Source organism: Falco peregrinus, chromosome 2 (genome assembly GCF_023634155.1).
Source record: "Falco peregrinus isolate bFalPer1 chromosome 2, bFalPer1.pri, whole genome shotgun sequence".
NCBI classification, from domain to species: Eukaryota; Metazoa; Chordata; class Aves; order Falconiformes; family Falconidae; genus Falco; species Falco peregrinus.
Genome location: NC_073722.1, coordinates 108,608,908 through 108,871,445, shown reverse-complemented (window position 1 = coordinate 108,871,445; position 262,538 = coordinate 108,608,908). Strand labels below are relative to the sequence as shown.

The 262,538-nt window shown below is 43.2% G+C and overlaps 9 protein-coding genes and 1 long non-coding RNA gene across 34 annotated transcripts; 5 read left to right on the top strand and 5 right to left on the bottom strand.

Moving 5' to 3' along the window:
• Positions 1–7,027: 7,027 nt before the first annotated feature.
• On the bottom strand, positions 7,028–55,951 carry LOC101912286 (transient receptor potential cation channel subfamily V member 2). 16 transcript variants are annotated; one of them, XR_008745675.1, is made up of 34 exons: positions 55,847–55,950; positions 55,225–55,310; positions 54,794–54,859; positions 53,214–53,441; positions 52,273–52,534; positions 51,883–52,044; positions 51,497–51,614; positions 50,266–50,561; positions 49,467–49,600; positions 48,985–49,137; positions 48,166–48,306; positions 47,414–47,712; positions 46,800–46,976; positions 46,216–46,374; positions 45,993–46,088; positions 45,448–45,518; positions 44,667–44,832; positions 43,847–43,913; positions 43,460–43,767; positions 42,941–43,059; positions 42,043–42,137; positions 41,132–41,265; positions 37,340–40,751; positions 36,355–36,584; positions 28,585–28,840; positions 27,894–28,044; positions 27,095–27,238; positions 25,838–26,615; positions 25,192–25,332; positions 23,523–23,653; positions 19,941–20,073; positions 18,156–18,233; positions 17,449–17,556; positions 7,028–8,245 (listed from the first exon to the last, which is right to left on the bottom strand). XR_008745675.1 is itself a non-coding variant. In XM_055795171.1 (23 exons), exons 8-22 carry the CDS (start codon positions 50,511–50,513, stop codon positions 41,135–41,137), a joined length of 2,364 nt encoding a protein of 787 aa, XP_055651146.1. In that variant the 5' UTR covers positions 50,514–50,561; positions 51,497–51,614; positions 51,883–52,044; positions 52,273–52,534; positions 53,214–53,441; positions 54,794–54,859; positions 55,225–55,310; positions 55,847–55,950; the 3' UTR covers positions 36,903–37,452; positions 41,132–41,134. The 16 variants fall into 16 exon arrangements, 14 of the variants coding, with proteins under 14 accessions (XP_055651146.1, XP_055651147.1, XP_055651143.1 ...); XR_008745676.1 differs by having other exon boundaries at positions 37,340–37,452; XM_055795171.1 differs by lacking the exons at positions 7,028–8,245; positions 17,449–17,556; positions 18,156–18,233; ... (6 more) ...; positions 28,585–28,840; positions 36,355–36,584 and having other exon boundaries at positions 36,903–37,452.
• On the top strand, positions 13,198–17,152 carry HASPIN (histone H3 associated protein kinase). Its single transcript, XM_027791029.2, has one exon. It carries the CDS (start codon positions 14,331–14,333, stop codon positions 16,812–16,814), a length of 2,484 nt encoding a protein of 827 aa, XP_027646830.2. The 5' UTR covers positions 13,198–14,330; the 3' UTR covers positions 16,815–17,152.
• A 3,237-nt stretch (positions 55,952–59,188) lies between the features above and the next one.
• On the bottom strand, positions 59,189–61,384 carry UBB (ubiquitin B). 2 transcript variants are annotated; one of them, XM_013301584.3, is made up of 2 exons: positions 61,258–61,384; positions 59,189–60,653 (listed from the first exon to the last, which is right to left on the bottom strand). In XM_013301584.3, the coding sequence occupies exon 2, from the start codon at positions 60,645–60,647 to the stop codon at positions 59,502–59,504; it is 1,146 nt and encodes a 381-aa protein (XP_013157038.2). In that variant the 5' UTR covers positions 60,648–60,653; positions 61,258–61,384; the 3' UTR covers positions 59,189–59,501. The 2 variants fall into 2 exon arrangements, with proteins under 2 accessions (XP_013157038.2, XP_027646885.2); XM_027791084.2 differs by having other exon boundaries at positions 61,286–61,304.
• Positions 61,385–68,395: 7,011 nt separating this feature from the next.
• Positions 68,396–71,801, top strand: CENPV (centromere protein V). Its single transcript, XM_027791030.2, has 5 exons — positions 68,396–68,695; positions 69,723–69,821; positions 70,602–70,671; positions 71,067–71,181; positions 71,541–71,801. Exons 1-5 carry the CDS (start codon positions 68,445–68,447, stop codon positions 71,663–71,665), a joined length of 660 nt encoding a protein of 219 aa, XP_027646831.2. The 5' UTR covers positions 68,396–68,444; the 3' UTR covers positions 71,666–71,801.
• A 1,141-nt stretch (positions 71,802–72,942) lies between these two features.
• PIGL (phosphatidylinositol glycan anchor biosynthesis class L) lies at positions 72,943–134,943 on the bottom strand. 2 transcript variants are annotated; one of them, XM_055795159.1, is made up of 7 exons: positions 134,603–134,925; positions 130,012–130,111; positions 94,829–94,919; positions 88,317–88,384; positions 80,231–80,262; positions 74,654–74,787; positions 72,943–73,528 (listed from the first exon to the last, which is right to left on the bottom strand). In XM_055795159.1, the coding sequence occupies exons 1-7, from the start codon at positions 134,883–134,885 to the stop codon at positions 73,430–73,432; spliced, it is 807 nt and encodes a 268-aa protein (XP_055651134.1). In that variant the 5' UTR covers positions 134,886–134,925; the 3' UTR covers positions 72,943–73,429. The 2 variants fall into 2 exon arrangements, with proteins under 2 accessions (XP_055651134.1, XP_055651135.1); XM_055795160.1 differs by lacking the exon at positions 72,943–73,528 and adding an exon at positions 80,977–81,070 and having other exon boundaries at positions 134,603–134,943.
• A 1,932-nt stretch (positions 134,944–136,875) lies between these two features.
• NCOR1 (nuclear receptor corepressor 1) lies at positions 136,876–210,654 on the top strand. Of its 4 annotated transcripts, XM_055795152.1 has the most exons (48): positions 136,932–137,056; positions 137,647–137,736; positions 151,190–151,367; positions 153,078–153,217; positions 155,388–155,583; positions 157,963–158,145; positions 160,043–160,156; positions 162,693–162,749; positions 163,192–163,244; positions 165,085–165,151; positions 166,159–166,331; positions 168,355–168,445; positions 168,980–169,158; positions 169,631–169,685; positions 170,481–170,582; positions 177,145–177,275; positions 177,771–177,988; positions 179,681–179,743; positions 180,343–180,482; positions 181,224–181,350; positions 182,789–183,344; positions 185,328–185,457; positions 185,765–185,960; positions 188,424–188,597; positions 189,505–189,665; positions 190,061–190,181; positions 190,302–190,403; positions 190,903–191,000; positions 192,014–192,182; positions 192,748–192,888; positions 194,274–194,357; positions 194,814–195,070; positions 195,581–195,941; positions 196,483–196,707; positions 197,487–197,696; positions 199,222–199,371; positions 199,958–200,131; positions 200,601–200,766; positions 201,046–201,542; positions 201,999–202,127; positions 202,686–202,843; positions 203,092–203,309; positions 203,723–203,860; positions 205,834–205,976; positions 207,258–207,311; positions 208,226–208,447; positions 209,002–209,184; positions 209,411–210,654. In XM_055795152.1, exons 3-48 carry the CDS (start codon positions 151,260–151,262, stop codon positions 209,596–209,598), a joined length of 7,602 nt encoding a protein of 2,533 aa, XP_055651127.1. In that variant the 5' UTR covers positions 136,932–137,056; positions 137,647–137,736; positions 151,190–151,259; the 3' UTR covers positions 209,599–210,654. The 4 variants fall into 4 exon arrangements, with proteins under 4 accessions (XP_055651126.1, XP_055651125.1, XP_055651127.1 ...); XM_055795151.1 differs by lacking the exon at positions 137,647–137,736 and having other exon boundaries at positions 136,876–136,988; XM_055795150.1 differs by lacking the exon at positions 137,647–137,736 and having other exon boundaries at positions 136,909–137,056.
• A 516-nt stretch (positions 210,655–211,170) lies between these two features.
• TTC19 (tetratricopeptide repeat domain 19) lies at positions 211,171–217,430 on the bottom strand. Of its 2 annotated transcripts, none has more exons than XM_055795157.1 (10): positions 217,222–217,430; positions 217,083–217,156; positions 216,899–217,009; positions 216,747–216,785; positions 216,141–216,197; positions 215,806–215,867; positions 215,162–215,256; positions 214,814–214,968; positions 214,356–214,518; positions 211,171–213,825 (listed from the first exon to the last, which is right to left on the bottom strand). In XM_055795157.1, the coding sequence occupies exons 1-10, from the start codon at positions 217,403–217,405 to the stop codon at positions 213,692–213,694; spliced, it is 1,074 nt and encodes a 357-aa protein (XP_055651132.1). In that variant the 5' UTR covers positions 217,406–217,430; the 3' UTR covers positions 211,171–213,691. The 2 variants fall into 2 exon arrangements, with proteins under 2 accessions (XP_055651132.1, XP_055651131.1); XM_055795156.1 differs by having other exon boundaries at positions 217,083–217,137; positions 217,222–217,426.
• A 33-nt stretch (positions 217,431–217,463) lies between these two features.
• On the top strand, positions 217,464–240,047 carry ZSWIM7 (zinc finger SWIM-type containing 7). 2 transcript variants are annotated; one of them, XM_055795162.1, is made up of 6 exons: positions 217,464–217,521; positions 217,959–218,056; positions 219,820–219,841; positions 223,545–223,647; positions 229,142–229,246; positions 237,620–240,047. In XM_055795162.1, the coding sequence occupies exons 2-6, from the start codon at positions 217,981–217,983 to the stop codon at positions 237,701–237,703; spliced, it is 390 nt and encodes a 129-aa protein (XP_055651137.1). In that variant the 5' UTR covers positions 217,464–217,521; positions 217,959–217,980; the 3' UTR covers positions 237,704–240,047. The 2 variants fall into 2 exon arrangements, with proteins under 2 accessions (XP_055651137.1, XP_055651136.1); XM_055795161.1 differs by lacking the exon at positions 237,620–240,047 and adding an exon at positions 229,860–230,162.
• Positions 230,773–251,224, bottom strand: ADORA2B (adenosine A2b receptor). 3 transcript variants are annotated; one of them, XR_008745674.1, is made up of 3 exons: positions 250,317–251,220; positions 232,198–234,630; positions 230,773–231,841 (listed from the first exon to the last, which is right to left on the bottom strand). XR_008745674.1 is itself a non-coding variant. In XM_005240416.3 (2 exons), exons 1-2 carry the CDS (start codon positions 250,679–250,681, stop codon positions 233,937–233,939), a joined length of 1,059 nt encoding a protein of 352 aa, XP_005240473.2. In that variant the 5' UTR covers positions 250,682–251,224; the 3' UTR covers positions 230,773–233,936. The 3 variants fall into 3 exon arrangements, 1 of the variants encoding a protein (XP_005240473.2); XR_008745673.1 differs by having other exon boundaries at positions 230,773–232,443; positions 233,102–234,630; XM_005240416.3 differs by having other exon boundaries at positions 230,773–234,630; positions 250,317–251,224.
• LOC114012989 (uncharacterized) lies at positions 240,058–246,616 on the top strand. The gene is made up of 2 exons (XR_003555809.2): positions 240,058–244,300; positions 244,385–246,616. It is a non-coding gene; the product is annotated as an uncharacterized LOC114012989 (long non-coding RNA).
• Positions 251,225–262,538: the final 11,314 nt, after the last annotated feature.

The window sequence follows — 262,538 nt, the reverse complement described above, 5'->3', positions numbered from 1 at the left end:
CTGGAGTGTGCCCTTCCCAGTGGGATCCTGTACTTGTGCACTGCCAGGAGATGCCTCCCAGGGGGTTATTCTGGGGTGGGACTGCCCATAGGCTCTAACAGAGACATGAGGTGGTGTGTCAGTGCATAAAGCACAGGGTTTACTGTGTTCATGCATGAGCACCCAAAAAGCTCACACCTGAGCACCCACAGTTAGCTCACAGGGCTTTGTCTTCAGATTACATGGACTGCAGCTGTGATACAGGCTCAAACACAGGTCAAGAGAGTGGGTCACGCTATGGAGGCAGTGCAGAGGTGGTCCAGCACACGCACCTCTGCCCACGCAACTCTCTCGCCAGGGAGAATCATTCTCAAGACCTCGGGTTTTATGAAAATTGCTCCTTCATCCTCCTTAAATTCTGTTTTATGGATGTTTAAATGGATGGATCAGATCTAATGTGACAAGGTTGCTCAAAATCACAAGAGAATCACAAACAGCGTATTAACAAATGAAACACTATCCTCAAAATACCTCCTTTTGTCCCTCATCCCACAACCATCCCCAGAGTTTCCTTCTGCAAAGTGGAAAAAAACCCCATTTCTCCAGCAACTGCAAAAGTAGAACAGAAATCTGCCTGTGGCCTCCTTTTAACCCAGCAGCTGCTGCAGTGCCCAGCTCCAGCCCCACGGCTGGTGGCCATTTCTGCACGTGGTTCTTCCACGCGGGGCCCCTGGTGTGACGGGCAGGCTGCTGAGCGAGCCCTCACCTCCCGTGCACCCCCCGTCTGCTCCACTGCTTGGACCCAAGATGTGGGAGCCCCTGGGGCTCAGGGTTAGCCCCAATCCTGCTCCCAAACTGTGCAGCCTGCCTTCAGCCTTAGCACAAGCCAAGGGCTGGTCTAGCTCACCCCTCCCACTGCCCTCAACCCTCCCTTACCCTATTTGTGTACCCAACGTGGGCAGCCCCTCTTTATCTCCCAAAACATGTTGGCTGCTCCCCAAGCCTGTCCTGGAGCCCTCCTTCTCACTCAAGCACCTGTTACTGATCCATTACTCCTTAAACGTATTTGTCCATTGTCCCCCACCCCTGCCTCATCAGATGCCTACAGACCAGACAGTGGCTAATCCCAGTCTCGAAGATCCTCTGTGTGGAAGCCTGAAGCACAAATAAAAAGCTTTAAAACATATAATAACCAAAGCAGACAAAACCCTCCAGGAAAACATGCTGCTGCAGGGAGAAAGGAGACCATGGGGTCCATGAAACCAGAAACAAGTAAGGAAGAAGGTAGGCTCTGCCCATCTTCCCTTGCCACTGCCCAGACCCCAAAGCCAAGTGGTTTAGCGCTGGGGCTGGGCACGGGGAGACTGACCCAGCTCCAGGAACCAGAGCTCTATGGAGACAGGAGCATCCTAAAGGAGCCACCACCTGATCTTCTGCCCAAATTGCTCCTAGGTGAGACACTTTGCTAGGGTAAGCAGCTGGGTGACAGCTAAGCACCACTTCTGATGGTGGGTCTGGTCCCACCAGAACACCACCTGCATGCCCCGGCCCTGCTGGAACTGCGCCAGGGACAGGACCCAGCAGCGGGTATATCCCACATCCCAGGACTGCCTCCACCATTGCTCCCACCACACGAAGGACACCCAAGCTCACAAAGTATCAGCAGAGACAAATCAGCCCTTGGTGTCTGGAGACACCCCCACCTTCCTCATCTTTCTGGGTGACTGCACAGCCTAAAATCAGACCAAGACACTTGCCAGCAGTTAAACAGAATGTTACCTCCTGGCCTGGTTTTACATAGTGGCACAGACACAGGGCTGCTGTGAGTTTTTGTAATTATTTTCCAGGTCAATTAATGTGAGAAAGGATTGACACAAGCTAGAAAAAAAACCCCGTTCCTTAAGAGTGAGAAATGTTCCTGCTATAGGTGTGACCTGAAGATGTCAGCCAGGTTTGATCACTTAAAAAAAAAAAAGATGTAAAACATACTTTCCTTAGGGGTTTTTTGAGCCATCAAGTAGAATCACAGTTGCAATACTTGTTTTTGAATAAGAAGTTTCAGTTTGTATCAAATGTACCTCAGAATATCCTGACTACTGCTCAGCACAGGCTAGATTTGTGCTGACAACACTGTTTCTGGCATGCCTTTACTGATATTGTTGTTACCACCTTCTGGTTCTCACCCCTTTATTTTTTTTCTTGCTGGAACTTGAGATTACTGGTGTGTTCCTGAGTGTCTGTGGGTTGTCCAAACATAAGCAGTTACATTCACGGGGATGGGGGTAAGTGGCTAACAAAATCTAATCATAATCAGTTAAAGACAAAAAACCAGTAGTTTCTCTTAGTCCTTCTCAAGGGACTGAGGCTGCATCTCTTCTGCAAGGTATCTTGAATTTCCCATGGGAAAAACAAATTCTGCTCCTTTCCCATGAGGGTTATTTGCTCAGTCTGGAAATTCTCACAGGAAGGATTTCTCCTCCAGTACTGAAACTCTCCCTTTCTCTTCTTTTTATTCCTGGCATGTTACACCTACACTCAATTCCTCATGCCGTTTCCCATAATTGCCTTCTCATTATTCACACGTAGTCACAGAACACAGTCCCTGTCTGCCCAGACTGCTCTTCATCTACATTTCCATCCACCCGTCAGTAGCTCTTTGCTGTTAAGCTGCCCCACAGCTGAACTCAGCCCAGTCACGAGCCTCTAAATGCCACGCAAAGGGACTATGGAAAAAAACCTTAGTCCCCTGCCCTGGCACAGTGGCATCTGAAACACAGCGAGGTCACATCTGTCTCTCTGCGGTATTGTAACACAGAAACATTTCAAGATCAGCCCAATACTATCTTTCAATTGCACCCAAAAGAGACCACGTGTTTTCCAAGCAATGACAGGCAGTTCTGGCCAGCACAGACGTGAACTCACAAGTGACTGCCCAAGGTGCCCGTTGTAGGCACTTGCCTTGTTTGCTTCCGGTTCCAAACAATCACCCCCGGGCATTAATTCTCCCAGTGATCCCCACCCCACCCTTTACTGAGCTACCCAGTGTGACAGAAGACATCCACTCCCTGAGACACGAGGGCTGACTCAACATGCTGAGGTATTTCTGAAGCACTGGAAATGCTCCTGCAGCAAATGCTTGAGTGATGCAGATGCATCATCTTATAGAAATAGGCACCAGACCAGCTACAGAAATAGAAAGGAGACAAGGAGCAGAGGATGTAAATAGGAGATAAACTATTTTGGCAAGGAAACGAACAGTGGAAATGGCAGAGGTCAGCTCTCCCTATCACTGTTTTTTCCTCACAATATTATACTTGTAGGTCAACATCTAAAAAAGAAAAAACAAGGTGAAGGAGCTGAACAGGTTAAGAGAGGAAGTTGCTTTTAAACCACATCTCATGCACAGAGAAACTCACGATGGATTTGGATGCAAGAACAAAGAAATAGGTGTGCAGCCTGCAGTGAGAAATGCTTTGTTCAGCTTCTTTTCTAATCTTCACTGTGACTTTGCGGTGTAAATAAGAAGTGGGTTGCCACTTGCCAATGAAAAACTGACAAAAATCAGCCTCAGTATTTGTCCTCCTAACTAATACCACTGCATACCCAGCCACAATGGAAATCTTCCTTGCAGAAGCTATTAGAAAAACATTCAGCCATTTTTGCCTAGAAAGGGAATCTGCAGAAAGAGTCTTTCTGTCATTATCCACAGGAGCATCCAAATCTGTCTGCAGAAGTGAGAAATGGAAGCGTGCTGAAGTTCCACCAGAATATATTCTCTCTTTGATTCAGCTCGTCATTTCCAAGAGTCATTTTCAGCTTTTGAATGCATTCCACGTTGCCCCCCCAAGTCTTGAATCTTCTATACAGTGTGCTGGAGGTCTCGTTATCATTAGCCAGAGTGTTTATCCACTTCTCTCCCCCAACCCAAGAAGGTAAAGTCCTTGAGGAAGACGACCAGAGAAGAAAGAAAAATACTGCACATCTAATGAAACAAATCCATCGTGCCCTTTCTGTGAGGGAGCTGGCACTGAATCAGATAACAGAAATTAAATAAAAATGCACATAAAACATTGCTAAGAGATCGAGTGCAATGATAGCTGGAACAGCAGCATTGCACAGTGCTGTACTGCAATGTTTTCACCTTCTAAAGCCAGCCGATAAAAGCATCATCGAGGATTAAGAGGAGAATGTTAAATCAAAGCCTGAAAGCTGAACGGTTTTAATAAAATGTGTATTCATATTAACCACTGACTCAAAGGTGAAACCCTGCTCTTGAATATACCTGACAAATCAGTCTTTTACTTCTTTACCAACATATGTCATTCCTGACCTGGAAAGGCATGAAACTGGTCCTGCCTTGATAGCTCTATCAGAGCTCACCTTGCTGCAAGTGCTAAGGAGGCACCTTCATTCCTTTTCTTCACCTTTGTCACACAAACAGTTAGAAAGTCCAGACTGAGACCTCCCCCCCTTCCTCCCTGGCATTGCCAGCTGGGAACTCTTTCCAGCCATAGGAAAAGATACATGCTGCTCAGGCTTGATCCCCAGAGGAAAAGGTTTCCTGAGCAGCACCCTCAGCCTGGACCTGACCTTGCCTCAGCTTTGCAGGCTGGTGATGCTCTAAGCCAATACGCATTACCGCTGGCAAGAGGCTGATGTCTCCCAGCTGTGCTGCACATACTGGAGCTGGTTTAGCCAAGCTCGCAGAGAGTCGAAGCAACCTGCTTGCAGCAGTGCAGCTCCATTCCAGCTCATTTACCCTGTTACAAGAGACAGGAAATTTCTCTTTTGAGCAGCAATTCAATTAGCCTCCAAATAAAGCTTCCCCAACAGGCTCTCAAGCCCAGCAAAGCACTCCATGGCTCCTATCTGATGCTCTTATGTCAGCACCCTGCACTTAATAATGAAGAACTACTTAATGCCCTTTTCCTGATAAGCTTGCTCGAGCGTTGGACTTCCACTTCACTTTCTCCTGCTAACCACCAGGCCACTGCACTCCCACAGTTCGACGCATGAACTATCAGCTTCTGAACACGCAGAGGGAATTATAACTCAAGGCTTGTGAATTTTCCTGGCATGAGAGAATGATATAAGCAGCTGGTATCACCCCTGATTAAAATAGCATTGCAAAATGCATCCTGTCCTCCCCTTCAAGGACACAATTAAAAAGCGATCTCAGATACATCAGCCCTTGTCAGTCACTGCCTACCTTCACGCCTCCTACTCCTTGGTCATATCACTGCAAAAATAGCCAGGATCTAACAGGCCAAACTCACCTGCCAGAAGCTAATATCCAAACGTGGACTGATGGAGCCAAGCCTGACCCAGAGCTAAGACAGTTGATGGGGACAGATGATAAGCACCAGTCAATGGGTAGAGAACAACCCTGGGCTAGCAGCAGCATTGAGAGTCGTCCCTCCCCAGCAGAGCAAGACAAAGGTAGAATAACAAGTCCCTCCAGCCTAACAAGCGGTGTTGGGAGAACAGACCCGAATGGACAAGAGTTTAGGACATAATCCATACTGGTCTGTATTTCCTAGTGAAGAGCAGAGACACCCTGTCTCCCCCAGGAAGCTGTGGGTCTGCAGACACTCTGTCACCTTTGGTGATGCATAAAGACCACGAATGACTCTTACAGCTCAGAGGCCTCTAGGACACCTGCAGCAGCTACTCTGTCTATGACACCTGGACACCAAAGAGCCTGCCAACACATTAGCCTGGCTGGGGTCAGGTGCTAAATGACTCGTTCAGAGTCATTAGACGAGTCTTTTGTCGTTCAGGGGGATGACATAGCTGTGCCGCTGCCAGAGTGCACAGAAGTCAGAGCCACACAGCAAGACCACAAATGTTGACAAGGCTTGTGCACAGGGGATTTTATTAAAAAATGCAGACTGCAAATAAATTTAGAAGCAGACACAGCAAGGCTGCCATGGAAACAGCACAAAACCCCAGCTGTGGTTGGATGACTGAGTCTTGGCAGTCTTGGCTAATCCCTTAAGTGCCATCCAATTACTGCAAATGTGTTTGGCACCTACTATAGGAATTGCAAAGAATTAAATGGTCGGATGGCACTCATCGGAAATTACAAGTCACAGAACCCTGTAATGCATTTAAGAAAAAAACATCTAAAAAGGAAAACAGCATTACCCACTTCAAGAGCTGACCTCCTTGAGAGTCACAGGGGACAAGAAAAGGGATCCAAGTAATGAGGAAACTTAATTCAGAGAAAAAAACAGAAAAAAAGGAGAGAAAGAGGGAGAATACTAAGACTGGCTGAAGGAGCTGAGTTTGTTTAGCCTTGAGAAAACTCTCATTGCAACTCCTTATTCTTAGCACGGCTTCCACAATTAACACTTCTTCCCTTAGGAAAGTAATGAAAAGACCACAAACAGCTTTTGTGTGCCCAGACTTACCAAGTATGATCTGACTGTAGAGACCTCCAGCTGCTTCAGAACAGGCAGGACTTCAATGTGAGACAGAGAAGGTCTGGGAGGGAGGACGGGCAGAAAGACCACAACTGCTGGTATATTCCAGTCCCTTTACTGACAGTTGTCCACCCATGGTCGCTCAGTGCGAGACCTGTCTAGAGCACTGGGAAAAGCAGACAACACATTTCCTGCCCCTAAAAAGATCCAGCAGGCCCTGAAACTTAAAAATAAATTAGTGAATGAAAAAGGAACCTTTGAAAAAGCATCTTCCTCATGATGCCACCACCTCAGTCACTACCGTGCACAGCTGCTCCTCTGGAGCAGCTTTTTTTCTTTCTTGCCTGAAGCTCTTCAAAGGGATGCTCTTCATCAGCCCAGCATATTCTGCTTCCCCTGTACTTCATTTCTTCCACACAGCGACAGGCTAAGAAGAACAACTTTGTAACAGCTCTGCCAAAATCCAGACTGAGCAACTGGGAACAGCCCCAGTGACCTGCTATGCTACCTGGGGAAGGGTACAGCAAAATGCCTAAAACTGCCTTCAGCCAGCAAGTGCAATACAGTCAGGCTTCTCTTGCAAAAATGTATTTTTGAAGAAGATGCAATTAAAAACGTTTAAAAAAAAAAAGAGGATTTACACAAAGGGGGGTGACAGTAAAGTGATTCAGATCAGAAAAAGCACATTTTTTTCCCAACCAAATAGTACAGAGTTGTCATGACAAAAGACCTGGTTCAGGCAGGAATACCCTTTCTGAGCTCTCATCTGCAAAGTCTCATTTCCTCAACCCCTGGCACTTGTAAGCAGATTTGGAGTGACTTGCTCTCTGTAGCTCCAAGGAATCCTACAACCAGTTGAGAACGGAGAAAGAAATTCGAGCCAGAATGGCTGCAGCTACTGACAACTGGATGCCAGTGTGGGATCTCTGCATCTCTCTCTCTCACACTGCTGAGAGTCACACAAGGGCCCTATATTACTCAAAACAATGTCGCACCGTAGCACCTCTTACTTTTGCCCTAGGCAGGCTGCCCAGTGTGCCTAGCACCTTTAACTTCTGGCTGTCCGGCAGCCAAATTTAGAGCTAGGACACACCCAGGCTTGCACAGCCTGCAGGGTGCCCAGCCCAGCAGGAGGTGATCTCTGTAACAGCCCTGAAAAGATGCATTACCGCTACCTGGGTACCAGGCAGAAATTTTACAAGGAAACTTCCATAAAGGCCACGGTTTGTCTGTTAACTTTAGTTTTCCATCAGGCAATACTGGTTAAGCCAAAGGAGACAGGAACTGCTTTGTCTTCTTAAGGTCTGACTGAAAAATATCTTTGTTTTACCTACTGCTGTGTGTAAAGATGTATTTGATTTGTGGAGTTTATGGTTAACCAAACAGAGCAGAAATAAAAAATCTACACAATTAGGGATAGAGAAAGCCAAAGAGAGGATTAGTACCAACTCTCTGTACTTCTCCTCCTTTGGAAACAGCAGACACCTGGGGGGGGCCTGAGACCATTTCATTGCTCAGGAAAGAAAACACCTGGTACTGGCTAAAGCCAGCCACAGGCTCTGGCTAGGCACCTTCTTTCCCCTGATCCTGTAAATTGTAGTTCCTGATAATCTGCAGCTGATAAACTGAGATTGTTCACAACTCACCCTACTTTGTGGTACACATCGAGCAGGGAGGATGGCAGCACCGTAGCTCGCTGTTCTGCTCTGCCCTTGCTCCAGGTGTGGTGAACCATGCTTGCTTGGGCAAGCATCTCCTGATAAAGGAGGAGTCTGTCTGAGTAGGCAATGAGGTCTGTGAGACAAGTTTTCATTTGTGACCAAATCAGGATTTGAAAGCAACTGAAAATGAGAAATTAGAAATAAGATTGTGAGGTACAAAAGCTAATCTTTTTCATAATGTTCAAATGTTCTGCAAAGCACTTCAAAACAAGACTTGAGAGGTTACACCACAATGCTGAGAATAGCTCAAAATGTAAGACTGAAGTTTTACAACAGTAAGTGGAAGATTTCCTTCAGTGTGCATTTGAAAATACCATGTTCATATTAAAAGAAATCTTAAAAAATCATAAAAACATCTACCAAAAAGATTTCTGTTTTATTATGTGTGCATTAATGATACCCATTTTCCCAAGGAGCAGAATAATGAAGTCCACCAACACAGCTTCCTACAACAGGCAAAGCATCAAACACTTAATCTTGCAGGAAGACAAGAGTAAACTGGAACAGAATCAAAGCCAACTTTGCATATGCTAAAGCCCAGCTATTTCTTCTTGTTTAGCTTTTAGCTGAGAAAACAATCTAGCTTGAGCTAGCGTTCAACCTTTGAACTACGTTAGACGCACCACCAACCTATCTGTGCAGGTACTTTCAAATACGGTACAAATTTTTTTTTTTTCATTGCATGCCCAGTCAAAGGAGTTATAAATTTAATGAGTCTTCTTTACAAGTTTACAGTGATTGCAGTAATCATCAGTGACTATCTTTCAGGCTAAGGAAAAGCATGTTTTCACTAGGGAAAGAGAAGGAATATTCTGAGAGGACAGGAAGCCTCTGTGTTAGCCTCAAGTGCCAGATACACAGTTCAATACAGAACTCTAAAAACTCTTCTGATATGCAGTAGCAAATATCCTCCCTTGTTTTTTACCCTCTAGACAAAAACCTGGCTTCACTAAATTCAATAGCAGAACAGATATTTGCTTCAAAAGGTCCAGAATTTAACTCTGGGAACTTGACTGGTTCTCTAGATTCAGCAAAACCTTCTGGATTTCTCCCTTGTTCCTGCCCCAAGTGAAGGACCAAGCTGCCCACACAATGCTCTGGTACCTCAGCGTTGGATTCTCTTCTTTCAGGGCCAGGCACAGTTCCTTGGTGAAGGCGATTTTTCCAGTTGTTGGAGGAAAATGGCAGATCAGTGGTACTGTAGGCTGTACACCTCAGCTTTGTCCCCTGTATAGCCCCAGACCAGGACTGCAAGTGCGGTCAGTAAATAGATGCTGGACAATGAAAGTTTAATATTAGTAAGACTGTACCTGACAGTTCAAAGAAGTTTCTAAGAACAGAAGACCCTAACCTCTAGGAGGCTGAGACGGTGGAGATTGTCTATTGTGATTACTCAGAACTGACATATGCAGAACCTGAAGCGATCATCCTTGAAAGAAAAAGTAAAATGGCAAAGTGGTCAAGATATAGAACAACTTGTGAAACCGACTGTCAAGATAATGACTAATAAAAGACTTGTTTGAAACCAATAGATTAGGTAATGCTTTGTAGAGACTATAAATGTAGAGCTAAAAATCCTGTAACCTTGTCACTCTCTGCGGAGGTGACCCAACGCTGCTGTACCGATTAAAACTGCAAACCTAGAGTAACACACAAGAGTTTGAGTCTCTTCTTTTACAGTTTTGGCACCCCAGATGGGACTCTAGGTCATGATGGGGAAGGAAGGATTGCGAGGATCCTTACTTAACATCCTACAAAAGATGCCAGCAACAGAGTTGGTGAGTTCGAGTCTCCCCACCAACAGAATTAGTGAGTTCAAGTCTCCCTTTTCTTGTATTTTGTACGGTATTAAGGCAATTAGATACCTCAGAGTACCCATCACGATTAAACTTGCAACATGGGAGGTTATCCATCAATTCCAAAAGGATCTCCTCTGGCAGAATTATTATGTAATTGGAACAAACTATCTGGTACAGCAGGGTTGACGAAATCAAAGGTTATTATCTTGTGTCAAGATGATTGGCTGTTTTTGACGAGAGTAAAAGGGGCTGGACCCCAAGAAGTGTGGCCACCTGAAGGAACTTTTGATGAAGTCAGAATAAGGTGTTTGAGATTATATTAGAGGACAGGAATCCTCAACAAATGAATTATTTGTTTTTATGGTTAGAATGGTCTGATTTAAGAAAAAGGCTGGCCTTTAGGAAACCTATGAAAAGGGAGGAATTATTAGCATTTTTAGAGAAAAACCAGAAGTATGGTGAGAGTTTAAGTCTCTTAGAGAAAAACCAGATTTTTGGATATGCTATGCATATGATAAAGAGTTCGAGTCTCTTGAAGCTGGACAATTTCCTATGGTAGTCGAGTTTCACTCCAATCCAAGGGCAGGTCCCAATTCTGGTCCAGACGTATCACCTGTTGTTGCAGTCTCTATTCACCACCAACCCTGGAAACCAGGTGATCTAATGTTGTGGCAAGAGAAAATGCCATGCTTGAGAAATAATGCTGAAAAATGTGCAAAATTTTTATCTGGCATAATCTGAGATTATAAACCTAATTGGGAAGACATGCAAACCTTGTTGCAGGAACTTTTCACTAATGAAGAGCTAGAGCGAATTATGCAAAAGGATAGAGAAATGAGTCAAAACACCCCAGGTAGGCCGATATGGCCTCTGAATGATCCAAATTGGCAGATACATACTCAAGATGGATTGCAGGCTTGGCGAACCGCAACTACTTTATAATAGAAGCGATATGCCAATGTGAGGAAAGAATTACTAATTGGGCTAGGTGGTATACTGTGTTAGATCTAACAGGAGCATTCTTTTCCATTCTCATTGACCCAGAAAGTCAAAACTTGTTTGCATTTACTTGGGAAGGTCGCCAGTACACCTGGACTCGCCTTCCACAGGGATTTACCGCTTCACCAACTTTGTTTTCTCAGATCCTTAAGCAGAATCTTAAGAAGAACCTTAAGAAGACTTGGAACTACCAGCCAAATCAATATTGATTTAGTATGTTGATGATTTACTTATCGTTAGCCTGACTTATGAAGATTGTGTAAAGGACACTGAATATGTTTGTAACAAACTTTTTGAAAAAGGACATAAAACATCCCTTTCTAAATTGCAGTTTTGTGAGCCTGAAGTTAAATATTTAGGGTTTATCTTAGCAGGGGGAACTAGGAAGTTAGATCCAAGTAGAGTACAAGCAATACAAGAAATAGCAAGACCACTCACCAAGAAACAAATGAGAGCCTTTTTAGGTCAAGCAGTGTTTTGTAGACCTTGGATTTTGGGATTTTCTGAAATTACCAAACCATTAGTGGAGACCACCAAGGATGCGCACCCAGAACCGGTACCCTGGACTGAAGAACTAGAAACGGCATTCATGAATGTTAAAACTGCATTGGTAAATGCACCAGCTTTAGGACTTCCAGATTAGGAAAAACCATTTAAACTTTATGTTACAGAAGCCAAAGGAATAGCTAAAGGAGTACTGGTACAAAACCAAGGACCTTATGAGAGACCAATAGCTTATTATTCACTCACTTTAGACCCTGTTATCAGAGGATCTCCGCACTGTCTGCAGTCTGTAGCCACAGCCGCTGAACTAGTAGAAAAATCGAAAAACATCGTCTTAGGTCACCGTCTTACTGTTGCTGTCCCACATGAGGTGGAGATGCTGTTAACAAGATATGCAGAAAAAGCACTCTCTGCACAAAGGACACATCGATACGAGATCATCTTGTTATTAACAGAAAATGTCAAACTTGAAAGATCAAAGACTTTGAATCCTGCCACCTTATTACCTGTGAGTGAACCAGAAAGAGCACATGATTGTATTGCAGTGATCAAAACTGTAAGTAAAACCAGAGAGGACTTAAAAGATACACCTTTAACTGCACCTGATGTAAACCTCTTTACTGATGGCTCATCTTATTATCTAGATGGAAAAAGGTTCACAGGTTTTGCGGTAGCAACTGAAAACCTTGTGCTGTTTGCCGAACCATTGTCTCCAACTTTAGGGGCACAGGCAGCAGAATTAATCACTTTGACTCGAGCAGCCCTATATGCTAAAGGACGACGAGTTAATATTTATACGGATTCAAAATATGCCTTTGGAATCTGTCACGCTGTGGGAGCCCTGTGGAAAGAAAGAGGATTTTTAACATCTGCAGGTAAAACAATTGCTCATGGTCATCTAATTAATGATTTGCTTTTAGCTATACAGGAACCCGAAGAAATTGCAGTTGTTTATATACCTGCACACACTAGACGAACCAATCAACTTGCTGCAGGAAATGCACTTGCTGATGCCGCAGCCCAAGCGGCCGCAATCAAAAATCAACTGACCCCTGACATGGTGGTTGCTAATTTCTTTTCTATTCCAAATCCTGTTACCCTATATAATGATTTTAAAGACTGTGGTAAAAACTCTGTTAAAAGAAATTGTTCCTCGATATGGAATCCCTGAAGTAATTGATTCACACAGAGGACCTCACTTTACAGCTGCGATCTTGCTTCAGGTTTATGTAACTTTAGATATTAAAGGTCAGTTTCATACTCCTTATCATCCTCCATCCTCTGGACAAGTAGAAAGGATGAATCAAACCATTAAGGAATGTCTAGCAGAAGTTTGTGCTAGCACTGGTCTTAAATGGCCAGAGGCTTTAAACCTAGTTTTATGAGATTTGAGAACAACTCCAAAACAACCACATGGACTGAGTCCTGCAGAGATTTTATTTGGACGAATTTTAGCAGCACCAGGTTTATCTATTTCAGCAAAAACTGCATTATTAGATGGGGATGAGAATGTCATTCAGTATTTGTTATATTTGTAAGATTTTTTGATCCAATTCAGAAATACATTTATTGATATCAAGGGGTTAGTCTTGAAGTATAATTTCATAATTATAAAGTAGGAGATGAAGTGTTTGTGAAATCGTTTAAACGTGAAAGCAAAATGGTGCCAAAATGGGAACAATGTTGTATGTCTTGTGTGTCTCATATACCGACATATCCCTACTGTATTTGTTAATATAGTATCTAAAAAGAAAACGGGGGACTGTTGGAGGAAAATGGCAGATCAGTGGTACTGTAGGCTGTACACCTCAGCTTTGTCCCCTGTATAGCCCCAGACCAGGACTGCAAGTGCGGTCAGTAAATAGATGCTGGACAATGAAAGTTTAATATTAGTAAGACTGTACCTGACAGTTCAAAGAAGTTTCTAAGAACAGAAGACCCTAACCTCTAGGAGGCTGAGACGGTGGAGATTGTCTATTGTGATTACTCAGAACTGACATATGCAGAACCTGAAGCGATCATCCTTGAAAGAAAAAGTAAAATGGCAAAGTGGTCAAGATATAGAACAACTTGTGAAACCGACTGTCAAGATAATGACTAATAAAAGACTTGTTTGAAACCAATAGATTAGGTAATGCTTTGTAGAGACTATAAATGTAGAGCTAAAAATCCTGTAACCTTGTCACTCTCTGCGGAGGTGACCCAATGCTGCTGTACCGATTAAAACTGCAAACCTAGAGTAACCCACAAGAGTTTGAGTCTCTTCTTTCACACCAGTGACCAGCAGAGCAGTTCTACTTTTTAAGAACTATGGTAAAAGAAACACAAGGAACGCAATATCCATTGCTTTTCAGGGAAAAAAAAGGGCTGCAACAGTGTCTTGTGTGTACGACCTTACAGGTTAACTATTGCTGATAAGAAGACGAATGCTGGCAGCGCTCCAAGTATCAGGTCAGTTTCTGGAGGGAGGAAGAGGATGGGGCTCCCGTGAGCGGCTCTGCCCTGGGGGTCAGCAAACGGCCCCGCGGGTAGGAAAGCGGCATCTGGGCTACGCTGCCGGGGACACCGCCAGAGCCGGCAGCGGCTTGGAGCGAACGAAGGCAGCGCAGCGCCGCCCTCCGCGCACACGCGGTGCGAGCGGCTCGAAGGCGGCCCCGCTGCCACGGCGGCGGTGCCCGCCAGCTCGGCCGGAGCCGCCACGAGCGCCCCGCAAGGCAACGGGGCACGGGTGCCCGGCCAGCACACGGGTCCGCGGGTTTACGCCGGCACCGGCGGTAGACCCCTCGGGGCCGGGGCGGGGCCGCGCCCTCCTCTCGTGCCGCCCCGCCCGGCTCTCGCGAGACGTCGTTTGAAAAGGCGGCGGGCAGCCGTTACCAGCCTGGCCCGATCCAGCCGCCGCCGCGATGCCGCTCCAGCCGCGCCTGCTGCGCACCTACTCGCGGCGCGGGCGCCTCCGCCTGCTGCCGCTGCCCGAGCGGTGGCTCTCGCCGCTTCAGGACCGCAAAGCCATCTTCGGCTCCATCTCGGCCGACTCCAGCGCCGCCTCGGCCGACTCCGGCGCCGTCTCCAGCGCCGTCTCCGCCCACTCGGACGACCCCGACTTCTTGTCGCCCGGCAAATGCTCCCGACAGCCGCGGGGTAAGCGTCCCGCCCGGCGCTGGCGCCTGCGGACGCGCGGCGGCGGCGCGGCGGCGGAGGAGGAGGAGGAGGAGGAGAAGAAGGAGAACCGGCTGGGAGGGCCGCCCGCGCCCGCCCGCTCGCCGTCCTCCTCCCCGTCCCCGTCCCGCTCCCCGTGCGGCGCCGCCCGCCGCCGCCAGGGGCCGCCCTGCGGGGCGCGGCGCCCCCTGCTGTGCAGCACCCCGCAGTGGCCGCGCTGCCGCGCCCGGCCCCGCTCCCCCAGCCCGCTGGGCACCACCCCGCGGAGCGGCCCGGGGCTCTGCTCCCCACCGCCCTGGCAGCGGCCCGCCTCGCCCGAGTCATCCCGGGAAGAGTGGGAGCAGCTCCCGGCCGTGCCCAGCGCGGGCGGCCTGGGGCGGGGCGGGGAGCCGCTCCCGCCGCTGGGGTCCGGCGAGGCCCTAAGGGTGCTGGCACAGGGGCCCTGCCCGGGGCCGAACCCCCCGAAACCCGCCGCCAGCCAGCCGCGGGGCGCTGCGCCGGGGGCCGGGGGCTCTGGCCCGCCGCCCTGCCCTCACCTGCGGGGGGTCTCGGGGGAAGGGAGCCCGTGCTGCCACGGAAAAAACCCTGTGCGGACCCCGCTGACACCAGTGGTGGTCTTGGACCCTCAAGAAGTGTTGGTGTGGCTGGCAAACGTGAAACATGCCGGAGAGGCAGACGCCCAACCTGCCTGCCAGCAGCCGGGGTCCCCTTTGGGCTGCCAAGGGGTCTTGGCGAACAAATGTAAAAGCGCCAAAGCTGTTCCTGGGGAGGGCAGTTCCTGCAAGAGAGCCTGCATCAGTGGCTTCAGTACCAGCCGCTGGGGGAAGCTCATGAGGCCCCAGCCAAAAAGGCACAAAACCAAGAGGCAGCCACCACCGAACTACTTTTTCAGACCACAGATGAGGCAAAAAGGAATGAAGAAGGGTGCCCTGGAGCTGTCCGCAGATGTAAGAGACTATGACTGTTCGCTCCTCAGTAGCTCCCATTCCTGGGGTAGAGTGCAAGCATCTCTGTCCTTCCACAAGAAGAAGAAAGTTACCACAAACGAGAGTTCCTGCTACAGCATCCTTTGTACCCCTCCTGTGAAATCCCAGGTTTCCAGCCACCAAGCAGTCCTATCTGCTGGCATGCCTCAGTGCTGCACTTGGTCTTCCATGAGCCTCCTAGCTCCCAGGTATTCCTGTTCTGTCCTGGAGCCAATGCTTACGGATGCAGAGAAGGTGTTCAGGGAATGCCACCAGGAGGGGCCTATTGCTTTTGAGGAATGCATTTTTTTAGATAAGATGAAAGGCTGCAAGAAAATTGGAGAAGGTGTGTTCGGAGAGGTCTTCCAGATTGACAGTGAGAGGGGACCTGTGGCCTTAAAAATAATTCCCATTGAGGGGACTGGAAAAGTAAATGGCGAAGCTCAAAAGAGCTTTGGAGAGATTCTGCCCGAGATAATAATTTCAAAAGAACTCAGTCTTTTGTCTGAGGAGTCTGCGAATAGGACTGTGGGGTTCATCAGCTTGTACTCTGTGCACTGCATTCAAGGGGCCTATCCTAAGTATCTCCTGGAAGCCTGGGACAAATACCACCAAGTAACGGGCTCAGAAAATGATCGGCCAGACATTTTTGGGGATAAGCAGCTCTTCATGGTTCTGGAGTTCGAATTTGGAGGCAGTGACTTGGAGAATATGAGAAACCACTTCAGTTCAGTGGCATCGGCAAAAAGCATTTTGCACCAGGTCACTGCTTCCCTGGCTGTGGCAGAACAAGAACTGCACTTTGAGCACAGAGACTTGCACTGGGGGAATGTGTTGGTGAAGAAAACGGACGTAAAAGAGGTTACTTATGTGTTGAATGGGACAACGCACACGATCCCCACAGCAAGGATTCATGTCAACATCATAGATTACACCTTGTCTCGGCTGGAGAAGGATGGCTTAACTGTGTTTTGTGACCTTTCCACTGATGAAGCATTGTTTCAAGGCACAGGGGACTACCAGTTTGATATCTATAGGCAAATGAAAGCGGAGAACTCTGGCTGCTGGACTGACTATCATCCACACAGCAACGTCCTCTGGTTGCACTACTTGTCAGTTAAACTTTTGAATGACATGAGATACAAGAAAAAGGAATCAACTCCTGCCATGAGAAAAATAAAGCAGCAGCTTGTTAAGTTCCACAAAGAAGTACTGACCTTTGCGTCTGCCAGTGAAGTTTTACAGAACAGCAGCCTCTTCCAGTGACCGAGGCAGTGCAATGTTTCCAAGAACTAAGTACTGATACTGTTTTTAGCGTATGATCTTTTTAAGTGTTGGTATGATGAAGTGGTGTTATGATTGGTTAGCACTGTGTATAACATGATACCAAAAATGTCTAAAAAAAAAAAAAAACAACCCCAAAAAACAAAACAAACCCCAGAAAAGTCATCTGCTTTTTTTCAGGGGGTGATGGGGGGCAGGGGGAGAAAACAGAGTTGAATGTTTGAGAAGGGGGGAAAAAAGATTTCTTCAAGCTCAATTAAATGTTTTGAATTCCACAGATATTTTATTAACTTAAATTATTAAATGTTCTTTTTTTACTATATTGTTTTTCTTGAAGTACTTTTTTAAAAGAAAAAAGCCCCACGATTCTGGACAGTAAGGACAAAGGTAAATATTGTTAACCCAGCTGGGGACAGAGAGGGGGGGAAAACCCACCTTTTGACTTAGTTTTAAAACTGAATTTTTGTTTGGCAAAATTTGTTCCTGGAATGAAGCTACAAAATAGAAATAGGAAAAGTTTCTGCTGTTAAACACTAATCTGCAATATTATGGTTTTTTGTCTCTTAAGGACCAGTGAAGAGTTATTTGATTATGCAAAAAATATAAGAAAAAGTACCTGTGTTCCTGATGCATTTTTGACTGTTCTCATGTTGTGACCTTGGATACTGATAGGAATCCAAATCTGTAACTTGATGGTAGCATTAAAGCAATTTTCTTCATGCATCTGCAGAAGAAAATGCACAAGATAAGTGTTCTTTAGTCCTGATTGTAGACAGGTCAGGTGACCTAAATTTGAAGCTATACTTATATTAAACCTGAATTCTTTGTTTTCAGGAAGTCCTTTGCTATCATTCACATACGTTAAAAGAAACTGGTCTAAAGAGAATAATAAATCAAACTAAGTGAAAAGTGAATTAGATAATTCAAAATTACTACATCCAGTGACCTAGATGCATTAAGTAATTAAGAGGTAGCATCATCAGATTTGTTTTAACTGGAATGCTGTCTATGCAGTCTGTCTATATATGTGTGTATATATGCAGTCTTAGCAATTAGATGCATCTTTAAACTATCTTGAAGTCTACTTTTTACAAGCTAAGCAGTTAGAGACCCTAGGTACCCCTCTGCCTACTATATGATTTTATTGTTCCATCTTCTAGAGTCTTTACTTGTGCTGCCTAGTAGCACAGAAAGTGACTTGACAATCAGCAGTGCTTGAAATTATTTAGATGGAAATTGAGAAGATGCTTGGTAAGATTCCAATATAATCTTTTTCCCTCTAATGGACTCAAGTAATGCAATATAATTTAATATTCTTAAAACTTGGTAAGGACTGCAGTGAATGCATCTCTGACATCAAGGATGTGTTCTTCAGTCAGAATGGCGGTATTTTTATTTATGCTTTAAAAAAAATATGGATGAAACCACATCATTATCTGCCTGCCTTGGTCCTCTATTTCTATAGTTTGAGAACTAATATTGGCTGTACAAGAGGGGTGGAAACAGAGTGGTGGTAATTAATGAAAGGAGAGGTGCCAGCCCACTCGGTGACATGGTACACTGGTGTTGGAGTAGCCCTTTATTACTACGGGCCTTGAAAGCTGCCATTGCCTTGAAAAGTTTCCCCACAAACCAATGCTAATTTGTGAATATGCAGTATTGCTTTCATTAATCAAAACTCAAAGCTTCTACCCCCCACAAAAGTGGACATTAAATTCATATAGAAACCTTTGATTAAACTGTGCTTGCAAGGAAGTGTAGCTGCCAGAGATGAGTTCTCATCTCTTTTTTTAAGATGCTCTCTGTTCAAAAAAAAAAAAATGCTGTGTACCAATCAGTCCCATGAATTCTAATGGGAGGAAGGTGACAAGAAAAGAATCTGAATGGTAACTTCCTCCCATTAGAAAGCCCCTAATCAAGAAAAATGCCCCGAACATGTTGTCATTCCCATCATTTCAAGTGAAAGCTTTACTCGGAAGAGAACTGGATTATATATTTTAATCATCTGTTCTCTCTGCTAAGGAAGGATGCCAGAACCCAGTTTGCCATTTCAGAAAACACAAGCTTTTAAATAGGTACTACACTTAAATTAGGACCTTACAGGATGCTCCATCTTTTACTGAAATAATGAAGTATTAGCAAAGCTAAAATTATCGTAAGGGAAGGAAAGATTTTTTCACATGGATCCAAATGCTTTAGAAGGTTGAGAAGAACAAGTATAGTTTTATGTAACCAGTGACTGATAAATAGTATGGACACAAAGTAGGAATTCTGATATTTCCTTTCTAGTTCATAGTGCGTTTTGTGGTGATAACAGCAGTATTCACTTGGTGATACTAACGGTGATTACAAACTTATTTTGGAATATGCTTTCATCTAATTGCCAAATCACTGAAAATTTTGCCTGTTTTGAGGGAAGAGAAAGACATAGTAAAGTATCGATTACCCTGTAAATACTCTTTAACAAACCAGGGTACTGTTAAAACATGATGGGTAATGTATTTTCTGCTCATTGTTCCTTTCTGGAGAAATTAGACATTAAGTGCTGGAATATGAAAATTATCTCTTGCCTCGGGGAAAATGCATGCCAGCCATTAAGCTGAATTAGAAAGAATAGCAACTCTGCCCTGATTGTAGATAGAGGATGCAAAGTATACTACTCAAAGTATCATTTAGAGATTGGGAAAAAGTGAAAATAAGGACCTCTTCCTTACAGTTGTCTTTTTGAATACTGGATGCTGAATTCTGCAGTTGCAGGGTAAGTGCAGAAATTAATGGTATTGGTTGGCCACAGTGAATAGCAGGAGAGGATAGCTGCCAACAGAACAGGAATGCTCTTTAATGTTGAGTAAAAACAGACTGGGAAATTCAACTCTGTCTGTCTCTGCTCCCATAAAATGAATTAGGTACAAATAGCCCAATAAAAGCCTGGGAGTCTTAAATCAGATAAATCCAGTATTCGGGCTCTATTTTAACAACTGAAATGCTCCTTTCCTTCCCTGGCCCTTACTTCCAAGATTTATTTAGGTAGTAAATTAATAGGAGCCTGCACTGGGTTTTCTTTCAGCAGTCAGCTGCTAGCTGTGAAAAGCTGTTCTACAATCTTACCTCACTGGTCACCTTAAAATGTAGGGCTTTAGGATAGTTCAAGACCATAGTTGTCACGTATGTGTCATCTCCACTGTTCATCAGTGAAACACTCATGGTCACTTCTTCAGTGTGGCCCACCACCAGTTCCTTTCTAGAACCAGACAGAAAAATGAGAAGGGTGAGATGTTACTTCTGAGGGCTGTTATTTACTGAGAGGCCTGAAGCGTTCTGGTAATCATTCCCTCCAAATGCTTTCACACACAGGATAATGCAATAGCCCAATTAATTATTCAATATTCTTCAGGGTGTGTAGGAAAATGCTGCTTAATATCAAAGGCAGTCATCTCCAAACTTTATGTAACATTTTATCATTTCTGTTTTACATCAAGATAGACTTTAAACATTGTTCTGTTTGATTAGCTTTTCAGTGACTCTCCAGGGTAAATTTTTACAATGAAGTGATGCCTACAGTTTTATCTAAGGCTATGCAAACTGAGCAAGCCTTTGCTGTAGTGCTGTGCTGTGCATCAGCCTAAAACAAAATCACACTGTCACAATTAAATGCAGAATTATGATTTTAGGATTATTATAGTTGTTTAGACCTTGGTCTTTCCTCTGAGGCTTCCTAGAATAGCCCAGCAATGCCCACGGAGGCATACGGTTACAGCTTGTGTGAATGTTAAGTTATGGAAAGTAATGCAAACAAAAGGATAGCGAATCTCGCCTGAGAATTTGAAGAAAACTTCTTATACACAAAGATGACATTTCATATGAATGTTAAATCCAAAATCTGGATAATGCAACTACTATGACTCACTGAATCTGACTTGTCAAAGTTAAATGAGCAGTACAGACAGTCCTGTTGTTGCAGTCCTTCTTGTAAGGCAACTGAAAGCAAACACTAATCAAGTCAGATTTTAACAGTCTTAATTTTTTAAGGCAGCAGATTCAGAATATCTTTACATATATACGTACATTCTCTGAAAACCAACAGTCCTATGACCTCAGTTAAGGAGAAGTTGGAAATAAAAGACCCTCTAGGGCTAAGTCAGTCCTAATTGATTATGATTTTCAATTCAACTCCCAGGAGAAGGTCTATTAGTAATAACATGAAAAGTCTTCACTGAGGACAAGGTCTTGTTAAAGAAATGCCAGTTGTTTACCCCTGGATTGCCACAGGACCATAATATTCATTTCTTTTCCAGAGATGTTATGTTTTTCTTGAATAAATATGTTCATATACTGTGCCAGCTTATAGGCACACATTTTGTAGAGACAAAGTTACTCCCTTTAGCAATAGTTTTATTCACAAATAAAAATCTACTGTCTGTGCTCAAGTTTCTGGAGAAGTTCAATGATGATTAATAATTAGATGTTGGGTGGGTGCATAAGTACTAGGCAATGCTGACCAATGCTCAAGAATCTCATGAATTATTCTTAGGAAATGAATGTACTATCAACATCATCATCCCTGAGAGTACTGTGTCTATGGTAATTGGTGTTCATTATTACTCCGTGCTAAATGTTGTCCTAACTTCTCTGTCCTATGCTTTATGGACAGCTAATTAAATATTGAATTGTGGCAAAGACTCCTATTAAGCAGCAAAAAGCTGCCTTTTTACAGAGCTTTATGGAATTCTTTCAGAAGCTGATTTGGATTTCAGACTAACTGTGAAAAAGATCTGGATTAGCTTGTAGGAATCTTGTTACTAAACTGCAAGAGACAGGAGATTGAACTTAACCTTTGAGCTTATTAGAAGTTTGCAGCCTCCCAAATATTGCTTTGAAACACACAACTACAACTAAAAAATATATACATTGTTTTAATTATTTTTAAAATTACTTTTTTAGAAAGCTGTATAGTTGTTACTATCAAACACACCATTCAAATAATAAGTCTTAATATAAGCTCCAGTGGAACGCTCAATATCTGAAAAACACTTCACAAAACACACAAACCATCTGCCTTCTTCACAGGTAGCATCATAAATCTAAGGTTGGACCTTAGAGATGAGGTTCTCTTAATAAGGGTTGAGTATCTGTTTGGGGAAGACCTGGGCCTAAAGTCTTCCTAGAATATAGCACTGGTCACTAGAAAGGGAGCAGAGGGCAGATGATGACATGCAAAGGGTAAGGAAACCACATCCACATTCTTTATTTTTAGGTTTTACGAGTAAAAGTGTTGCATCCTGGAAAAAAAAAGAAAGCTCTTTGCTAGTGTTTTGTTTTGTTACCAGAAAACGTGTTTGATGGCTGGTATCGATCCAGCACAGGAACAGCAAATGCCATGTTACCATTTTTCTTATAAAGCGCATGTTTAACTCTCAGAAAAACAGTCAAAGTCACATGGCTACAAGCAAAGAGGAACGAGAAGTTGAGAAAATATCTGGGCATTAAAATGTCTTCACACTTGTCATTTCTGTTCCAGCTTCTGTCACCTGGCATATTTAGGAACCTTCTGGTTCAAATGTTTTCTTTGGGCAGCTGTGTTTAACAGCCATCAGTGGACCATAAGCTTGTCAAATGGTTTTTTTGGATCATTTTATATATTTGGCTCCCACGACATCCCCTGGATAATGTGTTCAGTGATTCAGTCACGCATTGTGAAAAACAGTTTCCTTATGTTCGCAAGTTTCTGAGGACAGCATAGGGCTATAGATTTCAAGCTGATCACAATTCCCATTTATTATTTTGTTGAGACACTAGTAAAGCTGAAATTTTATCGCAACATAATTATGCTGTAACAATGCTGTTATTTTGGGAAATTGGGATTCTCCCTGGGTTGTATCTTGTGCTGGTGAGAGAGTGGACAACTGGTCTTGAGCTAGTCAGTGAAGAACAGATAAGGAGCAGAATCAAATATAAAAAAATTCTTAACTGAAACATTACAGGAAAAATGTTTTAAGAAAGCCTGGCAGTAAGGATAAGAACTGCTCAGTATTTCCATGGTATTTCACCTGTACCAGGCTGGCCTATTTACAGAAGTTCCAGTTTCTGCTGGGAACGTTCAGAACACACAAAATCCCAAGAGTCTGAAGGAACAGACAGCCAAAATACACCAATATGGTTAGAGTTTCAGAATTAAACATGGTGTTTATGTTTCCATTAGATAAACACATTATCTAGAAGTTCAAATTCTCTCTTTATCTACAGTTTGTTTTCAAATACAAAATGCAGGAATGAAATCAAATCTGTCTGCCATGTCTTAGCCTTTTTGAACTGCATGGGGCACTCAGCTACCAGATGACTGACTGAAAATGAGGTATGAGATGTAAAAAAATCATTTTTTTTGTCTGAATGACCTACATTATCGGTGCTGAATTGGAGACATCAAGGTTGCCTTAGACCTAGATCTATGTTAATTAGTTCATGTTCACTATCTCATACTTGTTCAAAGCCTTGGCCACACAAAGGCAAAAGCCTTTGCAAATTGAATGAAAGGCTTTACCTTTTATATAATTTCTAGTATTCAGAAAAGGTTTTTTATGTCCCTTTAATGCTGAATTAAAAATAGAATCATTACACAGATTGGAACACAGATTTTATATTTGTCTTTGAAGCATTTCCCCAGCTCACTAAAAAATAGCATTTATTACCTACCAGAGCATGATCATGTTCTCCAGTGATCTTACTGTAATATCTTGGAGACGATCGTTAGTCAAATCAAAGCCATCATCAATGGATTGTCCAAAATACTGGTGTCCTGAAGAAATTTCAGAGGCTTTTACTCTCTAAAAAAGGGGGGAACATTAACAAATGTAAGTCAGGATCTCTCTCCTGTCCTTGGGAGAATACACTTCTTTTCATGAGGTTGCTGTGAGGATAATTTTGTAACACTCCTGAGATGCCAAATACTGACTTAATTTCCTGCAATGGCCAGGCAGGCTTGAAAAAGGCTACGCTGTTCTACAGGCAGCACCCGAATCCAGCTCCTTTGCCTAAGCAGACAGGTGAATGGTTACAGTTAGAAGCAGCCCTGCTGCAGAAACCCATGGAGTCACATAAACCATCTGACATCTGCAAATTTCTCACCCATCAACGTAAATGAAATGTGGAAGTCCTCCCTCCCAGCCTCTTGCTATAAAAATACAAGCTTTTCCCTCTCAAGGTGTACTGGAGCCAATTCCCAACAAGACACGTACTTGAGAAAAAGAGCTCTTGATCTGGTCTTTATCACCATTAAAGATGTAAATGTTGCCAAAAAAGGAACTGTTTGAAAACTGATCTTTGAGGGGGTCTCCTACTGCAATATCCTCATATCCATCCCTATTGATGTCTCCAATACTGGCCACAGTAAACCCAATCCTTGCAAAAGGAGAGGTCACCTGCACATTTAAGTGTCCTTTCAAGGTGAACGAACCAGTCGGAAAAACAACCAAGAAGGAAATCCATTTACAGCAAATGTAGCATGAGCAGCTCTTACATTAACGGGGAAAAAATAATCTCAGTGCACACTTATAATGCTTAAAGGTGAACAAAAAAGCCCTAAACAATAAGAAGTTCAAGATACCAGCTGACTCTTGGAACAAAAGCTTAATCCTTTTGCACTGAGAGCATGCAAATTCTCACCCAGAAGCAGCGTCTCTGGACAGCCCTGTGCAAGCGGACACATTGAAGCACTGTCTTTTCTTAAATCTAGCAGATGGAGTCGATCCCCAGCTTGTTTCTCCACAGAAGCCATCCCATCTCCCCCACCCTATCACAGAAGTAAGCCACAAGAGGGTGCACATTATTTGAATTCTAACAGGCGCGCGGACTGTTGTTTTCTGCTTTCACCATCCTGTACGTGCCCTGAGCAAATTTTAGCAGTGCAGCGGAGAGGGGCTTCTCCTGATGCAATTAACTTATACCCTGTATATTGTGTAGCAGATCCTGTAGCTTGGCCCACAAAACATTTTGTTTTCTACAAGTCCCGAGAAGCAAAGTTTTAGCAGCTACCCACGTACATGTTTATTGCAAGCACTGTAAAGAACACTGCTTGGCAGGGCAAGGTCTGCACCAACAAATTGCCTATGTACAGGTAAAAGTCATGATTTTATCCCACTGTGATAAGAGTATACCTTAGGCAGACAATGCTTGTATTTCTTCAGTTACTTCTCTTTTATATTCTAATGAATAAGACAGGGCTGCTGGCTTCACCCTGCGGTCCTCTGCCATACAGGGAGAGCACATACAGTGAGAGCACGAAGGAGGAATGTTTTATTTGTCATTGCTTAGGCATGGTTGGAAAATCCCCAACATGGAGTGTTTACGCTACCAGTGTTTTTACTTCTGTCTCCAGGCGATAGACGTAAACCCTTCCTTCTTCCCCTCAAATGTGATAAAATGGAGCTCTGGCAAGGAGCAGATCTGTTACCCCATCATGGTTCACATCAAATGGGCAGAGCTCAGATCCATAATAAGATCCAACCTGCGCTCCAGAAAAAGACAAGCACTCTTTCACTGGAATTCTCTATATATAGCTTTGTAGAATTAATGGCCTTTGCAGCAGTAAGGCAATTTTTAGAACAAAACATCACATATCTACTTATATGTGGATCGTTTCCTATTATTTATTTTATTACAGCCATCCTCAGGGACAGATCCTGTAACCAGTTTAGCAGTAACAAAATCATTATTCAACAATTTGACAGAGGAAAAAGAGTACCACAGTTGATGACCTCTTTCCCCATGAACCATGAGAACGGAACATAAATATAGTACACCCTGTTTAGCTAATGTTTTTTTCATCTTTTTCCAAAGTTAATGATTCCTCTGATGTTCCCAAAGCATTATGGAGTGAACAAAGACTGTGTAATCCACATCTGGCTAAATCCAAGAGTGTCTGGAGAAGAAAGCACAGCCGCTGTTGGAGCAAGCAAGATGCGTGCAGCCCACCTGATGCCCACTGACCTCGCTGCCCTTGGGCGCAGTACCTGTTCTCCTTGCAGGGTTTGTTTTAAACAGCCGTCCTGAAACGCCAACACCTTCCCTCTCATGATGCTGCGGAGCTCCAGCCACGTACAAGGGTCCATATTCTGTGTGTACCACTGCCACACTACCCTGGTGCATCCACACAAGAGGCAAAAACAGCATATACTATCAGTACCATACTCTATGCCTGAAGGAAAAAGCCCGCAGGGTGTGGTCTGAGACACAGACTTACATATTCAGCGAGATCCAAGAGTTTACACCATGTCTAGTTATTGTGGCCCATGGTTTTGATTACAGAGCATCTCCTAAAAATATTGATTAGGAAATAGCAGGTAACTTTTCTGAGAAAAGCCAGCAAATCTGGGGTTCTCTTCTCTTAGCAGCTTGTAGGGTAACTGAATAAATTACTGCTCTGAAAAATACGCTTGAACTCTCGATGACTTTTCTTAGCATTTGTCACAGCTCCTGAGTGATTATCCAACATACATACTTTTTTCTTTTTAGTTATTATGTCTGCAGGCTGGAAGGTTTACAACTCTTCACAAAACTGAAGAAAACACTATGTTTAGAAAACAAAAAGTGATCTGTTACAGGGCTTCTGGAACACGGAAGTAATGGGAGAAGGATTATTTTGATCCAAACAGTCCACAGCACCTCATATTACCTGGTAAGACTTTTGGCCAAACTGTCAAAATCTTCATATGTGAACAGTGCAAACTAGTCACTTCTAACCTTCTGCAGCTCTTCTGGGACCCACTGGTTGCTTATGAACCCTCCAGTCTAGGGAGAAAAGCCATCAGACAGGGAGACTGAGCAGATTTCATACACAGGCCAAAACCCAACAAATTCCCAAATTTCCATTAAAAAGTTGAAAGCTCTGAAAAGGAAGGGAGTTTTCTGAAAGCTTGGTAAAGCAACCCTGATCCTAGATTCCCATAGAAAGCTCTTATTTGCAAAGCAAAAAATCATGAAAGTTCTAGAGCTACAAGACATATATGAAGTAAGCATCTTTGTTTCTAGGATATATTCCTTAACCTTCAAAATAAACTCTCTGGCATCAAGAAGACGGAGGCCTGAGTGAATCAAAGGAGCCAGGGCATCTCAGATTGGACATCCTGCAAGACTAATGCATAACTCCTTTATTCTTCCACCCATTGCTAAAGCATAAGAGCAGACACATGGGATGGATGGAAACATCACTCCCCTATATATGTGCTTTTGTGCAAAAAAGTGTGGCTTTGATGACACTTCCCACTCACCCCAGGTGCTCAGAGTTCAACCATAGGCATTTCCAGGGAATTCATCACATTTCTCCATCTGGTTTTCCAGAAACACTTGCGCAGATGCCTTGACAATGATTGTCATCAGACTGGCTGGAGTCATGGCTTTCAAAGACTTTATCCCTGTGGAACAGAAGCCCGGAGGTATTTCATGGGACAAGCCATGTCTGCAGAGCTAGAAATGTCAGTGGCAGTGGCAGGGTGCTCATGTTCATTTAGCTCTCAGCCCACAAGTGTACAGATGTGCAAGGCAAACGTGCAGAAGGATTTATGCTTTCCAGGGACACTGGCTGTCCACAACAGGTAGCTCTGACTTCATGAGCACTTTCACAAGTAGCATATGTGGCATTTTTACAGTGCAGGTCAGTATTGTTAAGAGTCATGCTACTGCGAAGAAAATGGAGCTGAGAGGGAAAGCATGACTCCCAGAGATGCAGCAGGTCAGTGAAAAGATGGCAAAGGCCTGGGGTCTACAAATGAACACATGCTTAAAGCAAGACTCAAGTGACTGAGTTTTCATTCTGAAGCCCCTGTGTCAGCCAGGAAGGATTTCACACTTTGCCTCTTGCCAGTTTCTCCTTGCAGACCTGATGGTCCCCCAGACTCATTCACAGGCCTCAGCTGGCAGAGCCTGTCACTAAGAGAAGCTTTGGAAAAGTGAGGGCTTTGAGACTGTGAGACAAGAGTAGAGAGGAGGTGCAGAAGTCTGGATTGATGCACATGAAACAAAAGGAATCACTTAAGTGTTCCTGGAGTTTCTCGAAATACATGAACTCACAATACACGTGCAGTGTGGCTGTGATGTCAGTCCGAGAGCTCTGCTGCTTGATGTTTCGGACTTTGAAGAAACCAGTTGGTCTGTTGCAGCTTTCTTGCAGGCTCAGCTCAGTTTGGATCCGTGCTCCATACTGCACCACAGCAAACGTGATCTGGAGAAAGCAGACAGCAAAGCCAGAGCTGGTTAGAGAAGATCTAAGGCAGGATCCCCAAGTCCCTCAAAGTGCCAAGTTTAGTCCCAAGTTTTATTGCACAAACACAGAAAGCATATATTGCAAATGATAGGTATATCAATTGTCTTTACCCCCCTGTCTCCATCACACATTTGTATTCTGGTGATCCGTTCTGGATCAGCTCCAGGAACTGACTTCATTTTCTTTGGCTCAAGACAACAATTTCTCTGTCTGAAGTTCCTGTATTTATCTATCTAGCTGGACCTTTTGTGACGACATGGCTCAGCCTCATTTTGTCCCCAGATTTATTTAAATCATTTAAAGTAATGGCTTATAAGCCCCATTTCTTATTTTTGTGTGTATTTTTCAAGATGCCTTGAAAGATTTGCCTGGTAAAATATCTAAGTGTGCTGCTGGCATGAAAACCCACTCCTAGTTTTTCCACTTCTGTCTTCAGCTACTCCTCCTTCTTGGCTCACTAACATCTAATTCTTGCATTAGAGTATGTAGAATTATTACCAGCATCACTGTGAAGTTTAAAAAAACAGTAATTATGTGAACCAGGAGACTCTCCGTTCTTCATTAGAGCTCTGATCCATCCTGCCTATCAGATTACGACACACCTTTGAGCATTTCTGCCACATTGACTTCATCAGGTCGAGGGCAGAGGTCTTGGCATTTTGGAAATCATCTGGCTTGGTGTTCTCTGATCCACCCAGAATGACAGCAAACTCTGTTCCCAGTTCTGTCAATGCAGTTAAACACAAAAGGACATCTGAAGGGAAACCCAAACAGTCTAACTTTTAGCAAGGGTTCACGAACATTGACATATTATTAAACAACCAAAAATTTGATTACAGCACCATCCAGCCTTTCCAAAAGCAGGTCTAGCTGGTGATGTGGTCTATGCGGTCTAGTGACAGGTTTTATTTTTAAAAAATGTCAGTTAATATCTGCAACAATGACTGCAATTTACCATTACAAATAACCTTCAAAACTGCAACCTCTTTCCTACCCAGCTCTCTCCCGCCAGATGAATGCAAGCTGCTTCAGACTCAGCTAATACAGAAGGAAGCAATGCTTGCTCCTGCCCAGCACTTACTTTTGCACACGTGGTTGTTTCCCGTGCTGCCGAAGTGCTCACCACCAGCACTGCTGGTGGTGTCTGTGCTGACAGAGCTGCTGATGTTAGCAATCTTGTCTTTGCTGGTTTTACTTTGAATGCCATTTAACTTGGTCTCAGCTAAAGAATTCAAAAAGCAAGAAAAAAACACACTCTACTTTCTAATTTAACACACCTTAAACTCACGATCTGTTTCTATCCAGGTTCCCAAATTTGCAGAAGACCTGAGAATCAGACTATTAATAGCAGTTAGACAACTGAAGACAGAACAAGACCATCTAGGGGTCTAATTTAAACTTTTCAGCTTCTTTGCAGTGACAGCAAGAAGCAGAGCAAGGCTAGACAATCAGACCAGCTCTCTGCTCCCTTGATTAAATGCCCAATAGCTCAGTTAAGTTAGAAGGAACAGCTTTAAGTGGCCAGGCACTCTGAAAAATCCTAGTGGATGTTTGTCGCATCCATCCACTAAGAATGTCAATGCTTTTCTAAATTCTGGCTTAAGAGCTGGATTGTTTGGATGCATGGGATACCACAACAGAAAATCCCTGCTGCTGTGTCCTAATCTTCAAGGCTGAACCTTGTAAGCCTGTTGAAATCACTATAATACATGTTAAAATTCAGCTCTAGGTCTCTCCTAGTAGATAATGGACCTTGCTGGTTAGGGACTCAGAAGGCCCCTGCTGCTAGAGCAGAGCCTCGTGCTGTTATTTCTGTCTCTCTGCAAAGGCACAGTACTGGCGTCGTTCCTACACCCACTTGGGGAGGCTGAGGGAAGCTGTGCTGCGCAAGTTGGGGGTGAGCAGAGCACAGACTCCATTCATGTCCTCAGCAGTGGCGAAGGCTCCGCAGGCAAGCCTGGGGGCCGGGGCAGGAAAGGCTGACGAATGACAACAAAGCCATAGGCAGAGGATGACTGAAGGTACCACCTGGCAAACATTCAGCATCCCCTGCACAGCACTGAAAGCCTCGAGAGGGTAAAAAAGCACCTACCCTGTCACAGGTTACCCCAGACTCCAGCCCTGAGCTGAGGCAAAGGGAGGCGGGGGGGGGGGAGCTAACCAGATTGAGGTGTTAGCCTCCAAATTGGTGCCTCTCCAAAGCCTCCTCTGCCAGCCCTCCCTTTTCCTGGGGGTGGGGGTGGCTGCAGTGAAGTACAAGGTCAACTTGGCTGCAGTGAAGTACAAGGTCCACAGCCGATGAGAAGGGCCCTTCTCAGTTTTCCATCCTGGCTGGCAATACACCATCTGGCTTTCCAGCCAGCCAGCATCCAGCTAAGTGCTTTTAGCCTTTGTCCTTCTTTTATGTCTGCTCATTTGCATTTCCCAGCATAAGTACACAGCATTTTAGAAAAATACAGTCGTTCCCACGCCATGAATATTTTCAGTTCCTTACCAGGATCCAATCTGAATTCCTGTCAATAGCTATGCCACCATCCTGCATGTTTTTGGAGCCTTTAATCTTTCTTGAAATTGAATGAATGACTGAATGAACAAAGAAGCAGGAGAACAGATTTGAAACGAATACGGTATTTGTCAGCCTTGGGCAGACAGAATAAACACAGAGAAAGGTTACGACGACTGAGGTCAGCTATATCTGCTCTCCTAGAAGGAGGACTCAGAGTTAATGTTATTAGCAATACAGCAGTAATGAATACATTGGAAACAAAAAACTTTGCCCTGTATTTCAACAGAGTTTAGGTGAAGACTCAGGCTGCAGCAGAAGAGGTCTTGCAGCCTCCTGACACATCACTCCCAACCACTGGGAGAGCCCATGGATTTGCATTTCTCTCTGCCTGTTTAGGAGACTGGTTGGCAGAGTCCCTTGGGAGGCAGCTCTGAAGGACAAAGGAGTCCAGGTTGGACACTCTTCAGAAGGAAATCTCTTAAGGTGCAGGACTAGGCCATCCTCATGTGCTGAAAGATGAGCCAGCAGGGAAGAAGACCAGCCTGGCTAAACAGAGAGCTGGAACTCAGGGAAAAAAAGGAGAGTTTGTGACCTGTGGAAGAAGGGGAAGGCAACTAGGACTGCAGGGATGTCATGAGGTTGTGCAGGGAGAAAATCAGAAGAGCCAAAGCCCAGCTAGAACTTAATCTGGCTACTGCCATAAAAGACAATAAAAAATGTTTCTGTAAATATATTCACAACAAAAGGAAGGCTAAGGAGAATCTCCATCCCTTACTGGATGCAGGGGGAATCATCCAATTGGTTGTCAAGGGTTGTCAAGCACTGGGACAGGCTGACCAGGGCAGTGGTTGAGTCACCATCATGGGAGGTATATGAAAGCCATGTAAATGTGGCACTTGGGGACATGGTTTAGTGGTGGGCTTGGCTGTGCTGGGTTAACGGTTGGACATGATGATCTTGAAAGTCTTTTTCAACCTAAACAATTCTATGGTTCTATAATTCTATGAAGTGCTGGTCTATGGGACTTAGCACTGTGCCCAGTTTCATCTGAAACACCCAGCCCCTGCACCCCCTCATGCCTATGGCAAAGCAAGTACTGGGGAGGGGAAGCAGGACTGTACCTCGCAGAGGTACCTCCTGGCGCTGGATCTCTTCCTGCAAAACAGTATACTTCCTCGGCCTGCCCAGCCCCATGTCTACTGAGGAAGTAGCCAAAATCCTGTGGAACAAGAAAAAAGGCAGGAAAGAGGGAAGGTGGCACAATCAGGCAGTCCTTTGGCAGTGCAGAGCACAAAACATTCATCTGTGTGCCAGGGTGGCCACCCATTATTCTGACAATGTCTCTTAATTAACTGGATACCAATGTGGTTTTGAGCTGTATCAGCCACTAAAAAGAAAACACTTATTTTCTCCTACAAATCATCATCCTTCCCATTATCTGGACTATGAATTCAGGAGAGCTATCAAAGATCAAGGAAGAGGTCTGGAAGTGCCCTTAAAATGCTGGAGATAAAGGGAAGTCAGAGGTGCAGTGACAAAGCCCAACCACCACACTAGGAAAAGGCAGCATTGCCATATGAAATGGAGATTGTTCTTGAGTCATCCAGTTTCTGCTTTGGGGGTAGGAAAGTGTCTTTACTCTGAAACTTAAAATCTGCCATCTGCTACACAGCCTGGGCGATCTGCTTGCCGTAATATAGGTTATCTCCATAGCAACCACTCGTGGTTGGCTTCCGTTCACCAGCCTAGCCATCAATTTCTCTTCCCCTACAGACCCCAGAGTCAGAGTTTCCAACACTTTATGGTCTTCAGACCAAGCTCACAACATAACTCTTGACAGCTGGTGGGTGCCGTGACTGCTGCAGCCCCAGAAATGATGCAGTATGCTGGGAAGTACTGCAAAAGCCCCGCTTGCTTCTGCCATTTGGTTAAATGGGCAGACATCCTTTCTGCACAGTGCCATGACTTAGCTGTGGGTGAGGGGAGAACCATCGTGAAGACTCACAGGCTGACAATGTACCCCTGACACCAATGAAGCTCTCACACAGCTCATCAGCCCCTGAGAACCAAGGCCCAATTCTGGGTTCCAGGCAGAGCAATCTGTGCTAATAGTTGTAGAAAGTGAGAAGCTACATGACCTCAGGCCACACCCATTCATAAACCCCTGGGAAGTCTAGGTATGCTTTTCTTTCTTCTGTTCCTTATTGTGTTCCCATCTGAGTGCTGAAGAACCATGGGCCACAACAAAGAGGCTGTGTGTGGTGCTGTCCACATCTTGCCAGTGTTGATATTAAAGATCGACAAGGACTCAACCACTGAAAACAAAAAGTGCAGACTGTGATCTGTAGAGTCATAGTTAACAGGCTCTTGAGCCAGCTGTCTCTGAACCCTGCCCACCATGACAGCAGAGGCAGCTGGGGGGGAAGGAGATACCAAGCTATGGAGATTTTGCTGATTTATCTTAACAAAGGATTTTCTTGCCCAGCCTGATGAAAAATAAAGCAATGCAAGTCCTGATGTTCTGTTATGGAAGTCCATCTTGGATATCACAAAATGTTCATACCAGTTGAAGTTCAGAAGCCTGCCTTTAGGCAGGGAAGGAGACAAAACTCCAGGGTTTGTGCAAGTGGCCAGCCACTTCAGGGTGGCACCAGTGGATTCACTTCTTGTAAAGTTGACAGTCAACAGACTGGGACACTGCAACCCATTAGATTAAAGAATAAGTAGTTTAGGTAGCAGCAGGGATTGTTCCCCGCAAGAACAGCATTGTCGTAAACCTGGTAAGAAGAGGAGAACATAGATTTTGTGGATGTTAAAAAAAAGCTCAAAGCTTGGCAGTGAGGGAGGAAATTGGTGCCAAATGTAATGGATACTCTGCTGAGGATGCAGCTCTGCTAAACGTCTAATAATGTCTGAAAATAGATCTAAAACTGCCATCAGAAAAAAACCCTTTTACTCATTATTCACAGAGCTGTAACTGAATTGGCATCCTAGAGGTAACTTCTTTTTTTCATGAATGCTTTTCCTGCTTGCAACGCAGCCCACAAAAAAAGGGGCTGATATTGGTGTTTCGACTGTAGAACTGTGGCAAGCCAACCCTTATTGCTGTTCACACTTCAGCTCTTGATTTCTCTAAGTGTGTTAATGCTTCAGTAAATGCACAGGCTGGGAAGATAAATATACTTGAATCTAAGTGACAGACTGAAAATGTCACAAAGTAGGATGCGTGAAAGGCAAGTAATAGATGCTGTAAATTGAAGCACTGAGCTGTACTGTATCACCAAACTTCTGTCAATCACACAACAACTTTGAAAACTTCACACTAATCTCAGGAACAAGCCCAAGTGACTCTGATCACAAACTCTGTCCCTGTTTGAAACTAGAAGAAAAGTACAACACCTGAATTTTACAAATAACTCCAGCCTATAATCCCATACTATAACTGTGGAAGCTGTAGATTGAGCCTGCTTATAAACAGGCAGTCTAGCATTTTTAATATAATCTCTGATGTACTAACAAGAGGTCAGATTCTGTCCTGGTATCCATCTAGAGTCTTTCCTGATTCTGATTTTACTCAGAGCTGAATCTGAGCTTATGCAATCAATTCCATGTAATTTCCTAGACTCACTATGAAAGCCTAAGTGAAAGTAGTAAATTCTGCAATTGGAGCGATGACGAGCTTTTAATCTTTGCTTCTGCTTCCTGAGAAGTCCCACACTTGAGGCACACGGCATGCATCCCTTTCAGAGTGTAGGCGGACCATCCTGAACTACCACCTTGCTTTATAAATCCACTCTACCAGCTAAAATCCCCAAATTAACTCAGAGATGCTCCTAGGCATCTATGTATGTCTCCACTGTAAGAGTATCAGCCTAACAATACCACACATTTATACAAAGTCTTCCAGCAAAGTTCCTTTAAAACAAAGCCAGAATTCCAGATATGCTGGAACAAGCTCCCTGGAAAGTGCAACTGCCTTTGAAGTAACAGACAATTTTCAAGCAGGCAACAAAAAAGAAAAAATTATGGCCAGGGAGCTGACCTCACTCTTGTGAATATTCCTGTGCTTGTATGGCATTTGGCTTAGGAACCAGTGCCGCCTCAGCTCAGCACTTCGTTCTGCTGCTGCTATCCTGCAAAGCTGAGTTCTTTGAACTTTTTGCTCCTGGTTCCCTGCTCACAGGGATTTCCAATGCAGATGACTTTAGCACTTTAGATATTGAAATGAAGTGCACTGTACCTAAACTAGAAAAAAAAAAGGGTAGGTGTTGCAGATTAGCCAACTATACAGACAAACAATCTATAGAATTTAGATGCTTGGCACAGTTCTCTTAAATTCATTCCAAGAACATAACTGAGACCCACCACGTCAAACAACTACATTTTTCTGCACTGCTGCTTTCATCAAGTAAAATCCACAAATGCAAAAAAAAAGGGTTGCTAGAGAAGAGCAACAGAAAACATCTGCAGAAGCACATATGGATAGAAGCCTTCACCAATGAGTCCAACTTAGTTTTGTATAAGCCAAATCAAAAAACGTCAAGATTTGAAAAAATATCAGTAACTTCTGTGGGCATATCCATTAAGGATTTATATGCTTACAAAGCTGGGAGTTTCCTAGCATAACAAACATGAGAACGAAGATATTCACAGAAATAATACATCATCATACAACATGTAGAAGTCAAACTCAAATAAGGAAAACCGTAGAGCATAGATCTTGATGTTAAATCAAAAATCACAGCAGAGCAAGCTACAGAGAACTTTGATGGGCATCTTATTAAAAGAATAAAATTAATAACATTTTTTTCCCAAACACACTGGAAGTATAAAGCTTGTCAGGAAGTCTGTGAGGCTGACCAGGGCATGAAATGAATACTTAAAGGATAATATTCTTTCCATACAGATGGAGTAGGTATATACAGTACTGAGTCTTTTGAAAAGGGAACCAGACAAACAGAAATTCTATCGTGTAGAATCAAACCAGCATTTATTTGCAGAGTGGCTGGAAGAGGGGCCAGTAATATCCCCAGTGAGGTTGTCCATTGCTTGAGCTAATGGAGTAGCAGTGTAAGGCTGTTACCCTTTCTGGGGTAGCAGGTAAAGACTAATGCATGGCAGAATTGTCCCCACAAGGCTGCAGGACACAATGACATGGATACCAACTGACTCAGGAAACGTTCCTTCTAATTCATATGCTTTACTTTTACACCAGTTTACTCCCAGGTAAAGGTCTTCTGATTTTTCTTTTAAAAAATCCTACATGTTCTAGCACTCTTCTTAAGGAGGTCAACAAGCCAAAAACTTGCAGGAATGTATCTCTGAAAGCTCACACTGCTTAATCCAAGGTGTATCTAAAATGATGCTAGAAAGGGAAGAATATAAAAAAATCTCACCTACATTCTACTCTCACCTACTTAACTACAAGCAAACAGGCAAACAAATAAAAAATCAAATAAGGCCAAACAGGGCTTGTTAGCTTTGTATTTGAGAGTATAATTTCACCTGGCAGCCACTTTTCTCCCACTAAGGATGAACTATAAAACTCTGTCCACCCAAATGTATGAATTTCTCTGAAATAGTAGAAAAATACGTAGTAAACTAAGGACTTCCCATACAAGCCCAAACATCCTGAACTTTCTACAAAAGAATAATTTTATTGGTTCACATTATGGGACCCATCTGAGCCTCCAGAAATTACTTTGTTTCCAAACTAAGACTTTTATTTTCTAATATATGTAAAATAAATATATAAGACTCACTCATTAGGAAGAGTAGATACAAGAGCAATCTCACTGTTCCCAGCTTTAAGGTGAAGGAAGGACTGGAGGTACCAGGCAAAAGCTTCTCTCTTCTGATGATGATTTTCCAGATCTCCAGATCCAGGTTCTCAGATCTTTGCTGAGACAAAGTGACTGTTGTGGATTTCCTAACTGAGGTTTCAAGGTGTACGCTAGTGACATTTCAATAAATCTGCAGAGGCAAAGACCTACTAAAAGGTAAATTTATGTTACTGAAAGGTAATTTTTAGCAGTGTCTCCACTTCTATTCATCCACACCTTTAGTATACCTAGAATGACAGGATCTGTCTGGGAAAGGCACAAGGGTCTGTGTGTTTACTGTCCACTTTGTCCTTTGGTACTTGCTCTGTGGACATGCCACATCACATTGAAATGTGCAGACAGATTGATGAGTGAACTCACAGCAGGGATTTAAGAGAGATGTCAGCTCCCAGATGCCCCTCATGGTAATTTTTTAATACAAGAGGTTCCCCCACCCCAGCCCTCACACACACACGCACACACAGCACTTGGTGTTCCCTTTTTATTTTGTATATTATTGGTGTCAGAAACATTGACATTTTATGGCAGGATGCCCAGGGTTATGTCAAGCGATTCTGCATGTCTCTTCTCTCCTCTACCAACAATTCTTTGGTTTCTGTTGATCCCTTGTTTCTCAGTACTGTTGACCCTCATCTGGACCAAACTAGCACACAATTACTCCCAAACAGCTCATACTATCAGAGTACTGTGTAGCAAGTATTATTCAGGTGCTATGTGTTGTTATTACAAGTGCTAAATGAGCTGAAATAGCAAATGCTGAGCAATCAGAAGAGTTAACTGCATAGCAAATGTTTTTGGAAGGTGCAGGGAGGGGGAGAAAGCTGTTCCAGAGATGCAGTTCTCTTTGCCCAGAAAGTGTAAATTTCCCAAGCATTCTCAGAAGAGTGCAACAAATCACACCCACTTTCTAGCTACTTCCAACTCTCTTCCTCTAAGGACTCCCTGTGTTTAACAACACTTGACAACCATCCTCACAGTCCAGAAATGCTGCAGCACTCCACATCTCACGAATCCAAACTGAAAAAAAAAAATTACATCAAAAAAGGAAGTGAAGAAAACACTCTTTGCACTCAGATTTTAGTAACAGTTAGCTGCCAGCCATGAGGCAGCCACAGTCACGCCTTCCTGAAGCTCTGCCTGGTCCTGTCTGGCCTCAATTTATTCATGCTGCTGAAGCAGATATGAGGTTACAAAGTGGAACAGTTTTCTTTTAAAATGTCTTTTTTTCCTTTTTCCAATTTTTTTTGCATTTTAGTCTCAGAGCAACAAATGAAATTTCTTAAATTTAAATTCTTAAAGCAAAGAAGAACAAAACTGATAGCTACTCACAGGAACTGTCCAGCTGAGAAATCTGCCAGCTGCATCACCACAGAAATAGCTCTTTGCAGCTTATGTAGCCTTACATAAAGCATCTGTTCTTTGTCTGAGCTCTTTTGCTTGTCACATTTCAAAGACTCCTTTTGCTAGCTACAGAGGCAATGGAAAGTATGCTCAGTTGCAAGTGGAGTCAAAAAGAGATGAAGAGAGGGGGAGTCAGCTGAGACACAGATACATCAAACCCATACTGGCTTCAGCTTCAGAGTATGTTTTGGAAAAAAACAGGGGGGGGAACCAATAAAATAAAATATGCAAAGCATTTAGGAACAAGAAAGTCTTGCTTCCACCTATACTACTGAGGAAAACGGCCTTATGGGGAACTGGGAACCATACCAACCAAACATGAAGTGTCTTTTCAGAGAATTACAGATAAGCAGTGAGATAGATCATCGTGCAGTGGGAAGCATTTGGAGCCTAGCAGAGAAGCCACAGGGAACAATGACCAGGCAAAGTGCGCTCGAGTACAGAAGGAGGAAAAGTTTGGCAACAACAAGGTCTGCATCCATCTCCCTACCCTGCCAGGAGGCAAGCAACTTTGACCAAATCACACAGGGGAGGTTTTGAGCATCCATAACCCTGCATGGAAAGTAATGAGAGCTGCTGGTGTCCTTCCATCATGGCACGGCTGGCCCTTCAGTCTCCATGGCTCGTACATACGGAACAGGCAGCAGGGGAACTGCAGCTGTTCCTTTGCTGGCGTTTGTGAAAGGTTTCTGGTTTCTCCGATGAGAGCCCTGCAAAGCCTCTCCATTTGCACAGGGATGGTTCACATGCAGGTGGGTTTATGTGTCACAAGAGGTAGAAGGGACAGGACAGTTCATCTGTTGATAATTTCTTGTGTAAATGACTGAAGTTTTTCCTGACAAAATATTATGATCTATTATGAGTGGATCTCAAAATCCTGTTGGGCCCTCAAAGCTCTGAACCAGCTTGTAAGTCCTTCCTCTTGCAAGGAACTGCAGACATCCCACAAAATAAATGCCAGACACCCTTCCTGTTTGTAATGTGACAAAAATGGGAAGTGGTTTAGACAGGGAAACCAAAGACAAACCTTGTGCATTAAGAATATGTAAAACTGGGAGACAGCCGATACTAATTTCAATAGGCTGACTCACCTCTCATTGGAGAGAGGTTGGAACTCCTCAAAAATATTTTTTTTTCCATACCACATCAAAGAACTGTACAACAGCCTGGGCACTGCTGAACCTTCTGACCAACCTGACATATCTGTTTGCTGCATGTGCCTGTCCCTCTCTTCTGTCCATCAGCCTCCATTCATGAGCTTGAGAGGGCTGGGACTGGTGGTCTGTGGCATGAATGTGAAGCACAAGGAACGCCAAGGCCCTCTTTCACAGCAGACACTAGATGTTTAAGAACATTTTTGATGCAGATCAAAAGATAAACTAACACCACAAGCTTAAGAAAGGGATTTAAAGAGAAGCAGGTTCAAGGAATAGCTGAAGAAGCAGGTTATCTTGAAAGTGAGCTGTCACAGCACACAGCTATCAAAAACACTACCAGTAAGCAAGATTTATCTTGTTATTTATTAAGACTCCATGCAGGGATAGCAGATCTGATTCTGCATTTCTTGAGAATTTCAAAATGTCCCTACCACGGCAAAGCACCAAGCACAGCAATAGATTACTATATGCCAGATGATTCTTTTGTGCAATACGAGCACCTTGCCAAATCTTGGGAACACTTAGGACAAAGCCATAGATGGAAAAAGCAGCCAAAGGCTTCACAAAGCAAGAAAACAGCAGAAGCTGGAGTGAGAAAAGTTAGGCTACGATTCAGAGACCCTGTGCAGTGAAGCTGCAGAGGGAACTGCCCAGCACAGGTGGAAGAACCCATTTGAAGTGACAGGGAATTAAGTTTTAAAAGCAACGCTTTTGCTGCCAGTCATGTGCATGTAGTAAGCAACAGGATTAAGATGACTGTCTCCAAAAGACAAACCTCCTAGCTTCACTTGCTCAGAGCAGAAAGGAGAAACAGGAGATCTTGAGTTGCATAGTTTATCTTACTGAGGGAAAGGTGTTACCAACGTTTGTAGCCTGCAGCTTTGTCATGGTTATCACTAGCCATTCCCTGTATGAAAAATGCATCCAATGCAACATCAGCTGTTACATTTTCAGATGTGGCTGCATAAACTGACATGAGGTCATGAAAAACAAGAGTTGACTTGCATGGCAGTGAGGCCAGCACAGTGCTGGGTGAAATGTAATCAAGGAATTTAATAAGGCCTTATAGTCCACACTGATCACATCTTCTCTTCCTTTTTGAGAGGATCTGAAGCTCTGAAAATACATCCAAGGATGAACACCTTCAATTAAGTAAACTTGCTACATTGACCATATACAGAAATACTACATGTTATTATTTTTAAATATAGGCTGAAAGTGAGACAGCTCATTTTTATCTCTTTTCCATGCTTTGTATCCTGCCTGAGGCAGTGTGCACATTACAAAAAGCAATGAGGTCCTTGTAACCATTTACAGCAAGACAGGATACCACTAAGACTGACAGGAAATGTTAACTGCACAAGCATTTTGGCCCATCTGTCTCTTGGAAGCCACATGCAGGATTCTGCTCATGTTTTCTACACAAAGCAACCTGTGAAAGATAGATGTTTCAGAAATTCACCAGGTGAAATTACAGGTCCAGGAAATCCATATCGCTTTTGTGATCTTCAGCAAATGTGCACATAGTGCAAATGACTTCATTATAATACTGTAAAACGGGAATTCTGATGTGGGCTACACACCAAGCACTGTAGGTACTGATGCAAAGACTCAGTATGGCTCTTGATGACTGAAGACTGAGTATTTGTCCACTCATGTCTCACACCGACAGCGTTTTGTACAGAAGCCAACTCCATCCTTCACAACTTTTTATGCCCTTACAACACTCTTTATTCCAAAGCACTTCAGTGCAATCTCCTGTGATAAAAGAATAACAGGTGACCCATTCTTAGATAGGTCACTCCGTCCTTTGCTTCTCGGTGGCAAACAGCTTTATTTCTATACAGCTCAGAAAGCACTACCTTCCCAAAAACACTGCCCACTGCCCCTATGATCTTGCTCTCACTCTTGTACCTTTAGACACAGTAATAAGAAAGTGTCAGGCAGAGAAAGTTGAGTAAAAATAGTTTCTTCAGAGGAAATTAATGATTAAAGTGCATAAAAATATTTAAAGCCACAGACTGAACCACAGTCTTCAATGAAATGCACTTTAATACTGATAATGCTTTCAACTCTTCCAGCCGCTATAGGAAGAACTACTCCTTTGAAGATGGAAGCAAGATTGCAATCCAGAAAACCTGCTAAAGATTTCGGGTTTGTCCCTCTAGAGGCATCATCTCAGTTGCAGATAGCTGGGGCTGCAATAGCGACTGCTCCTCTGAAACAGCTGGTCTCAGTTGTTTCTGTGGCATCCGTTTCCATGATCGTGTCTCTACAGCAGGAGACATAAAGACAGCAGCCCTCTGTCAGCAGGAGGCTGACAAAGGGACACAGTTTTTAGAAGGGTGCAGGTTAGGGAAAACCCAACATACACCAGATAGCATTTTAGGTGTTGCAACCTCCCCAGTCCTAGAAAACTGGCATCTAGGAAGAACCTACGCTGGCAGAGCAGGAGGCCGTGTTTAAATCTCGTGGAGCTTCTGCCCAAGCTCTGCCAGCCTGAACAAAGTATTTCTAGAGAAAGTAACAGCTCTCCATTTTCCACACAGAATTGCTTCCCAGGTGTAACAAGGGAAGCAAACGTAATTATCTTCAGCAGAATTAGACAAAGTTGCCAGTGTTGATGCCCTGATCTGTGCTCTAAAAGCCCTGTGATTTTAACACTTGCAGCATGAGTGGACCTAAAAATTTTACCTTTCCTAGAAAAAACACCATGCATTTGGGCTACAGAGCCAAAGGGAAGAACAGCCCTTCCTTTTCTCAGCAGCATTTCCTGGCCATTTCTACCAGAGGTAAGCAGGAACGGCATCTCCTCCTTTCTCATTATTTGTTCCCAAACTCTGACCAGGTCCATACCTGCTCTAATTCTTTCTTTTCTCAGCTCACAAGTGATGCTGCTACTATTGATGGATCCTGTGTGGGAGCCATTTCATGAACAAGCTGGCCTGCCTAAAATTTCTGCTACCAAAGACATAATAGCATGCCAAGAGTAGCTGCCGAGCAGGAAGCTAAAAGGATTCTAAAGACCTTTCTTCATGATGTAATTTACCTTCTGGATTTATTTCTGAATCACTGGTGTTTCCAGGATCTTCCTTAAGAACTCCCACGTCCTTTGCCCAATTTGTCCATTTTATTTCCTCTACTCTGGAGAGACAAAATGCAACAGACACTGATGCATGAAGCGCAGCATTTCAATCCAGACTTCATTGTCCTGCAAGCACAGAAACCCAGTTCCTCCTGCTAACGCAATCCTAATGATGTGGCTGTAGCAACACCTTGCAGAGCTTTTCAAGTAAAGATCTTCTGCAGTCTAAGTTCCGTGACATATCTTCTCCCCTTGCATACTGTGTGCTGGTCTATGTTGTTTGTTTTAAAATATTAAGTTCCTCCCAGGGAACATACTTAAATCAAAGGAGGTTCCCAGGTTCCACTTTCTATACATGTCCTGTTACACCCTAGAGTTAACAGAAGTGCTGCCTGCAGTTGGGTTCTCTGGGTGAAAAAGGTTCACCTGCTCTCCCAGCCCCTCTATGGGAGGAAGAGAGCTCCCCTCTCATGTTGCACCCAAGCTGCATGTTCCTGAGCAAAGGGGCTACCAGCCTGCATCCCTCCCACCACAGCCTGCTCCGGGCACAGCTATACTTGCAGCAGCAAAGAAAGCATCATTGCAGACACCCTGCCACTATAACCACTTGCACTGATGTGGGTTAAACAGGACATCTTTTGGGGAGAGCACGTCTTGGTGACAATGCTGACAGCTCGACTAGTTCTCAAATTTCCAGTACCACAATCCCCAACCAGTCTGCATGTACCCAGGAACATGCAGTTGAGTCACTCTGCTGAGTAAGTGCTGAAATTCCCTGTGGCAGTTCAGGGTTACCAGCTTACGAATCACAGGAACCCGTTCCTGGCCTGGAGTGTAAGGGGTAATGTTACATCTGTCTTACCTGAAACACCACCGCTCATCTTTCTTATTGAGGCCCACTGACATGAAGCAGCCAGATCTCCTCTTCCCACCTTGGCGCCACAGCCAGGCCTTCTCTATTTCTAGAATAGCTATAGCCCTCTGAAAGAAGAAGTCCATGTCAGAGAGAAGCCAGGGCATACAGAGCCAGCCCCTCTTTTTGATTAAATCCTCCCCAATCAGCAACTACTTTGACTTGGAAAATCACTTTGGAACCCAATCCCAAAGTGCTCCTTTGTTTAATAGTACCATTCAGTCAGTTATTCTCTCAAGTTACTTATGCACATGGATCTGGACTGGCTTGTAGCCATGCAAACAGCAAGAGTTTTAAATACATCTAAAAATAATGTTAGAATTTACCCTCAGAGTGGCACATTTATGTAAAAAAGAACTTTATAGCTGAGGCTTAGGACAAAGACAGGCACTGCCATCTCTGAATTTATGAGACTCAGGTAGGAGCTTGGGCCACGACCTAACAGCTGGGCAGCACACTGTGCCTCACCTGCAGCTTCCAGATGCTTTTGCTATAATCAGAAACATCTGTGACAGTCTTGCTCATGAGCGCAATCAGCATGTTGAGCAAAAGAATGTAAGTGAGGATCACAAAGAGAAGCAGCAGGAGCATGACGAAATATCTGAATCTGGCATGTTCCTGGAAATCCAGGTCACCCATCCCAATGGTGATCTTGAAGAGCTCCAGGGAGACGCTAAGCAGCCCACCGTACATAGCATGGGTCCCAGCGCTCTCCAGCTGAGCAAGAGACTTGTTCTGAGAGACCGAAGGAGCATCCCCCATCAGCGTAACCAGAGCTATGAGAAAAACAGAATTTGAATACTCAGAAAAATTGTTGCAGCCCAGCCTACAACATAATGCTGGGTAAGTCATTACCTGCAGCAAAACCGAAGAGGAAGATCATATAAACCAAGAGGAAACGCAGGAGATCACTCAGGATAGTCTGAAACACAAATCAAGAGGAAGTGCCATTCTTTATCTCGCATGAATTCACCTGGATGATCTCCTGTTGTCACACATCATAAACCAACCCCCAGCAACAATACTGAAAGCAAGTTGGAAAATGCTTTTACCCAGTTTAAAAAACTACTAATACATGTTAAATCACTTCCTCGGGTAAGTAAAATCATTGGTAGCTTAATCTGACAGTACATGAACTTATTTGTTGTTATGTTTCTATGAATAGGTTCCTTGAAACATGTAAGTATCATGTCCGTTCCCCAGTACAGCTGCTTCCAAATTGTTTCAACACACACATCTCTTTGTTTTCCATTGCCATTGGGTGTCACACAAGTGGTGATCAGAATTCTTCCCTGGCACCTCATTTCACCTCTGCTTTGTCTTGTCTTTCTAGTCCCAGACTCTATGAACCTGGAAACATTTCTCAGCCCAAGCATAACAGTTCCAGGGAACTCACACTGGTTTTGACTGCTAGTTTGGAGGTTTTTTATGACAAACAGGTAAGTTCAGCTGCTGTCATTTCCTATATTCAAAGACAGCAAACTAATGGTTAGCCACAATTGTGCTTCCTTGAAGACACTGATCTAATCCACTCCTGCAATATCTTTACTTCCATAGTCAGTACATCAGTTCCATTTACAGTTTTCATGGTCCTCAGAGAAAAGTAATTGCAGGACTTCTATTTAGTTCCTCACACCCAAAAGCTCTTCATACAAAGTTTTTTCCAAGTACTGACCTTCTGTATCATGACACTGTAGATCCCAGTGCGTTGAAAGCCCCGAGTGTAATACAGCATGTTCATCCATCCCAAAAGCAGGGAGAACACCATCACCGCCACGTAGTTTTCTGAACTTGCACCATACAGAACTGCTGACAGCAACAATGAGAAGGCCTGGATGAAGCTGGAGAGAAATAGAATGAGTGACACACTGACTTACCTCAACAAAAAGGCCCATTTGCAGATCTTTTCTCTTTTGCAAGGAAAAGTAAACACATTTTCCAAGGCTACATGGAACATATGAAGTGGCAGTCAATCAGACACATAGTTTATATAAGCAAATCCTGTTATAACCAGATGCAGAAATTGTTACAGTTTTGTTATGAACTGGTTAATCTCACAGTATGGAAACTCTGAACTGCTTGATGTAACTCACACAACTGATACTAAATGGAAAAAAAATTTAACACTTATGAACACATGCACACATACATGCACATAGATGCATCTATACACATTTATCCTCAGAAAACTGAGAAGTTGTTTTCCTTTCAACCAATTTTGAGCCACAGTGACAGTATGATTAAGAACCTGAGCTCTTTTTCTAACTAGCATATGTTCTTAACTATGGAAAAACTGAGGGTCTGACCTTCACTGTGTTCTGCTACAAATCCTAGGACAGACCCTATCCAGCAAAGTCCACTACAACAAAGGGTTATGAGAAGATGCAGCAGGTAGAAGAAGCAAGAAAGCAATTTCACCCGTGCTTTCACTGTGCAAAAAACCTCAAGAGACATACATCAAGATCTCAATGCAGCTGTCAGAACACATAGTCTTCAGGGACTGGCGTCTCCTCCGCAAGTACAGACTCTATTAGAGAAAAATCAATGGCAGTCATTCATCAAAAAACCAGGGCATGCTAGAGAGTGATTCCTGCCCAGCATAGCTTATTGGTCAGGGGAAAGGTTTGCTCCATAAGCTCCTCTTCAGGCTTTCATTTTCAAGATCCCAAATTTCAGCTAGTCATCCTTCCAAGATAAAAAAAAAGGCCTTATTTATAAAGGACAAGGATAAACAAGGGCTGAATCATAGCTCAGCCCAATGTCTTTATTAATAGATTGCATTAAATGCCAAGGATGCATTTTAGTACCATAAATCACAGAAGTCTCTCCTATTTGCTGTTGTGAACCCATTCTTCCTTTTGCCCAGCAGCCTGGTTCGTGCCATCCCTGTCACTGCTAGATCATGCTGACAGGACTCCTTCCTGCCATCCACTCATGCACATCCTGAATAGTTTCCTTTTGTTTCTTTCTTACAATGAAACCAGACAAGAGATCCCCATACCTGAGCAAAGATTAGATAAATGCCTCCTAGCAAGATAATGATCAGTCCAGAGACCCACAAGAAGCCTCCAGCCGTGAACTCCATTGGAAATGAAGGCTGCAAGATAAAATCAAAAACCAAAACACTGAAGACAGGCAGAGGTAGTGATGATAACCACCCTGCACCTTTTAAAATCAGTTCCATCCATTCAGGCCTTTCCACATCAAAAGACGACTGGACCTACCTTTACCCGTAAGGGTTGATAGTATGCAATGGCTGTAAAGATGATCATGAATGACAAGTACGAGACAAAACTGAAGTAGAATCTCTTGGAAGCAAACGTTTCCCATTTTTGCTGAAGCAGTTTGTTCAGTGGCTCCAGAACCACCATCTTGTACCGCTTCTACAGAAAAACAACAAAAATGTACCCATGTACCAACAGGAATGTAAAATCACCAGAGCATCGTCTTTTTCAGGGCTAGAGTTCAGTGGCTCCAACTAGGATATTGCTAAGGGTTTATTCAGTCAGGCCTTTCAGTATGAATGAAATCAACCATCCCACAAGAAGTAACTTCTGCTTGGCTTTGTCAAGGTATTTGGACACACCCAGGCTTAGGTCAACCAAAGGAGCAAAAATTTCTCTCATATTATAGATTATCAAAGGCATACCAAGCAGACTAAAAATAATAAAATATGCACATACTTCCATCATGCATCTCTTTTCCAGAAAAACAATCATGTGAAACACCACATTATCTTGACATGATGTGCGTAATTATAGAGCAGTACTATAGAAAGGCAGAAAAAATGTTGCTGTCTCACACTCACCGGTGTGTCACTGCTGTATGCCAGAATCTCTAGCACAGAGTTTTCCTCAAAGCTGTCTATAGACGACAAGTCATAGAGAGACACATGGATAGGTCCGTAGGTCCACTCAGTGAACTTGCGTGACAAGTGCCTGTACACTGGGTCTTTGATCTCTCTTTGGATGATGTGCTTGAAGATCTAAAGAGAAACCAGATATGTACCAGAAAAAAATGTATGTAACGAAGGTGTAAAATGAGACAAGCATACATACCCAAATCACCTTCAAATACAGGACACCTGGGCTTTCTGCGTTATACACTTTGATACAGCCAAACACCAGACTATCTGGCTAAAAGAAGGCAAACTAACTACATCTGTTATCAGATCTTCCAGGAGTAGAACCACTTTCGGTTCAGTCTGGCTGTGTTGGCTGGGACAGAGAGCAGGAGCAGCCGGCTGAGACTCTGTAGGACACTAACTGGAGTGGCCTGGTGGGGGCCTCCTTTATTGTCCTAGCAACTTATGGGTTGGGTGCAAGATGCCCCTACCTCAAATCCCACTGCTACATTAAGGGTGTAACTATGGTCTTCCTTGTTCCCTCAGCAACCCCCAGGATTCCCTCTAGTTGCCTTTACCTCCACTTTGCCTGTCTTGGCAGCGAGCTGCAGAGGATTTAATCCATCATAATTCACTATCTCCTCCAGTTTCCATGTTGGGTCAACCTTCACACCTGCCTTCAAGATCTCAACGTATGTTGTGCTCACAAACTTGGTGTTCTCTTCAGTGTCATCTGCAATCATCACCAGGGCATGGAGGACTGTGTTGCCCTGCGTATCCTGCTCCTGGAGCCTGGCTTTCTGGTGGGGATTGTTTAGAAGATATTCCACCACCTCGAGCTGGTTGGTACAAGCAGCCAAGGAGAGAGGGAGTTCACCTGAAGAGATTAGGACAGTATTTGGACAGGAAGCAGAAAGGGGTGAAAAAGAATTAAAAAAAAATAAAAGCAAAATATATTTAGCCTGTAGTTTTACCACTGGAGCACAGAACAAGTTCTTTCTCAGCGTCTCTAGTTTCACATAAGGTTTTGCAGTAAACAATACTCATTTCTGGAGGCAGTTGAAACACTTTCCCAGACTCCTAATTTTTCTAAACTAACCAAGTATTTCTCTCTGTCTGAAGCCCCTCAGATGGGATTAAATACATAAAACCAAAGCTGATGGCAAATGCTCACTGGACACCTCACTGTGAAAGGATTCTGCCATTCAAATAATTACAGGATGGTGGAGATGGCAACCCATGCACAGAGGGCAAAACCCAACTAAGAATTAGTGGCATCATATACAGTACAACAATAAAAAAAGTGAAGGCGTGTTCCACACTGACTCACCAAAATAAAAGTAAATTCCTTCCTTCTTCTTCTTGAAGAATTCACCATGGGCTCTGGCATGGACATCAGCTCCATTCTCTACTAGAAGTTTCACCAAATCTAGGTTCCTTTTCTCTATGGCAATATGTAGTGCTGTCTGGCCTAAGGAAACAGGCAAAACCTATCACTCAGTGTCACTATCAGAGGGAACAGGCAAAGGACTCTTTAGGGAAGCACTGTTTCAACAACTGCTGTACGCTCTGCATAGCAATGCTGCAGCCTCAGTGCTGGGCAGGGAGTGGGTAGCAACTGATGACTTTCAGCAGCGTTCATTGGAAAAGTACGTTGCAAACACGGAGTCAGAAGACAAGCCTCTAGACTACCAGAAATTCAACACAAGACCAGGCAATTGTTCCTGCCTGGCCCTAAGATCCCAAGCAGATATGAGAGGATAAAGACAGCCATACATGTACATGACTAGGCTGCGTGTCTGCTACTAAAAGAATAAGACAAACAGCAGAACTTACTCTTTAATAGTGATATATACTATTGCTTTTGCACTTTTAGATGTGCTTTTTAAGCTTTCCCAAGCAAACCTTCTCATATTCTTGGGTTATTGAACATGTATAACTTCTGTTTTATAAACCAAGAACACATTTTCTGAGGTCTATAATTCAAGGCTGAAGAAGATGCAGTACCAGAATCAGAAATAAGAGGTGAGTAGGCTGTTAACTGTAACAGCACCAGAACTACCACTTCCCCTTGTTTTCCTGGTATCTGCACATCTCGCCCATCTAATGGAGAAGCTGCTTTGATACAGCATCAGAACAGAAACCTTACCTCTGTAGTAACAGTCAGAGCACGCCACATTGACAAGTGGCCTGGGATTCTGTGTCTTTTGGTCTATTTCCAGCAAAAGTGGGATTGTGTCATTCTTTCCATTTTTTAAGTTCAACAGAGCTTTCATCAAGCAGGTCTTCCCAGTCTTCGCATCTAGCAGAAAAAGAGTATTAAATGGGTTGCGGAAGTACTTTGCATACATCTATGTTATTTGATTCAGAACATAACTCTCACTGTAGAACCAAACACAATAATTATTTTAAAGGCCTTTCTCAGTATTTTTTGTCTGCAATACAGGCAAAAGCCTTAGGATGCCATAACTAAGGGTATTCTCCATCCTCAGGTGGACATTAGGAAAATAAAATAATGGACAGAGGGCTGGAGAAAGCAAAGAACCATGAGCAAGTTCCCCTGCTTCCCTCCTACATGAACAAGCACCGCCTCTGCTAGCCCTGTTTATGGAGTACTGAGCAGGAAACTACCTGTGTATTCGGAGTTGGTGAGAAATTTGGAGGTCCTCCTCAAGTACTCAAGTAAACCATCCAGTGCCTCAGGGCTGCCCCTTGAGACTGCACTGAAGAGCCTGTCTCTGTCAAAGCGATTTGGGTCCTTTTGGCTACGGAAGAAATGCAGAGTTGTGTGTTAAGAATGTTAAGAAGTTCTGGAGTGTGAAAGACAAGAGTGTACAGTAAATTCTAGTGGGATGGTGTAAGAAAGGAGGGAGGCAGAAAAGTTTGTCAGAAAACCCAAGTATTTTATTTTTAAGTCAAGGGAAAAATAGAGGCACTTATTTCCCAGAATTCTCTTAAGTGGCTGCTCTTTCCATCAGCTGGAGTTCTTCCCAGATCCAGTCTGATGTGCAACCCTGGAACACGTCCAGAGTACAAAGACAGAGAAGCCCAAGATAGCTGCAGGACCAGAGTCAGTCCTATCACATGGTGTGAAGCACTCTGTGAGCTGCTTTACATCCCTCCCTGGCAAGAACAGTTCAGTTGTATAGGGCTCCATGCTAAGCTGCTTTGACACCCAACTTGGCTTATTTAGTGTTAGTTCAGATACACCCAAAAACGCAACACACATCATACACATACCTTCCAAGTAGAGAAGGAAAGGGCTAATACGTTCCTTTTCTGCTTTTAATTACCTCCTACCATATGCCTGTAATATTCCTACACTGCCACTTTTAGTTTAGACTTGGTAAAGTCTATAGGCCCCTACCAGCAGGGATCAGTACAGATCAACAGGGATCATACCCTTGTCAAAAACCCAACAGTTACTCACTTGCTGACGAGTCCTGGCCAATAGTTCAGATTAATCTTGACTTTAGGAGGAAAGTCACTGCTCTCCTTCTGATAAGGTGTCTCCAAGGGTCGTGGCTCGCCTTTCTTTCCATGTCCTGATCTTTCTTCCTTTTTACTAGATGCAGGTTTATCTTCCTGGATACTGTCATCTGTTTCTAGCAATCCCATCAACCTGTTCCTCTGACCTGGGCCTGGCTGCCCATTTGTGAAGTTATCCATTTCCAGCATAGATGGTCTTGCAGATCACCAAAGATGTTCCCCACCGGGAGACTAAACCTGCAAGGGAGAGGGAGAATAACACAATTTGTTCACAAAGCTAGAATGCTTTTGGTGTGGCACAAAGAGGTAAGCATGTTTGCAGGTCCAGCATTCCTACAGTTGACTATGGGTCCCTTGAAGGAGAGCTTGAGTTAATCTCTGCATAGTAGCAGCATCTGAATAAAGGATCAAGGCCATAAATAGGGTATCACTAGAGAAGAAGTTCAAAAGCAGTTCATGGAATACAGGCAACTTGTCTGCAGAACATCTGAACCCCCTTCGTGAGATGACCTCACCTGTTGGCAGCAGCACAGGTTCCTTACATAAAAGGCAAAGAAAGTGGATCTTTAGGAGACTATGATCATTGTTCTTGTCTCAGTGCAGCCAACACAGCTAGTCACCAAGTGGCCAAAAAGATAAGATAACTTTAGCCTTCTTTGGAACAGAGCAGTAAGTTTGTTCATGTTCTCTGTTGGTAAGCATTATGCTATTTCTACAGGGAAAACATACGCACAAATTATGTTCCCCTCACACATTCTCACATTTCACCCTGGGTTAAAGTGAGTGGGATCTCCCCAACATTTGGAGCTATTGGCTATCCATGCAAGCACAGGCTTTGAACCTTCAGCTCCACAGCACAGGCAAACACACACCCCACCGCAGCTGCCATGTGGACACTCACAGCCCTCAGAGCCTGAACAGAGCACAGCTCTCCCAAGAGCACAGCTGGATCCAGATCTGCTGTACAGAGAGCATCAGTATTCATCAAAGCACCCAGCCAGCCCACTTCTCCCATCTAATACGTACTCCTTTTTTACTCTTTTGAGGCATCTCTTCATGTGTATCTGATGCATCTCAGATCCACACCCAATGCAAGCTAGCTGTAGTCAGCATATGACTGCAGATTCACACACAGTTTGTGAGGCAGCAAGGAAACATCCACAATTACCAACCTGAAGCAGAGTTTTTTGTAATAACTCCGTCTTTTTCACATGTACTCCCTCCAAATGGTTAACAGGTTTTCTCTGAAGAGAAATCTCCCTTGCTGGGACTACAGCCAGACTCCATAGCCTATACCAGCAAAGAGGTAAATTGACACAGCATAAACATTCTGGCTTAGACTAGGATGTGGAGAAACATAGTTTTAGGCAGGAAAGAGCCACAAAACATCTTTAGGCAGCTCACAGCAAGAAATCCAAGGGCTGATTTCAAGACAAACCATTATGATAATTCAGCCATTCAGTTTAGTCTGCACTCTAACGACAAACATTCCTCTGCACACACAGGCATACACCCTATAATCCCGTTTCAGGCTTATTTCCTCCCCCAAAACACTTACTGGCACATTTGCTGATCCTTTAGAGGGCTATTTGTACTTCCATAATAGTTTGCTTGTGCTTTTCTGTCTTCCTTTCCCCAAAATCATTTCTCAGCTGCAGTTTCCATCTCTCCACAGCGCTCGAGAGAATTATTTATTGCCAGTCTTGTACAGACAGACTGTCTGGTTTAAAAGCAAGAGCAAAACGGTCCTATAAAAAATCACCCTATAATACATACATCCACTTTGTGCATCCCTAGGAAACACAGAATGCGCACTCTGTTTGCCAGCTCAACTTTCACTTCTCTACTCAAGAACTGAGTTGTTTGTTTCTGCAACTTTACCAAGCCGTTTTGAGTAGCACAGCACAAAAAAGCTCTGCTGTCAAAAGAGGAAGAGCACAGCACTTACCCCAAGTTGCTGCAAGCTCCACCCAAGAACTGATCTGACAAGGAGTCCCAACGGATCCCTCAGAGGGTAAATAATCTCTCAGTAGAAACCAAGCCAAATACCAACAAGTGTTAATAAGCATGAAAGCAGAACCCAAATTATTTACATCCATGGGTGAGAGACCTCTTCCTCTGCAGAGAAGACCACGCTCATATTAGCAGTCTATTAATGGCACAGCATAGAACTCCTGGTTGGTGGTGGTCCATGAGAGAATCCAGGCTTCCTGTGAGAAGGAATAACCACAGATTATTGTTATTTACTCAACTGTATAGCCTTTTGCAAACTGAGGAAGGGCTTGCACAGGAAATTACTAGATGGATTTCTCAATAAGAGAGAGCCAATGAGTGCAGTGCTCTTATATGGGAAAGCTGGCTGGCTACCGCAAATTCATAATGCTTAACCCCTGCCTGCAAGTATAGAGGCAACATCTCATGGCTTTCAATAACAGCCTGCTCAGATCTCAAGGGAGGCGGCTGATTTGACCCTGACAGTGCTACAGCCCGTGGTTTAGTGGTGAGGTTTGTCACAAGGCGCTCTCAGTTAGCCCCAGGACAAGCAAATATGCAGCGAAACAGCTGAGGTCGACTGTTTGTGTGGGAAGCCAGTTCTCTTCACACAACTTCACACACCCTAGTTACGAGGCAGTGCAAATTGTATGTGACAATAAACTAGCCAGAATGTTACCCCACAGTGTCAGCTGCTCATCACAAGCACAGGAGACTGCACAAAGCAGCCCCAGTTCCAAAAGACTTAAGCCACTGGTTACTTAATTTGCCACTAGTGTCCATTTCTTAATGGATTGGTTCTCCAAAGGAGCACTAGTCTTGGAGAGGCTACTTCTGGGAGCACGGAGTGGCCATCCCTACAACTGACGGCTGTTGAGACCACACACACACACATACTGCTTCACTTATCACTCACAAAACAGGACCCAGGGGAAACAGAGGACATCAGCCCACACCAAGTGTCTTGTTTTTTCTCTCCCACTCCTAACAGAACTGAGGCCTGAGGAGGCAGTGTGATCATCATTATTTCACGCAGGAGGACATTCAGCACCCACAGCCTCAACAGTCTTCCCCAGCACAATGTTGCTGCAGAGTGATTCTCTCTCATCTGTACTCTGTAGAGGACTGACAATTTAACAAAGACATTTATGTGATCTACAGTTCATCTAGAGAATCTTACTAACTAACAAAATGGCAAAGAGCTCTTCTAGTCAACAGCTTGACAGCAGAGGCACATTCCATGAGAAATCTCAAATGTCTAGTTAACCATTAGTCCAAAAACATTGAGAAGGGGTGTCACATCATGACACACTGAACTCTGGCTGTGGCTTTCTTCTTCCAAAGCCATCACAAGCCAAAAGAGCCTAAAGCAATCCCCATCTGACAGGACTGCAGGATGATGTGAGACTTCCTGGAATGTCACCCATAGAAACATTCCCAGATGGCTTCTACTTTGAGTCAGATGCAGGCTGTGAGACGACCTTCCTATAAATACACCCATTAAATGGCAGGGTGTCTTTTCCTCTTTCATGGTTTTGCATGAGATCACAAGCTTATTTCTCAGATTCCTGTGTTTCAAAATTAAGCTGATCCAGGAAAAATGCAAAGCTGATTACTCTTTCCAGGCTTAATGACATATTAGGACCCATAGAATAGCCTATGAAGAACAAACATCTGCAGATAACATCTGCAAAACCAGATCTCATTTCTCCTGTCTCTCATTCCAGCCTTGCACTGATTTAGTTCAGTTTACTTGTGTTACTTTATTTACTGTGATATCAATATAGATTCAGGCCCAGGAGTTTAGCTCAGACTTAGGGGTTTAAATCCTCTTGGGCTTTCCCCCGAGCTTTCATGGGAGTCAGCCCACCATTCTAGCCAAGGAATGAAATGAGCCCACAAAAGTGCATCATAGCACAGTTCTTTCTGTGCATCTGGTTTTAATAGCTTACACAGAGGAAGGAGAATGTGCAGCTTGCTGGGAAAGGAATCACCGCCAGCTGAGAGGTCACCACAGCAAAACAGAAACATGGAGCTGCTGGGGGAACACAGCAACACTGGAATGCACACACACAGGCGCACATGCTTTCGCAGAGAGTACACTACGGTAAACACTTGCACTTCCATTTCAGAGTAGGGAGAAGCAAGGCAGAAAAAAAATACAAGATCTGCCCAGACGTGCGCTTGCCAGGGACAGTGTTCCGAGGTCGGTAATAGGATTATGTCACTGCTGCACACTAGCCAGCTGAGCCGCTTATGATGCTTAACAAGCATCTTGCCACCAAAATTTAAAATCCTGATAGCTGTTAGGACTCAGGATAAAGCCATCCAAAGCAGCATGCAGGGAGAAAAAAAGAAGCAATTTCATTTCACCTATCTGCCAGCCTGAATTTTCAAAAGCAACATGTGATCCTCTTGCCTTTTGAGGCTTTTATTTGGGGGAACAAGAAGGAATCCTGCAGTTGCTCAGTACTTACTTTACTGATGACAATGTGTCTGATGGCGTGAAGTTTATCCTGACAGGAAAGACATTCAGTGGAAACCTTAAGCATGGGAAGAGAGAAAGAAAACTCTTAACTACTAAGTGAAATTTTAAGTCAAATCAATGACTGTATTTTATTAATATTATAAAATATATCCATAATTATGATATAATTACAGATGATATACAAAGAAGCACAGTAATTCATGGCAGGAAAAGCAATGACCACAACCTGCTTAAACAGAAGGCAAAAGGAAGCATGAGGAAGATGGCATTCTGAGAAGATGGAAACAGGCACATTTCCTAAAAATATATATTCTCTGTTCACCTAAGTGCCCATTTTTACCAAATACTGAAAAATGTAATAGTCTTATGATTAATATCACATTTTGTGCATGCTGTAAATAGAAGAACAAAGTCGCTTACACGGGTCTGTAATTTAATTACAGCATTGATCTGCAGCCGGTTTAAGGAGCAGCAGGTCAAAATCATCTTCACAGGAGAAGGGACGCCTGCAATAAAGCACACAAGGGTGGACCATTAAAATTCTCTCCAGAACAACAGATCAGCCAGTGCTTCATTCAAACCCCAAGAAAGCCACATGGTTAAGAAAAACCTGTTTCTTTTAATGATGTACTTTCACACTTGGGAAACAATCTAGTATTTTTGCAAGGCCAGACTTTTTTTCGTTTAACTGTTATGTGAAACCCACACTGAAGGGATGAATTTTAGCAGCTTCATCTGTTATAGTTACACAGATGGAATCTATACCTCTAGAGACACCAGCCACTACCCAATCTAAAATGCAAATATTCTTTAATACAATTCCTTGTCAGAACTTGTCTGACAGCCTGGGGATTCAATTAATTTACGTGACAGTATTTCTGTAACTACTGGTCTTACATCACAATATTTAAAGGCTCCTATCTATATACTTCTTAGGCCTTTGAAGGAACCATCCACTTCTCTTATTCCTTAAATGGAAGTATCTTACTACTTGATGTATCCCTTTCTGTAGGATTACAGCCTGAAGGAATACTCCACTGACAATCAAATAGCGGCAAAATACGAAATCCAAGAGTCATGGTCCAAAACAACACTTCTGTGGCGAAACAGTGACACCCACTGGCCTCTACGCATCTGATTTCCTGCTGCTTGTGAAAACAACCTGGATAGGAAATTCCTTGGGGGGGGGGAGAAAAAAAAAAAAAAAAAAGATTTGCAAGCATATACTTGTGAGAATTACAGCCATTCACTTACTCTGTATCAGAATAGTTAACAGAAACTTCTCTAATTTGAAAACTCAAGTTCCAAATAAGGCTGGTTTTGATGACGCAGCGAAGTTCCATAAAAATAAAATTGTGCAGCCAAGGATCTTTGAACAAAGCTGCTACACTACCCCTTTGGAACTGCAGACAAGACTGCAAAACCCCTGAGGTATTCCCAGTGTTTACCTGCCTTAACCCTCACTTTCCCTATATGATTACATTTTGGGGCAGCTGCTCTCTGAGCAAAATAATAAAAGCATCCAAATCCAGTATAACAGGGTTATCTCACTTGTCTTCTTAAAACAGAAGTATTTTATTAAAAGCACAGGAAACAAAAACCCCCAAATCTTGGATTTTTTAATTTTTAAGAGAGAACATGCTAGATAGCAACTGAAGCTATAAGAAAAAAACCAAAGGCCAGTCACAAAGCTCAGCTTGCAGCAGGATTAAAAGACGTTGTCAGAATCTGTCGTCAATGTGGGAGCATTAGGATTATTCTATTTCAGTAGCATATAGATTCCAGCTAAAGCCTATTACATTCTTATTTTAGTTATGAATAGTTGGCTCTCAGCAGATTGAACTGAGGTACTGCTACATCATAAGAAAAATAAATATACCTTAACAATATCAATCATTCATACTGCCTGATACCTCTCACTTTGCCTTTTGTTCACAACTAGTTCAGCACAAACAATGCATGTTATGCATATTTGTGTTTACATTTCATTGTCATTTATATAATTTCCCTAATTCACCTCATTTAAGATAAATTGCAAAGATTTTTCTTTGTTAATGATGAAATGCCTTGCAGTCACCTCATCCGGCTACCCCCCATTAGGCGAGGGATCAGAAGCCTCAATAACACAGCTCCTGTAAGAGGGACCAGCCCAGCACCGTGCCCCCGCAGCCAGCCACCTGAGCTCTTCCCCCAGGTAAGTGCTGCAACACCGCAGGGCCTGGGGACGTCACTCCCTGGGCTTTGGCTTTAAGGATGTGCTGTTCTGTACTATTTCTAGTAAGCCAAACGTAGAGCTAATTAACTTTCAGCACGAGCCCCACCTAAGGAAATCTTCCTACAGGGCTGGGGAAAACAGCACACGGGCACAGTGAGGCTGCCTGGACTAGGCCTGAGCTGTACACACAATCACAAAACGCCTGAACGTTCCCCCCTCTGCCCACTGCTTATTCCCCCAGGTGCAACAGCAGAGCAAAGCAGGCTCCATGCATGGCTCCGCAAACGGCACCACCAGAGGCCATGGTTCACCAGGGGTTTGGCTCAGCCCGGGTAAAGCTCCAGTGAGCACACGCTGAGCAGCTGATGCGCACCCACCGGCCAGCTACACATCGCCCTGCCGGGGTCCCAATCGCCCTGCCGGGGTCCCCGTCCCGAAACCCCTCACACAGCTCTGTGCAACGCCAGCAGCAGCTGGCGCTGCCTAATGAGCCTGGGCACCACAGCGCAGGAGCAACACTTCTGCGATGGTTCTCCTCCCGTGACTAACCCGGGAGGAAGGCCACCTGCCATTCACAGGCTGGCGTCTAAACCAAAGCAGGCGCTACCTGCAGCCTGCGTTATCTGACCAGCGCCTGCAACCACGCAGCACAGCTCAATTATTACAGCTTGAGAAAGGACACCTCTTCATTATGAGCCAGACAAGATAAAGCAGCTAGTTTTACCATGGAGCAAATCTGTAGCAGAAAAAATAATGCAAATTCATTCAGTGCCACATCTCCAGACTACAGATGGCTCAGGGAGTTTATACACTACCGACCAGCATGGACCATACTATGACACCCAGGATCTGAGGATGGGTGGGGTTGGAAGGGACTCTGGAGGCAGTCCCACCCAGCCTCCTTACTCAACTGGGGCCACCTACAGCTGGCTGCCCAGACCCATGTCCAGATGGCTTTTGAGTATCCCCAAGAAAGGAGTCTCCACCTCTCTGGGCAAGCTGCCCAGGTGGCTAAACTGGAAAAAAAGCAAGACCTGGCTAAGCAGCTAAACTGCAAAAAGCATAGAGTGAAAAAGCCAAAGCAACAATTGCAGAAAAACTCAATACAAGGAAACCATCTCTTTAGACAGGGAAGCAAGCCCTGCAGCTAAAAAAAAAAAAAACCAAAAAAACCCCACCCAAAACCCCAACAAAAACCACCCCAAAAAGAAAGCTATCAGTTACAACCATCAAAACCACATTGAACTTGGTTTCAATGTGCAGTTTTCTACAAAAAGAGTAGCATAACTTTTTGGCCACAATTGAAGCTGGGCTAATAATGCACTGCCAGTGCAAGTGCATTCTTACCCCAGATAGGTTATGTTACATTGAAAGCTGAAAGAGGAACAAACTCAGATTGCAGTGCTACAGTTGCCAGTATCTACCCAGATGGTGCAAAACACATGGCTACCAGTGAAAAGCAAAGTGCACCAGCACAGTACACACAGCATACAGGTGCCAAGACTGTTTTAAGTTAAGCAGCTGTCAAAATTCAACACATGAAGACTGACAGCCACAATCCTTACAACCCAGACGAGTTTCTGTGAAGGTGCACACAATTACACCCACAAGACCCCACCACTCAGTTGAACTAAACCATCCTAAGCCCATCTGTATGACTTTCCTTACCCCACCCCATAAAAAAAAAAACCAAAAAACATTCAGTGAGAAGTCCCAAGCTTTTAGCATTAAAGAATCACATAAAATTTACTTAAACCAGAAGTTACAAGCCCTCACATACTGCCATTCACTACTTAAGGCAGTTTTCACCTGCCTCAATTCTGTGATTGAGACTTCCCCAGCTCACAGCTTCCACATCATTCTAAGTAGCTTCTTTTACTTTGAAGAGTCTGTTACTGGGGTGGACAAGTTTTTGTACCAAAACCCACCATTCATGTTTGCTTACCCCCCACCCGAGCATACCATGACTGGTAGCTTCACAGCAGTGTCAGACTGTCACCCTTGGCTCAGGACTAGACTAAAATTAACACACCAACTGCAGCAACCCCCACCCTGCTGTACCGACACTTGGGCTCCTGTACTTGGTTTGTAGCTTTCCAGGACCTGTAACAGAACATACCTTCCTGGAAGCGAGCATTACAACTCTAGGAACAAGAAACAACATGGCAGTAGTGCTTGAATTAAGACTTTAATCCAGATCGGTTTCATCCACAAGATCCTCATTATACATGCAAAGAGACTTAAACTGCCATGGAAAAAAGCCAAAGAAAGCAAGTCATTTAATACACTGATTTTACTACCCTGAACCAAGACAAGACTACAAGTTGTAATGTGCAACAGAAAACTTTATTAGCATTTCAGACAGTTGATCAGCAGTTACTTCAGCTTGCATTAACCTTGCTCATTTAACTTAAGACATGTAATAGCTACAGTGCAAACACAAGTGCTACGGCAATCTTGTCAAGCAAGATGCACCATTAACTTAACAACCACCCCTCAGACGGAGCACAAGATGGAGGGTGGATTCCTTCTGGATGTTGTAGTCTGACAGGGTGCGCCCGTCTTCCAGCTGCTTGCCAGCAAAGATCAGCCGCTGCTGGTCAGGGGGAATGCCTTCCTTGTCCTGGATCTTGGCCTTCACATTCTCAATGGTGTCACTGGGCTCGACCTCAAGGGTGATGGTCTTGCCAGTCAGGGTCTTCACAAAGATCTGCATGCCACCCCTCAGGCGGAGCACAAGATGGAGGGTGGATTCTTTCTGGATGTTGTAGTCTGACAGGGTGCGCCCATCTTCCAGCTGCTTGCCAGCAAAGATCAGCCGCTGCTGGTCGGGGGGAATGCCTTCCTTGTCCTGGATCTTGGCCTTCACATTCTCAATGGTGTCACTGGGCTCGACCTCAAGGGTGATGGTCTTGCCAGTCAGGGTCTTCACAAAGATCTGCATGCCACCCCTCAGACGGAGCACAAGATGGAGGGTGGATTCTTTCTGGATGTTGTAGTCTGACAGGGTGCGCCCATCTTCCAGCTGCTTGCCAGCAAAGATCAGCCGCTGCTGGTCGGGGGGAATGCCTTCCTTGTCCTGGATCTTGGCCTTCACATTCTCAATGGTGTCACTGGGCTCGACCTCAAGGGTGATGGTCTTGCCAGTCAGGGTCTTCACAAAGATCTGCATGCCACCCCTCAGGCGGAGCACAAGATGGAGGGTGGATTCCTTCTGGATGTTGTAGTCTGACAGGGTGCGCCCATCTTCCAGCTGCTTGCCAGCAAAGATCAGCCGCTGCTGGTCGGGGGGAATGCCTTCCTTGTCCTGGATCTTGGCCTTCACATTCTCAATGGTGTCACTGGGCTCGACCTCAAGGGTGATGGTCTTGCCAGTCAGGGTCTTCACAAAGATCTGCATGCCACCCCTCAGGCGGAGCACAAGATGGAGGGTGGATTCTTTCTGGATGTTGTAGTCTGACAGGGTGCGCCCATCTTCCAGCTGCTTGCCAGCAAAGATCAGCCTCTGTTGGTCAGGGGGAATGCCTTCCTTGTCCTGGATCTTGGCCTTCACATTCTCAATGGTGTCACTGGGCTCGACCTCAAGGGTGATGGTCTTGCCAGTCAAGGTCTTCACAAAGATCTGCATGTTGAACTGCAAAACGTACAGAAATTTCAGCTGTAACTACTTAGTAAGATATAGTCTTTAACTACTTGTAAAAGACAACCGCCATTTCACGCTGTAACACCAGTTACTGTTTGTTTTATATTTATGAACATTTTCTATAAATATTCCCCGAATTTCGACTAATAAATATCTTCTCAGGTTCGGCATGCTGTGTTACTCTAGCGGAGTGCTCGCAGTACCTCTTGCCAGTGGCTCCCCAAGCCGGCGCAGCCCCCCCCCCCCCCCCCCCGCGGCACAGGGACCGCCCGGCAGGCAGCTGCGCGGCGCCGCTCCCCCGGCAGTGACTCAGCAGCCCGCTTCCGGGCAAGGCGGCGCGGCCTCCGCCATCTTCACCTTTAGACTCTCTTCCTACTTCCCATGAAATAACGATTTTATTTGTCTTCTACCCCCCTCCTCACTCAGCGACACACTTCAGAGCACGACAAGACTCCGCACAACCCTTCTCCCCCCCCCCCCCCCCCCCCAAAAATATCACTGCCCCACAAGCACCCGTTTTATGCCTCCCTAGCCACACCAACACTCTCGTTCCTCCCCCTTCGAAACCCCGAAACAATCCCATCTCCCGACTCACGTCTCACGTCTCCGGCCCTGAACGATACCTCTCAGCACTCTCTACTTCGTCCCGTCGCAGCACGGATATGCGCTGTGACGCAGCACCACCCTTATTTATACGGTTCCTGTCAGGGACAATCTCCGCCCTCGTAAACTGACGTATCCATCCGCCTCCCAAAGTAGTCCCAAGTAAAAGACCACTGTTTTGCAAAATACTCGCCTTTCTTCTCCTGAAATCTTTCTGGAGGGGGCAAAGGGATCCTGGACTCCTAGTGCGGGGCCTCGGACCCTTAAAAATCTGGAAATTTCTGAGTGCGCGGATGAATCTGGAGGCGCGGTGAAGCGGTTACCAGAAAGAACGGCAAGCTCGGCAGAGATTGGCACAGCAGCCAAAGAGTGGGTGTTGATTGGTTGGTCCGGGGGCAAGCCAGAGAAGGGCGGGGGGGCGGCTGTAAGGAAAGCTCTGGAAGATTCGGGTGCTACTCAGAGCTGATTGGTGCGCGGTGAGGTCAGCCCTGTTGCTAGGGGGGAGCCGCCTTGCGGAGGCAGATTTTGGCGGGGAGGGGTGTGCGCGCATGCGGGCTGGGGCTGCCGCACTGCCCTGCGCGGTGAGGGAGCGGTGCCCGCGGGCATGGCGGCGGTCTCTTTTAGCCCCTTTTGCGGCCCCACACAACGCTTAGGGAAGAGCCTGGCCTGGCCTGGCGGCACAGTACCCTGGAGAACGAGAGGCAGCACTTGGTGCATGTGTTCTGTTGAACCACTGAGATCGCAGCGCATCTGCCTGACCCCCTCCCCTGGGTGGTGTGAGGTGATTCATGGCAGAGCCTGGAACAATCTGTAAGGCCAGGCCTGTCGCTGTGAGAAAAAGCCGGGAAAAGCTGAAGTGAGCTTAGCAAAACTAAAAAGATGTTACTTAGAAATGTGGCAAGTGTCGGTGACTCGTGGTGCGTCACGCTTGCTGCCAGTGAGCTTGCCCCTCATCACGCAGCCCATTTCCTGCAGCCCTTTGAACCCATTTCAGCCAGCTGACAAATTCTTTAACGTGAGGTTGCAAAACAGGCCCTGTAATGAAATGCTGACATCTGAAATTCAAATGGTTGTTTACTTGCCTTCAGAACAGGAAGCTTTGATCAGGTTATGGAGCAGCTGCCATCTGTGAACTGATGAGGAAACATGCTTCGTATTAATTATGCTTCATCATACCTTTCGGAGTGGCTTTTAACTCATTTTACATCATACTATATCTGGAACACACAAAATCCAAACAGGTTTTTACGTGGCAGTGTTTTATCTGCAGCTAGCTCCTGGCTTCCCTGAAGATGAACTTGCTGTTAAATCCCCCACTCACAAAGCATAAGCACACAGGTAAAAGGCACGATTTGGCACAGAGCTACTCTATTTCCCCCTTAAAAAAAAAAAAAAAAAACAACCAATAAAAAAGCCCACCACCACATCCTTGTGCTTTCCTTTCTCCTAACAGGGCTTGTGTCTGCCAGTGCCTCCTGGTTTACAGTAAAAAAGGAAATAAATCATCCCAATGGTAATTATTCATGATGTAGAAACAGGAGGAGGGGAAAATGGTAACTGCAGAGTTCAGAGACAGCTCCATGGCAATAACCAACCTTGGAAATACTCTTCAGCTATATAAATTTAGGAAAAAGGCAGATTTAGGCAATAGCACATTTGTTTTCTTTATGCTGTCAGTGTTTCCAATAGGTTCATTTTGTTTGCATGGTGCAAGGGTGCCTAAATGTTTGCTCCAAGCCTGTATGTCCCAGGCACTGCTCCAGGAACAGTGTCCCCCAGCCAAACAATACCATGGAGTCCTGAGAGGAAGGCCACGAGTAAGTAATATTTAGAAATGTAAAAAGCCACATCTGTTAAACTGGAGATTAACCACAGGCTAATCTAAAGACTGGCTTGTGTTTGAGGACATCAGGCTTGTGTTAAGGATTTTAGTGTGCATGTCTTTGTTTTTTAATGTCCCTCTAGATGGGAGAAATTTCTGTTGTTGGTTTTTTTTTCTCCTCCTTTCCGTGTAAACCAGAAAACACAGGAGCCCTCGTTTTATTTTAAGGTATGGCTAAATCCCATGACTAATCTGCTTTCACTATTGTTGTTCAGTTTCTGTTAAGGTATTCAAATCAAGAGATCAGAATAAAGTCTCCACTGATGGGTCTACAATGGGTAGTTCTTTAAATACCTTGTTAATAATGGCTCCTGAAAAATTCATTCTTCAGGGAAATGATGTTATCCAAAGCAAGTGCAGACAGCAACATGCTGACATCGAATGCAGACTCCATTTTAAAAATAATTATGGATTAAATACATCAGTTCCATGCAAAAAAGCCTCATTATTTTCCTCAGTTATCCCTCTGTCAAAAGAGATAAACAAGAGTTAGGCTTTGTGCACACAACTCCAGAGCCTAGCAGAATTAAACTAATTTCTGTAGCCTTCGGGCAGGGTACTCCACACAGGCCACCATTAGCATTCTGAAGCCTTCACTGATTGGATTAATTTAATTCTCCTAAGTACTAATCTGCAATAGCCATCTACATGCCAGTACAGAACCCACTTCTCCTGTCCCAGGGTGGGCTGAATACACATAGCTTCTCAAATACCTCTTTTCCTGGCCCTTGGCTTTTTTCCCTGTGGTGAACTCATGCCCCAAATGTTACGTATTTCATACCTGCACAGATTTTGTATACTACTTCAATTATAATGATTATCAAGGTGAAAGGTACTTCTTTTTAAAGTCAGAATGCAGTGTTTATATATTGCAGGCCAGATTCTGCCACATTTTCAAACATTACGTGGTACCGAACAATCTTCCAAGCTGGAGGTGATGGCCTTATGACTTCCTTTTACTGAATTTCAGCTTTACTTCAGAATTTCTGTAGAAAATATTTCACTACCTGAATTTGATACAGCGAAAGGAGATCTGTTTATTCTTAAATGGTGCAGGAACTATTTTGGTTGTACAAAGCAGATGTATTTAACATACACACAGTGGCAACTGTTCCTAGAGTAGCTTTTGGTGAATAGGGATCATCAAGCAGCTGACTGTGAACTGTATATAAATAAATGCAAAGCTGAAAAAACAAATCTGTAGCTTGTGACTGGCCTGACTGCACAGGTGGTTCCAGCCTTTGCCAGGGCATGGGGCCTGCAGTTGGGAATACATACTTCTTTCCAAGTGGTTTCAGAAGTAGGTCATTGGGCAGTAGTACAAAGCAACCTACTTTCAGAAGAGAAGAATCCCGTGTCCAAGAAATGTTTCTAACAAATCTGTACATTCTAGAACACAAGCTGGGTCTGTTTTTTAGGTATGTTAAGTCCTAGCAACAGTGTATCGTTTCTACATGAGCAATGTCAAACGGAGCAATCTGTTTATCTTTAGTTACAAGGGTTTAACTTGGGACAGCCAGCCAATCAGGCGATTTGAGTATGTGTACCAAGTTCAGTATGGTACCTTTGTTCAGATAAAACCAGGGCTACTTGCCAGAGGGAAAAAACAATGTATATTCCTATCTCATAATATTACTCATAACTACCTCAGGACTCTCTGTATATGCCACAGGATAATTATATTTACCTATACACAGTTGTGGAGATAAATACTTTCTCCCCAAACCCGTGACATTGCACCAAGGCCCAGTCCCTGCTGAAGTTCCAGCCACAAGACAAACAGAGCTGTGGCATATTACTGCTTGTCCCTGTATTGCCAAGCTCAAGGGTTACAAAAATAGTCACAGTTCAAAGTACTGTGAGATAGACTGTCATATTATGAGATTACCAAAATAAGACAACTATCTGGGTTTTGTTTTTTAAGCCTTATGCTAAAAATACCTTAAACAAACAAAGTTTTTAATAAGCTACCAACTTCAGGAGCTGAAAGCATAAGAAAAACAAATAGGTATCCAGATCTGTAGTAAAAAGAAGAAAATAATACTCCTTTGCCTCGCTGTTTGTTTAAAGCATATTTTGACTTCGCAGAGCACATGGGATACAGCTTTAAGACCTGGGCTGCCATGATAAACAGGCTTGGGCATGTCTTTGTAGGTCTAAACGATCCAGAGGAACATGTGTCAATTCACTATGCTTCTGATGTAAGACTTCTAAGGGGCATTTTGTAAAGACGCCATCAGCCTAAAATCACAGGTTTGTGCCTGCGTGTTATGCCAGTGAAAGCAACAATTAACAGCTAGGTCTATTCTAAAAATTACTTGTCTGCATCTTTTCAGTCTGCCTCCAGCCTGTGAGTCTTTTGGATCTGATCCAAGCTGCACTGCAGTGAAGGAGCTCTCTTTGTTCACGTTCTCGCTGCTGCTGCGTCTGAACCGATTTAGTATGTGGTTTCTGGGGTGAGGGTTTTTCAGCAGGATAGCAAAGAGGCACCCTGAAAAATAGAAAGACAGAAGAAAGAAGTCCTAAACTGTTGTTATTCATTATTATTACGTTTCAATAGAATCTCTCCAACAGCGAACAAAACCAAATACTGTCAAGGCCATCCATTGGCACAGAGGTGGTAGCTCCTGTATTTTGTTTTCAGATCCATCTCGGATCTCTTGGTGGTGAGGAGAATGTCCCAAACACTTCCCCCTCCGCAACAGAAAGACTAAGATCCAAGCACTGACGTTTTTCTCCCCTGCTCAAGCCAGTAGTTTTAATTACCTCTGTTCTTTTAAGTGTGGTGTTGGCTATACACTCCTCCTAGTCCCCTGCTTCTTAGACGAAAAGCATCTACAGTTCCTAATTCCCTTTAACCCACAAAAGTGTAGCTGCTTTCAATGCTGCTTTTGTGATGAAAATGCCCTTACAGACAGAATCTCAATGCAGGCTGCAAGCCAGGTCTGCAGAGCTGAGTCATTGTTACACAAGCAGAGCTGAGATGGCACAGAAAAATATCTTTGTACTTTAACATTAAAACACGCCAGCTGTTGAACTTCAAATATCACAAGACACCTAAAGAGAACAGTGAGTGATTTACTGGACTTTTCCTCTTGTCCATCCCTTCGTCTTTCTGAATAATTCTTCCTCCTCCATTTTGTCTCAGAAGCTTAGGAGCAAAAGCATTCTTCATCAAGCTACTGGCTTCTACTAAAGTTCTGCAAACATTGCATCAGATCTGGAAGTAATGTACCAGTGAAAGCTGTTAACTGTTTGGGCACTGGGAAATGCCCTGTGCCCACTGACAACACAGTACACAACCACTGACATTTAGGGCTTGAAAATCAGAATACCAGTGAAATTCATCATCAGCCAGAGATCCACTATGAAGCTCTTGACTTGATTATTTATGTGAGACCCAGTTTTGAGCTTTAAGAGTCCTCTGTAATAAGATATGAAACTAATGAAATAGGAGTAAGAATTTATTTACTATAGCCTTCTGAAAACAAAACTGCATTTTGTTCTTCCATTTTTGTCTTCCAGATCTTTATTCTGAAACGTCACAGGGAACAGAATTTAGCTTCTCAAAAAACTTTCCACATTTAAAATATGCTGAACTAATTTGGAGGGGCACAGAGAGAGATAGATTTGCAGATACTACATGGACTGCACACTCTCTTGTTTTTTGACTGGAAGTGCTTTTTGAGAGTGTACAAGTGCTAGTGTCTCCTGTCTGGCAGAGAGGAGGTCCTTTGTGTGAACTGATCACTAACAAGCTCCTCAAATATGTTGTGGCTTTCAGTTCAGGGCAGTGAACTGCTTTTAGAAAAGGGCAGACCGTGTAAGCTGAAACCTGCCATACCCCACACCAAAGGCAAATGAATCCATGCTGCAAACTGCACAGGCTCAGTTTCAGTTTGTCGTCTCCAGTTTCACCTCAGCGACTTTTTCTCCCAAAATATAAAGTGACTAACATGAAATCTAGTGTGACTAAAGGTCTGGGAGTGGCTCAGATCAGGAGCTACAGATGAACATGCTGGCGTGGGTCACATACAATGTATTTAAATGGTTCCATTAGGATGAGTAACCAGTACAGAGGTTCGTAGGAGGAATAACAGGAAATTGCAAGTCGGTGCCCTTTGCTATCATCAGAGAAGAGAGGTGCTGAGCCACAGGATTGTTATGCGAGTCCCGGTATGTGCCATCTCAGGAAGCAGCCTACACACTGTAGTCGCATGTTTTTAAAGCTGTTTTCCAGACCAGAGAATGCTAAGAGCTGTTCCATTCATCATTGTCCAGTTGCTTTGCCATATTCCTGGCTGAGACATGTACCTTTGGTGCCTCTTTTCCCCCACAACACTGTCAGCTCACTTGTTTCCATCTTTCCCTGTTCCCCTTTTTGAAAAGAGCAAGACATTAAGTCCTACTGAAAACACACATTCTCCATTATAAATCAAACAAAACATATTTCCAGTCCTGCAATACTGAGCACAACGATTCATCCATGGCATGACTCTCCCCCCTGCCAAATGTGACTTGGACATGTACAAGTGTTGTACTTCTCCCCTGCATTGAATAGTTTTACTTGAGAAACAGCACTGTCTTTCAGATGTTCAAGAATAACCATGTCTAAGGTATTTACCGCTAGAGGAGTGCTTTCACATTTTACTAAGGGTGGGGGTTTTTTTGGTGTTTGCTTTTTTTCTAAATGTGTGCGCTATCTTGTTTTCCTTTTTAAGACTCTGGTGATGGGATTTGTGAGCAGTTGTCTGGTGGGAATGGCGTTGGAAGCCGTTTCTCTGTGAGGCTGTTGTAAGGATTTCAAGCCTCAGAAGGGCCAAATACGCTGCTGCAGGTGCATCCTGACACGCTGCAGTGCTGCTGCTTTGTTTCTAAACGAGGGTGGGTGCACGGCAGAGATGCGACACGATATACTTTTAACAGCACCTCAGTTCTGCAAAGCACCTCGACATCCTTGAGCACGTGAGGCATCGTACGTTTATAATTAAAGGAAACCCCCATGCTCGTGCTTGTGGGTACCTGGCATTTCTGCCGTTACAAGCGATTTTACAGGGGAGAGGCGAGCCTGCTTCTCTCGGGGTAAGGCGGCTAGCAGCGTGGGGCGGGATTCTCCCGTGATTCCCCGTTCCTGCCCGCACCCGCTGCCCACCGCCCCGCCGCCGCCCCCATCCCGGCCAGCAGCCGCGGCGCCGCCGCTGACACGGCCCCGGCGCCCCCCCCCGCGCTGGCGCTGCGTGGTGCCGCGGCACTACGGCGCCCCCTGGCGGGCACGGCGCACCGGCGCTCGGCGGCGCATGGGGCGAGCCACGGCGGGCAGCGCACGGCGGCCCCGGCGGGGCAGCGCGGCCGCCAGCTCCCCCACGGGCGGGAGCCGCCGGGGGCGAGGGAAGGCGGCGGGCAGACCCCCCGGCGGCCCGGGGGCGCAGGCACAGTCCCCCGGCCCCGGCGCCTTCGATCTGGGGGCGCAGAGCGGGCGCTGGGCCGCCTTCCAGGAGCGGCACCGGCTGAGCTGCGAGGAGGCGGCGCGGCTGCTGCTGGACGCCTAGTGAGTACGGGGCTGGGACGGCGCTGCCCGCAGCTGCCCGGCTGGGCCGCCCGGCCCGGCGGCTCCTTCCCCGGCATCCTCGTTCTCCCGGCAGCGTCGGCACAGCAGGCGCCACGGGCTGCAGGAGAGCTGCAGGGCCTGGGGTGGGGGGCGCACGCACCACCGAGACAGCGGCTTTTCATGCTAAAGCTTCTCGTGTTCTAGGGCTTGCCCCTCAAAAACGCCCTTGGGGCCGCCGTGCGGGATCGGCGAGGCTCAGCTCCGCAATCTCCACCCAGTCCCCGGGCTTCCTCCTGAGCACAGCACAGCACCGCACCGCTGGGCTGCGATCAGTAACTGTCTGGGGGAGTGAAAACAAAAAAGTTTTTCCTTTGCATTTTGCGGTTGACCTCGTGGGGTGATGCTGCCCAGTTGCTGTGGAGGCGGCCTGGGGGAGAGGGAGAAGCACAAGCTCAGAAATCCCTCAATCCTGAAGTTCCTCTGCAGTTACAATACAAAATAGAATGCGTTTCAAATAATATGTAGAATCCACTTCTCTCAGCTTTTCCCAACTTTTAAATGGAGGAGTATTAGTAGTGCTGGAGCAGTTGTAGGAAAATTGTGGGAAAATTCAGTTCCCAGTTCCAAGAGGGTCATCTTGTGATAATACCACTTCTTTTCTGTAGGGTTGTGCACGGCTAATGCCTGGGTCAGCATTTGGACCCGGACTGTGGCAGGGAGCATATGTTTTGTATTGCATGCGGAATGTACTTTACTTAACTGTTGCTCTTCATTTCTTCCTTCTCACCATTTTAATTAAACCATAGAAGCAATTGCTGCAGAGGACAAAAGCCATTCTCTACCTCATTCTGGCACTTTTTATTAAAATACATCTGAGTGGGTATGTTTTCTGGGGTTCTGCAATTGCTCAAAGCAAAACTGAATAATGTAGTTTACGGCCTTATGTTATCTTGGCCCCCAAAACAAAGAAAAAAAAGAAAAAAAAGAAGAAATATGATCACAAAACCTCTCTTGTTTCTCTCTCCAGTGAATACAGAGGTTTGGTCAAACACACAGGAGGCTGTCACTGTGGAGCCGTCCGCTTTGAGGTCTGGGCTTCAGCAGATCTGCATGTTTTTAACTGCAAGTGAGTGGAGTTCTTTGTTCCCTATTCTTATAGATGAATATAAGCTCGTACGCTTTTCCAGTCCATACCTTAGAGGTAAAGAAGATGACGTAACTGCAGAACATCCTCTGAGCTGTTCCATAGGGCATAGTCCTAATTATGTTCTAATCTAGTATGTGATCAGTGCTGGTGATTCAGGTACCGATTCTCCAGGCAGGAGTTCAGGTCTCACATCCATGCTCACGCAGTAAATGTCAGGAGAGATCCAATGAATACAGGTGCTCAGCCATCTGCTTTATTTTTCCTCCAAGTGCAGTGTGCTCAAAGCACACCAATCCTTTTTTGGTCTTCTCTGACCACATGTACTTCAGACTACAACATGGTCTGATGTCATTAGTGATCCCCCTTTGCCTGCAACTAGTTTGCTTTTACTTTCTTGTTTGCAAGGTAGTTAAGCTGGCAAAATTGACAAAGTCTGGTCTGAAAGATTAAATGGATTTCTCAGGGCTAAAGTTTGTCCTGTTAGTCTGTTGAATATATGAAGAAAGAATGTCATGGTGTGTTTGGTGTGGGAGAATACCTTATTGGTGTACCTGTGTAGGGTCAGTCTGTTCTATGGGTGTGCTTACCCAAACATGACTGATGCCACGAGTCCAATTCTGCCACTTACCTCTGTGATGCTAACCAGGAGCCATTTTAGCTGTCAGTGGAATTTCTGTTGTCAAGAAGTCCATGCTAGATCTGATTGCTGTACTACAACTTGTCTGCTGTTTCTAGAAAGGTCTGCTTTTTCTTTTACAGTTGCAGCATTTGCACAAAGAAACAGAACCGACACTTCATTGTCCCAGCGTCGCGTTTCAAGCTGCTGAAGGTAGAGCAAGAATGCAGTAAGAGCATGGCCATGAACACGAGCCATATAATCCAGTGTTATCCTCAAACATGCAAGTGGCAGCCAGTTTTCTATCCTGTTTGTCTATGGCTACTTGGGGGAAATGGCTGAATTTTATGCCATCTGGTGTGGGTGTGTTAGTGCATCTTACTTGCTGAGCCTGACATTAGAGCTCTTGCAGTTGTCACGCTTGACTGTTATGGACACATGTATATACAAAGCACAGTGGTTCAGAAAAGGAGCATGAATGCAGAACTATCTCAAGTAAAGACATGAAGGTGGTATTTAAAATTTTACATTATTTAGCTACAGGCCCATAGAAAGTAACTAATACATATATTAATGTGGAAAACTTACATTGCTTTTCATTTGCTTAGGGTGCTGATAATTTGACAACATACACCTTCAACACACATTGTGCCCAGCACACATTCTGCAAGACCTGTGGTGTACAGAGCTTTTATACTCCTCGTTCTAATCCAGATGGTTATGGTAGGTAGAAAGAGTAAGCTGTGGTAACCAAAGTTAACCACCAAGCAAACCTTGGATAAAGACTCCATTGGATGCTAACATGACAGCAGTGAGCAGCCTGTATCTTAAGAGTTTGTCCCTAAAGTGCTAAACATGTGGAACTGCAGTTTGAACCTGCAGCTCCTCCATAACAAACAGTCTTACCCTATGACATGTGGGTTTCTGCCCATGACTGCTTTCTCATCTAGGCGTCTCAGCCTTACAGCCATAGCTGGGCTGAGCATTTACTGTTCCTCGAGATGCTCCATCCACAGTGGTGCAGGCATCTCCCATGCTTTATCTCTGACAAGCAGGTTTCTATGTATTCTGTCTTTCTTCAGGAATAGCTCCCCATTGTCTGGATGATGGCACTGTGCAGAGCATTATCACAGAGGATATCAATGGCAAGGAATGGGAGAAGGCAGTGAAGGAACATAAGACCATCAAAGACATGTCAAAACCCTGACACACCCCTCCAGCAGCTGAACATGGAGCAGTAGTCTGGGCCTCCCTGGATGACGATTGGCAAAATCAATCTCTACATTACTGTTCTCTGTTCTCTGTTTCTTAAATAAATCTTTCTATGCTGCCTGTCCCATTAATTTGTGACTTTCAGTTTTCAAACTACCTCTGTTCCACAAACTACCCCAGGACTGCTGTTCTGATACTCTGTCCTTAGCTGAGCTCAAGTACCAACACACCCCGCCCCCATCCCCCCCCCCCCCCCAACTAATCTTTGCTTGTATGAATATTCCCTGTGTTTCAACTCTGGCTTATAAAAATGTGCTGTATGTAAGATAATCTTTTGCATAGGACACAATACTAACTTACAGTTTTTTCTCCATTGACTTCAATTAATTGACCATGGATTTAAAGCCAAATGGGATTTGAAAGAGCTTAGCAGGCTCAAGTTCGGTAAAGCATAGGCTCAAGTTCAGTGAAGTGTAGGCTCAGGTTCAGTAAAGTATTTACACAGGTGCTTTGCTGCATGCAGGAGAGGGGCCATTGAAGTTATTGATGTGATTAAGTACTGTTTTGCCTAAGCCTGGACCTACTCACAGTCTTAAGGCTGAGTAGGCATATGCTTAGGCACTGACTCATGGCCAGGGAGCAGAGTTCAACACCGTTGTACTCTTACAACAAGGGGGACATACTTCAGTACAACCAGGAGTTCATTTGTTGTCTTGAGGACAAGAATGTGCTTAGGGCAACAGATCGAGATCTGGCAATTTGGGCTCTGATCTTGACTATGCAATCACTGTGTAGATCCAGGAAAGGTGCCTCCTGTAGATGTCAGCCCACATGAATGAGTGCAAAGGCCTACAGAAATGTTGAGTATTGCTGACTTTGCTCCACCATGACCCCAGAGAAACCCAAATCACTAGTAAAATCTCTGTATAGGCTAAGAAATGAAACCACTGAAAGCTGCCTCACTTACCTTTTAATATAAAGGGAGAGGATCTTTAACTCTTGCACTTTTTTTTTACATAGGCGGAACAGCTTTTGCAACATCTCTTACCATTTTTATCTCCACATGTGTTCTATAAAAGACCTGGTTACAGCCTGGGTCTCTTGCACCTCATTCTTACATCCTGTTTTGACTCTTGTGAGCTGATCTCGAGCCCCATGTTCTGAAGCAAAAAGAAATGCTCATGTTTCATGAGGGACACTGTGAAGCTGGAGCTTGCGACATGTATATGAAAGAAGCAGTAGTAGCAGCAAAGATCAGTGCAATCAGAGAAATTTGTATGATTTCTGATGTTTTATTCGTAAGCTTTGGCTTTTCAAAGTTCTGACTAAGACAGGTCTTGTGGTTCTGGTTTTATCTGTGGAGATAGCATGATCTTTGATTTTACAAAAGCAGCAAGAGATAGTTGGCAAGCAGTCCTCACAGCTATATCCTCTTGGGGAAAAATAGTTTGTGCCATTATCTTCTCCAGTGCAGAATATTCCTGCATTTAACTCCTAATTAGGTAATTTCTTACCCTATTTAAGCTTCTACAGTGAGAAAATAGAGTAGCTGTTAAACCCTGTTCATCTCAATATATCAGGAAACAAGATATTCAGAAGGAAGTTCATACAGCCTGTTTTTTGTAGTCTGAAAGAGTGCTACACAAAGAGAATTCTGTCCTCTTGAGCATGTAATGGGTGAATTTTCTTTAGTCCTGGGCCAGGCATTGCCATTTTTTCACTCATTCTTCTACTCCTGAAGTTGTGAGCGATGTCCCTTCTACAGAAGGCGGAGTGAATTGACCATCATATAACGTGAGAAAAGCATATAGATGTGGCGAAACCAGAGGAGCTGGCTGCGATGACACTGCATGGCTCTCTAGAAGGAAAAATAGTTGAAAAAGCATTACAAGAACCTTCCACACCTAATTTGGGGGCAGTTTCCTAGACCTCCTGTGAAGTTCACTGCCAGTTTGTATGACAGCCTGTTTTCAGTGAGCAGGGAAGAAGCAGGGGGAGGTTGAAGGCTGCCTGCTTTATGGGGCCAAAGGGCAGGGAAAGGCCTGTCTGCCCCTGTGTCGCTGGTGGTGTGCTGCCTAGTGTTCAGAGGGGTCCTGCTAGAAAGGACATTATCAGCTGCAGGTTGGTGCTGTGACAGTTTCTTTGTCACATGTAACTCCTCCTCCTTACGTGACCTCACGCCTGGGTGTTCACATGCTAGGGAAGCAGAAACCTGATAGGTGTGCATCTGAGAACACTTTGCATGCTGCTTCCCATCATATATTGCCAACTGAAACAATCTATTTATAGTGCACCAGCTTAAAAAGCTCAGATTTCAGAGACAAAAAATACAACGGAATAACACCACCTTTATCAGAACAGTTTCTATACGAAACTCTTACCATTTAGCAGCCTCAAAAGCAGGAAAGTTCCGTCATTTGTGGATTAACAAGACTGTTTGCTGGGCAAATGTTTTCATGTTACGGAAGGAGATCAAATCAGATTCTGATATAGGGAACTTTGGACTAAATATGAGATATCATTCAGCAAAACAGTTAAAAAAAACCCCCACAGTAGAGAAGGGAACTTGTAGAGAGCTTTGGACTGCAGGTTCACAAGCTGTCTCCATCTTCAGTTAGAGCTAGGGCACTGTTCCTGGCATGCAGTCAAGCCATTTTTTGACAGGCCACTCACATGCTCAGAATATTATGTTAGATCCAGTCTCCTCTGAAATACATCGTACATCCAGGACACAGTGTGTGTCTACTGAAGATCTTTGAGCTGCAGGTACGCTCAGCTCTGTTTTGCTGGCCACACAGCACATGAAGCAACCTGCCTCATCCGTTTATGTTTTAAAAATCCTCAAACATAATTAATCAGTGACATTTATAATCCATGTATATAATTATTTATCAGGTTCTCTGTGGATATGACACTTCTGACTCAAATCTTCACAATGACGACGAGCTATTCAAACAGGTTAAGCTGGTACCGCACATCTCACCCTGGCTCGTTCAGTCTCCTCCTCTGTGAGTATGAAGAGCACATCTCTGGGCAGGAGGCAGGAAAAGGGTACATCCAGGATGGAGATGTACTTCCTGAAGAGATTTACTGATTCAAGCACGAGCACATGGCACCCTAGACAGAGAAAGAGGATAAATATTTCAAAACCACAGTATTCATGTAAGGTACCTATCTCTCCAGGCACAGCAGGTCTTTGCAGGCTCCCCTGTCTTGCTGGCCATGGGGCTCCTTTTTGTGCAAAAGGGGAGCAACTTCTGCTCATGCTTCTACCAGGATCTCTTTGTGCCCAGTGCCTGTGTATGACTGTACTGGTTCTTGTTCTCTATGTGGTGTGTGGAAAGCAAAGCTAGCTCCAAATACCAGAGGGTTTGGGATTTTTTTTGCTTATAATTTAAATTATTCCTATGTAGTTAGACTCAAAGGGAAAAGCACAGATGACTCTCTTAATGCTGGCACTGTATCATATAATGGAAATTTAAAACAGCAGTCTCTGATTCAGCTACAAAAATGAAATTGCCTCTTTCTACTCCAATTCTTAGCTACAGAAAAAAATATTCACAAGATTCAGGAATGGCTGTATAAAATATTAACTCAGGCAGCAGTTACACTTTAACAGTGTTCCAGAATTCATTGCTTAGATGTTTGTGATGAAGCAGATGAAGGTAACATATAAAGTCTCTCCTGGTGTGGAATTTTTTTTCTGTTTAAAGAGCCCCTTGAACTCAAAAGTTAATTGCTATTTTTTTTACCATGGCTAAATTGTCTTCACTAATGAGTTCAGAGCTACTGATGGTCCCATTAAGAGCCTGTAGCTCTCAAGGGAGCTGCTTTGGGATTTCTTAGGGCTTGGAAGCTGCTGTGATTATGCTCCACACTTCAGACATTGTATTAAAGTTCGACAGAAGAGGCCAAAGTCACAGTTTACACAGGTGGTCACATACGCAATTAGATTTGCAACAAGATTTTCTTCAGTGTACCCTTAAGCAGTGAAATTGTACAAAGGAGACAAAGAACAATGCTGAATTGCTACAGAGCTGCCTCATGGACCATTTTAGTGTGTGAAGCCGGTGCTCACGTCTAATGCTGCTTAAGTTGTTATGTCCTGGGCACAAAGCAAACTGGTGATGCTCAAACACCTCTTGGCCCTAAAAGGTAGGCAGGACTTGTGTACTAAGAGAAAAAATTCTCCAGGACAGGGGCAGAAGCAAACATTTTTTTCCTAAAGGAATAACTACATGAGGTGGGTTTCAGTGAGAGAAATGATGATGCCTCCGCTAGGAGCCTTCTGTGCAGATCTGCTAATGCTTGGGAACCTCATCCCACAAGGAACTGAACAGTCAACCTGCTGCTAACTTCCCTACTAGGGACATTTGGTAAATCCTTCAGTCTAGCCTCTACCAAGCATGAGATAGGAAAGCAAAACTTGTTGCTCTTACGGTGAATGAATTTCCTGGAGACACAAGGGAAGAAGCTCCCCCAGATCTCCAAGGTAGAGCATGGTACATAAGACACCCCACCAGCACCATTCCTTCCCCAGCCAGAGGTCTGTGACACATTGAACTCAGGAGCAAACAGCTTGTGTGGGACGATCCTCCACAAATCCTCTCTCAAGTGATCTGTGTCCCTTGCCTCTTCCCAGTGATGCTAACTCATTTCACTGTGAAGAAAGATCTTGCTTTTATTCCAGCCAAAGCCTGCAATGCCAGGACACGGCAGCCCTGATGGACTCCCTCCAGCACATCTCCAGGATCTTTCAATTAATTTTTCGTCTCTCTCCTTCAAGAGAAGAGAAGGATGTAAAATTTGTTCCAACTTTTCAATGGCCTGTTCCACTCTCAAAGGCAAAACCATTAACTCTTTATTTTAGTATCACAGAGGGCTCCAGGACCGTGCTCCCCCTTCCAGTCCTCTTTCTGTTTTGATCCTGGGACATAACTCCCCAGCAGGGTGGACAGAGCATTCAAAGGAGTTATTTTCTCCTGCTGTGGGCAGCAATGGGCAGGGGTAGAGGCCTCAAGGGAAATCACTGGCACTTCCATCCATCCAAAGGCTGACACGAGTCTGTGCTGTGCCAGGAACGGGAAGGAAAGCTCTCCTGAACCTCCTGGCCATTCGCTCCGGGCCTGCCAGGAGGTGGCGGTGTCCGCCAGCTGCAGAGGGGGCCGGACCCGCAGCCCCTTCCCTGCGGGCAGTGCTGCCCTGGCTGCCCAGGTTAGGATCACTTTGGGCACCCCTCAGCATTGAAGGCTCTCCTGTATTAACTCCGTCAGTACCACGGCCCTACTCCCGCCCTACTACAGCCTCAGCCATCCAACCTTCGCCAGGTCACCGTGCCCATCCCTGCAGAGCAGCAGCTGTGCAATGCCATCTGGAAGGACCGATGGCTCTGCCAAGCTCCCTGCAGCAGGTCCCTCGGATGTGCGGGACTGCAGGCAGCTGTGTGACCAGCATGGCCTGGGCCACTTCCCGACTGCGAGCCCGAGCCCCGGGCTTGCTCACGGTCCACCTGGACAAATGACAGAGCAGTTACTGTTTAGCTGCCATTACAGCTTGCTATTGCAAAGGATGCTCTACAGCAACAAGTGTCTCGCAGTTACACACAGGAGTGCCCTGACAGTTCTTTTACTCCCACTGAAGACATTCCTTGTTTCCATGTAGCAAACTTGGAAGCAAACTTGTGATGTGCATGAGCAGGGGAACCACTCTTCCCCCCTTTTCTCTGCAGAGATCCTCTGGGCTGCTCAGCAAGCCCAATCCGTTGGCGGGTAGTTTCAGATAAAAGAATTAGTATGGTGCTGCACTATGGCAACAGCAGAGGAAAAGAGCAGGTATGGATCCCCTTGCTCTTGTAGTCAGCATCTGCCCCGACCACCTGCTTGCTTTTCAGTGCTTACTGGGGAGGACAGGGCTAGAGCAAACATGGGACAACGGGTCTTTCCTTTCCTGGATAGTTGTTAACAGACCCTGGCAATGCCTACTCTAAACGACGGGAAGAGAGGCTTGGTGTAGGGTTACCCACCACTGATGTCTGAAACCTAGGCTGCTCTGTTAACAAAATGTGCTCTACCTTTCCTCATAATTTTTTCCCCTAAGAAATATTAATTCATGCAGCAGTTACACCCTTTTGTTCCCCAAAGCTCAGCAATAAGGGCTCACACTAACTAAGTTATTTCAGTATTGAGCAGTCTGACCTCCTGGGCCCCACCGGTCAAATCAGGCGAAGCAACGGCATTCAAGCCTCACAAAATGAAGGGCACTGTAAGAGTCTTCTGTGTTAGTGACACGACAAGGATCTCTACATGCTGACAGCAAAGGCTGCTCCACATGGGAACGTGAGATGAAATGAAGGAGGGAAGGAATGTACAGTCCAGGGAGAGATGGAAAAGGGTTCAGAGAAACAGGCTGCTCCCTGCCAAGCAGGGTAAGAGTAGTGCTGCCATTGATGAGTCCACTCCTGTGACACCAGCAGGTGAAGCTTTTCAGAGCCTGTTGGGACTGTGACCTGGGCAGGATGGGATTAACAGTGTAATACAACCTCCCTAGGCTGGCAGAAAGGGCAAGATCAATATAGCTAGTGGATTAGGCCTAGAATAGAAGTGCGTGAAGCCTGCAGCCTGTTCGGCTTGGCTTTCCTCTTCCAAATCACTTATGCAGCAAGTATGTTTAGAACGAGAAGATTCTTAGCAGACCTATGTGTGCTAAGGGCTTGCACTGCTCCTGACAGACATTAGTACACCAGTTCTTTTGGAAAAGCACTGGTTGTAGCTGGATGGGGCCAGTAGTAGGGGTGGATGCATATCCAGCAGCTGTCTCAGCTTCTTGAAACAAGCCTATGTGCTTGAGCCTGGGCTGGAGAACTTGATTACAGATTATAAAAAGCCTGTTGTGTTTATGCTGGCTAAAGGCATTAGAAAGCAAAGCAGGATATTTAGGGTGCTCATTTGCATATCACTGAGGCAATGCAAGGCTTAGCTGGCTTTTGCATTTGCAGAGAGATTTTCTGTGGATTCCCTGATCACATGGGCTTACAGAGGTTCACCCACAAATAGTTCCCTCTTACCAACAGGAGAGCAGCACATTTCCATGGCCTCAACATGCCTTTCAGCTCTATCCAGATAGCCTCAATCCCAGCACCACTCTTGTTTCATTAAGCCCCTCTGATGCACAGCCCTGCATGCCTGCCAGATCAAATTATAAATACTGGGAATTTCAATGAGACTGGAACTATATTTGGAAGGGCTTAGCGTAAGCAGCAGCATGGGAGCTCCCCGTTCCTTTGGTGTTTGTAGGTCATGTCAGATGTGATGTAATCAGAGCAGCAAGGCTTTCACAAAGCTTCAGGAGTCTCTTGGTGCTGCTAGAGAAATGGAAATGTTGTCTATACATGGGTCTGTTTCAAACCTGAACCAATCTGAGGCATGGCCCATATTCAGGACCATAGTATATCTAACAAACCTGCACAAACAGCACATGAGGGTGGTTCATCTAGATAAGGCCTGACATCTTGCAGTGACATCTGCCACTGCAGTTCCTTGTTCTTTCTCTGTACTGCACACACCACACACAGAGCTCTTTGCTGCATCCCAAAGCTGAACAAAGCAAAGGTCCTAGGGAAGAAGTTGGCATTAATACTCCTCTTTCGTAGGTGGGAGTCAGAACTCAGTTAAAGGGCATTCTTCCATCTTGGCTCATGCTCTCTTCATCAGATCTTGCTCTGCAACTTGGTGCTAGAAGGGTATTAAAATTGATTTGCTGTGACACATTTAAATCCTACAATGATTCAGGGATTAGCATTAAAGAAACACAGTCTGGGTAACTGCTGAGGGAGCAGGAGGTTGACTGGGTGGGCCTGGTTGAGATGCCTTGCCATGCTCTGTCCTAACAACTGACAGCTTTGTGCTTAAACTAGTTCCATAAAGTTGTCCTTGAGTCAGGCACTGTTTGCTAGAGATAAAGAGTTGCAGATCTACTCTGGGACAGCAGCTAGAAAAGGGGGTCAGGAGCAACCTGCTTTTCTACTTTGCTTCTTCCTTTTCTCTACTTGTATAGAGAGTTTCTCAGATACTTGCTCACCCGTAAAGGTGATAGAAGCCACTCCAACATTTATTGTGCCAGTGCAAATTTCAGACACCTTTCCCATACTGACCACATTCTGAAGGAAACTTACGTAGGTACATGCAACCATTTTTGGCTGAGCTAGTAATGATTTCTAAGGCCCCTGTCACACAACAACAACAAAAAAGGTGGCTTGTAAGTTGTGACCAAAAACTCAGGGACTGAGCTGGGAGACCTGGAAGTAGCAATTCTATTCATGCAAGACAGCAAAAGGTGCAGACCAGACACTGAATCACATGACTGAGACAGGACAACTCCAAAGGACTGGAAAGTGACTGTAGCTGGTAAAAAACTGCAGGGAGATAAAAGGGCAAGGAAGAGTTCAGCTGCCGGTTTCATTTGCATTGCAAATAGAAATTGAGTTGGGCAGATGAAACCCTGGGCAGAACATTCATGCAAACTATCGCCTAATGCCTGCAGGATCATGGATAACATGACATACCTTCAGGTAACCTCCGCTCTGAATGCAGGTTCCTGTGAATGAAGAGATACATGGGGGTAAATAATGAAGTTAATTCAAATCCTGATTTTACAGGTATAAACCTTGTATGCTAAATCAACCTCTTCTCTTAATATACACATTTACAATGGCTGATCTTATAAGAAAGTTCAGGAGCCAACAGTGGATGCACACGTCAGGCAGTGGTAAGCCTTATTCCCCACACAATTCTGCCATTACTTTCCTCATCCTGGCTGCTGGAACACAGCACAAATAAGCTCCATAAATCCAACTTGCCCTCAAACTTCTCATATTGCACTAAGGGAAACTGCAAGAGGCTGCCAAAGGCTATTCACCTTTGAGAGTCCTGACTCTTTACAGCCTTCTGTCTGCTGACCAGGGGATATTGCCTCAGCAGCAGCTCCTGTTTGAGGACCAGCTTCTTTCTTTCTAACCCATGCTGGCACTGGCTTAGAAAGAAGCTGCTTTGACTTTTGCTCACTAAGACTTTGATCTCTTCCTGACTTTGTCCTGGTAAGTCTCTGTAGCAAAAACGCGTCCCTTTGAAACAGAACGAGGGGACCAGCGCAGGAAATGTGAACGTGGTGGTACTTCCATCAAGAATTGTAAGCAAATGACCGCGATATGGTGAAGGCATCATAGGGTACGAGCTTAAATTCCTTTTTAATTCTCTTGGTTTTCCTGCTCTAGCCTGCCGTTCATGGCTTCAGAGCACTTATGCACATCACCATTTGCATCGCCTCCAGATTTGGCCCACTGTAGGGAGGGGAGGAAGCAGGTCTCCAGCAGGTGGCACTCAGGGCTGTCCCATACCCAGCATTGCTGTCCATGAGAAAAAAAATATCCAAACAATGGAACATTTGCCAAAAGGAGAAAGGAAATAAAAAAAAGTTATTTAACCCTGTGTAATATTTAAAGAGATTGTTATCATCTTATAGTGGTGTATTTAATGAAGGACAATGTGACAGTTCATGTGTAAATCAACCAGGATGAAATATGCATTATATGTAAACTGTTATGTTTCTCCAGTCACTTTCAAACTAGGATTATCTCTAGCTATTGGTTAAGTTCAAGGAAAAGGATTAGCTACACAGGTGTAGACAAAATAGGAAGCACGGAGTAATGAATACCCAAAGCAATTCAAAGCAAAAGTCAAGCCAGAAATGCAGGTCATGGCAGAACTCAAACAGCAACCAGAAGACATATGCCTTAACTAGATTCTTCTGCCAATGGTCTCCTCTTCTCCAGAGCCAAAGATCTGCAAGCAATACCATTTTCTACTAAACAATGGCCTTACAATACTGACTTGGCCACCTTCTACCCTGCTACTCAAGTCCCACTGTTTTGACAAAGATTGTTAAATGTTGCCTTGTAAACATCACCAGCAACTTTTCAGGGGCAGTGGGGAGGAGGAAGATTTAAGTATCTCCATTAATGTTTGCTCTGCTCTTCTGCCAGTGGTTTCTTCCCCCACAACTAGAATCTGGCCACCCAAAGAAGTGATTCAGCACTTGGTAAAGCTAGCAGGGTGGGAACTTTTTAAAACAAGCTTGGAGAGATAAAACAGTGGTTGTGAAATTTGGCTAACTATCCAAAGTCCTAGCGTCTGCTCTGGGTGTGCTGCTCTGCCACGGAGGGACCTTCAAAGCTCTAACTGACAGCAAATTGAAGGATGTGAAGAGCTGCTCCAAGAAGGAACTAGTAATAACCATTCCTGGCCACTAGAAACAGAAGCAAGGAGAGATCCAGTTTGTATGGAAATGTTTCAGCAAGAGCAGAGAGCATCTTCAGCAGGGAAGGAAAGTTTGATTCAGCAGCAAATTAAGGAGTTTGTGCTTGTATAAAGGTTCAGGAAGATAGAAACTATTTTGGTTACTGAAAGGTCCTCCAAGGCTGCTGCCAGGCAGACCTGTCACTGATCTGGAAGAACAGGCATGAAGAAGCGGATTCTCTCCTCATCCTTTTTTGTCCTGAGCCAAATGCTTCAGTACTCAGCACGGCTCAGTGCAGAGCTATGGGAACGGGCTCCACCCAGCTGTAACGCTGCAGAGGAGTTGCAGCCTTGCTTTGTATTTCTCAGGCAAGAGATGGCAATGAACTGTGGTTGCAGAGAGAGAGAAAGAAACACAGAACTCTACCTCCTGCACACGTTCATAAAACTAGCCAATCCTCTCCCAAATCACTCTTCTCACTCCCATCTCCACCCTGCTGGAGCTGCCTCTGTGGGACACTTCCAAGTAGGGGAGAGGTTGCGGCTCTCTGTTGTTGCCATTTTGGGAATGTTGTTTTATAGATTGGACTTGCTGTGGTTTGGGTGAAATGAAAGAGTTTGGCATAAAATCTCAAAAAGTCAAACAAACAGGCTCTTTTTCAGGAGCTTTTTCCACGTGTTTTTTTCCAGAGAGACTTTTTATAAATTCTTTTTAAACACAAAGTGATTTAAGGTGTCTTGTTCCTACCCACCCACCAAGTGTCAGAGGCCAGCCGATTACAGGGCACCTCTCAATGCACCCTCTTTATTATGCCCGTGGTAGGTTCAGATCCACATTTGAAGGAAAGTGAGACCCTCTGCAATGAAGAACTTGAAAAGGCTGTGAGATATCTGAAGGCACCCACCATTTCTGCACTGCAAGGACTCAGCACCAGCTCTTACTTCAAGGACCAGCTGCTTTGAAAGCTATTGCTGTCTGTAGCTATCAGCTACCTCTGCTCAGCAGAAAACCTAAAATGGTCCAATAACCCTTATCCTGCAAACTGCAGGACTGAGCTCGCTCCCAAGTTCCCTGTCTTTACTTAGTCTTCCTTAGGAAAAGATGTCAGCAAAGCCAATGGACGAGCTCCTAAGAGGCAACGACCACTGGTATCTTCCCCCGAATGGCAAGAAGGACTAAGTCAGGACAGAGCTGAAACCGGTCTTGGGGAAACAGAACTCCTCTGGGGTAGAAGCAGGACTGACACCCTGGTGGGTGGATTACAGTTTTGATGATGTACTGTTTGATGAGAAATTGTTCACTGAAATCAATGACTTCACTCTCCAAATAATATCCTGTGCCAAAGGCAAAACCCTTCACTGAACTGACTGTGCTGGCTGTTGTACAGCACTGGGGAAATACAGTTTTTAAGAGCATGGCAAAGAATGGATGTCTTAAAGATGCATTGGGGCTCCATTTAGGATCCTAACCTCTAATCTGCCCAATTAATCTGATGAAACAGATGTGAAGGAGGAAGAACAGCCAGTCTCCTAGGAATCACAGAGACATTAGAAGGATATACTTGCCAGATGTTGAATGTTTGTTATCTGGAATGCCTCCTCCCTCCCTAACCGGACTTTCTGGTTCCATTTCCATGCACCCTGAACTACACCATGCAGCAACACGCAGTTTTGAAAACACTATTCAGGCACTCAGTACTCACTTGCATTGCAGTGGCAAAAGATGGTTCTGCCAGTCAGAAAAAAAGGTGGTGATTCAGAGATCTTCCAGTTGACAGAGCTGCTTTGCAGCTCTGTGCTTTGGTCCCTGCACTGTCTGGGAGAGGAATGTGCAGTGTCACTGCTCCAGTCACACTGCTAGCAGCCTAATGACGCTGGGAAGGACATTCCTTGAGGCTGTTTCTTTGGAAAAAAACTGCTTTAGGGGGGAATCCCTGCAATGCTGGTGCCCTGTGCTCCACTTTATCCTAATGGCTCTCACTAGTATCAGGGAAGGGCACTGGGATGAATTAACTTAGTCAAATTAAGGCAGGCGGGAGCAGGGGTGAAGGAAGGAGATAAAATCTAGGACAACATACCCAGCCGTGGGATATGTGCCAGGCCTGGGGGAGAGTCCTCTGAGGGGAAGGAACAGTCTCAAAGGGTAAACAGAGGAGGACAATCCTGTCTTGACCTTATGGGGGCAGTCTGGGTGCAATCACAGTCACCACTCATAAGTTCCCCCTGGGATATTTAAGATGGGGAAAACAAAACAGCAGAAGTGAGCTGGACTGTAAAAGGACAGGCTGAAACATAAGATACTGGAACCTGTTATTTCTTCAACGCTCTTCTTTATTTTGCAGGGAACCTAGAAGTCCAGCAGGGGCTAAGTAATCCCAAACATACACACCAATGACACAAGAAATCCTGTTCCGAGATGGAGCAAATAATAACCAGTTTTGAAAAAAGGATTTTCTGGGAAAAGGCAAGGGAAATACAAAACAGCACCCTGCTTTAAAAATATAAATGAGATGTCACTCATTTGAAATGCACGGGCTACAACTGCTGAAAAGGAGTGAGAGATCAGAGTCCCATTCCAGCCCCACACAGTAAGAAGACATCAAATAAGAAATGGTACATGAGATACCATTCACTATCACCAAGCTAATCACACAAAATCTAGCCTCCTCCCTGCTCAACATGCCCTTAAAGACCTAGCCTTGGAAATTCAATACTAGCAGAACTGTGCCTTGTTGGGATGTAATGCAGTTGGTGGTTTTTGAGAACTGTACCCACTGAGTTTGTGGGACAATGCATTGTTCATTGTTTCGATATAGTTAATTGAAACTGGCATTTAATCAGCTCTCCTTTTTCAAGGAGCCTCAGTGCAACCCTTCTGCACAACACTATGTCCCACAGCATTCATAAATGGGGCATCCAATAGTCAGGCTGTGACATGTAAGTGCAACAAGGCATTGGTGGCACTCAAGCTGCATCATAATGGACTCAAGAGTGATAAAGCACCAAGATCCCAAATATTACCTCTGCACAGTCTCATTTACAACCTACCACTGAGCTGGTGAGTGTTAAGAAACATCCTGCAGGACTAAGAGGTGTTTTTCCAAATGGAATTGACGAGAATATGCTCAGCTAATGATTCTTTGATGTAGCTTCTTATATGGCATCACTGATACAAGTTTTATGGATGCAGTTGCTATAACAACGTAATGCACAGTGGTTAAATATAGCAGCTCCTATTTTCCACTCAGTTTGCTCTGCCCTAAGCAGACAAGGACTATTCTTTTCTGTTCTAGCTGGGATGAAATGGATTTGATAGCTTACTAAAGAAAAGAAGTGGTACAGTCCTTCCTCCCCCGCACAAAGACCATTCCTCTCTACCCTAAGCAAGCAAGCAAACAACAAAACCAACCGCCCCTCATTTGCTAGGCTACTGGGCAAGAGGGCTTGTTTAAAATTAAAATGTACAATGACTCATGCAAAACTAAACCACCTCAATATTACATGTGACCTCAGTGCAAACACTGTCATTTTGAAGCGCAGGAAAGAGAAGTTCTCAAATATTCCTGTCACGTAGTATTTACCATGCCTATTTCTGTAGCACCTAGTGACCAGCCAAATGCTGAGAGGGGAGTAAAGTGACCTCAATGTCACTCAAGATCTGCTCTTCCTCCTGATGTGTGTAAAGGATCCAGCCTCTCTTGGTCACAGGGAAAGTTCCTATTCTGGGGGATAAGAGAATGATGTTGCCAAATCAAGGTGACAGGGAAAGAAGCAGAGCTACAGAGGACTGCTTCCAAATCTCCCTTCTCTTCTACAGTGGGATTTTCTTGGGTTTGGGTTGGGTTTTTTTTTTCAGTCTGGAAGCCAGAACTGAAATACTCCCAGGGGAGACTGAAATCAAATAGCAATTTGTGTTCCTCTCCCATCCTGTTTTTTCTTATTTTTCCCTTGCAGAAGAACAAATCCACCCTCAAACCTTGGCATTTCACAGTTCCTCCCAGATCTGAAGCCTAGACACAAAGCAGCAGCTGGGCTCCCTGCAAGCTGTCAGGAGGAAGGCTGCTGCAAGGGGAAGGGCACATTTCTTCTGAATAGTTCCTGCTCCTTTGAACATAACCTCTGTTCCAGACACTAGAAAGAATATTTATGCCCTTAGCAGATAATACTGAGCATCTGCTCAGCTATGACCATTTCCTGAACTGTTTTGTTCCTTGAAGCTCTTCAGTAATTTGTACATCCTGAAGCAAAAAGTTGTGGGATGGGTCACACAGCCTGTTCTACCCCTGCTTTTGCAGAAAATAATCTCTTAGGTAGTGGGCACAAGTCTGTCTCCCACAGACTGGGAGCACCCAAAAGAGCTGAGGATCACTGCACCAGCCCTCTGCTTCATCCTTTCCACTTACAGCCACACTGGAGGCAGAACCCTGCAGACCTTGTTTCAAGATGGTTAATAAACACATTGCACATGATACCTGGAGGGAAGGGTTCATTTGCCTTTTTCTTGCCATGCAGCACTGGGGCCCCTGGGGCAGCAACCACTGTTTTGCAAAGCTCTGCTGAAGCCTCAGCATACGCTCCTAGCGTTGCCTGTACTAGCCGATATGTGAGAACTCATCAGGGCACTGAAAATCAGGAGAGATACAGTCACGCTCTACTTCCTCCATGGCACAAACTGAAAAATAATGAGGACAAGCAAGCCACTAAAAATAAACTTAACCTTTCAGCCGCCACAGCATCACTCCTGCCACATGCAGATGACTGGGCCACCATGCTTATTTCTGCTGATTCAGGACTGGAAGAGAGACAAGACATAAACCAGCCCTTAGTTAATGAGACCTGCTTATACTCTGGTATCCCTATCAGCATGTATCTCATCAGGCCAAGACAATGTTCTGCTGTAGGCTAAGGACTAATGCAAAGGTCTGAGTTCAAGGGGCTTGCAGATAACCAATACTTCCTAGTAAGGTACTCCAAGACAAGAAGAGGGTTAACATCCCCACTGCACACACAGGAAATCTAAAGCACCGAGGTGGGAAAGTGATGTCTGCACAGCCACAAAATGAGACAACAGTAGAGTTGTGATCAAAATAGAGTTTTCCTTAACTTTTTCATACATAATTCAGCTGCTAGCTTGGTTCTCCCTGTACCTTTTCAGGATGTAGGGAGACACCTAACAATCTGCCCTCCATTCCTATTTGCAGGACATACAGTGGCTGACTGAGCAAACAGAGGTCCAGGCAGCTGGAAGCTCTAGTCCCTCTGTGCCAATGGTGTGAGCATCAGTCATCAACCTCTGTTCCTCACTCACTCCTCAAATAACACTGTGCAGTGGAAATAACACTGGAAAGCATCTCCCCACTTAGCCCAAACAAACATACTGTTGGCTTTCGCTCCACCCCCTTTCTTTGTGTTAGACTATTTCAGAAGTTGCTGGGAAAAGCCATGATCCCCTCTAACACTGACTTCCAGCCATCAGAGAGCATCAAAGCCTTTCAACATCTTCCCAGAGATGCTCAGTATGTCACAGCACAGCTTCCATGGCACTGCAGCTTTCTCTAGGCAAGTGAGAAAGGCAAACCACTGTGATGCTGCTAGCAAGGAGAGTCAGAGAATTGCACAAATAATTCAGAAAACAAATGGGTGCTAAAAATACAAGATATACTTGCAAAGAATTCTTCTCATGCCTGGAAAAGGCAGGGGCAGCTCTGGAGGAGAGATCTCTAGGACACAATGAGGTCTGAATGTACAGAGGATTAAAATAAAATACAGTACCTGTCCTGCCAGCAAAATTTGGGTGATTTTAATACAAGACATTTTTGTCTAGAAACCTTCCTACATCACAGCACAGAGGTTCTCAGAACGTAAAGAATAAAGAGGGGAAGGAAGAAATTGACTTAGGAAGAGTGGTAAATAGGGACAGCTCCAGCGACAGAGCAATGTCCTTTGGTCAGAGAGGTAAATTCAGGTACCTGGAGAGGATGGCAACATCCTCTGGAACAATGGTGCAGAACTTTTCAAAACCCAACTACCACCAGCTCAGGCATCAGCTATTCACACACTCTCCTCAAACCAGAAGTGCAAAGTGATCTGTTGCATATTCTACTGGGATCAAGGACAGGAAGAGTAAAGAGGGCCCAGTTAAAGGGAGACCAGCAAAGCACCAGCAGACGGAATAACAAAGGATGCTGTACGTCATTTACAGAGCTGTGAGAGTTTCTCCAAACAGTACTGAGTCCCACAGCCTGGCACTCAGCAGTGAAGTAAATACTGCTTTTAGTTTTCTGCTTACAAACGAACATCACGTTCACCCTGTAACACCACAGTGAGGCATTCAATGAAAAGTGCACAACACTGTACCTTAAAGCAGTGTAAAGAGAAATGTGGTTAGCGTGACCACTCACTCCTCCCGCATCAAAGGTTACCACCTGCAATAAGACCACAAAACAATCATCATTTTGAAGAAGGAGATTGTGCAGTTACCAACTTTGACATCTAACACACCACTGTCCCAGCCCATTGAATCTAAAGAGTTGTTCTTGTGTTGCACAATGAGGCCTTGTGTGTGAACTCATGCTACAGGAACACAACTAAACAAACAAGACACTCTGGAACTCGATGACTACACAATGTAACAGCTTGAACAACAGAAACATGACAAATAGCATGTTCCTGCTGGCAGGATGCACTTGTTACTTATTACAGGGCCAAAAGGTTACTTTCAAAGTGGTCTGTTGCAAACTTGCTCCTGACCCAAGAGGTCCAGCTCTATGAATCAGTCACTCCTGGATTACAGGGTGAAACTATAGTTTCTTGTGCTGTGAATTAGGACATACTGCTTTAACAAGCAACACAATCACATCCTACTATCCTGACTGTAATGAGGCTTCATCACAGGATAACATAGTGATAAATAATCTGGTATGAGAATAAGCCTTTTTAAAGAATCAGCTGACTGCACTTTTTGTACAACCAAGTCAGGCTTTCTGCTGAATGAGAAGATCATATTGTTTATTGCTTCTCTGCAGGGAGAAATGGGAACTTCATAATGCAGAAGTAATGTGTGAACACAGAACTAACAAGACACTGTCCAAAGCACAGAATACCCTTGGCTCCCTGCCCTCAGACCTACCAATGATGTGTCAGGGGTGAAGCATCCACCTTAGGAGCTCACTCGGCACAGTACTGTGAGGTGGGTACTTAAAGGCTCCAGCTTCCAACTTAGAAGACAAACTGGCCATGCAAAGTGTTGAGCAGACAGGGTATGTGTGCTGGTAGGCTTTCCAGATCGTAAAAATGACAGTCCTTGGACAGTCTAAAGTTAGGTATTTGCTCTGGGAGAGGCCAGCAGCAGAGCTCTCCACAGCTCCCTTCTCTATGACCAGGAAGAAATCATAACCTCCCCACACTTCAATCAATGTCTGCTTCCTTGCCAGCGTGTTCTCTCTTCAGGGAAGGAAATCCTACTGCCTTGCTTACTCACCACAGCTCCCTTCTCAAAATGTATTTTATATGCAGGGCCTGAAGTACTGGGTTAAAGATCAAGGGAAGATCCAAAGCCGCTCTGCAACTCGCTACTCCACCCTCCAACAGGAGAGGCCCTCTCAAACACAGGGGTTATTGTGTAAAGAGGGAGAGGAAACACAGACAGTGATAAGAAATACTTAAAAACCCACAAACTCCAGACAAGCCTGCTTATAAACCCATCTACCCATTACAAGTCCAGAGTTAGACTTCCCAGTTTGCCCAGTGGCTCCCTAAGGATATCAGCTTTTTGAGTAGCTCATTTGGGAAAGACGTTAAATTCTGCAGAGCTCAGGGAATGAGCACAGCACCCTGTATTTTGCAGATAAGAAAAAGCACGCTCTGAAGCCACTCCTACCTAGAGTGGCACTTTCCTAAGATGACAACATATCACACTCACTGTGGCAGAATAAATTCCTATGCAGGTGAATAACCCTGTGAGTCTGCTAAGGGCTGGACTTGCACTAAACCTCTTTACTAAACAGGGTCAGAGAGAGGGTTTGTCTTTTCTGCTTGGTCATTTATTTTCATGTAACCTGTGCAAATATAACATTTTAAAGACTACTACTCTGCTGTCAAATGCCGTTGAAATTAGCCAATGGACTCTGAAGTCTTTTGAAACATGCATGTGCACACACATATAAATACAATTGCATTATTCTTGTTTCCTTAGGAAACCAAGCTAAAAACCGAAGGCAAGCCAAACCACACGTTTTTCCTTCTATGGAGGGTACAAGAGAACAAATCAGAAGACTGAGATAAGAGACTATAGTGAGCAGACTAAATAAGCTAATCATTGTTCTGACAAAACTGGCTCAGGCCAACTGTGGGAGCACATGGCTGGATTAGGAAATATTCTTGACATGGAAATTATGTGTTCAGAAACACCTTAGGAGGTTTTTCTTCTTGGCATCTGTTTTGAAATAGGAGCTGCTGTTCTTAGTGCTGCTGGGCTTACGTAACATCTGAACTAGCTAAAAAGATTACATGGAGTTAATTTTCAGTTGATGTTGTCTAATTTACTGTTAGGACATTTGCACCTGAATTGCCTGTGTCTTCAAATACACAAATTTGTAAGTACAATTCCCTAGGTATCTGCATACTGACCTGGCCATGGTGGCATTCACTTTATCTGCAAAGAGAACACCTTTGAAACATTTGCTCTTCACCTTTAGAGAGCCCTCTCAGCACAGAGGCTGCCTCTGAGACCGCAGTGATGTCCTGCCTATCCAGTGTGTAGTTGCTAGGTCTGCTGTCTAAATAGGGCACCGATTCTACAGAATCACTGCGGTGCTTGTGACTTAAAGCAGGCAGCAATCACATGTAAATATATTCCTCTGGCTTCAGGGATACATTTCATCGATAACCAATCTGAATTTCTTTCCCACATGCTGAAAATACTTTCACATGGGAGCATTTGCTTCTTCCACATGGTGCAGCTAGCTGGTGTGCTTGCTTTTAACGCATAACCTGAACCAGGCTGATGATGAAATCAAACAAACAATCAGTGCAGGATGAGAAAACCTGAACATCTTGAAACTGTCTGGGTTAAAAACAGGCTTAGCCAGTTCTAGGAGCAAAAGGCTGGGATAGGAAATATACTTGATGTGGAAATTATTGCTCAATGAAATCTTTAGGGCAAGAGGGAGTTCCCTCCCCACACCTGTTCTGAAATGGGAGCCGCTGCTGTTGGTGTTGCTGGGTTTTCTTCTGGGTGACCTTGGTATTCAGGAAATGGAGCTTTCACTAGTGGAAGCCAGAGCAACAGCCAAGACAAACAGGTCCAGAAATCCCTTCCGGAGGGGGGAGAGCACAGAGGAAATTGCTCAATTACTAGCAGAAGAGAAAACTCCTGAGAGGTCTGGAGTCCATGGCCCCTCTACACAGCATGTGCATTGGAGGAAAAAAAGACTCAAAGCTGTGGGTTTCCCTCACTCTTCCTGGTGTCATTCAGTGCTTCAAAGCAAGCACACATCTGCTCAAGTAGACTGGTGGGGATAGAAATGTCTCCTTCCTTTTAAAGAAGGGCCATCCCATAAAACGCCATAGCAAGCAACTTCGTTTCTAATGGCCTTCCTCTAAGCATCATTTCACAGGCCTGTCTTACACTTGCAGAAGCCAGTGATATTCAAACTCTCTTTGAGTCTCTTGTGTGTTTGGAGATGTCTCTTGTTGCTACTAAAGCAGAGAAGCTAAACATTTAAAAGAATGGACAATTGGGTGAAAATGGAAAAATCTAATTGTGATCAACACCCCAGTGTCCACTTGGTTTGAGCTGCAAATGTGTAACCCAAGGGTGTGCCACCTCTTAGAATGAAAGGGCCCAGGGGCCTCCCACTCACATACCCCAAAGCACACCTGAGGAGACCGCAACATAAGTAAGGAAGGTAGGAAAAGGGATGCCATAGTCTGTCCCAGCTCTGTTGCCTCCTCTAGCAAACTCCACATGCTGCGCTCCAAATCTGGTGTTCTGCAAAAGCACTTAAAATCCTCTACAAACATCACACATTCAAATGCTCTGGATTTTTAGGAGTGTAAGGGATGAGATCCAAAACATGAGCTGAACTCACCCTCTCAAATATAAGCTCCAACCTGAATGCCATTTGTGGAAGGATCTGGCTTTCTATGCTGATTTGGAGCTGACCCAAGACAATGGGACTCTTCAACAACAGTTGTATAGATGATGTTTTCATCACTCCATAGCAGAAAGCAGCTTGTAAGAACATGGTATTGCTGAATTCTGGTCTTGGCACTGTGTTTTCCCAAAACAGTCTGAATGTCACCTCCCAATCCAAGATCTGCTATCACCAAACCTTAGATCCTGAAGTGTAGGATTTCATAATCTAGAGCCGGCCTGGGGCTCACAATACTACGTAACTTATTTTTTTACAGGCCGAATACTTTCTAACATGGATTGAGACAGACTAGCCTTGGCTGCCTTTCCCAGCAATACTGGCTTTTGCTTATAAATTCAGCAGGCAGGAAATAATTTCCAGTCTATAAATTAGTTTTGGCTTTGAGTACACTGATCGTTAATTTCTGCGTCTGCACTATTTAATGTAGACCTTGGATGAAATATGTCCCTGTAGCTCTCAAAAAGATTGAGTTACTCACGAACTTCCAGGGCAATTGAGGAAATGAGTAACCATGCAATGGAACAAAACTACGCATACCATGGTGTGCCTCCTTGCCTTGCAAGCTTTACTTTCAGGCATGGTGGAATTGCAGCTTGCTTCTCCACTGCCAGATGACACATACATTCAGTAAATAAAATATATCATTGTCTATGCTATGACTATGGGGAGAATTGGGGAAAGTTGTCCCACTGGGATAGCTAAACCAATACATGTCCTCCCATCACATTAACTCCATTGAGTTAAGTCTCCTGCGTTTGAAACCCTGTTAGCTTATGTTTTGACAAGGCTCTTTTAAAAGGTTAAGCCACTTCTATCAATTTCACCACTCCTGTCAGTTTACTTTTCAAGGCAAGGCCATTATCTCAGGACAGCAGAGATGCTCTAAGAGTGTCTAATGGATAGCAAGCTCTGAAGTTTTAAAATGCAGTGTGTTCAGCAAAGGTAATTTGGCAAGGTTCTTGGCAAACTAGGTCTGCTCAAATGAATGGTATTATAGCAAACATCTGAAACCCATGTGATTACTTGGGACATTTAAAATAATGTAAGTTTACCGAGCAGTTCATTACTACCATCCCTGAGAAGGTGCTTCAGTTGCCTTTAGTACTGTTTTGCTACAGTAATTTGTCCTCCCTGCTGCTCAGGGAAGTGCTGAGGGGAAACACAGTGGGCCCTGCCACAGTGTTCCTTATTATTACCACTACACCCGGCACCCGCAGCACAGCGGGGAGAGTTCTAGTGCCTGTGCATGTTTCTTGCTTTGAAAACCCCACACTTTATTTTTCAGCTCATGCTATGTTAGTGGCAGACTCCTGCCTCCTCCAGCACAAACACCTTGAGTTTAATTTTCTCTGAGGCAAAGACCTAATCCTTTCTAATCATCTAGAGGAGTTCCAGGGTTTTGAGAATTTCTACTGGGCTTCTGGTGCACTTGCCCTAGTGCCCATGAGAGTCACAAACATGCAATACAAATCCTCTTGTGCTTGGAGCTTTCAGAATAGATTAAAACATATCTATTCATGGGGCCAAAAGGCACAAAAAGAGTCCAGGAAAACTGTATTTGTCTCTGTGCACAGCAATGAATTTCATGGAAAATTAGCCTCAGAATCAATACAAAGTTGGATGCATGATGCTGGTTTTTCTGTGCTCATGGGGCTTTCATGCTACAGGAGATGTGGTTTCTTGTTTTGTGAATTGCTGAAAGGCTTTAAGAGTTTTGTGATTTTGCTGCTCATCAGTGTGTGACAGTGACATGCCTGATCACAGCAAGGTTCAACAGAAAAGAACAGAACACAACCTTTTCCATGCTTAGGCCTTTATTCCTATTCTGTGGGAAAGAAACCCCAAATGATACCAGTGCTAGGAAATCTCACCGGTTTAATATTCTTCAATCACGACCTATAACCCTGCTAATCTAGCTCTGTAACAGAGGCCTGCCAACGTACTTCAAATCTAAGCCTAAATGTAAGCCTAAACCCCAGAAGGGCTCTCTTCATCAACGAAACCTAGCAACAGGGACAAAATGGTTGCTTTAAAATGTAGAAAACATTTGAGGAGTTAGTAAAGCAAAATTCCTCCACTGTCCATTTTCCACTAGGAAGCAAAGAAAGATCTCAAGAGAGAAAAGATACAGCCAAACTATATCATCATCCTTTTCCATCTTTTTCAGTGGAGCAATTCTATTTGTTCTGAACTTTTAGCAATTGTCTGAAGTGTTTGAAAAAGAATCAGAATGACCATGTCTTACTTGTCAAGACATAAGAGCCGTACAAATACTCACAAAAAGTCTTAAACTACAAAATGCAAAATTGCTCTCAGGTATCATTTTAGACCTGAAATTCAGCTGGTCTCATTCAGAGGGTCTTCTACAATTAATGAACCCCAAGATCTACTACAGTGAAACTTAAAGAGTTCCAACAGAGTTTGCAGTTTTTAACCAATTTGAAGCTTTTACTTCAGTGAAGGCTGGTGACACTACAACCCAGAAGTGGCTTCATAAGATCTAGCTAGAGAAATGGATAAACTTTATACAGCAAATATTTCAAAATGACTAAATATACTCTCCCCCTGTCCTCGGATATTTCACAGAGATCCGGAAGCAAAATCCTAACTTTAAAGACTTCAAAGAAAGCTTTCAGAGGGAAGGAAAAGGCCTAGAACACTAGCCCAAAAGTAACATGGAAATTGCCTATGCTGTAGAAAGTGTCACATTACCAGGTTGATGTTATTGGCTTCTATATGCTTTAGCACAAAGGCAGAGAGGAGCTGTGCGTCCCATTCAACAGCAGGATTATCCAGAAGATCCCTGAAAATGAGAAGTGCAATTAGTCACTTCACTGCTGAGAACTTTGTAAAGACCACGCTAGAGAAGAGGTATCTTCTTATCAGAGAAAGAAATAAAGATAAATTTATTTACCGTCTAAAACCACTGAACCTTACTTAAGAGTCTTACAAGCTTGTATATTGGAGGGTTGAAAGAGAAACAGCAGTTCCAACACCTCTTCATAGATTTGCCAAAGTCTCCCTTTCTTCTTACCATTAATGCAGACTTGCTGACTGCTTTTCTTCAAGCACATCTATTTTGTTCTGTGATTCTTGTTCTCTAATAATCCTGATCAAATTTCTCTCTCTTTATTTAAACCCCCTTTTAAAACACATTTTTCTGAAAGACTTTCCAATCATAAATTACTGGTGGATTAAATACAAAAAGTAACAAGCAAACTCACTCTCATTTATACAGGAATAACACATTAACCTCAACCAGTGGACAACACTCATAATTACATTGCATGGATTTGACAGTAGTTCTTCATCTGTTTATTTTAAGCCTTGCATACCAACTGGGTATGCAAAGCATACTGTGACCGAATACTCTGCCTCTGTATTTTAGATTGCAGGCTTCTAGGGGCGGGGACCATGAGCCAAATGCAAAATAACACCAGACAGCCGAGAGAATGATAACATATTTACACAACTGAGAGCTGAATTTGACCCCCCAGTCATTATGCTTGAATGATGCCAAGAAAACATTGCTTGCAAAGTTAAAAAGGTTATTAGTAACAATAGGATAACACACAGCTGTTAAAGACCAATAATGACATGTTAAACTTGTCTTTTTCTCAGACCTTTTTCCTCCTATGACCGTCTGATAATTGCTGTGAGGCTGTTTAGCACAGAAGTGACTACACAGCCTTCTCACAGACCCATGGGTTTGGATCTGAGTTGATCCAGCTGTTTGCTGCAGAGAGCAGGGGTGCTACCTCGCAACACTCTTCAGGCCCTGCTGACTCCCCAGACAGCAAAGACTGTAACATCTGCAACAGAACAACAGGAAAACGTCTCCTGGCACATTCCAAAGTAAAGCTCAGCCTAGGTCTTCATCAGATGTCTTCTGGCCACAAATTTTCCCACTGCTGTCAACAGTAGTAATAGTAGTAGAAGGAAGAGCCTAAAGTACACACTGACCATTAGCATTTTATCCATCGTGTTACATACTCCTGTTCAGCACAGGCCAAAACAATGTACTATTAGAAACCCCAGCAACAAGGGAAGGCGTTTCTACATTAGCGTACACGTTCTAGCTATGGTCCCTGTAGTGGTATTACCAACAACAGAAATTCTTTTTGTTGTTTGCAATTCCCTCTTGTACAGACAGCATCTTTGCCTGATGTGTACAAAACATTCAAATTTCCGCATAGGAAAGATTTTTCAGTACATCTGGTGGCTGTCTCATCAACTTAACAAACCTGCAGCTCATCTGCTCAAGACAAAAACTTTCAGATACCATGTTTGAAGTGGCCCTGTTGACCCTGAAGGTATTACAAGTCCCACCATGTCACAGCAAGCTTTAAATGGAGCACATTTAAAAAATATGCTTCAACTAAAACATCCCCAGCAACATGCATACTGAGCAGAGTCTAAGTGCAAGTCTAACAGTGCTTCAGTTGTTTGAACGGTACCTCTGAGGTTATGTCAAGACTTAATCTGATTAATATTAAGTAGTAAATTAGTCAAAAAGAGATTCTTCACTGGCCACTTACAATGCAAATATCATTCCCCTTTTTGGACAGGGGTTAAATGAAGCTGTGGAGGAAGTGAAGAGTCTCATTAAAACAGGAGGGGTGCTCCAACAGTGAGAAGTTAGGAAAAAAAAAAAAAAAAAAGCAGGGCTTGGAATTTATGATGTCCAGGAGGCTTTGGTATCATAGCCACTGCATCAGCTTTATTGGGCTGTCTCCAAAAAGGCTGCCGGGTAGTGGAGCAGGTTTTAACTAGTTTAGACAGATAAAGATCACCCTGGTCCAATGGAAATGAACAGCTGGAGGCAAGGGTTTAGAATCCCTGGAAACAAAACAATCTGAAGGCATGAGCAAATTAACTCCATGAACACTGAACTGATTAAGCTGGAATATTATGCAAAAAATTCTGCTTCTACCCACTTACAGCTGCTCATGGAGAGACCACTCACTCCCAGTAAGGAAAAGGAATTCTTTTTCTTACATAGTATCTGTCAGGATTTGTCAGGCACCAAAGACAGAGAAGCTTATCTTGCCAAGCAGGACACGCATGTACATAAGCACATTTATAACTCATTAATAGCCATGATGGCCCACTGAAGCGTTCTTAGCTCATTCTGCAAACATGCAAAGCAACACACAACTTAAATGACATGCCCAAAGTCACTCAGAGAAGTCAGTAGCAGGACTGGCAATACATTAATCTAGATTTCTCCTGGAAATTACTTTTTTAATTTTTTTTGGTAAGAGTTTGCATAATATTTTGAAAAGCCAAAAATTCGAGCATTCCCATGATAGTAGGGACCCAAGAGAAAGCATGAGACTGATAACTTTCTGCCTGTGCTCTGGATATCAATAATTGGGTATGGATAAGAATGAAAAGGCGACTAAAGAAAACCAAGTTCATATACACCATAGAGAAATACACACAAGATACATTCTTACAGGAGGTCTCTAAATGCCCTAGGAACTTTGTAGGAGCATATAGACTTTGAAAACTGCTGTAGTTCACAAAATCATATATTTGGTACAAAAAAAATTTCCTAATATCATAAATCAGTCCTCACCAAACCTGAGAAATCCACTGGCTTGCTGCGCTATTGAAATAAGTTGCATTCATTGTGTTTTTACTTTCAGGACTTCATACCAGAAACATTCAGCATTTAAATGGTTAACTCCACAGTGCCTTTCTGGCTAAGGCTGATAATGCCTCCCAGCTCAAGGTCGAAGGGCTGGAATAAAGGACTATAAAGGAGTGAAAATTAGCACATTCCCTGGAGCAGACTGGAGCATGTCCCAGGAGACAGGGACCCCTCACCCACTCTCCCTGTCTTCTGCCCCAGAGAGCTCCTTGTTGCTGCTGTCAGTCACTGCCACAGATCAGGATATAAATCCTGCGCTTGAGGCCTCCCAGGTCACGCTGCTGGGAAGGGTTGAGGAGTTTGGTCACTTGGCCTCACTTCCACCGAACTAGAACTATTACAGTCTGGAACTGATGTTTGTGGGCATTCCACATAACTGATACTGAATGCTGCCTGGATGCAGGCCTTGTTGACCTGGGAAAAATAGGGAGATGCATAAAAGACAAAAAAAATATTTTTAATGGAATAATGCTCCAGAAATGTTTTCCCAGCTATTTTCAGTGAAAGCCATGCTGTGCACTGTACAGGGAATTTACAGCTGTGCCAAGGGATCTACAGACTGAAGAGAGAGAGAAATGGAGAATTATGGTGTTGCAGTTGCTGCAGTACAGAGTAGTGCCTGTCTCTGCTCACTGATTTCCAATGAACTGGTTATGGGAAACATGTTCTGAAAAGAAAAACCTGTACTTTTCAATTTATCCATCCCTTGTTGGTAGTGAGAACCAGACAGGACCCCTGGTTTTCTCCTTATCACCTCCATGCTTTCCTCCTTGCCAAGCTGAGCAGACAGAGCAGACACTGGCTCCTGCAGCTCCCCTTCCCAAGGTTTGCATAGGAAGAATACCGTGGATGTCCCAGATATCCTGGCCCAGGCACCAGAGAGCTACAAGGGGGCCACAGAAAATCACATCAGCATGTTAAACCAAAATTCAACCTTGAGCAGATCTTGCCCAGTAGTCTTACAGCTGGCTGAATGAAAGAAATGTTAAAAATCACTGCCTGATGCCAGCTCCTCTCCAGGCCCCCTCTTGCCTGCTGTGGGCTGTGGAGCGTAGCTCCTCTTGTGCCTCAGCCTTGGCCATTAAAAAACTGTGCATGTTGCCAGTTATACTAGGGTCATCTTTCTAGGAACATTTGTGCTCAAGATGGATAGTTTCCTGTCATTTGGAAGGTCTCTGTTGGCCAAGACAGAGATTTAAAAAACTTCACAGATACATATTGCCAAGTTACACCCTTCTTACACGATATACTGCTCAATCCTTGGCCAATTTTCCACTGCTCATCTTCCACAGATCTTTTAGCAACAGCCAGTGCATTTATATGGACAATCTTCCTTCAAAGCCTTCCATGGAATTTATTCTGCTCATGAACAAAGTTCTCATGACTGCTCTAAAGGTTAAACTAAACAGTTAGTCTACATGATGTCTACGTGGCTTAACCAACAGCAATTGGGCCGTCCTATATGAAACACTTGCAGTTAGAATAACCTTGAGATCTGTCCTTCCTGAAACGTGTTGAATCGGAGAGTCCTCAGGCCCCTCGAAGCACTATGAAGCAGTGCCTCTTGTTATGTGAGTTACCCCGACGGGACTGGCAAGCACCCCTTCTGCCTTGACATGAAGCCTTTACAGGTGGCAAATAGGGAAGGGAGCGGAGTGACAATATGGTTCCTTCTAGAAGATGTTCAGGTCTCCATCAATATATTCTGAGACACCAGAGCAAAATTCTCAAGATACTCATGTGATTTTTCTACTACATACCAAAAGGTTCAAGATGAAAAAGCTTTCCCATTTCTTATTGCCTTTTTATCCTGCAGCATAACCTTAATCAATCCAAGGCTAGGGACCAGGAAACATTTTTGCATATTTTTTCCTCCTTATCCCTCCTCTCCCCAATGAATGATTCTACATTAAATCATCACAAAGGTCGGTAGATTGATGGTGGATTACATAGGAAACAGGTGAACTGCTGCGCACTAAGTTCCCAGCTGAGAACAATGACCGCAATGTGTTTGTTGGAACAAAGGATGCCCTTTGTATAAAGTTAACTGTATGAAATGAACATCTGGGCAACTGAAACTGGATCAAAAAGCAAAAGATCCCACAGAACAAAATGACGTGAGTGCACAATTAGTGAAAAAGCCATGTGATGACTAGCGGCAATCAGTGACCTTTATATCATAGCATAACACTAATTGAAAAAACTGTGTAAACAGAAATTATTTCATGGTCTCTAAAGTAAAGCAGAGAATTTTTATTTTTGAGATTATGCTAAGATAAGACAGGCTAGCCCTAGATCTTAAAGCAGAGCCTCTAAATCCTTACATTCATAACTACTCATAAATTTCTCTTCCTATAATGGCCAATTACAGACAGGAGGGAAATGTTAATGTTAGGTTGCATGTACATCTCTGATTCAATTGAAAAAAAACCATTTAGACAAACGATCAGCATCTTGCAACATCATGTAATACAGGGAACAGATGCTGTGTGCTTATTGGAATGTGACAATCTACAATTTAGGAGATAAATGGACTAAAGTAGGATGTTAATTGTCACATGAAAAGCCACCTACTACAGAGAAGCTGAAATTTTTACACCAGCAGCTTCCTCCCTCTCCTGATAGTAAAGAAACCCAAATTATTCTGAGATTTGTATTTGCAGACAGAGATTTGTATATGCAGACAGAAACATCAGAATCTTAGGTTTTGGTGTAGGTAGAGGATAAAGGAAGTGGTGAAAATGTTGACTGGAATAGCAGAAATAAAATACACTTCAAATATTTCACAAATTAAAAAAAAAAAACAGAATGGACATAATCCTTTTTCCCCATCCTTTACTTTTGTAATGTGTAAGTCTGGACCTGCTTTTTACAAATTTCAAAGGTAAATTAAGTAAGTTTAGATGCCAGGTAAGTGTTGACATCACTAATGTGGCCATACAAGGCAGAAGTCATGTGTAAAGGGACAGAACACACAGACAGCACTCCGTTCAGCTTGCTCAAAAGTCCAGGCAAGCTGTGCATCCTTCTTCACTGAGCTATGCAGAAACATCGTGCACCTCTGACAGATAATATTCCAAGTACCTCCATAACTCCCCAAAGGTAAATGGTAATTAGTTCTCTAGGGAACAAACTTTTTGACTTGGGCGTGATCATGTGTTTCTGTTTGAGAAGTAAGTATCCTTTGGGTTTAAATTCAAAGGAATTATTACAGAACACAGGGCTTGTTGTTTGCAAAGACCTATCCAAATGTCCCTGTATTCATTCATTTTTTTTTAATAAATTATTGATGATTTCTCAGCAGAGATTGATGTCTATTCACAGAGATGACACAATTGCTTATCATAATTTGAAATCTGGTATTCATTTGACGTCTGTGCCTCAGAGCCTTGTTGATAAATTACAGCACAAAGCTCTGTAGGAACAAGTTCATATTCAATGCCTTTAAACAAAAACAAATGATGGTACCTTTCAAAAACAGAAATACATAGAAACCACAGCAGCTAAAGCTAGTTTTAAAAAGTAACTTTTAAAAATTAGTTTGGAAAGGCCATCAGGCCCTGCTGCGTATGACAGGAAACAAAATTCAGCTCAACTAATTCTGAATGGATTGCTCTGATTTAGTCACAGCTTTCTTATCATCCACTCTTCACACCAGTGAAATGGAAATAATTGTATGTTCACACCTATGTAAAGAAGTTTGAGATCCTTCTAAGAAAAGTGCTATTCCAGATTCTCTGATTTCCAGACCAAAATCTAAACCACACATCTTGGCAATCCAGGGTACTGGGAACTCCACAAACATGTCCTTTACTCCTGCATTGTCTTCCCATGGAATAGAGTTCAACATCTTATTCCTGACTTGAAGGTCTGGCCCAAAATATCTAAAAGACTGCGTAAAGCTCCAACATGATGAATACGGTGAACAGTTCTGCCCATATGGTGCAGAGGAACTCTGCCACAAGGGTAACGTCTTCTCAGGCAGTTAGGACTTCCTTAGGGACTGGTGCCAAACAGTGAATGGACTCCCAAACCACTTTGCTTTCAGCTGCAAATAGCAGGAATACTCCCTGGAACACACCCTTTTTAGCAGAAACACAGCAATATTTGAAGTTTTAAATGACCCAGACTCTCCAGAGCACATAAGAAAGCTGAGACGTCAAGGCCAAATGCTACTCTAATAATGGAGACCCTGTTTGCCAAACCACATGACAGGGTTTTAGGTGCATCACCTACTGGGCACCTTGCTTTGGTCACTTGGTGGGCAAGATGTCACCGTGCAACACTGCAGCTAAGGAACACGGTTTCTAGAAGAGCCACACTAGTGGAGAACAGTATTTCTGGCATATGTCTACAACTCCTCATCTGATCCTTGATCTCACACAGCAAATCTCAAGTGGCAAACATGCACTTAGTACACATCGCTGCCCCAGCACTATGCTGCAACCATGCAACCTGCAAGAGGAGAAACAAGACCTGGGAGTCTCACATGCAAGTGAGACTCATGTTATTACTGTGCTGTGCATGTTACTGTGCTGTAACACGCTCAGGAACTAGTGTGAAGAACACATCAGAACCTGTGTAGTCATCATCACTGCTTGATTAACCACACAAGGCAATGAGCACCGAACACCTCGCTGCCATGCACAGCTCTGAACTCAGCTGCCAGAGGAAGGAGGGGCCTCTAGTTCATTCACTTCAACGTACACTGAGAAGTCCTACCTTCAATTTAAGTGGAAGTCTGCAACAGGTTGTTTGCAAGAACCATGCAGTGTATCTGAATCACCGGTGTAACTGGTAGTAACAAAAATTAAGTTCAAGTCCCTAAGGAGAATTCTTTAAAAAATAAAGCAGTTCTCCCCCTTAACTTTCACCCTTAAGTTGGGTGCTGTGTTTTATGCTACTTTTTACTCCCAAGTTTCATTCATGTTTGAGCTGCATTCATTTTGCACATATTCCACATGCCAAGCCAAGGCCAGTTACAGCCCTTTGTCCCCAACAGCCATTATGTGCCCAGAATATATTACGTGCCCGTCGACTGAGTGGGGCCCACAGATTCCACACCAGTGACACATTTTCAACCAGCCATCATTTAGCCTGTTTCTAGCACAACCAGCAGTTTCCAGCACTACAGGTTGCCAGTAACAACTTGTCAAGTGCTGGGCAAGAAGCTTCCCTTTCATTTTATAGAACCTGGACTTCTGTGTGATCTGTTGGGGGCCATTAACAGAGTTCACTGAAAAGATCAGAGGCCAGACTCAGTAGTCTCACGAGATTTGGGGGTGCCATGCTGAATTATGAGTCAGCAGTTCCTCCTCTGGGTCACTGAAATGTGGTTTGGGCAGCAGACAATAGTGCAGTGTGAAATGAAGTCAATTCCGCTCACATCTTGGAGAGGTATGCAGGAAAGCAGACCAGTAAAGTCCCTACCTAGTTCAGGAAAATAAGAACTCACCAACCTTTTTCTGAGGATCTGTTGGCAAAGTGCATTTCCAGTAGTTGTCCCAAACGACTGACAAATAACAGATCTACTAGCAACATCTGGCAATCTCATCTGTAGACCTCAAATAAAAGAAACTTCTTCAAACACACAACTGATGGGGATCTTAGAGCACAACTGCTGAGCAAAGGTATATATGCAGCAATGCTTCAGTTCAGCACCTTCCCAAGGTCAAGAAGATGTTTGATGGAAATGCTCAGTGGAAAGCTTGAACAGTGCACGTGGACTACAGCAGTTGGTGGCTTTTGGGAATTTGGCTCCACGTTCCTAGAACAATCTGCTCTTGTCTATGTCAGCCCCTGGAGGGCGGAATAAACTGACGTGAAATCAGAAAAGGTGGGCTCTCCTCTAGTAACACCTAGCTCCCCAGGCTCAATTGCTTACCACTTCTGGATGTCTCTGGCCACTCTGATATTTCTGACAATAACTGGGGAAGAACATATACCCCATTTCTCCAAAAGCACCATCTGTACTATAAGGAGTGAGCATCATTATGCCTATATGAAATGACTGGGCAGTTCCCAGAACAGCTCATAGCAGTGCTCGCTTCCTCATTATTATTATTGGCTTTGCCATGTTGCCTAGGAATTTATCTGGGGCCTAAGCTGTTCTGAGTGAGAACAAAAAGCCCAGCAATTCCACAATCAAAATTTATGTTTTAAAACTGAAATATAAATCACCAGAAAAACCAGGACTCTGAGGAGCAGACTGCAGGACTTCACTCCTCCCTTACTAATTTCTTTTGTTTTGTAAAATGCTTTGAAAAAAAAGAGCAGAGAAGCAGGTCAGAGTTTGGGACAGGGTACATTAGCACATGCACCAAGAAGCCACTCCCAACTAACATGAGTCCTGGCACCACTATTTCAAGAGGACTTCCAGTTTCAAACTGCTGGGCAGGAGGTCTCATTCTGGCTGAAGAGCAGTAAGTGCACAGGTGGAAGGGGAACGCAGTGTGTTCCTCGTAGTTTTTACTACAGTACTGGCACATGAAGTTCCTGACACACATCATAACATGTCCAGGACTCCACAGTGGAAAGGGTACAAACCCAAGCAGATGGAACAGCAACTCTCCCACAGCAGCCAGCATAATCCTTCAGAGGCAAATGACTGAAATACCACAACCTGTACATGCCAAATAAACCTAGTACCACTGCATCACAACCTTAATTTTACATCTGTTTGCTCTTGGAATGATAAATACACCACACTATATAGTCAAAAACAGCAGTTCTGATTCTGGCCCAGGTGAGTCATACAGAACTTTGCCACTGATTTCGTGGCATGGGCCAGACCCTCAAAGACAAGGAGAGCCAAAAGCATAATCGCTCCTAGCAAAGAGATAAACCTTGATTTATTCCCTGTAACCAATAAACTGCAGTCAGAAACCTCAGGAGAAAGCTTGTAGCCAAATCAATCCCTCAGCCATTTTAATTAATCATCAAGGAAGAGAAAGCACAGAATAGTCACTTCATGGACATTTATTTCTCATGCCAAAACTTAGTAAATGCAGATGCAACTTCAGCAGAGATCTCAAGAGGATGATGGCCTGATTCCAAGCGCAGCTTCCCAAGTCACAACATTCCAGCTTCCCTGTAACAATTCCATCCAGAAAGAGGTTTCCTGACTCCTCAGCCTCCCACAAACAACCACCTCCTGCAATCCATTTGATCAATGCAATGATATAGGAGCATTACTTCTTAAAGTCATGGTGTACCCACCCTTTATAACACTGAGATTCTGATACCCTGAGCTCTCTAGCTGGGTGCAAATTTTATTACTACCATCATTCATGGATCAAGAAGTTAAACACCTATCTTAACTGTGAGCTTGATCCCACAAATTTTACTGACATGCAAAGTTTCTGTACATGCAAACAATTCTCTTGCAGGCACTGTCTTGCCAGCCCCCAATTACATGATTACATAAGCAAGCTCTAGGCCAGGCCCCGCTCTCTGCAGCCGGTGAAAACCTGCACCAGCTTCCACAGCAGCCCAGCCAGGAACTATGCTGGGCACTCAGTTTGCAACAGCTAAGCAGGACTCATCAACAATGAACAAAAGGAGTACAAACTCAATGACCTTCATCGTTTAGTCTTCCTCTTCTCTTCGCTCAGATTTAATGTGAGGTTTACGTGAGGGTTTTGCTATAGCAACAGCTGGGGTGATCGGCAGTAACCCTGCTGCTGCCTGCTCAGCCGGTGCTGCTGCAGGGCCGTGATGCAGCCACTGAACTTTGGCCCACTAGTGAGCCTCCCACTAGCCCAGCAGCACAGCCAGCCTGTTTACACTACTCACATGACTGGCGGGCGAGAGGGAGGCTCCTGGCAGCCACCAGCACCCAGCCGGATTTCTAGGACCAGGCCAAGATCACCAAAGGCTGGAAACTATTAACTCTTGTGAGCCAGGGCCTCACACTCCAGCAGCTGCCTGCAACAGCCCAGGAGAAAGACCACTGTGCAGCGTGGGCAGTGCTTTGCCTGCCTGACACCACTGCAGGAAACCAAGGGGGATTAAGACATTCAGCGAGGTGGGGGGTTAAGGAAACCAGTAAGTTTTAAAGAAGGGAGCAGTACGTTGTTTTTTTTCTTAATGAGTGGCAGATGAGTGAGGATGATGAACTGTGAACATAGCTGCGTGCTATGGACTGCACGTACCTGGTTACATGAGGGTGCACAGAACTCCTCCAGCAGCACAGAACTGTGCTGGTGCAGCATCCCAGTCCTGGCTCTGGAGCACCTTAAAAGTACCAGGGACGCAGGGAGTACTTCAGAGACAGGGAAGCTGTGCTCTGCAAGTGCCTTGTTAAAATGGTTATTTAATCTTATAGCACAATCCCATAAGAAAAAGCTGTAGATTACCAACCTGCAGTCATGCCATTACTGTTTGAACTACTACTACTACTTCAGCACTTTTACAGCATTTATTTCCACAGATTAACAGATGTTCATTAACCAACCCCCTTTGAGGCTGGTATGGGGAAGTAGGCAAGTAATAACCTCCACATTTTATAATAAGAGAATTAAGAGCTCAGGTAATTCTCCCTAGAGAGCCTGAGGCAACAGAGCTGATTCACGGGCAGAGCCTGGAACAGAGCCTGCCAGCTCCCAGCTTGCAGCAGGGCCACAGCCCAGCACTGCATCACCCACACTCACTCCAGGAATACATTTTATTACCTGGGGCAAATAACAATCCATTTTTCAACAGGCCTCTTAGAGGTGCTCTGTAAAGCCTCATGTATTCCTGGGTACTCGGATTGAGCAGAAAACATTAACAGTTGCAAATTATCCACCATTACAACAACATCATAGGAGCTGCTTAATAGTATCTCCCAAAACCTGTCAATGGCTGAAGGGTTGACCTCTGCATCACCTAATTGTGCTCTGGACTGCGCTGGTATGACACAGCCCTGGATGACTGTTTCCATCAATATTCTTGGCTGCTCTTCCTTATGTATTTGTAACTTAGGAGAAGTCTGCATAAAATCATGTCTTGCCCTACAATATTGCATTCCCCAGTAAAACATTATTGTTCCCAGTATGAGGTTGTGTGGATTTCTTTTCTTTGCTGTGATGACAAGTTCATTGTAACAAGAATGGACCCTGCAGATGCAGCACTGAAAACCAGGTATGTCTTGATATGGGAACTCCCTTTGACAATTTCATCCACAGCTATACCTACATCCAAAGATATATGTTTCATTTTTTTTAAAAAATGAAAGGAATTTTGTTAGATCTGGCTAAAAAACTAAGCACTGAAAAAGTTTGAATGAAATCGGTGCCTTGGTCTCATTTTTGCATAAACAGGATCACTGTAATAAACTGTTTTCTGCCCCTTACAAGTTAGACCAGCTGAAGTCTCTGATACTCGTGCATGAGCTCCATGTAGTTACTCCCACTGAAGCCTCACTCTCTCAGCGCAGATTCTGCAAACCCCTTACCTCTCTCTGCCACAGATCACACCTATGTCTGCCAATGTTTTATCTTGCAATATTATACAATATCTTTTCCAAGGCAAATGATAAACCAGCCTTGCCAGCCCATCTTGTGGCTACTTACAAGAGTAAGAGAAATGCTGAGTATTTGGCTTATGAAAGAGAAATACAGGAAGAAAATATATTATAACAATGCTACTGTTTAAATAAGAGAGACCATAATTTATTACAGATGTGACCATTCCTTCCAAAATGAAGGGTTTAAATCTTGCTGATGCTAGGTAATGACATGAAGTAGAATGGCTTAATGAAGAATGCATCCAACTTAAATTGTGAATTGCCCCTTTTTATCCCCTGCCATTTTGTACCCCAAAATAAGCACAAATTTTGCTTCTTACAAGCACTGTTTGCCAGACCTGTTTTCAGAAGATTTAAAAACTGATTTACCAGAAAATATTCATCCTTCATCTAAAAACACCCAACACATATCCTTAATGAAATTCAGTTAAATATTAACAATTAAAGAAGAAAAAAAAGCACGTAACTCAGACAAGATTTGTTAAGCTTACACTCACAAAACCTATAAAGAATGTAGAATGTATGTGCATGAAGGGAAGGCTATGTAATGAATTGAATTATTTCAATGCAAATAGTAATTGCAGAGAAATAGACTGCAACTCTGAAATGAGAATGAATGGAAATAACTGTATAAGGAGTACCTGCATACGTACAATGAGACACTTAATATGTGACTTGTTAGAAGAAGGTGCATGACTTGGCATGGAACTGTAATCAAACGGTTTTTGTTTAATGCTTCAGCTGGTACAGAAGGATCAGGTAACAAAATATTCATCCCAAATCCCATTCAGTTTCTAAAAAAGTATTTCAGTTACCTGCTCTGCAGTAAACTTATTTTTTTTTCCTTTTAACCAAAACTGATTGAAGAAGCTACAGGAGGCAAAAGACGCTCAACAATGTCCAACAAAGCATTCATTTCCCTTGTTCCTGATCTCTCATGCAATAAAACTGAGATTATGGCTCATGAAACACCATCCACATTTGTAAAATCTAGTGTACGTTAGGAAAAAAAGGTGAATATATGACAAGTGAAAATTTACCCTTCCTATTTGCTTCATCAAGTTCTGTTTCCTCATTTTTAAAAAGTTGGTATTGCATCACCGAAACAGCTACATTTCCTACAGAACAAATTATCTAAAGTGCTCAAAATTGGCTTCAGTACCTCCACCAAGAGCAACAGTAAAACTCCATGAGCAAACTAGTAAATCCCATCCCACTACTTTGACATATTACTTTGAGTATCTTTTACACTGTTTACTCATTACAATGAAAATACCTATAAATTTTTTTAACAATTTGTCAGCATTACTTACATCCTAACAGAGTATCTCACACTGTTCATAGCTGCTCTGTGCTGGGAATCCTGGATTGCTGGCACTCTCTGTTGGTGGGTTGGGTTCTCTTAAACAAAATTCCTACTTGGTGGTGGGGTTGTGTTAAATGTACTCCCAACCAGCAAGTGTCCCTTCAAGAAATTTATTCTTTTTAATAGTTTGCTCCAATCTGAAGTACCACACCCACCAACTTCTAATTCAAGTTTACACTGGAACTGAAAAACTTTGTAATTCCATGTATACTGATTGAACTAAGGCCCAGGGGAATAAAATCATTTAGCTTTCACATGAACTCAAAAGAAGAAAGGCTTCTTCGGCAATGTAATTACAGAGCACAAATCTTCTAAGAGGAAATTAACTACAAGGATTTATATGATTAGACTTTTTTTCCCCCTTTCCTTTTTAATAATAGCTACGGCTCTCCTTCACTCAACCCTTCCAGTGTAACAGAATATAATAAGGAAATTCTTAGCAGGCAGGAACTGGGACTGTTACAGACAGATGTTTCAATGGGACACTGCTATGGTGTGAAATGTGTCAGTGGGTTTTTTTTTTTACAAGGCCCACTATCCCCACCATCCTTCTTTTAACCTACCTGCAAGCCCTACCATCTTCCTGAAACTGATTAAAGTAGTAAGTAGTGCATGTAGGCCCTTACTAGTGCTTTCTTTTTCTGGCACGTTAGAGAGATTATGGCCAAGAACATACTGTGCTGTTTGGAACCTTTATGTGTTTCCATCCAGTCCAGTTTTGAGTGTCCCATCCATCTTGGCTGCTGCTGCTCAGGAGACCTGAACAACCTATCAGCAATATCAAGAGCTTGTTTGTACAAAGAACTGAGGTTCTGTTCCATCACATCACTTTTCCAACATCCAGACAAAGCTGGAGTAGGGAACTGTGAGCCATTTCATGCTGCTGTATTCAAATGCTGGCAACGCTGGGTTGTGGCAGTTAATACTCAAGGTCAGTGACTAGTTTACTTAGTTGTCTCGGTAACATTGTGGTTGACCAGATCAGTGTGACTAAATCATCATAAGTAGAAGAAAAAAAACCGCAACAAGTGGTGGAGCTAATTAATGTAGGCTCCTTCACTAAATGGACTTTCTCCAACTTGTGTGTCTCATGTTCACAACCTTTGGCCTGCCTAAGCTTTCAAACAATTGTGACTGTAAATGGCTGTAAGTTACTTGGTTGTCACAGGAATCTACACAATGTACTGTGTACCATTGATACGTATATATTTATTACCTATGCACCCCCTATTGTTCACAAGAAGCAGCCAGGTTATAAACACCTATTTACACTGTGTCAAAACTCTAGGATCTCTACTGATGGTCTGTTAGTTACCAGGTACAATATAACAGGCACATGTTTTACCTATTAAGTGTGTTTAAACCTGTTTTCCTTAAAGCTTGTCTTTCTCTCTGCAGAATAATGCAGCTGTGGAAATCATCTGAGACACTAAAACAAATGCCCCCCCCCCCCCCCCCCCCCGCCAATGTAATCATAAGAGAGCAGGAAGAAGGGCGTTTTCAGCATGAACCTTGACAGCAGAATCTGCTTCTGTTTAAGTCTGACTTGTTCTCCTAGGAGAAGCAGTATGACAGAATGCTTTGTAAAAGATCTGTATTTATATGCGTGGATGTCTGTACTAAATGTTGCTCCTTGTTCATATAATAATTACACTGAATGCTCAGTGGAGATGTTTTCTAAATTGAAATAAATAGAATCAATACAGACTTAACTGCACTGTCACACTGCATGAATAAAACACATGGATGGATCCTCTTGGCTAGTATTCAAAAGGGATTTGGTCACTGCTATTGCTATGCAAACTGCATTTTAAATGGTGTGCTAGCCATTTAAAAAACCCATTTCTGTCTAACTTATCTACTATCGTTACCATCAACTCCTAGAAGTTAACGCATCAGATAGAAGGAGTTGCATATTTACCTCTGTTACACAGCACAGAGGAAGAAAAAGAAATATTTCATAATATACACAGCTGTAAAACCATAACACTGGATAGGGATCTAGGGAATAGATATATATAATTACTGAACATATTTTTACCAGTTAACTTCAAATTATCTGCATTTCTTGTATGAATTTCCTCTTCTTCATCTGCACTTATCTTCATCTTGCCTGATGAACTGCTACAGTAAGACTCCTAGACCTTCATTTGGTTTTGCAGTTTATACATCCTTTAGAGAATCTACAAAACGACTGCAAAACTTCTAAACATGGTCACTTCCTTTATCATCCCAAACAGACAAAGGTTGTTTCAGTTCACTGCTAAGGCACTGAAGCATGTAGAGGTCTTATCTGATTACAGAGAGCCTATAACGCCCTGAGGCAGTAGAGACTGTCAACACAGCTGTCCCTGTGTGCCATGACAAATGTTCTGCTGGGCAATCCCTGAAACAAAATGGAAACACATCTTCTGAAATGGATTAGGGGTAAGGGCAAGGACCATAAATAGGCCAGGCAGCCAGGAAAATTTAGAAGGTATTATTAAAGGAGTTTCTATAAAGCTGTTAGAAAGTACTTTGAGCCTGGTGCTGTTTTGCAAGTCTAAGTATTCTTAAGTATTTTATTTCTCATCACCTGTTGCTAGCAGAGGTATATCTAAATTAACATCTTCTGAGCCTGTCTTGCTTTAGACACAGAAGACCACACAGAATATGCAAAAAGGCTCGCAAAGGGAGGTGCAGAGATCTGCACGCTAATGGCATAATTAGCTCTTGCAAGAAAAGCAGTCTTGCTGCATCAGCACAGAGCAGCTCTCACCCTCATCCATCCAGCTGAAAGGCAGGGCTAATTTATCTGGGTGCAGGGCTGTGCTAACCCAGCAATACTTCTCTGGGGACCCTCATGAGTTATCCCTGCACAGCAATGCACATACGCCTCCTTCTCAGCTCAGGGAGGACAATCCTTTCAGAATTTCTTGCTGGCTCTGCTGAATAAAAGATAAATAGAGAATGCTTTAATAAAAATGTGTCACTCCCGTCAAATCTTTCATCGAGAGATCTCCAAGTCTTCTCTAACCACGTGACCCAGCAGCCACCTTGGCCTCCCTTTGAGGTATAACAGACATTATGTACATTGTTGTATGGGGATAACGTGACACGGAGAGGACAGGAAATCCTGGTGCTGCTGCAGTCAATGGCAAAAATTGCGTTCCTTACTGGAGATCTGTTTAGGGACTTGTCTCTCTGCACACACTCTGCAGCAGAATCAAGCTGGAGCAATCCTGTCTCCCAGTCTTTGTAACCACCGACCAAGACTATCTCCTGAACTTAAATTCTGAGGGTTAAATATTCCCAAATAAATTACTGTCAATGCAGATCACTTTACGGCCAAACTAGTCTGGGGTACATTGTTTAAACATTAAGTTCTGCATGTTTACTTCTCTAATACCTTTTTTTTCTTTTTTATTAATTTTCTGGTCATCTGTGGCTTAGAAAATGATTGATTCAGTAGATATCTACTCCCACATCTGGGCTTTCTTTAAACAAAGTCACAAAAATGATGAATCTCCTCCTACGTAATACTTTATTGCTTCCTATGTCCTATGCTTTTGGTGTTTTAATCATAACTAGAGGCTCACACACTCACATCTCAGCATGTTCGCTACACTAGATAAGCCAAAAAAACATTTTAAGTTGAAGACTTGCCCAGACATCTATTATTTTACCACAAAAATCTGAAATTTTCTTTTGCTCTGAGTCACTGGCAAAAAAATTACTTCATGGAACATTTGAAGAGGGGTGGTAAAAAAAAATAAAAGAACAGCCACATAAATCAGGATCTCTAAAAGCACTGGCAGGGAGCATTTCCATTCCTGTGCCTAGCCTCTCTCAATTAGGCTGCTCAAATGGCCAGTGATTACTTCTGACATTGCCACAGCGACTGCTTACAGGCAAACTCAAGCAACGACGTGGTAAAGGCCCCACAACAATGATCCCTGGCGGTGATGTACTTTTCACTTACCCAGAAATCACAAATGCTGGGATCAATCCAGCAGTACATCAACTGCAAAATTCCTACCTACCTCTGCCTTCAGTGCAGGGCAGTTGACTTCAACCCACCCATTTTAACTAAGTGATTTAGTTATTTCTAAAACAACTCTACAGCCAAGCACAGAATTTAATTTTCACAGTTTATTGTATTAAGAAGCATGCAGTGAAGTATTCTTCCCCACTAAAATTTTTATTCATGGTTTGCACAATTTTGAGCTGAGATGGAAACTGGAGCTTAAAATTGTTAAAACAGGTTTTTTTAATTGTTTTCTAGCAACTGGGTAAATTACATTAGAAATTCTAGAAATGTATGGGAAAGCTTTCCAAAACACGGTATTGAAAACTAACAGATCCAGTAAACAAAGTCAATATTAACTGTAGTTAAGGAGACTAAAGCAGTTGGATTTGGATCATGTGTGCTCTTCTTCAAGCATCTTAAAAATTAGTAGAACAGACTTTCACATCTATTTTTATTCACTGACCACAAGACGAAAAAAAGCTTTCCTCCTTCAGTTTTGAATGAGTTTCTCAACTCTGACTTACCTAGTTTCTGAATTATGTAAAATAAGACAACTAAAATGGAGTCATTCACTCTAAAAAAAGTCTAGCGCTTAGTCAGAGACCTCCATCAATTAAGCGGTTTTACTTTCTCTTAAACATTGGCAACAAAAAGCATACTGTCTGCCTCTTTAATTTCATGTAAGTTATCTTAGTAGACTACTTGAAGCTTAGTTCTTAGTACAGATGGTCATAAATGCACATTAAATAACAATGTTTTATTTTAAACCATTTAATTTAACATAATAAAATATTAATAATTGCTATAAATTTTTATCCATCCTGCTCCAGTAGCTTTTGGTTTTGCAGTGGAAAATCAGGTTTGCCAGCTAATTAATTCTTACAATTGATTGTAGTTATTATCATTGTCACAGATTTTTAGAGCCAACAGGGACCATTGTGGTCATTACTCTCATACAACATACTCAGCAGACTCATCCAACAAATCTCTTCCTCATGGAGATCCTCCTGTGTCACTATCAAGTCATCTCATGGATAAAGCAAATAGCACGAGCACCTTAAACACCTGTTATTAGGCTTGTTTTCCACACCTTTATCATTCTGATGACAGTTTCCCAAGTATTATCCAAATGTTAATATTCTTTTGGAAATGGAGATTTAATACCAAGATACTGAACTAAAACAAGAGACATTCAAACAACACGTGAAGAGGCAGTGACATCCCCTTACTCCTACCCATTACTCCCTTGCTCACATAGTCCCATACACATACTGTGCGATAGCTACAGCACTGGGAGCTGATGTTTAACTGGCTATCTGCAATTACTCTCTTACAGCTTCTTAGTTTCGCTTCATACATCTGGGAATACTTCAATGACTAATTTTTAGCAAAGAACAAACTACTTTGTATTTGAATATAAATGGCTATATACATTTGTCAAAATAGCTACTTTCCCACAATAGTTCTTGCTATATAGAATTCACTAGGTTGCTAACAGGTTCCCACTTTCAAAAACTGGAAAATACACACAGGTGAAGAAATTTGTTCAAGTGACACAGCAGTATTCAATGAACTATGCTTGGTTTAAAACAAAAGAACCTCCTTTCCACATGCAGGTTACCAAACACACTGCCTCAAGCAAATGAGTTGTAATAATCACTTCAACCCCTTCACCTGTTTAAGTGCAGATGAAGAAGAGGAAACAGCACATTGGACTGGTACCTGCTGCAGCCACAATGTTCATTTTACTAGTACAATAAATAACTGATACCCTTAGCGTTTGCCCTCAGGTTCTGCTGAGAGGGGCAAAAAGAGCCATTGGTCATTACCTTTCCACTACTGAACCAAACCATGCAGACTCACTCAGATGGATTCAGTATTTGCCCTTGAACTGGTGTGGGCTGCATTTGGCACTCTGCTTTTAAATCAATACATAACCCAGGCGTAATCTTATCTGGCAGGAACAGGGATATTGGGGGGGAGGGGGAAGAACACAGCCTCTAGAGGTGAGGAGAGCTCTTCTAAATGTTAATGGGTTAAGAATAGAAAGGTCAAATGCCTGCCTTATCAGAAGGCCTCATGTGCAAACAGGCACCAAGGCACAGCAATCAGAGGACAAAATGGGCATAAATGTCAGGAGTTAGTTACTGTAGCTGTAAACACCAAAAGAGAATGGTGGAACTGGGAAACCTCCCAAGACACTTCTGGTTAATACAGGTCACTGGGAAAGTCCAAGAGATTACTTGAATGTTACTGCTGCTGTGGAGCCACAGCTGTGAGCTGTGCGAAGGCCCCAGCAAGGGGACTGTGGAAGAACACTGCGAGTGTCAACAGAATGAGCTGCTGTAGGAGTAGGTATGGAACATGTTATATATCAAATATCCTGCGCTGGCAGAGCACTGCTCCAGATTGCTCCTGCAAGAGCACATCCGTTCTCCTAGAATAAGGATACATGAGGATGGAGACAAAAAGTCCTTCCTTGCTGTTGCAGTTTGAGTCCAAATCAGTTATTCTCACATGGGGCACCAACTGTCACAGCACAAGCAAAACTAGCAAGTAGCAGAAAGCTTTACCATTGGTCAAATTCTACTGTCCATGCTCTTTCTCCATCCTCCAGAGGACCAACCACACTCCTCCTGGTCTCTGCTACATCCAGGTTCTTCCTTCTCCAGGCTCTTCCCTCATCCAGCCTCTCCTTCCCCTACACTACTCAGTGCTAACCACTTTGTGGGAACGAGCTACAGCTGCACATCATCCATGCCAATCAACCCACTGCCTCTGAAGCAAGGCCACAGCTGTGTATTATCAGTGTCAATCAACCCACTGCCTTCATTCCTCTACACCTTACCTCTTTGTAGATACAGAGGGCCCTAAACATAGCAGAAGCTGGATGATGACCCTGTATAGAGGGTCTTCAACTCTGTTCTACAGTACCTCTTTGAGCATAATGCATAAAGGATTGGGATGGAATAAAGGGACAAGGCAGGACAGAAACAAAAATCTCCCTTAAATACTAATACAGTTTTAGCCCTCTTCTAATTAATCTTCTTATTGGCATCCAAGGAAAGAGGCCAAAAGTGTATGACAATGGACAGTAATCTTGCAGATACAAGCAATCAATTTGAAGCAACAACAAAGTGTACTTGACATGTAATGGTGTGTAGAGTTACTCTGTTGTGAGTAATATTGCATAGGACCTATGTCTACTGTTTACCAGTGCTTCCAGCCTGGCACCTTTTGCCTGCAATAATTTGTCAATAAAATCAATCAACCAACCAATTCCCACCCTCAGAAAAGATCAGCAGTGAGCAGCCATGTTTAAGATTGCTGCTCCCTCTCTCCTGGTACAGGGATTGCCCAGGAGATGGCTACCTGAGTTTGGGAAACAAATACAGGATAGCTACCTGGCACAGTTCCCTCCTTACTGCAAAACAAAGAGCACTATTCTTGTCAGCCTGTTCCCAGCTGTAAACAACTATCAAAGGATAGGGTTAATTACTGGTTAAAACACTAAGAAGGAATAATAACTACAAATAAAGTAAGACTAAATATATTTTATCCCGCAAAAGGGATAAACAGGGTTTGTGCTTATAGCTCAGAGATCACATTCTAACCATTAAATCGCTATTCTAATTGGTAAAGACAGGGTTACATTTACAAACAAAAAAGGAATGCACCCGTATAAAGCCACTGCTCTCTGAAAGACTATTTTAGTTTAGTGCCTTCATGTTTGTTCCACAAAGTGACTCCTCTGCAGTTAACTGGACTGGCCTCTAGCCCCTGCCATAGGGGAGAACATCATAACCTACTTAAATTTGCAGGCTGCATCCTTTATGCAGGAGAGCTCCCAAATGGGCACAAATGGCTTATTTCTTACACCAGCATTACTCGGCATCTGCTTATCCCAGTCTTCTGCAAGCATCTGTTCATTCACTGACATACGTGCACTGCTCTTCTGCATTACCAACCTCATTTTCAGCCTAGAAACTCTTGAGTTCATTCATTTGAAAGAGCACAAATATACAGCAGCAGACATTTTTTATACACATGGCATTACTGAGTGCTATTAACAGTCACTGTTTCAGCCCAGAAGCTACCGCATTTTCAGTGACAGCTCTGATATGCTAGTGATTTGTGATGTTTTCTGAACTATTCTGGGGAATAAAAAGCCTTTCTAAAAATGTAGGATTGTACCATTTTTATTCACAGTAAGAATGACCAAACCTATTTATCCTATGAGTTGCATTCCAAAAGCTTCACATGGCTGACAGGCTCAAGAGATACAATATACATTATGGAGAGCCACTAGAGCAGAGAGAATCTTTTCTCATCTCTCAAGATAAGAGTTTAATTCAACTTAGGTCAATTTAGGGAGTAAGGAATACAACCCAAATCTTCCAGCAACATAGTGATATTTTCTGAGTTGCTACAAATTTGAACGAAATAATTCATCATCACTGAATAAAGCTATGGAGATTCTCCTACAACCCCTCCTGTTTCATTATGTAGAAGGCAATTTTCAAAATGCTGCCTCAGCTCAGATGCTTATTGCGTGTACGTGTCTGCCTGCTACATGTTCTCCCTATGCCTCTCATTCTGACATGCGCTGTCACTTTCTTGGCTCTCAGTCAGAGATGCCAACAGCGTAAGAGCACAAGGGTATTACAGAAATACCAACTTTCTTCATCCCCATTTAACATGTTCATATTTCAAAAGATAATTATATGAGCACATTTATTGCAGCTGAAACTGTTTAAAGATTCAAAGGCACTGGACAACTAAATGTACAGCCTAACACAACATTAAAAGCAAGTTCAGGAAAGACCATATGCAATTTTCTGACCTGTATTGTTTCTATGCTGTCATCATTTTGAGGCATTTGATATGCTGCTCTTTGGTTCAAACCCAAGAATGGCATTTGAATTTTTACCATAATAAACCTTCTCAACAGACTTTGCATTTTCGTTATGCTGTCCGTGTAAGCCACAAGGGTATTTTTCCTCCCATAATGTCCAATCTGCAGGGAATGGTTGTGAAACTCCATTATTTCCAGGAATTGCTGGCAACCTACTGCTGTCTGTTCTCAGTATTGCCTGTATTTTCCTTGTTCAGCTTTAAAAGCCAAACTTGGTTTGCAAAAATGTCTGGCTTTCTCAATGCCAGAACTGAATAAAGACTAGAACAGGACTGAATTAGATGGTTTTATTATGCTGAAAAGCCGTTAACTCACATTAAAGTCTGTAAAACAACAAGAGTATAAAACTGGAAATAGATGCTCAGCCTTAAATCCTATTACTCAGAAATTTTCCTAGATGTTATCTATAGCCTTTCTCAGCTCCATCACCCTTACCTGATCCCTACAATCAAAACAAAGCAGATTTTTTTTAAAAGTTATAACTACTTGGATTTTCACTGTTCAGTACAGTCAAAATAATCTGTAAAGAAAGGCAGCCTGAATTCTCCAACATGCCTGAAGTCTGCCACAATTTGGTCTTCAACAAGCAGAGGTAAAGAACACAGACGTTTACTCTCAGTTGCCCAGGAAAAGCATACACCGCAGGGTATATGGTCAAGAAAGCTGGAAGATATGAAAAAAAGTCTTGAATTATTCAAATCTTTCATCAGTCATGATGTCCAAAAGTTGTAACTGAAAGCTCCCCATCTAAAGGTTATCTGCAGGACCACACTATGATCTCAGCCACACACAGCAGCAGCTTCAAAGAAAGCAAGGGAATTACTCCCAATTTACTTTGGCAGAACCAAGATCAGAATCTGACCACAGTCAAACAAAAACCAAACAATGCTACAGGCTATAAGAACAATCATCAGTAGATGGGGTGTAAAAACAATGAGGATCTCTCTGATTCTGATGCACTTCAGTGACTGAAAAGATTCCAGCCCTATTGTTCCTCCTGTCCAAAATATCTTGGACTCCATTCCGTGTTCCAGAGGCACTCCTGACAGACTGCTCTAAAAACATATCTAACAAACTCACAACTGCCTGAGCTTCTTCAGCTAAATACTGTCTTGCATTCAATTTGGGAAAGCCATAATGTATAGAGCGACGTCTGAGGCCTGCTTTCTGGGAAGAGGAAATCGACCATACACAATGTCAACTGAGTTCATTCCTAAATGCAAACCACATTGGGTTGTCGAGCAGGATAATAAAAACCTGCTGACCTAGTTTCCTGCAGAACAAAATCCTCTGTCTTCCCTCCTGCTGTGCCAAACCTAAATCAGATCTCCTTCTTTGGAGAAAGAAATTAACCCTATGACTATCAAGCAAAACTCTAATAATGATCCTTAACATTTACACAGCATTTCACACCATAAGAATAGTATGTAAACAGTAATAGGTCTATCTGCAAAGCTCTGCAACAAGGCAAGATTATTAAAGGATGAATGTAAAACACAGAGACGGTCAGAGACCTTAGCAGAGTTCAGCAAAGAACTTAATATTTCTCTTCCTTCAAAAGGATTTTGAAGAGTAAAGCTCTGTGCTCTAACCACTTTGCTTGGTAAACCCTTCTACGTTTGCTCTATGCAAATATAAAACTTCCATTCATGATGTGGCAAAAAAATAACAGCATAGCTCAGCATTTTGAAAAACTGCATCAAACCGCTCAAGAAAGGACTATTGTTCTTCCCAAATTTTGCGATGTCAACTTACAAGTCCATTTCTGCTAGATGAGAGCTGATTGTATTTGCTCCAAGTGTTTGGTGAAAGCATTCACTTTTAAAGGCTTCACTTCCCCAGTGATGCAATGTTTCATTTGTAGGGATGCCTGGGGGAACTTCAGAATGGACAGAGAATGCAAAAAATAACAGGGCATGTCACAACAAACTCAGCCAAGAAAATACAAATGGAATTCTCTGGCTGTAGGATGCTTCAAAAGGCAGCCCTGGATCATGCTGCTGCAGAGCAGCACCCCACTGCAGTCAGCTAGAAGCATTTGGGGAGCCTCAGATTCCAGACCGCTGAGAACACCTTTGCTGGTTCACACTGACACTGTCAGCTGGAGGAGCTTTCAATCATCTGAAAGACAGAGTTTTATACATGGAAAAAGTGGCAATAACAAATGGTGTGCCTAACTGCGATATAGCTTTACAAACAGGTTTTTACCATGACGTGGCCAAAGTGCAACCTGCAAGTGAAACTGCTAACAGGGTGCAGTACTACAGCCAGAGCTTTCACCGTCACACTAAGAAAGAAGACCCTGCAATAAATACAGTTTCATCAAGCACTGCTCCCTTAGGAACTGAGACAGCTTTCCCCTACATCCAGACAGTACCCCAGGACCTGAAACCTCTCTATCACCACATGCTCCATTGGCATCTGTCTCTCAAGGTACAACACCCAAGTTCCTGACAAGCTACCAAACAGAAACCTCTGTATGGCAAAGTTTGAGAGCCTCTGCGACACAAAGCAGCCTAGTTTACTAACGTACCATTGGAGAAAAGACTGAAACAGGAAAGTGATAACTAATAGGTATGCTAGCAGTGCCATTTCACCTGTGAAGTTACCGTCTCTGTCACTTTGTCAAACTGCAGGGAAGCTGTTAAGAGTACAGGCTTACAGAGCAAAGACAGCACTTAACATACCATACCCTTCAGGGAGTTTGAAAGTGAAGAACAAAGAACCTGGATTAGATAGCACTGCAAAGGTTGTCACAATTATGTCTGTTCTCTGGATGCTGCATCTTCACAGCTAAACTCCATGAAAACTTCTGCTCCGGCTTTGAAATGAGGAAGACAAAAGTCTTGAGTTCTCACAGGCTTATTACTAACATTGGTCAGGGTTAGAAATGTGATGATGGAAAAAGAGCATCTTATTCATCGTATCTGGTCCCTGAGGGGTTGTGACTTGTATACGCTTATTTTATTGACACAAACAAGTTTTAACTTCTATTGTCTTACAGAGGAAGAGCAGGCTGAATTCAATTCTGGCTCACACATCATCTGCGATTGTAGCCAAATCCCAGCCACACAACTTTTATTACTGGGAGGATGTCAGAGGCAAAAGACACAGCTGGATATTCAGATCCCAGACTGAGCTGTGCTGGCAGTTAGGCAAACCAGCTTTTGATTTGTATGTAAACAGAGCCAATCTGAACTGGAAGGTCATTAAGAGAAAACACATTTTACACAACATTGTACAGTTGCTTTTCCAACTTTCCCCATACTAACATTTTTTTAAACAAGACTTTGTCTTCTCTTGTTGACTGTTTCAATGACAATTTCTGATCTTACTGAAGTCAATGGCCAACCCTCACTGATTTTGATCGGACCAGAAAGTGGGTCTGAGGACAGAATGGCATCCAAAATTCTACTGCTCCGTTCTACCACTTATGTAGAAGAATTGGGTTGATGTAGACCTAAAACATATGTTGTATAAAAACACAGAATTTGTACATCTACATCCTCACAAAAATCCCAATGAGCCTTTACAGTGTCTGCAGTCCAAACATTGCTATCCCTATAACAAATAAAACACTTCACTCAACATGAAAGTAACGAAGCCCCTTTTATTACTCAGGAGTGATGTCCATAAAGAAATTTTTTCTTCTATCCTGACACTGTTGTCTTCTGTAAAAGAGCCAGAAAGGTCCCCACTGAATGCCCTGCAATTATATTTAGGGGGAGGCAAAATTATTGGGAATTTCCTTTACTCCATGGTCCTGTCCCAAAGGCCCCAAGGACACCGTACTTCTGTAGCTCATCAACTCAACCCTTTGAGCCTGCCATAGAAGGCGATGCTTTCCACTCATCCCTCAGGGCACTGTATGCACTGCTTCCTCTGTTCTCTTACTAGCTGCCAGCATAGGAGAAGCCTTCTGACTTCAATGGGAATTTGGAAAACAAACCCAAGAAATTAGGATTATATTGCTGGCATTCAGCAAGACAGCGTATCGTGGCATTTGAAGCAGTCTGACAGCCTTTGACACTATGCCTTGTAACTAGAAACATTCCCTTAACAAGCCTAATAAAGGCCTTGCTCCCAATGCTCAAATATTGATTATTTCATACATTTTCTAGTGACTGACCGAACTAGCAGTTAGATGAGGGGAACAGGAATAAACCGACAACTAATTTTAATGTCATGAGGCCCCTAGACACACTGAAACTTCTTGTCTCCCAGACACTGAGGCAACTTGGGGGAAATTACTGCAATTACCTTCAACTGATGTGGGAGTACAGGTACACACTACCTACAGGAGCTACTTAGTGCACCTAGGATCCTGTCCTTTAGGAAAAATGGGAGTTGATGTAACTGCACTTCTGTAGCTGAATCCCCTAGGGGAGTTTGACTGAGAGGCTGCAAACTTCCTTCCTCTGTTTTCCAACACAGTAATTACGTGACATATAGAAAATGCAAGTCCATTGCAGATGCAACTGAATGATGTTTCCAAACCATGTCACAGCCTCAGATCTCACAGCTTTATTTTAACTGAGGCACTCAACATTTTGTACTGTAGCTACAATTAAAATAAGATTATGAGAACACACAAAGAAACCACACAGTTCTTGTGAACAAGGCGTTAACGCCCAATCCATTATTGTGAGAAGGCTTTTAAGAGTGTTCCCAGTAGAAACAAAAATATATTTTCCCTGAGTAAGCCCGAATGCAGAGATTCAAAAGCTTGAGCTGGATCCCTGCTACTTTTTTTTTTGTTTTCTTCCTCCTCTGTGATTAACTTAACTGTGATTATCTGAGGTAACTGTTACTCTTTAAGGAAACGAGTTTACCATTTTCTCTTCTGACAGAAGACCTCAATCTGCCTATAATTAACAGCAAGGCATTTGCAGCTGCAGGTTTAAGATGACTAACAGAGATGTAACTGGGCTATCAAAGCAGGGAACCTTCTGGGGCAAAGCGCAAACGCCTGTCATTCTCCATTAGTTCCTCAGGGTGTCTATTGGCAAAACGCACTGTATTGTTCCACTGTCGAACGAGCAAAATAAATAGGTTGTTATAGTTTGTCATGTTTAAAAGGGGAATCTCGGGTATAACTGTTGAAAATAGCTTTAATCTAATGACCGTATCTTTCTATAACTTATTAGCATCGTGAAGAAATTCCACTCAAAATAATTTTAATATGAAACCCTGAATCTTATACTGGAAACCCAAAGACACTTCCTTCTGCAAGGACACAAGTGGTCTAGTTATTGCATCGCTCCAGTCAGCGTATCTGTTTGTGTTACCAGGAGACGGCAGAGCTGGGGCATGAACAATCTGCAAATTCAGGAGGGGCCACTGAAGCTTTCTTTGCTCCAAAGATGCCTGTCTTTAACGTATGTGGGGTACTTTTAAAGGCCATTAATGAAAGAATAGTAAAAGGCATTTCTGAAGGTATGAGCTAAGAAAGAACAAAAAAAAAAAAATCGGACTTCTAGTGGATTTCCCTGTTCTAGTGCATTTCCCTGTCTTCAGCCCTAGCCAGTTTTCCCAGACTCCTGAGCACAGCCTTATTTCTTTTCTTACTATCAGTTTACCAGTGCTGATGTTTTTTAAGTTGAATCAAACTTGCATCAGATTCTGGGAATGGCTGGGACCCCTATCCTCAACTTTCATGTTTTGAGAACAGTATTTCATAGTTTTTATTCTGCTAAAATAATCTTGAGCATTAAAAGTATAAATCTCAATGCTTAGTATTTTAACTTGATTTCCATAAAGACATTTTGTCCTTTAGCAGCACTCCTTCACTTCCCCCTGCATTTATTCAGAGCCCTTGGCTTTTCTGGCCAGACTCTTGCTCTTAATCAAACCCTGCTGTGACTTCACTGACATGGTTTGACAGGTCTCTGTTGACATCTGAAGGAGAATCCTTGAATGTTTTGAAAAGGACCACTGCTCATTGCTCTACAGAGGTAATCTGGGGGACATGCCCCTTTAGCACTGAAAGGATTATTTTCCCTTTTGCCACAGACCTTCCCCCTTTTTGTACAGCAAGGAAGTTAATTATGCTAGAAAGCTGAGTAAGGACCTGGTTCACAGAAGCCCCAGGGAAGCAAAAGGGCAGATTTCCTTATTACAGAAAATATCTAACTTAGGACAAAATAGCTAAATCTAACTTACTGCAACACAAGCCTTTGTTTCAGAAAGCAGCTTTCCTGGAGGGCTGAGAGACATCTCAATCCCCAGAAGAGTTTCCTCTTAAATTATTCCATAGAGCAACACTTATAAAAGCGGAAGCTGGAAGGCAGACTTTGATATAATCCTTTTTATAAAGTGCTCTGATGTCCTAAAGTATCAGCATGAGCTGCCATGTGGTAAGCATTTTGGAAAAATTATCTGTTTATTTAGAAATGTAAATAACAATAGGTGGCCAAATATTTTATTGTCTTCTCAGAAAGAAAACAATTTAGATTTCAAGAATTATACTAAACAGAAGTGAAATCTGGCTACAGTGATTACACAAACATCAAGATACCTACCTGACTGACAAAGACTTCATGCCTTCTTGTAGTATTAAAGCATGTTAGTATTCAGGATGATTATGAGTATGTTTGACTGATTCAAAAGATGTAGGTTGATTTCCCCATAATACACACTGGATATGTGACCAATTTACATACAAGATTTTCTGGTCCCACAGATGCCATTCTTAATTAAAGAAAATTCTGCAAAAAATTACAGCACTGCTGGGATAAGTAACATCAAGAGAATCCCCTCGCTCACTACTGAAATATGCAGCTCTTCTACAATAAAGCATGCAGCAATTTTAGTCAGCACATAGATCAGCCCTTTAGAAGTAGCAATAAAATAAAATGTCAAATTATAATATCATGAGGAACTTAGGAAGACAAAATGCTAACTAATTACCACAATTATTTCAGCAGAATTAAAGCTATTAAATATCGACTCCAAAATATGAAATATGATAACAGGGGAAGAAGAAACATTGGGGAATAGTATCACCTTTCTGATCAGAAACACTTAAGTAAGATAAATACATCTAAAACAAATCCCATTCAGAAGATGACACAGGTCTGCAAACGAGTGAGTCAGAAACTGGGATGAAATCACTGACAGCTTTGCCACCAGACCTGACTGAGACCAGGATTTTATCTCTGCACTTCTGGTGACCTCAGTTTTCGGGCAAGCTTTCTTAATTGCAGTACATATTCTCACTCTACAGTTTGGATCTTGAGCCTTCATGCACTCAGCACCCTGCATTTAAATCAATAAAGACATCAATGAACCACCTAAGTACAGTAAAACCCAACTGGATCAATGGGATATACTACTCAACTGTCTGTCTGTATACTTCTAAGTTTTTTATAAAAACGTTAGAATTCCCAGTTACATATTTCTTTCTCTGAAAAGTCTGAGTGTTTTTATATCTTTCTGATTGTCACAATCAGACACACGCAGTACTTATTTAAGGATATATTTTCCCATGACCTCAGAGATTCACTCTTCTGACACAGGGAGCTCATGGAAGGAAGTTCATTAGCAGTTAAACAGAGGAAGTGCAATAAAGACTATCTACCTCGTAGGGGAAAAAATGCAATCCCAACAGCAAAGAATTATTATACAGGAAAAAAAAAAAGAATTTGTGCCTTTCTGCAGTCTCATAAAAAAACCTGCAGAGAGCCTGTGATTCTGCATGGGCAGATGTCCTCTCTCCTGTGCATTGTATAATCAGAGCCCTTTTGGACTTAAGTGAAATAATAATAATAAAAAAGAGAATGGAGTGCAATTTCCATGGAAACTTGGAAACAGATGTAACATTATTTGCAGTAAGCCTTTGTACTGTGAATGGAAAATTTTCTAGTTTACATGAATCTCTGCTATTATTTTCTTTGCAGTACAAACTTGGGCCAAATATTTTCTGTCATATTAAAGATGCAAATACTCAGGTTTCCTTTCTGTCCAGTACAATTATGCACAAAAGCTTCAGAAGCTGCAGTGAAATACCTGATACCTATCTTTCCATGAACCCAAAACAGATATCAGAAAAAAAAAAAAGAATAATTTTGGCTTCTTTTTTGCTTGTTCTCTTCAAGTGAAAACAGCTTAGAAAACACCTCCTGTTTATGTGTAATGTTACAGGCCAGTAGACAGCCAGAGAGCATTGGCAGATGTGCCTAATGTTAATGGGAGCTTAACTATCTCCTAATATTAGATCAATTAGTTACTCACTCCTGGTTTTCCATTTACCATGAAAGACAGCTTTCTAGCTCAGGAGTATGCACTCACAGATTAATTACTTCAGATAGCTTTCTCACAGATTAATTACTTTCAGATAGCTTTCTCAGATACAAGTAAGTTCCCAACAAAGTACATTTAGAAGTCCAAAACCATGGCAATGACTTGTGACCTGATAACTGGTTTTGGAGACTAGAGCACTTTCACCTCGCTGTGTTCTCAAGACCAGACAGAGCAACAACCAAGAAAAAGTGTAGCAGTGCCACATCAAAGACCCGCACCCAAAGCAGTCCTTATATGAACACTTTCTCTTCACCTTATTACTGAAGCATTTTTTTCTGCATATTCTGAAGAGCAGGGAAGAAAAAGCATCCCTGTGTTTCATGATCATGCAGGACCCCCTTTTTACTTGTTCACAAGCTCTCCTCCTTGCTAAGCTGAACTTTCTATTTGCCACACACCTCCAGTGCAAATCAGTTACTCAGACTTGTTCTTCTCAAGATGGAGTTCTGCCCTGCTCAGCAAGTACTCGTTTCCTTTAAGTTGATTATTTGCCCACACATTACCAGAGCAATTCAAACTTTAAGCTAAATCTGGCAGCAAAGTCTAACATACACCTAAAGAACAATAGAACTTTTGGTGAAAACTTATGTCCTTTTTTGTTTGTTCCTATTTTTTATAAATTAGACCCTTCTGCCACCACAAAAATGTCCAGCATCTGATTTATCTACTATTTTAGACATGTCATTGTAGCAAGCTTTTCAGTTGAGTTGGTCTGTGTTTGCATTAGAGGTATCTATACCACTCATATTTTAGCTACGCTCATTTTACCTTCACTGCAGATCTGTAGAACTATACCAGTCTTTGCAAAAATTAAGCTGGGATCATGGCACAGTAAGATAAAGCAAATGATATCTCATTTTTACAGCTACAAGAAAGTCCACTGTTGCGGCACCTAAGAAGATGTACCAAAAAGCACAGAGTTTACATTACCATTTATATAATTAATGAAGTGACTTTTTATCTTACATGAGTTTCAGACCTCATTCTCTTGCTACTCCTCCCTCTCCCAGAAGCAGGCATAATTGTGACAGTACAGAAATTAACTTTGAACAATGCAAGTCCTAGTTTTGAGCTGGGCTGCTCCACGTGTTAAGCCTAGTGTGGGAACGGTAACAAAAGTGGACTGTAAAACCTTTCTCCCTTAAAAGCAGCTGTTAGTTGGTGTAGTGTTGGAGCTATGATAATTACATGCCAGTTCAGGGGGCAACCCTGCAAATCTTGTGCCTGACCTGTACTATTCACAGATAGGAAGAGACCAACGATATAATCTAAACCAGTCTGGAACAGGCTGTCTGTATGCCCATCTGCTCACCTACAGTAACTGGATGCTGCATGGTCCTGCATGCCCCTTTTCACTCCTAGACATGCCTCTAGAAAAAAAAACTTTTCTGTAGACCTCAAAGCTCTAGGGCTGAAATGCGGGTACAGTTGGGACCATATTTGTGCAGAAGATTTGAGTTGTCTTTAACTGAGGTAACAAACACAGTGACAACATCAAACACCTGCCGGAGAATCAGCGCAAAGAAGTTGTCTGATTAAGAGACTGAACGAGACCTGCCCTAGGAATCCTGGCTATACTTGAGACAGTCATTGTTTAAGGCAAGGGACTGCTTCATAAGGATTTGGTCTTTAACACAGATTTCATCATAGGCTGACCGACTGAAGCTTTCTCTTTACAAATTCACACATAATTCAAAATGTCACGTTGATTTGATACCTGCCTGGCCAAGCGAGATGACAGAGCAAGTCAATCACCTTGCTCTTCAGATGTGTTTCCCCTTTTACATCTTGAAAATTCTACTCACTGACTTGCCGATCATGCGAAGAAAGAGGAAGCAGCATGACTCAGCTCCACACTACAATGGCTGGAGCAGATCCAGACCTAGCAATCCTTTGGGCTTTCCTTACCAAAATACAAATCTGCAGCTCGGATAATGTAAAGCATCCAGTATTTGTGCAAGAAATGTTAGATGGGCAGCATGCCAGCAGCAGTCCTTAAGCAATGTGCTAGTTCTTTATACTGATGGAAAATTATCTTCTAAAGAGTTAGGAAGGGAACAAAAAAAGCCAAAGGGCTGTGATCTTAAACAGTGCCTATGGAAGACAAAATGCTAAAGAGCAACACCCTCCTTGACTGTACTCCATAGACATGGATTTACATGTAAATCTAGCAGTAGATAACTTATTAATTTAGCAAGCTTCACAACATGCCATACTGGGAAATATTTCTGTATAATCTGTAAATTGCAGAAGTCATAACAGAGGCCTAGGAAAACTACTGACCTTAAGGAATCCTGGAACGCTGAGTAAGTTTCAAGACCCCTGAGTTCCAGTGCTTTGTCTAAACTGCTGGAAAATAGTACTCTAAAAACTAGCTAATCTAAAAACCCAGTGTCACCTAGAAATTATTCCTGATCCTCTACCATTTTGCTAACACCTGATCCACATATGTTTTTCATGAAGAGCACCCACACGGCAAGTTATACAACTTGAAGGTTATTTCACAGCAATACAACCTCAGAGATAAAGATCTCAAATGTAAACCTGTTTCTTAGAACAACGTTCCACATTCTGGTCCATGCTCAGAAGTTCTGGGCAATGGGAAGGATCTGTCTTTTCAGGCATTCACTGAGGGAAATCACGTATCAGTCACTACTTACATAAATACGTGTAATACCATTAATAAAAGTAATAAAGAGGCATGATCCAAGCTATTTCTCTGAAATGGCCCTTGCCTTCCTACAGAGCAAACCAGAGCATTACTTGCAAAATCAGTCCTCTGGACTGTGTGTCTGTGATTATGACGGAGACGTACCAGGTAACTCGCATCACATACTAACCAACCTCACACTGCATCAGAGGATGAGAGGCCAGTAGGCTTCTAGGCTCTCTGCTAATTTCAAAAGATGGTTCATTGAGCAGACTTCATGCTTAGCAAAGCTTAGCAGCTTTTTTCCTTATCCCTTCCCAAAACGTTTTGGGCACTGTCATATGATTGTACTACAAAACTTGAAGTTATCCAAACCCAGTTCATGAGAAGTGAACGGAAACATCTCTTTTCATTCCAAAGGAAAAACAACTCCTAAGCTGTTTTCGTAAGTGAGCTGAAAACTTGGAGAGAAACCTAAAGCTAAAAAAAGCAAAGAACTCCAGAAGATTCATATTCTGGAGTGTGGTTTCTGTTGCCTTAGCTCAAGGGGAAATATGTTCATGGGAAAACAGCCTGCCTGGAGCCAGATTTTTGTCAACTCTGGCTTTTCTAGTTGGTGTGGCTTTAGATCAATATGTTGCTATTAAAATTATTTCTTCATGAACAAAAATATTCTTTATGGATTGTATGATAGTTGTTCACAATCGAAACAACCACTTGTACCATCTTTCCTAGCAGTCAGTATCTAGTTCAGCTCCTATCAACCCTAGACAGACAGTGATCAGACAATTTAAGAGGCCTTTACAATGTTAGTTCTGAGTTTCACTGATTCAAAGTGTTAAATCAATCACCTTCCCAGAAAAGTTCCTGAACGAATCCCAAAACAAAGAATGTCAGCTTTAGCACCTATGTTTGTATCTACACACAACTAAAGAAAAAAACATCACACCTTAGAAAAACGATGTTGTTGTATGGCTTAATTTGAAAGAATCTTACTGCCATGTTATTATGGACTGTCTTTAATATCACTTTAAAAAAGTGATAAAATTCACTTTTGTCTTTAGCCAGGACTAAACCAGATTATAAATATACTAGAATTCCACACTAACGCTGTGAAGACTAGCATACAGACAAACCAGCCACAGGCAATTCAGAGAATTTGTAATTGTCTGTATAACACTGCAACAAGCGTAACAAAATGTGATCATGCTGCCCAAATACACTGTGCCAGACTCCAACAAGTATGGTTATTGTAATTATAGATGCTATATCAACAGCGTTTAACCTAGGGATTATGATTCCCATCATACATGTGAATTGTCTCCTGCATTAATTACATTTATGTTAACAAAAATACCTAATATGATCTTTTTTTGAGATTCCTCAAGACTTTTTAGACTAATACAGTAAGCTTGCATTGAACTTTAAAGTGAACTTCGCCCCCTCTTTAAAACTTCAATGAAATCATGTTTTAAATGGAAACCAGTTACCTGTGATCAATGATTGTTACATCGGAAGCAGGAATCCCCAGAAGAAAACAACTCTGTTCCAGTTCTTTCTTACGAATCTCTCCTTGATTGTAATAATTTCCTGAAAATAGCAAACACAGTAACACTGTCTTACAACCTGACTTCTTTCTCAAAGCAGTAAGCATGAGCACCACACCTTAAATAAAGGAACAGATATATTGCAGGGGACAAACTTCATAGTTTTTACCTGAGCAACACCCAGCTTAGCTGAGGCTAAAATGCTGAGGCAAAGTTCTGCCCACCTTGACTACATTCCTCATATTTATTTATGCACCGAGTGTGGCTTGCAAGCCATTCTGGAGTTTATTTGGCAAAGGCACCAGAAATGAGATCAGTGGTCCAACAGTCCAGTATCCTCATCCTAAGAGTTAAAGTTAAATGATTCTGCCAAAGACATAAGAGATCTTCCAAACAACAATTCTGGAATAATCTGCTTGGGAAACTGCTTCCAACAACATGTTTGATTAGCAAATGTCTTATTCCTTAAAACATCAACATATCTAGATCTTCTGAGTTTTTTGTTTGGGCTTTTTGTTTTATTTTGGTATATGCCTAATCCACTTCTGAACATTGTTAAATTTTTGGCAAGATTTAGTATCTTTTTTCATGAACTCCACAGGCTGACTGCACTTTGTGGGGAAAGAAAAGGAGGCTTCTAATATGCATATACATGGACTAACTGCTTACACATTATCTGAATGGAAGGCACCAATATACTACAAAACAATTGAGCAAGATCTTTCCATAAACACAGGAGAAACCGCCTTTGCAGTGAGGTGACTAAAAGTCATTACCACTGGCAAATTTCCAGGTTGTCTCTGTAAAAGAGGTTAGTGGGATCGTAGTCCACTTGTTTAAAAATAAGTACTCACAACAAATCAGTAATAATTAATCTCCTTAGAACGGCCAAAGAGTCACTCCTCCTTCACTATTAGACATGATACTGTGAACTCCCTCCTGTACTCTTAACAGCATAGGCCCACAAAGCCAAGCTCAACAGCAAGTCCGAAGTACTTGGGACAGAATTGTTGAGATAACACACAGAAAGCCTGTCCCACGGCACATACTATACGCAATTAAAGTTTATAGTATGGTCTGGGCTGCTTCTAATGAGTGCAGCTGCCTTATAACACTAGGATACTGCAATAAAATACAGTGATGGCACTAGGATTTGAAGAAATGAGGAATTCAGTCATAACAATCTCTGGTTTAAGACAAAGATTTTTCAGAAGTGTCCATCATTCACAGAGGAAATTCAGACAGAAACAAGTATAGCAAGCTTCACACAACTTACAGAACCAAAAGAAGATTAGAAACCTAATTTAGATAAGGCATTTGGGAAAAGTTAGACTGAGACCAACAACTAGCAGGGAAGCAGGATTCATTATCTTTAAACACTGCCTCCTTCTTCAGTGAATTATTTTCTCATCTTGCCCAGACATTCCCATATTTTTTCTTGGCATCAGCCATGCAAAGTCCATGCCAGAGCTGTGACGGCCCCTTCCAGAATGTTGCCCTGTGCAGGGCAGTACTTGCAACCCAATTTTAACTTTGAAGTAATAAAATGAAAAAAAATACAGCTGAGTATTAATGTATGATTCAAGTCTGTAGTCAGCTGTATTGAATTACACTGGAACTTTTTTATTGTTGTGCGTGTGAGTCATCTAAATCTAGCATTTCTCTCAAGCAGTGTTGCAATCTGAGCCATCCCTAGCAAGCTTTGTAAATTTTTCAAAGAGGAAGAACAGTAACTAGAAAAAACCCACTCTTCCTGCAGACTGTAAGTAAATGGTTTTAGGAGTCTATGACAATGATTAGATGTGGGTTTGCTGAGGAACGTCAGCTTGGTAGTCTGCATCTCAGTTGTAAATTCCAGCTTAAGCAAAATTAATTTAAGTGTGCACTTTCACTAGATGGATTAAATTGAGTACAGTGGGACTCACTTTAGACTGTTTTTTTGCAAGGCCATTAACAACACTAGTGTTTTAAGATAACATACCTTGTGCTGCAATGCAGTGTGATAGCTGACTGCAGGTGATGTTTTATCCAAATAGTACCACTGTTCTCAACATACCAAACTTCTGCCGAACTCAAAGGAATAGACCCATGTTCCACAGCTTGAGAAACTTGTCAGGACATCAGGAATGTATAAATGCTAACAAGAAAAAATGGGAAGCTATTGAGAGCAAAACAGCTGAATAGCTGATGCTGCTGGACCTCATCCATGGAGCACTCAATAGAGAGGCAGCTACTACAGAGAGCAAAGCACATACTGAGGTATTATGTCAGTCAAAGATTATTCAGTGCATAAAAGACTGGGTTTTTTTTCACAGTGCTGTAATTCCAATTCATTTCTAAGTTATTTTGATTGACATTTGAAAACTGCAAGTACGATGGTTTCTAAGACAATTTCATCTCAGTGTTACAATTTGCAGAGTCTTTGATCAACTCATTTGTCATCATCAATCACACAAACAATGACAGGATGAACCATGTGAATCACCCAAAAGACTAGTAAGAGGCACAGAAAAATGTATGGGTGATTACCATGCTCAGTGAATATATGCTCCTATATGGGCCGCTAGTTCCGTTACAAAGACATGCAAGGGCATACATAGAAGGCAGTGTCAAACAATGTTTCACGTCACTAGATCAGGAATAAAGAAAATTTAACAAAACAAACAGAAACACAACACTTATTTGGAAAGTTCTCTAACAGCAGGAGTGTATTAGTCCCCAAAACTGAAATGGCAGAGTTGCACTTCAGTAATCTCTCCATAGCTGTGAAAAAGCCAGATGGAATCCACAGACCTTTGTTCCTCAGCAAAGACAACTGAAAGCTTTGCACTAAATCTTGAATGGGAGGTATAGAGCGATCAGTAAAGCCATTACACCACTGGACTTCAACAATAGTTTAATCCCAGTCTTCTCACCTATATGGTCTGTTATGACAGAAAGCTTTCAAAACAAAACCAGAAAAGTTGGCAATGAACTAGCTGGAGCTTTCAAAAACACAGAGAGCCCTTTTCCAAATGTAAGTAGCCATCAGTGTAAGATGTAAATGTTTGTAGTCTGAAGTACTCCTCTCAACAAATATAAATAATCTTTAGTTTTCACCCCAGGCTCATGAATTCTGGTATAGCAATATGGTCTGAAAGATTGATTAAAATGAGGTTAGTTGGTATGCACAAAAAACCTGACCAATGTAATAACTGATTAGGTATCAGTTCTGCAGAAAAAAATAACCTGGAGCTTTGGTAGATCACGAGAAGCACACAGGAGTGTCATGTGCTATGAAAAATTTTTGTCCTGGGCAAACTGTGGAGCCTGTAAGAATGTTTTCATTCTATTCAGCCCCAGAAAGGCCTCAGCGGGAGTACTGCTTCCAGTTTTTGGTAACTGCACTTCAAAAAAGATATGAATCAACTGGAAGAGTCCAAAGGAGACTGATGAGAATGATCAGAGAAAACATGATTTATAAGGAAAGACTGCAAGAAACAGGGTTGTTTAGTCTGGAGAAGATAAGACAAGAGGCAGATAACGGCCTTAAAATATGTAGGAGGCTCTACAGAGATACTGTGATTTCCATGTTCATGGCAGAGAGGAAAAATAAACAAACAAGCTTAAATTACACGAATTATTCAGGAAAAAGTGATGTGAAGAAAAGCTCAGCCAGCACTGACCCAGACCACACAGGCTGAGGAACCTCCCCGGAAGTTCTGAAGAACAAACTAGACATCTGTCTGCAGCAAATGGCAACACATTGATTCTGCCTTCAGGTTGACTGACCAACAATGCAACCTCGGGTTCCCTTCAGGCCTATTTTTCTGAGATTGGGTTGTCATGCAACTGTTATTTTTAGATGTGTTTCAGCAAATGTATCATTATGACTTTAAAACTGCATCATCCAAGCAAGTCCTCTCTCTACCATACAATGGAATTACAAGGAGATGCCAAAAGGTTGTGCTAAGCAGCGCCTTTGTACAACTTACAGACACTTCAGCACAGTGTGAAAGTACGTCAGTGCTGCAACCGGAGATCAGATTATGAAACCTCTGGCACAAGGTTCAGATGCAGAGGGAGATTTTGCTACCGGGTGCAGTTGCGGAAACGCTGCAGAAAGTAAGTTTGACCAAAGCCACCAGTGCGTGGCAGCTCTCTGGGCTGCGCAGGATATGATGAGGGTGCACTAGGACACCAAACCGCAGATGGATGGCAAGGCGGCTCCTCCGCGGTGCCACACTATCATGGCAGCACAGGCCCAGAGAGCCATGAGGCTCAGCACGGCAGTGTGTGGCATCACGGTGACATCACACGTGGTATCGCAGCCCAGTGGGGTTGCCTCACGCTACCAGCACCGCTTGCTGCTCCAAAGCACTGACATGTCATCACAGCCTGGGGCTTACGTCACATCACGAGGCCACGGATGGGATGACATCATGGCGGCTTTCCCATGACATCACGGGCGGGAAGCGCGGCCCCTACGGGCAGTCGCGGCGGCACCTCGGGGGTGGGTGCCCCGCCGCTCCCAGCGCATCCGCCCCCCCCTCACCTGCGGAGCAGCACAGCACCGCGGCGCGGCCGCCGGCCCTGCCCAAGCCGAGCACCGTGGGGGCGAAGAACATGGCTTCGTCATCAGGGTGCGCCGTCACCAGCAACGCGCGGACGCCATCCGCCCGCGCCGCCGCCGCCCTTCCCCTCGGGGAGGCGCGAGCCCCGCCGGTCGCGTAACGGCGCCGTAAGCGTCGCGCGCCACCGAGCAGCAGCGCGAGCAGCAACAGCAGCAGCAGCAGCGCCGCCGCCGCCGCCCCCCAGCCCCACGGCCCCGCTGCCATAGCGACCGCGTCGCGCTGCTCCGGCAGGAAACGGCAGGGGCAGCGGAAAGCTTCCGGGGCACGCAGACTATTTCCCCCCCCCCCCCCCCGATACACACACACCTCCCTTTTCTACCCCGCCTCGGGGCGGGGCCGCTGCCGCTGAAACGTGCCCCGGCTCGTCCCGTGCAGGGCTGCCTCCGGAGGAGGGGCGCACCGGGGGGCCTCCCGCCGCGCTGCCCTCGCCGGGCCTGGCAGGGTCCCAGCGGGAGAGCGGAGCCCCGCCGACGGCGTCTGAACAGGGGCCCTGCCCGTGGGGGGAGCCGTCGTTGCCCGGGCCCTGCAGCACACCAGCTGACCCTGCTGATACGTTAAGAAATAATAACTTCATAGTGATAAAAGTTGAGCTTTTCAGCGTGTTAGTACCTTTTATCCCTGCGCTGTGCTACAGTGGAAGAGACGCGGGTTAGGCGAAACCTCAAAAGCAGGGCAAGAGGAGCTTATCTTCAGGCACGTTCTGCTACCTGCAGATCTGGCTATCCCAAGTGTGGCTGCAAGGGGGAAAAAAAAAACCAAACCAAAAGGCAATGTTTGGATACGTACTAGAAGTGGAGTCAACCATTGGAGAAGGTTGCAGAGCAAAAGGAGACAGGAAGTAGTAAAATAAACATGAAAAAGGCAATTGGATACATGATGGCCTGGAAACTTTGCTTTTCAAGACAAACAGGCAATATGGAAGGCAAGCATATTAAGTTGGCAATGGTGGAGTGTGTTGGGTAGGTTAAAAGAATGAAATAGTGAAAACAATTCAGAGGAATTCAGTATCTGAAGAGCAGCTAAGACTTCAGAAGATGTATGCCTGACTTGTCTTCATACTTTTATTTGGACACCTTAAACTTCCAAGTGGATAGAGGTAGTCATCAGCATGTGTTGGGATTAAAGACTGCAAACACCTCAGCCTGCAGCCTGTCATGTCACCTTAACGTAGCACTTTTAAGAGTGGAATCAGCTTCTGTAATAACTACATGCTTAGTACGACACACATTTGCCACAGGGTGAGCCCCTGCTTTATTCATCTGAATAACTAATTGTGTGGGCACACATCCCGCCAGTGTGGGATAAGACTGCTCGTGTTTAATAGAAATTTTAACAGTGAGATAATTTAATCTTGCCTAATGGTAACTCTTCCCCCCTCATAGTAAACCTGACGAGATTCATTTGTGGTCTTAGCACATCTGGAGTTACATGTTCTCAGGTAAAACGCCACACAGTTTTGAAACATCTTACCCAAAAAGCAGGGAACATTTTACATACTCTTCAGTCGTGGGTAGGGGGGGAGGAGGAATAAAAGACATTTGAGATCTTAAACCTCTCACATTGCTCAGAAGCCGCTGGTCGCTAGAGGCGGAGGCACGGCGGCAGGCACGGCGCGGGAGTCTGGCGGGCCTCGGCGGCGGGGCCGCAGCCCCGGGGCGGGAAGGTCCCGGGGGTGCCGGGCACACTTAGGGCGATGCTCCAGGCCCGGGGCAGGCTCCCGCCCCCCGCGGCTCCAGAGGCCCCTCAGTGGCGCGGCCGCGGCCTGCCGGCTCCGCGGGTGCCCGCTGAGCCCCTCTCCGGGCCCGTTACCAGTTTTTATAATGTATATCGATTCATCCCTAACGAGGCGGGGGGAGAGCGAGGCGCTGCGGCTCCGGTCAGCGGCATCAGCGGGATGAGCGGCCGGGTCCGGCCCCTCGGCAGCGGCTGCCGGTGGTGGCGGGAGCCGCTCTCAGCGCCGCCGCGTCCCTCGCTCGCCTCATGGCGGCCGCCTCCCCCCGGCCCCTCAGCGGGGAGGAGGAGGGAACCCTTCCCCGCCGCACCGGCCATCGGGTCCTGGAAGGAGCATAGCAGCCCACCCTCTCACCGCCGGGCACGCCCCCGGCTTCTAGCGAGCTGGCGCTGCCAGGGCAGCGCTGTACACCGGTATGGGGGGAGGAAAGGGCGAGACCCCGCCGCCGGTGAAAACCACCGAGCGGTGGCGCCGCCGTTTGTTCGACAGCTGCCAGGACCTGGCGGTAGGAGGCGGAGCCCACCGAGCCGGGGGAGGGCAGGCAAGATGGCGGTGGCTGTGGCGCTGAGGTTGAGGTGAGACGCCGCGGCCGTCCAGCCCCACCAGAGCCTGACGCCCGGGCCGCCCCAGCGCCGCGCTGTCGGTAAGGGCAGGGGGCCCGGCGGGGCGGCGCGGGGGAGCGGCGCGGCCCGGTGGGGCAGCAGGGCCTAGCGCCTCCACTGTGAGGAGGAGGAGGAGGAGGGGGAAGAGGCGGGGGCCCCGGCCATCCCTTCCTCCTCCCTCCTCACCGGGGAGAAAGCCGCTGTGGTCCCCGGGGGGAGGGCGCTGGAGCCCGGGGGGGGGTCCTTGGGGGAGCCGCCGGGGGTGGGGAGGTGGGCGGGTCAGGTGTGGGGGTGCGGCGGGGGGTGCCCGGTGCCCGCCGGGTTTTTTCTCTGTTGCCGCTGTTTGCGTGCGGGAAGGGCCGGGGGTGGCCCTCAGCGATGGCCCTTGCGGGGAATTTTTTGGAGCAATCCCAGAGGAGCGGTGTGTTGGGTGGTCATCCCTGGCCTGTGGGTAGGAAAAGTGCAAGTTAAAAAAAAATATAAAAAGAAATTAAAATAAGGGTCAGTTCTTCAAAATCGGCCGCTTGGACGCTGGGGCAGGAGCGCGGGGGCTGCTGAAGGCCCCCTGCGCTGGGGGCTGCCTGCCCCGGCCCCGCCTGGAGTTGTTGCTGATGCTGAATTATTCCTATAGGACCTGTAAACATCCCCAGCTTCTGTCAGCTCTGGGCTGCCGGAGGGCACGATGGAAAGTGGCTTTTTCTAGAATGGTTCTGACTTGATGGTAAAGAACTTTGTATTTACTGATTTTTCTGTACTTAAACCTGTCGGTTGCAGTTAGACAAGGTTCTTGTAGATGGACGTACGTACTGTTAGTGTTAGTCAGGCTCAAGTAAGTAGGTAGTCTGAACACTGTTGTTGTCTAAAACCTTTTTCTTCTTGTTTCACAGATATGGTCTTAACAAGCATATTAACTTTTCATGACTGTAAATATTGGTGTAACCTAAGAATAATAAAAAAGATCCCAAACAACTTACTACAATGAGAAGGGGATGTCTAGTTCTGAAGATGGTTTTGTGGCAGCATCCTTGTATTATGCAGTATTTTTAGGTATAGCACTGTAGTTATGAACTGCTAGAGCTCAGGCAGGGATTTTTATTTGAGGCAGTATGATTTGCGGGGGAAAAAACATTGCTATTATAAAAAACTCTATTATTGCGGTAGGTAGGATGGCCATGGGCACAGCATAAGCGGACACATAGCGTTGTGTCACTGCACATGAGGACCGTGCAGATCTCTTGCAATTTTGCACTGGAGTTTTATTCTGCAGAATGTTGTTATTCCTGATTAACTAAACAGCCTTGACATTTGGAAAGGAAGTATGTAATATTTGAAGTGGGTTTCTAGTTAGCTGAAATCTGGTGTCTTGTTTTGGGGGATGAAAGACCTTCGTGCTTATCCCAAGGAATCAGAAGTTCAGAGGAAACAAGGCAACTACAGTGACCCTTTTTGCAAAAGCATGGTTAATTTTTTCTCCATATTGCTTTTCTTTGTGATACAGTATAGGCTGCTAAGGAAAACAAGTTCTGTTGTGCTTTATGTGCAGTATAATTCACCAATTTGGAATATACTTTTGATATTGGTCACTAAAATATCTCATCTTGTTACTGAAGCATAGGAAAGAGCAGCATTTGGAATTGTGTTTCTTAGAGTTACATTTTTTAACATGTGGCAAGAATGTGATAAGTGTTTGCTTCCACAAGTGTTATCTTCTCTCTAGCTTGTTAGTTATTGTACAAATCAATTAAAAGTAATTATCCAGGTTGAAATTACATGTGCAAAATCCAAGTGTATCTACTTTTCTATGTTGTGCTGCCGCTGATTTATTTTAAATACACTTCATCTCCTGCAACCACTCATTTTAGTTGCTCTTTCTGGGCATACATGTCTTTTGTTGTCATCTAAAGGGATCTAGAAAACTCTCTCAAAAGCTGTGGTAAAAGTAGGGACAGCCTCTAAAGCTTCCTTTCAGTTTCTTCTCTGTAGTCCCCTTCCAGTGGTTCTTTAACCTGCATCTTCTAAGTTATTTCATTTCTCAGTTACAGCATGAGTGAGAGATGCTCACAGGAAAGGAGGCTGACTCTGCTTCAGCTACTGCTAAATGTGTGAAAGTAACTGAAACAATCTTATGTATTGCAGAACAATATTTTCCTTTTTTTGGTATTATGTTCTTAATACTGGCATTTAACTTACTCTTTCAAAGCTTTCAGCCAAAGTTTTGGTGAAATGTTTTATTCCTCTTCTTTTATAGTTGCCTACAAAATGGTTTTAAAGAAAGTTTTCTTGCATGATCAGAAATACTATTTGGAGTTCAGGTGTGCACAGCTACTTAAATTTAAGATTTTAACAATTTCATTAGCTGGAAGGGATCTGTGCCTCATGCAGGTGCTCTGCAACACAGTACAATCTTGAGAACAGACTAGTAACCAGACAGTGGTTTCATAATGCAAACAAATGTTTCCTGGATGCCAGTCTTGAACTTTTCAAGTCATTTATGTTCTGTAGTCAAGTATGAATCAGTGTTTCAGATGACAAGCTATTAACTGAACGTGTTACCTTGTCTCTCTACTGTAAATGTTCCAGATAAAAATTCTGACCTATGCAGGACTGCTGTCTATTAATATTTACTTTGTGCTATTTCTACATTATGCAAATAGCTAGGAATGTGCTGAATATATCTTCCATTTTAGTTCTTCTCTCCTTCAATGATTCTCCATCTAGTAACAGTGTTTTGTGATGTTTCCTTCCTCTTCTGTGCTAGTTCAGTGTTTATTCACCATCTGTTAAATGACTACTGTGGTCTGGGCCTAGTGGGGCTTAAGTTTAGCGAGTTGGTATGCATACGGAAAGCTCAGTCTTACCTTGAAGGTATGTTTCCTCCCAGTATCCTAAGAAAGGTTTCTGTGTCCTTGAATAGCTTCACATCTAAGCCACTCGTGTAATGTTGCCACTCCCAGACTGATTTGATATGCAGTTTTTTTCTTCAGGGTTAAGGAGGATGTTGGTCTGTGTGGTTTTGAAGTCAGTGACTTCACCTGCTTACGATTTCAAAGGGTATTGCAAAATTACAGTACTGTATTGGCACAAAGATGCATCAGCCATCTCTGAAAAATCCTATTGTTCGTAACTCTCAGCAGTGAAAAATTCAGAAATGAAATTTTTCTGCAGGCAGATTACTTGGGACAAACTGTTGACCAGAACTTAAAAGTTCTGTGCATGTTGAGTGACTAGTCTTGGGTAAAACTGAAAATGGAAATACTTCATCCTTTTTCATTTATAGGTGTTAAAGTATAACATATACTTAAACTAATACGGTGTTTCTTTTAGTACGTCCTCTTGAGCCATACATTCGCTTGTGCCTTATGTTGTGCTGCAGGGAAAGTGGATTTGGCTAATTCTCTTTGTAGTCTTCGGAAGTGTGAGGCACACTCATCCTGTTGGGAGTTGAAAACAGCCGCAGTGGCATTCCCTGGCTGCAGGGCACAGGCCATACACTCCACATGAAACGGTGGGGTTCCTGGGCAGAACCTGGGGCCACACTGAAAAGCGGATGCTCTCTAAATGGATTAAAATGCATTCACGTTTCAAGGAAGATGTCTAACAAACGTGAATATAAACCAACTAGGAAACCTACTGATTCCTGTCCTGTTTGTCAGTGTTAGAAAGCTAAGGCCAAATAAGTTCATTATATGTTCAAGTACTGTTCACCAAACTACATATGTATATTATTACAGTTATGCTGTACTCTTCACCTCATTAATAGTAGTTATTGGGGGGGGGGGGGGGGGGGGGGAGAGGAATTTGTTTAAATAATAAAAAAAACCCCCGTATATACTTGGTTATTCACTGTAGGGTTTTGTCTCAGGTTCATATTCTTCAACTCTTGTTTCTGCTTTTATGCCCTCTGAAGTGCTGTACTGACAGAGACAGGGTGTCTGAAAGGTGGGAATTCTCCCATACAATCAGTGTAATTTCATGGCTTCACTTTCTTGGAATGTCATTCCCCAAACCTTTCTTAATAAATGTGGTCACTTATCTGTTTGATTATAGCCATTATTTGTATAGGTGCTGATGTGTCACTGTGGTCTCAAAGATCAGACTTGGGCATATCTAGAACCTTGAAGTTCTGTTGTTTTTTTTTTTTTTTTTCCCCCACAGATATAAAGGTTTACTTGTACCATTTGTAGTTCAAGATCTTTTCCATTCTTTGGTTTTTTCTGTGACCTAGAGGCTGTTGTGTGAGTCTCAATTGGAGTTACATTTTTACATATTGTTGCATTCCCTGTGAAGCAGAACATCTCAAACTTAATCATAAATGTAGTAACAATAAGCTTTGTTTCCAGAAGGCCCTGGTGTACTTCCTGTGGAGTGTCTGAATAGACCTAGGCATTGCTCTTAGGTACAGTAAAAAAAAATTCTTATTTTAACCTTATTTTATTTTTAGCTAAAATCTGGACTTGATTTTATCTGAACCCAGTCAACTGAGGAGACTGATGAGGCTGATAGTTTGTCCTGAACACTTCTTTATAGTCTGTGGTTTCTCTTACACATTGTAGTTTGTGGAGCTATTGGTTTAGTCATTATGAATTAGTCCAGTAGTATTTCTTTTTCCCAACCAAAGCTACTTTAAAAAGCTGCCACTACAGATATCCTTTTGATAACAAATGAAAAAAAGAAGAGGCTGGAAACTTAAAACTGTAACCACATAGATTCTTGCATGTTAGATGATGTCAAAAGCAGTTTTACCTGTAGACAGATTAACAGGGAAAGAATAAATTCATGTGCAGTAGTTGTTTTTAAAGTACCTGTGCTTTCAGTCCAAGAGGGAGAAACAAAAACTGTTTTGAAAGAGTATTTTATCCATAGTGTATGATATTTATTAAGTTTGAGATCATCATGATTGTTTCTAAATCATATGTGAAATGGGAGGAAGTAGGTGAATTTGAGTAAACCTCAATGAGTTGGTGGACACTAACTCATGAGCAAGGATGACTTGCTGAGGAAGGTTCTCATGGTTCTTATTGCTGCTGTTTGCATAGCATCTCTTGAACGTCTTGCATGCTACAGACTGGTACACTGGAGGATGCTTGGGTTGGTTTCTGTTCCACCTTACAGTTTTGTGGGTGAAGTCTGAAGGCTTCAGTTGATGTTCCATGACCAGTTGAATTACTCCTGTGGCAGGGACAGGGTCCTTCAAAAGGCGTAAGGTAGATGTCTGGGGTTTGGGAACTGTTGCAGTTATATCAGAAGCTTCTTCCTTTGTGAATGAGAGACCTTATCTGTGCAGTGTTTGGACTTTGTAGGGTTTGCTTTGGACATTCAGTTCTGTAGATTCGGTTTCTGGGTTTTGGCTTATGAAAATTTTTTAGGGTGCATGTTAGCTGCACACTATTTGCTATATTGGGACAACCAAGAACAAGAATCTGGTGTTGCTGGGAAAACCAAAATATGTTTTCAATGTCTTTAGGAAATAAGCTATCTACTCTTCTATTATATACTTGTAAAATCAGAAAACCTTGTAATGTTTATATTGTTCTTTGGTTTAAATCAGCGATTAGTGGTACTTTCAGTCAAGGAAATGTCTACATCCTTAATTTCCATTTCTGCATGAAGGGCTTCCTCCTACCTCTTTTGGATAGTTTTGGTGTTACTGTGACCCTCCTTGGCAGAAGGGAGCTGGATAGGCTCCTTCACAATCTGTGAGTGCTATTCCTCTATAAAACTTAGAAGAGGAGGTTTCCTCCCTCAGGAATTCTGTGTACCCCAGTCTGTTAGCACTTTAACTGGTGAGCAGATGCTGAAAATATGTACCTTTATTTGAAATGTATACACTCAGCACCCCTCTCTTCCTTTTTTTTTTTTTCTATTTTGTTTTGTGAGGCAAGTGGGCAGCAATTAGAAGCCTCTGAAGGTGTCGTCATAATCTCAGTTTTTCCTATTATGATCCCTCATATAATATAGCAAAGTTGTGTATAGCCTAGGTCTTGATATCATGTATTAGCAACTTTTCTTTAAGATCATAAATTACAGGAGAGATTAAAATAGAATTTCCTGGAGAGGAGTATCTTGTCAGCTGAATTTGATCGACCTCATTTTGGTAGAGCACAAATTCTATTTGTATTTGTAGTTACCTAGCAGGAGAGAGAGAGAGTGAAACTGTTATTTTAAGATGAAGTGTAACGAGCTTTGGCAACAGTTTGGTTGTAAATTGCATATGCAGGCATGCAACCCATATTCAACTTCTTGAATGGCAACAAAAATTGTTTTGAAGTACTCTTTAATACGTACTCAATATTTAATGTTCCAAAACCTATTACTTAAGTACTTGGAGGAGTTAGTAGTCTGTTAATGGAAATTTTTTTCTATTAAAATTTGAAGTATAAAATCCTACTTTAATTTTTTAGCTATTGTGATGCAGATGGAAAAGTCTTGCTAGTATAGACTATATGTGACATCTTGAATTGATGGCTGTAATGCTCCTTGACTTCTGTCACTTACTGTAATTGGCTGAATTAAAGTATACCATGCTTACGTGTCATGGAGAATATGTCAGACAATGTATAGCATAATTGTGAGTTAATGCTTTGGACATTTAGAAATAAGATGATGTTATACACTAGTGGAAATTTCAGGAGTGTGAGAAGGGTCAAATTCAGATGTTTGGGCTTTTCTTAACACCTTTTTTTCAGATACCCCCATTGCTGTATTTATGACTTGATTCATACGACATTAATAATTAATGGAGAGAGTGTTATTTAGTGTTGCTAGCAAAACATAGCCCATGTAGATCTTAATTTTTTTACTGTATTTCTAGCAGGGATAGAAATAGCAATTTTTACGTCAACCTTGTGAGTAGATGGCGTGCAACTATGTGAGATTAAAGTTCTCAGGAATTTGTGGTATATTGTAAATATCTGTCAAAGAAGAAGGAAAGGCATTTGCACATGCGGGATTGTTATGGAAAATTCAGCAGTTAGTTGGTCTCAACTTGGAGAAAATATGTTCATTGTTTCTATTCATTCTAATAACATAACATATGCCCATATGCTTTGACTATGAGCTTCAGAGTATTCTGCAACGTAAAACCGAGTGGAAAAAGATTACAGAAAGTGTGGAAGAGGTCCTGAGCTTTGAGGATGATGTCTGTGTTCTGCAAAAATGGGAAGCACAGTATTCTGGAACATAATTTCAGTAATGGCTATTTAATCGTCTTTAATTTCAGTGTTGATCTATTAACAGTTTTTGCTTGTAGCATGCAAAGAATCTTTCATCTTTTGGGGGATATGCCCAATGGATTTTCATACTTAAAAGCACACCTGTAACTTTGGATATTGTAACTGGAGTACGCTTCCTTCAGTTCTTTTTTAAAGCACAACATTATCTTGAATCTGCTCAGGCATCATCCTTCTGGTAGGTTCTTGAATGAAAACCCTGTCTCTGTTATGATTGTCCTGTGTAATGATTCTGTAGCTGATTTTCTCACTTCCCATCCCATCCCAAAATACTTAGCAGAACTTTGTGAAATCGACTTGAACGGTTAACATAGAACAGTCTGAATTCAAACTTCTTTTATTTGTCACCAATTTTTTTTCGTTCTTTTTCTGAGTAACTATAAGACTATGCTGATAATTGGACATTAAGGCAGTGACTGAAGGACTAATAACTGCTCTTGAAGTGTCAAGTGTTCTTTTAGTTAAGACTTCTGGAATGCTAAGTCAGTCCTAGCTTGTAACAGTACCCGTAATGTTCTGAGCATTGGAGTTTTAGATGGTAACACTTAGCCTTTTATTGTGTCTGTTAGTTTGAATAAATAATTTTTTATATGGAGGTTGGACCTGTTAAGCTCTTGTTAGAGATCTGTCAGAAATGTGCATGTTAGTATGCTCTTGTGTGTGGCATATCCCCAAGATGCAAATTTGATGTTTTTGCTTGAGTGTTTGAACAGATTTATGGTTATCTGACAAAATAAAAAATATTAAGAAGACTTGTTTTGCCAATCTAGCAATACTCTTGAAGGGTTTTGCTTATGTGACTCTCTACTTGTAATTTTCTGTTATTGTATGTGAGTTGGAGCATTGTGTTTTGAAGGTACAGTGCATAGGTCTGTAATTCATGAAATCTAGTTATTGTGGTTAAATAGGTTGGTCCTTAAATGCGGCCTCTTCTGGTTTGTTTATTTTTTTATGAGATTGTTTCATTACCTTTTTATAAAGTGAAATCACATAAAGAATTATTCACAAGGATTGGTATCACGCTTTGGATAAGCCTTTTGAACCACTGCTGAAACAGCCCGTTCACTCTTCATTTTCTCAATAGAGTAAACTTCGAATAAATATTCCTGAATTGATTTTGTGATTTGCTGTAGATCCCCTGCATAAGGCAGAGCCTTCCTTGTTTTGCCATAGGTTAGTTACATCAGAGCTCAATTTACTAAGGCTGCTGATCTAAAACCAAAATCCCCCAACTCGGTTTAAGCCTTATATGACTGTAATCTAATTCTTTGCGCTCCTTATATCACAATTATTTTGCTCAAATACAAGATGAGGAAAATTCCCAAAAGGGTATGAAATTTAATTAGCAAATGTTGGTTAAGTACTTCAAGATGGCATGAAAATTACTCTAAATGCAAAAGTGTTAGCTTGTTTCGTATATGTGAAGAAAAATTCAGTCTACCCATGAGACTAATCTTTTATCCGTGAAGGTGAACGTAAGAGTAGGAGACATGGGTGTTCCACAAGCAGTGAGTAGGTGCCTCTGCCACCCGTCTGGCCTCTCGGCCCCTTCCCTCCTGCTGCTGTAAATGTTTGTGTGGCTGTGCATTGAGTGGTTTGGGCGAACTGGCCTGCTAAAAACAGTCACGGGTTTTGACCTGCTGTATTTTCCCAAGTGAAGAACTGCTTTTCTCCAGCAGTGCTAATTTTTGCCTACTTTAAGTGCTGCAAGACACAGGTCTGATTTCTGATTCAGTCATTGACTATTTCCTGGGTAGTCTGATAGATTTCTTAACCTTTCTGTGACTCATTTTCCCGTGTGTCTACTGAAGATAGTACATACTGCTGCTTCTTTTTGAAGCATTTTGAGATCTGGAGATCAAGAGATATTGTTCAAATTAATATTACCTCATAGAAACCGAATCTGAAATTACGCTATAACTGTTGCTATGATAATACCCAGTCCTAAATTATTTGTAACTTGCTCAAAATTCTCCGCATATGACAAATTGTAAGTGCAAGCAATAGCTTTTAAGGGGAAGTCTGAATTGGATCTGTTCAGTAGTTTAAGCTGGCCAAAGAGAAAAATATTGTCATACCTTTAGAAATAAACATCATTAAATCATTTCCTTTGCCCAAGAAGCTCAAATTAGCACAGGGCCCAGTATCTGTCCACAGTTCCTGAAACTTACTCTTGTCACAGCTTTTTCTCAGCTAGGTATCTTTAGACTTCTTTTTTGACTCTTTGCTCCCACTTCTCCTGTAATTTTAATATTTTTTTTTTAAATGCCCATTTGACACTACTGGGTTTCCCCATCCCTTATATGTTTTACCGCAGAGTCTGGGGATGTCCGTGAAATGGGGCACTACAGCAGAATGTACTGGGTTCTGAAGTACAAAACAAGAAATATTTTTCTGCTCCTTCTGATTGTCTCCGTGTACTGCAAGACAGCAAATTTGCCATCTTGGTTGGGAGCCGTATGAAAGTGTTTGTGTCCTAAGTTTGTCTTTGTGAGACTTTTAAGGCAGAATTCCAAAGTCTGTAACAGCTCTTGTAAATGTTCGTGTGAGAAACCTTGCAGAATAATGTGCAAAGGTCTGAAAAATAGATTCTTGCTGTCATTGAGTGAGCAGGGTTGGAAGCTGATTTCTTGTATTGTAATTTGTCGAGGGTGCTGAAAATAAAGATGAGCAGCCTCTGTTTTGGCAGAGCAGAGGGAACCAGTAGGAGGATCAGAGAGGCAGAGAGAGTTAATAGCGAGAAGCTTTGAGGAGGAATCTGATTGGATTTGAGTGGAGCAAGACTAAGTTTGTCATGACTGATGGAAGGATGCAGCAGCGAGGAAAGCCCGGATGAGGTTGTTTACAGTCTACACACACTGTTACAATTTTATGCAAAAAACCTGCTGTATTTAAACACAATCTGGACGTATGGACCTTGGAGAGGTTACAGCAGGAAGCTGGCATTGCCCTCACTGACCAAGGAATATATTGATTAAGAATTATGTACGTCCGCTGGATATGTGCGAGCAGATGCTGAAGAGAGGCGCAGATGTTTATAGATGAAAGGTCATAAGGTTGCCTGCAGAGAAACAAGAGCTGAAGTACTTAAATTCACAATTGCAGAATTAAGGTAGTAAGATGGGGAGAGATGAGCAGAATATTGGTGGTAATTCTGTTATCAAATATTGGCAAAAACTCTCCCACTGCATGCCCCCCCCCCATATGGCAGAAAGTGTGAACAAGCTCATAATGTAGGAGACTGGGAGATAAGATGGGGTCTCCAGGGCATGTAGGGAGGTCAAATTAGGAGCGCGTGCAGGCACGTGTGTCTGTAGCAAGAGAAGGAGGCTTAGAGGGAGGAAATACTGTACTTTAATGGCATTTTACATGTTTTTGTACTACAGTGTTGATTCTGTCTTGAAAGAAATCAGATCCTATGCAGAATCCCCATCCTTTAGTTCCCTCCCCACCTTCTAATTGCCAATATGTAACCATGTATTTTCCTCTGCTGTTACTGACCTTATCTCTTCCTGCTGTTGTGTCATTTATCTTGGGGAGGAAGAATAACGCAACCCCACCATTTCATGTTTTCTCTTTTTTTTTTTTTTTTTCCTCTTCACTTTACATGTCTCTTATGGACCACGATTATAACCTCTAATGCCATTTCTGTTGCCTTCCTCTGTTGGCAGCTTTTATTTGTTTCACTTTTTTTTATTATTGATTTTTATTACGATGCTACTAACGTAATCATACTTGCAGTTCTCAGTAGGAAGGCCATTAGACTGAATGTTTTCATATGTATTATTTAAAACTTGGAGGTTGTGCGATAGGGGGTCTGAGTTAACATTGTTGGATGGATGAAGGATGTTCACGCTTGTGTGCCATGCCCCCCTCCTCCCCCTCATCTTTCCATGGTAGGACAGAATCTGGAGAGATGGGCAGGACCTCTCATGGCTATTGTCTGTGAAAGTTTCTTGTATCAATGAAGATTTCAAGGCTCAGTTTGACACAGTCCTAGCAATCTGTACGCTAAAGTTCTTGTGAATGGAGAAATAGCCTTTTTAGCATTGTACAAAGTGAGTGTGGATTGACCTTTCAGCACCTGGGTTAATGATCAACTTGTGGGTTTGACTGAATATTAAGAAAATAAAGAGATATAACTTGACAGAGAGAAACTAGAAAGGACCTTGAATCATGCAGTGGTTGGCCTATATTTGTGTGCAGTTTTTCAGGTGGGTGCTCTCCTGATCCCCTCTTCATTTCCAGATTCTTCAGATCTACCTGTCTGTGGTGAGCATGTCAGGGAAGAGAATATGAACAGGATGGGTATTTACTATTACTTTCCCTGAATCTGGTGTACATTTCTGGGTCCCTGTGCCTCGGAACAGGTACCAGAGAACTAGAGAAGGTTTGGAAGTGGTTGACAAGGAACAGCCAGGTAGGCTAGGATTCTTCAGCATAGAAAAGACACACTGGAGGGATATGATCAGTATTTACAGAATCACATGTGCACCAGGGGGAAAAAAGAATATGAAATAGATCTGTTTGCAGATCTATTGATCTGTTGCAATGTGGAAACTAGAGCTATCAAAGGAAGGTAACAGGTCCAAAATGAATAAAAGCTGATGGTTTCTCATGCAAAGTGCCACTAAACTGTGGAAGTTCTTGCAACAAGCAGCTCTCAATGCTGAGAGTTTAGACTAGTTCAGAAAACAGCTGAACAAACCAATGGAGGAGAAAGCCATTAAGAAATCTTAAACAAAACAGCTCTGACTCAAGGAATCCCTGAGCCACAAGCTGTGTCTCGGGGAGCCAGCAGAAGGCTGGAGAGTTTGTTGGGAAGGTATTGGTACATGCTTCATAAATGGCTGCTGCTGGCCATTGTCAGTCACAGCATATTGGGCTAAAGTGAGTTTTGGTCAGGCCTGGTATTACTGTCTTTATTCCTCACTACCATTTTTAAGGTGTAGCAGGCATATGGATATATAAAATCCAGTTAGTCATTTTCCATGTTCTGATGAAGCTTGCATGTGAAGCTGGTGAGGTAGCATAAGTTAGGGCATCAGCAATCCACCAGGCTAAGATTTTTACTTTTGTAACCTTAAATTGTTTGAGTATCCTTATACCCTGGAGCCAATTGTTCATTTAATAATAAATGTTCACCAGGCTGTGATTGGAGTAGTTACTACATCAGTAAATATTTGATTGAGCTGATAGCTATATGCCATAGTTTTACATGGACTTTCACAGAAATTGAGAGAGAAAAATCAAAGGTTTTCTTTTTGCTGTGGTTTGGACTTAGGAATACATCTGAGTGTTCAGGTACTATAGCTTGCAACTATCACAACGTGTATTAGCTCAAACTGCTTGCTTCCTGACACTGCTTCTTGATGAAATGGAAAGCATGTGACTCAGACCTATTAGACCATCACGTAGTGGGTAAAGATGTACTGTAATTAATGTAGTATGAATGGTGAAGCATAACAAATGTTAATGGTGAAGAATTCTATGTTAGAACTTGACACTTGGATATGAATTATAGGTACTATAAAGCATACAACTAGTGATCTGTAGTATTGCTTTGAAAGAGAAACTAGTTTTTTCTTTGATTCTTTGTATCTGAAAATCAGATTTAAGAGAGAAATCTAAATTTGTCTCATTTTTCTGATAGTCCAGTGTATGTATTTTTTTGGAGAGGTAGGGGGGGGAGCCCAACATGAGACAAACTTTAATATGTTTGTATTGCTCACTGTGACTGATCCTTTCCTGAGCTGATTTTGTCTATTGACTGTTAATGGAAAATTCAGTTCAGAAGTATAACTTTACATGTGATGTTTGTGAAAGGCTGCAGATTAATGTGCTTTGAAATGAAGGCATCTAGGCAGGGATCAACAGTTATTTTATTTGAAGGTCTGATACGTCTGCTAGGCTCTGGACCAGAGGCTGAGAATTTGTTACAGGTCTGATAGAATTCTGTAGTTAATACATAGGCTCCCAAGGATTACATATTTTGAGCTATTAGAGAGAAATATATTTTGTTTAAAATGTATATATAATGTCCTGCTTTTTTTGGTTAGAGCCATGATTTACCTGCTGAAAGCACCGGTGGGTGCAGTGTTTAGTCAGTGTCTTCTGATCTTCAGCAGCTGCAACTACACAGCTTCATAGATGCTTGGACTTTGTTAGTGAACTTGTCTGGATTTTTTCACTACTTAAAATCTTCCCCAGATCAGTACACATTTCACTGTTCACTGTTAATCTGTAGCTAGAGAATACAACAGAGGCAAAGTAGTCACTGAATGTTAACTGAGCAGGATTGTTTCAAGGCTTCAGAGTATATTCAGTTTCTGGCACCCTATCAGACAAACTATGTCAGTTGACATGGTATTGTTTTTTTTTTTTTCTTTGTGACTGCCTTTTTTGCTAACTACTTCTGTAAAGCTGCTGTTAGATGGTTATAGTATTTTAGGGCTTGACTAATACACTGTGGTTTAATGAACTGTAGGTGGCATTGAGTAAAGCAGCCCTAAATACCTGAATCTGAAAGTAAGAAGCAGTTTAGAGAATCCAAAAACTCTGTAAAAGAAATGAAAGTAAACTTCATGTTCTGCTAAAGAAAATTGCTGTAAATAAAAGGTCCATCTATAGACTATTGTAACCTCTTTAACATTTATTTAGTGACCTACTTTTCTCTTAAAATCCTCCTAATTCAACCGGTAACTGGTAAAATTCTGTATTCCGCCAATATAATCCTCAAATCTTTGTGTAGACTATGCTGACATGTCTCATTTTGAGCCCATTTAAGACCCGTTAACATGTTTCAGACTAGAATAACCTATTAAATAAATACATCAGGAAAAAGCTTTTACTGGTAATGGTTGTTTTGCTTAGGTGACTATGGCTGTAATGTATTGTGAGTACATCTGGTACTTCAGTGCTTATCAGTGATCTTTTTTCCTTTAGGCGGTTTCCTAGAAACATGATTGCTTGCTGGTCTTGATCTCACAGCTTTGTGAAGACTTCTTCTCTGATAATGTCAAGTTCAGGCTACCCTCCTAACCAAGGAGCATTCAGCACAGAACAGAGTCGCTACCCTACTCACTCTGTCCAGTACACCTTCCCCAGCACCCGACACCAGCAGGTAAGGAGACATGAGGGTTACAAATTTAGCAAGAGTATAATTTGGGTGTTTGCTGTACCAAATGGGATTAATATTTTTTTTTAAACCGATGTAATACAAGTCATTCATATTTGAAAACAGTGGAGTTGCAGACCAGTACACCCTGCTGAGGAGAGCTGCTGCCAGTGTCCCTTAGGTAAATAGTTGTGGGATGAGGTGGTTTGGTTTGCCCTCCTTTTTTTTGCTGAAAGCACTGCATTTTGCTTCAAGATTATATATGTATCTGCTTTTTTACTTGTTTTTTTGACAGAAAACTGAGTTTTTAAATTCTGTATCTTTATCACGGGGAATTAATATAAACTTCCTGGTTTTATCATTGGTTTCTTGTGCTTTGAATAAATTTGCTAAGGATTGTGATCATAAACTTTTGTTGTAGTCTTGGTTTAATTTATTAATGTTTAGTCATCATACTAAGTTTGTCCAATGTAATTGTGGCAGAGTCTGTATGCATCGATAGCCATAATGTTTCAAGAATGTGCAAATAATCTGTCTACAGTTAGTATGCATTTAATATGAATGCAGTGTTCTGGGTGTAACAAATACTTTGAGAGTCTGGACTCTTGAGGCTGTTGTGGGTACTAAATTTTTATGGGGATTTAATCTCTTTTTTAGGCCCAGGAGCGTAAGAAGTGAACCCATAGTCATCTTTCCTTCTTCGGTGTAAGGAGTACTGGGCTAGGTTCTCTATAAGTTAAATTTAGTGCTTGACAAAGTCTGTGTGCAAGGTGGAGAATGTGAATCTGAAGTGTAAAAACTTGCATTATACTCTCCATTTTGTCAAAGCAGATGTACTAGTGCTTCCAGCTAGGTGTGTTCTGCTAGCCAGAATTGAGATGGTGGATTTCTAAGAATCTCCTACTTGGTCATTTCTGCTGAGTATTTATTCTGCTATCCTGTGCTCTCTATAGCTTGTTAGGCTGTGGAGGACTATCTGTTGGCTTTAGAACAGCTCAGGTTTCCCTTGTTTAATGAAATTCTCCTTCTGCTACAGATACTTTAGACGTTTTGTTCTACTTACATGTTTGCAAAAGGAAATTTAAGAATTGGAGCTTTTTGGCTTGCTCTGTATTTAGTTTTAGATAACTTGTAAAAATGAAATCTTATGGGTAATGACCTGTTGTGTCTTGTAGAGCTTCTCTTCGGTTAATGACAGCTGCATATAATTTTTAAAAGCAGGTTGTCAAAGACCTGTATGTACAAATAAATTGTCTTGTACTTCGCTTTAATTATAATTTATATCAGTCAGAAGATGCATCTTGTCTGACTCTTAGTCCTAGTTAACAGTGTCTGATACAAAGAAGTCTTGAGGTGATAACGGAAGAAATTGTCTTAGGGTTGCTGAAATACGTTTTCATTTTACCACTTTGTAGCTGGACGTGCAAAATCAATATTAAAGGATATATTTTTTAAGGACCTTCTGCTGCTGCTGACTCATTTATGTTTTGTTGAAGCTGTTAATAAATTAGGTGAAGTATGTCATCTCTTTAAAGTTCATTTAGAACTTAGAAGTGCCATTTACAAACTTTATTTTTTTAGGTGAAATAAGGCTTTGGTGATCTGGTCTTGGTTTGTATTTATTATCTTTGGAAATGATAATTCTGTGACACCAAATGCTTTTGATCTGTCTTTTGTACCTTTGTTCTTGTTTACATGGAAGTGTGTTTCATTTAGGAATTTGCAGTTCCTGATTATCGTTCGTCTCACCTGGAAGTCAGTCAGGCAACCCAGCTCTTGCAGCAGCAGCAGCAACAGCAGCAGCAACTTCGGCGCAGGCCTTCCTTGCTTTCTGAATTTCACCCAGGCTCTGACAGGTGAGGATGCTGTTTTTGAAGTATACGAACATGCATCTTCTATGAGTCTGTGCTTTCTGTAAAGTTAGTTTTAACTTTACTGAATTTAACTGAATAGAAAGGCTTTTGAGTTCTACAGTTTTTTGTCTAAGTACTTGACTTATATTAATTGGTGCTCCATTGTCGTAACAGTGCCGGTCTCCTGTGTTTGAGTGTTGTAGCTGTTGTGTAATTCCTCAGTTCCTTTGGCTTAACTGATACATTTGTTTTGCAGACAGGAAGTGACAGCCCGCTTCACTTTTCCCACACCTCTCCTAAAACCAGTAACTTCTGAGAATCCAAGTGCATATTACAAACCTTTTAATGCTGTTTAGGCTCAAAGTGTGTAAAGTTTGTACCCTTGGATAATTTTAACTTACTGGGTAGAAGCAACAAGTGCAAGCGTTGTTACAGTGTGAATATTACTTGTCATATGTCCTAGATTAGGCTTGCTTGTTCAACAGATGGTATCTGTGTGGCTGGGCAAGTAAGAAACAACAAAGTTAATTGAGTATTTGAGTTGTAAGAATTGTAAAACACTGAAATGTGGCACAAAATGGACTTCTAGGCACAGGGAACTAAATGAGAGTGTGTGCTGCTTTTGGCAAGACACTTGACAGCTTCGTATAATTTGTTCTAAATATCCTTTTTGTCAGTCTCGTATACCATTTCTGTCTCTGTGTAAGTAGATACAACTGATCTGGGTCCAGCAGGTTAACTGAGGACAAGTGTAGTGAACAGCTACAGTGAATCATATGTTGCAATTTAGTTTCAGATTGGTAATATCCTACTTGTCAGTAAAATGGGTTACTTCATGGTGGCAATTGATGAATGTTCAGCACACATTAGTGTATAACTGTAAGGTTGATAGACTCAAGAAGGTTTTCAAACAGTGTCAAGCATTCATATGACTCTATACCTGAAGAATATTGGATGTACTCGGAAAACCAAATTTAGAAATCAGAATACGAATAACTGGACTGTAGGAAGTCAGCAAAAATATGCTTCTGTTTAGCAGAGAGGTTACTATGTGATTTATGCGCCTCAAATCTTTAGCGTATTGGTATGCTGATGTACAGTTGTAAGCAAGTGTTATTGCTTTTAACAACCTCATGTATTTTTGTCTTGAACTCTTGGTAAGTATATCTGCTAGTAGCAACTTTATATGCTGATTACTGCTAGCAGTTTATTTTGGCTATAACTGAGGTAACTGGTTCTGAACAAATACCAATGATGAATGTTATGTAAATACTGGTTTAGCTTAAAATCTCATTAGAATATTCCCAGAAATAACTTGATGATAGTGAAATCTGGGGCTTGCATATTCCCTTCATCTTGTGTCACCAAAATGTCAGTAAGGCTCTATTTTTATTGCTGAGAATCCTAGTAGCGTTTAGAGTTCTCAAAACTTCAGTTTATAGCAGAAGTAAATCTCCCCCATCCCTCCCCCTGCATTGTAAATTTGTAAAAGCTTATTTAGTAGTTCTGGCAAAATACAGGAAACTGCTGTCATCTCTTCAGTGGCACTTCATAGGAAGATGTTGAAGCTTATGGAGTTCTTTTATGGACATCCTGTGCATTGCACTGTAAAGAAGCTAGTGATACTGTTCTTTTGCATTTTTCTGAGAAGGAGGAGTTTTTAAATAACTCGTGGTTTCAATCAGTGGCTGTTTCTGTCATTTAGTAGCATTTTAGTAGAGATCAAGTTCCAGATAGACTCATGGCTCATTTCAAGCACGCTGTGTATATTTAAAAGTTACTTGAATGCAAAAATGAAATAATGGAGCTGTTGTGGCCATCTGTGTTCAGTGGCTGTAGTACTATATTTATCTCATAGTTTGTTTGGTTTTTTTATAATTTGAATCAGAGCTATGATTTGAACAATATCACTGTAGCAGTGTTAAGTTTCTTTAAGGGTTTGTAATGATAGGGATGTGTTTAAACAGTGTCTTTTTAAGACGGAAGTTAATTTTCTCTTTTTCAATGTATTTTAACTGTTGTATTTCTGAAGATCATACTTAAAAATATGTCTGCCTTACTGTTTAGAGGGAGTTTCACTAAATGGCATCTCCTGTATATTTGAAAAGGGTTGAGGAACACAAAATAATTTTCTTGCAAATATATATTTAATATTTTGTCTTCTGTATATTAGGCCTCAAGAAAGGAGAACCGGATATGAACAGCAATTTCATCCAGGTCCATCTCAGACGGATCATGATTCACTGGAATCTAAGCGACCACGTCTTGAACAAGTCTCTGATTCCCATTTTCAGCGTGTCAGTGCAGCTACTGTCTTGCCTTTAGTACATCCTCTGCAGGAAGGGTTGAGATCTGCGGATATTAAGAAGGTAAAGCCATTTTCTAATATGATGCTAAAGATGTAACTTCCTATGTTACAGTGAGTTAAGAATTTTTTTTCTGTTAGGTAATTTTTTTTATTTGTTTAGGCTCATTCTTGAATCCCAGAAAACTAATTCTACATACTATTACAAACTGCTCATGAGTCAGTGTTACTCTTTTATAAAAAGACCAAGAAGATAAATCTACCTCAAACACAGTAAAGAGACTGGAGTTCTGAGTTGCCCCTACACACTCTTTTAAGTCATTAAAACCTCAGTTGCAAACATTACAGTATAGTGCATGAAATATTTCTGCTTTTCAATTGCAAGCTGCTGGCAAATGCAAGCAAGTCCATTTTTTCTGTAATTAATATTTGTACTGAATGGTTGAAGTACTCCCCGCTGCCCCCTTTCCCTTTTAAACATTTGAAATGAATCTGCTTATTTATGTAACACTAATTATACTTGTCACTGGCTCATTTTGGGTAAATCTAGGACAGTCTAGTTTGGTCGGGATATTTTCTATTGTAGATACTGAATATTGATTTGAGAAATTTGTATAGAGCAGACAAATGTCTCTTAAATGAATATTTAATATCTTCTCTCATGCATGCACGCAGCTTCATGCATCAAAAAGCTGGTGCATAATGGGTGTGACTTCTGAAGGTGAGCTCTCAGGTCTCTAAATTCAGATAATCTTAAAAAAATTTTCACCATGTAGGTTCAAAAGCTAATAGGCACCAGGATTTAAAAAGTTGATTACTTGCCTTGCTTTTTCTCTACCATTCCTCTTATCATGTGAATAAACTCTCTGTGAAGTAAAATGATAGCATGTGATTTCTTAGTAACTTGCTCTGTTGCATAGCAAAGATGAGATCAAAGTGGATTGAAGAATCTGAGCCAAGACATTCAATGTGAACATGCTTGCATGTAACTGAATTTTTATCCAGGCGCTACATATAGAAATCTACTGTCTCAATTTAGAAATACAGCCTAGTATTATCTCGAGGAGAAGTGGCATTTGGACGCGTCATCTTTCAGGCAGATTGGCTTGAATGAGCGATCTAGTGTTTGCCAGCTAGGTAGTCATGGAGCATGATGGTCTGATGACATAAACAAAGACAAGGTGCAATAGTGCTGATACTAGAACATGAAGCGCGTTGGAATATGTTGTTTGGGAACAGACAAAAAAGCAGAGGCAAGAAAAGTGAAAGCCAAATGAATAGTGTAACCTGTTGTCATGGTTTAACCCCAGCCAGAAACTAAGTACCACACACTAAGTTTCACGCTTACTCACTTCCACCCACCCCCAGAAGTGTGGAGAGGAAAATTGGAAAGGAATGTAAAACTTGAGGGTTGAGATAAGAACAATTTTATAATTAAAATGAAATGGGAGTGGGAGTGACTCAAAACAATAATAATAACTATAACAGTTACTATAACTATAATAAGAACGACAATAATAATTATGAAAAAGAGGGAGAAGGGGAGAGGAATAAAATCCAAAGGGAAAGGAGAAAAAACAAGTGATGCACAATAAAATTTCTAACCTCCTGCTGACTGACTGATGTCTAGCCAGTCCCCAGGCAATGATTGGCTGCAGCCAACTCCCCCCAGTTTATATACTGAGCATGATCTATGGTATGGAGTATCCCTTTGGCTAGTTTGGGTCAGCTGTCCTGGCTGTGTCCCCTCCCAGTTTCTTGTGCCCCTCTAGCTGTCTTGCTGCCAAGGCTTGAGGAACTGAAAAGTCCTTGACTTAGTATAAACATTAACTAGCAACAACTAAAAACATCTGTCATCAACATTATTCTCACACAAAATCCAAAACACAGCACTGTACCAGCTACTAAGAAGAAAACTAACTGTTCCAGGTGAAACCAGGGCACCTGTCTTCTCTTAAGTCATCACTTCTCTTTAGTCCTTTTATAACCACAGCTGACTCCAGATACACTTTATCAGGGTCGTCATGGTTATCTTCAAGAATATCCTCATCTATACACGTGCAGAGTATTGAGCACTTGTTCTCAAGTAACCCTTGCTTTAAAGGAGAAAGATAGTGTTTACAGTTATGAAGACACATTTTTTAAAGTGAGATGTTTTGATCCTCATTTTGGTTTCAAGGTTTGGTTTCAATGTTGAAATGTGCTGTTATTTTTAAAGGTAGACTGTGAAATGGGCTGTCAGTTCTAAAATATTTATAGTGTTAATAATTTGAAATATTAAGCTTTAACTTAGCTCTTCAACAGAGATACAGATTAACTGGAAATTCTTTTTAATTCACGCATGCTAGTTTGGTTACTGAACACTCACCTATGTTATCAATATGACCAAATTTCTCTCAATTTCTCCCCCACACCCCCACCCCATCTCCTGTCCCCATGAAAGGACCCATCTTTTGGAGGAAAACATGAGGGACCATCTTCTCCAATTTCTGGTCAGCCTTGTGGGGAGGACCAAAATGCTTCACCTTCAAAGCTGTCAAAGGAAGAATTGATACAGAGCATGGACCGTGTAGATCGCGAAATTGCGAAAGTTGAACAGCAAATCCTTAAACTGAAGAAAAAGCAAGTAAGCATAGCAGACACTACTGTTTTTATCTGCCAGTGAAGAAGGTGTGGAAAAACTTCATTTGTTGTTGGTGGTGAATTTTTGGTTACGTGAACCAACTGAACAAGTTAAAAAGGGAAGGTTATGTATATGATTTTGTTAAAACATTTAAGTGGATTGAACATCACATAGCTTTAGGTGTTTTTGAAAGTAGGAGAAAGCCACGTAGTAACACCAACAGTGGATGGCTTTATATTTTAAACTTCTGTTAGACGACTAGTGAAACAAGGGCACCATGACTGCAGTTTCAGCCTTAAAGATGACTGCTGGGTGAGGGGAGGCTGTCATCTTTATTCTTTCTCAGTCTGTGCAAGGGGAGAATCCCTTGCATGCATCTCCAAAGCCAGTGCTTGTACAGAAGTCCCTGGATCATCTGCTTTCACAAGGGCAAGAGATCCTAACATCTGGAGCTAAGGTCAGCATTGGGGGGAAAGTGTAGTAGGAGGGGTGTGAGTAAACAGCGCAGAGAAATAAAGGAGGAAGTATCACCTTTTTTGGTATGGTCCTGGCTGTGCTTTGCACCAGAGCGCTGCACTTCAGCCTTTGGAAGCAAAGGAAATGTTTCCTGGCAGTAGTTGTTGCCTTCCCAGTAGCTGTTGTGGCCAACTAAACCCACCCTTTAATCTAGGCATCTGTTACTCCTTGGCAAAAACAAAGTCCTTGTCGTCTTTTCCTTTTATGACTTTCAAAGATCCAGATAGAAATAGTGCCAGCATTACGTTTTTTAAGTGGGAACTCTGTAGGAAATTAGTTATGCTATAGGATTTGTTAACTTGTAGGTCCAGGATAATAAATAGACAACTATTTGGAGTGATATGTTTTTATGGTCTGGAAGCATTTCATTCCATCTGAATTTTAATGACCTGTAAAGTGACCTTCAGCACAAAAATAAAAAAGAATGTCATTAAATACCTGGCTGTGTGTTAAACGATGCCTATCTTTTTGTTTGTTTGTTCACTTTTCCACAAAATCAGCAAGTACTATGCATACTATCTATGAAGGTTCATTTGTGCACATTTTTACTATGATTTGACTTCTTAAAAATTACAAAGTTGTCATTGCCTGCAATAATTGAGCCTGCTTATTAAGTCATTCTGCAAAAATTTTACACTTTGAATTCTTATGCAGAAATGTAGCATGTTCTATCCAGTACTGTAAGATGGGATGGATCCCTAGTGTCAGTAGTTCTTTGTTGCATGTTTGTGGCAGGCATGGATGAAGGATATTGACAATTAAAAAAGGAAGGTGTCACTGAACCAGATTTATTTGATGTGAGAGTGTGTAGTGCAGCAGTGTAGTAGCTAGGAAAACATTACAGGGTTGGTTTTTTTTTGCTGTTGGTATTTTTTGCTTGTTTGGTATTTTAACAATCTTGGAACTTCAATGCATGTGGAGTGGTTTATTTCTGCTGTGAAGTATGTTTAGAATTATGTTCTCTGTGGAGTGTTAGAAGGACTTTTGTACTTTGTAAACAATGAGATAGTAGTAGTAATAATGACACTTGAATATCTACAATAGAAAGGCAACTTCCTCTGTGAGAAGGCAGGTTTGGAGTAACTTTCTCTGAAGTTAATATTTTTGTTTAAAGTTACATAGTGATAAATTGAAAAGTCACTTTACATGTCAAGCTGAAACAAGTCTTTTTTAAACAGTTAATTTGGTTTACCAATAGTACAAAAAATAGTCTTGTTATCGTCCCTATTGGCATTAAAACCATTTCATTCATTCCTTGTCAGTTAAAAGGAGAAATAACAGGCAGTGCTAACTGTTGATCAGATGCATATTTTATCTCTGGTGACTAATTACTGGTAAGGGTAACATGGTGCGGATGGCTGATTTTCTTTCTTTCGTCTCTTAGCAACAACTTGAAGAAGAAGCTGCTAAGCCTCCAGAGCCAGAGCGGCCTGTCTCCCCTCCTCCAGTGGAACAGAAACACCGCAGTATTGTCCAAATTATTTACGATGAAAATCGGGTAAGCGTGCTTTTCAGTTGACTGAGTGTAGCTGTGAATCTGACCCAATGTGCTAAAACTCATTGTGTCTTAACTTCTGTGGGTCGGTTTTTGCTTCTGCTGTTTTATTGATCTGCCCTTTTTATCCCTCTTTTAATACTCATTTACTTATTTAAATGAAAGATGCTTGCATGACATTTTTATTCTTGATCACAGGATCCTTCTACCTTGTAAGCCGTCTAGGGAAGCACATCTATGTCTCTCATCCCTAGACCCTTTTGTTGAGATGTTTAGATATAGATATGTATAAACACACAGAGAGGCGCACACACACGTATGTATATATAGACAGATATTTGTATGCGTGTAGATAGATAAATTAAAAAAAAAGCCACAGAAATTTATCTTGTATTCTCTTTTCCTTACATAAATACTGACAAGCTTGGCTGAAGACCCAACATTTAAATTAACTGAAGGGGAAAAACTGCCTATGTTGTAAGATTCTGTGCTTTCTTTTTAAACTCTGACTTCTGGCTCTTAAGATCTAGATAAATGAACAGATATGAAGAAGTAGTATATTGGTGAATTGTGAGCTTGCATTGCATAAGTCATGAGAAAAGTACAGGCGCACAGTAATATTGCCAGAAGTAGCAAACTGCTTCCTCTGCTTCCTGCCTTTTTTTTTTTTTTTTTCCTGGTAGTTTGAGATTAGGATGTTGGATATCTGCTGGTTTTGAGAGTATTATGGTCTTTTGTGAGAGGCTTATGTTTGTTTAATTTCCCGATTCTATTTTGTAGGTTAGAGAAACAGCTAACTTCTGTTACAATAGTCTATTTTTGAAAATTTGAGGTGGTAAAAACCTGCAACACAATACTAGATTTTTTTATACAGTGGAACTTTGTCTCAAGTGTTCCATGCAGCCTGTTCTCCCCTTCCCCCAGTTGTCTGTGAAATTTGATGTATTTACTTAATACAGGACAGTAGGGCAATTATTATGTTATAAAAACTGTTGTAGCCAATGTACAGCAATATGTTTACTTCTGGTTACAAACCAGTTTTACTGCTTTAAATCTCTTTCATGCTATAATGTAATAAAAATTATAAAACTCATACAATCACCTAACAAGACAAGCTGAGTTGCATGTTGGGTAGTAGGCAAAACTGTGAGTTTGAAGACACCTTAGTGGGCTGCTGTGCAACTTTCTCTGCTAACTGGTTACATGTGGGTTTTACAGCAGAGTTTTTAACTTGCTGTTGCATTCCCCACATCGTGTATGTGTCAGTAGATGTGGAAACCCATTTTTATGTTGCCTGTGTCAGTGTATAGTTATCTATTAGCTTCTGTCTGTGTAGCTGTTGATATAGTATTCTATATCCAAAGGCAATTATTAAGCTTAATGCATTTGTGAATCCATTTAGCACTTGGTTTGAGTTCTCGTGTCAGGAATTACATGTACTGCAGAATGGCAGAGTTGATGGGGCTTAATACAAATAGCACGTGTCACTACTCACTGTCTTATTTAAAGGTTTATTTAAGATCTGTTAAGCCATTTGTGTACATAGTGCTTGTTTGGTATCTTTTCTTCTTCAGTTGTGCAAGAGGACAATCCCCTTGGCAGCTTTCATCTTCAAACCATGCAGTTTAGGATAATTACTTTAACCAAATTCCATCAGTAGTTGAATATTAAAAGTAATAGGGCTAGAGTTCAATTTTAAATGTTTTGAGACCAGAAAAAACATTCTTCCAGGGTAGTACTATAATATTTCCTTGATATATAATTATTTTGTGCAGCTGTGAGTTCCAAAGAATTTCTCAAGATTGCAATTATATGGAAAGAGGTTAGAACTTAGCAGGACACTTTTGAATAGTAACTGCTTTATGGATTATTTTCTCCTATATTTTTCTTTGCAGATATCTGAGGGCTAGCACATATAACTGCTGGGGGGGGAGGAAGGAAATTTGAAGGTCATTTCAGATAGCCTGGCTGTTGACAAAGAGCTTTGGAAGATTGTACAGGCTTGAAATGAGATTGTGAAAGCCAACTGTCTTACTCAGTGCTGCCTCCTTTAGGGTCAGAATTATTTCAGGGTCTTTGCCTAGTGTGAGGGAAGTAGGACCTTTGACATATTTCTCTCTGTGTGTGTATGTACACATGGATTCACACTCCCACACTTGGCAACTGGACAATTTTAGTCTCTTATTTCCATTTTTTTGATGCTAGCTATACTTCATTTTACTGGACACCTTTTTTCCTCTTAATATTGATTTGCTATGTTATTTGTTAAATGTATGTTCTTTTTGAATTGCAGAAATCGGTTTCTGCGTTTATGCTCTACCAGCTTCCAAACACGGAGATCAGAGTAGTAACTGAACAATTCAAGTATGAGTTTCTTGATTTTCTGAGGCAGCACTGCAGAAGTAGGTTAAGAAGGATATAGTATGGTCAGACAGGGGTTTAGCAGCTAGCATAAGTGAAAAAGCTCAGATGCACTTTTGATGCTAACTTCAGGTGATTTACTTAGACTATATATTTTAAAAAAAAATCTTTCTTGCAGAAAAAAGCAGAAGAAGCTCACAAGATTTTTGAAGGTCTTGGCCCAAAAGTTGAACTGGTAAGTTGTGGGGGTTTTTGTTTGTTTGTCTGTCTTTTGTTCAGTTTTCTGTGTTGCCAGTTGCTGTAAATCTGCTGTGGTAAACAGATGTAGTTCTGTTTATGTATAAAAGTGGGTGTTTAAATGCACTGGTGAATTGGGGCTTTAGTGAACTGATTGGCCACATAAGTGTAATTTTTAAAATCGATTTGAAGCTAATTGAGAGAAGAGTTTGAAATATGAAAAAAATGAAATACTGTTGTACATAAGTAGTTATAACCTAATTCTAAGTAATGAAATCTATGCTTTGTGTTGAATATCTTCTAGTCCCTTCAGACTGCTGCATCTCAGGTTGAGTGCACTGTTGGCAGAATACTAAGATATTGTTAAATATATTGCATATACTTTTAGAATTACATGCATTGAAAAGTACTAAGCATACATTTCTAATCCAAAATTGTAGCCACTTTACAACCAACCATCAGACACAAAGGTCTACCATGAAAACATCAAAACGTAAGTGCTTTAATATCTTGTCACGGTGCCATTTAGGGCAGCTAGACTTAAACATTTGCTCGAATTTTTCATTGCTGTGATTTCCAAATAGTGTGTGTACTTTATCCATAATTAAAAGCTTCCAGTCCATGTAACTTTTGGATATCTATGTTGTAGAACAGTGCTGAAAAGCAGGAGTTACATGTATTGAAGGCAGAAAGAAACTGTCACTTTTAATCTGAACTTAAAGATAAATATAAAACTGAAGTTGGTAATGCTAGTGTTTTTCAGAGTCTAAAATACCAGATCTGACATGGATATATCTAGTCAACTTTCCCTGAAAGTACCGTTCAAAGAAGAGTTTCAAAAGTTACCACTGTCAATAAACCTTAGGAGGAGTCCTGATTATTTTTTTTAATTTATTTTATTTTTATTATGTCTTAACCATGTAATCATTTTCTGTCGTGGCTATGAGCAGAGTTACTGCATGCTACACTTACCTGTTATTTAGGGCAAACCAAATTCAATTATTTGAAATAAACTGCTTGTCTTCTGAAAGAAACGTGGTTTTTGAGGAAAGTAATTTTTTTGTTTTTCATATAGAACTTGTTTCTTGAATTTGTATGAGCTGTGGTTTTTTAGTTTACTGCAGTAAATATTGTTTATAAATACAAACGTAGTTTTAATAGATTAATTTAAAAATGTGCTTAATTGAGCTTATTTGTACTCAAATGTCCATAAAAGAGACCTTCTTCATGGTGTTTGTTTCATCCAGTTGCTTTGAACATCTCAGTTCTGCAAAGATGATGCTGAACTTCTCTACAAAATGTCATTCATAACGTAGAACAAAATCTTCCTTTTTACCTATGTATGTCAAATCAATATTGATTTCACTGTGTAGCAATGCTATAAAATACCAAAATAGTGATCACTCCATTGCAACAAGTATCAGCTTGTTTTGAAAACATGTATTGCTACTAGTGAAAGTAATGGCTGAATTTCAATGGTCACAAAAGTGCATATTTCTTGCAAATCTTCTTTGAGGAAATCCCACTCTATTGTAACTATGAAGACCAAGGCCTTTTCATGGCTTCTCTGGCACAGTAACTGGGGAAAAAAAAAAATTTACTTTCATGTCTCACTTTGCAACTCAAATATTGGTGGCGTTTAGACAAACTTTACTGCTGTGGCATGATTATCCCACTTCAAATTTCTTGAAGAACATTAGTCTTTTCATAGGATTTGTTTATTCATAACCATTTTCTGTACTACCAGTTTTTATAAAGGAAGAAATGAATTGTTGGTTTCAGGTGTGAAGAAATGCATAATGAATTACATGCATATTATGAAGTGCTATAACTTTTGCTAGCATTTTATAATATTTTCTAAGTACAGAAAAAATCCTACAGATGGCTGTCCTTTAAAATCTTCTCTTAGCAGTTCCAAAATACTGATTTTTTTTTTGAGTAATACATTGTAAAAGTCTTAACTTTAGGATTGAATTACAAAGATTCCCCCCCACCCCACTCCAGCATAATATCTTAAGCCAAATTTACTCATTTTAGCATATTGTCTGATTCCAAAGGAGAGCACGTAACTTGAAATTGTAAGCTTCTGTGTCTCAATTGCTTGTTCCAGCCATCTTCAAGAATATTCTCTCTTCTAAAATACAGTATTAGTTAGATGATTGTTTCATCAGAAATTTCCCCTCTATTTTCTACACCAAAAATATTTTTCATAATAATGATCTGTCATCTAGGATCTATATGGGCTTTGCTGAGTAATTTTGAAGTGCTTGATTCTTACGTAGTTTTTTTTTTGTTGTTGCTTGGTGTTTTTTCCCCCTAATTTTGTTTTCCAGAAACCAAGTGATGAGGAAGAAGTTAATACTGTTCTTTAAAAGAAGAAACCATGCAAGAAAACAACGGGTAATACTGCCATGTTTTTGTAAAGAGAGCACGTGTTTGGTGTTCTGTCTGGATCCTTGAGTTACATTCCCAAATGTGTTGTGTAAATCCTATTGATTAGAAAAATAAGATCTTAAGCTAAAATTCAGTTGCTTTACTAGAAAATAAGCTGCGGGTTTATAACTGGTCTGTTGATTATTTGACTGAAAACCATCTAAAGTACAATACGGGAAAAGCTTTTTTTTCTTTCCTTTCCTTTTCTCTTCTTAAAGAGTATGAGTGGAAGACACCCAGTGAAATCTTTAACTGTCATGCCTGACCTCTCTGAACTTCTTTTCTTGTATAGCAGCTGTAGTATCTGAAAGAAAATGGGGCAGATCTCTGATTTTTGAAGTCTGACAGCACTTTTAATCTAACTCACACATGTTGGATACCAGTATTAATTGACTTAATGCTTTCTCTTGCATGCTGTTGTAGCAAGTGGCATACAAAGTCAAGAGGCCCTTCTGGGTGGTGTCTGAAAGATCGTTTTTATTATTAAGAATAGCAAAGGGTTATACATCAAATTAGAAGATTCCGCTATGAAAATGCAATTAAGTGTTTTTCTTCTTATGATCCTAGTTTTTTTCATGTAGGAGCAGCTCCCTACATATCACCCACATTGAGGATATACTGCAGTGATTCCAGCCCCCTTCTGTTAATTAAAAATTTTAAATAAAATATTAAAAAAATCCACTAACTAAAAGCCTGGTACCAGAAGATGTGCAATTTCTGGAAGGCAGTAATAGCTGTTATTGAATACCATTGTGATGTGTAAAGCAAAGAAATAGTGTGTAATATGCAAAATCTGCATTTTCATATCCATTTCCTCACCTCTCTGCTGAAAATTGTGTAATGTCATCTTCAAAATGGAAGCCACTAGAGCAGGAAAAATATGTTTGTTCGTTCTGGGAGCCTACTCGTGTTATGCATACTGATCACTTAGTGTATTTTTGTTTAGTTCAAGGTTTACTTTTGGAATTTAACAGGAACAGAAAATCTGTCAACGTTATGATCAGCTGATGGAGGCATGGGAGAAAAAAGTTGACAGGATAGAAAATAATCCACGCAGGAAAGCTAAGGAGAGCAAAACAAGAGAGTACTATGAAAAACAATTTCCAGAAATCCGGAAGCAAAGAGAACAGCAAGAACGATTCCAAAGGTATTACCATGGATTTGAAATATTTCCTACAAAATATCTCTTAGTACTTCAGTTTTAAGAATTAATAATAAAATTGGTTCAGCTTAATGGTTAAGTTTTGTGTTCATCATTTTATTCCTTAAAAACCAGTATTTTAGAGTATCATACAGTATCAAGTAAGATGTTCTTTCATTTATTTGCTGTGTTTCATGGCATTTTGGTCAAGTTTCACTTCACATCCTAAGGATCTTCATGATTATCTTTGTATATCCACTGTCTTAAGTCTCATCCTCTCCTGTCCTCCCCACCAGCTTTGTCAGCAGTGCTAGCCTCGTCAGTTTGGTGTCCTCTTGGGCTGCCTTAATGTGTCCAAATTGTCCCTTTCCTATCCCTCTCTTCAGATCTGCCATCAAACCCCTTATTTTTCCAAAAGAAATACAGGAAAAGGGCTAATTAGCAAAGACTCATTAGGTTGTGGTGCTCGATGAGACCATATGAGTTAAAGCTGCTCAAATGCATAAAGGGGTTTGTGGAGTTGGACTTAAGATAACTGGAGCGTCAGCCTCATGCGAGCCTGTTTGGTTTGGTCCTACAGCCTAACTTGTACTTAGTATTTTTCTATCACTGGTGTCGCTTCTTTGTTTCATGTTCCCTATAATCATTAGCCTACACACTCAAAAATCATTTGACTTCTTTAATTAACAATTTGAGTGATCTTTTGTTGTACTTGCTGTGTAATTTGATTCTAGACATTTTTGTTTTTTGATGTATGCAAGCTATGACAATTAACTCCCTGCTATTTAATTTTAATCTGTCAGGCATTTGTTAAATGGAAATTATACAAAAAGTCTTAAAAGGAACGAAGCACAATTCAGTTGAGAGTTCACTTTATGTACAGTACTGTAGGTAGCGTTTTAAATTAGAATTAGGTCAAGTTTGATTCAGTTGTGTTGAAATCTGTTTATCTAATGTTTTGAATCATTTTAATACACCTTTGAGAGTTCAAGACCCATAAAGATTTCATCTCATTATTTCTTCTAACCATCTGTCTAAATCACCTTACTTCATAAAACATAGGAAAAGCAGATAGTTTGCAGTACGTCTTGGAGGCTGCAAGATCTGGCTTTGTGGAATAAAGAAAGAAAAACTGTTAGAATGGAAACAGCACTCTTGTCTATGAGAAGCTTTTACTTTAAGAATATATTCAATCTTTCTAATTGCAAACTACTTGGGAAGGGGGCCATCTCTTTACATTATATTCATGTTCTCTAATGTAATGGCGTATTTGTCTATAGCTCTGCTTGTAACACTATTGCTGCATAAATACTAAGGAGTTTTTTTTGACAGATTTTGTGCAAATTGATTAGTTTGGTAAAATCTTTGAACAAATGAGGATATTTTGTCTGTCTAATTATCAGTGATTTTTCTCTCTGAAATGCTTTTTGATCCACATGCTGTAATGTATTATTATGACATTCTTAAGTGTAATAATCGCAAGCTGAAAAATTCTTCCAAACTACAGCTCTCCCCATGAATTCAAAAGTTGAAAATTTTCCCTTGTTGTAACGAGTCTTAGTGCTGTATTAGTAACTTGGCCAAAACGATGAAAGAAAAATTTAGTATTCCTTTTTTCTTTTTTTTTTTAAAAAAAAAAAAGCCACGGTGTATCAGTTGTAGTAATTAAGGTGATGGGTTTTGTGCCACTGAACATTTTTCATGCTCCACAGAAGCGTATTAATGTATCTAAGGCAACTACTTGCAATGGAATCAGTGGTAACAATCCTTTTTTGCTGTTGACTCGAGCGTGCCCTTCTTGCTGAGCTTTGCAAATTCACCTGTGAAACTGAGCAGTTGTTTGAAATTGCAGTGCGCGAACAGAGTCTGTACTCTGAGACTGCTTAAGAAAAAAACAGCCCTAACTGATCTGTGAGACTGGTAACAGTTCTTTTGAGGAATTTTGAAGGTTGTCATTGTTGTGTACAAAGTCTGAAAATACAGCTGTTTTCCATTTTATCCTTACTACCTCTGTTTCCCCTAATTTTAGAGTTGGTCAAAGAGGGGCTGGACTTTCAGCAACTATTGCTAGAAGTGAACATGAGATTTCTGAAATCATTGATGGACTTTCTGAGCAGGAGGTGAGGCTGTTGTCTTTACTTTGCTATAGAAGCACAGCAAGTGACTCAATATATTTTTATTGGCAGTGAAAGGTCTCTTTCAAAGGGTTTGGGTTTTTTTGATAAGAGAAACATTTTGGGACTGGTTTGAGAGAATATGCATGAAATTTGGCTTGAAACAGGTCTTACAAATACTTTTAAGTGTTATGCTTCCTAATTGCATCGGTCCTAGATTTTTCTCATGTGTCGGTGTTCCTTGCAGGCTTGCTACAACATAGTTTTTTACAGCTCTAACAAACATGTGAAAACTCTTCCTTTCTAAAACCCTGTGCCGTTTTAGTTTTTCATTTGTGACACTGTTTCCTTAAGCTGACTGTGTAAATGTTTGTTGGGATAGTGACAACTTCTAGAAGAGTTTAGAAGCGGACAAAAAGAAATTTCAAACTGTGAATGTATACTGTGGTGGAGCTTTAAAGAGTTGTATAATTCAAGAACTGTAAACATTAGTATCAACTTTTTGAATTCTTTCCTTTTCCTTTTATTTTTTGTCTGTAGAATAATGAAAAACAAATGCGTCAGCTCTCTGTCATTCCTCCCATGATGTTTGATGCAGAACAAAGACGAGTCAAGTTTATTAATATGAATGGTCTGATGGAGGATCCCATGAAAGTTTATAAAGACAGACAGTTCATGAATGTCTGGACCGACCATGAGAAAGAGATTTTTAAGGAAAAGTAATGGGCTTTCTTATCTTTTATTTTTATTACATTGCAAATGGCAGTTAAATACCTAACCCCACAGTAAATGTCAGTTAAATCAAGAATGCTGAAGCTTTTGTGCAGTAATATTTGATAATGTTCTTAGTGGAATGAAGGAACCGTGGCAAAAGTTTTAGGCTTCTCCACTTATTTTTTTGTCTGAGTGGGCTCACATGCATTTAGTCCTTAGATAAGAACTTCTCTCAAAAGTGATATAGTTCTGTGATAACATTAAAATGGGAAGAGTAGGTATATGATCTCATTATGTCAGCTAATAGCTAATTTTAAGTGCTTAGTTCTAAATTTGCACAATTTGAAAACTGGGCTTCTTTGATTTCAGTTGTGTAAATCAAAGGCTTGCTGATGGAACAGATTGTTTGGAAGACTGCTTTGCTTATATGATCATGAATTATGTTGTTAAACTTAAATAATTTCTGATTTATAAAAGGTTTGTCCAACATCCCAAGAACTTTGGTCTAATTGCTTCCTACCTGGAACGAAAGGTAAGACCTTTTTTAATATAAGTAGAGCCTAGGGTGGGATCCCTGACTTTCCAAATGTAAGTCATTTATCCCAGCATCATTTTCTCTTCCTGGAAAAATTTTAAGTCCAAAAAAACCCCCAATTACTGCTTTGACAGGACTTGATCAGTAACGCAATCAGTGCATGCAGACATCTAACAAAAGTTAGTGAAATAGTGAAATTGCTATCGACAAAAATAAAAGAAAATGGCACTTCATTTAGTTTTGATCTTATTTTCTTTTTGAAGCAGGTAAGCTTAACTATCTCACTGTTTAGATAAGGACATAATTGGCTCTGCTGAGCCACTGTTCTATTGTAAGAAATCTTGCCACCACCTCTCAAGTCAGTGGGATTCTACTGCTGGCTGAATTAGTCTCTAGAACTAATTGTAGTCTCTAGAAATGATTGTGCAGAACTGATGTAAGAAGTAACAGAATTAGGATTTGTTAAGACAACAGAATCTTGAATACATACAGCTGTTACGATAAACAAGCCTTCAAACTTGCAAATTGTCTAGTATAGATTAAATTACACAGACTGAAGTAGCAGAGGGATATTATAAATACATGAGGCTTGTGTTAAACACTATAATTTTACGCTTAGTTACATTGTTATATTTGTGTGTGAATTCACTTCCCTGCTGAGCAAACAAATCTAATAGAGTTTTATTTTAGTCTAGGGGCTGAATAGTTTAAGTGTTGAGAGAAATTAAATACTAAACCCATATTTTTTAATAGGAGTAAAACCTAAATATTTTTTTTGCTTTTTCACTTTAGAATGTTCCTGACTGTGTATTATATTATTATTTGACCAAGAAAAATGAAAATTATAAAGCCCTTGTGCGAAGGAATTATGGTAAACGCAGAGGAAGAAACCAGGTATCTTAAATGCATTCATCACTTGGATATTGCTATTTTATTGTTTCATATTTACAACTGTCTTACTATCCAGTATAGCAAGTATGTTATATGCATGAGGAAGTGGGAAAAGGAAAAATATTTTTTTCCTTTACTGCATTTTGAACCATTTTAAATTTAAATAAACCTGACCTCAAAGGGTGTTCTTTCAGTTTGTTTTTAATTCTGTGGAGTATTATCTTCCTTTGCACATTTCTGACTTCTTTTTTGATATGACAGTTCATTTTATTTGAGGATCCTGCCATAAGACATTGAAGTTGAATCCATCATTAAATCCTATGTTGGAGTCAACAGAAACTAGATTTAGCATGTGACTTGCAGTGGAAAATATATATAATCACTTCATAATGTTAGTGTTTGTCAAAAAGCAGAAATTAATAGTGATCTTTATTTGGTGGTCAGGCTCAAAGTCAAACTGGAACTTTATAGTAAGAAGAAAGAGACCAATTTAATGCATGCAAATAAAACTTCTGCTGATTCAGGAGGTATTTCTTTGGAAGTTTTGGAAGCCTTTGGAGGGGAAAAAACAGTGTATTATGGACAAAAAAAGCATATAAATATATTTGCTGGTGTACCAGGTTTAATGTGGATATTGGAAAACAAACAAAAAAATAACATTAAGAAATTTTTGGATTTTTTATTTTTAAGAAAGTAAGAGGAGTGCTGTGTGTTCACTGAACACGTTCCCTACTCTTCCCATTCTGATTTCCCCTTGCATCTATCAAGTACTTAGGAAATACTGCAAATAGGATGAAAGATGTGTCAGTGACAGGTTAGGAAAGAAGGTCATATATGAAATAAAAGTATATGGACATAGTACTAGATATAACAACAAAGCCTGCCAGGTATCTTGAGTTTGCATCCTTAAAATGAATTTAACAGCTGGAAACCAGTATAGATACGATGTGCTGAAGAAATACCCAGCGCTCTGTTAGAACTGAAGCTTGATGGAGGCAGGAGAGTCCTTTCAAATACGCAGACCTTAAAATCTGAAGAGTTGTGGGTTATTGGATTTAGTCATATTTCAGCAGCAATGCTAAAGAGAAAATTGTGGAGACTTTGAGGTATTCAGTACAAATCTGTACTGAACTGCAAAACAGCAAATTATATAAATATCACACTTCAGGATATTTGAATCCCCTTTTAAATTAATGTAAGTTTTCTGAGAGTCCCAGTAAATGTATTTTTAATATAAAATTGCTGCAAACTGTTTCAGTTTGTAAGTTGGTCCTGTTCGCTAGATCATCATATTGTGTGCTTCTATGCTGCTGTTGTATAAATTATGGTCTGGTCCTCTAAGAGAAGAGGTCCTACCACAGAAGACTTGTCTGTACTGCACAAATTATGGATCGCTTGGGATAAGGTCATTGTCATTATGCACAAGATTTAGTTAGAGCTTCTACTGTGACTAATAGTGAACTACTGTGATGGGAGAAAATACTGGAAATAACCTGTATTTTGCCAGAGCTTCTGTTAGGCTTTCTAAGCCTAATAATGCTTTTTAATAGGAAAAATACATTGTCATGTGCCCAGTGATGGTGTTTGATTGCCATTAAAGTATGGATGCATGGAATACAAAGAAGATAGAAATAAATGAGATTGTCCAAAATGGAGACAATCGCTGTGGACGCTAAACACAGATAATGCTGCTGTTTTAAGTGGCTTACTTTCATATTCTGTTATAAAATGAGCTTGGTGTGATCACAGTAAGCATACACGTTGAGTGCTATCTTTGCCATATGCTGTTCTTCTGCAGCTGTTATGAGGGGTGAGGAGGCAGAACTGGCTCAAGCTGTAATGCAATATAACTAAGTTTTGAGATATGCAGATCATAACTGTGTATTTAAATGTCTATTGTTAAAGTTTAGAATATTGGAACCGGTGGAGTTCAAAATTTGGATGGATTTCTCAATCCGTAAATTGTTTGTTTTCCTTGGATAATGCATATATAAATAGAAATATTTTTATTACAGCTCTGTACCCAAGGGCATAGATTTGTAAACTTAGTTCACTATAAAAGGAAACCCAAGGTGCTCTGCCTGTCGTAGGAACTGCTCCTGTGAATACTGATATGTGTGAATAACTAAATATGTGAGTTGGAACACTGAAGCTGCTGTCGTTGTTTGTTCAACTCAAATTACTTGCTCTTTTGAATTTTAGCAGAGTTGTATGTCTTAATTGCTAGTTGTTGATCCACGTTAAGTACTGTAGCAGGTCACTGAACTTTGGGCAACTGCTTAATGTGTGCTTTGTTAAGGATGCAGATAAGTGTCAGACTTTATAGATCTGAAGAAGGTTGAGATGTACTTGCAAACTCGAGGAAATACTCTATAAACATTCTAAATGGGAAATTTTAACCACTTCTGGAAGTTTAAATTCAGAAGTGTTGTAGTTTACGTCTTCAGTAATGCTGTAGTAAGGAAATACATGATACCAAAAATAATTTTTATATTTCTTAATTTTAGTAATGATTAATTAGCAACATGTAGAACAGCTAGTAAAAAAACCTGAGAGCGTTGAACTGCCTTGCTTGCCAGAACTTTTATCTTACGGTTGCAGAGTGCAGCTCATCTCCCTTCTCCCTCCCATGCCCCAGCTTTGTGTGAAGCTGATATTTTTCATATCTCTGAGCAGAAACCTGAAACTTCCTTGCTGACTGGCAAACACAAGTCGTGTGAGATTTATGATGTGCTCAGAGATGTGCTTATGCCAATAACAGGTGCTTCAGCTTAAACTCTTAATAATAGTTCATATATTTTTGTAAATTAGAAGGCAAGCAATTGGAATATTGCAGTGGAGAAGATATTAATCATGGTGATGATGTTGAGATCCTTCAGAGAATGTAGTGAGTACAATTTGACTCAAGTTTCAGCGTGGGGGCTTTTACTTTAGCAAAGCTGAATGCTAGATTAAGGCATGTCAAGTTAGGAGATAAGGCTTATTAAATTCTGATACATTGTTGTCCTCTAATAGGTCTAGAAAGGACTTTTTGTAAAAATGCTACTTAAACCATTCCAGAATGCTGATAGAGGCAAGTAAGCAAGTGTGTCTTAAAAGAAATGTGACTTTTCAAATGAAGAGCAAGTTTTTACCATAGTATTGGAAGAAGGCATGGCTCTATGATGCTTTTGCATTGATTACAGAGAATTCCTTAAAAATCTCACTGCAAAGAGGTTCTTTCCAAGTAAAGTTTTCCATTGAAATTTGGTAGCAAAGCGGTAGTCAGCAAGAGGGGTGTTGCTGTGGTCTGGCTGCCCGGTCAGCACATCCACGTGTCTGTGGATGGAGCCGTGTGCCTTTGCAGCAGGTGGTACAGTCCGGTGATCTGACTAGACAGAAATTTGCTGTATGTCTGTGACGGCCAATCAAGCCGAGCTTGGTGGGGATTACCTCTGGTGACACCGGTGAGATTAGAAGGTTGTATGTGAGATGGGCAACTCTGCTCTAGGCAGCTTAGGTGGCAGAATGACACAGTTTCCTGGAATAAACACGTTGCTGGGTCAGGCAGCCTCTGTTAAAGAGCTGTGTGATGTCGGTGCCGGTGTGGGTTTTGTCCTTTTGAGTTGTACCCCGAGTTAAAGCCCGTCCCCCTTGTCTGGATAGTAAAAGTTTTAATCAACAGATGAATGTGCAGGTACGTCGCTGACGGAGGCTTCAACTGTTTTAAGGTTTGTGTTTAACCTACACTTGACCTATTGCTTATGCATGTTAAATAAATTCACTGTGGAATAGAGAACCCTGTTATTTACGTAGTGTGATGTTAAGTTAGCAAGGCAAAAGGAACAGAGGATTTTCAGTGACTGTTTTGTAAATAATTATATGTAAAATACGGATCTATTTTTTTAATTTTTATTTTTTCCTTCTGAAAATGCAGTTTTTAACGCCCTGATTTTGAGGCCATCTGTTTAGCACGATGGAAATAATTTATCTTAGCATGTCTCTGACATCTCGCTTGAAGGAAGGTTTTGCATAATCAATGCCAGCATCTTAAGTGCTAATAATTTGCAGCAAGATGATAGTGGTTAGTGTTTGGCATTTCTGCTCCAGTTCACATTATTAAAATGTCAAAAACAAGTCCTTCTTGTGATAATTTCGAGCCCCAGTTTTGTTAGTGAAACAGTGACACCTGCTGCTACACTTACAGGAAGGTTGGCTCCTCTGTGGGGGAAAAAAAAAAAAGCCTATTTTGAGGAAATTTTCAGTGGACTGTAAAATCCGAGTTAATGAAGCCCTAAAACAGCAATCTTGTAGTTCTCTGTCCTTGGCTTTCCATGAATTGCCAAGTGTACTTTGGGTATTGGTTTGAAAGGTTCTTTATATGAATATTACATGTATTTTGCTTTTTGAAGTTGGCTTGCAGCATCTAATGCCCAGCAAGGAACAGGCCGGTTCTGCACACACCAAATTTGAGCGGGGAGCCTCTGGGTGTTGCAGTTCTTCTGAAGGGGTGACTCGAGTGACGACTGATGGAGGTGGTTTGCTTAACACGTTCAAGCCCCTTCAGCGTAAACTCCTGTGACTGGTTCCCTCTGTGTGGCCATGTCTGACTCCACACCCTCTCTTACGTTCCGTAGTTTCTTATGAAAACAGATTTAAGACAGAATTTAAACTGTAATCACGCATTTTAAATAAACTTCCATATTTTCCGCAAGGAGGAAGAGAGCTCTTTCTTCCTCTTCCCTCTCCCCTCAGCTTTAACTGGAGTCCCGCCTGCTATAACCTCACTTGCAGCCTCAGGCTTTCTTTTCTCATTCTTGTTGTGGTGCCTCGTACAGAAGGCTTGGATTTTTTCATGGCGCTTGGGAAAATCACCTTGTTACTGATACTGTTCAGCATGAACGGGCAGTATGGATAATGCTCTAGGTGATTGATGTGGGTTGCTGGCTTTTGAGGCCCATCCAGAGAGTTCATTCATTTGCCGGTTGCTTCATGTAAGGCTTCTGGGATTTTGGGGAGTGGGTTGCGTGGATTATTTAGTGGCAGCCAACTACTGCTTGATATTTTAGCCTGGAGAGGAAGGAATTTGCTGGTGAGCTATGAACATAGAAGGGCGGCAGTGTTGGAAAGTAAGGTATTTTGGGCATGTGCAGATATATAATTGTAGGTGGCAAAAAGCAATATTTAGGCTCCTGACTATATTTAGGGAGGATAACAGCACTAAAACTTAAGGAAATTATTTCAGTAGCGACATTTGATAGATCTTTCCTAATACTTTACCCCCTGCCCCCCTGTATGAGCAGTGTCATTTTTCTAATGCTTTCTTACAATGGCACAGGATATTTGCCTTGTATAAGGTTAGATCACTTCTAGCAGCGAAGTTGAGGAATGTCAAGGCTAGGGGGTTTTTGTGTGCATGTCATAACGAATAGCAAAAACAATGCTACAAATTTTTCTAAATTTACATGTTTGGTTTGGTTTGGGGTTTTTTTAGCATCTGTAAGGGACCATGCTGGTAATTTTATGTGATCACATTAAGTAATAGAAATTTCTTCCATTAATTCCTGTTTGAAGCAGATTGTGTCTTCTGGAAAGTTTAAGTAAAATTTATGTGCTTTCTAATATGAGATACCATTGCACTGGTAGTTATCTGGATTGCTTTGAAAGATAAGGAGTGAGAGTCCCTTAACGGGTAATGCGTAGTGTTTTGTACTGTTTCCTTAGGATAATAACTTGTAATAGTCATTGCTTTGTCAGTGCTTAATGTGCTTGCAAGTTATCACAATAAAGACTACAAAAGACTATAGTTGGAAAAAAACCAAACAACCCATAAAAATTCTAGGCTGTAGTTTTCCTTCTGTAAATGCGCTGGAAAGATAAGTCTAAAATTCTTGACCCAATCTTTTGAACAATTATATTTGTTACGACAGTTTTGAGAAGGTGACTTAGAGTTGGTCATAATTTTCATGCTACAAGATCTGCTTCCAAGTTGTAAGCTATCATGTTCCACTGTTTTAAAATGGACATCGTTAAAAATAAAATTTGAGAGGAGCAACACCATTACTACACAAAATGTTGGCCAGCCCTCTCCAAGCACTTCTAAAACATCGCTTTTCATTTTAGTGAAGCGTACGATAGCACGTGTATTTGTTGACACACGTAGGTGTACATTATCAGCCCTGTGCTCACGCTACAAAAGAAGCCTGTACCTCAGCGGAATTTATAAGACAAAATACCATATCTGAGTGGGGCATCTGACTGGAAGAAATGTAAAAGAAAATAAACTGAGAAATACTAAGGATATACAGCTAATATATAGAAACTGCACGTTCTGTGGCAAAGGGGACTTCTGAAGGCTGGGAGCCCTTGTCTGGTCCTTCACATTTGTTATGTTTCAGGGTGCAGATAGGTGTTACAGTTTCTGGCAGAGGCATTTTGCTGTTATGTTGACCGGTGTGCAGTAACTGTAACTTAAAATACCACCAAGCAGGAGGTAAGGCAGGGTCAGTGTTTGCAGTGCTCTGAGTACAAGTTGCTGCACCCTTGTGTGATGAAGTTGTGATATGTAAATCCCATTTCATTTCAGCAACAAATTGCTCGTCCTTCTCAAGAAGAAAAGGTAGAAGAGAAAGTAGAAGAAGAAAAAGCAGAAAAAGCAGAGAAAAAAGAGGAGGAAAAGAAAGATGAAGAGGAAAAGGATGAGAAGGAGGAATCTAAGTAAGTATATGTACTGAAAATGCATTTATTCACCCTAGATTGCAGGTTTTTTGCACAGATCAGAACAGGATTTGCATTAGCCTGACAGTGAAGTCTGGGCTGAAAACTGTTCGTATTTAGGTTAGATTTTGTGCATTAAACAATTTTTTTGGACATACGGATTCCTCTGTTTTGTTGAACTAACCAGACAGGTGAAAAAAGCCGTGGGATTATTTTTATGCTCACAATAATTTTTCTGTCTTTTTGGTTTGGGCTTTTCTCATGTTCTATCACAGCATTTGTATTTTGTTTGATAATATCATGTATCTTTGTTATTCTCTAGCAACTCTCAATTTTACAGTAAGTGAATTCAGTTTCACTAAAGGAGTCTTTTGGGTTTGTGGAGTTTTGTTTTATAGTTTGTTGGGTTTTGGGGTTTTTTTGACATTGATATCAGGAATATCTGCCCATAATGGCTATCTGAATGTGACTGAATTATATTTTAACTACTCCCAGAGAGAATACCAAAGAAAAGGACAAAACCGAAGTTGCACCAGAGGAAACAGAGGAAAGGGAGCAGGCCACTCCTAGGGGCCGAAAAACAGCCAATAGTCAAGGTCGTCGTAAGGGCAGAATCACCAGATCAATGACAAATGAAGCTGCACAAGCAAATGCTGCTGCAGCTGCAGCCACTGAAGAACCACCACCGCCTATTCCACCCCCACCAGAACCTTGTGAGTAGCGTTTATAGGACGCTCGGGAACCCATCTGGTTGTCAAGCTCTTCACTGACATAAGGCTGTTTTCTGTGCATGCAGTGCACTTTTTTTTTTCTTTTTTTTTTTTTTTTTCCTATTTAGTATTACATCTTTATTCTTAGGCCTACTTAATTTTGTGACTGTGTGGTACTGTTAAACTTCACGAGTGTAAATGCATGAATAGTATCTGTGTAATCATATGACTCTGTTAGAACCATGTGGAGGGAAAAAAAAAAGGCAGTTCAGCCTTTCTGTGATAATTCCATTTTCTCTCTTTGCAGGGTTAATGATGGATCTGTAGAGGTCCAAATGCCTTTGACACAGATAGACTTACAGGCTGTAGCTCACAGGATATTGTTGAATAAGTAGGCCTGATATTTGAGTACTTTAGGGAGTTTCATAATCTGAAATGGATCCTAGCAAGTTGTTTTTGTTGTTTCTGCATTAGATGGCAAGAGACTTACTTAAAATAAAATGTTACTTTCTTGGTATGTATGGTTAAAAAAGACTATGCTGTCTCTCACTGCATTTCTAAAAAGGCTGACATGATTTGTGGTGGTGCAGAAATACTAGCAGAGTACCTTGTGCCTAGTAAATAATTATCCAGGATGGCACGGCAGGGTGTGGGGTTTTTTTTGGTGGTTATTTTTTTTTTCTTGCAGTGCTTTGCTGTGGCAAAAGTTTGTTGCTCCTAGCTAGTTACAGGCAGCTGCTATTCTAGAGCTTGTAACAACTCTTTTTTTTTTTGCTCAGATATTCTCCATATCCTAAAGAACAGAGTAAGTGGGCAAATTAGTTCTTGTTTAACTGTAAACATCAGACACTGTGATAGACATTCTTGCTCAGTTGATATGGTGGGTTTTTGTCAGCAGCTAGACTAAGACAGTAATGGGTTTTGCTTTTGTTTCTGTTATTTGGGGTGTCTTTTTCCAAACCATTTTTGCAGGCTTTTCTGGAAAATCTAAAATAGTTTTTCAGTGGATCAGATAATTTATAATGTCTTACTTTTATTATTTCTTAATGGCAGCTGTTGAAGGGTCCGTGTTGTATGCTGTGCATAATGGTCAATATTACGAAAAGGAAATGGAGGCTGTTGAAGCTTAATGCCATTCAGAAATTTAAACAGAATTATATCAAATGCAGAGATGTGAATGAGAAGTGTTTTGCATTTGATCATACTTAGTTTCCTGCTTGTTTTTACTTTTTATTTTTCTGTTTGTCCAGTAGGAGACTCGGTGAATACAATAGTAGATTTCTTCATACCCACTAACCAATAAATAACCATTTTAGTTCTTTCCACAGCAGTCAGTGAAGTAAGATGGAAGTAGCTTATAGCATGTTGGATTGCCGCTTTTAGTAGTTGATGGTAATTATTGACAGTTTAAATAAAATTTTAATGATATATATGCCCAAGTTACTTACAAGTCTTCCTTGACAGATAATTAATCATAGTTTTGTAGGCAGTTTGCTGAGATTGTGGTGGTTCCTACTATATCCCTAACTTGGTTAATGGAGATTGACTACTCCCCACTGACAAGAGCAGCTTTTCCAAGTGACGTGAACAAGCACTAATGTGTAAATAGATTAGTTAACTATGGGATGCATGATTGGTGCCATAATAGTGAAGCCTGCTCTTTTTTTCTGACTAGTGTCTTTGTTTCTCTTTCAGCTTCTGCAGAGCCTGTGGAGACATCCCGCTGGACAGAAGAAGAAATGGAAGTTGCTAAGAAAGGTAAACCTTGTAAAGCTTTGGACTTACTTCTGAATACTTGTATTCAGTAAATTATTATCATTTTGTAAATAAAAGTGCTGTGATTTTTTTGCAACACTGTGCTGAATGGATAATCTGAAGCTTGCTGTTGGTTGTTTGTTTTTTTTTTTTTAAAAAAAGCAAACATCTAACGACAGGATCAGTTTTTTAAGACTTACATTGGCTTTTTTCATATGGGCTACTAAAGTAACTTATAAAAATTAAAAAATTCCTTTTGTATAAGACATGCTTTACATAAAGAAGCTAATGTAGTTTATAACTTGTCTGTTCATTTGGCAGATACTTTTATCTGTAAATTTTATGCATAAAATCAATATTTTAGAAGAGGTATTGTGTATTAGCAACGGCAAAGGGTTAAGTTTGAAGGCTTCATAAGCAGACATTCAAGTTGACACAGCTTTTTTTTGCCCCGTAAGTAGTTACCAAGTACGCGGTCATAGCTTAAGGGCAGCAGTACTTCTGCACCTTACCTTTGCATAGGCATTGTTGTTCCATTTATTTGGGTTTCGATAGCTGAATTATTTAATGTAGCAAATATTGGGTTTTGTATGTTTGAACAGGCCTAGTGGAACATGGACGAAACTGGGCAGCAATTGCAAAAATGGTTGGGACAAAAAGTGAAGCTCAGTGTAAGAACTTCTACTTCAACTATAAAAGGAGACACAATCTGGACAGCCTCCTCCAACAGCACAAACAGAAGGTAAGTGCAGTGGGCATTTAATATTTTGTAGCAGAAAACTTGGCATCTTTCTAAAGTAATACATCATGCTTCACTAAGAGTGCTTTGCAATCACCACTTGTTTCCTTTTCTACTTGTTTTTGTGGTGTGTCATAAATCTCCTAGAAAAGGCAGCTGATGCTCACTGACTGGTGATACTAATTGCTTATTGCTTTAAAATGCAATAGAAAATTTTCTACCAGAACACTCAAGCCTGAAGAATGCTTTAGTGCTCTGAAAACCACATTCCTCATCAGCACACCAGCAGCTGTAGAAGTTCAGGTTATTGCTGTAGAATAGTTACCTTGAAACACAATAAACACTAACCTTACAAAATGAAGCAAGAGAATTGGTAGAAGACCAGGAACTGAAAGTTTTGGGGCATCTAAAGTAGAATCCTGAGTGTTTGAGTCCTCTAAACTATGGTGTTAAGCTAGTCTTCTGTCACTGAAGTGAAGAGCATCAGTATCTCTGTTTGCTACGGTGGCTCTGTTGTCCCCTAACCATACCTTGAGAGGGTGGTTTGTTCCCAAACTTATTTTTGATCAGGAGCAGCAAAAGCTGGCCTGAAGCTGAAAAAGTGTACCCCCTTGTGAGTGAATCTGTACTAAATAGAGATTCTCTGTCTTTCATTTCAACCTCAGATTAATAAATGAGAATGCATGTAAAAGGAAATAATACTTGCCAATTTTCAGTACAATGTAAATGCCGTGTCTTTATCAGTCTTCACGAAGGCCCCGTGAGGAGCGAGATGTATCACAGTGTGAGAGTGTAGCTTCGACTGTGTCGGCTCAGGAGGATGAAGACATTGAAGCATCTAACGAAGAAGAGAATCCAGAAGACAGTGAAGGTAACTTTTCTGGGAAGGAAGGTTACAGAAAGGGACCTATGTTTTGTGCCAATTAAATGCTCAGAAAGTTGTGTTCCACTACATAATGTAGGGCTCAAATCCTATGTTTCAGTTGGATTTTAGCAGTTGGAACTCGCTGGAGAGGAAAAAGCTTTTTTGGCATTGAGCAGCCTTAAGATGTTACTGCTTAATATTTTGAGAAGCTTTGAGTATGCTATCATCTAGAGGGTAAACAGTACCTGATAAAAAAAATTTGTACCTGTTGAAACAAGTTGAATCAAAGCTGTGTAACCTTTGCTAGTGGATAGTCTCAGTAAAGCTTCAGGCAGGCAAAGTTAATTGGTGGGTTTTTGTGGTTTGGTTTGGGTTTTTTTTGGGGGGGTTGTTTGTTTTTATTTGTTGATTGCAACTGCTAATAATTCTGGGCACACAGCATCAGCCAGTCTTGGCCAGCCTTTTTTGGAGTTATAAGCAACAGAATTCATAAATGATGAATGAGAGAACATGGCTAAGTGTTGGGGGTTTTGGTTTTTACTTGTTGGTATTTTTTTAAGCTGCAGAGTGTGTGTGTGTATAATTCAGCAAATTGTCCATTTCTATAATAAGTCAAAATTACTTGTTATACAGATGGGTAGGTTAAAAGTGATGGATCCTTATTGCATCCTTTTATTTAACAAACATGGTTAAAATGTTTATGTGATTGTAAAGAATGAAGACTCTTATCAGAAGATAAGATTTGAATATAACATCTATGTTCTAGGTGTTGCCATAGTTTTTCATAATGTTTTTATTTATCTATAAGCTATTTATAATATAATGGAGTTCATGAACTAGACTAAAAAGAGGAGGAAGGATCTTTACTACAAAAACCTATAATTGGAATCCAATTGTTGATGCCATTTATACCTTTCACAGAGCAAAGATGACATTTTCAAGAAAACCATAATTCATAAAGGAGGTAAACTAGAACTGTTAACTTACAACAAGAATTGGAAGTCAGCATGTGTATAAAATGTGACTGATTTTCATGTAAAATTAGTGGTTTGCCACTTCTGCCAGTGATGCCTCTAAAACCAGTTAATTTAAATAATTAAAGCTGCACCTTTAGCTGCTCTGGGTGTTGACTCTAGTCTTGTGATAAAGCGGCATCATATATGGAAGTACCAACTCTGACACATGCACAAGAGTTTACTTGGCTGACGCGCTGTAAGATCAGAGCTAGCTAAGTAGCCTTACTTCTGTAATTGCAGTCTCCCTCCTTAACCTGTATCTGCTGATTTTTGGTTACTCTCCCCTTGGGAGTCATTTCTTGAGGGTGGTTGACTTGCATTTTGGGACAGCAGACACATCTTTGATTATTCTAAAGAAGCGGTTCATCAAAGCCTGGTTGGATTTTATTAATGTTGAACCTTTATGCCAAAACTTTTTTTTTCCCCAGGTGCTGAAAACAGTTCTGATACAGAAAGTGCTCCATCTCCAACTCCAGCAGAACCTGCTAAACCAAGTGAAGAAACTCAGTCTGAGAGCGCTGCTTCAAAAGTAACCACTGAAGCGACAGCAGAACAAGAATCTACCATTAAACCTGCAACCAGCACATCTCCCTCCTTAACAGCCCAAAGCGTATCAACAGCTGAAAGTCAGACCCCTGAGCCACAGGTTAAGGAAGAAATAAATAATGAGGCAGAAGAGCCTATGGAAGTTGACAACAGAAGCCATCCAGTTGAAGCTAAGCCTGTGATTACTCTTCCAGTACATACCAAAGTAGAACCTGTAGAGACTGAAATGAGGCTACCAGAGAATATTCAAGTGAAAATAGAGAGTGATACCAAAGAGAGAGAGATGGAGAAACCCAAGGAAAAGTCCGAACCAGAAGAAATGGACTACAGTCTGTCACAACCAGTTAATACAGCGAGACAGGAATCCCATTCAGATAATGATTCGAGTGCCACCTGTAGTGCTGATGAGGAAGTTGATGGAGAACCTGACAGACAAGGGTGAGTTTAATTTAGTGTTGAAATAATGCCATCTTTTCAGAAGTTGTTTAAAAAGTGGTTTTACTTAACAGCGATCCAAAACCTATCATTGATAGCACCATTTTTGTTACGAGTTTGTAATAGGGAAAGAATTTTTAAAGATTCTTTTCTGGAAGTGCAACAGAGGGAAATGCTGATGTAAAATTTTGATGAAAAGCCAAAAGAAGAGTCTTCTAACGCAAGATAAGGCAAAATTATGTGGTGATATACTGACTAGGTAGGTAGCAAACTAGCACAACTACCCAGAAAGCTAGAGAATAGGGGAAGCTGAGCCATTTGGGCTCTGTTCAGAGCATGGGAATTCTGTTAAACAGTTACCTGGAAAGGACAGCTGCTTACTGAAACAATGAAAATTGGCTAAAGCAAGAAAAAAGATTCAAGATGCTCCTGGCATGGTTTTCTGTGATAAGTAGCTCTGTGGTACTTCTGGTGGGGAGGGGAAGATCTTGCTGCTGCAGGATTTTCTGATGCACAGCTATTTACTTAAATTTTTTTAGTTGGTCACTGATTTTTAATGGGGGGAATTTTGTAAATGCCCCCATCTACCCAAGAAACTCAACCGTGTAACTGGGTCTGTACTGAAGTTCTTTGCTTTGGTTTGGTTTTGTTGATATGTTACTTTTACACAATACTTAAGAACAAATCTACATGTTCGGAAGTAGGTTTGGAATACTTTTTATATTGTGATTGGGTAATGTGGGGTTTTAATTCCTTTTAGTGAAAAACTGTTTGGATATAGGCACAGAAATTTGGAGGTGGAGTTGTTCTAATTGATTCTTGCTCTCATAGCTCAGTTTAGTAGAATGCATCCAAAACTCCTTGAGTTTGACAGGGAAAATAGCTTGAATATATCTTCTAGTAGGAGATAAAATTTGTTTTTTAAAAAATAAAAATCTAAGGGCATAAAATGTTGATATTTTAGTTACCTTTTAACATTTCATGTTTATTTGCTTGTATAGCCTCTAGAGTCCTGTACCCAACTACTGTCATTGAATCAACCAGTAGAACTGAATCTCTTGAAGGCTATTGATAATAGAGTAGTGGAAGTATTTCTCTTACCAGTCAGTGTCCATAAATGAACGGGCAAGTGTCCTGAGAAATGGATGACCTCTTTCTCCGAAGTGTACAGTGTGTTCATGCAAACTTCCTAGTTCTGGGAACTTAGCCGTAAACACTGCGGATAACCTACATGAGTATACAGGGCTTTAAACGGACAATGCTGCATGTCTTTGGAACCATTTATCTTTTGGGGGATGGCTGACACCACTGATAATATTCAAAGTCTTTTTAGTGTTCTGTTAGTGCAATTTCTATGTAACCACAGTACAGCATCGGAGCCAATGCCCCCTCCCTCTCAGTGGTCTTAATATACACACAGTACCAAGGATAGATGTTAAATGTCAAAAGTATCCAGTGTCATCGTACTGCATGTGATCTTTGGAAGAGTGCAGTTGATAGTGTTTCTGCACTCTCTTGCCTCTTCAGACATCATCTTTCCACTTCACAAATATATTAGCCCTCCGTGTGAGAGTAGTCTATTGTATATTACTAATTATTTCTTTCCTGTGGACTAAATATATCCAGGTCTTCCCATCTATTCCCCACACACACACACACCCCCCAAGCATTTTCTATAAAGACGGTTGCATTGTTATAGTACTGTGCATATAGAAAGTGCATACATAAATTTCTGGTAGGGGAGATTCTGAACACTTCTTTTGGTATTTCTGTTTTCTTATAAAAATACAGCGTCTGTTGGCTACTCTACCAGTTGTGCTGTGGGACAAAACATAACATGGTTCTGATTTTCCAGCTGTTTGTCCAGTGTGTTAAATGTGTTGGGTTTTTGAAGTTAAAAGGCATACTTTTGCCTGTAAAATTTTTAAGATGTTTAATCTTGGTCTGTTTGTGATATTTTCCCCTTCTTTCTATCTCTTTTTCCAGTATCTTCAGCAGGGAGTCAAAGCCCTCACTGTTAAATCCCACTGGGTCAATACTGGTATCATCCACGATAAAGCAAGGGCAGATGGATCTGCAACAGCTTCACCACCGAGCTGCTGTCATACCACCTATGGTATGGGGTATTTAAGTGATATTTGTAGGAGTATATGTTGTCCCTAAAACTAATCGCAATACTAAAGCAGCAAAAGGTTGTGAAACAAATGTAGTAGTACATGATTTGCTTTGTTAGCCTGCTTTTGAGGGGGAAAGTAAGTTAAGTACAAATAAATACACAAGTAATAGCTTCAAAACAGGTGTGGACCATTTGAAACACTCATATATAGACTACAGCTGCTGCAGTGGAGGCATTGAGCACGATAGTTAGTTTGGTAAGTACCTGTATTAATGTATGTACTGTTAATACCTCTCTGTCCTTGTAGGTTTCTTGCAGTCCCTGTACTGTTCCTGTTGGAACACCAGTGAGTGGTTACGCGCTGTATCAACGGCACATTAAAGCAATGCATGAGTCAGCGCTGCTGGAAGAGCAACGCCAGAGGCAAGAGCAGCTGGATATGGAGTATCGAAGTGCTGTAAGCCCTTGTGGCACTTCCAAGAGCCCTAATGTTGAGTGGGAAGGTAGGTGTTTTCACACCTGTTGTGGAAATAGCTACATTTTATGTCCATGTGTTACTCTGCTGCCTCATTTAAGAATGAAAGTTTAGTGTACCAATAATTACCTATAGCTTTCTGGTGAAGGCACTTGATTGAAGGAACCTGGCTACTACAGAAATCCTGCTTCAGGTACAGTGCTGGAGAACTACCTGTAGCCCCTCTAGATAAGGTGGAAAAACTGGCTCCATTTGGGTTAAATTAAAAAATGAGTTGTTCCAACAGAGAGAGATTCAGAAAGGCAAGGTGTGCAGGTGGAGGACCCAGATAACTGCCTGTTCTGGCCCCTTTCAGGAGCTTAAGGTGAAGATGGGAGACAATTACTAAAGAACTGTGGGTGCAATTAAAAGGAATGTTTTACTGCACTGGAGCACGTACATGGACATTGAGCCCTGGAGTGGGGCACAAAAGTCTGGTAAAACTCTGCTACCGTAGCCTGTCTGTCCACAGAAGGGCTGTGTGAAAAGTTCTTTCCCATGGGAATAGGATGGTTGGTTGCTTTTGTATATAGAGAGGATACTTAGAGGCAGGGTTTGAACTGAACTGAATGTGGCTCTAGTGTGACCTTCAATATAGAACAAGATAAAAACTGCCTAGAGAACCTGTCAGGGTGACTAAATAAGGACATAGCTGTTACTGTTGCTGGTAGCAGGAAAGTGATTTGGATGGACGGTGTATGTTCCATCATCCAACTTACTGTTTAAAAGCCAAAGGATGCATTTATTAGCTTTCACTAGGCATTCATATTATGCTTTCTGTCTGTGTATGTTGGCTATATTTTCATTCTTTGAACTGAAATTATTTTAATTCTATCAACATCTTGCAAATTACAAACAGCCTAGCAAAAGATGTCTTTTCGGTTTTGTGCAAGAAAAGCATATTTTGTGGGAGGCCCAGTTCTGTACTAAGTGTGTAACTTTTACCTCTTCCTTTTCTAGCAAAGAAAACATAGCTCAACAAACTGTATGTTGTAACAAGGGAATAAACAGAGTAAGATTAATGTGCTGAATGTTAGTATTAAGAGATATCATCACAGTTGCATAATTTGCATTTTTTAGATATTATATTCTTGTGTGCTGTTTCTCTTGTCTCTGCAGTGTTAGCAACATAAACTATCATGTTCTTTGAAACTCAAAAATCCATGTATTTAACATGCATAACAATTTTAAATTATGTTATGAAAATGCTTCACCTTAATTACTTTTAGCGAAATAAAATGGAAGAAGCAGAACCATTTTTTTACCTGTTAAAATAGCGAGAAGGGAGCTTGTAGATTTGTGGAGGGCAGGGTAAGATTGTGGGTTTTGGAAGTTTGCTTCTTTAGGTGGCAAGTCTGGGGTTGCTTAAAAGTACCATTTAACTGAATAACTCTTGGCATTGGCAGTACGGTATTATGAAGTGTGGGAAAGTTCTGGGGTGAAGTGTCTGCCAGCAAAAATCAAGGTGCTTGTCGGAGCCAGACAGAAAGGGAGAGTTGGTGTGGTTAATGTAAATGGGTTCTGCAAGCCTGGACGTCTTAATCTGAAAACTAGAAGGGGCTGAAATGTCATCAGATCATTTCAGCAGCCACTTCCTAAGATACACTGTGCACATGAAGCTTGTCCCCCAACTGCTGCATGCAGCAGAGAGCCCACAGGCTGCTTAAAACCGTTGCATTGCATACACTGGTACGCTGCCTGTGTTGTGGGGCATCCTGTCAAACTAAAGGGCCTGTTGTTGAATTGGCTTGTGACAACCTACACAGTACTCTATCATGAAATAAAATACTAAAGCTATTGCGGGATAATTAGTGCCATATTTCTTTGACTATGTCAAAGGTTAAAGTTAAAAATTTACAGCTGCAGTAGACTTGTTCAGGTTCGTAATACAGAGTACTTAAATTGTCCATTGCCAAGAAAAGAAAGGAATTTCTGAAGTTCTGCTACTAGATTTTTAATTTCTTAAATTTGGTAAAAATGTATTTTCCCTTAAACATCATTGATGGGCAATATTGGTATCTGAAATTTGATTTGTGACTTCTCTGGGCAAGCAAACAAGGAAGGGAGGCTTTTTGTCTGGTGGGATTGGCTTGTAGGTCTGGCTAAACTTGATGTGAACCTGGCTGATGCACAGGACTTGGAAAGGAATCTTCCTTAAATGAAAGTTTTTTCAATAGCAGAGCTTTCACTTAAAGGACCTAAAGGATCCAAGTACTGTTTTTCACATAGAGAAAGTATGACAGTTTTCCAAAGCTTTGGATATAGAAGTATAGACATAAGAGCACATTAAGCTCTACTTTAATACTACTATTAAATTGAAAAGTTTGTACCTGATGAGTATATCTGACATAGGAGTCAGGCCCTTTGTTAAAAACTGTGTTGTAAACTGGACCTTTTGCCTTCAATTTCTAATCCAGGGTTCGGTTCTTTCTGATAAATTTAACCTTCACAGGAAAACCGGTGGCCTATATGCCTTATGCTGAGGTCAAGCGAGCAATAGAACAGGAAGCACAAGTGCAAAATACAGCAACAAGGTCAGCATCACCATACAGGCTATCTCCAAGAGAAGTCAATAAAGCCTCTCCCCAGCCTGATATGAATGCAGCTCGCTATAGTGTCCCGCCAGGTAAATGTTTTGTTACATACATAGTGATAATGTAGTCTTTATTTGGAAGCTGGACTTCTGTGACTTGATGTAGTACCAAATTACTCAATAAACACTTTGTGAATTAGCAGAAGAAGGAAGTAGGCTGTGCATGTAAATAGGTGCTCAGGATTTTTCTAGCTCTGGCGAGGTTGTGGTTTTGTTCTTTTATTGCTACATCAGCTGCATAACGTGTATTTTATTAAGCAAATAGGATGATCTGAAAAGTATTAGAACAGCATAGAGCCGAAGTCGTCAAGAGTTTTTCAGCTTAATACAAATACCTCATATTCATGGGTGGCCTTTCTTATGAAGGGGGGAGTTGAGCAAAGAAGAAAGCTGCTGCTATCCTTGGCATTAGTTTCTGACTGTAATTTTTAATATTATAGTGTGAATGTTTTATAAAGCATTGAAATAACTGACAATTCTTAATTCTGAAACTTAGATTATTGCTTTTCCCTTCAGAGTATAATGTCATGCTAAGAAAAGACAAAATCAGGGAAGCTTAGATCATACTTGACTCAGTTGTGTTCCATTTAAAGAATAAGAACTTTCTTTAAAAACAGGAAGACAACAAAAAAACTTGAACATACCCTAGGCTGCTATTTTTAAAAGCTTATTTTTCAGAGTTTGCAATTCTACAGTGCAGCTTTTGCCATTCCTTTTTGAACTTTGATGCAAGGTTGGATATTCTCCATTCAGTTCCCATGTGTAACATACACTTGGACATAGTGAATTTTAGAGTGTAAATACAGCTTAGGTAGCTTTTGGGTATTGTGAGGCAATTCCCATCAGAAATTGTCAGATGACTGTGCTATTTCTGTTCTTGTCCCTCTAACAATTAGTAGAGCTGAAACAGACTAACGTTTCACGTACAATTTTCCCCCAGTTCTCCAGCCAGCACCTCACCAAGTAATAACCAACATACCTGAAGGAGTCCGCCTTCCAACAACTAGACCCACCAGACCACCACCACCACTCATTCCATCCTCCAAAACAAGTGTGCCATCAGAAAAACCTTCCTTCATCATGGGAGGCTCAATCTCACAAGTAAGAGAATTATTATTGGAAAACCTGTGCTTGCATTGATTTCTTTGCCCTTTTGCAACCTTCAACATCTCGTACTTGGTTATGTGTTCAGAGCATTATTACTTAAGACCTATACGTGCCACCTCTAAATGTCCAGGAATTACAGGTGCCTTAGAAAACAGAACATGTTGCAGTTCTTCACATTTAGGAGTGTGGTTGAGGGTGTCCAGTTTGGGTGAACTGTGTCCCCAAACGAATAGACACTACCCTCCTGGTGCTCTGTGCTTTGATACTTTGCAGCGGTGTGCTGTAGCATTTTGAGACGGGATCATTAGCATTAGCATTGTTCTTTAAACATAGATGTGAATCTTCATTCCAGAAACAAGAGGTAACATATAATATATTTGTTGTTTCAGGGGACACCTGGCACTTACTTAACATCCCATAGTCAAGCTTCCTACACCCAAGAAACTGCAAAGCCATCGGTGGGTTCTATATCTCTTGGGCTGCCAAGGCAGCAGGAGTCAGCCAAATCTGGTAAGAAAATAAAAGCTTATGTGTTTTATATAGACTAATGACCTAAAATTAAAGAAAGTTAAAAAAAAAAAAAAAAGCACCAAAACCACCCAAACTTTTCCTTTTTCTTCTTCTGAATAGCTTCCCTGCCCTATATCAAACAAGAAGAATTTTCTCCCAGAAGCCAGAATTCCCAACCTGAGGGACTCCTGGTCAGGGCACAACATGAAAGTGTGGTTCGAGGTAAAGAAAGTCATACGGATTAAGAAACTTTGTCGGAGCCTGAGAAAACTGAGAGAATTAACTTCTAGAGCTCAAACTGCTGAACTGTTATTTTTAAGTATTACATGATTAATCTGCTCCCTGTTTTCCGAGGCATGTGTAGTTGTAACTCGCTCCTCCTGTCTGCATGTCTCATTTAAAAACATTTGTTTCAAGGCATGCCAACTTCAAAATTAAGTCGCTCAGTAGAGCATAAGCAGAGCAATACATGAAATATCCAAATACATCAAAAGAAAAGAAACTAAATACCATGGATTAATGCTGTAGAAGACTTTTAGCCTGTAGAAGGCTATGTTAAAAGAGGAAGTTGTCTAACTGCCTCAAATGCATGCTGTTACACTGAAATTTCCCTCTATTGTGGTGTAAACTAACAGTTCTCACTAGAGTCTTTAATGACTTCAAATAGAGCAGCTTTTCTTTATGCTGTTATTTATCAGGATGTCTTACTATTTCAAATCAGGTACCACAACGATACAGGAGGGAAGTATAACGCGAGGAACTCCAACCAATAAAGTTTCTGTTGAGACCATTCCTTCTTTGAGAGGCTCCATAACTCAGGTAATTTTCCCCTTACTGAGAAGGCTGTAGCAAACCAGCATATTTAAACTCTCACCTTGAATGTATTTGCATGTCTGAAAAAGTAAATTAATATCAGAGTAGGAACTGCCTTGAAAAAAGAAATTTTAATACAATCAGATGGTCAAATCCCACTACTGCTGAAGTCAGCATTGCCATGATTTCATCTTAGAAACATACAATCATTTAGGTTGAAAAATTCTTTTAAGGTCATTGAGTCCAACCTTTAATCCAGCACTGCCAAACCCCCCACTAAACCATGTCCCCAAGCACCACACATACATGTGTTTTAAACACATCTCAAGATGGTGACTCAGCCACTTCTTTGGGCAGCCTGTTCCAATGCTTGACATATATATGAGTCTTTAAACTTTTTAAATAAAACCACCAAAGCCTTTGGTATACTTAACTGAAGGCTTATTAGCAACTTCCCTGAAAACACAGCCTGAGTTCAAATATTAAAATCAACTGTAAGCAGTCTTGCACAGATGCTATTTAAAGCCAAAAAGGTAAGTTAATCCCTTTTGTCTCATCATTTTTTAAATGCTCCTGGTTTGGTTGACATGGGATCTCTACTTATGGAGAGGAGCAGTAACAATTTCCTCTGAGATGGATAGGTTTCATTACTTTGCATAGGAATGAAACTTAATGGCACCATTAAGTATGTAGTGTGTTATCTGCCCCCTAAATGGTATTATAGGGTAAATGTTCTAGGCCATGAAATACTTTTGTAATATAGCACTCCCTATTCTTCTTTCTTTGTTTTTTAACAAGGTAGCAAATTGCCTACAAATGATCTTACCAATATTTAGGTAAAATGTCTAATAATAGAGGCAGAAGTTTAAGCCATACTGCTTGGTAAAATAATTGGTTTTCTAGATCTAAAATATGTTGTGGGTTTTGTTGTTGCAAGTTTTTTTTCCCCTCTTCACTGCTCCCTATTCTCTTAAATAAACACACATGTTCTGAATTATATTTGATTGATTTAAACGCAGGGTACACCAGCGCTGTCCCAGTCTGGCATAGCAGCTGATGCGTTATTGAAGGGAACTATCACCCGGCTAGCTACAGAAGACAGCAGCCCAGAAAAGTGCCGAGAGGAAGCTTCAGCCAAAGGCCATGTTATTTATGAAGGCAAAAGTGGGCATATTTTATCTTACGATAGTGAGTATTTGTGTATTCTACTGGATCAAAGTCAAGGCTACAGCAGGTTCTGCTTCTTTAATCCATAGCTGGAGTGTGTCTGCTTCCAAGTGGAGAGGTATAAACCGCAGTCACTGGGGTGCTGTCTGGGAGAATATTGGCCTGTCTGTGTTTTTGAGGGTAGGAGAATTAAAGTGATCCAGAAACCGTGCCTGTGTTCTGAGGAGTCTCCTGTACCATCTATTTAAAATATAGTTAAACTATTTAATTTCTGTGCCATTAATTTCCAATTTTTCATGGAATATTTTTATTTTGAAAGGTTAAATCACCAAGTTTAAAATTATCAAAATCAAAAGAAATGTATCCTTTAACTTTGAACTTCAGTTGAAATATTGATGAATGAGTAACTTTTAACAAACCATAAAAAAAAAAATTTTAAGGTTGAGATTTAATGTTACAATGTTATATTGAAGTTATGATGTTAAAATATTAAATGACCGGTGCTCTCTTTAAATGAGTGCTCTTGCATCCTTTTTTTTTTTTTATTGTCCATGTTTCCTAACTGTACTGTTGTGAATTTTGCCAGCTATTAAAAATGTTCGTGAAGGAACAAGGAGTCCAAGAACTGCACATGAAATTGGTTTAAAGAGAAGCTATGATACAATGGAAGGAAATATAAAGCAAGGAATGTCAATGCGGGAATCTCCGGTGTCTGCACCGCTGGAAGGTAAAAATGGCAGCTTCCAAGGTGTTCTGTGTTTTATCCAAACCTTTCTGCATTGATGTAAGAGTATTTAGAGTTATTTTATGGAGCAGACTGAAGGAGAAATTAGATTGAAATCTTACACCACTAACCAAATCCATGTAATAACCACTGCAATTAAAACATGCTGGAAATATGACTTGAATAGATACTAGTTTTCCTTTTTGTTTTGCTGCTGTGTTCCCGTAACTGCAGGTAGTTCAGGTAGCACTTACTCCTCTCTGTAGGTCTGACACATCTGACTGGCTCTTCACAGTCCCAGTGGGTTGTGTAGAGCTCACACAACACGGAGTCCTACTGGCAGGGACTCCATGGGCACACCCGATAGTTAAATATTGGTCTCAGCCATGGCATAGTAACTTGGTAACACATTGGCATGACCTTCTGCATTCCTGCAATAAACCTCTTCGATTATGCCAAGCAGGAGACTTGCACAGCTGCTGTAGCCTGCTTCAGGGCATCCCTATTATTATTTTGATTTAATAAACTGTAATCAAACTAAGCCTGCAAAGGTCAAGTCAGGCCTGTATAACTTTTCTGATTTTATTAAAAAATACAAATGCTAGAGAATGTTTCATGCCTAAACTATTGTGTCTTAAAGTGCATTTTGTCCCATCTTTGAGTAGGCTTTAAAGACTATTTTGTATATGTTTTTATCAGATGGAACGATATGAGTAAGGGGTTTCTAGACTGTATGTAGAAATTCAGCATTGCCTTTAAGTCACTGATGCATTTGGCTGGTCTTCAGGCTCTTTTGGCATACCAGAAGCTGCTCTGATACTTTTATGCTGTATCTTGTCACTCTGACACATTTTTTCCATCCTCAAACCGTGGAAGATTAGGAGTTCTTTGGGGGTTTGATTTGCATTCCTACTGTAGGAACAGTAAATTCAACCCTTCCCAGATGATTCAATGTGAACTTTGATTAATTGGAGGATGCTGAGGTATATTTTGGGGTGTTTTTTCTTTTTGTTCCGCTTACCTAGTAAAAAAAGGTGTTTATGATGGGAAGGAAACTGGAGTGTAAGAGAAGCAGTGACTGCTTTTGGGACAAGAGTTAAGCTTAATTATAAAAAAAAACCCTTCTGTTTTCCAAATCTGTTAAAACTTGCAACCGTGTAATAGTGTGAATATTTGAACTGGAAGATTATTTTTTTTAAGACAGGATGGTGTTTATAACATGTTGATACAATGCCTAGCATACTGAGGCTGGGCCCCCTGGGCACTACTGTGATGCAGATGCTATCTGTGATGTATGTCAGAAGGAGGAGGGGTTTTGTTGTTTTGGGGATTATTATTTTTTTTTAACACTTGTTTAATTTGCTAAATTATGTTCATTTTAATTTTAGGTTTAATATGCCGTGCACTGCCTAGGGGTAGCCCACATGCTGAACTAAAAGAGAGGACAGTGTTGTCTGGCTCTATAATGCAAGGTAATGTATTGCAGGTTTACAAAACAAGCATTAATTACATCCCAAAAAACTTGGATTACTGAACCTTAAAACTGTTATTGACAATAGTAGCTGTGTTAAAGGTGGAACTTCTTCTCTTAAACATGTTTTCAGAGCTGAGTAGCTCATTTCAGAAATGAGTAGCTTTCTGATATGCTGTATACAAAGCTAGTGTGCAAACATAGCGTTTTATTTCTTTTTGGAAAACAGATTTATTTATTTTTAAAATGAACACTTGGTAATTAGCACTTTTTTTTTTAATGAACACTAACAGTTCCCCAGACCTTTGATGTATGGTATTTCCTTTATTCCAGCATCTGAAGTAACTTGGGTTGCTTTCAGTAATATATTGAATAATTGTCCACTATTATTTTTGTGGTGATTTAATAATCTCATTTAATTTAGTTCCAGTAATGTGACTCTTTCTTTCTGTAAAAGGCACACCAAGAACAACAGCTGAAAGTTTTGAAGAAGGCTTGAAATACCCTAAACAGATTAAGAGAGAGTCACCTCCCATCAGGACATTTGAAGGAGCCATTACTAAGGGGAAACCATATGATGGAGTCACTACTATAAAGGAAATGGGTCGTTCCATCCATGAAATCCCAAGACAGGACCTATTAAGCCAGGAAAGTCGCAAGACTCCTGAAATGGTGCAGACGACCAGGCCAATCATAGAAGGCTCCATATCTCAGGTAAATACAAAAAGCATATTTTAAATACCTCCAGGGGTGGTGACTCCACCACCTCCCTGGGCAGCCTGTGCCAGTGCTTGAAAACCATTTCAGTGAAGTTTTTCTTAATATCTAGGCTTTACCCAGGGAAGCATACATCCATCCAAGGCATGAGCAAGCCAATTTCTCTAGGAGATGCGGTGGCTGCTAGTCGTACAGTAGCTTACAGACTCAGGAGTGAATCAATTCAGATTTAAATAATTACAAATCGAGAGTGTGTGTGTGTGTTAGTTTTAAGAAAGCTACCAACTTACAAAGCTTAAAAATATTTTCCATGTATTAGAAAAATCCTGTAGGGAACGCATTGCAAGCAAATGTGAGAGAACTGACAAATAACAATTGGTAAGATCCAGTTGTATTCCGTACAGATACGATAAAAGCAGTGAACTATGATATCAGCAACGTGAGATTTTTTTAGCACAAGTGAAACATTGGCAGGATAACCTTAGCTGATCTTTGTCTCCTTTTCAGGGCACACCCATAAAATATGAAAGCAACTCTGGCCAGTCTGCCATCAAACATAACGTAAAATCTTTAATCACTGGACCAAGCAAGCTACCCCGTGGAATGCCTCAGCTGGAAATGGTGCCAGAAAACGTGAAGGTGGTGGAGCGAGGAAAATATGAAGATGTGAAGACCGGGGATGCAGTACGTTCCCGTCACACGTCAGTAGTCAGCTCTGGTCCCTCTGTTCTCAGGTCAACTCTTCATGAAACTCCCAAATCACAGCTGAGCCCTGGGATTTATGATGATACCAATGCTCGGAGGACACCTGTGAACTATCAGAGTCCAATGTCCAGGAGTTCACCCATGATGAATAGAGTTAGTGAGGGTATGTTATTCCTATCCAAAGTAAGACAAGAAGTTTCAATGATTTAATTTTAAACTTACTTTTAAACTGGTTCCTGTAATCCATTCTACTTTCTTTTATTCTAACGGCTTCTCTCACTTTGGAGGCTGACTAGAAGGGATTTTAGAAAGCTGCAAGCTGTTAATTGAAATAAAATCTGCCATATTGTAGCATGGAGGTGGGAAGGCAATTCAGTTCCAATTTGCATTTGATTCTGGATCACATTTAGAGGGTTACTTACGAGGGTAATGTTTTAAGGGCAGAAGCTATTGCTGAATTGCAGAGTTATCTAGATGACGAACATAGTATGGTGAAGTGTAAGCAATCTTAGTGTCAGGATTTTTAGGTTTAGGATTTGGATTTTTCACCAGAGATAGTTTGTGATATAAAATATTATCTGTGTTTTAACGTATCAGATTGCAGCGTCCTCTAGAACATTCCTTGGCAGCCAGTGTATAATTACAGCTGAATTTTCTATGGAAAAATATGTATTTTATTAATTTGGGGTTTTCATTGTTTTTAGCTGGAATATCTTCTGGGAAGCCAGCAAATCACGAAAGGAAAAACACACTTACTCCAACACAGAGGGAGAGTGTGCCAGCAAAATCTCCAGTCTCAGGGGTTGATCCTGTAGTAACTCACAGTCCTTTTGACCCTCATCACAGAGGAGCAACACCTGAAGTTTATAGGAGTCACCTCCCTCCTCATTTAGATCCTGCTATGCCATTTCATAGGGCTCTGGATCCTGGTAAATATGTTTGTGTTGGGTTTTTTAGTTTTAGAAAAATCATATGATTTGCCCAGAAAAGATACCTTTAAATGGTAATTAGTAATAGCCAGATATAACTTATAAGAAGTTACATATATACACAGTGTTGTGGTTTGATTTCAGTTTAGCGGAGGTTTAATATCTAACCAGGAAACTTATTAAAAATACTGTTGTATAACACTCTAACTTTCTTTTAGAAGCTGCCAGGTTGCTGCTTTTTTGTTAATAAGTTCAAACAGTATTTTTAGATAAGTATTTGTGAAATACATCAAAAGCTTTCAGTAAAGCTACGCACAGAAGGATGCGGAAGATGCTGTAGAATTAAATGTAGTGAGGACCTGTCTGTTCAGGACTGTGATTTGTTCTCACTGAAAGATTGTCAGGTTAACCCTGGTGATACTAAATACAGTAGACTTCCTTTTAATCTATCCATCAGTGCCTTGTGCAAGGTATTGTAACCTTCCTCAGGTATTTCAGCCCTTCACATCTTCAGAACTTCAGGATATATATTTCTAATCAAGTCTCTTCTCTAATGCATATCTCCAATCTGGATTATTTAGCCTGCAAGCAGTGCATGAATTCAATAAAACAGCAGCATTGAAATGCTATTTTAATTCATTTGACACTGGCTAGGGAGAATTGATAGCACTTCTTGCTGAAGTTATATAAACATCTGAAATTTTCATTTGATATCACCCATACTGCTTCCTAAATCTTTTTTTGGGTTTGTTTTTTTTTTCCCCCTTCTTCATCCTCAGCTGCTGCTGCTTACCTCTTCCAAAGGCAGCTCTCACCCACCCCAGGCTACCCAAGCCAGTATCAGCTTTACGCAATGGAGAATACACGACAGACAATCCTAAATGACTACATTACCTCACAACAGATGCAAGTCAATTTACGTCCTGATGTAACAAGAGGATTATCTCCTAGAGAGCAAACTTTAGCTCTCCCGTATGCGGGAGCAAGAGGTATGGCTGTGTTTTTTCTGATGCTCTTTAAAGTGCATTCTGGACATGCATTGTGGTTTGGTTGGTTGGTTTGTTTTGTTACTGCTTATAAATATATGTGTGTGGATGGATGGATGGATGCATGCATACAAGTGCAGATGAGTACATCTGACTGGCTTTTGTGGATATAAAGGATAACTACGTATGTAATCAATATTGTTAAAGGGAAGGCTATAAGACTTAAGAGTGTTCAAGAAGCCGGACGGTTTTATGCTAGTTGAAATTGATACTCAGAAGCATATTTAACTCCAAACTTCAGAAAAGAGAATTATGTCAAAATGAGAGCATTTCAAAATGAAAATAAAAGCAAGAGCTAAAAGGGTAAGGTTTGTGAAAAACATGGTGATTGTTTGAAGATGTTATATTAGGGAGTTAGGAAATGTGTGTGACCTGTTGCAGAGTGGGAAAAAGCCTAAATCAATCTGGACATTTAACAGTAGCAGGAAGGAGCTATTTAAAGTAAAAAGACATCTTGCAAAAGTGTAACTCCTCAAACAGGGAAAATGGGAATTCTGACAAGTTAAATGTAAGACCATAAAGGTCAAAAAAATTAAGGAACAATTTATAAAGCTGAGTGAAGTAGTAACAACTTTAGATACACCAGGAGCAAGAAACTTGGCAAAGAAGCTGTAGGAACTGATAAATCATCAAAACTCAGAAGTAATGCTTTAGAAGATAAGGGCATTACAAAAAAAGCAAAGCAGCTTCTTTGCAACTCTCTTCACTGTGGATTTATATTTCTGTGATGGAGATTGTCTTTATGGGACATGAGTTTGAAGTATTCTTTCACATTGAAATGTTGAACAAAGCGTTAGAACAAAATAATAAAATGAATAGCTATGAATCCTTGGGGTCACACAGCATTCTCCCAGGAGTTACAAACCTAACAGGCAATAGTCAATCTGCCAGCTTGGTTCCTGGGTATGATAATCTGTCTATCGCTTAAATTGGTTTAGATAGTTATTGATAGAATGGATGATAGCAAATGTGAGGGAATTAGGCTGGTAGGACTGATTATCTTGGGGATAAGGAGTAAGATCCTGTAGGGTTTTAATTGGTTGGAAATGAAAGGATAAGTGGGTTTTGTAGTAGGAGAAGTTATATTGGAGTTCCAGTGGGACTTGCGCATTGTAGCATTTCATTTTGTTTTATGAATATTAAAAGTCTGGAAAAGGGAATCAATAATGCTGGGTAATAACATTTTGCTAAAAGGTAGGTTTATTGAATGGACATGAAGTGTATTTTTCCTACAGGCAGTTAAAGGGAGTGCTAGAAATGCAAATTCTGATTTAGTATGTTCCTAAATGGCTGGTTGCCAGATCTGAGAGAGTATAACCAGCTGGAATATAGTTCTGCACTTGCCTTAATCTTATATTTTTTCTACTAAACATTCACTGCTGACCATTATCAATGAACAGAATACGTAATGTGTGGATCACTGGTCTGTCCTTGAATGGCCATTCTTACGGGTGTCATCTCCTGACAGGAATTATTGACCTGAACAATATGGCTCCCACTATCTTAGTGCCTCATCCTGGAGGAACAAGCACACCACCCATGGAGAGAATCACATATATCCCTGGTACCCAGCTTACGTTCCCTCCCAGGCCTTACAATCCTGCTTCTCTGTCACCAGGTAAGAGCTCTTATGATTTGCTAATGTCTCTAATCATCTGACGTGCTGAGATAATTGACCATCTTTATTTAGCTTTCATCAATGTTTTGATGTTTTCTCAGGTGATGCTTTCTGCATGCACTTCTCACTTGGATAGCAGAAGTTTTCGTAATGATATCTTTTATAGTTACATTAGCAGCTGAAGGAGTGCTGACAAATTCAGAATTTGCTTCATTCTGACAGACCTCTATTTATAGTTATATGATTAGGATGTCACTAACCTGATAACTACATGTGTTGAAGGGTGGAATTTGGGTCTGTAAGCTGTCTAGTCCCTAATTGTATAGGAACCACTTTAGTTCATTTTAGTTCATAATAGTTCATACTAATTAGTATAGGAACAGCTTAAAGGCTGTTGAGCCTTCCACTGTCACTGTATGTTAAGCTTTTGACTTCCTAGATAAGTGGATAGTCTTGAGTGGAATGAGAATGTATTTGGGAAATTTTGCTGTGAGTGGGTGGCAGGATATGTTGATGTAAGTGTTTACAACAAATTATGTTTGAGTGTCTCTTTTTGCTACTTCATTTTATCTTGCGGACCTTCCAGGACACCCTACACACCTGGCAGCTTCTGCAGCTGCAAATGCTGAAAGGGAACGGGAAAGGGAGCGGGAGAAGGAACGGGAAAGGGAGAGGGAACGTGAGCGAGAGCGGGAAAGAGAACGAGAACGAGAGAGGGAGAGAATAGCTTCAGTCCCTGCTGAACTTTATCTTCGACCAGGTGAGTGCACATTGCTAGGTTTGGATCGGTTGTCTTGTAGACTGTGACTGCTCATTTTCTATAGCTGCTTTTTAGCAACATGCAGCTTATTAACAACACGTTACGCAGTTTGGTTTTAGTCTGCACTTAAGGCAGGTTCCTATTACCTAGCAGTTCTAGTCACAATTGCAACTTCTTCAAGTACCGGGCTTCTTGATCTTTCTCTCATACCAGTGTAGTACTTGGGGAATGGTGCGAATCCTGGTTATCACTAGCACAACTTGCATATCTGTTTATTATTATTATTTTTATTAGAGAGCACTGTAAACAGAATGCTCCCATTTAAACCTTTAATACATACAGTCGTATCCAGAGTGGTGGAGACAACTGGGAAAGGATGCGGAGGAGACTGCATTGATACATAGTTCTGCGTTGTTATGAGTGACCTATTTTTTCATACGTTTGTTCCCCTTTGCTCTACGTTCTGCAGGTGCAGAGCAGCCTGGCAGACCTGGCAGTCACGGATATGTTCGGTCCCCATCCCCTTCAGTTAGAAGCCAGGAAAACATACTGCAGCAAAGGCCTAGTATTTTTCAAGGAACCAATGGGACAAGTGTAATCACACCTCTGGATCCTGCTGCCCAGCTACGTATCATGTATGTTTTCTAAGTTACTGTTGCAGAGATACCTGTTCTAATATTTGAGCTTATTAAAAGGTGCATTTAGCCTGGGGAAAATACTACATGATGAGGATATACCACTATCTGATTGCTCTTGGATTTATTGGAAGTGATCCACTCCATTTTCACTAGGCCAGTTGGGATAAAAATGTAGTGTGACAAAAGCTTCACTTTGTTGTACGCATGATGTGGCTCTAGTTCTTTTTTTTTTTTTTTTCATGTGATATAATTCAAATATTCAATGTTTGCCAACAGGCAGCTCACCCCTGGAGCTCCCTCTATTACTCAAGGGTTGCCAGCTTCCCGTTACAATACTGCTGCTGATGCCCTTGCAGCACTAGTAGATGCTGCAGCCTCTGCTCCTCAGATGGAAGTTGCAAAAGCGAAAGAGAACAAACACGAAGGAACCAGGATAGAAGAGAATATGGGACGCCGATCAGCTGTGGTTACTGAACAGCAGCAGATGGAACAGAAGACACTGGAGGTAGAAAAGAGGCCTGTCCAGTGCCCCTATACATCTGCAAATTTTTCTGGTGGCAAGTCCCAGGGACAGACTTCATCAGTAGTCTATTCAGAGGCTGGTAAAGAGAAAGGACCTCCTCCTAAATCCAGGTACGAGGAAGAGCTGAGAACTCGAGGAAAGACCACAATTACTGCTGCTAACTTCATAGATGTGATCATCACTCGACAGATTGCTTCAGACAAGGATGCACGAGATAGGGGCTCTCAAAGTTCAGATTCTTCCAGTAGTTGTACGTATCTTAGTAACTATCTACTTCTTTGCTGTCTGTCTTAGCCTTTTAGGGAAACAATGAGATATGGAATGATTCTGATGTTTAATGATAAAATATTGACCTCTGTACAATAGAAACACTTTGCAGACAAACACAGGTTTTGTATATAGTGACTCAAGATTCTTGCAAAACCAGAGTTGTTTGCTTTATTTGGGTTCCACGCTACAACGTGAAATGCAGGATAGTAAGGCTAACCTTATCAGAAGTCAGGAAACCTAAAATTATTTGGTTTATGTTGGAACACTGTTTTGTGGAAGTATTTGTGTCACCATGGTTATCATGAGAAAAAGACAATGTTTTGATTTTCATTTCACTGGCGTCATTTTAACAGAACTGCTAGTGTTGCTTTGTATAGGCAACAAAAAATTTCCGTGTTGTTTACACCTTATTCCACAACCTTTGCTTGATATTCAGTATCCTCCCACCGGTATGAAGCTCCTGGAGATGCCATTGAGGTGATCAGCCCTGCAAATTCACCTGTACCTACTCAAGAAAAGCTACAGCCCTATCAACAAGAGACACCTAAACCTAGCCAGACAGAGAGTAAGTTTATCTGCATATGCAAATATTCTCACAATTGTGTTGCTTATATTTACAGGTCCGTGACATTACAATAAAATTAAAATATCTTGGGAGTCTTTAGGTGACTGCTTACCATATTATTAACTTTTCAGAAACTTTTGTTGCAGTGATGTGTGGAAAAACCAGAGCAAAATGTATTGAGACTGACTGTTGGCATTAAATAGATTACAGTGTAGCCAATGTAATAAGAAAATAATTTTCAATACATTATTTAAAATTAATGCATATTGGTGTTGATGCCTATGGCTTTTTACCTGTTGGTGTAAAGCTCAGACTGTTACAGTAGAGTTAAAGGTGAGAAATGAGCTGAAATTCACCTGCGTTATGGAATGAAGCTTTATTTATCTATTCTAAATTGTAGAGACTATATAAGAAAGGGGGAAAAAGTGGTTATCACACAGGATACCTAAAATCTAATGGAGAAACACCTCATCTTTTAAATTTGTAAGCACAGAACTTTCAAACCTTGAAGCTTCAGTAATATCATCTTAACAGAATGACCTTTTCTTCTTCAATTAGATGACCCAAACAGGCAATACGAGGGGCCGATTCACCGCTATAGGACACAACAGGAACCCCCTTCACCCCAACAACCTCCACCTCCCTCTTCCCAAGCAGAAGGGATGGCACATGTGCCCAGGACCCATCGACTTATCACCCTTGCTGATCACATTTGTGTAGGTTTATTTGTATGCATCATTTCAGATGTGAAAGGTTATATTTTGATCATGAAAACATGTGTTTTGGAACGTAATACAGATTCTGTAATTGTTAGCTTTACTTGAGGATATTATACAATAATGTGTCTGAACTTACAGTCATCTCATTTGTTGCAATCTGTCTCATATTGATTTAGTTCATGAATACGTATGCTGTGGTCAATGTCTGACCGAGATCTCTTTTCTATTTTTTTGGCCACAATCAGCAAATTATTACACAAGACTTCGCTAGAAACCAAGCAGCTTCTCAGGCCTCTTTGCAGCCTCCCACCACTACATTCCAGAATTCCACCCCTGCTCCAACGCCTGTTTCTACCCGGGCTAAGACATCGAATCGCTACAGTCCTGAGTCACAGTCTGTCCACCATCAGCGGCCAGGAGCTAGAGTGTCACCTGAAAATCTGTCTGACAAGACCAGGGGAAGGTAATGCATGTATTCAGTGTAACTGCAAATGTAACGAATACCCAAATATGATATTTGTACAAAATAGCACAGTGATCTCGAAGTATATCGAAGTAGAGATACCTTGTGGTCTCTTTCCAGGCAACATCTGTCTTGTACTGATTTTACAATTGCTTGGCTCCATAACATACCTTATAACTGTTTTTCCTTCATTTATGCTTAAATTCCAGTCTTTAGAGGGGTGGAGATGTTTAATTACTTAGAACTCAAATGACAACTCAAAGTCATCTTTTTGAGATCACCAAGTATATTAAAGCACATAACAGATATAATTAGACATAAGTAGTTGTGTAACAACTGGAATGCAATTACATGTGTTGACTACTGCTTTACACACACTAAGAGTACTTACTGTCTCTGAATTATGGATGTAGACCTGGAAAATCTCCAGAGAGGAGCCACGTCTCTTCGGAGCCCTATGAGCCAATCTCACCACCTCAGGTCCCAGTTGTACATGAGAAACAGGAAAATGTTCTTTTGCTTTCCCAAAGAACTGAGCCTACTGAACAGAGGTATGTGTAAAACTGAATTTTAAAAACATTATTCTGGATCTTTGTGCTGCAAACGGTATCTTTATTAAAGAGCAGTTCAAGTGATCTTCCTCGCCTACCAGAAGCAAGTTGTTAATCACTGTTGATCCGTTTGTAGTAGCATTCAAAACTTGCTGCTTGGGACTTGCTTTGGGAAGCCTGAATGAAATGTCATCTGTGCGTGTTGTCTTAAGTTTCTTAGTGCAAGCAGTGTGCTCTGTCATATCTGATAGAAAACATAATAACAAACTCCTTGTGGGTGCCAGTTCTATAAAACTGAAGTGGTTTTGGGGAAAGGTCCATTTTCCATAATATGTAATAAATAATTCAGGCTTCTCCTGCCCGATCAGCTTCTTGATTACTGTCCTGGTGAAACATGGAGGAATGCAGGTTCCAACGCTTGTGATTATAAAGCAGCTCAACACATGAAATACCACTAAGTTAAGGAGCTTAGTTTCCAGAAGGTGTGAAGGTGGGGTGTCAGGAGGTCCACGCATGGGGCAACCCTGTTTCCCAGGGCTATCTGTCAGTCTGCCAGACCTGCAGTGTAAACTACATGGGGTCCCTGGCAGACTGTGTCAGTGCTGGTGTTGTCAAACATCTGGCAGATGCACACTGCAATAGATGCTTCTGTCATTTGCTCTGCTACCTGCTGAAGAAGGAATAGCACCCAGCATGCTCAATATGTATTTATTTAAGCTTATGCTGGTGAAATTTTGGGGTTTTTTTCTGCCCCCACTCTGCAGTTACTGGCAGGGTTGTTACTGTCTGTGATGGATGTGACCTAGATGCAAAGGGATTTTCAGGGTCGTAGCATGGAAGACTGCACTTTATAGAATTTTAAGGATCTTGGGTTAGGAAGTCTCGTGTCTCTATTTTTAAATTTATTTTCAGATTATTTTTTAATTTAAGTATGGGGTGGCATGTCCTGGGTTTTTTGTTTGTTTCTTTCTTTTTTTTTAATTAAAGCTGATTTGCCAGATTGCTGCTGCTTAAACTGGAATATTGTGTCACAGTGGACATACAGTTGATCATTTCATCTACTTTTGAAAATAGTGCAAGCTGTTCATGACCCTGGTACTAGCTTAGCTTAGATTTCTCACCTGAATTTGTTCATGCTTTATTTTATTTTTTTTCTTAAAATTCTTTAAGTGGAATACTACTGCTTTTATCATCTTTATAAACAGCCTTAAAATTGCGTATTTTAAGATCTGAAGGTAAAACACAACCCTTGTCAGTTTGACATTTACTTCAGCAATTTTTTTTATGTTAATGTGACAGAAGTTATGTGCAGAATGTGTGCCAGCTACCGTGAATGTAAAATTGATAAGGGTTATGAAATACGGAATGTGGATCCTGGTGTGAATTTGTGTCATAGAGCAAGGGTGGCTAACTGGCAGCTCTTGAACCAGATTCCAGTTCATAAGATTATTTTACCTGGTTTCCCCAAATGTCTGAAATAGCTTATTTGCTTGGACCATGTGTGACAGGGTGGGTGAGCAGACTTAAAAAGGGATGCATCCTTTTTAGTGGCATGGTGGGGACGAAAGTAAGAAGATGATTGTAACTAGGAGGAGCAGCTAGGCTGAGTATCTGGGCTTCTAGCTTCAATATTTTGTCATCTACCAATCTGCAGTGCAAACTTCAGCCAGAATGCAGGTTGCAAGGCAGAAGGAGGCGCCCTGAGATAACTTTTAAGAGCATCATCCTGTACCAGTCCCCAGCAAAATGACACGGTCACTTTTTCTCTGAGTTGTAGAATCTTAAATGTTACCTGGATACAGCAGATGTTCTTAGAGAATGATTAGACTTGTCTAGTCCCAAAAATCCAGGCTGAGGAAAGAGTCTTAAAGCTCATATTAATGTTGGTGGTTTCTGCCTGGCTGCATTTGGAAAGATTTAAATGTACATCTTCAAAAACATTCTCTCTTTCTGACACATGTTGGTCTTGGCAGGACTGACTCTCGCTCTCCAGGTAGTATAAGCTACCTGCCTTCGTTTTTCACCAAACTTGAGAACACTTCACCAATGGTAAAATCCAAGAAACAGGAGATATTTCGAAAGCTGAACTCATCTGGTGGAGGTGATGCTGACATGGGTATGCAGGACTTGGCTTTTCTCTGAATTTTTCCAGCTTAAGCTTTATGTGACTGCTATCCACAGATGCCCTAACCTAAATATGTTTCATATAACATGAATGAATATAAAGCTATGAATATAAAACACATGTATAATAATTTATGACCAAAGAACTGGAATATTATTAATTTTTTTCCTTTTTTTCCTCTCTCTTTTTTTGGGGAATGCTGGTGTATATAGGACTGCCATATGTAAACTTTTTAACACTTACTTTGTGAGATGGAAATGGTTTCTGAAAACTGTGGAAAAAACACATAATTAACAAGAGTTGTTAAAATCTGACGTTATTTTCATTAACTTTGTGTCTGTAGTTAGTTTTGTATCAACATTAACTATTATGCATTTTCCTTTTTGGAAAAGTGTCTTGAAACTGAATGTTTTGTGTTTTGGCCCTTATGAATACGGCTGTTAAAAAGCCATGTTTTGATACAGTTTCAGTCATGGATACTGACATGGTAGAATATGATACTAGACCTATATTTTTGTTTTTCTCTTAGAAACCTTAACAGAACTTTGCAGCAAAATTACTGGTAATGAGAGCTTAAGCTGGTTGTAAACTCAGTGCCTAAGAAGAGTTCATCTGAAAGTGAACGTTCTTTCACTGAGCAACAAATTAACCTTGTTCTGAGAAACAAGGCTGTGTCAGTAAGAGTTGCTGTATTATTTTTATTGGATCCCCATTGTGTGCCCGATAGATGCTGCTCTGTTGAAAACTTATGTGCATGCTTGGCACTTGCCATTGCTGCTACTAATCTTTTCATTTCTATATTGAATTCAGTGTTATGGTTTAAAATCTTCATTCTCAAATTTGACATAATACAGATAATGTGGGAGAGGGGGTGGTTTATTGACTCCAGAGTTGTTGCCATTTATTTTTTTAATACGTGCAAATACTTAGTCTGTAAGGTTCGCATGTCAAAATTTGCATTTAGTGAATCAAATGCAGCTTTGCATTTTAAAGTCCACAGATTGTGAAATGTCAAAAGGTCAGTCTGCTTCCTGAAGTAAGATCTTTAAAAGAAGGTTAGCCATGACCATATAAGATACTTTTACCCTGATACAGATCATTTTCCTGAGAACACATAGAAGCACTTTCATCTTAGAAGATTGAGAAAGGAAAAAAATGAACATTGAAAATAGTTCAAAAGTAATTATACCTCGTCTGTTAGGACTAGTAGTGATCATTTACAGCGATCATCAGTACTGAAAAACTCAATGAAATGTTGTGTTTTAATTACAGCAGCTGCGCAGCCAGGGACTGAAATATTCAATTTGCCAGCAGTCACTACCTCAGGTAAGTTTTTCAGTAAAATACTCCAAAAAAAGTAAACCAAAAGTAAACCAGAAAAAGATCAATGCAAACCTTACACAGAGGTAGAAGTCATGAAATTGGTTAGCATCTCACTTAAATACAATTTAAATGAAGTGTAGTTCAACAAAACTTGAGCTTAATTTATCAAATGCAATTTACTTTATAAACTGGAGTATTTTAAATACTGGTATTTTTTTTCCTATAATACATTCATAATAAAGCCCACCAGCTTTCTGTGAGATGAGGAAATTAAATATAACCCACACTTAGTTACTGTGTTAAAGAGGTGAGGCAGAGAGTTGTACTCAATGTGGGAGATAACTCAAGATTCAGATATAAAAGTTGTGCCACAGATTGACTTTACATTATTTTGGTCAGTCGTTACCCCTTCTGTCTTTTAACTGGAGAAATTACTGATCTCCATTAATTTAGATGGAGGGCAAGCTTTCGGAATAAATATTTGCCGTGTATCACACTTCATAAGGCAAATTAGTATGGATTATTAATGAGAGAAATATTCTTCTGGTCTCCTTTCTTACAACTGAATAATAGCTGCAGATTTTACTTAATATGCTATCACAATCAGCGCGCTCAGCTTCCTTTGCTATTTAAAAAAACCCAATAAAACAGAAAAATTTACCCTTTTGCAAAGAGTCTGACACTCAGTGGCACCACTGACGTAGCCCTTCAGTGTTGGCATGTCTAACTTGTAGCCATTGTGAGCTGCTTTGGAGAATGTAGCTTTGTGTTAAAAACATTCTCATCTTTGGTTGTTTTTTACCCCCCACACCTTTCTGCTTCTAAAATCTTTTCCCATATCCCTTTGTAATTTCTCCGAGATATGGTTTTTTGCCACCCCTCCCACATTTTCCTGTATGTTTTCTTTTATCTCCCAGGTGCAGTCAGTTCTAGGGGTCATTCCTTTGCAGATCCTGCCAGTAATCTGGGTTTGGAAGACATTATTAGGAAAGCATTGATGGGAAACTTTGATGACAAGAGTGAGGAGCATGGAGTTGTAATGTCACAGTCTATTGCGGTAGCACCTGGCACTTCCAGTGCTGCGGTACCAGCAAGTAATGAGACGCGTAGGGAAGAAGCTAATCCGTCACCGAATTCAGGTGAGGTCTAAATATTTAATGGCCGTGAAGAAATACATAAATTAAGTGCCTGAATGAACTTGTCGCTGAAAATCAGTCTTTCCTCTGGAAGTGATAGAGATGCTGTTTCCATTGCCTGAAGTGGTCTTGGCTTTCAAAATAGTGCTGGTGACTTCCGAAGTGTTAGCCACTATTTCTTGGGAGAAGGACAATACTAATGGAATGGGGAAGAGATAGCAGCGTGTATTAGGTACCTGAAGCTTCTTGATGGTTTGATGAAAATCCACGTGTAGCACATCACCTATAAGGAATACGCAACAGTGGGAGCTACCTTGAACTGAAAACATCCCCCTTCCTGAAAGTGGAAATATAACCCCATTGTGATAAGAATAGGGTTTTTCTAGCAATACTGTGTTAGAAGACTAGCCTGTATGGTCACCAGTCATAGTAAATCATTTCAGAAGGCACTAGTGTGAAACTCCCGTTTGCTGCTGTGTGATAAATTACAGAAACAAACATACAGAGGCTAAAATGCAGTGGAACATTTTTGTAAAATCTGTCCCTTCTATTTCCAGGAGGGGGAGTCAGCAAGCAGAAGCTAATCGGCAAGTCAAACAGTAGGAAGTCCAAGTCTCCAATTCCTGGACAGGGATATTTGGGAACCGAAAGACCTTCTTCTGTCTCATCTGTGCATTCAGAAGGGGACTACCACAGACAGACTCCAGTGTGGGCCTGGGAAGACAGGCCTTCATCAACAGGTAAGAAATGGGTTTCTTTCAAACCGAACAAACCAGATGTGGTATTTGTAGAAGGGTCAGATGTAGACATATTAACACTGATACGTGGGTCAAAAGTTTACAGCATATGACGATTTTCTGAAACAGATTTTCTGCTATTGTCACAACCAAAACTAGACTGTCTGTCAGATGCAGATCTCTTGGAACAGCTCATGTTTTTGACTTGGAGAAACTCTCTTTGATTCAGGTTCAACACAGTTTCCTTACAACCCGTTGACGATGAGGATGCTCAGCAGTACACCGCCAACATCCATTGCGTGTGCCCCGCCGTCCATGAGCCAAGCAACCACTCACCAACAGAACAGGATATGGGAGCGAGAGCCTGCACCACTGCTTTCAGCACAATATGAGACTCTGTCTGACAGTGATGACTGAACTATGCAGATTTATTTTTGTTTTTTTACTTTGCGGGTCAAAAAAAGAAATCTATTTTTGACTTGTGCCCATAGAGACTTTCCAAGAGAGCAAGGGCCACAAAATGAAGAATTGATGGAGAGTCCGTTAAATGCCTTCTGCACAGGCTGTGCGTTGGAGGATTGTGATCGAGAAGGTTCACTTACTAAAGATAAATATGTAAAGAGTTTTTAAAAAATGTGGACTATTCCTGTTCTACATCTATTTGTAAAGAAAACCATAATGTCTTTAAATCATTCTTCTGTAAATAGAGAGTACTTTTTGCAGTGTTTTTTCCCTTGCTATAGTATCTGGTGTACTTATGTTCAAATCATTGCCTAAACTTTGGGGGTCATTTTGTAATTTTTTTTTTTTAAGCATTTTCTCCAGTGTAGAGTACTCTTCATAACCCTAGCCTCCCTACCAGTCTCACCTAACCATAACCCTAGCCTCCCAACCAGCCTAGCATCATTGCCCATTTAATGCCGTGCCACTTCTTGTGCAGGCATTGTGCTTTTATATATTTTTTTTTTCCCTAGACACACTTTCTCAGTGGTGTTCAAGCTCTTGTGAAAATGTTGATTTTTAAGACTGACCCCTTAATGAATTCTGTACATTAACATAGTCCGGTTCGCTGGAATAAGATGATATATTTCTTTGAATTTTAAATTCTGCCACATTGTAAATTTTTGGTGCAGTTGATTTATTTAGCAACACTGCAGAAATATTATTGCATGGGTATGTTATGGTTCATTTTTAAAAGGATAAAAAAAAAAAAAAGAACAGCTTCTGGAGGCATACCTCACTGTTATGCACACTGGGAATTTTAACTGTGCCCCAAAAGCCTATCTTAGTGTTTTCTGTTTCTGCATTTATGCAGTCAGAACAGGCTACTACATTTTACTGTCATATTTAACCACAGCAAATGGCTTATCTGAACAGAGGCTCTGGGTGGGTTGATAAATCCTTTAAAAAGAAAAACCTCTACATCCCAAGTTTAAATAAAACAAAATGCTTTTGTAGAATAATTGAGCAACACACGAGTCAACTACTTGGCTTCTGTTACGACCAGTTTGAAATAGGTACTGTGACTTTTACCTTCCTCCAATATGATTTTAAAGTTTTTATGTAATAATTATTTTGAAGTCTTTCATCCCCATCCCAATCCCTAGTCCTACAAGCAAGCTTTTGGTGGAAGTCTTTACAAATGCTTGGCTTAACTCCTAAAGTGTGCAATACTTCGTTAGGGTGATTTTTATTTTTAAATTGTATATGGTACTAGGAGAGTCTCCTTAATCATTCATCTATCAATGATATCTATGATGTGCTTGTCACTCATGTATATGTACATCTGGTTAGTGATACCACAGGGTGTCCTGACATCCATCTTCAAAAGCATCTTATTTTTTGCTGCACTGACCTCAGGAAGTGAATTAAAATCTCCTGCGGTAGAAGGACTGATTTACAGATAGCACTGAGTTGGAGGGTGGCATGGTATGTCAGATTCCAAACTGCTTTTGCATCTCCTTGATGAACAGAGTCTTTGCCTTGAAGTTATTTTCCAGTCCAAATATTTTTAATTTAACACTGTATTTGCAATACATTGTATGGAAGGTATAATGCAGCTGTGTAACCTTAAGCCATGTAAGCTCTACATCTTATGAAAGGACTGTAACGGTCCAGTTACAAACAGGAAGATGTACAGAACTATTTATCAACAGCAAATTTACTGAGTACTTCAGAGGAAAGCTTTTCTGCCCTCAGTGTGAAAAAGGAAAAAAATAATCCAAAGGAACTCATTTGGAAACTTGACACTGTGTTGCAAATATGGAATTATTGTGCTACTTTTTGAAACACTGCATCAGGATAGATCAGTCAGCAGTCTTAAATCTTGCAGTCTTTCTCAAAGATAGATTTATTTTTTTTTCTCACCCTCCCATCCTTTACCCTTCTGGCTCAAAAGTAGGGAAGCTTTCATCCTGTTTGTAGACCTGTGCTCTTATTTTAACTTCTTTGTTCCCACAACACCACGTACTGGAAAACACGTTGATCTGCCCTTTTTGTAGATTTGAATTTGGAGCAGAGAGTTAAGTTCCATTCTAAAACTCACTTGTTCTTACTTTCTTAGTGTAACAAATACAAGGTAAAGAGGCATGTACAGCCAGATGTCTTTGCTAACTGTACAGTAAGTATAGCATGTTCATTGCAAAGCTTCATGTTATTGCTGCTGCAGCAGCAAGACAGCCAAAGTAGGATAGTCACTTTCTCCTAAGATACAGCTTGAGTGGCATTTGCACATAAGATGTTGCTGCTTTTTAGTTTGTTATCAGAGTTCTGACTTTTCCAGTGTAAAAACCTCTCCAGAGCCGAAGTTAGGGTTTACCACAATTCCAGTAATCTTCAAGTATGGAATTACATCTGACCCGTTTCAAACAGGAAGGTGTTTGTAAATCATGTTTACAAAGTGTAGTTTACTACAAATTTTTAACTGATTTCTGATCAGCGCTTTCACAATGCTTTCATCTTTATATGTTTTGTGATTCTGATATGAAATCATTTAAGACTTGAAAAACCCATGCATCATAAAACTCAAGGGTTTTTTTTTTTTCCACACAATGTCTTCAGTAGACAGTGACTTCTGGATTCAGACCAATCAATAAAGGGGATCAGTTCTCCATCTGCTTTTCCTGTGTCTCCCTCTTGTTTTGCAGCATCAAGCTATGTTCACAAGAACAGGCAAAACACTTCCCTTAGGGGTGCTGCAGGGTTCCCAGTTAATGTTGCTGGAGCATCTAAGGTCTGCCACTTTTAAAAACCAAAATCCAGAACTTTAAAAGTTGGCTCTAATGTGTTACAGGCATGCTTGTACTAACAGAAAGGCTCTAACAGCCATATTTTTACTTCCTAGCTTGCTGAGAACAAAGGCTGTGTATGTGACTTATGTTCATTGAAGCTGGAAAAACTACTCTAGAAAACCTGCGTGCCTCTTCTTAGCTCAAAGTTAAGCTAATGCTACTGTAAGTAAACTAATAATGATGCAGTTAACAATAAGGGTTATACCAACCAGCTGAAGTTCTTACAAATGAGTGGTTAAAATGTCTGTCGCTTACTTAGTGACAGAACTACAGGTAGTTCTACTGTCCTAGCTAAATATGGATTTGATAACTTCTGGCTTAATTCTCCTTTGGCTTTAACATTAAGCTTCCCAGCAGGGCAGAACTGAAATTCTGTTGTATAAGCAGGCTGTTCACACTAGATTCACATGAAGGCATGTAGCTTACAGATGTGACCGTTTGTACATACCATCTTTTCCAACGGGAAGCCTTAGCATTCTAGCACTGACCTATCCAAGGAAGGACGACAGCTTTGGCACACAGTGTGCTCTTGACTGGGGTAACAGAGTGTTATTTCTGACAACAGCTCTGTTTTGGTAACATAGCCTCACCCCTCCTCCAAGAAGGCACAGTTCTATCTTTGGATGCTAAATACTCTGAAGAAAAAAAACCACGCTTGATCTTCAGGCAAGCTGTTTGAAAAGGACACGGAGCTTCTGTCATAATACAGGTACAGTCTGTGAAATGCTGTTGAAGTTATTACATACTTAACTGGTAGCACTGACAAGAGTACACCCTGTTGTGCTAACCAGCATGTAAAGAGGGAGACAATTCCTGCCTGTTCTCTTTTTCATGACTTAGCTTTAGTAATGCTGTGTTTTGAAACTGAATACTTTTGTGAACAGTCAGGAGTAGCAAATTACTTAACTGAAAGTATTAATACCAGGCTAGACTCACACTTTGCTGGCAGTCAAGACAAAATTAAATCACTAGCATAGCAGGTCACTCTAACCATAGACTACACCACAAGTTTACATAATTAAGATTTCACAGCTTTATTTTGGGCTAAGCTGTTAAGCAGTAGCAGCCCATCTATGTTAAGCAGTAGCAGCCCATCTATGTTAAGCAGTCCTTATCGTTGCTGTTCCCCTGGAAAATTGCACCAAACTGGTTTCAGGCTGCTTATACTGACCAACCCTTGCTGCTGTGAGCCACCTCAAGGTTGGACTCTGTGGCCCAACTTATTTGGAGCCCTTTCTCCTCTTGGCCAGCTCAGCTAGTTCTTCCTGGATATGCTGGACAGAAGCAACATCTCCCTTCTCTTGTGCCTGCTTGAGAGCTTCTTTGTACACTTGCTTTGCTTGCAGAAAGTCATCTGGAGCAAGAGGAAAAAGCAGCATGGCTAGCCAATTTACGTCACTCATTTTCAGAATTCCCTCCCGAAGCTGACCACATGCTAAGGACAAGTAAGGACTACTTGGACCACATCAAGAACTAGGGAGGTTCAGAAGACATTCAGCATAGGATGCCAACTACGAGAGCTAGAAGGCAGCAGTGACAATGGGACAAGGTGCTGCTTCAGTATTAAGATCTCACAGAAGCAAGTCTCAAGCATGCCTTCTGTTCTTTTGGAACCAGTTACTGTATGTACAGACGGGACACAGGAAACAAGATCCCCAGCAACCTTTTAAGTCAGGTGCACCAGTACTGCATTTATCTTGGACAGGATCCTTCAGCAGCTGAATTCAGTTGGAACACAACACAGGCTGCCTACACAAAGTCAGCAGGCCTACTGTTTAAACTAAGAACAGTAACACAAAACTAACCCTGTAGTTCAATCCTACCATACAGGTATCTGCAGTCAGCACAAGCACAGTGACATGGACTGGATATTTATTTACCTACCTTTGTGCATCAGAATTGCTGCCAGGTTATTCAACACCATGTGCTCCTCAGGGTGATGAGTCTCCTTTGCCAGCTCAGCTGCCCTCTTCACATAGGAGTATGCCTCATCATAACGCCCCTGAGCATCCAGTACAGTTGCCAAGTCATTCATCAGGACCACAGTCTGCACCAGGACAGAAAAGGAAGCCTCAGAGGAAGACTTGTGTATTAGTCTTGAGCAGTGGAAGCAGCACGTTCATACCCCTGTCACACTACTAAAAGTAGTATTTCCCAGAGAAACCTTCAGTAAGAAGTTGTCCTACATTTATATATTACCATGCTGTACGCTCATTTTTAATTGCAGGAAAACAATTTAGTGCTGCGTATGTCTGATGCCAGCAAAGCTGCTTTTAAGGCTGCCTCATTCTCTAGATTAGCCTTTCTTTCCCTAGCAGTCCAGCTACCATTGTACAAGTCACCTGTGGATGAGTCTCCCCCTGAACATCATTTGATATCTGCAGAGCCTTCTCATACATTTTTTGGGCCACTGAGAGCTCGTTAAGGTTTAGGAGATAGCGAGCATAGGAGTCTAGGCTCATCCCAAGCAAGAGACGGGTGTTGGCCTTTTCTTCAGCTGCAAATAGAGAGAAGTGGAAGTGATCACTTCTACAAGACCAAGCAAGAGTCTCCATCCTACAAGAGCAGGAAACTCACACAGTTTGGATTGACATGAAGATGGTGCTTAGGCAATACGAAAGCAACATCAAGGACAGGGAAATGGAGAAAAGCCAAAGGAGAGAAGCCTTTGGCAGACAAGGCAGTCCCACCTGGTAAGACATCCTCAGGCAAGTCCTTTTGCTTGGCAATCTTCTCCTCTAAGGTCAGGATGCAGAACTCATAGCCCGCCAGGGCTAACTTGTGCCTGCAAAGTGCAACAACCGACCAAAGCAAAGCTCCTTCGTGAATGTGAGCACCTTCAATTGCTCATTCTAGAGGGCCTGTAAGACAACTGTTCCCCTTCACTGGACCCTTCTTGCCTTCACTGCTCTCCTCTTCTTGATCATGGCCTGGACCCTTCTCTTGACCCTTGGGCAAAAGGATTCAAGAGGTGGAGAGGGCCTCCCCTCCCCCCAGACAAGGCCAGCTAAGGCAACCCCCACCAAAGCTTCACTGAAAAAGTAAAGCTACAAGTTAGTACCAGCCACCAACTGCTTCAAAAGCCTTCTCTCCTGCAAGGTATGGATTTAAGACTAAAGAGCTACGTCCTCTGTGGCTGCTTCTGCACTAAACTGGGCAGGTCGTAACAGCCATCACTGTGCTATGTGACAGTGGGTCGAAACCTTTAGGTTGATGGTAACTTGTCACATCAAAGCTTCCTCAGGCACTCTATACTTGAAGAGCCTCTGCTTGGCTACCACTGCCACTGTGAAGCAGAGACAAAAGTAAAAGATGCCTTTAGCAGGGAACTCACTGTTTCTGAGCAGCGTAGATACTGGCCAGCTTGAGGGACATCTCAAGGACTGCATTGTCATCCTGCCACAAGGACACACAATGCAACTGTTATTCTTCTTGTGTTACCCCGATAGAAAGATTACTTTGTCAGAGAACTAATTTAGACACTAAAAATCCCCATTCTGTTGTCTCCAAAGCTCCAACCATTAAAGCAAGTACCTGAGAAGCTGGCAAGCTCATAGCTAGTACTGCCAGTCTCCAGTAGGAGGTATAACAGCACAAGAAGTAGACCAAATTGTTGTGCACCACTCTGCTAACGCTTCCAGCTGAAAGCTTTTCCTCAGAAGGACATACCTCCTTTGTGTCCCCGGCAAGCAAATAGCTCATACTTGCTTTGTAGAGCTTTTCTGCCTGAAACGAGAATTTTGAAGAGAATACTGAGGAATGATGGCACTTAAAAGATCTCTACCCTTCATGGAGGCAGACTACCAGAAGAAATGTGTCTTAGGGTTTGTGGCATTTACATTATATGTCAAGACCAGTTAGAAGTGAAAGGCTAACCAGAGCCCAATGGTACTGCCAAGCAGTGGTTCCTTTCAGTTTCTGCTTTAGGACTGCTACACCAGCAAGGAGTTTACACCTTTGTGCCTTCAGGCCTTTCCAGGATTCTCCCTGGGACAGCCACCTAAACGCTTGACTGTGGCATGTGACAGTAAAGTACTCCTTCCCTTGTGCACTGTATTGGAGCTCAAAAATCTAAGAGTGGAAGCATCCCAGCAGCATGCAGGGCCCAAGGCAGATTATTCTGCTTCACATGCTGGGAGGTCTCTGCTGGGCACTGCACGCCAGACCTTCAGGAGCTTCCACATGACTTAGAAATCTTTAAACCTTAAAAAAACATCAAAAAAATCTTAGACCCTCTTAAAATTCGGGGGCAGGGGGGAAGCCAGAGTTACTCACATTGTCCAGCTGTCCCTGCATGAAGGCCACGTTTGCCATCTGGAAGAGACAGGGTGCGCTGAAGCCCCCCGGGGCTGCGGGCCGAGCCGCACCACAGCTCCTGTGCCCAGCACCCGGAGCACCCCAAGGGCACCCAGCGCCCGCCGCCTCACCATGCTGTAGGTGTAGACGATGGCCTGCCTGTTGTCGGAGCGGTGTGACAGCCGCAGGGCCCGGTGCAGGAGCTGCTCGGCCTCCCCCAGCTCGCCCTTCATGACGCTGAGCTGCGGGGACAGGGAGAGCCGGGGGCTGCTGGCCGCCCGCGCCAGCCCCGGCCCCCCCGCCCCGCCGCCTCACCTTGGCTCGCTTCAGCAGCTGGACGATGGCGTCCTCGCCGTCCTCCTCGGGGTCCCTGGGGAAGAGGGAGAAGGCTGCGGGCCCAGCGTGACAGGTGGCCGGCCCGGCCCGGCCCGCCGCGGCCTGCCTCCCGCCTCACCTCCCAGGAGGGCCAGGGCCCCTCCGGCCGGCCGGGTCCCCCGGCCCTGCGCGGAGCCCGACCAGCCGCTGCGCTCCTCCCCGCGGGCCCCGCCGCGCCAGGCGGCCCGGGCCGGGGGCAGCCCCGCGGGGCAGCGCCGTGCGGCCAGGCGGCACAGGGCCCGCGGCAACGCCGCCGCCAGCATCCTCCCGCGGGCCCTTTAAGAGCGCGCCCTCGCCACGTGACGCGGGCCGGCGCGTCACCCGGGGCAAAGGGCGCGAGTTGCTATAGCGACGCGCCCTCATGGCGGCGCGGCCGCAGGTAGGCCCGGGCCCGGGCCCGGCGGCTCGGAGCGGCTGCTGAGGGAGCGCTCGGGGAGCAGGCGCTGCCGGGGCCTGGCAGCCGCCATTCCTTCGCCGCGGGGGGCCCCCTGCCGCGGGGCAGCGGGTGGGCTCTGCGGCCTCCCCTGCCCTCAGCGGCCTTGGCCCAGCGCCGGGCCTGCTGCCTGCTCTGTGCCCCCCGTCCCTTCCACGGGGCCTGTGTGTACGTGGGGGGCTCTGAGAGACACTCGTGCCTTTTTGAGAAACCCTTTGTTCCCAGAACGTGTGAAAAACGCGTGTCAGAAGTTGCTGAAGAGGCCCGTGGCCTCGTTACCGGGTCGGGATAGAGATAAACCATCCTGCGGATAAACTGTCCTGATTTATAGTATCTGCAGTGACGCTACTGATTTCCCACTGTCTCTTCTGTCTTGTTTCCAGTCATGAGGCCAGAGCTGATGAGATGGATAGTACCTTGCCAGCAGTAGCAGAAGAGCTTTTGAAAGAGATCAAAAAGGCTTTTCAGGAGACCTCACAAGGTATGTAAAGATAAAATGGAACCATCCCAGCAGGCGGTGGGCCCGTTGGAGTGAGGCTGTTAAACCTTCAGGCAGGAACAAGGGTTGTTGGCCTCCCCTTGTCTGCACCTTCTGCGGACTCTTACCTAAGGGGTGGCCTTCGCTTTCAGGAGTGGCAAAGAGGGGTTTGAAGCACAGATAATGAGGAGCAGCCCCCTTCTCAGAGTCAGGCCCCTTAAAAAATCAGACCAGTTCAGACACTTTTTTTGAACATGGAACTTAGGGGAATGGTGCTTGCTTACAGCTTGTAGTGTAAGTGCTTGCATTTGAGGGGTGATAATTCACGTAACTAGCCAGGCATTTTGTTGTGCCTACTGTACTGCTGGTTTTATAGACTTGCTAATTTCCAAATTAGAGCTGAAAGGGGAGTCTTCATAAAAATGATCGTGCTTCATGACCAACCGGCAGAGGGTGGGGTGTTAGAGATCCCTGGGTGAAAAACAAGTTTCCCATTGCTTGAATGAAGCAAGGATAAGCCAACAGTTAAATCTTGGCCAATTCTAGCAGCTAGTTAAGAACAATTACCTTCATTGCACTTTGGATTACTACCATAGTTCTGTAACTTGTGCTGAAAGAATATTACTGTTTGTGTTTACTTGATAAGTAGCACAGAATGGTTCTTCCTAAGCAAAGTGTCTATTTAAGGAGTATTTTTAACTGTGCTAAAACCAACCAACTGACCAAACATTCAGAGTAGTCTGAGCACTACGTTTTCAGTGAGGAATGGGCAAAGATTTAATGTCTCAACTGTCATACAGTGACCACATTGATAGCTTTTTGGCATAGTTGCAGTATGGCTCCTGTCAGGTTAGAGTAGATCCAAAATTTACATCTGACTTAAAAAGAGCTTTATAAATCTATCCTGTTTTAAATTAGGAAAAAAGAAAAAAAAAAAAGTTCAACATTCACATTCCTTTTAAGGTACACTTCTCCTTAAAGCACCAAAATAGCACTGAGATGTAACTCTGGAAACAATCTGATCAATCACTTTGGAGAATTAAATTAGAATAAAATTGGAAAAGTCAAACCAACATCTTAAGTTATAGATAATATTTTGAATTGTCGGAACAAAGGATTTTAAAGTCAAATGCCCTGATATTCCAGTGGAATACAGAGACATAGTACATCGTGTCCCATTAGCGATAACAGAAAGATCAGATTAGAGCCTAAGCTGTTAGCTACAACAAACAGACTAATTTTCTTTAGTCTAACTTTCCATTCTAACAAGAAGTTCCAATAAGTGAAGACGTTATGTTTCTGTGTGCTGTATTAAAAGCTATAAACTAGTGGCGCCCTGCAAGACTCTGCTGGGAAAAGAATAACATTTTTGAAGTTTTGATGCCAGAGTTCTCAACTCATGCCAAGAGAGTTTTAGGGAAACCAATATATGTATTTTTAACCAACTTCTTAAAGTGGTAGAGTAAGATGTTGAGGCCGTATGCCTTTTCTTGCATGCGCATAAGTATATTTGGGGTTCTGCATTTCTTTTTAAAATTAATCCCTGGGGTTCTGATTGCTGTACTTGCTAAGTGCCTTAGCACTACTGTGGCAGATCATTTTGCTGCTCCTTGTTGCTTTTTGGTGGCTAGAGAGGATGGCTAGAGCGCTGCAGGCCTGTGTGGCCTCTGGGGGTACATTAGGGAGGCACTAGCCTCCCTGTGATGTTGATGTCTCTCATAGTGGGAAATTCAGCAAAATCATGCTTCATTTTCTTTTTGTTGCAGTCCCTGATGACTTGCTGCTGGGGTGAGTATCTTTTCCTTCAGTTCTTGTCCCAGGTGTCCTGCTAAAGGGCAGCTGATAATTTGCTCTCATCCTAGTACTGCTGGTTTTTTCCTCTGTTTGACCAGTACGTGTTTTTCATGCAGAGTTGCTACGTGGTTTTGCTGGTGTTGGAAATGAAGGTCCAAAGAGAGTATCTCAAGGGTTTCTCCAGAGATTCATGAAATTTATCTCTGTATCACTGAATCTCCTGTGATGACTTGCTCTAATTTGTGTAGGTTAAACATGCAGGAACGCAGAATGTTCAAACTGAGCTCTGAGTCCACCTTCAGATCTGGAAATAGTTTTCTGTGAGAGTGGACTGTGTTTCAGAGTGATTCATGCCGCTGAAGTGCTGCATCTCTGCTGCATTCATATCATTGTGAGCACAGCAGCATCCTGAAATCCCTTCTGTTTGAGTCATGGGCATGTGTGATAGAAAGGGAGAAGTGAACGTATCATCTGTCTGCACAAGGGAATTGTTAACTTGAAGATTACCCTGAGAGTCATCTTCTGTTTAGAAGTCATCTCAGGTCAGCTTCATCACCCTTGCGTTGACTGAAGCTTGTGAATATTTCAGTCATTCCCAAGCAGACTCCTAAGAGATCCAAGTTTCACAGCTTCTGCAACCCTCCCTAATTGGTGTTAAAGGTAGGGAAGAGGCACCATCGCAGTGAGAAGGGCTGTTCAGATTCCTCTTTAACTTTGTGTTCCTGCCAGCCTGTGATTTAGCCAGGAGAGATCACCAGGAACCCTTCAGGCCTTGGTATCTTTGAGTCTATGGTTATCTAACATAACACTTGTGAAAGGTCTGCATGCTGACTCCGTCTTTGGGACCACAGTGGCCTTTGAAGTGTTGGGATTATATTTGACAAGTCTTGTAACTTTTTGTTTCCTTCTTGTCATGAAAGAAAATCCCTTGTTAAGTTTAATAACAGTTGGGTGGTAACTCTTGGCAATAAGATTTCCACCAATTCCCTCTGACCAGCAGCTCAGAAGGACTCTGATTTAATTTCTGAATCTCTTCCAAATCTCTGAAGTCCTTGAATTTCCTTTGGGCATTCCCCTTATTTCCTGTTAGACTGATCAAATTATATGCATAAAAAAAGAATTCCCCAAATTTGAAAGAGTTGCTGAAACTCATTAATCTCAGCCCCCTTATAGTCCCAAACCTAATCATTAAGGAATGTCTTACGTTGAGTGTTCCCCCACCCACCTCCTCTCAGTCCTCAGATGAAGCCAATCCTTATTGCCTTGAGTTTGTGCAACTGAAGTTTTGGTCTTCCTGGAATAAGTCTGTCTGCTTGGCTTGTTCTCAATGAGCTTGACTCAGACGCATAGGTCAGCCATGCTGCTGAGACGCCAGGGCTCTGCCTTGGCTCTTTGTGTCTTCACTGGAGTTGGAGATGTTCCTCTGCTTTCTCCTGCTCTCCTGCTCATGTTTTGTGCTATCTGTTCATCACTGCTGATTTTCTGGTTGTTTACCCTTGGAACTAATCTAGACTACACAGATTTCTCTCAGCGGATAAAAGGTCTGTAAAGTTAGCTGAGTTGCCCCGAGCTCTTTGGAGCACATTCAGAGCAGCCAGATATACAGGCCTAGAATAACTGTTAAGCCCGTGAGCTCTCTGGACCAGAGGCTAAAGGTACAGCTGTTCATATTTGACATACACCTTATCGTATACCCTTGCATGGCATCAGCAGGAGATAGAATCCTCCTTGCAGGGAAGTGCAGACAAGTGTGTAGGTAGAAATTACTGTGCCTTCAGGACTCAGAACTCTATTTTCCCACTTGCTGGTGTGGATTCGTACAGCACCGAGCCCAGCAGCAGCTGGACACCAGCATGTGAGTCCGTGGTGCTGCCTCACAGCATGGAGGCCAGAGAGAGAGCTGTGTAAAGGCAATGTTTTGCAGGAAGCAAACATGTGCCTGAGCAAACCTGGCTCACCTTGGCTTTACCCCATTCCAGGCACTTTCTGATCCATAAATGCTGTGCAGTAGTGCATCCCTGCATGGTGATGTGTCCTACTTGGAAGGGAAGGGGAAGGGTATTTAGGGCAGGTGGAGTGACATAAAGCATGTGCTGTCCCTGGGTGTTTATATGGAATACATTTGCTGTCTTTGAGCCCTGCTGGCTTTACGGATGTAAAACTACTGCTATCTGGTGGCTCCATGTGCAGTGGAGTGTCTTAAGTCTGTCCTAGATGGTCTTTAGCTTCCTATTGATGCAGTTTGGTGGGTAGAGAAAGAATAATTTATACCTCAGTTGTGACTGTGATAGAGGATATGCAGTCACTGCAAAATGACTCATTCGTTCTCCAGGGTTTGAATGTTTCCCTGAGATGAGGAAGGAGCCCTGCTGCTGTGTTTCCTATTGCTCAAGGGGCTGTGTATCATCCCTGCTCTGAGGCACGATGTGTGGGCCATGACTGGAGGTGGGATTCAAGACCAAGTGATCAATAATCTGATCCAGGGCAACTCATCCAGGACAGTCTGTATGTGCATTTAAGGTGTCCCAGAGCACCTGTGTGTCCCTGTTTCCCCTTGGCATTAGCAAGTCTGCCTCCACGTGCTTTTGTTTACCTGGTGCTGCCTCCACTAAAATCCTTGTTTACGCTCATTGTGCTCTTGTGACAGTTTCACAGTTCACTGCAACAAGGAGTGTTGGGCCATGTGTGTGACAGTGCCTGTTGCCTGTAACCTCTGTTGGATCCCCAGCACTGTGCATCTCCCAGGATTTCCTTCCTGCATCTTCTCTTTGCCAGCATGCCTTGCTTTTGCTGCCAGAGGTGCAGTTTCCTCTGAAGATGACCTAGTGTGTTTAGGGTGCTGGACAGAAGCGAAGTTTCCCATTTTAGAGTCTAGATTCACTGTTTGATAAGTTGGTTTAGTGCCAGTGCTCTGTATACACAGAGTTTATATCAGAAGAATTACGGAAATACTGACTAAAAGGCTGATCAGACCACTGTAAGGACAGCTCATGTCTCTTACTTCACCTACACTCCCTTTGCGGTGATCACTGATCTGCAAAGTGACTACCAAGCCAGAGATGCTGCTCAACGATAACTCCTCACCTACATGGTTAACACTGTGTCGCAGTCATAGAGACTTAACTAGAAAAAAATCTCACTTTTGTGTCTCTGATGTACTTTGTCTCATTTTAGTTCAGGACAGGAACCACTTCATGTTACTGTTTTTGCAGCAGGCAGCCAGAATAGTGTTTGGGTCATAGTGCTGAAGAAGAAACACATAAGCCCTAATGTCCCGTATAAGAAAAATCTTTAAAATGCCTTGTAATTAAATCTGAGTGGCATTTTGCAAAGAAATGTGGGAGTGTTTGGGAGCAGCTTGGAAATTTGGAAGTTCTCTTAAGAATATTAAAAACCAGATCCAAATAGCTGGCAGAGTAGAGGCTGTCCTTAAGGACTGAGTCCTGGGATTTTCTCAGAGGGACAGGGCAGGGATTGGTGGTCACTTAGTGAAAGCCAAAAAAGCTGAGACGATAAATGCACTCCGTTGCTTTGTATCACAATTAATGGAGCTGTCACTGGAGGGATTTTGAGAGACAATGGGAACCTTTGGCTTACAGGCATTCCAGCCTCCATAGGGCTAAATCCTATGGATTAAGGCTAAGCCAGGTGGTCTCCTTTTGCGATGTGACCTAACTAGAGACATGTTCTCTTTCAGGCTGAAGTTCATATTTGGCCCGTCTGCTGTCCCAGCTTTGGATTTGGTGGATCAGCGTTCCGTCACCCGAGTCATGTCTCCCAGTGGAAGGACTGCGTACCAGGTACACACTCCTCTTCAGTCTTACTTTCTGATGGTTTTCGGTTGACGTGTGAGCCAATATTTTCCTAGCTTGCAGAACATGGAAGGGCACTTGGATAAACACAAGGGAACAACAGTATTTTGCAAACTCCTAAAGTGATACTGGAGAGCAGTAGCCACAGACTAGAATTAGAACAGCATGGTACACTGCCGTCCTTTGTGGCTCCCAGCCAGTCAGAGACAATTTCTTACATGTTTGTGGGTATCACAGTCAGAAGGAAGTTTTCCAGGAAGTGCTAATTTTGCTTTATTTCTTTCATCCTATCCAGCAAAGACAGTTCTTCCTCTTTGACAAACTGTGCAATGGAGTGTTATCTGCTATCACTGCATTTCTTCCCCTGATGCTCTCCAGATCCTCAGTGTCCTCAACACTCTTGACCTCTGCTTGGCAATAGGATCCTTGCTGCCTGGGAGGAAGCAATGCGGGCCAAATCTGTGGGTTTCATTCTAGTTCACTGTAGCCAAGTCTGTGAATCACAGAAACTTCTTCATAAAATGGCATTTTAGGGACAAGTTCACCTTAGCCCTAAAGATCGCCTCTTACAGCCCAGGAACAGAGATGGAGCTGAGGCTCATTAGGTGAAGAGAGGAGCCATTGGCACTTCTTTCTGACTTTTCTGTTGAATGCACAATTCCTTGCTCTGCTGTGCCACAGCAGTGGTGGCATCTCTGCTGGGGACAGTCTGTCTGTTCTGTGAGCCATGGACCAGCTGCATCCAGCCCATGGGGTCACAGGAGTCAGAGAGACACTGTGTGCTGTACCCTAGCTAAGGCAGTGGGACCCTGTGCCCGTAAGATTTTGGTGAAGAAACACCCCGTCCCTTCTGCTTAGCAGTGCTCACCCCCTCAGGTAGCACAGCCCCCTCCGTTGCTGAACCTGGGGCTGTGCTTTTTCACACACCAGAGAAGGGGGATTCTCTTTGCTCACTGTATCACTCATCCTCCCTGCAAAGGGCCTTCTCTCCTTCACTGGAGGTGCCGAGATGCTTTGGGGTCATCTAGGGGAAGAGAAGAGCTGTTTAGCCAGGCCTGGATAATGACACAAACATTTTTCACGTGTTCAGAGCTTGCATTACTTGATTTGCACATGGAGTCTTTATCGCTTCTGGGGCCTTGGAGAGGACATCAGCCCCTCCAGAGAGACATGATTCATAGTCATACAGGACTCGTGAACGTGTTTGATCTTAGTTGAGGGCTCGCCTCTGGATGTTTGGTAAAGCCTAAGAAGCCCTGCTTCCAGGACCCTTAGATATCAGCGGCCTCACTAATTGAGTGCTTAAAGGCTTTTTCTTTTTTAGCGTTGCTTGACTGAGTATGCCACTGGACAGAGAGTGGTCACATTCTCCTTGCAGAGCTTTGTGGGCCTTGCAGCACAAGGCAAAGCTTTGCAGTCTGGGATGTACAGTCTTCACTTAGCAGCTTTTTGTCTGAAGGATGATGGGGACTGCTTAGAGCCTCTGGTCTTCCCAGGGAGCCTAAATGTGTGCTCATAAGCTCGCAGCTTTTTTGCAGCATGGCAGAGTTACCTGCATCTTAAGAGGCCTAATATTCACCTCTTAGATGCAGGAAGACATGGAGGAGTTTAGAGAAGCATGGTGACAGGGCTTTGATGAGCTGGGTGCTGCCCTGACACCCTCTTCTGCTCTGGGCAGGGTCGTTGCTGAACAGTGCTGCCTCAAACTGCGTGTGCTGCAGCGAGGCAGGCACCCTTCCACACTGCCAGCCCTCTCCCCACCCAAGCGAGGGGTCAAAAATTCCTGCTGGAGGCAGCCCTGCAGTCACGGAATGGGAGCTGGCTGGTCAGTATCTACTGATGGCCCCAGCAGTTGGCTTAACTGGTACACACGGAGAAAGAGCGAGTGTCAGAACTGCTCTCCTGCACCTGCCCGTTCCCCTGTGGAGAAGGAACCCCTGGGCAGGTAGGTCAGGGCTGGTCACCAGGAGGGAATGTAAGACAAGCTCAGGCTTCCACATACTTGGTAGCTGATGGGTATGATGTGAGCGGCCCCCCTGGATCTCCCGGGGTCTGTGCCATCCCAGCTGAGGGCAGCCTGCGGGAAGCAGTCCCTGCCTGCAGGTGCTTCTGAGCAGCGTTCCATTTTAGCAGAGTTTGACTGCTGATTAAGGCCATGCTGATGAGTTCATTAACAGAGGAATCTGAAGAGATGTTTTCTCTGGGGGCGTGCGGCTGGTCCCATTGCGAAATTCTTCCTCAGTCCGCCTGTCTGAGATGCAGAAACAAAGATCAGAGCCTCCCCTGAGGCCGCTGGCTGGAGCAGTGACGGGAACACAGTCTGGGGCTGTAGAAAGTGAAACACTGAGTAGGATACTGCGCTTAAGAGTAGCCGGGTAGCATCACTGGCTCTTCATTTGTGTGTGTTTGTGGTGTAGACACATATCCCAGCTATGTGCACTTCTGCCTCAGCAGAGAAGCATGCCCAGTGCATTGGGGACCATCCATGGCTGCCTGGACACGTGGCAGTCATCCCTTTCAGTTTTTCCCCTGAAAGTCAGCTCTGTCGTTTGCACCCAGATGTGGTTGAGCTGGAATGTGAGGTGGTGCTCACCTGCAGCTGGATTTGGAGAACTGTTCTTGTTGAGGCCATGAGGCTGGTCCTATTGTGCAACTCCTTTGGGTCATCACAGCCAAATCTGAGATGTTGATACTTCACAGGCTGAAATGCTGTTTGTGTTCCGTATCACCCAGCACATCTTGGGTACTTGCTTCAGGGGGAAATGGCTCTGTTCAGACAGGCCCTAGGACTGCAGCCTGTAGCGTAGGCAGCTCTTGCCCTCAGGAACTGAGATGGGAGAAGAGCCCTCAGTGAAGTGAAAGCTGTGATTTGTTATTTAATGCCTGGGCATTCATGCCCTTGCTACTTAATAAAGTAGCAGCACTGATGGGGTATTCAAGGGCTGGTGTTACCTCAGAGATGTTACTCGTCCCAGAAGAGCTTGTACAATACCTGCCTATGCTGCAGACTAGAGCCAACCCCTGTAACTCCAGGTCAGGGATAAATAAGTCTTAACTGCTGCAGAGACGGTGGACGCTGGCTGATCGTGGAGCTGTGCTGGATTCAGCAGCAGTGTAAGGTGGTGAGCAGGCAGCAGTTGGGGCACCCATTAGCTACACCTGCCCTGCAGAAGTGCTGAGAGCTGTGGGAGTGAAGCCAGTTAGCAGGGGGAGAGGCACTGCCTTAGCCCTCCTGCCAACTGTCACTTGCATTGCTCACATCCTGCGCTTTCATTGGATTCTTCTTTTTTATGTCTTTTTTAATTAATTTCCTAGAACTGTATGGCAGCCTGCCCTGCCGTGAAGGATTTGAACGTCAGGTCCTGGCACAGACTGTGGTGCTGCCTAGCTCTATGCTGATGGCAGCAATAGCTGCCGTGGTGCCACAGCTGGCCCTCCTGCATCCCCACGCCCTGGCAGGGACACTACCACCAAGGTGATTTTTCCTCATTGTGCAGCCAGCAAGCGCCTGGGGATGAGGGCAGCGGAAGAGGATCTCGCAGCATCTCAGGGCCAGGAGAACACCCCAGTGCCTGGCTTGGCTGCAGCTGGCCAGAAACAGAGGCACCTTTTCTCTTGGTGTTTGGATTTTAGACTCTGCCTTATTAGGTAGAAGCTGCATTCTTGCCATCTAGGTCAGGAAGGGGGAACGCTACACTCAGCCCAAAATCTGGCAGTGTCTGTATCTTCCCCCCCTCCTCAAAAGAAAACACTTCTGAAAGAAAGGCACCATCAGAATACTTCATCTTGGAAAAAACAATCAAAGGGGCTAGAGAAAAACAAACTTATCACAAGTGAAACAAACTCAGCCTGGAGTATAAGGAGGGCCCGGGGTAAAGGCCAGACTGGAAAAAGAACCGTTTACCCTGAAATAGGAATGTGAGTCTTGTGTCCCGACTCGCGGGGAGTGAGGGGGATTATGAGGCATAGGCGCTTCTGTGGGAGAGCTTAAACTTGTGGAGGTTTTCTGGAAGTGCCAGTGAGGTGAGGGGTACAGAGAGAGCTCCAGGGGACAGGGGAAGGGCAGCTCTGGACCAGGAGGGATGATGTTCCTCTGGAGGGACTTAGTGCCAGGGGCGTCCTGAAAGGAAGCAGCGCTCTACACAGCTCCGCTGTCTTTTCACTTTTTTGTGTTTATCTTTGGCTCTAGGTGTATGTGTGCTACAAACCCAACCAGGATCTAAAGCCTGGTATGGGAGTGTGGTGCTGTCAGAGCCCAGGGGCTTGTGTGCAGAGGGCAGTGCTGGTCATTATCCTGTGTAAATCCCCACTGTTCCCAGGAATACCCAGAAAGACTTAATTCCAGCTGTCGAGGCCACAGAGCCGACGCAAAGCATTTGCTCTTGCTCTGGCAGATACAAGACACATGGTGGCAAATACTCTGATAATTGTGTTTTGGCCACAGAGTGCACTCCCTTTGGGCTTCAGAGCATTAGTGAAGTCCATGCTATTGAGCGCAGGTTTCTGTTTCAAGTCAGTGAGTGTGTTCTGCTCCCGCAGACCCTTCCCTTGTAATAGGAGAGGGCAGAGCAGCTGGCTCTCAAATCTATTTTCCAGCCTTGAAGAAACCAGAAGATCAATAACCCATAGGTCAGCTTGCCTCCACCACGCAGTCAGCTCCAGCACCTCACAGGTTGCCTGTCAGCTTCTCCATGCTGGAAGCAAATGCTCTCCTCACCTGGTTGCCTGTGTCCCGTGCCGATGGTGCAGAGGGAGTATGGCTCGCAGAGGAACAGCATGTGGGAAAAGGAGGCAGTGCTGTTCCCAAACTAGAGCTGGAGCAGCGAGGCTTCTTCTCTGGAGACTTTGACTTTGTTTATTCAGACAAAACTGGATTCCAATAGCTGCAGCTGATTTGGGGAGCAGAACACTAAGAGCCTTTGCAGCCTTCAGCCATGGAGCTAGTTAGAAAAGGCCTCACTTGAAGTGTTCACTGCTGCGCTTCTTCCATCCCCAGGCCTGTGGTGGCTCTGGATTCACAAATGGGCTTTTTGTGACAAGAAAATCTTCATTTTCTTCAGCTATCCTGTGCCTGCCAGTACTGGGGAGGGAGGTCTCTGGAGGAGCGGGCAGCTCGCTGTGCTGCTGGCTTTGGGAGATCAAGGGCAGGCGGCTCTGTGCCCGGTGCTGCTGCCCTTTTGCTGATCTCTTAGCAGCAGACAAGCCACTGCAGCTGAGGTCTGCTGCCAGCACAGGTGTACGTACAGGAGTGCTTCCTCGCCTGTAGGGAGAGAAGTGTACAGAGAGACCATGAGAAAGCTGAGGAGCTTCAGGCTTAGATGGGTCGCTGCAGTGTTTGGGGACACTGGGACACTTCTGTATTGTGAGACCTGTTGTGAGTCATTGCAGAGAGGACATCAGTCCAGACACAGGCTAAGAGTTAGAGAAATTAAAAGTGAACGCTGCCTCTGACTGTTGTCCCCTCTGACTACCTTTGTTTCAGGTCCTTGGGAGCTCTGGCAAACTCTACACCTGCTACAGTTCCTGCCACTTCTGCACGTGTCCTGCTTTTGGTTTTACTGTACTGCAGAAGAGCGAGAGCCTTCTGGTGAGTTGTCTGCCTTAATTTGGGGCCAGGACAGGGAGCAGGGGAGAAGGCTGTGCTCTGCTCCTTGAACCTGCGCAGCCTGAAGTTTCCAAAGGAGCGAACGCTTAAGTGTTAACTTGGCCACGCAGGCAGTGCCTGACCCACTGCACAATCTAGCCTCTGGGAGCCATGGTATTTGGGTGGAGCTGAGCCTTGCGAGGGCTCTTCATTCTGCATTACTGTTCTGACTTTCAAGAAATGAGTAATCCCTGGTCTCTTAGAACAAGGGCTGCTGCCGCTAACGGGACTGCCGCATGGAGTCTGGCTGATGGAAGTGCCAGTGAGGAAGGGCTCAGGGTAACCAATTGCTCTGCAGTTTGGGGAGAGCATCAGGACCAGTAACGCTTTGCTGTGTGTCAGAATATTGCATTATCCTCATGGCAGAACTAACCTGGGCAACTGGAGCACCAGCCTGTGCCAGGGCTTGGCGTTGTTCCGCCAGCCATGTTCCTGGGAGGGCTGAGCACTTCATTAGACCCATTCTGGCCAGGATGGATTTTTTTGTGGCTTCCAGATAGAGCACGACATTCCTGCGTTGCTCCTGCTGTTAACTTGGCTGCGCTGTTATTTGCAGTGCAAACATATACTTGCTGTCTACCTCAGTCAGGCCATGGGAGCCTGCCAGGAACTAACTGTCTCTGAGGAGCAGCTCACAAGCATCTTACTGGCTGAGGAAGAGGATGAAGGATGAAGGGTTTGGATCACGTGCGGATGTGCTTTCTGCATACCCTCCTGGCTGTGTATTGGCATTTTTGGTATCTACAAGGCTGTCAACTGTTCATCGTGCCTGGTAGGTTTCTTCCTGGGCTGCAGCCAAGTGTGACATTAATTAGCAGCCTTGCACTGATAGATTAATTAATAAATGTTAAGAAGCCTGTGTTGACTTCGATTTCATTTATTTAGGCTATTCCTGGGATTTCTGAAGGTGTTTGAACAAATCTTTAATATCGTGTGCTTGTGATGTGGGGATACAAATAGCCCAGCAGGTCTTTTAGTGATCCATTAAGCCTTGTGAACTCTGCTCATGCTTGGAGTAACCCCCCACCCTCCCAGCGCCTGCCAGGCTTTGCAGAGTCAGCCTCTGACGGAGTGACACTGCAGTGGCTCTTTGCAGCTGCCTGCTCGGAGCAGGTTTTGATTCATCACTGGCAAACCTGTGCCAGGGACCCCTCAGCACCTCCAGACCGACGGCAGGTCTGTGCTGCCGGTGCGGTTACTGCCATACAGGATCGGCAGAGGCATCGCTCTGGTTGCTGTGCTTTTAAATCGACCCATTTCAGACGAGTCGGTCACCTCGTGCTGGCAGGCAGGGAGGCCACATCAGACACCAGGGAAAGGAGACTGCAGCTCCCCCGTTCTGGGAACTGGCGCCTTCCAGCTCCGTGACTCCCTGCCCATGCTTGGGCTCCTCCGTGAGTACGGTGTGGCCTCGTGTGGTACACCGTGTGAACGCAACAGCGTGAGAAATAACGGGGCACAGGCTGAGCCAGGTTGTGTAGGTGGTAAATTAAGCATTCTGTATGTAAATAACAGTTACTGCAAATACAAAATCAGAGTAACATGAGGCAAACACATCCGTCCTATGTACATCAGAGCAGTAAGGAGTGATAGCTGAACCCACTGCAGAAAGTTCCTCTGCCATTTTGACTTCACATTTTTATAGAAACCTTCAGAGCTTTTTTTTGAGGGGGGCGAGGGAGCATCCTATTTTTATTTTGCCTTGAAGTGTCTTTGGCTCAGATCCACGGAGGCACTTTATATGCCTAAAGGCCATGGTGACCCAGGCCATAGTTAATAATGGCCAACAACCCAGCGGCACAGACGTACTAAGGATGCACCACATCTGTCTACAGAAATTCTGGCTCACAAGAGGCGTATGAAAGGTAGCAGTCGTGGCTGCCGCGCTGCAGTGCAAGCTGTCACATACAAGCAAGTGTTCCAGGACCGGCTCTCTCATTGCAGCGCTGTGTGTTTCAGTCTGTTCGTGCTGTCCAGCCAGCAGGAGAGGAGCGATTACATTCTTTGTTGTAAGGATAAATGTGGCTTGCAACCACTTTGCAACACTGCCAGACCTGCAGGTGAAACCCTGCTTGTTTCCAGCCGTGATTAACAGAAGGAACTCGGCCAAAGATAATACAGAAGGGAAGAAATGAAAGGAGGAGAGAGTCAAACCCTGCCCAAATGGCAGGAGGTGGCTACATGTGTTAGCTGGACTATGACCAAGGCAGATGCAGCAAAGCTGAATGGGGCTGTTAAAGGAGAAACACTTGGGACAGGAACTTAACTATTCAGATTCTTCTTGGAAATGCCAGTATCCGAGACACTGAGCTGGAGCTAGATTTGGACATTGCATGAGCATGTACAAACCCATTCAGAGCTGCCTGGAGATTCACCCAGGGTTGGGGCTGGCTCTTAGGGCTGAGCTGCTGTGTTACACAGGGTACACACACAGGGTAGCGAAATCCATCACTCCAGGTGAACCGTCCTCTGCATGGTGGGCCCCAAGTCATAACTGCAGCTGCTGCCTGCAGGTCACGCTAGCCGGCACAGCAGGTGCTGCGGAAACAGGATTTCTTCAGGTCAGCTTTTGGGCTGATTTTATACCATATTTATCATTATATATGCCAGAGAAATTAAATGCTTGGGGTCTTATATTACCCCCCTTTTAGTGCAGTGCAGTTAAAAAAATACAAAGCTGCTTCCTATATGATTCAAGTACAATTTATCAGGGACAAACTGCTCCAGGCATCACAGTCTGTCCACTGGACCTGTTCTTCAGGAACTGGCTGTGTTTAAACTTTCTTCCCTGCCCCCTTGCTCTGAAAGGCCTGCTGCTCCCCGTCTCCATCTCCCTGTGTGCGTTACCACTGAACCCCCTATTTAGCCCAAATCCTTGCACTCCAGCTTCTCACCGGTCCCGTGGTGATGCTGCTGGCACCGAGTGCTTCGGAGAGAGGTGGTACCGCTTCACCACGTAGGGACGGACCTTCAGGCAAGACTCCTGTTTGTAAGAGGACCACAACGTGATGGCAGGTCTGAGCTAGTCAACAACAGCTGTGTCTGTACCACAGCCGGCTTTTGGGCACCAAGCAGGGAGGCTGTCGGGTGTTTTTTCTGGCCCACCTCCCTGTTCCTCTCGGTTGTGGAATGAAACTGCCCTGCAAAATAAAAGACACGCCAGAAACACTAGTTTGGTTACAGCAGTGCACGTCATGCAGTCTGGAGAAGCGGAGCTCCTACTTCAGAAATGAGTGCACAGTTCTAGTTTTGCATATCACAGTTATATATTAAATCAGGTGCAGTAATTACTGAGCTGTGGTTGCAGAGAATTATTAACTTGCAGTACAAATTAAGACTACTCCGCTGTTGAGTGAGCTTTGTACTTGGAACGGGCCAAGACTCCTGGCTAACTAACTGCAGAGGCCAGGCTAGGCAATCTGCGAAGTGAGCGTCTTCCTCAAGGAGCTTGGCCAAAACCAGGTCACAAGTCAAGACATTCCCGTTTCTCCAGAAAATTAGCTCCCTTCCAGTCTCTTTCGCTACCGATACAGGTCAGGATTTTAAAAAAACAAAACAAAACAAAACAAAACCAAAAACACACCATTAGAAAAAAAGCACTCACAGCTTCTGGGGGTTACTGGGCTACAGAGTAACCCCAACAAGGCCAAGTTTTAGGAATAAATGAGCTTTGCAGCATCCAGCTATCGCAGCTGAAGCCTGCACTTCTGGAAGCCCTGCAAGGCTGTCAGGTACTTGGACTTGGGAGCAAAAACCTAATTGTAGAGATCGTGTCACCAAGGCAGTGGTTGCACTAACCTGAGCGACGCTGGATCAGACTCGCTGAGACCATTAGGGCACTTCTGCCTTCTGCATTTTGATAGCTGGAAACAGAAAGCAAACCTGAAGCGCTGGTCTGCACAATCCTGTAGACCAAAGTGATCTAAAGGCAATAAAAACGCTGTTCTAAAACTTTAGTCAGCTCTTTCCTAAAATGTTTCTTTTTCAGTAAGTAGGGCTTCCATACTGGGGCCAAAAATAGCTGGCCATTTCTGCTGTTTTCCCATCAACGTGGTCCCGCCCCTCAGAGCCTGGAACGCAGATTCAGTTTCACACCAGCAACTGGGCTAAGTAAGACTTTTTTCCCATCAGAGAATACTAGCTGCATCAAACAATTGATGGAATAATTAGGGTATTACCAAAGTGCTGTCAAGTATGGACTGAAAGAACAACTCAAAAACAGACACAAAATTATTACTCCTAAATGAATCCAAAGATTAAAAAATAATAATAATTAAAATAAAGATCCTAGGATTTGACATGAGCAGCACGATTAGGGAAACACCCCAGCAGGTGGGTCTTCCACAGTCAGTGTCTGACCTGGAAAGGAAACACAATACAGTCACCAGCACTCACGCAACCTGGGTTTACAGCCGAGGGTGAGCTGCGCTCAGTCTCCCCTGTCAGGTTATTCCTCTAGGAGGCACTATGTTAATTACAAAAATAATTAAAAAAAAAAAAAATACAGCTGCATAACTGCATAGTGGTCATCTCTGAGCACTCCTCTAGGAGTTAGCTGTGACTGTTCATGTAGGCACAGGGAAGGGTAGTGTCAGGGACAGGCTGCACAATCCTCGGAGCAGGACATGCAAAGTCATATGGTCACAGAGGCTACCGGACAGTTGATGTTGGTGACAGTCAGGTGCTGGTTGTTGTCAGTGGCGCACTTGGGGAAGTCATCTGTCTTACAGAGGAGCTTGGAAATGATCTTGCGGAAGGTGTAGCGGAAGTCCCTGATCCTGTAGGCATAGATGATGGGGTTGATGACAGAGTTGGCATGGGAGAGGATGATGGCCACATACATCACCCACTCAGGCTTGGATTTGGCAAACTCCTCATGGAAGTGAGTGATACAGTTCAAGATATGCAGGGGCAGCCAACAGAAGGCAAAAAGTCCTACAATGATGGCCAGAGACTTGGCTGCGTGGACCTCCTTCTGCAGCGTGGTCCTGGAGTTGCCCATCAGTTCGATCTGATGCAACTGTTTGCAGGCGACCATGAATATCTTAATGTAGATTCCCAGCATGATAACAAGTGGAAGCAGCACGCAGCCAAAGAAGTTGAAGTACACCATGTAGCTCATCGTTACCACATTCTCAAAGAGGCATGAGATGAAGCAGCCATGGTGTTCTGTCCCGGTGTCAGCCCCTGTCTCATTGGTGGCATTGGGACAACCGCTCATAGCTTTATTCCAGCCCATAAGTGGAGTCAATCCAATTCCAAAGGACAGGAGCCACAGCACAGCGATGAGTCCTCTTGCCCGCTTGCCAGTCACCAAACTATTATACCTACAGCATCAAGAACAAAACCAAGATAAAGCCGTTACATAAATGAGCACTCGTTACTTTCCTGCGGTTAAAGTTGTCAGCGTTGTGGCAAATGCCACAAAAGGCCCACCCACCCCCCTGAGGAACCTGTGCTCATGGAGGGCTGAAAAATCTCACCTGTCCTCAGTGCCTCTGCAAAGTGATTTGGGGAGGTGACTCAGTTGCTATTCCTGAGAAATGCCAAGCACTGCCCCTGCCCGCAGACATCCTTCAATAGCAGGTAAGGACTTGGAGTCTTAAAAAAGCCTTTATCACTGCATGAGCCTAAACCACCAACTACAAGAGTGTGAGAAGAGGAGGAAGACTCACTCTGTAACCACCAGCTTACTCTCTTGCTCTAAGCATCCACTACCAGGCACGCTGGGGCACGCTACCGGGCTACGTGAACTTCTGGGTTAACCAATTACAGCTGGGACAATGTTGGTTCTCCGTTCTACACAGTAATAGGTAGCTAAAGACTTAACGAGCATCACCACACACTCACAGCCTTTATAGCACAGCCCACTTGCTGCAGCTTGGGCTGCTCTTAAGCCTGCAGCAGTACTGGCTTTCAGTGGAGACTGCAGGGGTCCTGTAACGCGATGTCTCTTCCTGTGCTACCCCATACACTAAGGTGGGCAGTACACATCCTTGTGGAAACCAGGGATCCTACTAGTTTCCCCAGCAGTGCAGTTCCTGGCTTCTGTGTGCCAGACTGCAGCCCACGCAAGCTTCTGATTTTTCTGAGCCAGCATCTGAAAGCAACGGCTACTGATGGATTGCTTAGGGCAGTTACAAGTTAGGGTTTGTGTCTCCAGAGTCTCACATCCAGGTGTGGAGGTGGGAGCCAGGGACACCAGGCTCTTCTCCCTGATGTGATATCCCTGCTGCGCGCATCCTCCAACAACAGTGCTGATGTGGGCAGCTCCACCTAGCTCCCACCACCTAGGGCTGGGGTTGTTGGCCTCTGTGTGTGACGTGTCGGTTCTGTAGGAGACACACCGTTGAGGGGCCCTGAGGTCACACATGGACTCAGACCTGCAGCTTCTGAAGCTGTCGGTGGGGTTAAACCATACAGCCGTGCGTAACTGCTGCTGTCAGACAACGCCTGTGCGCTGCTCACCCACCACAGCTTGTAAAGATCCAGCTTTTTAAAGAAATGCATGCCTTGTACAACTGCTGCTCTCATGTGCACTACAGAGAAGCTCTGCTGTGGCCCAGGGACCAGCTGTTGCAGTGCTGAGGGGTGCAAAGCCATGCGCTGCCCCACGCCTTTCCTAACCCCACAGACTGGGTGCCCCTCCAGCCCCTAGATGCTGAGAGACACAAAAACGGAGCTGGAACCTAAAGCAGCAAAAGTCAAGCTGCTTTGGGTGCAACCAGCATAGATGCCAACATCAAAGCATCAGTCGGATCGCTCTTGGAGATATGGAGAACCTGCGACTGCCAGAAAGACAACATGAGAAACCCATTACTGTCCTCTCCACAGCCAGTTAGCGTCTGCTGGCCGACACACTTGTCCCCCCCTTCCCACACCCTTCTCTCATTGCTTGTTTACTCTGGCTTGGCTACCCTGCTCCTCCTTTCCTAAGAACGTTTGTTCTGATTTTCTTCCGGCCCGTGAGGCAGGGGAGGGTTTTATTCCCACAGAACCGCAGCTGTGCCTATGAATCACACTGCGGTCACCTCCGTGCGAGCCGTGTGTCCCTCTCCTGCAAGCTACAAAGACAGGAGGGTAAAGTGTGGGGGGGTGTCTGCTGGTGTGAACCAGGAGGCTCAGAGAGGCCAGGGGGAACCCTCAGCTCCTCCTGCGCAGCCGCTGCAAGCAGGGCTTGCTTCGGGCACGGCCAGGCTGGTGCAGGGCAGTGGCCACGTTTCGGTGCTGCGGAACTGCAAACACGCTCCACGAGGCAGTAGGTGTCTAAAGGGCAGGTCCTGCCACTGAAGGGTTTCTCCTGCACTTTTCTCTCGTTATTACTAAGTCTCGCTGCTTCAGAAGATGAGAAGTTATCAGACAGGGCATCAGTGAGGCCAAGCCCATTGCTTTCAAGACCCTGTGTTCAGTTTTCAGGAGCCAGAGCTGGTCTGGGGTTGTGCAGCCTGAAAATGTTAAGATTTGATTCAGAGCAGGTTCCCAGAAATCCCATCTCTTGGCAAAGTTGGAGTCTTGAGCTACAACGTTGGCCAAGCTCAGTCAGTGCTGTAGGAGCACCAAGAGCTGCTGCTGACCCACAGCTCTGCACGTGGGGAGAGGAAACCGTGGCTTCTTGGCTCGTGCTATTCACGCTTAGTTGATCGTTTCAGTTGCTCCTCTGCAGCCTTGGTCATGTCACAGCCCAAAAGCTACTGTAGTGAGACTGGAAAATGCAAAGGGGGCCGTTGTTCAGAAGCGGAAACTGAAGGGGTCAAGAGTTTTCTGTGCCTGAATCAGGCTGCACACAGGAAATAAGGAAAACCCGCCGCGGCTCAGCGTGCCGTGCCTCAGCCAGCGTTCACAGTGCTGCTCCGGGCTGGTGGCACTCGATGCTGCCTCTTGCTGAAAACATGTGACTCCAAATAAGGCTTTTTCCATCTGCTCATCTCCTGAACTCACCTGCAAAGATAAGGCTTGGCTTGAAGGTTTACAAAACCAGTTAAGAAGTCACTTAATTTTCCAGTGGCTGCAATGGTGGATATTTATTTTAGCATTGCTCGCTCTTCCCCAGTGCACCTGGCAATGCTGCAGCCAGGATCACGTTTGAGTACGATCTGCAAGAAGGTGATAGCAAAACGTGCTGTGCTCCGGGTCTGCAAGAGCCAGAGCTGAGCAGTGGAGAGGGCTGCCAGCCTGTCAGCACCGGGAGGAGATGGCATTCGCTGAAGTGGAGATAGTTCTTCACACAGAGCAACGGCACTCCTTCCATTAGCTCTTTATTTTCGCAGGGTCGCATTGCAAATTCCTCCCAACATTTCTCCATTCAATCCGCTGCAGGTAACGATGATGACGGTGGTGGTCGCTGATGATGGTCGCTGCTGTGACTACAGAGAAAGGTCTGTGCAAACACCTGGTCGCTGAGCTACCAGCCGGAGGTGGCCAAGGTGAAATTGGGAATAGCTTGATGTTCTAAAATTGTTAACTAATTACCTCATTATTGTCACTTATTTGGTGAGACACTGTATTGCCCTTAAGCAAACAGAATTTAAGCACGCACTTAAAAATAAAGAAATGCATGACTGCCACTGGATCAAGGTATGAAGAGTCTTGCTAGCGAGCAGCTGCAGCAGCCAGGTTTGCAGCACCAGCGACAGAGCAACCCCCGCCATAAACCACCCCCAGCAAACGCACGCAGGGGCAGCGAGGCAGCTGAGCTGGGACGCGGCTTTTTCCTAAGCACTACAAAACGTGATCAGACAGTGAGGAACCGACAGATTTTCACAGCTCTGAATGTTCCAGCAAACCCCTCCTTCATTCTCTTTTAGGCTTAATATTATTAGGCAAAAAACTATTAAAGTAAATTTACTCACCTAAGTCTGCTCAATTAATGTATAACAAATATTGAATCTCCTCTGTATTTCTGTCCAGAAGCATCAAATGTTGCTTTAATGTAAATAACAGCTGAATATTTTAAAATGATTTATTGAGATTAAATAACCTGGCAATGCATTAGTTCTTTTTACACTGCCAGGCAAAGACTTTTTACTGGCATAATCATCAAGCAGCTAATTACCTCAGCTCCCACCCAGTGCCCCACAGTGGACATGCTGCGGAAGCCCTGACGCCATCCCCACTGCGCTGCCGTCAAGGAGCAATTCAGGCTTCTGTTTCTCTGACATATATAACTATACATTTGCACCAGTGCCACAGCCACACAGCCCACCTTGCTGTAGGTCAAATACTTGAAAGAAACCTCAGCTGCTTTTACAATACGGCTCTGACACAGCGGTGTTACCGGGCGCACGCACCAGGCTGCCGGGGCCAGACCTGCTGTGGCATCACCAAAACAGGTCAGCGGCAAAGGCTCCAGCCAGGGCACAGCCCAGCTCTGCCTGGCCACTGGGCCATGGACCGGGCAACCACTCTGCCACTGAGGCTGCAGGAGATGTCCCCCGAGCTGGCCCTTGGACTGGAGGTGGTGCCCTTCGCAGACATCACTGTTGCCTGTGGCCCCTCCAGTGGTGGCTCAGCAAGGTCCACAGCTTTTCTGGAAAAGCATCACGGCAACCACCAAAGCCCACTAGGACAGGGTGCAGGAAGGCACGCTGCCTTCTCCAGGCACTGTGCCTCTGCTTGGTAAGATGGTCAGGGTCGGGGGGTTTTCCCACCAGGTCTCGTTGCATTTCTACTGCTATTTCTAGAGCCAGACGCCAGCCAGGACACCCAGGCGGGCATCGCTAAGCGCAGCTGGAGCAGAGCAGGACGCGCTGCCAGCCTGCAGCCAGCCCAGCCTCTCCCAAACAGGAGCTTGGCTCCCGAGTGGCAGGAACTGACTCATGTCCTGCACGTAGCTGGCATCGCCCCACCAACCCTGCAGTCACCCCGTGGAGATCCCCCAAGCAGAGGCACGGCTGCCCCGGAGCTCCCGTCAGAGGAGTGCGCAGCAGCAGCCAAGGTGTAACCCAGCCTTTGGGGCCATCGGACTCGGGGCAGAGAACAGCCACAGTCCAGAGGAACCAGCCTGGAAGGGGAGTGTTATCCCTACGTTATTGATCTCAGAGAGCAGGAATGGGGGAGAATCCCCCACCGTCCCCCAGCAGCCCAGAAGGATGAACAGATCAAAACACGGCGGTGCCAGACACCTGCACCCCTGGCACTTGGCAGAGCCCGATGGTGGCCCTGGCCATGATGCTGACCTGGGCCCTGGCTGATAAGTTACTGAGTAAATAAACCCAAGGTTAGCAAGGAGCAGAGCCAGCAGCAAGGAGTTTGTTTTGCTGAACGTCTGAGGTGCATTGCTGAACGAAAGGGTGATCTGCAAGCTGAAGAACCACGTCAGCACTTGCCACCATGTGCTCATCAGCACTGCGGGGCAAGGGCTACCACATCGGGCAGTGTTTGACCACGTGGCCCTTGTCCTGCCCAGGAACAGGCAGGTGGGAGAGGACCCCTTTGACTGTCCCCTGCAGAGTGGCACAACTCCCTTACATCGGTTCCCCATGGCAGCCCCGTTCCCAAAGTCTTCCCCAACCTCCCTGCTACTGGGCCGCTACTGAGGACACAAAAACGACCTCCACCACCTCTGGCGCATCTGAATACCTGCAGCCGGTACACGGCCAGCAGCGGATCCTGGCTCCTCAGACCGCAGCAATGGATGTTCCCCTGCCCAGGCACTAGCGCTGTCCCCTGGCCTCACTGGGTGCCCAGTCAAACCCCTGAGGCTGGCTGAGATGCTGCTTCTAGCAACAAAAAAAGTTTGGAGAAATCCACCCACCTCGCTCAGGCATCACCTCGCCAGCAGCTCTCGAAAGGGCACAGGGCTGCCAGGTGGGTTCAAACGCTTCTCTTGTGTACGTAACACAATGCTGAAGTCACAGCATTAACTTTTCCAGCAGGAAAATTTTCCTCACATAACGGAGCCTCCCAGGCTTGCTTAGTCCAAGCATTTGAACAGGGATGTCTCCTCAGCCTTAACTGGGAAGAGCCGGGAGGGTCCCAAATCTTGTCCTGGCATCTTCAGCGTCCCCGGGATGGTGTAGGGGAGCGCTTTGAATCAGGCAGTGCTCTAAACCTGCGCACGCTGGGTGGTCAGCTGCACTCCGCACCGGCCCCTTGCTGGCAGCACAGTGTGGACAGACAGACGTGTGTGTGTGTCACAGGGCGGCAGCAGCAGCACAGACAGATGTGTGCCCATCACACAGCAGCAGGGCAGCACCAGCAGCACAGACAGACGTGTGCCCATCACACAGCAGCAGGGCAGCAGCAGTGACACCGGTCCCCATGCCCCAGCCAGAGGGGAGGGTGCTGCACTGCCCAGCGCAGGGACTTTGGGCCAGTTCTCCTGCTGCCGAGCCCCAGTGCAGGATCAGCCTTCAACAAGCAATTTCAGTGCTTCAACTCCAAACTCCGGTATCTTGTGCTGAGGCTGGATTCAATGGGATGAGTGGGGACAGGCAGGCGTGACGGCTGTGCGAGTGATGCTGCGTCCAGCTTGGGTGCTCCCTGCGCTCCCACTGCCCAGAGGTGCGCAGGGCCCCAGGGGCCTCCCCACTGCTCTCCCCATCCTGCCCCATGCCCAGGCTGCCGGATGCAGGGAGGTGAGCAGATGGAGACTTTGCTGAACTCAAGACTACGCAGGTGCTCTGATACAAACAAGCAGTGATAATTTATATGTTTCTATTTTAAGTGTGAAGGAAAATACACAGACACCTCCATTCACAAGAGGAGAGAGCCGTTTGGCTGCCAAGCATTGTATCCTTGTCATCTACTTGCAGCTGTACTCTGCATCTTGCTCTTTTTTTTTTTTCCTTTGAGCTATAACAGCATGAAATAAGCAGCATTGCTGCTGTTCTGTTTGCTCCTTGCACAGCCATGGAACAGAGATCACATACCAGCTGAAACATCCTGGCAGTACATTTTAAATGAATCATAAAATTGCACCTTAGAGAGTAGGGGGGTGAAGAAAAAGCTGTGCTTTCTGACCAGGAAGGAGTTGGCGGTGGGAGCGAGAATCTGGTTAGTGGCTACAGGATCAGCCGCGGAAGCAGGACATCTGCGTCTGCCCATGTCCAGTTGCAGACAAATCACTTCCTCCCGCATCTGTCCCTATTGTGCGCGGGGACAGCGCAGCGGCCCCGCTCGCACTCCCAGCCTTCCGCTGGATGGGCTCCTGCTAGCACGCCAGCACCCGCCGCCCAGGTGAGCACACGGGGTTTAGAGGAGGGGCAGGAGGCATCGCTCAGCGACATCCATTTCTGACCGCTCCCGCTGCCTGCTGCTTTCCTGGAAAACCTGTGTGGCTGCAGCGGCTCAGCCCCTGCGCACCCTCACTCCAGGAGATGGAGACGGCCCTGATCGTGCCAAAAGACGCTGGCTCACGGCCGTCCTGCACTCGTCAGGAGAAGCTGAACATGAGGAAGCGAGTGCTCGCAGGGCGACAGCCCTCCCCAGCTCCCAGCACCCAGGGCACGCACCCACGCGGCAGCACCCCGAGGAGCCCCCCCACGCCGGGCAAGTGGCCCTGCTGTTGTGCAACCCTGGGTAAGGACATGTAGATGAGAACACCCAGCCCCCGCCTCAAGACACGGAGCCAGGCTCAAGCCTTGTCTTTAGAAGCCGGGGTGCTCAGGGAACCCAGCCTTGCCGTGGCTCCCACCCTCACGGGGTGTGGAGGAACAGCCGCCCGCACACCTCCCAGTGCCGTTAGGTTGCCGTTCCTGCTTGAGGCACCTAACCAGCAAGGTCCTGGGCTGCAATGCTTCATTTTTAGATTTGCAGGCTCACTAAAAGGCATTTAAAGACTGGGAAGCTTTAACTTTCTCCAGGGCTCGCCTTGTTTATGTTATATGGCATTTTCAGTCTTAGCCTGAAATACAAGCTAGAAGATTTTGAATTAATAAGAGAAGAAGACAAGCCCACCGTGTGATGAGAAGCTGTCAGGGGCTGAGGCTGCTCCAGATGTGCCATACTGTGTATTTTCATGCTGGGAAGCAATTCCACCTGGGAGCAGAGTGACAGAGATGTGAAGCAGAGAAAGGCAGGCAGAGCAGCACGGAGACTAGGGTGAAGCAGTCCTGGCTGAAGATGAGCCCGCGGGTGGACATTGCCCACCTGCTGCTCCCAAAGTAAGGCCGGGATGGGGACGTAGCTTGGGCTATCAAGTGCCTGCAGGTTTAAAACCCTCTCGGTAAGATACACATACCCATGTGCTTATCCCTCCTGAGAACTCCTCCTTCCCCGGGGTGGAGGCAGAGCAGCTGGGAGAGCACGGGCTGCCCACCACAGCCCCCAGCTCCCGCCTCACCCTGCTCTATCCCTGCACACCCCTCCACACAGGCTGGCACCGCAGCCCTGCCGCTGCCAGCACAGCACCGGGGAACGGCTGAAGGGCACCACGTTTGCAGGACCAGGAATGTGGGAAGGAGAAATGCAGGAGAGCAGGGTTTTGGCCCAAAGCACCCTGGGAACAGCACACGTTTTGGTGATGTGGAGGATTAAGATGGGGAATGCAGGTCAGGCTGCTGCGAGGTGGGGAGCAGTGGGAGGGGGCCGCAGGGCTGGGCACATATTGAACACCAGCAACACCTGTGATGCAGATGTGTGAGTATTTTTCTCACAGGCACGCTTTCGCAGCAGCCAGGCAAGAATTTGCATTCGCTACCCTGGTTTCTGTCCGTAGAAGCCGGCCCCAGCCAGCTCTCGCCCCTGATGGGGTGAGAAAAGGTGAGTGGAAACTCAGCGCAGGCACGCAGGGCAGGAGCAGGGCGCAGGGCGGGCTGTGGTCTCGCTGGGCAGCCCCGCGCTGCTGCGAGCAGGCCTGGTGCTGGGGGGCTGCCAGGGGTGCGCAGAGCCCCCGGGGCACAGGAAGGAAATGAGCTCAGCGCCCTGCACGCCAGCTCTCACACAGCTCTCACACTCCAACAACCGGCGACATCAAAACATCAGCAGCCGCCTCAAGACGCCCGTGTGCGGGCGGGCAGCCACGTGCGATAGCAGCCCTCCGTGCTCCACAGGGTGCTTCTGGGCCCCGGAGCAGGGAGGCCTGGCTGTCCTGCCCCAGACCGGGGGCTGAGAGGAGCCTGCAGCCCCGCCGGGCTCCGAAGCCCAATGTTACCTGCCTCAGGGTGCTGGCAGATGAGAATTTTTGTCATTCCAAACCTTCCAGAGCAGTCAGGCCTGAGCTGTGCAGCACGGGGCGGCCGGGTTCAAGGGGGTTGGCAGAGGTGAGATAGGAGCCATGGTGCACAGAGCTCCCTGGGCGGGATCCTGTCTATAGCACAGCGGTGACCACTACCCCTCCCAGGCACGCGGTGCCTTGCTCACTCAGATAACAGATACGGGTGGGGAGGTGGCAGATCTCTGCCTGGTCACTAATTCTGTGACAAAACGGGTGCTAAAGCCCTTCCCAAAGGCCCCAAAGTGCTGGCCGCTCCACCCACCAGCCCCAGCAAGTTGCTACTCATCTGCCTTCCCTGCCGAGCCCTGACCGACCTTCCCAAGGGCTGGTAGATCCTGCGTGGTCAACGCGGAGCTGAGCCCAGCACCACTTTGCCCACCTGAGCCTTGTCCAAGCACGCTCCGGCAGCTCGAGGAGCCCATCCTGTCCTCGCCTCCCTGCCTTCATGCGGCCAGGTTCCAACCAGCTGGTGACACAGCCCCCAGCCCCCACGTGCCAGCTGTGCCACAGCAGCACGACAGGCAACTCTCACAGAAGAAACTGACAGGTCTGAGCCCGAGGGAGGGAGGATACGGCCAACGGCTGCCCCCACAGCACCGCGCTCCCGGAAACCTGGCAGTGGGGTTTGGGTGGGAGGGAGGGTGTGAATGCCAGGGTGCAGGGTGATGGGCGCTGATGCACAGTGCATCATGAAGGGGGTGAGGCAGAGTCCCAGCCATGGTGACACCACTCTGCCTGCATAGCTGCTCCGCAGAGACTGTGCTCTGTCCCTTGTCTCCAGCAGGTCCAGCAGCTCTGGTTGTGGTGCTCAGTGACACGGCGGTGCTACACGGCACCGAACGGTGAGTGTAAGGGCATGGGCACACACCCACTGATGTACTCACAGGTTATTTGTGGCTCACGCCCAGGCCTGATGTCATCCATAGGATTAGGAGATAATCCGCTCTTTGGCACGTTCCCTGAGCCAGTCGCTGGACTTCGCAAAGCTGTCAGAGCCGGTGGGGAGGGGAGAGGACTGACACATCTGTAGGCACAGCTGGCATCACTGATTCCTGGCATCTTGTGGATCAAACACAGTAACAGGAGCCCCAACAGCCCCTGTGCAGTGACTGGCCGGTGCAGCCAAGGGCCAGGGCTGAACACTCCAAAAATCCTCAGTTCTGCGGTGTGTGCTCATTGCTATCACAAACGGCAAATTCATGAAATCCCCAAGATCAAGCTCCTCAATTAACAAAGCAAAAACATTTAACTGCAAAATAAAAGTTTGCTGTCAAAATATTTTGGTGTAATACATTTTTTGCAGAAAGATCAAAAGGTCTTCTGGAGCAAAATTCTGCCAGATTTCAAAAGCTGTTTGTTGGGGTTTTTTTCATCTAAAAATTAACCTGTATTTTTTACAAATTGAGCTGGTCAAAACTGAAAAAAACTCCTGAATGCAAAGCTGTAAGTTCTGGCTCAGCCCAGAGATCAGTGCCCTCAGCTGACAGCCTGGAAATGAGCTTTTCGGCTGCTGCTCCCTGACATCCCTGCTCTCCCCCAGCTTCTGCAGGAGCTGTGTCAGGGCAAAGGTCTCAAAGACAATTCCCTTGCCTTCCTGTCAGGGTTTTTCCTTTTTGGAATGGAAGTGACCCCCGAGGTGGGGGAAAAGTATAAACATTTGGGATGCTCATTTTAAGGAAACCAGGCTGCTCACAACTCAAAATAGCTGTGATTTCCCCCCTCCGGTTTGTGGCTCTAAGGGCACATGCAATGATTCCTGATTTTTATTGTGTCCAGGGTCAGCTGCATCTGAAGGCTGGAGGGAGCAGCAGCACTGCGAGACCCCCAGCCAGGCCAGCGGGTGCTGCCAGCCCCTGGCTGCAGCACAACCCCTCCCCAGTTCTGCCTGAGTTGAGCTCAACTGACAAACTTCTGTAAAGACGTGACACCTCCGTTGCTCAAGCGAACATGCCAGCCCTCCTGCCCACAGCACGTTTGCCAGGCTGGTTGCACATCAAGTTTATTACTCAATGATAAATTTGGCCAGGCACAGCTGTCTGACAGACGGGGAGGCAGAGCATCCACTGCTCTGGAATAACCGTGCCTCCCATGCTGCTTGGGTCTCAGGATCAGGCCCCGCACGTGTGAGCTGCATATGAACTGCAGAATGTGCCTGGGAGTTCAGTTGAAGGGCAACACAAGGATTTCCCCTCAAAAAGGAAATGAAGCAAGGGCAGAAAAAGAGTAGCTGCAATTCTGCGTGACGATGATGGCACACAGAAAATGGCAGCTGAAGACCAAGGCTCTGAAGAGGACTTTCTCTCCTCCCCAGGAGCTCCAGGCCTCCCACCCACCATAAATACCCACCAGTTTGCTTTGCTGAGGAACAAGCTGGCAGCTGAAAGGAATCCAGGAACAATTCTTTGCTGGGGAACACAGAGGGAACCCCCTCCTCTGCAGCAGCAGGGCACAGCAAGGGCAGGCAGCCATAAAGCACCAGCCAACCCACCTCTGGAAGGGACCCTGCACAGCTAAAAGGATCAGAAAAGAGCAGCAACAATCCAAATGGGGTTTTTCCCCATGAGGACAGCAGAAAGGAGCTGGACTGTTGCCTTCATCATGTCAAAGATAAGAGGGGCAGCAGCTCAGGGGGGAGACTGTCCGCGCGAGAAGCAGAACAGTGCAGCACCGTTAACAGATGGTGAACCCAGCGTGGATGCTCTGGCTGCAGCGGGGCAACGAGGTGCAGAAAGGGAGGCCCTGTTCCAGTCCATGGCAAAGCTGCCCGGGAACATCAGTCCTGTACTTTCTGCTAGATAAAATTGAAGACAGAAGAGAACTAACCCCAGGGAGGAAGAACAAGCACCAGATCAGCTCAAATCGCAGGGAGCTGGGGCTAATTTTCCCTCTGCAGGGTTCAGCGGGGGTGTTTGCCAGGTAGGCAGCAGCAGGACAGCGATCACTGTCCTGCAGGAAATTACCAGCCAGACAAGGGCACACAGAGCGTCATGTTGTACAGCGTTTCATTCTCCTTTTGCTCTCCAAAAACAGATACTCTCCTCCCTCCCTAATTCCTGACACATTTGTTCTAGGCATCTATCTGTACCTACAATTATTAGCCACGCCAAAGGATTTTGGTTAATGCAAATAAAAGGGAAAGATTTTATTCCACCTACAAATTGTCTTTGGCTCGCAGCTATGGGACTGTGGGGTGAAATCCAGCTCTGGAGAGAGCCAGAGAGTGAAAGCCTAGCACTGCTCTTACGCCAAACACTCTGCAGGCTGGATTTACTGCTGCTGAAAGATGCTCAGTTGCCTGGCTTTGATACTTTGCTTGGAGGAAGCACTGTGGGGGAGCGAGCTTTCGGGGGGGTCAGGTTGGCAGGCAAGAGCAGGGATGGTGCCATGTACTGGGGTGGCACAGGGATGGACAGCAGCGCTGGGAGCCAGGAGGGGCGCAGAAAGTGAGGCAGGGTTACAGCGTGTCTGAAGACAAGAAGCTGCGTCCTGGTGCATTGGCCAGGGGAGAAAGGGCCCCGGAAGGGCTTAGAGCTGCAGCTGCACAAAGTGGGCAGTGTGGGTGAGGGCTTCTCCACAAACAGTAAAATTGTCAAAAATAAACAAAATAAGAGTTTCAAGGGACAGAAAGAATTCATGGCTTCAGGTCAAATTCAGCATATATTTTTAGCCAGAAGAGGGAGGGTTCTAAACCACCATTTTTAAATGTTGGAAGATTTTTGTTCTGCAGTTGTCTAGATGAGAATTTGTTAATTCCTTCACAGTGAAGATGCCTCCATTTCAAAAAGCAGCACAGCAACAACAGAAGGGTTAAGCGACTCCAGCAAAAATCTGCCAGGTTGGTCAGAATCACTTTGTTTCACTGAAACCTCCAAACATCACTGTTTCAGTTTGACTGAAACAATTTTCCTCTTCCCCATGGGAGTTTTTGCTTCAGCCACAGAACTGAAAAATTCATTATTAGCCTGGCTGTAATGCAAACTTCTCCTGCGCACACCCAGCCTGCAGGGCTGCCCAGCCTCTCAGTGTGCTTAAATAGTCCTGAAAGAGTACTCAGTACTGTGGCATAGTTCTCAATGTCCCTGCAGAGGTTTCCACAAGGAACTGGTGGTGCACTGGGTAAGACAGGGACACTGTCTGCCCTGCAACAACCGCGTTACTTATTGTAATCGCTAGATAGGCCTGGGTACAAATCATTTTAAGAGTTTAATACTTCGTGGCCTGTTAATGGCCTCTGCACTGGTTTCCAGAACGAGTGCTTTAGTGAGAAAAACTTTTCCCAAGGTCTCCGTTCCTACAAACCGATGACCAGCTTTCCCTCTCTGCAGCACAAACCTCCTTCCAGAAACAGCATGTGCATCTACCTGGAGTGGGTGGCTGGACAAGTTCCTCCCATGCTCGGTGCCAGCAGTGCTGTGGAGCATCTTGGGAATAACAATGCTGACAAGACAGCTCTAAGAGAGCCTTGGTTGGAAAACCCTAGTGCAGTAGAGCAGTGCTTTGCCAGCACAGTTTTATAACCTCCTCTGTCCCTAAATCTCCTGTTGCCGAAGCAATGACCTGTCTGTTGCCCTCCACTCCTCGCAGTGAGAACCCCCCGTCCTTTTAAAGGAATTTTACTTACTGGACACCTCTGAGAGCAATAAAATGGGCCTCAGTGCCAAGTCAAGTTAAATCCAAACTTCACACTTCAGACCAGCCTAGGATGGGGCTCCTTGATCTCTTCTTACAGCTGAAGGGGTTGTATGTGTCCAGCTAGAAAATGCTTATAGGAATAAAGATGTTTGTGCAAATGGAATAAAAGATTTGGCCTAAGACGGGGTGAAAAATCAATGCCAGAGAAGGATCCTGAACAAGGCAAAACTGCCCTGGGATTTCATCCGACACAGGTGAATGAAATGACCTCACGGAGAATTGAGCAAACCTGCTAGTGACCAAGACTGTGAAAATCAAAACAAAAGGGGAAAAAAAGAAAAAGAGAGAGAGTGGAAGAAATACCTGCTATTTTGTCAGTTGGCACCGACACCACTTCCCTTCTGCAAACGCTCCGATCGGAGCATTTCTGATCTGCCCCTCTTGCCTCAGAGTCCAGCAGAGTACAAACCAATCTCACAAGATTCAATTTCCTCAGCCAAATGCTGCAAAAAGCACTCGTGGTACAAAGGAAAAGAGTTATAACCACGCTTAACAGCTTGCTTGCGGTGGGTGGTGTGATTAAACTGCAACTGAAGAAATCTGACCTGCTTCCGTCACTGCTGCTGTGCCGCTAGCCCCCATCCCGAGAAAGCCCCAAACTAACGAATGGAAGAGGCACCAAAGCATTATTCGAAGCCGATGCGCACCTCCACCTCCAGGCAGGTGGCTGGGAAGGTAAGCGGGCAGTGTTGGAGATGCTGGCAGTGATCTGAGCTGCTCTGCCCTGCTCCCTCCTGTGTGGATGAGTGCTGCCGATCTGCTCTTGCTTACTCCACACTCTGCGGAATTTCCATGCACCTTGCTCCGATGACACATGCAGCCACTCAGCATACATACATGCATTTCCACTACTAGTTTTTATCATCTGCCTGACTAACTAATATTTGCCTAGTGTATGGGAGTTCCCTGATGCAAGGTACCAGAACAGGGTGAAGAGGTATTTTTTTAAAGTTATTTTAGAGTGAATTCATTGTCATTGCAAGGGAGATACCAGAGAGGAGCAGAATCTAGGAAAGCCGCAGCTTACACAGTTCAGCTGAGGTTCCTACACCAAACCTGCCCTTCCCATAGCCTCCACTCCTCACCAGCTGGGCTCCATCGATGCCTTATTCTCAGGGAGGGACAAGAGAGACATGAAGGAGACTGAGACTAATGGACTCAGGTCATTTGTAATGCAAAGCTGGGGCTTTGGTGCACTTAACCTTAAGGAAGCTGCTGCACCAACTCACTGGTAAAATGCCCGTAAATTATATTCAGTAGTTTTCCCTATTATATTGCAACATCCCATGAATCAGAAGGAAACCAATTTATGTCTTTGATACTGCACTTGGATGAAAGTCTAAACCATAATATTCTGAAATCTGACATATGAATCCTGTCTCCTTCCCTCTTCTCCTTTCACAGTGTATGCACACAGCTGACATCTCCTGACATTTACTGATCTATGCACTCTCTCATGGTAAGCACTCAGAATTAAAAGGTACGGAAGCAAAAACCGAAATGTGGTTTCAGCATTTGTAGAGGCAACAAATTGCGCTTTCAGTCCATTGATTATAGCCCTCTAAAAACCGGAAGACAGCCTAGTTAGAGTCTAGTCCTAACTGAAAATGCAAAGTACGGTCAAAGTCATATTAAGATCTATTTAACATGACTTTCAGCCTTTCTGAAAGTATTGTGATCTGAACTGAGGAAGAGACAAGAACTCTTACAGAAAAGCCTGCAAAACTACTTCTCCAGTAGGCTGGGAAATAAGAGAAAGAGTAGTTGCTCCTATGCTTAATTACTTGGGAGATGCCCAGACACCACAATAACGGGGGCTCTATAAATACCTACATAGATTAGCTACAAGTATCCCAAGCTCTCTACTACATCACTGCACAGCCCGCCCCTGCCCCGAGAAGCCACTGTCCCTCCCAAGACAAACATCCTCCAGAAGCTGAGCTCCCAGGTGTGTTTTGAGGAAAGAGGCAGGTTACTGAAAACCTGATCCTGGTCCTGCAGCAAGCGAGTCAAAATCTCTGTTATTTTCATCATCACTTACGAGCAGCAAATCTTTTAGGGCAATGCCAGAGACCACAAGTTCCCGCACACGCACACTAAGACAAGGAAGGTCACAGCCTGCGCTGTCAGGGGACGTGGCTACCTGCATCCGCTTCAGCCTCTTACCTCAGTGGGATCTTAATAGCCAGGTACCGGTCGATGGCCACCGCCAGCAAGCTGAAAATGGAGCTTTGGGTCAGCACCAGCACGAAGCAGGCGAAGAAGAGGCAGCTGTGAAAATCCACGTGGAATCCGATACTGATGGTGATGGCGAAAGGGATGGCGAGCAAACCCACCGCAATATCAGCCACTGCCAGGGACACCAGGAAATAATTGGTTGCGTTCTTCAAAGTGCTGTTGATGGCCACAGCCCAGCAGACCAGGACGTTGCCCGCGATAGACAGCACAGCGATGATCAGCTCCAGCACGATGTAGGTCGTTTTCATAGTGTCCATGGCGAGAGCCCAGGGCGTGGAACTCGACCCGTTCATGAGAAAAAGGTACTTTCCACCGGGCGCCCGCCCGCAGGTACCAACAGGCCACGGGGCAGCGCTTCCCGGCGAGAAACACCCATGTCCGGGCTCACCGCCGCCTGCTGCCGGGGCGTGGGGGGCCGGAGGGGCGCGGCGAGCCCCGGGCCGTGGCCCCCCGCTCCGCCCGGCCCTCGGGGGGCATCCGCGGGGCCCCGCTCACCGCCCGCCCGCCGCGGGGCCCGGCCGCTGCGCCCGCCGCGGGGCCATCCGCCACGGGAGGGGACGGGACGGGACGGGACGGGAGGGGCCGGGCCGGGCCGGGCCCGCCGCCGATCCGCCCGGGGATGCTCCGCCGCCGCCGCCCGCCCGCTCCCCGCGGAAAAGCCGCTGCCGGCCGCGGCGGGGCTATTTCTGCACATGGGGCGAGCGGGGCGGGGAGTGCGCGGCGCCCAGCCCACTGGCCGAGAGCCGCCCCGGCCCCGCACCCCCGGTGCCCCAGCGACTACCTGGCCCCAGCTCCCCGCACCGCCCGGCCCCCGCATCCCCCGGTGCCCCGCGATCCCGGCAATCCGCACTGCCCGGTCCCCGCACGCCCCGGTGCTCCGCCGCCCCCCCGCCCCGGCTTCCCACACCGTCCTGCCCCCGCACCCCCGGTGCCCGTGACCCCCCGGACCTGGCTCCCCGCACCCGCACCTCCCGGTGCTCCGCGACCTCCCAGCCCAGCCCCGGCTTCCCACACCGTCCTGCCCCACCCCCTCCGGGGCCCCGCGGCCCCTCACACCATCCTGCCCCCACATCCCCCCCCCCCCCCCCCCCAGCCCTGGTTCCCCACACTGTCCTGCCCCCAAGCCCAGCACCCCCCACCGCCCGGCCCCAGCTCCCCCTGGGCACAGTGGCCCGGTGGCCAGGCTGGGCACTGGCCACGGATGTTTTTGGGGTGGGGGATGTTTTTGGGGTGGGGGGCTGCAGCGCACCAAGGGCCACTTTGCCAAACGAGGAGTGAAAAGTTCCCCCAAGGTTTCGGCCCACGCTCTCCCCAGCATGATGAGGGCACAGATGTGGCTACAGCCAGTTGGGACACAGCAGCAGTGTTGCCACATGGAGAAAAACCCCACAAGCAGCGCACTGACCAAAATCAAGAGATTTCACAAAAATCCTGACAGCGCTCAGTCTATGGACAGCTGTCACACAACGTGACATTTCCTGATTTAAGAAAATGGCAAAATACCACAGATTAGGACATGCTATTACTCACAGGGCTACAGCAATTCAAGTTTAGGTCTAAGAAGTCTGGAAAAAATTAAAACCTGATGCAAAGAACCAAAGGAAGGAGTTGTCTGCACTACTGGAACTTAAAGCCAGCAAACAATATGAAGATAAATGCGATTTAGTAACTACTTACCTTTTCATCATAGTTTTCATGCTTTATATTGTGTTCACCATGAAAACACCACCAGATCAGAGGTTGAACTTCACACCAGGTTTGTAGCATCCATCAGTACTACATAATCCAGGACAGAAACTAGAAAAAAAATCCAAACGATTAAGCAAAATAAACTTTCCTGTAGCAAACAGCAAGTAAAAGAAAGTGGCTTTTTTAAAAAACAAAGTTGGAAATGAAATCCTGTGGAAAGGAGAGCTTTCTGGGGATCCAAAGTTGAAGCAGAACAAAAACACATGAGAAAAAGATGATCAAAATTATTCCTATGGACACGGTGTAAATGGAAACACTCTGATTGACTAACAATGCTTGGGATCAGACAGATACGAAGGGCAACTCCAGATTTACACTCAGTGAAGCCATCTTTTTCAAGTTGGACACGTCAGGAGCAGAATGCTTAAGGATGACTAGGATGCCGAAGGAAAGCCGTGCCCCTGGTACATTTTGTTCAAGAGGGACATGCAGCAAAGTTCCCTTTGCTCCTTTTAGACAAGGGATCTGCACTCCCGGAGTATCGCTGCCCCTCGCTCTCCCACCTAACACCTTTGCACTCTGTATCCTCCAAGCACTTTGCTGGCACAAAGAAAGGATGGATTCTCATGATGGCACTAACAGGCAAGCGCATAACTCCTGGGATTCAAACCTTGGTGTCCACCCGGGACTGCACCGAAAAGAACAACTGAGTTTTGAGGAAAACTCAAGCCCCTCCCCCCCCCCCATCAGGCTGCTCCATCTTTCTCAGTGCTGGCTGGATCCTGAACTTGCCTACACTGGTTTGGTTTATTTATTATTTTGGGATGAGCATTAGCTTCCCTCGTGCAGAGCCTGTTATAATCATGTAAACGATGGTAAACTATCATGGAAAAGCACTTTTCCCCCCAAAGCAATGGATTTACATCAGGGTTTTTACATACATTGTTTTCCTAGTTCTAAAACATGTGCCAGCAGAAGCCTTCTGCTGCTTTATAGCACTTCTACGAAACCAGAATTAACTTTTAGCAGTGGATACATTTTATTAGAAACGGATCTGCTTTTGTGATCATGGGAGTACTTTTTATAGGCTGAACCAAGGGAAATTGTGGTTTACCAAGTCAGACATGGACAGAGAAACCATTATTTCAGATTCTGATGAATAGGTTGTTCTGGGCATGGTCTCTCTGTGAGACAGGTAGTAAGGCACTGCGAATATTATGGATTTCGCATTACACAGAGATTCATGGCTCTCCAAAGCAGCAAAGCCTTTGCCAAGGTCCAGTGGTTTATTCTGGCGTTAACTGATGCAACTGAACTTATCCCGAATACAATTTAGCTGCAAGTGGAGCCAAGGACAAGTGTGCTCAGCTCTGTTGTAGCAAACGTGGTTACATCCTGCTAGCAGCAAGAGTAGGATGAGCCCATTCTTAGCCAGAGATACCAACTGTGCCCTCCAGCTGCATTCTTTGCACCTCATTTTAAAACATATGGCATCATACACCCTACCATTAAATACCAACTGAATGTGCTGGCCTTGTAAAGTAATCATCTGAGCAGGCATTGTGAAACTCTGCAGTTCTTGGCCCTCTGAGGATGATTAATCCGTAGGTGATAATGTGCATATTTATATACTGGAGTCTGTAAAGGAGCAAGGAAGTCACACGATTAGGAAAGTAAATATAGCCCAAAGCTTGCAGCTTGTGGAATCCATTCAAGAACCGGAACGTAATAGTAACATGGCAACAGGTCACTGGAGCACCGTTGGATGCTACCATGTCAGAGACAAATGAATCACCATTACTATTATTTTCCTGAATTCTATTTTGCTCTTGAGATTTGCCTCTTAACACTCACGTAGGAAACAGCCCCAGCCCCGATCTGCTTCTTTCAAGTGTAAGAGCTAATCTGGCTCTTTTGTTCAGAGGGAAACTGATTTAAACAGATCCCACGTTATGAATGGCGGTGCAGTGGGAGACAGGATCAGCACCCTGGTGGGGCCATAGCTCGTGTCTCTGTGGTTTGGCAGAAGCCCACCAACCTCGTACGTGCTGTTCCTTCTGTCGCTGCAGTCCCCGGGGAGCAGAGCTGCCGCTTTGGAGGCTGTGCGTTTCCTGCAGCCCTCTGTGATCTCTTTTATGTGAGGCCTCTGTGCAGTCTCAGGCTTCGCTGAGGACTTTCCTAGCAATCTCTACCTTGACACCTTCAGCACTCTTGGCCCAGACACAAAGAACTAGTGAGGAGCCCCACTAACACACATCTCTCCATACACACCCAACAGGCCCAGACAGCGCGCAGGGGCAAGTCTATCAACACGAAGAAAAGCTGCCGAGTCAATGACAGATGAGAAGTTCTTGCTGGTCCTGCAGCCAGATTTGCCATCTCAGATGCTCCTGAGACAGACAGCCACCCCGACAGCTTTTTTCCCTCACTAAGCGCAATAGTTAAAGAGTAACAAGCACTGAAGGGGGAATGTCTCTGCTTCAAAGGGACACAGACATCTGGGTATCAAAAACAGGGGGAAAAAGAAAGGTGGATGCCAGACAACAAGTTCATCTCTCTTTCTGCTACAGGCACATCTGTTGTATCGACTTTGGCAACTCTTTGTTGACCTGTGAGAGTTGTGGTACAGAGTAGAACTGGCTCTTGTGTGGTAGAGAGCATTAGCCCAGCACCTGGTGGCTTTGCAAGCAAAGCGGCTGCTAGCCATCCCCTTCCATGAAGGGGCAGCTCCATCCCAAAGCTGCCCATAGAGAGGGGAGACTGAGAAATAAGGAGAGACAGAGGCAGTCCCCAGGCTTTCTGAACAAGCCTGTTTCAGAGTACAGGCTGTGGCACAGTCCCGTGCCATGGCATGTGCCCTTCTATGTCCACGGAGGCTCAGAAGTTCTCTTTTCCTCCAGACTGTGCCTCCACACACAAGGATCCCCACGAGACACTTGCATTTCCAACCTCTTTTCACTACCCGTCTTCTCTGCAAGGGACTATCAGCTAAGGGAATGACTAGCGACAGTGGTGATGGCAGGGATTTGCAAGGTGGATGTGAGGAGCTGGACTAAGAAGCAGCTCATGTCTGTTATGTGGCCATGCGTGGCTGTGTCTGACTGCCAGGGCAGCAGACCTCAGCTACAACGTGCTAAATGGGAGCCACCAGCCCAGCAGAGCTAGCACTGCCTTGTGAACTGAATCCCCATTACCACTCAAGTCTTCACTAGCACTTTCGAGTTGTTTTGCAGGACAAGATATAGCTTGTCCTGAACCTGACTCCAAGAAAGGATTCCCAAGACACAATATAACCTCTAAACCGTGCAGCAGGTACAAAAGCCCTCTTCAAAGTGGTACTGCTGATGAGGGGCTGAACTACATGCAGTCTCCGCAAGCTAGGTGAAGGGAACCCGATTTTTGAGGCTAACTTGGTATGCAGGCAGGTGAAACAAGCACTCAGCTCTGCCTGAATACTTATTGTCTGCACTGCTGCGCTGAGCATTAGCATGTCAAAGATTCCAGATGAGCTCTGAAGTAAACAACGATGGAGGTAAATGGCCAAAGGTGAGGTTTACCGCTGTATGGCTGTAGGCGTTTTTTTGGAAGAGACTGGGAAAGGAAAGTGGAGAGTGAAATTCCATAGAAAACTATTTCCACACTGGAGACTTCAGTCAGTCTGCAAAATCCTTGGAAAACAAAGCAGAAAACTTACGGTAAGATCATAAACTGCAGATCAACAAACTTGGATTTTTCCTAGTCCCCAGGGTCGTTGCCAGATAATAAATGTATATTATCCTGGAATTTAAAACTGGTGCTTAAGTTATCTGCAAGAACTCATCTTGTAACAATGCAGGTGTGTGAATTCTTTATAAATTGTGGGTTATATCTTACACCTTTCATTAGAAAACAAAAAAGTTACCACAAGAATGAAAAACAAACAACAAACTATAAACAGTGGTGAAATTAAAAAGGAAGGATTTTGGCTGAGCGGAGGCAAGGGTATGAGGACACCATTTTGAAGAAATTTTTAATTTATCTCTGTGTTTGATTTTATTTACTAACCACTTTCTATGATGAAAAGCCAAGTACCTCTTCCAACAGTATTTTTAAATGAAAGCTGCAGCTCAAGCCAAGAGCATATGAAGCCCTACAGAGCTGAGCCCAGGTTGCAAGGTCTCACCTGCACAGGGATCCCAGTGGGTACTGGGCCCAGTTGTCTAGTTTATGCTGGTGGAACTGGTACAGCCAATTTCCCCCGAGATATCGATAGGAAGTGTTGTTACGTTTCCAGGTCACACATCAGTAGTGGAAAGCCCAGGGTGAAGCTGGAGAGGCAGTGATGCCATTTGCAATTCAAACAAGCCGTGATTGCTTCATTCACAGTTACAGCTGCTTCCTGTGCAAAATCTTCACAACTCCACGCCCCTAAGAAAACAAACTTGCTAAGTGTCTGTTCCACAAGCCTGACTCAGAGCTTCACTCCCGATCGACACTTTGCAGCAACAGTAAGAAGTGAATCTGCTCCCTGCCAAACCCTGGCAGTGCAGGGAAATGCGTTTGTCCCAGCATTTGTCCTAAACATTTAAAGCCATTCTGCTTTATGCAAAAATGTGACATCGGGAGCCCCAACTGAATACAAGGAGAAGTCTTGAACTGGTGCAACACAACTGCTCTGGATATAGAATTATGCTTAATTTCTAGAGAAAAGCTAGATTTAATTCACCTTTCAGCCTGTTTTCTCTGTGCAAGATGGAACCAAGATTTGTCAATATCTGTTATTACTATTATTACAATTACCTGCAGCTGTCAGAGGACAGCTATAGCATGTAGAGAAGCCACGGTTCATACCTGTGGTGTCCTAGGTTCCAGAGCTCTGAAAACCGTCCTTGACCTCTAATAGCTAGCCTCCCTCCACAGGCAGATCCATGCAGGTCACTCAGGGGTTAAAGGGCAGCTTTTGGCAATGGGAAAACTGCAGAACATACACAAAAAATTCAGATTAGCCAATGCAGAGGGAAGGCCCAGCCTTCCTGTCTCGCTCTGGCTCCCACTCAACTGCCAGCAAATACTGAATTTGCACTCAAGACCTGTTTGAACCCCGATGCCGTTACTACACAGCCCCTGTTGTATTGCTCCATCACAAAGATAGGAGATGTTCCTGTTTTGTCCAGCCTCTATAACTATTGGCAAAAGTGCTACGTAAACCTAGTGCTAAACACTATTGAAGCCCAAGAACTCAGCTAATGTAGTTTCCATCCTTGCAAGACTTTAACAGAAACCCTCTTAGCTTAGTCGCTAAGAAAGCAATGTCTTAATTACAGTTGAAGGGGAAGAACCTGGACTGTGCTACCCCATGGCATATTATTTATTATTCATATTACTGGCCCCTTTGCAAGCTTCAGACCGAACTCTCCCTTCCCTGAATGGCTCTCCAGGGCCTTAGCAGTACAATTGCTCTCAAGGGCTGAGCTATGCATATATTATCATTATTGCTGTGCTATTCAGACCCATTGGGTTGTCTGAACTGAATACCAGTAACCACACTGCAAATAAGTAAGAGGCCAGGCTCGCTGCTTTCACTGTAACTGCCCTGGTGTAACACTATCCCAGCCAAAACCAGCACACTCGGCTGTAGTTTTTATTTTGGCAAGGAAAATAACAGACATTTTATAACTGAAAAAGCCAAGCAGAGTCACAGTGTAGCCTCGCTTCCCAGGAGCTCAATCCCATTGGGAGAATGTTGGGTACGTCCTGCTGAATCACCACCTGAAGAGTTCATTTGCTCCCACTGTGGGAGTGGCTTACCATGGGAGAGAAAGGATGAGCTGTCTGAGAAGACAAAAATGATAGCACATCAAGGTGGAACAAGGGTGTGAACTGCCATATACTCTTGCTTTTTTTAAGCCAAGGGAAGTGGTAAAAAGGAGCTTTGCACAGAAGGTGTACAGCTGTCTGTGATGGAGCAGGTTAGAAAAAGCACTTGCTCCCATGTTAATTCTCTTAATCTCATTACTTTCTCTTCAGATAGCTTAAATTAATGATGTGCACATAAGGATAAAACCTTGGTCATTGCTATGTACTTAGGAAGGGACAGTAGTTCACATTCTAGATATATGAATAATGTTTACCCACACTGCCATTTTACAGCTTTCATTTTCTTCCTGCTATGCCCAATAAAAAACACTGATTGCCCCCATAATCTGAATGCCATCTTTCCTGGGTGACATTTACTTTAGGGTCCCGCTACCCAGAGTTTGTGCCTGTAGTTTTCCAGCATCAAATTCCAGAAAACTGTACCTGTGAGCCTTCAGTCACCTCGTTCTGACCTTTGCAGCCCATCAAGTCTCCATCGGGGAGACTTCTTATTCTACTCATGTTGCTTATGCTTCCCTACCATCTATTGCGGCTTATATCTTTCAAGCACATGGATAACCAGGACAACTTCTCAACTAACGCTCACCTGCACTGACTTCCTGTCCAAACATCACTTACAGCTATTGCAGCCTAAAAAGGAGAGAGATACAAAGTCATTATTTTATATACACTGGTGACACTGGTAGTTTGACAGCCCAAGCAGATGGGGTAAGATGCTTGCCTGGCTTTGGAAGCTGGTCAGTATAGATGTCAGGAAGGAACTGCTTCCTGCATACTGCAGCTTACTTCCCATTTCGCTTCTCCTGAGGCACATGCTCTTTAAAAAGCCAAACTGAAACCATGGACATTCTGAATTACAGCAATACAGAAACTTCTGCTCTTCTAGGAAAATTTCTGGTGATGATGTTCTCTGGAAAGCATGATGTCTCTGAAGATTTTGAAGCCCAGTGTCTCCAGGAAGACCCACCAGGAGTCAGAATGGCCACTCAAAGTAAGCAAGCAGCGTAGTTCAGAAGTTATAACGGAACCACAATCTCAGGTTTCATCCATTTAGGTATGGGGAGCCTGCAAATTTTGGGCAAAATGAGCATTATTATTGACTAAGGGGAGGCATGAAAGGATTGGCTCAGAGATGGGGGAGGCTGAAAAATATGTTAATAAGCTATTCCTGAAAGCAAGAGTTTCCTTTTCACCACATGGCATACAGCCACACATGGGTTCACATAGGTTGAAACCATGTTAGTGACTAGCACACCTGCCTCGGTCCCCATGGAAGGTCTCTGACCGTTTTGGGAATGCAAGATTCGAAGAGTGCTCGTTCTGTGCTTCAGACTACACTGTCTGCGTTGTCTTCAGCTTCAAATATAGGTCAGGTCATGGCACTTCGCTTTCATTTGCCTCTGCCAGGGGCTCCAATTGAGTATGACCCTCAAAATGCTGGAATCCATGTTTGGGGCAGGTCTGTGTGTTCACAGAGAGGTCTTGGTTCACGATGGGCTCAGAGGCACTGTGGTGATACAAACAAAAACCTCTCCAACTCCAATAGAAGAATGTGCACTAGTCAGGAAGGGAATTATTCTTTCCACCCCAACCTACTCTCTAAGCATTAGGAGACACTTGGCATACCAAGCAGCAAAACAGTCCTGAATCTTCTCATCTCACCCCATCTGAAACCAGCCATAAATAATCCTGGGAAAATATTGGCCTCAACTCTCATTTTCAGTCTCTTGTTGAACCACTCACAAACATATCTGCATATATTACTCACTGACAATCTCCACAGAGAATCCAGCTTTTCTCAACAAATAAATCAAGGCATCTGGAGTATATTCTGAAAAGAGTTGAGACAGCACAGCCTGTAAGCATCTAACAGCTTACTTCAGTAATGGAAACACAAGTCCAGCAGCAAGAGACAGCACGTCTTCAGAATCAATTGTTCCTAAGCAGAATCTATTTTTTTGAAAGATAACAAGGCAATTCACCGATATGAATAGTTGCAAATGGCAGAATATAGTAAATTCTGACAAAAATAAGAACTGTCTTACATCCTTTTCAACTGTAAATCCTGACTGCTGGGCTACTAATTTTTGCTGGCTTCCCAGCATATACTTACCATGGCAAAGGCACTGGCACAGCTTAGGTGACCTGCTGAAGTCAAGCAGCAGAGCCGTGGATCCATTTTAACGTAAATATTTTTTACAGTGGTTGTTTGGTTGAAGCTTTGAGTCATAGCCTGTGATAGCATGAATTTGTGTTTTGTAGCAATTACAGTTCAAACAAGGATTATGTGAACAGGTTTTTAAAGAACCAACAGAGATCTCTTGTTTGATCATTTGTTTAAACCCAAAGCAAACATGAACTAAAGTAGCTGCAATAACAGGTATCTTGCTAACCACTGGTATCTCCATACTGTGCGAAGAACAGATTAACTCTGACAGCAATGTCTCAGGAGATTCATGTCTCTTTATAGACAGGGAATGGGACTGAGGCTCATCACGTGCAATTTCTGTTCACTGGTCTGTAAGGCAGAAAGGATTTTTGTCTTTCCACATCCCAGAACTCAAGAGTCTATCCCCATCAAAAAATTGCTAGGCACTACTGGACATGAAGGATAATGTCCTACAAGCATACCTAAGTGTGATTCATGGGGGGTGGGGGGGGGTGGGGGTGGGGGAGGGACGGGGGGAACCCCAACCTAAAACCCTCACTTACTGCAGTAACTGCAACATGCACACAGAAATTGCCAACTTTGTGACTCGGCCAGGATCTGGCTGGGTCATGAGAAGATGGAAATGAGGTAGTCAGTCACACAGTGCTTTGAATGCCAACCTGTAACCAGCTCATGCCACATGGTAATTTCTGCTTGTGTCACAAATACAGGTGGGGAGCCTGGATAGATCACAGCTTCCCTAAGCAGGGCTAGACAACCAGGATTTCACCCCATTGCGACTAAACATTACAAAACCAATCTGGTCTGTTGTAGTAGTTTTATTATAATATCGCATATTAACTCTAGCTTGTGGTTGGAAGCTGTATGAACTTCTAGCAAATACATCTGTTGCCCCAAAGGCTTTATAGCTAAAAAAATACAAGGACAAAAGTACAGAGAGAATAGATGAGTGGAGGATTGGGAATTTAGACAGACAGACAGACATGAACTGCCTTATTCCAAGGTCACACAACCAATGAACTTAAGTATTCAGAGTCCTGCTCTTCACACTTTAAGCCTAATACCAGCCTGCATTCCTGGTGATGGTCAGCTTTCCAGATAGGAAGCCAGGGCTGGTTCTGAGACTTCCTTTGCAGAAGACAACCGAGGTACAAATGTTGAGTCTAGTGTTTTTTAAGTGAGCTACAGCAAACCTGTAAAATAAAGTGCAGTGGCAACTTAAAAACGCTAGGAACCCCAGTTTGCCACTTCATGTGGTCACACTTTATCCAGGAGATAAAACTATCTAGATCAGAGAAATCATCAAAACAACATGTCTGCGACATTGCCACAAGATAGGATCAGCCCAGCATTAAAAACCCAGGGCTGAAACGTGATGCTGAGGTGGGGAAAGGCAAAGTAGTTTGGATTATGTAAATGAGAACATTTTCCCATAAGGTTTCATCTACCCAGCTGGACACAAACATACCTGAGAGGTTTGAAGACATTTAAATGCCCATTTATTTTATCTTCTTGTTTTCTTTGCTGACTTAGCAATTTTGGTTGTTCTAGTATGGCCACTACTGTCATGAGATAAAAGCAGCCTCTGTGATCTCAGCAGGTTTGAAAGCTCTGTACGTAGACTGGATAGTAGCTTGAGCACAGCATCCATGGGGCTGCATTCCTCAGCAGCAAAGACAGGCCTCCACAGCTGCTTTTGTGCAGGCTGGAAAAAGGAATTCTATCCAGGGGTACAATCTAGAATTTAGGGAGCTCTTCTTTACTCCACAGTGTTTATAATAAATGTCACCATGAGCGTCATTGCTTGGCATTCTGGTTTTGAGAGGGAGTCATTATTTTTGCCTTCTTTTTCATGACTCAGCCCTATCTGAAATGCCAACACCAGCTTCATTTTCCCTAGCAGTGGCCCTGGTCAGCTGGTGATGTTCGACTGGCAAGACGTGGACTCCCCATCAGGATGCTCTGGCTTCCTTTCAAAAGATCAGCCGCTGTTAGTCCTCCCTGTTGCGGGAAACAGAATAGTACCAGGTCTGGTCACTGGCATGCCCGTAGGATTTCAGTCTTGTACATTTGTATGGTTGGTTCTGCAGAAGAGCAGAGGAATCTCTTTCTAGAACTATGCACATACTAGTGTGCTCGTCCTCTGCATTGTGTGTAATGTCCTGCCACCACCTCCCAGGTGGACTGTACTCATCTTGCCTCTTAGCTTACAGGTGACATTTTTATACCTACTCCAGTCATGAATACTTGCTTCTACTTTTTGACTACTTCTTTCTTAATCCTCTACTCATTTAGGAGCTCCTAATGTGGAGATGTATTAGTCTCTTGTGTGTTCTTTCCTTGCCTTCACACTAGGATGATTTCCTACTGTCTCTTCAATACTATTTGTTTCAGAAACTGAGAGATCTCTGGCACTCCTTTATCCCCAAGATAAT

What these genes read in the sequence shown, in the direction of transcription:
- NCOR1 (XM_055795151.1), top strand. Translation starts at nt 151,260, where the DNA reads ATGTCAAGTTCAGGCTACCCTCCTAACCAAGGAGCATTCAGCACAGAA. An exon ending in AACGCAGAGGAAGAAACCAG is followed by an intron (nt 170,583 to 177,144) that starts GTATCTTAAATG and finishes ATTTCATTTCAG; the next exon opens with CAACAAATTGCTCGTCCTTC. An exon ending in GCTGCCCAGCTACGTATCAT is followed by an intron (nt 200,767 to 201,045) that starts GTATGTTTTCTA and finishes GTTTGCCAACAG; the next exon opens with GCAGCTCACCCCTGGAGCTC.
- CENPV (XM_027791030.2), top strand. Translation starts at nt 68,445, where the DNA reads ATGGGGCGAGCCACGGCGGGCAGCGCACGGCGGCCCCGGCGGGGCAGC. An exon ending in CTGCATGTTTTTAACTGCAA is followed by an intron (nt 69,822 to 70,601) that starts GTGAGTGGAGTT and finishes TTTCTTTTACAG; the next exon opens with TTGCAGCATTTGCACAAAGA. An exon ending in CGCGTTTCAAGCTGCTGAAG is followed by an intron (nt 70,672 to 71,066) that starts GTAGAGCAAGAA and finishes TCATTTGCTTAG; the next exon opens with GGTGCTGATAATTTGACAAC.
- PIGL (XM_055795159.1), bottom strand. Translation starts at nt 134,885, where the DNA reads ATGGCAGCGGGGCCGTGGGGCTGGGGGGCGGCGGCGGCGGCGCTGCTG. An exon ending in GGTGCTGTGCTGCTCCGCAG is followed by an intron (nt 130,112 to 134,602) that starts GTGAGGGGGGGG and finishes TGCTATTTTCAG; the next exon opens with GAAATTATTACAATCAAGGA. An exon ending in AGGAGACTGAACGAGCCAGG is followed by an intron (nt 73,529 to 74,653) that starts GTGAGATGTGCG and finishes TTTTCCTTCTAG; the next exon opens with AGAGCCATGCAGTGTCATCG.
- ZSWIM7 (XM_055795161.1), top strand. Translation starts at nt 217,981, where the DNA reads ATGGATAGTACCTTGCCAGCAGTAGCAGAAGAGCTTTTGAAAGAGATC. An exon ending in TTTTCAGGAGACCTCACAAG is followed by an intron (nt 218,057 to 219,819) that starts GTATGTAAAGAT and finishes TTTTTGTTGCAG; the next exon opens with TCCCTGATGACTTGCTGCTG. An exon ending in AGAAGAGCGAGAGCCTTCTG is followed by an intron (nt 229,247 to 229,859) that starts GTGAGTTGTCTG and finishes TGTTATTTGCAG; the next exon opens with TGCAAACATATACTTGCTGT.
- LOC101912286 (XM_055795171.1), bottom strand. Translation starts at nt 50,513, where the DNA reads ATGCTGGAAATGGATAACTTCACAAATGGGCAGCCAGGCCCAGGTCAG. An exon ending in CTCTGACTGTTACTACAGAG is followed by an intron (nt 48,307 to 48,984) that starts GTAAGGTTTCTG and finishes CTGTTTCCTTAG; the next exon opens with GCCAGACAGCACTACATATT. An exon ending in TTCAGAAATAAATCCAGAAG is followed by an intron (nt 41,266 to 42,042) that starts GTAAATTACATC and finishes CTCCTGCTGTAG; the next exon opens with AGACACGATCATGGAAACGG.
- TTC19 (XM_055795157.1), bottom strand. Translation starts at nt 217,405, where the DNA reads ATGCTGGCGGCGGCGTTGCCGCGGGCCCTGTGCCGCCTGGCCGCACGG. An exon ending in TGCAGGGACAGCTGGACAAT is followed by an intron (nt 216,198 to 216,746) that starts GTGAGTAACTCT and finishes TTCTCGTTTCAG; the next exon opens with GCAGAAAAGCTCTACAAAGC. An exon ending in TTGCCGGGGACACAAAGGAG is followed by an intron (nt 215,868 to 216,140) that starts GTATGTCCTTCT and finishes TCCTTGTGGCAG; the next exon opens with GATGACAATGCAGTCCTTGA.
- ADORA2B (XM_005240416.3), bottom strand. Translation starts at nt 250,681, where the DNA reads ATGAACGGGTCGAGTTCCACGCCCTGGGCTCTCGCCATGGACACTATG. An exon ending in GCTATTAAGATCCCACTGAG is followed by an intron (nt 234,631 to 250,316) that starts GTAAGAGGCTGA and finishes TTGATGCTGTAG; the next exon opens with GTATAATAGTTTGGTGACTG.
- HASPIN (XM_027791029.2), top strand. Translation starts at nt 14,331, where the DNA reads ATGCCGCTCCAGCCGCGCCTGCTGCGCACCTACTCGCGGCGCGGGCGC.
- UBB (XM_013301584.3), bottom strand. Translation starts at nt 60,647, where the DNA reads ATGCAGATCTTTGTGAAGACCTTGACTGGCAAGACCATCACCCTTGAG.